Source organism: Macaca thibetana, chromosome 11, assembly GCF_024542745.1.
Source record: "Macaca thibetana thibetana isolate TM-01 chromosome 11, ASM2454274v1, whole genome shotgun sequence".
Lineage (NCBI taxonomy): Eukaryota > Metazoa > Chordata > Mammalia > Primates > Cercopithecidae > Macaca > Macaca thibetana.
Window position 1 is genome coordinate 55962904 of NC_065588.1, and position 288358 is coordinate 56251261.

The 288358-nt window shown below is 36.3% G+C and overlaps 2 protein-coding genes and 1 pseudogene across 14 annotated transcripts; 2 read left to right on the forward strand and 1 right to left on the reverse strand.

Annotated features, from left to right (window-relative positions):
• Positions 1 to 12783: 12783 nt before the first annotated feature.
• On the reverse strand, positions 12784 to 12933 carry LOC126931955 (uncharacterized; annotated as a pseudogene).
• Positions 12934 to 21409: 8476 nt separating this feature from the next.
• Positions 21410 to 198172, forward strand: SLC16A7 (solute carrier family 16 member 7). 13 transcript variants are annotated; one of them, XM_050749604.1, is made up of 10 exons: positions 21736 to 22023; positions 22936 to 23095; positions 31173 to 31214; positions 37053 to 37103; positions 82464 to 82562; positions 117350 to 117481; positions 126002 to 126248; positions 179442 to 179585; positions 182918 to 183736; positions 187458 to 198172. In XM_050749604.1, the coding sequence occupies exons 7-10, from the start codon at positions 126032 to 126034 to the stop codon at positions 187712 to 187714; spliced, it is 1437 nt and encodes a 478-aa protein (XP_050605561.1). In that variant the 5' UTR covers positions 21736 to 22023; positions 22936 to 23095; positions 31173 to 31214; positions 37053 to 37103; positions 82464 to 82562; positions 117350 to 117481; positions 126002 to 126031; the 3' UTR covers positions 187715 to 198172. The 13 variants fall into 13 exon arrangements, with proteins under 13 accessions (XP_050605565.1, XP_050605562.1, XP_050605561.1 ...); XM_050749607.1 differs by lacking the exon at positions 37053 to 37103; XM_050749606.1 differs by lacking the exon at positions 31173 to 31214.
• A 3770-nt stretch (positions 198173 to 201942) lies between these two features.
• On the forward strand, positions 201943 to 222168 carry LOC126931621 (polyadenylate-binding protein 4). The gene is made up of 3 exons (XM_050750004.1): positions 201943 to 201980; positions 202443 to 202560; positions 221692 to 222168. The coding sequence occupies exons 1-3, from the start codon at positions 201943 to 201945 to the stop codon at positions 222166 to 222168; spliced, it is 633 nt and encodes a 210-aa protein (XP_050605961.1).
• Positions 222169 to 288358: the final 66190 nt, after the last annotated feature.

Below are 288358 nucleotides of genomic sequence, written 5' to 3' on the forward strand. Positions count from 1 at the left end.
ATTTGTCAGGCGTGGTGGCACATGCCTGTAATCCCAGCTACTCGGGAGGCTGAGGCAGGAGAATCGCTTGAACCAGGAAGGCGGAGGTTGCAATGAGCCGAGATCATGCCACTGCACTCCAGCCTGGAAGACAGAGCAAGAATCCGTTAAAAAAATATATATATATAAAAAATATTATATTATATATAATATTATGTTATATATATTATTTGTTTCCTTGATAACCCTACGCATTTCACAGTATTCATTTAAATCTGAGAAGGAAGCTTCAACAGGTGGCTAAATGATCCATGCTAAAAAATTTCAGAAACTCCTTTCTTAGTGAAATGAACACAACACACCATTAAGAGAATTGCTGTGATTTTTGTGTTAGATAAGCAGATCTTCCCGCTTTGCAAGAAATCAGTGAAGATGAACCAGCTAAGAGAATGTGAAAGCTGTCAGTACAAGTAGAAATGTATTTAATATTAGTGATTGAACAAGGAGATAAACAGAGGCATGAGTAGAAATAAAGGTGAAATATAGAATTCAAGTTAAAATATAAGAATGCATAGCAATGGCTGAAAACCCTTGTGTAGTAGAAATAAGATAACATTGAGCCATTTGATAAGAATCTCTTAGTCTCCTTGAAAATACACAGCAAAAGACAGAAGTATCACCAAAGATAATGACTTGCTCAGATAGATAAAGAAAATTTGAGGCACTTAAGAGTACAAGCAAAGGCCAGAAAACAAACAAGATTAAAAAAAAAAAATAAACACACATATAACTTATAATTTAGTAAACTATTATAAATTCCTCATGGAAGATAAATTAGTTGCCAAAAACAAGTCGTAATTATACATAGCTTCCTGAAATAAAACTGTTTTAAAAAGCCCACATTTTGAAGATCTCCTTGTCTTTTATTAACAATTCATGAAATCTGAAATCATTCTGTCTAAAAATAGAAGGAGCTCCATTGGGCGTCACAAAACAGTTGGTTTTTGAGCAGGAACAAGGAAATAGAATAACACAAAAAGCAGATTGGTTAACATTAGGTTACTTCAGTTTATTTTTCTTGTAAAAGTTGAAATGGAGGGGACTTCCTTATTTGGCCAGCTCAGGTTGACTGAACCCTTTCTGATCCGTTGCTGTGAATCTCCTCTTTTTAGGAAAAACCTAGCTATTTGCTCTGCTTCCTTACAGTTTCAGTGTGATTATATGCTATTTGGCATGAGTGACTCCATTTTGGTTTGGTGTGTTGAAGCCTAGTGTAGGAGCTCAGTTTAAAACAATGGACCACAAAACTGTTACTAGTTTTATACATTTAACCAGTCTGCTTAGTAAATTTAACATCAATGTTATTGTATACATGCTATAGAGTTATTTACAAATTTTCTGTTTTAATCTTTATCAGGTTCTACTTACATTTCAAAGTTAGATCAATTTCATTAAGTATTTGGTATCTACCTTGTTAATCAGTGTCCAATGCTGAGGTGTTTCTTGAATCTTTTTACCTGCACCTGTTACTACAAAGTAGAACAAAGAATGGAGAATGGAGAAGAAAGGGAAATATGAGGCTGGGTGCAGTGGCTCACGTCTATAATCCCAGCACTTTGGGAGGCCGAGGTGGGCAGATCACAAGGTCAGGAGTTCGAGACAAGCCTGACCAACATGATGAAACCTCGTCTCTATTAAAAATACAAAAAGTAGACTGGTGTGGTGGCCCACACCTGTAATTCCAGTTACTCAGGAGGCTGAGGCAGGAGAATCGCTTGAATCCAGGAGGCAGAGGTTGCATAGAGCAGAGATTGTGCCTCTGCATTGCACTCCCGCCTGGGCAACAGACAGAGACTCAATCTCAAAAAAAAACAAAAAAAAGGAAAAAGAAAGGGAAACATGAACTTACGTAATGAAACACAGGCTATTTTCAAAAACATTGGAAAAAATTTAAGAAACTGTGCAAAGTTATTATGCAAATAGAATGATGCCACATCCAATTCTTTAAATATCATTTATTCATGCATGCAAGATGTAAGTATTACTGCGTCAGGCCCTGTGTTAGTTACTGATTAATTTTTTAAAAGGCAGACACCATCACCGCCTTCATGAAGGTACCATCTAGGTAGAAGGCAGATTTTAATCAAATCAACACAAAATTACGATTAAATATAGCAAGAGTCAAACACTAAAAAGCAAAGATGGTTAACATGTAACAGAGATAACTAACTTAGTCTGGATTCCTAAGGAAATGATATTTAAGCTGAGATCTGAATGATGACTTGTGTAGTGGATGAGGGAAGAAAACTAGAGGAAGGGGAAGCACAGGCTCCAGAAGGGAGAGAACTTGATATGGTCTAGGAAATGAAAAGTAATCAATTATGTGTACTGAGCATGAGGGAGGAGGCAAGAGGTAAAGCAGGTAGATTACATGGGGCTTATAGGGAGGGTGACCACATATCCCAATTCCTTAGGGCAGTTCAGGTTTAAGATAAGAAATAATCAATAATAATTAATACTGCCATTTCCACTCTCAGAAGCTTCCCAGGTTGATGATATATTATTATTCTAATTCTATAAATAGATAAGGGAAGATCATAGTATCAATTAGGAATTGCACTTGTCTATTAGTATCATATGTCAGAAGTAAGAAGAGCTTTAAAAAGATAGAGGTTTAATTTTCTCTCAGGGGAAAAAAAAAAAAGTTACAGAGGTAGGAAGTCCTGGCCTGATCATAGTCTATCTTGGTTTCTCAACATTCCCAGTGTGGGGGTGAAAAGGTAGTACACTGTAGTACACTTTCCTCACCCATCACAAGGATAATGGCTGATGCGCCTATAAAACAAGACAGGTTAGCGAGAAAGCATTAAATATGTATTTAACCAAAGTTTTACTTGGCAGGGAAGCCTTCAGAAGAAATGACCTAAAGACCCAGGGAAAACTGTGTGTTTTTGCATTAAGTCTGATAAGACATATGGATAGTTGTGGAGATACAAGATTAGACAAAACGGGTGTCATCTGATGGTAATAAACTGCGGCGGGAACTCGGCAAAGTCTGTTTGTTCAGACTACTCTAGGCCTCGGTGTGTAGCATTCCTTCCCCCATACATAGTAGGACACTCTGGAAGGGGGTCTTAATATTTACTTCCAGAGAATGTAGGTCAGAGAATAAACTTTCTAGGCTTTATAGCTTGTTTTGGGGGAGAGGAATTCTGATTTCTATGGCTCACCTTAGAGGAGAAAGAGGTATGAGAAAAGGGAGGGTGGGAGAATATCAGAGAGACCTTGTTTCTGAGGCCCTCCCAGTCTACTTCAGTTCAAAGTACTCAGCCTGCCAAGGGCATACTTTGGTGTATAATTTTCTGAGGCTCAGCGCTAGGTATAGCTTATCCTCATGGTTATCTCATGGCTCCAGAAGATTTCTGAAGCCCCAGTCATCATGTCCACATTCCAGGCAAGATAAAGGAAGAGTGAGGAAGGAACAAAAAAGGCCTATACCTATTAAGTATCCTTCACCTGAGACTCAGTCTAAAAGCCTTCCATTTACATTTCACTGGCAGAAATTTAGTTATATGGCATCACTTAGTTGCAAAAACAAGTTAGATATTATAGTTGTTAGACAAGTGTATTGATATTGCACCAAATAAGATAGGGATTCTATTAACAAGAAAAACAGAGAATAGGTATTAGGTAGGGAATTAGCAAACTGTGCAAAAGGCATTAATAGGTTTTTTATTCTAAGTGAAATGGAAGCCATGAAGAGATTTATGCAGGGTAGTGCCTAATCTGATTACAGTTTGGGTAAGTGTGTTTTTTAATTTTTTGACTGCCATATAAACAATAGATTACAGAGGGCAAGTGTAAAAGTAGAGAGATCAGTCAGGGGGCTCAAGTCGCAACAGTGCAGGAGAAACATGAAGCAGGGCCAGTTCTACTGGAGATAAAGAAATTGTGTAGACGAAAGCGATAAGAACAAACATCCACTGGATATGATGATTTAATAAATATGGAGGTTGAAGGAGAGGTAAATGGCAGGGAAGGCTTAAATATTGTGGCTTTTAGGACTACATGAATTGTTATTTGAAGAACTATGGAATATTGGAAGAAATCTAGATTAGAGGCTCAGAAGCTTATGATCGGTTCAAGACATATTGAGTTGCAAATGCATTTAAGATATTTAATGGACATATCAAGTAGGTTGTTAAATAGGTGGTCATAAAATAAATTGGGCATCATAATCGTAAGCATATAGAAGATAACTAAAGTTGCAGACATAAGTAAGATTACTGAAGAAAAGCACATAAAATAAGATGAAAAGATAGTCTAGAACCAAGCCATAAAAACGTAAACATTTAGTTTCCTGTAGAAGAGGATGTGGTTGCAAGAAGATTGAAAATGCCTGAGTAAGAAAGTAGGAGGGAAAACAGAAGAATGCAGCACTATGGGAGCCAAGCAAAGAGAGAGTTTCAGGAAGACAGAGTTTTTAAGTGTCACATACTTGTGAGATATCAAGTAAAACATAACTGAGCAGTATCCATTGGATTTAGAAAATGAAGAGTTGCTTCAGTAAAGGGAACATGGGATAAGTCAGAATGCACTAAACTGAGAAATAATAGGCAGTAAGGTGATGGAGATAGTGGAGATGGATTGTATAAATACTACCACTTCAAAAACTTATGCTATAAGCTGGCATGGTGGCTCACACCTGTAATTCCAACACTTCAGGAGCCCAAGGCAGGAGGATTGCTTGAGCTCAGGAGTTTGAGACCAGCCTGGGCTATATAGGCAGACCCTACTTGGACAAAAATTTAACAAAATATTCAGGCATGGTGGCTTGTGCCAGGTAGTCCCAGGTACTCAGGGGACTGAAGCTGGAGGATGCTTGAGTCTCGGAGGTTGAGGCTGCAGTAATCAGTGATTGTGGTACTACACTCTAGCCTGGGTGACAGAGGAAGACCTTGTCTCAACAATAAAAACAAAGGTATATTGCAAAGAGATAATGAAGATAGTGAAGTATGTAGATAAAAGTGCAGGCTCTAAGGAAAGTTTTCTTTTTAATTGGCCCTTTTACTTATGCTCTTTTTAAATCATGGAGATTTAATGAAGTTTAGACACTGCCAAGAAAGATTCTATATACAAATCATTTCTTAAATGAGAAACTTTGATGAGACAAATAAGAAATTGTTAAATATGTTTTTTTTTTTTATTTCTGCCTTCAAATACATCATTTCAGATCTACTTTTAAAATTAAGCACATCTCAGGAAGATCCCACAACCTCAGTATCAATCTTATGAACTAAGAAGTCTGGCTCTTTCTTCTATTAAACATCCATCTGGTACAAGTTAAAGTTTCTTCTCCTTTTCCAATTTAGGCCTCCTTTTGTTCCTAGAGATCTGCTCTGTCAAATAAGTAAATGGTTTGGTCTTCCTTCACTTGCTCCTCTCTCTGCTGTTTGCACTGCCAGAAACAGAGTAGGGACTGGGGAAAAGTAGCAAGGGTCTTATTTTTAGTGCTATTTAATCCAGTCCTGAGTTAACTTTATTGGATTCTTGATGTGAGCAAATGTACAGACTGACTTCTTGCTACCTTTCGTCAGCTCTTGTCTCCTGGAGGGACATCATAGATTATCTTGGGTGGGTCTCTGCAAGACAACTCAAGCCTACGTGCATTCCCTGGCATCTGATTGCCTTTTGTGGAAATTACGCAACTTTGCTTTGCCAAACGGTAGATGTATGGTTTCTGAAATTAACACTTTCTCTCTTCCCTTCCAAATATCTTAGCCAGCTCCCTCCATCAGACTCTTGAAGACAAGAAGGATGCATGTATTTCTATGTTTCCATGGTAATATGTATTCCCAAATATTTGAGAACTCATGTCAAGTCCTCCCAAGGGTACTTTCAAAACTTCTTACAGTGTTTGATTGAAAAGTTAGAAAGGGGCAAACAAAGGTGTCCTTTATTTTTACAAATTCCCATTAAGAACCTTCCTACATTAACTTTCTAGTCTTCTTTTATCTAGGTTGTGGTCACTCTGTTCCTTTGGCAGTTTTGTAGTAGGTGCTTAATGAATGTATCCAGTCTTTCTGCCAGAATTCTGAGACTATTGGAAAGATCCATTACATCATGTTGTAAAAATAGTCAAGAGAAGAGGTTGACCAGACAACAAAGAGAAAGCATGACAAATAAATTCAGGAAGCCAAGAATGTGCAAAGTGGAATCATCTGCTTCAGAGAGCCAGTGTCATTCCGTGAGAAATTAGAAACACGTGTGTGTTGTTTTTTTGTTTCGTTTTGTTTTTTATGTAAAAGATATTCCGGTATTGTGAGGCTTTCAAATATATTATCTGTCAAGTGACAGACTCAAATCTGTCCTTTAAAGGAAAAACAAGAGGGGAAGGCAGGGAGAAAGTATGTTAGAAGGTTACGGGAATAATTTAAAGGAAGTAAAGAGTAGCAATCCTTAAAAAGGAAGAAGCAACTGGAACTGGGAGGAGAAGACAGATTCAAGAAAGATTATGGATGTGCAAATGGCAGACTATAGTGACTGGTCAGATATGAAAAAATAAATAGGCTCAATCAAAGATACTGCTAGATATGGGAAACTTCAGAATTAGTTATGTTAATCCTATACGTTGTATTTTACAACTAATTTTGTTACATATGTGCTATATATTTTCATGCAATTATTACTTCTCAGAGTCCTAGAATCTTTACAATTTCTATCATAGTAACAATTCCATACTGACTTGGAGGATCTAATATATCCACAAGAAATGCTAACCCCTCCCTCTTCTAATTTCTTTTTTCTCAATGTAAAAAGTGATTTTTACTCTTGTCTTGTAACAGCCTAGGTTTTTTGTTTTTTGTTTTTTTTTTTAGATCATCTGTAGTATGTGCCAGGCACGAGTCTACCTACTTTTAAAATATTAGATCTTTGAATTCTCACAATGGCCCTATTAAGCAATTACTATTATTATTATCATCATCATCCACATTTCACAGATAAAGAAGTTGAGACTCTAAAAGAGGCCCAAGGTTATGTACCTATTAAGTAACAGAACTGGGATTTAAATTCAAGTAGCCCAAGCTTTGAATCATTGCACTCTGCTAGCTTTCTGTCCTTTAAGAAGCCATTCATGATCCCTTCAACCACAAGAAATTGCTCCATTCACCCTACCTTGATCTGAATTCATATGTTGGCCTTCTTTCCATCTTGAGTTATCATTATTTTTATATATGTTTTAACTAGATTATCTACTAGCTGGTAAAGTTCTTTCAGACATGGATCATTTCTCATTCATCTTTGTGCCTACAAATAAAAAAGGACAGCCTTAAAGTGTAGTTGATAATAACAAAAACCCTGGGACCAGACAGGCTTGAGTAGACTGGATGTTTCTAACTGATCTTAAGATTTAGGTGCCTCAGACTCCTCACCTGCACAATGTACTAATCTTTCTTATGCTTGTGGTGGAGATTAAAAGACATAATGCACATCAAAATTTGGACATAGATCCTAATACATCACGAATACTCATGAAATACCTATTGTTTCCATTTTTGCTGCACATAATAATAAGTCCTCAATAAATAATCGTTAAATCATTGATTCCATTTTTGAGACTACATATAGATGTGGCTGGCATCAAGCATGAAAGAGGCCATACATAAAGTTACAGGAGAAATGTCTTCTAATGTAATTGCAATCAGGTATTTCTATTTTCATGTGTATTGACTAATCATCCATTTCATGTTTTAACTTGTAAGAAACAGCTATCAATTATTAACTAGTATTTTATTATTGTGCATATAAAAATAATATTTGTTAGATAATGTTCAAATAATATCAGATATGGAAAACATGAGGATAACTTAAGTGGAAAATTCATCCAGAATATTGCAATGTTTTCATCTGTCCTTAATAAATCAGAAGCCCTGATTAAGGCTAATTATATTTATAAGGAAATTGAAATAAGAAATATTAAGAATAATCTTTTTAATTACAACAATTTGGAATGAAAACTAATGGGTTTGTGAGCCGTTTTTTTGTTCTAAATAACAATAAAAATGCCCAGATTTTTTTTCTAAGAAACAGGTAGCAGATTCATTCATCAAATCCTGAGTTATAGATTTTATATAGATTTATCCTTCCCAGATTCTCATAAGGAAATGTTTAGTAAAGGACGTTATGACTCAATAAGGCAAATAGTATTGCAAACTTGAATCTCTTCTCAGACTACAAAAAGGTACAAGAACATAGGACTCCCCTAATTTCCAAATTGCTTTCTCCTATTACAACATGAAATTCAGGCTTGGTCAAAACATGTTACATGAATGACAAAGTGTTGCTATAGTGGAAAAGCAAATATTATATGTCTATATTTCTTTCTTGAAAGTGCTTCCCAGAAGAACAGCCATTGTAGTACATTGGATAGGGAACAGGGGCATTATTTTAAATAAACATGCACATCACCTTGAATGTTACATCAGCTTCTCACGTGATTTCTTTTTAGTCTTCACTTTTTAATCTTTCACTTTCAATAGAAGAGTTAGTAGGGAGAAGGATAATACAGATGTCCTTACAAAGGATAAAATGCTGAAGGTGGAATAAAATTAGAAGTAGGGAAATCATTTAGAAGAACATTTTGATAATCTATTTGAACCTTAATGAGGGCTTAAATTAAGATTCATTTCCATTATCTCAAATAAACTTTTTTATTCTTCATAATATTTTTCCTTCAAGTTCTAGTAGTAAAGGTGTTTCCCATTAAATGGGCTTGCAATTTAATGAAGCAGTAAGTCTTTTAAATCTAAGACTTATAGGGACAAAGTAGGTGATAGAATTACTGGAGTTGAAACATAAATTCATTTCATTTCACAAGTCTTTGAGGCTGTGTGTGATGACTCAGTTCAAGCAGAGAATCTTTGAGAACCTTAAAGCAATGAACTCTGAGAAACAAGGAGCTAGCTTGACTGATTAGAAAAGGCAGAAGGTAAAGTCCCAGAGCTAGGCAGTGTGGAAACTGGATTAACACATCATGTCATGCAGCAGTGGTAACTCTCCCCAGGTGGGTACAAGATGGTCCAGAACATAAAGGAAAAAAAAAGGAAATTCCTGAGGACTGTCCTGATATCACTAAATTGGAGTCATCCTAAAATACCAGGCATGATTGTGAAGGGCGATAAAGTGTCAAAAAGAAACAATGTTGCAGAATATTTTTTAAAAAGAAAGAAAAGCATTTGCAAAGTATTTACAAACCAAAACCAAAAACCTCAATCAGTGGTTTCCAAGGGCTGGTGGTAGAGTTAGTGAACTGACCACTTAATTATAGTAGTGGTTACACGGATGTATACTTTTGTCAAAATTCATAAGACTATATACCTACAAAACGTGAATTTTCCTGGAAGTAAATTATACTTCATAAAGCCTGGGTAAAAATGTATTAAAAGTAAACATGATTCACTTAGAAAAGTGAGCTTGCTAATAAAAGCTAAAAAATACATGTACGTGTATGATTTAATCTACATACTCAAAATTAAATTACTGCATGTGAATCAAGAGATAACCAGAGTTTAGAAAGAAGGGGCTTAAAATTGCATATTTAACTCTTTTTTAAACTACTGGCTTAATGATGATATATATTCTATATGTGTAGGAATTTCATAAGTTCTGTGTCTTGAAAGTGAATTTCAAATGCAAAGATGAGAGAAATTGTGCCTGATCTGCAGTTCCTCACTCACTTCTAAACTGAGGAAATATTTATAATGTCACAGATTGGTTTCTCAAGAAGCATACAATGACACTGAATTTAGGGGCCAAAGTGTTTATTAGAGAAGAGAAGCGGGGCCGGGCGCGGTGGCTCAAGCCTGTAATCCCAGCACTTTGGGAGGCCGAGACGGGCGGATTACGAGGTCAGGAGATCGAGACTATCCTGGCTAACATGGTGAAACCTCGTCTGTACTAAAAAGTACAAAAAACTAGCCGGGAGAGGTGGCGGGCGTCTGTAGTCCCAGCTACTCAGGAGGCTGAGGCAGGAGAATGGCGTAAACCCAGGAGGCGGAGCTTGCAGTGAGCTGAGATCTGGCCACTGCACTCCAGCCTGGGCGACAGAGGGAGACTCCGTCTCAAAAAAATAAATAAATTAATTAATTAAAAAAAAAAAAAGAGAAGAGAAGGGGGAGTAAGCAAGTTTGTGCCACCAATTTAATGCATACACACTCTGGAGAATGGTAACCTATTTTTGCAGACAGGTGGCTCTGGGCTGACACTCCAGCTGTGCCCTCAGAGTCCATTGTAATGCTCTATCAGGCCAGATACCTCTGAATCCAGTCGGTGCAATGACCAGTAGATAACATGAATTAGGGTTCTCTCCAGCATCTCGTTCACTGAAAAGTACATCCCCTGATCTGATACGATGTTATGTGAGATAACAAGACAGTGGATCAAATAAGCTCAGATAATAGTCCTGGCTGAGGTCCTGTATGCAGAAAATGCAAACTCGTATGTGAAATGTGTCTATTTCTATGAGCATGAAATGCTGGCTCTTTCATGATTGAAGGGCCCCAGTGTAGACAACTTACTACAAGGTGGTCTATTGGCCTCCTGGAGGAATGGTCCCATATCTGGCCTTGGCATTGGTGTCTACTGCAGCAAATTGAATACTTAGCAGAAGGAGTTCCTAGATAAGCCTTGGTAAAAGTCAGGCTCCATGCTTTTGGGTCTATGCATAGCCTCCACTTTTTTTTCCCTCATTCCTGCTTTATATGTGTCCATCATAACTGCACTGGCATGGTCAATGACAGAAGCTGGCTGACATCAACCTAGTGGTCACTTGGAGTGCTTGCTTGTTTAGCGACTCTTCTGTGATGAGCGCTCTCTGGTGGGAACCAACATGTGATATAAACATCTTCACATTTTATGACCACTCCCTTGCGTTCATCCATATACCTGTATTCCAGACATCTTTGTCCCCATTCTCCCTATTCTTTACCTTCCAGGCCTCTGACCAGCAGCCAGATCATTTGTTACTGCCTATGAGTTTGTATATATCCTAATCTTAGACCATGTCTTTTTTCAAGCAATGTGCATGACAAGGTACACCATCTGAAGTTCTTCCCATTAGCAAGATCTTTCTTCACCTCTGTTTTTTTAAGTCTACCCGTGAATAAGGCTGCAACACAGCTGTCTATGCTGAACTGATGCATACATAAAATAAATTTTGTCTTTTTGTCTCCTCCTTGCTGGCTGTATGGGATCCCTCATATAGCTGTATGTGTGGCTAGGGGAGGTGTGCTGGTGCAGTAGTTGTGGGTGCCATGGGAGTCTGAGCTAACTGCTCATGTTACTTTCTTGTACCCGCTGGTGCTGCTCATGCTTGATCCCACATGCACCATTGCCATTTTATAATGCATCGTTGCTGGATCTGCCTGTGATTTGGTGGGGTTGACAGGATTCAGCTGATAATTGGCAATTCCCTGGTCATGCTCATTTGATATCAGACACTCATTCTTTCCCAGGGCCCAGTAGCCAGTAGTTTTTCAAAAGGTATGAGATACTGTGTTGCAAAAGACATGGTCTTGAGGCCCAGGGAGGTTTTAATGTGATTGTCTTACTAGTAATCACATTAATGCTCCCTCGGGTTCAAGACCATGCCATTTAAATAATTTCCATTATCTAAAAATAAACTTTTTTATTCTTCATAGTATTTTTAGTGCAAGTTCTAGTAGTAAAGGTGTTTACTGTTAAATGGGCCTCTGACCAGCAGCCAGGTCATTTGCTACTGCCTATAAGTTTGTATATATCACTGAGGATTTCCACAAAGCCCACATGATATAATAACACACACACACACACATACACACACACACACACACACAATCCAACAGGCTGATTACCACCAACAACATAGGACCCATTGGATTATGTTTCTCAGCAGGGAAGGGTGCTTACATTATAAGGACTTTTCTTCCTCTGAACACCACTGAAAGATGGCAGCTTTTCATGTACCTTAGGGCATGAGCTACAGCAGTATTTGTAGGTTTGAAATATGCTGCCAAAAATGCAAAGAGGTTAATGGACATTATACTTCCTTTTCCAAGGTAGGAGGTGCAAAGTGTAATAATGTGTCTTTATTTTGGAGGGGCTATTCTGACACACCCTGCACTATTGAATCCCTAAAAATTGTGCAGAAGTAGAAGATTTCTAAGCTTCACTACGTTTACCTCCCACTCACAGGAGTGATGTGTGTTTCTAAGAACTCCAGTGTGTTAGGCACCTCTGTCTTAATGGGTCTGATGAATATCATGCTACCTGTGTAATGGGTCAGCGTGATGTTCTGTGAGAGGTCCAGATAGTCAGATCTCTTCATCCTATATCATATGAGAGAAAAGGAAAATCAGGAAATCCTTGAAGAAAAACTCTAAATGTATTGTTACTATTTTTGGTCTATTCCATATGAATGCAAACTGGTTCTCATCTTTCCTTTCTCACTGGCATAGAAAAGTGTGCATTCACCCAGTAATGACTCCATGATATGTACTTGAGGCTGTATTTATATTTATCTGCTTAAATAAAGATACAATTTCTGGCATGGCAGTGGCAATCAGAGCTACTACTTGGTTGAGTTCGTGGTAGTTTATAATTATCTTTCAGAAATTATTCATTTTCTATAGCAGCCAGTTTGTGAATTAGAATATCATTGGACTACCACTCCTTCTTCCTTTAAGGGTGGCACTAATCTCCTGAGAGTCCCCTTTTTCCCCACTAGGTGATATATTTTTTTGTTTATTTTGTTTTGTTTTTGTTCAGTCTCCATAGAGACTGTCAATAATTGCCAATACTGACTATATGACTATATTTCAAGTCTTCATGGCAAGATATTGTGAAAAGATTTCAATTAGCAATAATTGTGCCTCAGATAAACCTCATTGGCTGTGATACTATGCAGCGCACTGTGCAGGGTGACTTAGGTTCAGAGGCTTGGCTTTTCTACTATAATATCTTTTACCACAGAGACCAAGAGTTCAATATGGGGGTTGCTACAACGTTACAGTTGCCAATAACTGCATGTTTGTGTCCCCTCAAAATTCACATGTTGAAACTGTAACTTACAATGTGATGGTATTTGGAGATGGGGCCTTTGGATGGTAATGAGGTTTAGATGAGGTCATGAGGGTGGAATCCTCCTGATGGAATTCCTTTCATAAAAGTAAATAAGAGAGTTACCCCCCTGACATGTGAGGACACAGCAAGATGGCCACCTGTAAACCAGGCAGAGGCTGTCGCCAAGAACCTGCTCATGCTGGCACTTTGATCTTTGACTTCCAGTTTCCAGAACTGTGAAAAATAAATGTTGGTTAAGCCACCCAGCGTATCACATTCTGTTATGGCAGAAGAAGAGATGCAGCAGAAGAAAAAGTCAGAGAAGTTTGAAACATGAGAAGACTCCAGGCTCTGTTGCTTTTTGAAGATGAAGGGGCAATGTGACAAGGAACTCAGGTGGCCTTAAGGAGCTGATAGTTTCCCAGCTGACATCTACCAAGGACATGGGGACCTCAGCCCTACAATTGCAAGGGCCTGAGTGCTCCTGGCAACGTGAAAGAACTTGGAAGATTTTCCCCCAGATTGTGAGACCCAGAGCAAAGGAACCACAAGTCATTCAGAATTTTGACTTACAAAACAGTGAATTCACACATTTGTGTTATTTTAAGCCTCAAGTAACTTCTGAGTCTAGGTTAACTTCTACCTTGTTCTTGCAAGGCTATCTTTCAGTATGCTACATTTTGGAACACAGCTATCATGCTCTGAGAATCTCAAGCCACATAGAGAAGCCATGTTTAGGTGCCCCAATCAGGAGGCCCAAGTGAACCTGGCCTTTCAGTCATTCCTGCCCAAGTATCAGACATGTGATTGAAAAAGCCTCTAGGTGATATTAGAGGCTTGTGTTTTTGTGTTCCAGTATTGTCAGCTGGGGCTTCAGACATTGTAGAGCAGAGACAAGCAACACTCGTTCAGGAAACAAAATCTATGAGCATAACATTATTGTCAATTTATACTCCTTTTTAAAACACACAAATAGTAAGCAGAGCAGAAAGGAAGGAAAAAATCTCTTTCAAATAAAAATAGGAATAATCTATTTATTTTTTTAGGGACAGTGTTTCACTCTGTCATCCATGCTGGGTAGCAGTGGCACGACCATAGCTCACTGCAGCTTCTAACTCCTGGGTTCCAGTGATCATCCTCCCTCAGTCTTCCAAGTAGCTGGGACTACAGGTGCACACCACCACATGAAACTAATGTTTTTTATTTTTTGTAGAGATGGGGTCTTGCTAGGTTGCCCAGGCTTATTCAAAACTCCTGGGTGCAAGGGATCCACCTGCTTTAACCACCCAAAGTATGGGATTATAGCTGTGAGCCACCACACGCAACCAAAAGAGGGAATATTTTCAAAGATCCCATATCTAGAGTGAAAAAAGATAAAATTCTCTCTAGAATAGTTATGAGGAGGAATTTCAGTCTCAGAGTAAAATGGGATTGAATTGCAGAGGAAAATAAATATATTTTTTTAGTGCATTACTTAATAACTGGGTCTGTAACTGCTACGTGATAAATGCTGCTTCTTATAGTTAACCAAAGATAAACATCTAATATTAATGGAATAAGGAATTTATTTAGAGCAATATACCAGTGAAGTGATTAATTTTCTGTAGAAAACTATTTCTAGATTTTGCAATTGTCCAATTTTTCTTTTAAAAAACCATTGAGATGAACTTTTACTATCTTATTTCTGAAGGACTATTTATTTTAGAAATGTGTGTATATGTTATATGTAATAATATCATCTTTTATTTCTATTAAGCTTTACAATTTACAACTCCATTTACATGGAAAATTTAAATGGAAATGTGTCCACTGTTGGGACCTACTTCTCAGAAAAAAAAGATGCCTTTCAAAATATTACTGCTTATTTACAATGCATCTGGTCACCTGAGAGCTCTGAAAGAGATGTAAAGATGAATATTGTTTTCAAAATTGCTAACACATTGTCTATTCTGCAGACCATGGATCAAGGAGTCATTTCAACTTTCAAGTCCTATCAATTAAGAAATATATTTTATAAGGCTATACTGTCACAGATAGTGGCTTCTCTGATGAATATGGGCTAACTAAATTGAAAACCTGGAAATAATTCACCATTCTAGATGCCATTAAGAACATTTATGATTCATAGGAAGAGGTCAAAATAGCAACATTAACAGTAATTTTGAAGAAGTTGATACCAACCCTCATGGATGACTTTTGAGGGGTTCAAGACTTCAGTGGAGGAAGTAACTGCACATGTAGTGGAAACAGCAAGATAACTGGAATTAAAAGTGTAGACTGAAGCTGACTACATTTGATCATTTTATCATAAGAATCTCATGATAAAACTTGCCAACAGATGAAGAGTTGCTTCTTATGGATGAGCAAAGAAAGTGGTTTCTTGAAGTAGAATCTACTCCTGGTGCAGATGCTGTCATTATTGGTGAAATGACAATAAAGGATTTAGAATATTACATAATCTTGGTTGACAAAGCTGCATCAGGGTTTGCGAGGGTTGACTCCAATTTTGAAAGAAGGTCTAGTGATCAAATGCTATCTAACAGCATCACATGCTATAGAGAAATCTTCCTTGAAAGGAAGACTCAATTGATGAGGCAAACTTCATTTTCAGAAATTGCCACAGCCACGGTAAACTTCAGCAACCACCACCCTGATCAGTCAGCAGCTATCAACCTCAAGGCAAGACCTTCCACCAGCAAAAAGATGATGACTCTCTGAAGACTTATATGATGGTTAGCATATTTTAGAAATAAGATAATTTTAATTAAGGTACATATAGTGTTTTCTCAGATATAGGCTATTCCACACTTAACAGATATAGTGTAAACATAACTTTTATATACACTGGAAAACCAAAAAATTCACGTAATTCACTTTATGTCTATATTCACTTTATTCAGGTAGTTTGGAAATGAAAATGCATTATCTCTGAGGTATGCCTGTATAGCAAAATGGCACAAAAATTCCTGCTAGATGGAAAGCAGAAGAAAAGTTCCTGAATGGAAAACAGAATGGCAACTTGGCCTTAACTTTGAGCAATGAAACGAGGCAACAGCAGCTGAAAGCCCAGTTTACTAAGAAACCCTCCTGCAGTTGAGAATGTTTTGCGTGAAACTCTCTTGTGACCTATGAGGTATTATGTTGAGGCAAACAATGACTAACCCTTCAAGGACATTCCAGGTACATGGCAAGTAATACAAATATTAAAAATTAAGCGGGTAAATTTATGGTCACATTTTACAAAGCATCCTAATTAACACTGTTCTCCAAAATCTGAGAAGTAAACATTTATTTTTAGTTTAATAGAAAAAAAGCTACACAAATGTTTTCTTCATTAGTTATGATTATGCATAAATTCTGTGGATCTTTGCACCCTTGAAGTGCTCACAAGTATCGCTGAATTTTAGAAAGCGAAGCTATTAATAATTATTAAGGTCTTAAAGTAAAAACCTATGACTCAGAGAGCTTAAGGAACCCAGCAAAGATCAACTGCACAGAAAAAGGCACTAAGCCTTAGCTTCTTGATAACACATTCAGTCATCATTGATTCATTTCATAAAATGTATTAAGTATTAATACTCATTAGCCACCATTTACAAGATTTCTGCCTGAAAAGTTTACAGTCTGATGATAACTTTTAATTTAAGTTTCTAATCTTATATGCATTCAAAATAATCAGAATATTTACGTGGCGAAGCATCTGTAAAACACCCCGAATCCATTAAGTTTAGTTTATAGATAATAATTGATAACATGTAAATTTAGAAAAATACCCCAACAAATAAGTGTTTTAATATATAATCCATTGAGAGATTTTTGGAGCCAAAAAAGCCATTTTGTTTTAAACCAAAGACCCTTGTGTGCTATTATTTAAAGGCATACCATACAGCAATGTCAATGCAATTGATTCCCCTTTTATATGCTTTATAGAATTGGACTAGATTGTCTTTCCCCAAAATTCTATGGGAGTTTTTCATAGAAGGTATTTCCAAAGTAGCCTATATAGATATACTCAAGATTTAAATCTAGAAGCAGTGGAGATACATTTTTATAGTTTGTATAGTCTGTGAAAGCAGGTTACAGCAATCATATTCACAGCTGCTAGCCAGTTGCAATCTCAGCCACAGTATGTTGCCACTGGAACAGGTATACATTTGTTTTCACCCAAGTTGAGGGAAGCATTGGGACATTTGGTCTTTTGTACTTAGCTATAATGACTCTATTGTGTGTAGTTTATAAACACACACACCCTTACTTTAATCTCACAGTCTTACTCTGAAAATGCTATTATATGAATTTCGGGGTCATGAGACGATATTTTTAGTTTTGACTTAAGAACACATTAGTGCATTTTCAAAAGTTCAGTGTTTCATTGGGGATTTTATGCCATTATGATTTACAATTTTTTTTTTTTTTTGAGATGGAATTTTGCTCTTGTTGCTCAGGCTGGAGTGAGTGGTGCGATCTCAGCTCACTGCAACCTGCGCCTCCTGGATTCAAGTGATTCTTCTGCCTCAGCCTCCCGAAGTAGCTGGGATTACAGGTGCCCACCACCACGCCCGGCTAATTTTTTTGTATTTTTAGTTGAGATGGAGTTTCACCATGTTGGCTAGGCTAGTCTTGAACTTCTTATACATGTCACTTCCACTCATACGCTTTAGAACTACATAGTTGCATGGTCCCAATATAATTGCAAGGAAAGCCAGGAAGTGTGGAGCCATGCAGATCATAAATATTGTGAGCACCAATAGTTTAGGTGATCCACCCGCCTTGGCCTCCCTAAGTACTGGGATTACAACCATGAGTCACTGCGCCTGGCCGATTTACAGTCTTTTTAAGTAATATCTTATATTGGTCAGAATAGGCTAGGTTTTGTTCCCATGACAAATAGAGCCTGAAATTTCTGAGGCTTAAAATAATGGTTTCTTGCTCACACAAAGTACAGTGCAATTCAAGCCGTCTTTCTTTTTCAGCGATTCCATTGTGTAGCTAGTTCATCAGAAACATGGTACTGTGGTAGGGAAAGAGAGTGATGAAGGAGGCACACGGGGTCTTAACTCCCTTTAACAGAAATTACACATGTCACTTCCATTCATACTCTTTTAGAACTACATAGTTGCATTGTCCCAATATAACTGTAAGGAAAGCCAGGAAGTGTGTAGCCATGCAGATCATAGATACTGAGAGCACCAATAGCTTCTACCACATATGTGTTGTCTACAGCCACACTGTCATCTCTTTTCTTCATTCAGCAAACACTACTAATTACCTTTCTCTCTGCAAGGATTTGTGCTACATGATAGATGATTCTGTTACCAGAAAGGGGCCCTGATCCAGACCCCAAGAGAGGGTTCTTGGATTTTATGCAAGAAATAATTTGGGATGAATCTATAAAGTGAAAGCAGGTGTACTAGGAAAGTAAAGGAACAAAAAATGGCTACACCCAAGGCAGAGTAGCAGCATGGGCTGCTCAGCTGCTAACACTTATTATTACCTCTTGATTATATGTTAGCAAGAGATGGATTATTCACGAGTTTTCTGGGAAAGTGGTGGGAACGGAGGGTTCCCAGAACAGAGGGTTTCTCCCCATTTTAGACCTTACAGGGTAACTTCCTGACCTTACCATGGCATTTGTAAACTGTCATGGCACTGGAGGGAATATCTTTTAGCATCCTAATGCATTGTAATTAGCACATAATGAAGAGTGAGGAGGACCAGAGGTCACTTTTGTCTCCATTTTGGTTTTGGTGGGTTTTAGCTGGCTTCTTTACTGCCGGCTGTTTTATCAGCAAGGTCTTTATGACCTGTATCTTGTGCTAACCTCCTACCTTATTCTGTGACTAAGAATGCCTTAATCTCCTGGGAATGCAGCTCAATAAGTCTCAGCCTCATTTTACTCAGGACTTATTCAAGATGGAGTCGCTGTGGTTCAAAAGCCTGTGACAATGCCAGAGATGAATAAAATGTCATCTTTACTTTCAAATAACCTAATATATTGGGGCTACAGAAACAAAAATCATATTATAATATAGTCATATGTGAAGCAGAAAGATAATGCCCCAGATAGAGGCCTAAATCATTTTCTATGGGCAGGATCACAGAGAAAGATGAACTTAACTCTTATTTGTTAACAAGGAATCCTTAAAATGCTGTAGAAGTGATGATATATTTGCTGGGCATTAAAGGAAGAAAAAAGGCTTAGGCAAGTTTGATATGGGAAAGAGGGCGGTGAATGAGAAAAGATGGAAAAATGTGAGAAGATTGTGCACGACTGAGGAATGAAGAAGGGATAAACAACCTAAACCACAAAGATGTGGGTATATAGTAAAAGACACGTGGACTTCATGAGTATATATGTTATGTACGTATTCACAGTTTGCTCATCTGTGGAATATGAGTTGCTAGAATGTTAAGTGTATTGCTATTTGTTTCTCTCACTGTTATTTCAGCTTATGAAAAGAAATCAAGGCAAACATTTTACCAGAGCATTCCAAGTTCTAATCATATGGCTTGTTTTTTCCCTAAATTGTATTTTTTTCCTTCATTTCTTAACAATATTAAACTATAAGTAATAGGATAAATTGGCTGAATTTATTCTTAGCTGATTCTCCCTCCTTTCAGATTCCTTTCTAGTCAAATCAAATTTTACGTAACATACCTAGTTACCACAACAAAGCAATTTAGAAATGAGTTCCCAAATACTAACTCTGTGACAGTAGGTAAATTAGATCCAGAATTTTAATTGTTGAAAAAACAAGACTTAAAAAGAAGGTTATGATATCATGCTATAAGTAGTGATGTCTGGCATTCAGCAATAGGTTAAACAAGCCAAGAACATGGGACTATAAGAAAAAAAACAACAAAAAAGAAAAATCAAAGAGAAGGAAAAGGGAGAATAGGATCGAAATTCAGAAAGCATATGGTCTTCTTCCTCTTCTTTGACAGGAAATAAAAGTGATGAATGAGCAGGAAAAATGTCAATAGCAAACACTCAAGAATATGACCTTGAAATGTGCCTTCATGTTGTTTCTTTGAAATGTTTAACTTTTTTGTAATTAAATGAAGTATTTAGAGTCACTGCTAGACATTCCATCATTATCAAAATGCCTATTATGTCTTACACAAACGTCTATTTAAGCATTTTTAGCTTAAAAATATAAAATCCTTTCTGTAATTTTCTGCCTTTTTTTTCAGTTTCAAATATCATTCTTTCAATAAAATTATCTTCCAATAATTTTGAAGTTATTAATCACCATTATTTATTCACCTTATATTATGCCTACCAGCCACTTCATGTATATTATTTCACTTAAATCTTATGAAATCAACCCAAGATTGATATTACTTTTATTTCATAGCTACAGAAATTGAAATTCAAATTTTGTCCATTACAACAGACTAGCTGCGGCAAAAGACAGTGTGAATTTACCCAAATGACTTAACTATCTTTTTATAAATTTGTAAAATGTGAAGAATCATAGAACACATCTTAAAAGGATTATTGTGAAATCAAGGAGGAGAAAGCTAGTTAAACTGGTAGACAAACTGCAATAGGACTTGTCAAGTCAAAACCTACAATTATTCTTTTGGATAGTTTCTTTTTCTCTAAAGTGGCAATTTAACTTAAAGTTATTAAAGAAACTCAATCTTTGGGGTAGGTTAAACGTTCTCTTCCAGCCCTTCCTCTTTCCAACTTTCCCAAGAAGCATATTTTAGACAGAGGAAGAGACCAAACCAATGACTGCACAATTACCATTATCTCTAGCACTATTCGTTGTCAAATAACTAAATGCTGGTTTGAAGAACTAAATAATTGGAGAAACCAAAAATGAAAGGAATTACTTATAAATGATTTGAAAAAAAAATCCTTATTTTTAATGTCTTTTGGTGCTGTTTTCTATACCCTTCCTCCTATGGTGTCAATTTTATTTTTTTCTGTAAAGTGATTTGGTTAGTGAGTCTAATCTCCAACAGTGCACTACCTCCTTCTCCCAAAAAGGCCTCAGTTGAAAAATGGCTCAACACTTTCACTGCAAGTTCACAGTGAGGATCTCCTATTCTCCCTGCATTCGGCCAGACTCTTCTCTTTTTGCATGCTTTCCTCTCCCATGCATGGGTTACACAACTCTCTGGAATATATAGACAGAGCTACCCCACACCTGACTCCTAGGTCAGGCTACAGAGTACTTCGGATACAGCAAGTCACGACCCATCTGAAACGACAGATCTACCTGCCTTTTGGCTTTCTTCCTTGGTCAAAACTAAAATCCGAAGTGGAGTGCCCCGAGCGATAGAGAAATTGCCTATAGCTTTGACAGCCGCTTGGAGCATGCTCAGTCGGTCTCCAGGCACCGGGAGGCGGCTCCCCCCCACCACCCCCCGGGCCGGCCTCCACCGCAGTCTGTCCGGCCCCCACCCCCGGCGCGCGCTCCTCGGCACCCACAAGGGCGTTCAGCAGCCGCGCCTCCCCTTCCCGCCGCCGCCTCCTTTTCCGCTGGCTGTGGCGGGCGAGGACACGTCAGGGGCCATAAATAAATAAATAATTCCATTCACCCGTTGACAGCAAGGCGAACCGGCTGCGGCTTGCGGGGAACAGAGAGCTGCAGCGCCCACCCTGCGCCAGAGACCAGATAAAGTAAGTACAGCTGGGGAGGGAGGGGGGCGGAGGAGGAGGACGAGGAGGCGGCGCAGGCGAAGAGGAGCGAAAGCCCGCGTCTGCGACCCGAGCTGCCCGCGGAGCCGCACGCGTGTGTGCAAATAATGGCCAGCCTGTGACAAACGTGCCAACGCAGAGTTGGCCAGCGAGCCCTTATATAGACAAAAAACCCCGAAGCGGCCGCGGGAGGAGAGCTCGCGTCAGCCAGTGAGCGCCGACAGCGGCCCGGGAGCTGCTGGCGGTGTGCGGGGTCCCGGGCAAGGAACGCCCCGCGTGCTTTCGGCCAGGAGGTACCCACGCTCTCGGCTTTTACACCTAGACTCAGCGTGGCGCGGTGCACCCCAGTCTCCCTGGCTCACGGGACTCGGAGGGCTGCTTGCGTGCGGCGTGTCTCTAGTGCGCGCCCTGCCAGCATCCGGCCCCCGAACCCCCTAGGGTAGCGTGGCTTCATTGCTGCACAAGGTGGAGGTGGGGGTGGTGAGAGTGTGTGTAGGGAACGTCTTCTCTTTGAGCAGATGATCAGGACAGGAAGAGGCTGCGAGGGGAAGACGAAATACCGGGGGATTGGGGCGTGGGGGTTGTCTTTCTTCATTTTTGGTCCCCAGGAAGGATGGCAGGGGTGGAAGCAGATGGAAAAGTGTATGCGGGCGAGGCCTGAGCCCAGGCAGAAAGGGAGCGCTGACTTGGCAAGGGTTCAGAAGGGCCTGTGCCTGCTGGGCTTCCTGAGCTACTGCACCACACTGGGGGCACTAGGCCCGGTCAGGTGGCGCCACAGGCTGCGAGCCCGCTCACGTGCGAACTGTTTTCCCAACGGATGCTGCATGGCAGCTCCCTTCTCTACCCGCTTTTCTCCTCTACTTCCGCGAAAACGATTGCAGACTGCCTTGGAAAGGGCGGTCGTGCCCAATACCACTTTCCCGGTAGGGCTGAGGAGGGACTTTTGTAGTTCCAATTCCAGGGAAATTAAAATTTTACACACACACTCTCTCTCTCACACACACACACACACACACACACACACACACACACACACACACACACGAGAGACATAGAAGAGGAAATGAGGAGTGGTTTCTCTATAATTGTTTTTTGATTGCCTTTCCCGGAGAAATAAGTAGGACTAGGCTGCGTTGCGTTAGGGCTGGTTAGTGGCATTAGGACAGCTGTTATTTCATGTCCTTCTTCCCTCTTGGGTCCCAAAGGAGACACAGCAGAAGAATAAAATAGCGGGCAGTGATGAAGGTGATGTGAAAAAGACTGGACCAGAGGAAGGAGTGACTACTGGATGCCATTTCCTGTCACCCCATGCTTCATGGCTAACCCCAGTCTGAACTCAGAGGGTTGCCAACTTTCCACAGACAGGTTAGCTTGAATGTGTTGTGTCACTGGAACCACAAGCACTAAGTATGCATTTGGTGGAGTGTGGCTGAAAAATGAGAGTTGGGTGGGGACTGGAGAGGGCAAATGAGGGTTGAGCAAAGTGACTAATATTTAGCCCCGGTGAAGCAATCCTAACTCCAGCTTCTACTTCTAACTGAGCACATTACATTTAAAGCAATCCAAGTGAGGGACTGAATGATCTCAGTGGAAAGGAAAGACTATAACCATAAGAAACTCAGTGTATTGTGTAACAACTTACAAAGTCAGAAACTATTTTTTGTAAATACATCAACAGTTTGCAGTTACATATTACATTTTTTCCCCCAAGGCATGTTTTAATATTAAGTGATCTGAAATTTTAACACCTGTTTCCCAAAGTTCAAATTAGTGTATCCTTCTATAAATGCTCAGTTTATTTCTAGACATTCATTTGCTCTTTGATAATGTCTGGCTTATATTTTTGGCTTTGAGCTCTTTTAAAGGGAAGGAGAGAAACATTACCTAAAGAAACCTCCCTTGTCTAGAGTCATATTCCTGGATCATGGATCTGAAATAAAAGGCATCTCCAGAATTTGATTTTAATTCTGTATTCATTCACCAAACATTTTTGAGACATTCACATGGAAAAAGGGAATTAACTTTAGAACAGATTGGTTCTGCACTTTTGTAAGGTTGAGTAGTTGTTTAACAATCAGGGCTTTACCTTTTTCTTATCTATAAAATGAGATTGGTGGTACCCACTCTGAAATGCTATTGGGAAGAATAAAGTGTGTGGTAAACACCTAGAATTTAGACAGGCTATATTTGAGCTCCTATAATCAGTCTAGACACCCTACCAGGGTTACCAAGATGAATGAGGCTGGAATTCTGTTCTCAAGAAGTTCTCATATAGGCAGTCATCCAGGTTAATCTTTTCTTGTATCCCATTTGCCTTTTAGTCACCCCCTTTTTTTTTTCTCCTCTTGATGGAAGAAACATATATCCCAAATAACTTGAAAGGAACTCCGCAGTTGTAAGAAATGTTGGTAAGATCTGCTAAAAGGCAAATTTGAGAAGAGTGTCTTTTCTCAGGAACCTGTATTCAGCCCGTTTTTTGTTCATTAATAGTGATCCTTAATGAATAAAAACAGGTAATGAAGGATTTTTCTTCATGTTAGGAGGGGAGGATGATCCTTCTCTGAAGACTATCTTTGTCAATGAATTGGTTTCCATCATTTGAGAGAAGAGTTTGAGCTGCAGTTTCTACTACACCTTGGACAAACCAATCCACTCACTCCTAAGAGTATAAAGTAACTGTAGTACATAACGACTATAATGACAACTCTGTAATGCTCACCATATTCCAGGCACTGTGCTACTACTGTCTGATAGCACGTAACAACCCTGTGAGGTAGATCTGTCCATATCCATATTTACAGAACAAATAATTTAGGCCCAGAAAGTTTCATAGCTTATTCAGCTGGTACACCTAGTAAGTGGCTGGGCTGAGACAAGCAATCCATGCGATCTATTTGGCTTTAACCACTATGTAATATAGCTTCTGCCTTGTGTGAAGCTAAATAAGAGCAAAGATCTTACCTGTTGTTTTCTCCATAGCCCAGTACAGTGTCTGGCATATCATGGTTCAGAACAACTGATTATAGAAAGAAGGAAAGAGGGAGGGAGGCCGAACTGGAGGGAAGTGGGGAGAGGAGGAAATAAAAATTAGCAAGCCAGGTGTCTCCTGCCTTCAACTCTGAATCTGGCAGGAAATCCAGCATGAACTCTGCCCTGAGAACAGAATTTTTGAGGCTCTTTTGAGGATTCCTTTTCCTTGTCTTGCATCTAATCATCTAGTTTATGATGCTCATTTGTACAAAATAGGAAAATACTCTCTTTGGTCTGACAGATTAGCAAAAGGTGCCCATGAAGTGCAAACATCAAAGAGTGACCTACTCAAGGTGGTCAGGAAAAAAGAAAAAAAGAAGATTAAAGAAAGAAAGAAAGAAATGAAAAGGGCAGACCGTAATGCAGGGGCACTGGATTTAAATTTTAGTTAAGCCACTGACTGGCTTTGTCTTATGCAATGTTGTGGTAGTACTTGTATGGTTGTTCTGAACACCAAAGAACATAACAAAGCTGTTTCCTACTGTATCTGATAAATGGAGTGGCATGCAGCAAAGAGTAATTACATTCTTTTATTGCTCTTTGTTCCTCTCCTCCCTCCAGCCCATCTCAAATAAAAAGTATCCTCCTGGTTTCCACATCTTGAAGCAATCTGTGTTCATCTGAACTACTTCGTAACTTGATCTAGGCTTCTCTTAGGCTGATTCTTACATTATTACCTTGAATTACAATTATTTGGGAAGGCATCCTATCTCTCTTCCTGGGCTACATGGTCCTTGAGAGTAGATGGTATATCTGATTCATCTGGGAACCCCCGTTTAGCTGGTACTTGGGACAGGATAGGGCAGAGGAGGTGCTCTGAAGTCCAACCTGTCTGGGTTTTGATCTTAGCTTTGCCACTTGCCAACAAAGACAAGTTGCTAAACCTCTTTAAGTCTCAGTTTCTTCATGTGTAAAAATAGAATAATAACCAATTTTATATGTTGGTTGTAAACATTGAATGAGATAATATCTGTGAAATAGCACTGTGCTGAGCACATGCATAGAAATAACTCAGTAACTAGTGTTAGATATTAAATATTTGACTTTACACGTTTTAGTTTGTCACGAGCATCACTGGCTTATTTTTAGTAGATTTTTGGAAACTCTGAAATGCCGAACTTGCCATTAGATGGCACAACAAAGTTGAATTGCATAATAAACTATTAAGTGGACTCCCTTTGAGAGGTCATCCTGGTTTGTCCCAGGCTTTCTCAAAACTGTTTGGATGAAAGTGATTAAGAAATACTTTGGGAAACAACTGCGCACTAGTTCTCAGTGAATAATGGATTTTTTTTTTTTAACTTGTGAAAAAGCTTCATTTTCTCAGTTGCTCCTTTAAATGGTGAATCCAGGGACCAAGTCTACCTCTATGAGAGATCCAGCTGTTTAAAATCATAATTTGAGAGACTAACTTAAAATTAACCATTGTTGAGAGGAATAAATAATACTTACCACATGTATTTGGTAATTAGTAAATAAGTAGAGGGTCTGCGCATTTAGATGTCAACTATAATCATTAAAAATATAGGAGAAAATTAAACAAATTGGAGTTGACTATAATAAAACTAGTCCAGCTGGAGCTGAACTAACTGGGACTTAGGTGCATCATGGACAATTTCAACATATTCACAAATATCAGTGTTGATAAATCAAGCAAATATTTTTAGAAATAATTTTTCGGACCTAATACTAAAACTCCTGCAAATGTTTACATTAATATTCATTGAAGTCTCAAAGGACCTCATGAAAATCCTATGGGACAATTGAACGACAGCTACAAGATACTGGCTTAAAGGTACTTCCATTAAAGGTTTTGTGCAGTTATGATAGTTCTACAAAAATGTCTATGTGGTTCAATTATAGAGTCTGGTGATTAGTTTTATATAATATTTGGCACTAAAATAGCAACTTTCAATAGAAAATATTTTGTGTAAGTGGTGAACACAAATGAAATGTTTGTTTGGATAAATAAAGATCTATATAAAATGTTGGTATATTGTAGAAAGAATTTTATTACAAGCATTTGCTGTTTCTCCACCTAGCACAATATGTATCATTATTAATTAGTCAATATCTCTAATCAGATTTTTATTGAAGCTAATATGTAAAAGAATTGTACTTTATACAAAGCAGCTGCCCTAGTATGTAATTAACTTGAAGAGCTGTGTCTTTTGTAACTAGATTAGATAAGAATACATGATAAAACTACAAAGCATGCATTTGATAAGTTTCAAAGGGATGTTACTATTTATCTCATTTTAAAAATGATTTTCAAAAATTCTAGGATTTGAAGTTCCATCAATTCTCAAATATATGAAAGGCAAATTCAGTGATAAATAGCAGTCGGTGACAGTATTTTTCAACAGGTGGGATTATTGGCATTTGGAGTGGGACACTTCTTCATTGTGTAGGACTGTCTCTTTCATTGCAGAGCATTGGGTGTCTGTGACCTTTCGTAGTAAATTTGGGCTGCGATAACAAACTATAGACTAGGTAGCTTATGAACAATGGAAATTTATTTCTCACAGTTCTAGAGGCTGGAAATCTGAGATCAGGGTGCTGGCGTGGTGCAGGTGTTGGTGAAGGCTTCTTGTGGGTTATAGACTGCTGATTTCTTATATCTTCACATGGTGGGATGAGAGTGAGAACTCTCTTTTATAAGGGTGCTAATCGCATTCATGAGAGTTCCATCCTCACGACCTACTTAACTCCCCAAATCCCCACATCTTAATACCACTCCTTTGGGGATTAGGATTTCAACATGAATTTTGGAGGCACACATTAGGTCCATAACAATTATCTATCTCTGTTTTCTGTAAGTCAGTGGCTTTCCCTTAGCCATTGTAACAGTCAAAAATGCTTGTCTACATTTTAAGATACCTGTGGTGGAATGGTGATCGATATGGTTGAAAACTATTGGCCAATAAGATCAAATTGAGATTGTTTAAAAAATTATGTGGGATCAGAGTACTTTCAAAGTACTCTCAAAATTATTTTGCCTTTCATTAAAGGATGAAAATAATACCCTTGTATTAAAATATTTTGTTTTGAAACAATGAGTTCTTTATTAGTAAGGCATAACAACTGTTAACTTTAATAATCAGAGCATCATTGACCTCCTAGACTCCAAATTATTTGCTTTGGACTGTCAATAAACTTTGGCAGTGTTATGCCTAATGCTTCTTGAACTTCTGTTTTGGCTTTCTTGTGTTGTTTATTTTGTTACTTCTCTCACTGCTTATTTACTGCTGCTTCTCCAGCTCGCCTTTCACCTCCTATTCAATATAAGTATGTGTTCCCCAGTTTCTGTTTTGGGCTTTTTTTTGTTGTTGCTGAGACAGAGTTTCGCAGCGACACCCAGATTGAATGCAGTGAGGTGAACTCAGCTCACTGCAGCTGCCACCTCCTGAGTTCAAGTGATTCTCCTGCCCCAGCCTCCTGAGTAGCTGGGACTACAGGTGCCCGCCACCACGCCTGGCTAATTTTTTGTATTTTTAGTAGAGATGGGGTTTCACCATTTGGCCAGGCTGGTCTCAAACTCCTGACATCAACTGATCTGCCTGCCTTGGCCCCTGACAGTGCTGGGATTATACACATGAGCCACTGAGCCTGGCCGGGCTTTTCTTTAGCCTGCATTCTGTTGATTGACAAAGCTCATCTGCTCTTGACCTCTGCTTTCACCTCAGTAGGAATAACTCCCAAGCCATTTGCTGCAGTCCTGACCTGCCCTCAACTTTTAGGCATTTCCAGACATTTCTAGATGTTTGCAGGACAGCTTCTCTTTACTGTGCCTTTGATACTTCCAGTATCCTGTGATCTCTTCCTTCCTTTTTGTCTTCTTTCTTTCTGCCGCCCTCATTCTTCATATTGCTCTCAGCAGTATTCTAACCTAGAAGCTTTTGAGACCGCCCTTTCTCTGGACTTGTGTACATCTGAAATAATTTTTTAAAATTATTTCCTTTTATTCTGTTGTTGCCAGAGGTTTCAGGTGCTTTTGACATACTACCTGCAGTCATGTAATAGTCTCTTAGTGGGTATTCCCACCTCTGGTCTCTCACCCTACCAGTTAATTCTGTACATGGTATCAGATACTCTCACTGAAGCACACCTCGGTTAACTAACACTCCCACCACCTAGGTCCAAGGACTGACATTTCAGTCCCTGCATGATGTAATTCCAAACAGCTGTTTCATGTTCATCTCCCACTACCATCATACTCAACTCAAATTGAACTGTCCCCATGCCTTGTCCATTCTCATTCTACTTCCTACTGCCAAATCTTTGGTCATACTGTTCTTTTATCTTGAAATGAATCTAACTTCCTAGTATTTCCGTTTCTAGCTCTAACCTCACCTTCTAAACTGAACTGAAACACCACATTCAAATTTTCCTCTGATGCCTCTGGATAGGTGGAATAATTTTCCTAAAATTTCAGGAACATTGTGTTTACAATGTCTTATTTGTTCTTAACATTCTATTATAGTTGATTTTATATAAGTATTCAGTTTCTGAATATTCTATAAAGTGGTAGATGTCGGGAATAATAATGTATTCATATTTACGTCATCTTTAGCATTTTGGTGGATTCTAGAGTTGCAAGAAACTTGGAAGACATCTGTTTCCACTTTTATGTATTGTTTTCATTATGTTCAATAAACCACCATCTATTAAGTGTACACACTGAGGAAGACTGTTCTTTTAAAGGCAGTCCTACTTGTGACTGAAATTTTCTTGCTTCTACCTAGAGTCTTTGTTCAGCTTCCTGGGGCCATGTGCAATGAATCCCTTTCCTGTTTGAATGACATACTACACCTATGTGGTGACAGTTCACATGTCTTTTGTTTTCTCTATCAATTTAACATATTCAGTTTTTCTTCCTGTTTTTTGTATGTGACCTGGTTAAGTTCTTTATTTAAGGCTGCTCTATCATGGATTGTTTCAAGTTTAGGAAAGTCCACAAATGCATAGAATACTTCAAGGATAACAGTGGTTTTCAATGTAAATATTGGAACTATTGTTCATGATGTAACTTGTCAATATCTCTTCAGGTGAAGTCAGAGTGGGAAATCAAGGTATACATAGAGATCTACCTCTGGGAGAATGCCATAGTTATCTCAGGGCTGAACTTTCCTGTCTGTGCCCACAGTTTAATAAATAAATAAATGAATAAACCACTGGAGGATGATAGGAAAGCTCACTTTAACTTTTGATTATAATTAGAAATTAGCCACTCAGTAAAATTATACTGTTTTATAGATTAATGCCCTAAGTAGTAAAACAACAAATATGTCTTTTGTGTATAATAAGTGAATTTAAAGACATTGGACCAAATAAGTGGCTATTAAGTAAAGTTATGAAGATAAGCTTTAAGTAAGAATAACTTACATTTGTTGAACATTTCTATATGTCAGGTATCATTTTAATACCTTACATGTTTTAATTAATTTAATCCTCAAAACCTTATGAGGAAACATTATGGTTATCCTTATTTTACAGATGGGCAGAGTAGAGAAAAAAGGTGATGTATTTTGCCCAAGGTTACACATCTTGTCATTGGAAGGGTCTGGATTTTAATCTGTTGAACACAATGTACCTTTTCAATAGTATTAATTTAAAGTATTTCATGCTGCAGTAAATTTTAAGATATTCTTGGGGGGAAAATTCTGATAATTTTTTTTTTCTTTTTTGAGATGGAGTCTTGCTCTGTCGCCCAGGCTGTAATGCAGTGGCCCGATCTCAGCTCACTGCAAGCTCCGCCTCCTGGGTTCATGCCATTCTCCTGCCTCAGCCTCCCGAGTAGCTGGGACTACAGGCGCCCACCACCACGACTGGCTAATTTTTGTTTCTGTATTTTTAGTAGAGAACGGGGTTTCACTGTGTTAGCCAGGATGGTATTGATCTCCTGCCTTTTGATCCTCCCGCCTTGGCCTCCCAAAGTGCTGGGATTACAGGCAAAGTCTGATAAATATTTTTTAAAATGGAGGCTAGTCAGGTATAACGAGTTTGGGTCTGTTACAACACAAAGTCAACAGGAATGATAAGGCTTCCTTACTATTTGAAGGAGTTACCTGGAACCAAGCTAGGAAGCTTAGAGAAAGTAACAACCTCTTATGGATTCAAGGAGGCTGGAGAACCAGTAGGGACCAAAGGAACAGTAAATCCAGGATGTCATTCCTGTAACTCAGTTTGCAAGGTTGTAGGGATAGAATGTGTGAGAGGTGGCAAGACTCCCATGGAAGCCCTGTGCTGTGGGTATCAGTGAGTGCATGAATAGAGTAGGGTCTGGAGAATTCTCATAGATGGGTATATATCAAATTCACAGTGAAGTGGGATTTTGAATAAAGCCTCTGACATATTTTAAGCCATAGAATGCAATACTTTAACAACTATTTATTCCCTTGCTGTGTTCTAGACACTATTTTGGATGTTAGAGAAATGGCTGTAAATAGAACAGGTAAGTCATTTTTAGTCTTGAGTTACCCAGATATCAAACATATCTCAAAGCAAGGTTAAGCAATTCATGTCCTTGAGCCAATTTTTTTTGTAGACCTCTCATGTCATCTTCTCTATGTAGTCAGTCTTATTTTGTAGTTATCTCTCTTTTCTCTTCTCCTTTTTTTCAATCTCAATGTCACATGTCAGATCAGAGACTTTGAAGACAGATAGATATACCTCAATGAAATTTCAGCTAAGCTATTTCTAAGCTGTTTGACCAAAATCAAGATATGTAACTTTTAGAGCCCAGTTTTCTCATTTTGGAAATAATAAAATTTATTTTATGAGTTGTTGGAGAAATAATGTAGGTAGCCAATAAATGATAATCATAATAATGTAATTTTTATCTCTACCTTTATTTTTGGCATTTATTGAGGCAGAACTTCTTTACTCCTGAGGCATCTGTTCTGTGCAGAAGTATTTATGAGTTATAATATTGGTACTCCCAGCATGACCCAAGTAGGAAGGTCAGAAAATAAACAAATATTAAAATAATGTGGATCTTTTCAAGATGGATAAAATTCTAGTTTCTGGCACATATATGAGGAGATTCAAGTGCTAATATTGATGCTGCAAAAATGTTTAAGTGGTGAAATTTTCACTTAGCTATAAAGTTAGTAATACCAGTTGGGAATACAACCTAAGGGAATTTTAAGATGGAAATTCCATTTAGACGTGTTAGCACACATAAGCACATTTGAAAACTACCGCAAAGAGCAAGACAATAATCATTCTGTTATAATGACTTAGAGATATTTGTTCCAATTAAAACATATGCCAACATAATTATTGATGTCATTTAAGTGTCTTCTGTGTGTTTTCTGTTTTATATATAGTATTTTGAATCCTCATATTGTCATGTAGGATAGATTATATTCATTTACAGGCAGGGAGAATAAGGACTCAGCAAGATGAGGCTGGCCATTCTAGCACCCCAAGAGTCAATGCCTCAGCCAGTGTTTCAGTACAGGTAAGATGCTAATGACAGCTAGATCTTGGCTCTCATACCTTACATAAATTCAAGTCAGTAAATAATTAAGCATTGCTATATGAAGTACTCTGCAAAAATACCTGGACAAATAAGTATAAGACATCTTTTCTGACTGTCATCCTCCAAAGGAGACTGAAATTTTAGAGAGATTGTGTGTGTGTGTGTGTGTGTGTGACTATATCTCTCTGTGTGTGTGTGTGTGTGTGTGTATATGTGTATATATATGATTTTAAGGCGATACTAAATATATATATGTATATATATGTGTGTGTGTATATATATGTGTGTGTGTGTGTGTATATATCCTCTTTATCCAATAGCATCCAGAAGTGGACTCTTACAATGAAAAACTTTTTGAACTAGAACATAGTTAGGAATGTACTTTCAGAAGTTTATATAAATGAATATCCCAATTTGTTCTATCATGTGACTTAATTCTTTTCTATTCAAAGCATTGTGCCATTTAAAAAATGTATACACACACACACACACACACACACACATTAAAGCCACAACCCAGAGTAGGATAAGTGTCAAAATTAATGATAGAGAACATGATTTTCTAGGACAGAGGTTGACAAAGTATAGCCCCTTGGGCCAAATCCAGACCACTGCCTGATTTGTTAAATAAAGTGTTTTTGGAATATATCCACACCTGTTTGTTTTCCTGTTTTTTGTGGCTGCCTTCCTGCTGCCGGGAAAAGTTGATTAGTTGTGACTTAGCCTGCAAAACCTAACATTTTTACTATCTGGCATTTTAGAGAAAAAAAAAATATTTATTGAATCCTGCTCTAGAATTTCAGAAGATACTTTGCTTTCTGATGGAGGAATCAAAGAAGGCATTAATGAAACAAGTGAAATTTATTTTGGAGGTGAGAGATGGGTAGTCTTTAGTTAAGAGAGGAGCTTGTCATAGTAAGTGCCACAGAACTCAAAATCAAAAGTACACTGATAGATAAGTCTGCTGAAGAATAAGGATCATATTATTGTATATAATTTATATAATGCTATAACCATTTGTCTATGAATTTTTTTTGTAAGTATCTGGAACACTGATTCTTAAACTTGATGAAACATTTGAATCAACTAATTAACTACTTAAAAGTTATATTTTACTCAATAATCTGTAAGGCTAAAATATAATCCATGTGGAAAGTCACTGATCTATGTCTCTATTTTCGTAACATGAAGGAATGCTGGATATAACACTAATATTTTTTTCTAATCACTATTTATAATAAATACTAGATACTGAGCATACAACTAAGTACCAACAGTGTCCCCAGAGCTTTTCATGCCTTATCTCATTAAAAACTTGCAGTAGCCAAATGAGGTAGATGTTATTATTTCCATTTTTGTAACAGAGAATACTAGGAAACAGATGTATCAAGTAATTGACATAAGTCTACAAAACTAGTAAGTAGATCCTCTTTATCCAGTAGCATCCAGAAATGGACTCTTAAAATGAAAACCTTTTTGAGCTAGAACATAGTTAGGAATGTACTTTTAGAAGTTTATATAAATGAATATCCCAATTTGTTCTATCATGTGGCTTAATTCTTTTCTATTCAAAGCATTGTGCCATTTTTTAAAAAGTTGAGTTAGCTCTTAGTACAAATGGCTCTGCAAATTTTTATTGAATATACTGATTTTTTATGGAACTATAACGTTCTGCATCCTCTCTGTTTCTTTGTCACTTTCTGTCCACAACTCTTTTTCTCTTTACCTTGCTGCTTAACATTCAGTCATTTGTAATTTTCTCCTTTTCCTGTAGTATCAGTTCATAATATTCATATAGGTCCTCATTATCCATTACCTGTTGCACAGTGTCTTTGATGTAGCAGTAAAGTGCTTGAAAGCATTTTCATAAAGTAGTGACAGCTTCCAGAAGAAAAAGAAAGAATCAATGCAACTTCCTACCAGCTTCTTGTTCTGAACTGAAAAAGGGGCAGAAACTGCAGAATTGTTGAATATCACTAATGGATATGACAAACTAATAAGTAGATAGGAAAAGGTGAATGATTCAGAGGAAGCCACAGATAATCGAAGAAAATGTAAGTCTGTATTCCCTGTAGGCCACATTAGCTAGCATTTGTGTGAAAGTAACCTGGCCTCTTGTGCCATGGGGAGAGCATTAATTGAACACAGTAATATCCTGGTACAGGAGGATTTATAGACATCAGATCTAAGGCTCATATACAATTATTTCCTTTTTACCATTAAATTTCTAAGTAATATATGCTGTTAATTTAAGAAAAAATACTTGTATGAGGAAATGTGTATTTTTATTTGTTTTCATTTTATTTTCGTTAACAACACAAATTTGTTACTCTACCTCATTAAGATACCTGAATCCGTTTTCTACATTTATTTTCAAATGTTCCAAATAAAGGTGAGGAAGAAACATTTCCAAAACAGTTTCACCAACAAATAATTTAAATGCCTAGAAACCTAATTATGACTGTTCATTGGGATACTTAAGCATTTGTGATCAAAATTATTATGTATATTTGCTCAGTTACTTTAAGTGTGAATATTATATAGGGGCCAAGGGAAATTTCCCCTTTACCCTCCAAAGGTTTCCTGAAATATCAGTTCACAAAAGACAGATTAGTGGAGACAAGGCATGCAATTTATTATCATGCCCAGGGAAGAATCACCGAGTGAGTGCCCAGTATCCCAATGTAGTACAGATGCTTATATAACCTACTTCCTAGGGGAACGGAAGATGGCAAAGGATGGATGATTTTAGGGAGATACTAAATGATTTTTAGGGGAATTCAATAGACTTGAAGAACATACAGTGTCCTGGGACAAAGGCCATTTGTACCAAAGAACCTTGTCAGGACAAAAATCTGTCCTGTCCTTTTGTCATTGACAAAAATCTGTCCTGCTTTATTGACAGACTTCAGTCTTCCTTTCTGCGATATGAGTTCAGTTAATGAAAACTCAGGGAAGGGACCAGTGGTAATTGTTTTATTCTTTGGCATATTTGGACTTTAGGCAGGTAAGCGACTTAGAGAACAACTTCATTCTGTGCTTTGGGAGACATAGAAGATTGAGAGATGTGGGTAAGGGGGCATAGATAGATAGGGGGTTGGAGGGTTGAGGATGGTGGAGGGTGGAGAAGGTGAGAGAGACCTTGTGGCTCCTTCTGAATGTCAAAGTGCCATATTTAGGGTGTTGGTTTCTGAGCCAATTTTGTAACATTTCTATCCAACTTTTAAAAATCTATGAGCTATTTTAAATTGTTTTACATTTTATTAGTCCTTTTATTCTATTAGCTCTTGTCTTGAAGCAGCAATACTTAATGCTTGCTCAGTTATGCATTCAGATAACCACTTGTGGTCTGTAAAACCTAAATTTAAATATATGATTTTTTTGTACTCTCTTGGTGTCTGAAGGATTTGCAAAAGGGTTTATACACTCAGATTTTTGGAATGAGAAAGGAGAAAGTGAAGGCAGGTAACAAACTGGGTGCTAAGTGTGTGCCAAACATATAGTTATGCAGTTTTTACAGCATCACCTCATGCAATCCTGAATCATTCCCTGACAACCTCAGCATCTCTATTACCTGGGCATTGCTGTCTCCAATTTAGGATGGCTCTGGCTGGTTAGGAAACAAAGGTTTATTTCCAAAATCCGTATTTTCCCTTATATTACATGTTTTCTTCCCAGGTAGAGGGAGTCCTCCCTCTTTGCAAACACAGTTTATAGAAGAGGGAAATTACAGGGCAGCAAGAGAAATATTTAGGATTCTGTTCTTTTAAAATGTGGTAGCTAAAAATAAAAATCATCATATTTTTAAATGTCAGAATTACACCTGGAAGTCTTTTTCAAGAAACAAAAGGCAAACTTAAAAGAACAAGAGGCTGGGCACGGTGGCTCACGCCTGTAACTGTAATCCCAGCACTTTGGGAGGCCGAGACGGGCGGATCACGAGGTCAGGAGATCGAGACCATCCTGGCTGACACTGTGAAACCCCGTCTCTACTAAAAATACAAAAAATTAGCTGGGGAAGGTGGCGGGCGCCTGTAGTCCCAGCTACTGTGGAGGCTGAGGCAGGAGAATGGCGTGAACCCGGGGGGCGGAGCTTGCAGTGAGCTGAGATCCGGCCACTGCACTCCAGCCTGGGCGACAGAGTGACTCCGTGTCAAGAAAAAAAAAAAAAAAAAAAAAAAAAAGGAGAGAAATGTTGGCAATACTTTACTTTGTGAGTCTTCCACATATACAATTCCTCTTTCAAAAGTGTTAACCTTATAAATTTTATGTTGGGATTGATGCTAGTATCAAGAAAGCAAGTAGACACAGATAATGTTATTGATTTGGATTTGAATATTGTTTTCTTCTTTTTTGAGTACTTGATTATGCTTTATTAAACAGGTGTATTCAGTTCCAATTATTCTTTAATGAGAATGACTACTAAACAAACCTTAATAATTTGTTCATTAGAATACCAGAACTTCATTATAATTTGAAATTCAATGTAAGAGTTCATCTTAAACCTATTCCAGAAGATTTAGGAAGTCCTTCATTATAAACAGTTTAGCTCTTAACTGTAGCCCTCTGATAGGAAACATAAAGGTAGTGCTGTAATGCTGTTCCAGCTTACATGTTTAAAAACGTGTTTCTTTAATAGTAATACACTGTCCTGAAATACATAATTGAGATAATATATGTTTCTAACTGTGAGGCAGTTGAGTTGAATGACAGTATGTCTTGTTTATGTTTTGTGTTAGGTTGGGCTGCTATAATAAAACACCAGAGACTGAGTGTCTTATAAACAACAGAATTTTTTTTTCACAGCTCTGGAGGCTGACAAGTCCAAGATCAGGCTGGTGGCAGATGCAGTGTCTGGTGAGGGCCTGCTTTCTGATTCACAGATAGCAGTGTTATACCTGTGTACTACATAGCAGAAGTGGTGAGAGAGCTCTCTTAGGTCTCATTTATAAGGTCACTAATTCCATTCATGAGGGATCTACCCTTAGGACCCAATCATCTCCTCTATTAGTCTGTTCTCATGCTGCTATAAGGACATATATGAGACTGGATAATTTATAAAGGAAAGATGTTTAATTGGCTCACAGTTCTGCATGACTGGAGAGGACTCAGGAAACTTAACAGTCATGGTAGAAGGGGAAGCAAACATGTCCTTCTTCACATGGCAGCAGGAGAGAGAAATGAGTGCCGAGCAAAGGGGGAAGCCTGTTATACAATCATCAGACCTTGTGAGAACTTGCTCACTATCATGAGAACAGCATGAGGGTAACTGCCTCATGATTTAATTATTTGTCACTAGGTCCTTAACATGACGTGGGAATTCTAGGAACTACAGTTCAAGAGAAGATTTGGGTGGGGACACAGACAAACCATATCATTCTGCCTCTGGCCCATCTCAAAACTTATGTCCTCACATTTTGTAACACAATCATGCCCTTATAACAGTCCCCCAAAGTGTTAAGTCATTCCAGCATTAACTCAAAAGTCCAAGTCCAAAGTTTCATCTGAGACAAGGCAATCCTTTCTGCCTATGAACCTGTAAAATCAAAAGCAAGTTGGTTACTTTCTATTAATAGATACCATAGGGGTAAACACACCCATTCCAAATGGGAGAAATGGACTAAAACAGAGGGGTTATGGGCCCCATGCAAGTCTGAAATCCAATAGGGAAGTCATTTAACCTTAAGTTCCAAAATGATCTCCTTTGATTCCATGTCTTGCATAGAGGTCATGCTGATGCAAAGCATAAGCACACACAGCCTCGGGCAGCTCCACACCTGTGGCTTTGCAGGATACCGCTCCTGTCACAACTGCTTTCACCGGCTGGCATTAAGTGACTGCAGTTTTTCCAGGCACGTGGTGCAAGCTGTCAGTGAATCTACAATTCTAGGGTCTGGAGGATGGTGGCCCTCTCCTCACAGCTCCAGAAGACAGTGCCAAGTGGGGACTCTGTGTGGAGGTTCCATCCCCACATTTCCCTTCCTCACTGTCCTAAGCAGAGCTTTTCCATGAGGGCCTTGCCTCTGAAGCAAACTTCTGCCTCGACATCTAGGCATTTCCATACATCCTCTGAAATCTAGGCAGAGGTTCTCAAACTTCAATTCTTGACTTCTGTGCAGTCACAGGTGCAACACCACGTGTAAGTTGCCAAGGATTGGGGCTTGCCCTATCTAAAGCAATGGCTTTGTCTCTAACTTGACCCCTTTAAGCCATGGCTGGAGCTGAAGCAACTGACACGCAGGGTAATATGTTCCAAGGCTGCATAGAGCAGAAGCCCCTGGGCCCAGACCACAGGACCATTTTTCCCTCCTGGACCTTCGTATCTGTAATAGGAGGGGCTGCCATGAAAGTCTGTGACATGCCCTGGAGACATTTTCCCCGTTGTCTTGGTGATTAACATTTGGCTTCTTGTTACTTATGCAAATTTCTACAGCCTGCCTGAATTTCTCCCCAGAAAATGGGATTTTCTTTTCTATCACATCATCAGGCTGCAAATTTTCCAAACTTTTATGCTCTGCTTCCTCTTGAATGCTTTGCTGCTTAGACATTTCTTCCACCAGACAACCCTAAATCATCTCTCAAGTTCAAACTTCCACAGATCTTTAGGGCAGGGGCAAAATGCTACCAGTCTCTTGGCATAACAAGAGTGACCTTTACTCCAGTTCCCAACAAGTTCCTCATCTCCGTCTGAGACCACCTCAGCCCAGACTTCATTGTACATATTACTATCAGCATTTTGGTCAAGCCTTAGGAGGTTCCAAACTTTCCCACATCTCCCTGTCTTCTTTTGAGCCCTCCAAACTGTTCCAACCTCTGCCTATTACCCAGTTTGAAAGTCGCTTCCACAGTTTCAGATATCTTTACAGCAGCACCCCACTCCTGGTACCAATTTACTGTATTAATTTCTGCTGCTATAAGGACATTTTCCAGACTGGGTAATTTATAAAGGAAAGAGGTTTAATTGACTAACAGTTCCTCACAGCTGCGAGGCCACAGGAAACTTACAATTATGGTGGAAGGGGAAGCATACACATCCTTCTTCACATGATGACAGGAAGAAGTGCTGAGCAAAAGGGGGAAATGCCCCTTATAAAACCATCAGGTCTTATGAGAACTCACTATCATGAGAACAGCATGAGGGAAACCACCCCCATGATTAAATTCCACCCTCCAAGTCCCTTCTATGACATGTGGGGATTATGGTAACTACAATTCAAGATGAGATTTGGGTGGGGACACAACCAAATTATATCACCTCCCAAGGCTCCATCTCCAAATACCATCACGTTAGGAGTTAGGTTACAACATATTAGTTTTGGGGACTTATATATTCAGTGTACAGCAAAGTTTTGTAGTGTCTAATAGTATTACAGTATGAGTGGAACTTTATAGTTGACAAGATAATCTGATCCATGCATTGGGAACTAAAATATCTCTTCCTTGACTCTGAAAAGATACACAATCAAGGAGGTGTGGGAACACTATCAGGTAGAAGATACATACTACCCACTCAGTGGTATTTTATAGGAGAGAGATGATGGGGAAGAAAAGGAAATACTTCATTGTTAATAGAGAACTTTTATGGTTTGGTCAAGAGCATGGAACATCTGTGTTTTAGACAATCAATATTTAAGTTGTAATTTACCAAAGCTAAGAGTCTATGACCAACAATTCAAACAAAAAGTTATGTAAATGAAGTATTTCTGTATGAATATGGTTTCTTTCATAAAAGCAGAACTAGAGATACAAGATGATGAAGAACATGCTAAGATTATGAACAGTAATACTGTTAAAACCCTTACTGAATGAAACAAATATGATCTACAAATGGCAGGTCCATTCTGGTCCTGATGCAGCATGTGCTCCCAGATGGTCTGTTGGAGTGAGAGCCTTTTTTTTTTTTTTTTTTTTTTTGACAGTCTCACTCTATCATCCAAGCTGGAGTGCAGTGGTGCGATCTTGACTCACTGCAGCCTCTGCCTCCTGGGTTCAAGCTATTCATGTGCCTCAGCCTCCTGAGTAACTGCAACTATACATGCTACAAATTTTTGTATTTTTAGCAGAGATGGGGTTTCGCCATGTTGGCCAGGCTGGTCTCTAACTCCTGACCTCAGATGATCCACCTGCCTCAGCCACCCAAACTGCTGGGATTACAGGCATGAGCCACTGTGCCTGGCCAAGAAACGTTTTTACATGCACTATATTGGCTCCAGAAAACGACCATCTCTTGTAATCAAATCATTAATGATTTCAAATGAAGTGTTTTGTATGTGTTCTTTATGCTATTAAAGTCATCAGAATAATATAATACGGTTGAAGTGTCATGATTCTTTATTTCATTACATAATCCAACTTTATTTTGAGAAATTATATATTCTTTGCCTGTACAGCTGCTGTAATTTGAATGTGTCTTTTTCAAAATCTACATGTTGACGCTTAATGGCCGTTGTGATAGCATTATGAGGCAGAGCCAGTAAGAGGTGATTAGTTTGTGAGGGTTCCTGCCTTATGAATAGGAGTCAGGCCCTTATATAAAAGAGGACCCAGCAGGGCACGGTGGCTCAAGCCTGTAATCCCAGCACTTTGGGAGGCCTAGGAGGGTGGATCACGAGGTCAGGAGATCGAGACCATCCTGGGTAACATGATTAGACCCCGTCTCTACTAAAAATTAAAAAAAAAAAAAAAATTAGCCAGGCGTGGTGGTGGGCACCTGCAGTCCCAGCTACTTGGGAGGCTGAGGCAGGAGAATCACTTGAGCCCATGAGGCGGAGCTTGCAGTGAGCCGAGATCTCACCACTGCACTCCAGCCTGGGCCACATAGTGAGACTTCGTATTAAATAAATAAATAAATGAATAAATAAATAAATAAATAAAAGAGGCTTCATGCGGCGTTTGGGCCTCTTGCGCTTCTGTCTTCAGCCATTTGAGGATGCAGTGTTTCCTTTCTGTAGGACACAGCAACGAAGCACCATCTTGGAAGGAGAGACAGGGCCTCTCACCAGATTCTAAACTTGCCTGTGCCTTGATCTTGGACTTCCCAGCCTCCATAAATATAGGAAATAAATTTGCATTCTTTATAAATTACTCATTCTGTGTTACTGTTTTTATAGCAGCACAAACAGACTAGGAGAACAGGTCTCTCCTTTTCACATCCATGAGAAGTCTCTCAAATTCCTAGAAATCTGAAAGTGAAAATAAAATAAAATAAAACCACATATCATTCACCAATTTTTCAGCATAATTTTATTTCAGTTATGGCAGTGATTACTATTAAAAACTTGCTCTTACTTCATTTGACATTGACTTTTACCTTTTGATTTTTTACATTTTCTTGTAAGAGGAATTTTCAATAAGATTTAAAAGAGGCATATGGAGAGGACTATGTGTCAAGACTGGCAGACACTCAGATGCTGAGTGTTTCCTGCATCTGTGAAACTATCACACTGTATAGCAACACACCTGCATCAGTAATAATACCAGCAAAGTTACCAGGCGTTCTTCCCTTTGGTGACTGTTCATGCTCTTGGAGTATTATGGATATTGTTGCCATTGCCTCAGAAATCTGCTCTGGGACTGTTGCTGAGAACAGTGTCCTAAACAGCATAAAGATGCTTGTGTAGCTGACAGTGTTTTCTGGACATCACTTTACTCATGAGAGATGCAAATTTATCCTTGCAAACTCCAAAGTGCCAGGAAATCCGAAAGAGAGTCTGCTGGAACCTGTTTGCTACCTATCTTGCACCCTGGCCTGGTTCCTGCTCCATGACTTGACTCTGTGGGATCTTGGCATTAACTCTGGCCAGGACCAGGTGACTGTTCCCTGTAATGCCCTTCAATTTCACTGGAAGGGGAAACTACAGATAATAGTCATGGGAACCTAACAGTTCCCAGAAGCCAGCCTGACAAAGAAAAACATAAAGGACACACAAACAGCATGATGCCTGAGGTAACTGGCTTGCTTTACCACCCTGGGCCTGTAACCTTTAGGTATAAATACATAGAGTAGGGATATTATTGTACAGCATTTTGCTTGGCATATAACAGAAAAATTGAAGGCATTTATTAAAGTATTTACTGAAGGTGGGAAGCACCCTGATAGTACTTAAATAACATCATTTTGTTGAAATTTTTTCTTTTACTTCTTACCCAAGCATTTTGTCATTTACTTTGAGCAAAAGTAAAGAGAATTAAACAATGATAACAATTAAAAAATCATCTGTCATGCAATATTTTGGGTAGACCATTAAACATGCCTAAATTTGCACTTACTCTCTGTAGGTTCTTACATTTTTCTGCATTTATTTTAAATTTGATAAATATTTTAGCTTTTTTAATAAAAAAAATTAGATTTTTTTTAAATACAAAAAATTATGTGCAGTTGATTTTTAGGTTATGTTATTTACCTTCACTTGTGCAAAAATAGGCCCATCACTTTAGGACTTTGCTTGACTCAATTTCTTAGTTATTCAAGTGTCTCAAGTCAGGTGTTTGTGAAGGTAAAAATAACGAATGTTCAACAGAATGACACAAGAAGACTGGGTAACTTTTATTCTGGAAAAAAGTATAGGGCATGGAAATTAAACAAATTTTATTTCCAGAGTGAGACTAGTATATGAGGAGAACTATGATACATGTAATTTATTTTCACGTTTTCCCAACATTCATTATTTAAAAGGTTACTAGAACTTATTTCTACTATGGCAGTTAATCGCATATTTTTTAGCATCATTACCCAGTTAAAAATCATATTCTGCCTGAGAATTTACTTACGTGAAGTTCTATAGGTTTTGTTATATGTTATAGCGTAAATACATTATTTGGATAGGTGGCTGGCTAACAGTATTACATAATTAATCTAGATTTTTCCAGTGAATAATATTTTGAGTTAATATTGTGGTGTATGAACAAAATCACTTCTGTATTTGTTAGCCTCATTTCTCTGCAAAATAGGGAATAAAAAATTTAATCTGCCTGTATTCCTACTCTATTCTGTGAGCCTTTAGTTATGTGAATATATCACCTAAATTAGAGTACATTTGTAAAAATTACAAAGGCAAAATGATTTCTTCTTATTAAATACATGCACCTTTCTCATCCATTTGATTAATGTACTCATAAAATCCTACTTGATATTGGACAGGCACTAGGCTCTAATCTATAGTCTATATTCAGACAATTGATAGGTTTAGAAATTTTCAAGCTTATTTGATTATTGATGCTGTTTTTATGGAAGATTTTAGGACATTGGTATTTTATGGAAGGCTATTTAGGAAACATTGCCTTAAGGAAAGACCTTTGTCTTTATAGAAAAACTAGAATTTTGAAAATATTATTTATAATGCCTTGTACATACCTGAAGAGTACTTAAATTTGGATTTCATTTTCACAGTTCTAAACATGTGACCTGATCTTAGGTGATTTACAATGCGTATCAAAGTAGGCTCTGTGCTTGTTTTCATAATAAAAATCACAAATATCAGAATCATATGGTTTATTCAAATTTTAATATGTATGTAATAATAGCAAAATAATAACTTGAAATTATTGAGGTCCGAATTAATTGTTGAGACCTAAAGTCTGGCCTAATCGACTCAAATAATTTAAATTGAACATCCTTAGGCAGTAAATGTGAAATCACTATTGTTGCTTTATTATTGATAGAATCACTCTATCTTCCCAAACTTTGGAGTTTTAATAATTAGAAAAAGCATTTTACTGACATCTTGATTTTCCTTATTTCTGTGCATTGCCATATCATAGAGGCAATTTAAAATTTTGGACTCGTTTCCTGGTACAAGCTTTTAATTACTGAAATATAGCTATATTTTACTATTGTTAACTAACTGTGACTCAGTTTTTTGTATCTTTGAGTTTTTTTTCCCTCATTGGAGCAAAGACATTTAGATTATATTGCAGGAATAGTGAATATTGAAATCATTTCCTGATATCTTTATCCCAAATTATCTTTCTTTTTATAGCCATAGTATTATAGCTTATATTGCTACATTGCTTATCAGTACCATTTATGTGCTTATCAGGTACACAACTCAGCATCCCTAAATCATTTTTCTCACCTCATTCTAAAGTGTTATCCCACATACCATGTAGTCAAACATTTGTTAAACCACATGACTAGCATAAATTGCTATACTATTATAAATGTAATACTTTTTCTATCTATGTTTCCATATAATCTCATTTCATTCTTTCTACCATAAGAGACCTGTGAAATTACAAATAACGTTTTATTCAATAATGGGGCAAAAAAGATGAGTAACAGTCACCTATATTCAAGAAGCACAAGAGTAAGTTTCCTAAATTTTGGCTAATGTTTGCCAATCTACTGAAATAGCTGGAATTTTCCTTCCACAGTTTTTGCACTCCCCACTGTAATTAAAATACATATTATGGGAAACTAATTCTTATAGAATGCTCCCTTCCAAGTCCAAAATACATCATAATTTGTAGTCTTAATTGTTCATTAATCATACTCTTAAGGTGTGTGATCTTCCCTTTCCAATAGTTATTCTGGTAATAAAGTACATAGATACTATGATCAAGAACTTTCAAAGAGAAATGGTATCACTAGCACTATCATCTCCTCCTCCCTGACTGCAAATCATTTTTTTTTTCTGAATTTTGTGGAAATCACCTATTTTCCGTAAAATTTTGGCATAATAAATGATATATTTGATATTAGAAATTATGTTTTACTTGGCAATTGACTGCGTTTTCTATGTAAAGTTTAATACCGATATAATTTTGTGATTTTTCTGCTCCTCTATTTTCCCATTTGCAACACTTGATTATAAAGAAAATTTCCATGGCTCTGTTTTATTTCTCAGCTACTTTAATAGCCCTAAATGTTAAATGTATCTAATGTGAACATTTAACCTTTTAGAGTGACTTCACACTTTAACATGAACATTTTACCAAATAGTTTTTACTCGAATGGACATTTAGCCTTTACCTAATCTGATTTACAAGACATACCCTATTCCTTTTTGGATTTGTAGGATTCAGACAAAGGGAAATTTACATTCCTGATTTGCATTCAAGACTTCATTTCAATTTAATATCATGCATTGTATTACACAATCTCTGTGTAAAATTGAATCGTGCAATCAAAGAATCTTAGAGGTTATTTAGCTCATTATTTTACCCAGTGAATTAATCTTACTGAATCCATGAAATGTGATTATCCAGTTTCAATTAAAAGGTTTGCAGGCATACAGTGACCTCACCACCTTACAAGCAGAACATTTTTCCTCAGCCGGCTTCATTTGTTCATAATGTTATTTTAATATTATCTTGAGAGGTAGAATACATATAATTTGAGTGCTTTGTGTTATTTACATGTTTTTAAATCTACAAATTAGAAACATTCACACCAGAAAGGCAGGTCTTTGACTTCCTGCTGTCAGATTTTAAGAGAATCTGCTCCTACCCACAGATCAGGTGAAGATAGCCATGTGTACCTCACATGACACGGACTGAGTATGCCAGAGGTTATGGGCACTACAGTTGTGAGATACTGTTAACTCTGAGCTGGTAACTCTTTTGACCTGTGCAAATGGAATAAATTGCTGGGCAAGGAGAAGAATGGAGCGTATGTTCCAAATAAGCAATTATTGTAATGATTTACATTGATTACTGTTCCAGGCACTATCTTAAACACTTTACATGTGTCACCTTGTTTAATCCATACACATGAGATAGGGACCATTATTACTTCAGTTTTTACAGAAAACAATCCAAGCACTAAGGCTTTAAGTGACTCACTAAAATTCACAAAATTAGTAAATAATAGAGATGATGTTTGAGACTAGACACTCTAACCCCAGATTCCACACTTTAGCACTTAGGTGATGCTAATAGCAACTGAATTGTTCCTTACAGAGACAGAGAGGGCAGCTGCCTGACAACACTCTGCAGCTGAGTTCTATGTTGATACTGTCTTTGTTTTCTCCTCTTTTTCTTAAAAACTACATTGTATGGATTTTGCTTTTTGCAACCATTGGTCCCTGCCTATGAAAAAGGTTTGGATATTCATGTTATTCTGTTTTGCCATAGTAAAGAACTCTGAGTATTATAGATTCATTGTTGAGATTCTAGATACAAAGCAAAACTGATTGACTTGGCAATTATCTACTGCTTCATATAAAAACACTTTCCTCTGAAAAAAAAAATTACAGTGAGGTATGTTTACAAAAGAGGAAGACAGCACAAAATGGTCCACATTAGAATTAATTTTAAGGAAGTAGATATCAACTAATTGACCTTGCCTGTGTGTTCAGGGTATGCTTTTGCCCTGTGGTATGTGGAAGTCATAGTATTTATTTTTGCATTTCTGTCAGCCTGGCAAGTTGATGACTAAGGCCTTTCTAATCATTCCTGTTCTTGGTTTTGTGAAAAGAATAGTGTCTGTGCTTTCACCCTCGTGACAGCAGGATAGCATAGATATTGTGTGTCTACACTGGAAGCAACAGAAAATAGGAAATTGGCAGCAGAAATGATTGAGAGCCTGTGTAGCAGAGGAGGAAGTAGAAGGCAAGCATTTGTGAGGAAGAGAAATGAAATGTATGAAAAGAACATGGCTCAAAAGGGAAGCATATAGGAGTATTAATCAGAAACCAATAAAATTAGGCACAAAAGTTCACCCCCTCCAAACTGGGAGAAATATTTATAGTTTTTTTTTAATCACAGCATTACTTTAAAAACTTATCCTTCACACCAGTGTCCAAGATTATGGCCTTCTTTTTTCCTTAACTATGCAAAGTTGGCACATCTGTTGTATTTTCAAGCCCAAATTCAATCTTTTTTGATGCAGAATATATAATTAAACAGCCTCAGCCTAAGATCTGAGCAACTAGTGAAGCTAACCTGGAATGGAGTGCCCTATTAGTGACCACTGGAGGTTTTCGTTTTTAGCAGTGTTTTTAAATAACAAGTCTGAGGCAAGACTTGGTGCACTATGGTTTATCCATGGGTCTCCACTATTGTTCTCTAAAGTCTAGACCACTATTTTTATTGGTAAGTTATAGGCCTGCATTCATGACCTTGAATTTCATGTTCCTCTGTTATTAGGGTTAACTCATGGCTGCTCTTCACACTGATTGATTGTAGAAATCTGTCTCCCAATCCTTGTGAGTATTGTAGCACTGCCATGTTGTTGATAGTCTTGTTTCCTGGATCGAGCAGTCCTTGAACCCCATCCGAAAGCTGAAGTCTGACTACTGTAAAATGATCATGTCTGTGATGATTTCTGGTTTCCCTGGACTATAGGCTACCACCCATCATTCACTCTCCATCCATTGGGCCGGGATCCTTGTTTATGGTGTGGATTCTTCCTAATTATTAGTAGTCATTGTCCTATGTTTCCTAATATTTAATCTGACTTGAATGTCTTCTTTCTCTGTGTACCATTTAATGCTCTTCACTTTGTACCAGAATTGCCAGGCTAGTAATTGTTTTCCTCTCATTCTTAGATTCCAAGGACCTTCAGAGGCAAAACACTTAGATTATGTAGTATGAACATAGTTTTGTTTTGAATTTTAAGGTATACAAACATTATTTTTTAACATTTAACAATTATTAAAACATGAAGTCTTTATATGTGTAAAGACTTCAAGGATTTCAAATTTTATATGCTAAGAAAGTATGATTTTAAAAAGTCATGTCTATGGTTTTATTTAGGTGGGGAGGTTGGGGTGGGGATGTGGGGTGGTGCTGAGTAATACTTATTCATGAATTTCAGTGATTGAAATCTATCTTTGTTTTGAGGAAACTATGCATTTTAGTTATATTTACAGTATTTCCTCATATGTTTATAACTCTGTCTACTTTTTCCATTCCACCCTCCGATCACACACACTTTTGTGGTCTCTGATTCTTCTAACTGAAGTAAACATAAAATTAATGCCTTAGTTACTGTCAACTTCTACACTCAGAGTGAAACGTGATATGAATGCACTATGGGCCTCCCAAGTATTTTGCTGTGTGCTCAAAATGAGATGAAGATAAATTATTAAGTGAGCTAGAAAACTATATTTTAATGAAGGATAAGCTAACATTAGAAGTATCGATTTAATAACATGTTCAAACATTATTCTCAACCTACTTATATGTTGCTGGGCTTCTGTGTAAGCCACTGTAGTCTTTTTTCCAGGCTGAAAAAACATAGGTGGTTGTTCCCCCAGTACTCTTGATAATTTAAAATAGAACACAGAACTTGATCAAACATTTTAGTCCTACATATATTGATAAAATGTTAGACTTCAATTATCTTTTTATTTCATCAATGAGAATGAAGCACCTCATGAATCTTTTGTCTATTTTTCTATGATTGTTTTATCTTCTAATTGTTTTATATATGTTATATATTCCGTATATTCTTCGTGTATTTCAGACACCTTTCAGATTAAAGCCTTCATTTTCATTTTCTACACAGTCTTTTTTGATATGTGATTATGAATTAGCTAAACTTATTAGTTATATTCCGATTGTGATTTTTTTGTTTGTTTACTTTGTGGTTTTTTTGTTTAGTACATGCTTCCCAACTTCAAGGTCATAAAGATTCTATCCTAAATATCTCTCAGCACTGTTCAAAACATTTTTCTGCACTGGTGGAAATATTTTATATTTGACAATATCCAAAACAGTAATTACTAGCTACATGTAGCCATTGAACACTGGAATTATGGATAGTGTGACTGAGTAGCTGAATTTTAAATTTAATTTTAATTAATGTAGGTTTTAATTTGCATCATGTGACTATGGACTACTTCATTGGATAATTCAGTTCCAGCTTTGTTTTGTCACCTATGGTGATCCATCTGGTGTTCTTTTTTTGTTTTTGTTTTTTCTGCATCGTCGGAGGGGAAAGGGTAGTGTCATATTTTCCCCTATGCGTGACCAGTTAGCCTAGAGCAATGGCATTTCCCTACAGAATGCTCTGTGTGTGTGTGTGTGTGTGTGTGTGTGTCTATATGTGCGTATGTGTACATTTTGGGGCTTTTATTCTGTACCTTGTTAAATTCATCTGTTGTGGCATTAGCACCTCTCATGGTCGAAATCACCAAAGCTTTTTAATAAATCTTCATAATTGTGCAAATCCCCCATATCCCTACCTTTATTCTACTTTAGAAATGACTCTGTCATTCTTGGCCATTTGATCTTTCATAGAAATTTTAGATTAGGGCTTTCAAATAGAAAATCATAATAATAGGAGTTTTCTCTGCATTTAAATCAATACATCAATTTCAAATTTGGGGAGAATTGGCATTTTTATGATATTGAAGCTTTCAATTAATGAGAATGGCCTGTCTCCCTATTCTGGTCTTTTATGTCTTGTGTTTTTAAAAGTTATTTTATCTATATAAATTTGATATATTTTGTTATATTTTTAAGGAAAAACTATATATTGAGATATCATATATGTTGTTTTTTAAAAATTACATATTCTATATTTTGTGACTAAATGCAATTTATTTTCATGTGATAATATTTTATCTATCAAACTTGCTAGACTATCTAATTAATTCCATGTTTTATTTGTAGATTTTCTACCCTATTCTGATAGTTTATCTGTAATGTGTGCAAAGAGAATTTTGTTTCTAACCTCTTACATTCCATTTATATTTTTTTGTCTTACTATTTTGCATAGGATGTTTAAGAAAGTAACAGTCTTGATCTCTTAAAGGGATAGCACTAAGTATGATGTTACAGATTTTGGTTGTTTTTTTGTTTTATTTGTGATTTATTATATATTTCATTCATCAGATTAAGGAATTTTTCTTCTATTTTTAGGTTGGTAGGGTTTGAGATTATTTTATAGTTTTTTTTTTCTATATTATATCAGTGTGGTAAATTACAATAATAGATTTAAAAATATTTATGTATTTTTTTGACCCTCAAGTATTCAGAACTGGATTAGACTAATCATAATCTTTAGGTTGAGATATATTCCCATCATAGATATCTCTGTCTTAATTAATTATTAATATAATGAAAGCCATTGAACCTACCAGCCAAGTCAATAATTAAAATATTAACAAAACTCTAAAGTTACCTACATGCATCTCCATAGTCTCATTTTTTCTACTCATATCTCTTTTTTAGAGATAATCACCATTGTCAATTTGTATTTATCATCATTTGCTTTCCCTTGTTTTTTTCTTTTAATAATAACTTAGATATGAGCAAACAGTTTTTAAAATAGTTCTCATACAATTCTTCATGTTCTCTAATTTATGTCTTCTTTTTGATAATCTTGCTACTTAATGGTGTTTTGAGCCTGATTCTGCTATCTGTATTTTCTCCTGATTTTGTTCATAATGCTGTATAAGTGAGCATTACTTTGATCTTTATCATGTGGGAATTATTTGAAACTTGGATTAAGCTGAATTCCTAGTTGAGAAAGTTTGCATTTCTCTCTGTTGGGGTCTGGGACATCATCCAATATTGTAAACTCTCAAACATTGTCAACATGTTTTAAATCACCTTTTAAATATAAAATTGGTAATATGAAATTGGAATAGCTATCGGTCATTAATCTGCAGGTGATATTTTTTGTTCCCCACTATTAGCACCAAATTTAGAGGCAGACTTGTTTCTTTGCATTGTTAGTTGTGTGTGTGTGTGTTTGTGTCTATATGTGTGTGTACTATTGCAAGCATATTTCTGGTATAGTGACAACGCAGTTTTATTCAGTGACAGCAGGGCATATCACTTCTTACGCTTTCTACTTCTGTCTGGCCTTGGGCTTTATGGCTTGTTGCACGTACCCTTTTGGGTTATAAAACCCCAAGTTCAAGTCCACCAGTGCATCAACTGTCCCAAGAGGATACCTGGAGCAAGTACTAGTCTTAGCCATCTGGTTTCCCCTTTCAGTTAGTTTTATTCTCTGGATATATTGTACTTTCTTGCTATTTGTTTTTCCTACTGTATGTATACTTTTTAGTTGCTTTCAATGGAAGAATTTTTATATTTCAAAGGATAGAGACTTGTACAAATTAACTCCAATAATGAACTCAGAAATGTGAAATATGGAGGATTTTTCTGAAGCCTGATTTTATGAGACCTTACCGGAATGACAATGCCGTGCTGATCTTCTTCATGGACTACCGATTTTCCATTCTGTTGCAATGCAAAATGATATCACACTTCTAGTGTCCAGCACAGTTCAACTGATGCAGTCTCCCTGTGTATTACTTCACATTCTTAAGATAGAAAGTAAAATTGACTTAGCCTCACTTACAGCTGGTAACAAGGGATACTATTTAAGAATACTATATATTACAATGGTTATAGCGCAAGCTCTATAGCCAGACTGGCTGGGTTTGAATCTCAGATCCAAATCTTCCTAGATCTGTAATCTTGGGAAGCTTCCTTAATGATTGAGTGACTCAATTTCTTCATCTATGAATGGGGATGCTGGGGTAATACTGCCTACCTCATAGTTGTAGTAAGGAATAAATGAGTTACTACATGTGAAAAGTTCAAAATAAGAGTAACGATTTGGTTATGGTAGCAACTCAAGAAATATTACTTATTTTTCCCTTTCACTTGATGTGACCTGTGGTCTACTTAGCTGTGACCTTGGGTAAGGATCGTGTGATATAAGCATGTCTACCTAGGTATGTGCGTTCAGCACCATTGAGAAGCAAATTGAGGGAAAGGAAGATAGTAGCAATTATGCCTAATATACATTGAGGAAATAAAAACAGAACAACTTGTCAGTTTTGGAAAAAAATTATCATGTAATTCCCTTTATATAAAAATACTTAAATGATAGAATTGTTACTTAAAGGAGGAGATTTCTTTGAAAAAATTACATTGACTGAGTTATATTATGTGTAACATCTAAAATTTTTGCTATTCTAATATATTCTATAGTTATTGCAAATTCATTGTCTATGAAACGCCATATTATGTGGTCAGAGCATAAAGGAAAAAAGAACATATCAGTAGGTACAATTACAGATTATAAAAGTAAAATCATCACTATATTACAGAAAATAATCTTAATTATTTGTGTAAATAATTCTAAGAAAATGTTAAGCATTTTAAGGAATAATTTTTTAGTCCTCCTTTTAAGTGCCTGAGGTTTTTTTGTTTGCTTTTGAAGAGAAGAACATATGACTTGAAAGCGATCATCTTGACCCACCTTAATTCTCTGCAAATGAGTATATCTAATTATGTTCTGGGTTATTTCTAGGCCCTCGATAACTCAAAAATGTATAAATAAAACTACTAATTATTAACAAATTTGTATGGTCCTTTACAATGAACCCAGTGCTTTCATTGATTCATCTCATTAATCCAGTGAGGTGGACTAATGCTATAATTCTCTCCATTTTATAGATGAGTACAACTGAGTCTCAGGCACTTTAAGTGACTCACTTGTAGTCACATAGCAAATAGAGTAGATCCTGACTCAAACACAGGAGTGCTGATCTAAGCCCAAAATTCTTCCCACATTTGCCAGCCACTCATCCTGGCACATAAATGAACATATGACTGTCATAATATTAAAACACAGGCTGAGCTCAGAGTAACTCTTAAGATGCAGATTTCTACTCATTTTTCCTTCGATTATTTAGCCTTTGAACAGTCAGGCTCACAGTGGATGACAAATTGATCAGATTGTGAAAGAGGGAAAGCAAGTCTGGTAAAAACAAAAGAAATATAGATTGTGACCAGTACAGTTTTAATTCCTTTGCCACTGAGTAAAATAGATGTAAACTTTTCAACAAAATATATTGCATGTGGGGGTTCAACATTTAGCAACAAGAGACGTTTGTAAATATTTATAAATATTATTTGATATATTTTTTTTCTTAGTCTCCAGAACATGGAGAGAGGTTGTTAAAAGTACTCAACCTTTAAATGCAGTGTGTTTAAATTAATTCATGTTATTATTTCAGTTTCACAGTTGAGTTGTCTTGTAAATAAAACTTTTACCTTATTAGAAATGAAGCCAATCTTGCAGTTCCCCACAGGACTCATATCGCTTTCAATGTGCTGTGCTTTATACATTGACCTGGAACCCAAGAGAGTTTATGCACAATTGGTGAATTAGTCCAGAAATAATTTCCTGTGGCATTATGTCACATCCTCAACGATGAAAAAAATCCATTAATTTGTTTGCACTTATTTAGAAAAATTAAATGAATTATTTCATAAGTACATAAAATTTGATATACCAGTATTTACATTTCTTGTTCTGTATAAAGTACATATCAATTTCTTATGAAAATGAGGTTATAGTACAGTTATCTATATATATGTGTGTGTATGTATGTACTTTTGATTTTTATTTATTAGTCTTTTTGTGTCTGTTATTTGTTATTAATTTTGCTGAAAACAGGTTTAGCCTGCTGAGGAAAGATTTTTTACCTTTAAATGATGACATGCTTTTGCCCACAAAGCTTCAGAGGAAGTCAAATGAAATGTGGAAATTTTCTCTGGATAAATCCATCATATTCACTCAGTTCTCATTCTTTTTTATACATTTAATTACCTTTCTCCTTACCTTTGTCTCCTTCACAGATTCGTGTTTTTCTATTACCTGACACTATTATTGAAACCCCTTCTTTCTCCCTTTCTTACTGATTTTTTTCAGTGACAGATTTCTTCAGTTTCAGCTCAGGCCTTCTAAGCTGATGATTTCTAGGCCTACAACTTGTTGCCCTAACTCATCTCTTTACCAGCAGTTATGTGTGACCATTATCTATACTATACTATATATAGACTATATGTGTATATATATGTTATATTCAGTGTGCCAGTTTTACAAACCTATTAATTAATATCCACCCAGTCTTCCATGTTGGAAACACTAGGGTCATTCTTGACATTTCTTACTATCACATGTAAATTTTTACTAAACTCTTGAGACTCTGGGTATCTCCTTGAATCCAACATCTTTCCATTGTTGTTGCCACTACTTTAGGTGAGATCTTTAATATCGTCCACCTGAACTATTCCATAGCTCCTCTTTTCTTTTTTATAATTCTTCACATTGCCCTCAAAGAAGTTTTACTAAAAAACAAATTTAATCTTATTCCTGCCATGCTTAAAAGCCCATATTGAGCTCTATTTGTTGTTTTAATCCTTAGCTCTCTTTTTTAATCTTAAATTATCTTACATCTTATGCCATCACATATTTTTAGTGTAAATTTTTGCCCCTTCTGAACACTCATTCAGTTCCTCAGGGCCATCATATACTAGCCTCCATCAAGAATTATGTCTTTGAATACTCTGCTGAAATGACCTATCCAATCTTCTTCTCTAAGTGCTTGTCTTCATGACTCAATTCAGTTGTCCCTTTCTGTAGGGAATTATGCCAGACTCCCACAGGAATAAGTCATTGCTTTCATAGAGCCATGAACAACCCCTCTAGTAGCTTTTAGCACATTTGAATACGATTATGTGCTTATATGTCTGTCTTCCCTGTTATATGGTGAGGGAAAAAACCCATCATATTCTTTGCACGTGTGTATGTGTGCGTGTGCACGTGTGTGTGTGTGCGCGCACGCGTATTTTAGTCCAGTACCTAGTTCAGGGCCTGGTATATGAAAGGTTCTCAATTACTGCCTAAATAAGTGAATCAATTAATTAATGGCCCACCTAACCTCTGAATTGAATTTTTCCAATCTTTGGGATATAGCTAGAAATAATCACGTAAGACTACGTTAGATTCTCAAAAGACTTTTAAAAATCTACATTTGCAGTTGCTTTGAGGTCAGTTTGTCCATTTATCTGGTTGGCATGGGCTGCTATAATGAAATATTGTAAACTGGGGAGCTTACACAAGAGACAGTTACTTCTCACAATTCTGGAGATTGGAGAGTTCAAGATCAAGGTGCTGGCCAGTTGAGTTCCTGGTGAGGGCCCTTTTGTTCTGACTTAGAGATGGCCATCTTCATGCTGTCCTCAATGATAGGCTTGGGAGAAGCCAGCAAGTTCTCTGGTCTCTTCTTATAAGGATATTAATCTCATTATGAAGACTCCTCTCATCACAACCTCATATAAACCTAATCCCCTTCCAAAGGCTCCACCTTCTAATATAATCACATTGGGAATTAGGCCTTAAAAATATGAATTTTGGGGGAACACACACATTTAGTCCATAAAATTTTTCATCCAACTCTATCTGTCTCAATTTCTGCCATATACAGTGGTAGAACAGTACTTGGAGAATCTAGGAATCATTCAATGTTTTCTCAAATAATTATAATAAAATCTTCTATTCAGAAGCTATGTGCCTATTAAAATATTATCTTCTCATATTTGTTTAGCTATTATGTTATAACCAGTATCCATATATACATGTTATACATTAAACTATTACGTTGATAAACTATTAAACTACTAATAAGTATTAAAATGAAAGAAAATAAAATCTTTTTACAAGCAACATTTAAATGGAAGTGGTAGAGTGTATTATAACCCATTGCTATAAAAGCCTTCCACTATAAAGCACTTAAGAGGATGTGCCTAATAGGAATTCTTATCCTTCAGATTTTATTGTCATTGCCACAATTTGCTGTATGACTTTCTGGGTCTAAACATTTGATTTCTCAATTTAATATACTTTTATTTTTTTCACTGTGGGTACCTATTGATATTTAGCTGTCCGACTCAGAGTCCACCCATTTTAATGATGCTATCATGATGACTCCAGCTGGAAGAATCTGTTTTCTCTTTTGAAATTTTTCTCACTGATAGAAACATGCTTCTGGAACTCATTGTGTATTATCTTGCCCTTTAAATTTTGTATTCATTGCACGTAAACTTTTTGAAGAAAGACAGCATTTTTAAATCTTTTTATTCTATGCAGTAGGCACAAATTGTCCTATACATAGTAGTCACAAATCAACAATTATTGAAACGAAGAACAAAGGATTGAGAACTGGATTAGCATTGTAGTAATTGTGACATACCCTGACTCTCCTTCTTTCTCTTTGAATACATCACTGAAAATTCAGCAGGATGATGGCTCTCTGTTGTGGTCACTTTCCTTGGTGTGGTACATTTTCTCTTTGGGAAGTTTATGGTCCTGATCTTGAGCATTATTACAGCTTAGCATTAAGTTGCATATATTGGTTCACTTGTGGAATACTCTGAAGATATGAACAGATTTTCTGTCTTTCATGGGACAAAATGTAATCCAGTACATTTTGCAAATGGTAGTAGTTAGACACAGTTGGAAGATCATGCTTTAGAAGCACTGGCTATTTACCAGTGGTATGAAAATTGACAACTTAATAAACCTCTTTGAGGCTGTTTCCTCATCAGTAAAATGTGTCTGGTGAAATCTCTTTCATCAGGGTTGTTACAAGTATTGAATGAAACACATACGGAAATTACTTGGCTCACCCTCACTGAGTGCTCAAAACAAGTCAGCTTTCTTCTTTCACCTAATGGCTATGAACTAAGCAAGATGATTCGTATTTAGCACAGAGTCAAATTGCACTATGAGAAAACCTATCTCTGAGACCAAGTTTTGAAAATTATTATGTCAATGGAATATACATGCATCAAATTTCTAATAGTTATTTTTTTTCACAATAACTATTTCATAATAAGTTTGTAAAGTTAGAGTTTAATCTTTCCAGGTGCTAGTTAAAAGCTAAGCTAATTCCTTGATAAGATTAAATGATTAAAATCAGTGGTTTCATGGTATTCACAAGGAGAAGACTTTCGATTTGATTTATGTCAAATTGCATATTTAGAAACAAAATATATTAGATTTGTTTCAAGGACAAATAACTGAAAAATTTGCTGCATATCTATTGTATTCTTTTTCAAAGGTGATATTTATAGCTACATATTAACCTCTTAGGTAGTCTCAGCTTATTTTTGGCTAAAATTCAAAATTAGAAGTGTTTTAGAATAGTTACAGTGTCAAGGGTGAGGTAGAGATTGATGGAAATGTGCTTTCAAGCTGCATCAGTTTGGTATCCTGAAGAGTTTTACATATACTACAAGGTTCTTTCTCCAACTGTTACTAATAATTGGATTTATTTTCTTTTTGAATTGGAGCTCATAGCTCAGGCAAAGACATTGGGTCTTCTGCTGCTAGAATCGGCCTTTTGGAAGAAAATAGTTTCCCTTCTGTACTTTTGCTTGTAGCAGAATTCAAGTTGGTTATCTACAGAAGACAAACCTCAAACATTCTGGGACATCAGACTTGGAATAGATGAAGATATCTGCTAGGAAGAGAGCATTGGTACTGGACTCAACAAGGCCTAGTAATGCACTATTATGTTTATATAGCCTACAGGGAATATTATGGTTCTTGTTGTCCATTAGCTATTATTATATATACTTGCCTCATCAGTCCATTTATAACACATTGAGTATACTACTTGGTTTTGTAAATTTTTATTTTATTTTCAGTTCCAGGGTACATGTGCAGGATGTGCAGATTTGTTACATAGGTAAATATGTACCATGGTGATTTGCTGCACAGATGAACCCATTACCTAGGTATTAGGCCCAGCATATATTGGATACTTTTCCTGATGTTCTTTCCCACCCTGGCCCCAGTGTGTATTGTTCCCCTCCTTGTGTCCGTGTGTTCTCCTTGTTCAGCTCCCACTTGTAAGTGAGAACATGCAGTGTTTGGTTTTCTGTTCCTGCGTTGGTTTGAGTGTCCTACTTGTTTAAAGTACCGTTCCATGTAGAGATGGTTGGGAGAGTAAATATAAAAGCACGGTTCATGCACATAAGTAGCTTAAATTAGTGTGCGTGTATTTGTGTGCATGTTTGTTTGTATGGGGGAAGTGGGGTGGGGAGAAATAAATAAGCACATAAATTACTGTAAGACTATAAAACCCTAAGACAGTAGAATCAAATATGAGAATTTGTTTGTCCTGAGAAGTGAGAGGTCACATTTTTATGGGAAGATGTCAACTAGAAGACATCTTTACATCTATACCTTAAAAGTAGATGGGATGAGTAAAAGACATGCTAGCAGAGGGAAGATGGAACAGAAAGGAAAGAGTAGAACTCATCGTAACTTCATTGTATACAATGTAAATAGGAATAAAGAAGATTAAACTTAAATGCTAGAATTTCATCTGCTTTGACTTTTATGCACTTGTAACAATGTACAATTTTAGATTTGTTACTTAAAGTGGTGGAAAATAAAGGGAATTGAAAGTTTCTAACCCTGATTTTCTTTAGATTTTTAAAATCTATCTGTGTTTCTCAACCTCAGCACTATTAATATTTCGGATGGGATAATTCCTTTTATGGGTGAGGTTTAGCCCCATCCCTGGCATCTACCCAGTTCTAGGACTAGGGTTGGGTAAGGGAGGCAGCTAGGGCACAATATTTAAGGAGGCATTCATTCTCTGGGGCTCGCAAATTTTAATCCTGTACTTGCACAACCCTGAATGCCTCCTTAAATCTTGAGCCCTAGGCACCTTCCGTGCCTTGCCCTAGTCCTCGCACTACCTCTGTCCTCTAGAAGCCAGTAGCATGCTCCCAATTGTGAAAGCCACATGTTTCCAAGCATTGCCAAATATCCTCTGAGGGACAGTATCACCCCCGGTTAAGATGAAAGGCAATCCAACTGGAATAACTTAGCATATTTTTTTATTTGTAAAATGCCAAAAGGAGCAGCCAGCAGTGTGGCCTTTTTTTTTGTATTCAAAGTAGCAATTTTAATTACAGGTGTACTTTGGGCAGTGCATGAGTGGCTGAGTCACACTTGGGGAAGAAGGTATTGAAGAGAGCTGTGGAAAGATACTGTTGTGAATTAATGGGCTGATGAGTGTTGAGTTAGGGAGAATTGGGGATTGTGTGAAAGTTACCAAACGGTGAGGTATCTATTCTGCTCTTAATAATATATCCGACTTCTAGGCCTTGGTTGCACTGAAGAATAATAATTCTGATGTTCATCTGGGGGTGGATCTGACAAGAGTTTGAATTACATTTTTCTGATCCTTGTAAAAATTCTTCAAAAATCTGCCATGTGCTTGTACTTTATTTACATTATACAAAGTTAGGCAGTCTTTTTGGTTAAAGTTCCTTTGCACTATTTGTATTTGCTAATATCAATTCTACCCCAGCCTACTGTATTCTATTTTCTTGGGTTTTGAGGGAAGCTATGATACTTTGGAAACTGCAATTTGTGCAGTATGGCTGCCAAAGTCACAGATACATCAGACACTAATGGACTACTAATCATGTCAGTTCATATGAGATAACAAAGCCACATTGTATTGTATGTAGTCTACAGTTTAAATAAGAGATATTGTTACTTAACTTTTAGCAATAGAGTTCAATCCCTACAGTTCCACGTGTTTCACATTCAGAAATGTGACACCAAGTATGGTGCTTCATTTTTTGCTGCACTTATTACAAAAGTTGATAAATAATACAACAAATTAAACCATTCAGCTTAATAGCTCACTGTATTAGTCCGTTTTTACACTGCTATAAGTAACTACCAGAGACTGAGTAATTTATGAAAAAAAAAAAAGAGATTTAATTGACTCACAGTTTCTCATGGATGTGGAGGTCCCAGGAAACTTACAGCCATGGTGGAAGGCAAAGGGGAAGCAAGGCACATATTCCATGTCAACAAGAGAGAGAGTCAGGGGAGGTGCCACACTTTAAAAACCATAAGATCTCCTGAAAACTCACTCACTATCACGAGAACGGTATGGGGCAAACCGCCCCATGATCCATCCAATCACCTCCCACCAGCTCCCTCCTTCAACACATGAGGATTACAATTGGAGATGAGATTTGGGTGGGGACACAGAGCCAAACCATATCACTCACTAACTTCTTCCAGGCATTGTACTGTATATTTTATTTGCATTTAATGCTTAGTAATCCTTAGTGATGATTACTAACATTATCCCTATTTTATGGATATGGAAACTAAAACAGCCTGGTTCATTATCTTGTCCATAGTCACATGGTTAGGATCACTTGATTCCAAATCTGCCAACTCTGGAATCCTTTCTTACATACTACTTCAAGTCTACCTGTAGATGGCCTTGTAGATGGTGCAGAGTACCTCCAGGTGGTAGCACTATGCACACTGTGTACATTATCAGCACACTGAGATTATACTGGTAGGTACACGATAAGTGCCAGATAAATTCCAGTGCTTTTAAGTGTTGTTTATTGTGTTAAAGAAAAAAAATTACTCAATATTACTTGTTAAAGCTTGGTAAGAAAGACTTTATTTAATATTATTACCATAGGTATGGGAAACCATTGCAACTGTATGTTAGAGTTGGTGAGAAAGATTGGGCAAGTGAGAATTCATAGCCAAAGAGCAGGGTAGGGGTTAGTAGGTGGAAAATTACTAAGAAGAGACTTTTGGGATAAGGGGGATTCTGGCCAAACCAACCTTAATGAAATTCTTACTGAGGATAGGCCAGGGTGGTCAGATATCACCTGACGGATGGTGGAGGATGAAGAGCCTGAGTAGATATCCAGGGCAATCCTATATCAAAGATGTAAGGTTCTTGCTAAAGCGACTTAGCAGGGTGCTTTGCTAAAACTGGATTTTACAAGAAAGTGCACAGATGGGCCTTGGAGAAGGCTTAAGAGTCTGACTAAAGTTTGGCCAAGTAGAGAATTTTTGTAAATTAAAACAAGTTTATCTTGAATGCTCTACAGTGGGTGATAGGAAAGTGGGAAATGATTTATTTCTTTTGTTTTCCCTGCAAAGATATTTTTAGATATAAATTATATTGAAAAAAAGGATAGAAGGGGAGAATTCAAGGAAATGTTGTTTCTTGCCTATTATGGTTTCCACATTCTAGTTGAGCTGAGGCACTTGAGAATGCAACTACCCCTTTAGAACTATTCTTTCATCTAGTGTTAGTGAAAATTGTGTAATGCCACCACAGTTCTTTTTCTGAGGCCTACGGCTAGAATATTCTCTCCCCATTATTTATTATTGTCACGCAACCATTAGCTTTTGCCATTAGAAACTATACTTATACTAAAGGTGTTACAGCTGGATGTATGTGCTCCAAATTCTCATTACATGCTGCTGACCTCTCCCTATAAATCTCAGCTTGGAGTTATCAGCTTTCTACTTGTTGGCCCTAATTGGAAAGTTCTCTGCTATGTACAGGTACAAAATGTACTATCAGAACTTGAATTTCTGCCCCTTATTAACATTGATTGCCTTGTTGACTTATTTCCTCAATTCTCTTTCCATTGGAAAGGTGGCTGAAACAAATTCCTCAGTTTTGTATACAAAGTGAGCTTATGATAGAACACATTACAAATCATGCAATGCAATAAATGAGAACACAATCTAATGCTTTTGCCATTAGAGAATATTAAAATATCCTTACTTTACTAATTAATTACTTGAACACCATTTTTTTCCACTTTATAATCTAGAAACAAATTCATGAATTTTTCAGCAGTTTGAAACTCATTTTTATCTGTTTGAAAATCCAAGTATCAGTTATACAATAGTATTTTCCATGAAGATTTTATAAGGAATTATGTTATAATTTCCTAAAACCTATCTATACTTCAGATAGATTCTATTTTGACAAGACTCCTATGTAGCGCGGAGGTGGCAGAGGGGATATTTCTGACTTGATTTATCTGCCCATCAGAAAAAAATATTCCCTCTTCTTCAGAGGAAGGTAGACTATACACTGCACTTAAAACTCTGAAACACTCAAAAATCCCTGCTCTTGGTTCTTTATGTATGTTAATAATGACATGCTAGAAATCAGTAGTATTCAGAAAGACTCATCTTAAGTGCACACTTAGAAGTATTAATGTTTTAGTACATATTTAAATATTTAAACAGCTATTTCACCAATTTCTATTAAACGTACTTATGTAAAAAAAAAAAAAACTGTATAGGGTATGCTGAATGTGAATTTTGTTTTCCTTACATTTTTATTTATTTTTTTTCTATTAGAAACTAAGTAACCAATCTTCAAATAAAGGAAACTTAGGCTTCATGAACTCGTGAGATAAAATGATCAAAACTATGTAGATTCTAAATTACTACCTGTTTACACTTACGATATTTTGAAGAAATTAAATAAGAACACTTTCTGTTTCCCTCAGATGAATTTATTTTTCCCAGCATTAATGTCAAGAAACAATCAAAGAGGAAAACATTAATGTAGAAAATTTTCATCATTGGAAATTGAAGTTAAATTATTATCCTCTTTTTTTCTAATGTATAGAACAAAAGTATTTTAGGCCTTTTCTGATTAAGTTATTCTATAGAATGTTCAGGCAACATATTTTTTTTTACATTTGGTGACAAAAACATATGTACAAAATAGGAAGTTATTTATTTATTTGAGACAGGTTCTGACTGTGTTGCCCAGGTTGGAGTGCAATGGCACAATCACAGCTCACTGCAGTCTTGACTATTCAGGCTCAAGCAGTCCTCTGCCTCAGTCTCCCAAGTAGTTGTGACTACAGGTGTGCACCACCACACCGAGCTCATATGTTTTAAAATAGGAATTTATTATCAGATATTGCAATTTGCAGAATTATAAGGGTGGTGGACAAATTCAGCTGGAGAGACAATAAGTAGCACATACTTTTGGAGATATATGATGAATTTGATTACATGAATTTAAGATTAGAAATTCCAGTGTTATACCAGTTTTATGTAGTGCTGGGCACACTGTGATAATCCAGATGCTAATCCTTAAGCACATCAACTTGATATGTTCCTTTTCATGTAGTATGTAGATTATGAGAAAATAATTCCTGATTTCCCATAACTTAGAAAGTTTTGTTGTTATTTCCATTATGGACCTGTAAAAGTCAAGTACCTCTGACCTTTTAGCTCATTTCTTTAAACAGAAAATCGTTAAGAATAATGAGTTTCTACCCTTTGAGTATTAAAAAAGAAACTGTCACCATGTCACATGATTCAAATGTAAATCTAGCTTCCTGCTCTGGCTTAGTAGAAAGATTATCTTTGCTTTAGCTCTGACTGCTTTTAGTAAAAGAAGCAGTCCCTTCACTGCTCCTTTCATGTGCACATTGAAAGAGAAAGAAAGAAACATGTCACACATATTTAAATTTTTAAAAAGTACATAAATTTAGGATACCACAAAGTGTTATTCTCAAATCTGTCGTGTGCTGCCTACATGCCCAGAGCTCAAAAGAAACTAGGAAAATGCATTTTGGGACAAACAGATTTTTTTCTGCCAAATATTTTAAATCTAATAATCTGATATTTTATAGTGACTAGTCATTTTCACCTCTGTCTCCTTGAGGCTTCCCTGCTCATTTATCATTTTCTTTCTTTTTTTTTTTTTTTTTCCTCTTCTTTCTGTTTTAGCATTTACCTTTGTAGGGTTAGAAAGGTGTGAGACCTTTTCTCATACATCAATCAGAGGCATTAGACTTACATAATAGGTTGACACTCCTATAGCAAAAGACAGGTTAATGAGAAAAGCATGACAAATTTATTTAATTATAGTTTTATGTGACATGGAAGCCTTCAGAAATGAAGACCCAAAGACCCAGGGGAAACTGTCTAGTTTATGTTTAGTTTCTCCTGTGATTTGACTGTGTTCTCCAAAGTTCATGTGTTGGAAAGTTAGTTCCCAATGCAACAGTGTTAAGAGGTGGGGCCTAATGAGGTGATTAGGTCATAAAGGCTCTGCCTTCATGAGTGAATTAATGCCCTTATCATGCGAGTTGATAAGTTATTACAAAAGTTGGCTTGCTATAAAAGCAAATTTGGTTCCCTCTTGCTCTTTCATGCTCTTTTGCTTTTCTGCCTTCTGCCATGAAATGATGCAGCAGGAAGGCCTTGTCCAGGTGCCAGCACCATGCTCTTGGGCTTCCCATTTCCAGAACAGTGAGCCAGATAAACTTCTATTGCTTAGAAATTGCCTACTCTGTGGTTTTCTGTTACAGCAGTACAAAATGAGCTAAGACCTGTTTGATAAAGAATAGACAGCTGTGTTGAAATGTAATTGGATAAAATTATGGGTAAAATGTAGTGGTGATAGGCTGAAGGAGGAAAACCCAGCAAAACCTGGCTGTTCAGATTCTTCTTGGACTCTTTGTATAGCATTATTTTCTCCCAGGAAGGGGCAAGATCTTTCTGGAATGAGAAGCTTCAAGAAATAAGGGAGAAAGGAGGGAGTGACTTTCTAGATTGTATTGCTTGCGTTGGAGGAGAGGTGTTCTAGTTTCTATGATTCACTTTGGGAAAGTAGTATATCATTTTCATTCTTTCACTGATCTATGAGATGATCCTATTTTAGAAATGAAGAAAATTTGATTTTTAGAAATTAACTAAATTTTCCAAATTCACTCAGTTCATTACTGGTTGACCCAAGAAGACAGAACTGGCTTTTAACATCTTAAATATTCTACAAGTAATTCTTTTATCTCTGAAAATTTAAACATTTTCAAAATACTTTAATCTTTAAAATACTTTAATCTTTACTGTAATTTACTGTAATCTTTAAAATGTCTTTCATGAGAAAATTTTTGCAATCTACTCATCTGACAAAGGGCTAATATCCAGAACCTACAAAGAACTCAAACAAATTTACAAGAATAAAACAACCCCATCAAAAAGTGGGCAAAGGATATGAACAGACATTTCTCAAAAGAAGACATGCATACAGCCAACAGACACATGAAAAAATGCTCGTTATCACTGGCCATCAGAGAAATGCAAATCAAAATCACAATGAGATACCGTCTCACACCAGTTAGAATGGCAATCATTAAAAAGTCAGGAAACAACAAGTGCTGGAGAGGATGTGGAGAAATAGGAACAGTTTTACACTGTTGGTGGGATTATAAACTAGTCAACCATTATGGAAAACAGTATGGCGATTCCTCAAGGATCTAGAACTAGAAGTACCATATGACCCAGCCATCCCTTTACTGGGTATATACCCAAAAGATTATAAATCATGCTGCTATAAAGACACATGCACACGTATGTTCATTGTGGCACTATTCACAATGGCAAAGACTTGGAATCAACCCAAATGTCCATCAGTGACAGACTGGATTAAGAAAATGTGGCACATATACACCATGGAATACTATGCAGCCATAAAAAAGGATGAGTTTGTGTCCTTTGTAGGGACATGGATGCAGCTGGAAACCATCATTCTCAGCAAAGTATTGCAAGAACAGAAAACCAAACACCGCATATTCTCACTCATAGGTGGGAACTGAACAATGAGATCACTTGGACTCGGGAAGGGGAACATCACACACCGGGGCCTATTATGGGGAGGGGGAAGCAGGGAGGGATTGCATGGGGAGTTATACCTGATATAAATGACGAGTTGATGAGTGCTGACGAGTTGATGGGTGCAGCACACCAACATGGCACAAGTATACATACATAATAAACCTGCATGTTATGCACATGTACCCTAGAACTTAAAGTCTAATAATAAATAAATAAAAATAAAATGTTTTTCATGATAATTTTCTAGGAAAAGGTTTTCATAGGTTTCTATCAGAGGAGACTAGAATCTCTGTTAGCTATTTTGACCTACAATTAACAGAGGAAACATGATACTAAGTACTTATATGGATATCAAATTATGAGAAGAGTTTATGTATTTTTATGTATCCTGATGGGTTATTACACCTTTACTATTAACATGTGAGCTGCATTGTATCTTGATAGTTGAATCTGATTTGAGCTAGAATAGTTAGTTCGTAAACATTACGTTTTAATTTAATAGCTGCAATCCTATTCAGTTTTTATCTTTCATTGGGAAATATAAACTGAGTAATACATGCATGAGCAAACCATATAATCTTTTTGGGTGATGGGCTTTTGACTTGAATAACCCTTTAAAACCTCATTGATTATATTTTTTCAAAGTTTTTTTTTTTCTTTTTTTTTAGCAATTTCAACACCTGTTTTAGGAGTTGAGAGCTAATTTTTCATAACCGTCTTGTAATTGTTACCATCATTCTTTGGCTTTATCCTTCTCTATTTTGAAAATCATTTTGTAGTTTACTCCATCAGTTTTGTTTGATACAAAACAGTGCGTTGTTTTGCTCCTTTCTTATTTCTCCCCTTATAATGTTTTTACAGATATTACTGTTTATAAGCAATAAAACAAACACAAAAGCAACCTAAAACTGCAATATAAAACTCTTTGTAACAACGAGGGGGTTGAAGTCATGCTGTATAATCAAAGTGATTAAAAGGAAAAACGAAAACTACTGCTTCTTTTTTGTCATTCTGGTTTTTAAGACTGTATCTCACTCTGTTGCCCAGGTTAGAGTAGAGCGGTACAATCAAAGCTCACTGCAGCCTCTGACTCCTGGGCTCAAGCTATCCTCCCACCTCAGCCTCCCAAGTAGCTGGGAGGAGAGATGCAAGCTACCATACCTGGCTACTTTTTTGTATCTTTTGTAGGGACGGGGGTGTCCCGATATTGCCCAAGCTAGTCTCAACTCCTGGGCTCGAGTAATTCTCCCATCTTGGCCTCCCAAAGTACCAGGATTACAGGCATGAGCCAGCATACCTGGCCAACTACTGTTTGTCTACACACACACACAACTCTTCTGACACCAAATATGTGATACTTTTTCCTTTGCCTACCATTCTCCAATTTTGTCTAGTAAGACTGGGTGTCTTACAATTTAACTCAATTCTTATGCTAATGACCCAGAGTTAGTGCAGACTCCACAGGTTAAAGACTCAGTCTTACAATACATTTCTATACTTCAGATGCCAATCACATGTAGTATGTCTCCAAATCTCCCACAACTTCTGTCCAACATGGCCACAAATTGGGGATTCCAAGTCCTTCCTCAGGTTCAATAATTTGTTAGAACAGCTCACAGAACTCAAGGGAACATTTCCTTATAGTTACTAGTTTATTATAAAGGATATAACTCAGACATAGTCACATGGAAGAGATGCACAGAACATGGTGTGGGTGGGGGTACAGAGCCTCCATGTTCCCTCTAGGCATGTCATCTTCCCAGTACCTGGAGCAGCATTAACAGTTGTAACTTTCTCAGCCACATGACAAATTTAAATGGTTATAAGGAAACTCAGGAATGTTGCTAGAAACAAAGAAGACATTAGACTCAACACAATTAGTAAGCAGAACAAAAGAGAATTTGCAATTTACTCTTATGTTTTTAATATTTGACTTTTGGGGGACATTTCGTGATTAGAACTTATGTGTCCTATTTAAATTTTGGCGAATGTCCTTGTTTTATCATTTAAAATTAAATCTTGGGTTAACTTGAACTTTATGCCCCCCTCAGAGAAAAAATAATTTAGAATTCCACTTTTCCAGACATTAGGATTGTTATTTTTGCTTGCTACGAGAAATTAAATACATGACATTCTGAAAAAAAGTAATGCTTTTCCTAAAATAGTCTTGAATTCTATCTATCCAGATAGCAAGCGGATCCATGCCACCGTTTACTACTAAAACCATTTATCATCCCATGTGTTTGCAATTGTGTAGGACTTTTTTTCAATGATTTTTTCCTTTTTTACCATTTGATTGACAGATGCAATGAAACTTGTTCACAGCTCCTATCAAAAACAAGTGCTGCCATGTATTAACTGAAAATACCCATCCTTCATCTTGGAAACCTCATAAAGAGTCTGATATTGTAAATGTATTTTCCAAAACATTAAAAAAAGAAAATATTTTGGTGTTTTGCCAAAGTTCCCTTAAGAATTTTAAAACTTACGTTGTGTAGATTTTTTTCAGAGGAACTGCATGTATAAAAAATGACTTATGTGGTCAAATTGAACGCTTAAAAAAGTTTCTAGTTGAACAAAATCTTGAAGGCAACATTTGTATAGAAAATTAAAAAATATATATATATATTTATATGTCTACACATACATATTGTTTAAAAATCTTATTTAACTCTTTAAGCTTTATAAATTGGAGATGTAATAGCTGCCAGGAAATGGTGTAGTGAGAAATGATGAAATAGCACATACAAAGTAGTTACCTAGGTAAATCTCTATCCTATCACCAACTCTTCCATCTCAGAGGCCTCCTTTGTCACACAAGCTAAAGAACCAGTTTCCACTATGTCTTATTCTTATAATCCTTTTTAAATTTAATTGATACAAAGCAATCTTTTTAATGTGTTTGTATTCCCTACTAGGGCAGAGACATTTTGTGTTCATTTACTGCCAAATTCTCCAGAGTTATTCTTATACATGGTATGTGTTCATTTACTCATTCATTCAAAAATAATTCTTAGAACTTACTTTACTTTTGGTGGGGTTACCGTGCTGAACGAAAAGTGAAGTTTCTACTTTGATAGGATATAAAAATAGTTAATTTATAAGCCACTCTTTTTTGATGGGTCCAAATATATATGATAATTGTGCAATAGTTTCTAGGCCTATTTTTTTAGCATATATCAGCATAGGAACAAAATTAGTATGTTGTACAAAATATTGCGTTGTAACTTTTCTAATATTTACGTTGAAGGGAGCCATTTTACATGGATATTTCTAATTTGGGGAGAGTTGCTTAACATTATTGGATGTCACTGTTTTTTACTTTTTCCATAGGTGAACGAAGGGAGCCAATTCTGATGCTGTTCTACAGTCTAGGGCTAAAGAACCATTATTCATTGTACTTTTCAATATGTGTCACTTCCTTTCATAGAATGTCTTTGTGGCCCTTTCCTAGATGTCATTAATAAGGCAGTGTAGAGTTTGTCCTTGGTGGGAAGATGTATAATAGTGGTAACACTTCACCATTTCGGAATATCAAAACTGTATCCATGTGCCCTGAAACATTGAGTAGCATCTAGCAAACCATATGTTTCCTAATACTGTTTTATATAGTGTTACAAAAAAGTATCAATTAAAAACATTATAATGCTAATTCATTTTAATTTAAACACAATCTAAATAAAGTCCTTTCTTATACGTTTACATTCTGGAGACAAAGTTTGTGAACTGCACAGATGATCTAACAAGTGTTTCAAAATAAATTGCTCTGTTAGCATTTCCTATACAGATTCATTATCCTTTGTTTCTGTGCTTCGTTCTGACCCTCAGGCTTGGAATTCCTTACCTATAGTCCTTTGAGCCCATTGATTCCTCCTTATCCTTTAAGAATTATTCTAACCATTCTTTTCTTCTGGAACCTATTTCTGCCCTTCATTCACTCCAGAGTGATTAGATATCCTTTCTTAGTGTTCCCATAAAATCATGCACATATTTATTTCACTTACCATATTTTTCATAATTATGTTTCTTCATTTGCATTTCCTATTAGAATGTGACCTTTTTGATACTCAGGATTTTATGTGTTACTCTTTGTAACTCTGAAGTATAACACAGTACCTGTCTTATAGACAGTGCACACTAAATTTACATTGGATTAGTGGATGAATAAAAGTTAAGAATGAAGATGGATCTGATTCTTCATGCAGAGGATAGAGCCTCAAGGAAGGTATAGTCCAGAAGGGAGAGCACGATTCAGTGATGATGGCTTTTCCCACTGTGATAGTAGTCAGAGTTATAGAATGAATGGGCAATAATGAAATAAAAATTGCTTGAGGAAGAACATGCAATGTAGACTAGAGAATTGAGTAACCATCAATTAAGATTGTCTTTATGGAGTTCAGTAGAGATAGATTCCATAATTGTTGTGAAGAATTTGGAAATTGTGCACAGATTAAAGAATTCTGAAACTTAGTTGAAAGTAACTTGTTGAAAAACCTTATAGTAATTGGGAATACAGGCACAAAGGATGTTGGAAAGTTTTACAGCCATAAATTATTGATGAGTTATCACTGCCAGCATATCCTCAGAAGACATTTATGTTGTCAATTTTTAAAAGCACTTGGATAATTAATTTAGATTAATATAATTCACTTAGATTCTGTATAAAATATTAGTAAATGATATTACTTCCTTGATTTAGACTTAATTTCTGCCACGGACTATGTTGCGTACATACTTTCATTTGCATTAACTTTAATACTTACTCCAATGTAATTATTCACATTCTACAGTTGAGGAAACAGAGGGTAAGAAAGCTCAATCCAATTGTCTTTGATCATAGAACTATTAAATAACAGTTCTGACATTAAATCCATTCCATTTGAATTGAAAAACTGTACTTACACTACTCTGCAGTATGACCCCAAGAGTCTCTAATATACATAAAAGTTTTCTGCACAAGTTGAAAGTGGTAAGTATACATGTCTATAAATCTAGTTGTCTCTTACATGGTTATTCATTTGTTTATTCAGTCATCAAACATCTATTGGCCCTCTAGGCACTGCTAGGTACTACATATGCAACACATCCATATATCCTCATGGAAATTACAGTGGAAGAGACTGGCATTAGAAATGTAAACAACTGTATAATGACAATTTTTGATAAATGCTGTGAAGAAAACTGGAGTGCCTTTTATTAAGTAGATTACAGAGCAGGCTTCTTATGTACTTACTTCCCTGTGGGCAAATGTAATTAGATTTACAATATAGCTTACTGTAATTCAAGAAGATGCTTAAAATAGCTTTAGATAAATGGTACCACCCCAGTGTAATCAAGCTGAACAGTTTGAAAACATTGGTCTTCTAGCAGCCTTTTCACAGCACAGAGAGAATTTTGGCAAACTGTGTGGTATTCTTGAAGAAAATCATGGTATTACACTTCAATAGGTTCTGAAAATTTACCAAATGTCACATCTGTATTTCAGTTTTGGAGGGTGACTTTGAAACTATTTCAACAATGACCTACATCAGTTCACAAAAGAGCATAATTATCCATGGAGATAACTCTTAGGTTGCCCTTTAAATAGCAGTATCTGTCCTGTTGCAACTCTGAGCATATGGCAGATTTTCAATTGGAAATATGGATACGGCATTTGATAAGTTTGAATATTAGGCTTAAGATATTGATAACATTTGGCATAAAATCAAAATAGTAATATAACAGGAGAATTTATTTCATTCAGAACTTAATAAAGCTGGGTGGTCAAAGTAAATAAAAAACAAAAAAAACACAAAGTAAAGCAAAACTGTGTGAAACTTTGCCGATGTTAACAACAACCTAGACCCTGACTTTAGTGCACATCAAAAGTTATAAAGTCTTGGCCAGGCACAGTAGCTCATGACTGTAGTCCCAGCACTTTGGGAGACTGAGGCGGGTGGATTACTTGATGTCTGGAGTTTGAGACAAGCCTGGTCAACATAGTGAAATCCCATTTCTACTAAAAATACAAAAATTAGCCAAACATGTTGTTGCATGCCTGTAATCTCAGCTACATGGGAGGCTGAGGCACGAGACTCGCTTGAGCCTGGGAGGTGGAAACTACAGTAAGCCAAGAAAATGCACTCCAGACTGGGCAACAGAGTGAGACTCTTTCTCAGAAACAAAAAACAAAACTGAAAACAGTTATAAAGTCTTATGTTTTAGTTTTAGAAGTTACCTTGGACCTGTAACATAATAACATAAATAACTGGTACTTAACTAATTTCCGATTGCAAAAAAATTTCTGAGTCAATGTTCTGTTATTTGATTTTTATTTTCTCACCAACAAATGTGTGTTGTAACTTTACTTCTCGTTCCTCCCTCCCCTTTCAAAATGTCTTTATAACAGATAGAAAACATAATTTCCTGACAGTTGGAGACATTTTTGTAATTATCTGCAAACCTGAGGGGCTTAAGATTCTATTTGTTAATGCTATTAGAAAGTGGTTGAAATGATTTTCATGAAGTAAGGAAAAATGTATGTGAAAGATAGAAGTTAAGCATGAAATCCAATATCATAATTGAAACCTGTTATCATTTATCAACTCTAGACATTGTCTTCCCTATTATTGTTTTTCCTGGAATTTCCTTATCCTGTTAGTACTCTTCATTACCTCTTATGTCTTTCTTGTGTACCACTCTCACAGAGGAGAAACCCTTAAATTAGGTCTTGAAGAATAAGCAGGAGCTTGCTCAACAGAAAGATGAGTTAGAGGATTTCTTAATAGGCACTGACATCTATTCAGGCTAGAAAGTTAAATTAGTTCAATGTTATTATTAGATGTAGTGCAAGGGAAGGCATGATGTTAAAAGAGAATAAAGCAGTGGCATAGGGTCAGATCAGATAGCAAAACCATTTGATATGGTTTGGCTATGTCCCCACCCAAATCTCATCTTGAATTGTAGTTCCCATAATTACCACATGTTGTGGGGAGACCCAGTGGGACGGTAATTTAATCATGGGGGCTTTTACCTCCATGCTGTTCTTATGATAGCAAATGAGTTGTCACAACATTTGATGGTTTTATAAGGGACTTCCCCCTTTGCTTGGCTCACATTCTTCTTCTTCCTGCTGCCAAGTGAAGACGGACATGTTTGCTTCCCCTTCTGTCATGATTGTAAGCTTCCTGAGGCCCTCCCAGCCCTGTGCAATGGTGAGTCAATTAAGTCTCTTTCCTTTATATATTACCGTGTCTTGGGTATGTCCTTATACCAGCATGAGAACAGATTAATATAGTAAATTAGAACCACCATAGAGTGGGGTGCTGCTATAAAGATACCCAAAAATGTGGAAGCAACTTTGGAACTGGGTAACAGGCAGGGGTTGGAACAGTTTGGAGGGCTCAGAAGAAGACAGGAAAATGTGGGAAAGTTTGGAACTTTATAGAGACTTGTTGAATGGCTTTGACCAAAATGCTGATAGTAATATGGACAATGAAGTCCGGGCTTAGGTGGTCTCAGATGGAAATGAGGAACTTGTTGGGAACTGGAGTAAAAGTCACTCTTGCTATACAAAGAGACCGGCAGCATTTTGCCCCTGCTGTAGAGATTTGTGGAATTTAACCTTGAGGGAGAGGATTTAGGGTGTTTGGTGGTACTAATTTCTAGGTGGCAAAATGTTCAAAAGGAAGTAGAGCATAAAAGTTTGGAAATTTGCATCCTAACAATGTGATAGAAAAGAAAAATCCATTTTCTGAGGAGAAATTCAAGCTTGCTACAGAAATTTGCATAGGTAATGAGGAACCAAATGTTAATCACCAAGACTGTGGGGAAAATGCCTCCAGGGCATGTCAGAGACCTTCACAGCAGTCCTTTCCATCACAGGTCTGGAGGCCTAGGAGGGAAAAATCATTTCTTGGGCTGGGCCCAGGACCCGCCCTGCTGTGTGCAGCCTCAAGACTTGATGTTCTGTGTCTCAGCCACTCCAGCCATGGCTAAAAGGGGCCAAGGTACAGCTCAAGCCATTGCTTCAGAGGGTGCAAGCCCCAAGGCTTGAAAGTGTCCACATGGTGTTGGTCCTGCAGGTGCATAGAAGATAAGATTTCAGGTTTGGAGACCTCCACCTAGATTTCAGAGGATGTATGGAAATGCCTTGGTGTCCAGGCACAAGTCTACTGCAGGGGTGGAGCTCTCACGGAGAATCTCTGTTAGGGCTAGGGGAGTGCAGAAGATGAATGTGGGGTTGGAGGCCCCACACAGAGACCCCATTGGGGCATTGCCTAGTGAAGCTGTAAGAAGGGGGCCACCATCCCCCAGGCTCCAGAATGGTAGATCCACCAACAGCTTGCATCGTACACCTGGAAAAGCCACGGGCACTCAACTCCAACCCATGAAAGCAGCCAGGAGGAGGGCTGTACCATGCAAAGCCACAGGGGCAGAGCTGCTTAAGGCCATGGGAGCTCACCTTTTGCATCATTGTGACCTAGATGTGAGACATGGAGTAAGTCAAAGGAGATCATTTTGGAACTTTAAAGTTTATTGACTGTCCTAGTGGATTTCAGACTTGCATGGGCCTGTAGCCCCTTTGTTTTGGCCAATTTCTTCCATTTCGAATGGGTGTATTTACCCAATGCCTGTATTCCCATTGTATCTAGAAAGTAACAAATGTGCTTTTGATTTTATAGGCTCATAGGCAGAAGAGACTTGACTTGTCTCAGATAAGACTATGGACTTGGACTTTTGGGTTAGTGCTGAAATGAGTTAAGACTTTGGAGAACTATTGGGAAGGGCATGATTGTGCTTTGAAATGTGAGGACATAAGATTTGGGAGGGGCCGGGGGTGGAATGATATGGTTGGCTGTGTCCCACCCAAATCTCACCTTGAACTGTAGTTCCCATAATCCCTATGTGTCATGGGAGGGGACCTGATGGGAGGTAATGTAATCATGGGGGCTCTTACCCCTGTGCTGTTCCTGTGATAGTGAGTGAGTTCTTATGAGATCTGATGATTTTATAAAGGACTTCCCTCTTCGTTCAGCTCTCATTCTTCTCCTTTCTGCTGCCACATGAAGGATGTGTTTGCTTCCCCTTCCACCATGATTGTAAGTTTCCTGAGGCCATCCCAGCCCTGTGGAACTGTGAGTCAATTAAACCTCTTTCCTTTATAAATTATCTGTCTCGGGTATGTCCTTATAGCAACTTGAGAATGTACTAATAATGCACTGTAAAGTTCATGAAGAAATGATCACATCGGGTAAAATGTTTGGTGACCAGAAAGCAGTTCACTTACACTCCAGAAGCAGAAGGGAATGAAGGAAGGACTAATAGAGATACAGAAGTGTGCATAGGTAACGAAGATGTTGTGGGAGTTCATGCCTGATCTGATGGCATTAATTTTTTATTTAAATACGAAGCCAGGTCACTTGGGTGTGTGGCTTATTCCTGTAAGTCTAGCACTTTGGGAGGTCTAGTCGGGAGGATTGCTTGACGCCGGGAGTTTGAGATCAGCTTGGGCAACATGGTGACTGCAAAACATGGTCACTACAAAAAAAAAAAAATACAAAAATTAGCCAGATGTGGTGGAATGTGCTTGTAGTCCCTGCTATTTTGGAGTTTGAGGTGGGAGGATCACCTGAACTTGGTGAGGTAAAAGCTGCAGTGAGCCATTATTGTGCCACTGCACTCCAACCTGGGTGATAGAGTGAGACCTTGTCTCAACAACAATGCGAACAACAACAATAAGAAGCCAGGTCAACTGCAGGAGGTGATTGAGGATATTTAGGGAACTTAAGGATAACGGATGATGTTAGAACTTTAATGGAGGAGAGGAAGATACAAAGATGTATGTGAAGAGCTTACAGAACAGGCCTTGGGGTCCTGCTGAAATTGAAATATATGAATATGTAGTGGTATCAATCTATACAATTAATCCATTTTCCTTTGCTCTATTTAGTACAATAATTGTATAGTCCATTCCAAGTTTGGAATTTTGAGAATTCTTGTTGAAAGAAGACATAGGCATGGGGGACTTGAGATTGTTAGTGATTGATTATAGATGATATTAATATTTATTGAGTACATATGATGTGTTAGTAATTGTGCTTAGTACATTACATATGTTGCCACATTTAAACCTTTTTTTTCTATGAGGAAAAAATATTGTTCCCACTTTCTAAAAACCAGCTGAGGATCCAGGTATGTAATTTTCTCAAGATAGATTTACCATGATGTAATGTAACTGGGATTTGAGTGAAGATTAACATTGCAGCTGAATAGAGAAAAAAAAGTGAGGCTAAAAAAGGGTTCATAGTTTGGGAGAAAATATGTCAAGAGACTAACCAGTCTCAAGAGGATTCCAGAACAGGATTTATAGAAATAAAATATTTTAGATTGCATGAAATATAGGGAACTAATTGGTAAGTAGAACATCAATGTTTAAGCCTCTAGTGATAGAGGCATTCAGAGTGGCCGTGAGATCCAAGTGGGAAATGGTTTTCTGAAATGAGAGTTGAAGTAGAGATCATGAATTCTATGGATAGATTATTTATTGTAGTACATAGGTATTGATTATCAATATTGATTTGGTGAGATTTTGGAATCAGGAGAAATGGATTTTGAAGGACTGATCTAAAAGCTGATGAGTCCTAGTATTCAGAGTGATACAGATTGGTGAATGTAAGTGAAAAATATTTTTTTGCATGAAGGTGGAAAAGTAATGATACAAAAGCCACAAAATGGAAGTAAGATTATTCTGAGCCTCTATCTTGGTCTGAGTGTATTAAGACAATGACTTATATAAATCAGGCTTTCAAGGAGAAAACAATTTGGAGACAACATAATGTCTCGGTTAGGAATAAGGAAGTTTGTTTATTAAAAAATGGTAGTCATAGAGTGTACAATGGACAAGGTTGAGAATGACATCAAAAGGAGTGTGGTAGGGTGGAGAGTATGAACCAAATGGGAAAAAGTGCATAGCTGTGTGAGTGAGAGATTGCGAAAGAAGGTTAGTGATTAGAGGAAGCAGTTTATTTGGGGCTTGACAGTGAGAGACAAGAGGCATCAGTGGAATTTAGTGGCTTTAAATTTGTAAACAGAGCTTTGGTTTAAAGGTGTTTTGCTATTTAATTTCCAAATACTACCATGACCTGACTTTCAACCACATTATTATTTGAGCTAAGTGAGGATGACAGTGTTCAAAGTTCAGTGGTGGTTGGGGCTGATACAGGAGTCTTGTTGGTCAGATCAGTGGAAAATTTGGATGATATTAACTGGATCTATACCTCTGGTTTTGTGGCCTTGCTTAATAGTATTTTACTTTAAAAATTCTAAGCCAGGCACGGTGGCTCACACCTGTAATACCGGCACTTGGGGATGCTGAGGCAGGCGGATCACCTGAGGTCAGGAGGTCAAGACCAGGCTGTCCAACATGGTGAAACCCCATCTCTACTAAAAATACAAAAATTAGTCAGGTGTGGTGGCAGGTGCCTGTAATCTCAGCAACTCGGGAAGCTGGGACTGGAGAATCACTTGAACCTGGGAGGCGGAGGTTGCAGTGAGCCAAGATTGTGCCATTGCACTCTAGCCTGGGCTACAAGAGTGGAACTCCATCCCCCATCCCCACCAGAAAAAAAGTTCTAAAAATATTAGTACAAATTTTATAGATATTTGTCTAATATTTCACTTTTTCAAGGCATTATATTATATTAATTTAATATTTATTGTTTAGGATTTGCATATCATCATTTATGCTTTGCTTATTAGGACAGATACCCACTTGATGATATTAATTTCCATTGTTAAATTTTAAAAGGGCATAGTCTTACCTGAGCACTTGAATAACTGTAACAAAAATTTAAATTGGGTCTGTAGATTTACTTGTTTCACAAGACATGAAAAAGAATGTGTGTTTTATATAAAATAAAGGAGATACTGTATTATGAAGTGAATTCTAAGCATACAATTCATCAAAGTTTAGCACTAGAAGTGTTTTTATACACCACATAGTCCAACCACCTGTTTATGGCTGATTCATGTGCATTTGGTATCTTTTCATGAAAGATATTTCTTCTAACTGGTATCGTGGAAACGGTGAGCAAGATCAAAGTTGGAATATTGGCTCTATCCTTAAATCTGTATACCCCTGAGAACTTGGCTTCTCCAAGCCGAGTATTTCCTCTTCTGTAAAATGGGGATGTTACCATTATCAAAGAGTGATTAAGAGGATTAGAGTGCCCATTTTACCTTTAGATATCTTTGACTATGAGGTCATACTTATATTGAACAAAAATCTATCTCTCTGTAATTCTAATCAATTCACTATAGTTCAGCATCCTGGGACCACGTTAGGAAGTTGAAAATTATCTTAAAACTGAGTTTCCCACTGTATAATTTTTGGTGTTTATGCAGCAACCTGGCCTTTAACAACTCATTATTAACCATGTCTTATTTTCCCCAAAGATAATGATTGAATAACTACATTTGCCAGGCAAGGGCATCTGGGAGTCTCCTGGACAAATTTGATCATCAGAGGAGTCACATATGTCCCGGGAATGGGTCTGCTTTGGTATCCCTGCTGTGCTCAGGCGTGGGTTGGGAGGTGCGTGTGGGCAATGTGGACTTCACGCAAATTCAACAATGGATTTCAGAGGTCAGCAGCTTGAGCCCTTGGCCAGTTATACTTCCTCTAGTTGTAGGCCTTTGAGGCACATGCTTAAGAACACCACATCATATTTGTCCACCTTAATTGTATATAAAAATAAAATTGCTAAAAGCTCTAGTGTAGTATTTGCTTTATAGAGTGAAAGATAAATGTAAATTTTGCTATGGGGAGATGGTAGCTAAAAGAAGCTACTATTTATGCTTCTCTCTTACTCCCATGCAGAGCCCCCCTCACAACTACCCATGCTTCCCTCAAAGTAAGATGATAAACTGAGCATGGCAACATTCCAAGACAAGCTTGGTATGATTTGCCTTTGCAGTGTATCTTGGCTTTGCCCCTCCTCATGGTTAATTTTCAGTACACCACTAAACAAATTATATTTTTTCAATGTTTATTGATTTTTCTTTCATCTTTGACTTCCTCGATTAGGAAAAGGGTAGGCTGTTAATGTCTCTATAACAAAGAAGTGAGAACAAGATTAGTGAACTGAATAATTTTGTTAAAGTTCTGAGATCAAAGCTTATTGTCCTAGTGTTTCTGTTACTCATTTTCAGTATATGATGATGTAGGCCATTTCCTTAGATTCGATTCATGGAACTGTATTGCCCTTGCTTAGAGATTTTAAGTTACACTACTTATTAAGGAGTACCGTAGAATTTCTTATGTCAACCATGAAAACAGCTATATACCGTAGCTGTAAATAGTGTTTACAGTTATATACATGTAGTTGTTTGCAACATGGCTTTTTAGAATCTGTCTTCCGTGACTTTCAAAGATCACCTTTGCTGGTTATGTAAACTTAAAACAATGGATTTGCTTTTGGACATTTAAGAGTATGATGCGGTGTCTCATGCCTGTCATTTGCCAGCAAAAGAAATGTTACTCTTCAGCTTTGCCACAATGCCCTCACATTCTTCAACCTTGAGTTAGTCAGCCACTTATCAGCTGATGTGATTTTACATTTTTGCCTTGATCATTAATCATTCACTTTAAGTTCTCCTTTTGTAGTGTTTGCCAGTTGCTTCCAAAACAAACATGCTTTCTGGGCTTAAGGAAGGGAAAAGCAAAAAGATTTAAAAGAAGATAGTAGATGGTTTCACAGTTACTTTGGCTTTATTACTAATGCCAACTCCTATCATAAGGCAAGAACTAAGCTTGAGGTATTAATAAATATTTTATTCAAGGAACTTTTTTTCAGCCCTTATGAGAATTTATAAACATGATTGGATGGGATGGTGCTGTTAAGTTAAAGGGAGAGACTCTCTCTCCTAAGATAATAGATTGTTTGGTGATTTTCTGAAAATTTGAGTGTGGGTTTACATAGTTTTAAATATTCCTTTTAGATTTACTGTGGATTCTAAAACAGTCTCTTGTTTTAGGAGGACATTTATTTATTTTGTGAAATAAATTAATAAAATTACATATGTCAGCTGACATAATTTTTCACTTTTATTATTCTGTAGATAATAATCAACCAGGTGTAAACATGAGTAATATATTTCCTCTATTACATCATACATTCCTAGCCCTTTGAATAAGCACCTTTGCAAAAATATATTTCATTTCTGTCTTGATTAAAATTTGTTTCATGAGTTGGAAGAGATCATGAACCCTGGGTAATGCATTTTGGTTGTAACTAAAATTCTTAAGTCAATTAATTATGAGTTACGCCAGACATGGAACTTTATGACACCCAGGGTATTCTATTAAAATAGCAGTATTGAAATAGCTGCTGGCCCTTTCTAAAAAGTATGGCCACTTAAATCACCTAAGTAATGATCTTTGAAATTAGAGAATTAAAAATACCACATTATTTCCTACCTGATAATTGGATGAGAAATTAGACATTAACCTAGCCTTCCAAAGGCCTAGAGATTCCATTTTTTTTTTCTTTCCTGTTCCTTCTTATTTGTGTTAATTTTATTTTCAGTAAAACAGATCAAGGAATTTCTCTTAGTTTATGAACCTTTCTAGAAAAGTAAATATAGCTTATACTTTTGCTATTGGTTTTATATTAAAGAAATTATGCAAAAGTTGCCTTTTAATAGAAGTAAAAGTCTTTGTAGAACTTATCTGTGATTTACACATGCATGCTTCAGAAGGTCAGGTATTCTAACTTTTGTACAAGGTAAAAGTTACTTGGAATATGGAAAGGCATGCTAAAACAAATAGAAAACATTTTATTTCATTTCAACTACCTTTCTTTTTAAAAAATCTTTATTTAGTAGACATGATTTACATATCAGCCCTCAAACATAACTTTTAAAGTTTGCTCCTGTTTTAAAAGAATAAAGTCACTCTTTAAGACAAATGAAACTTTTACTGCCCTGTATTTGCAGAACAAAATACTGTAAACTAAAATTAACTGTAATATTCTAATGTTGTAGAGAAGAGCCAGGGAATTTCTAAAGTCACGTTGTTAAAACAAATTTTTAGTTGAGAAATAAAAAAGAGAAAGAAAACTTCCTTAACTAATGATTCTCAAATATTAGTAATATTATTTTATTTCATATGAGAATCAAAATGTGGGAGATCTCACTTGTTAGGTACAAGGTAAGAAATATAATTACACAGACAAAAATGGATTATAGCAAATAATACCAGTTTGTCACCATATCTATACATGAAATAAATTCAAAATTATATAATTTTAGTGGTAATTACTGAATCAGAAAGAGTAAGATGTTATGTTTTAAAAATATTTACTATATAAAGTTTAATTATTGTGGCATAATAATACTGGGAGTTTTGTGAAGTATATCTTAATATTGATTCTAAATTCAAATGAATTTATTGTTATAAGGAGATATTTTGCATGTAAAATTCACAAGTTTTTGTGTAATTTTTATTAAATTACAATGTATATATATGGTCTACTTATTATAGTTTTGGAATTTACAAAGTAAAGAATTGATTATCAACCTAAAATTCCTTCCATTTTAAACTACAATGTCAAGGTTCTCTGGTTAAATCACGTAACATTACAAGTGCTATCAGAATGACCTCAGACTATTTCTGTTCTGTTTTCTTTGGCCTTACTCATGTGATATTTTTTATACTTTAAAAACCTTTGCACTGCACTATGCTACTGTAGAACAATCTGATTTTTCTTGATTACATCTCAAAGTTGATTATACTGATTTAATAATAAGATAAATATAAGAATTTGTAAACTTAAATATTTTATTTTTAAAATAAAGAATCTGCAAGGATCTAATGTTTATTCATCTATATATTCTAATTTTTACTGTATTAAGTAGCAATATTAATATTATTAATTAGTGTCATTATTAATAATTATATTTTGATCAACTATTATGGGGTAACATAATTATAACATAGGGTTAGTGGTGATGCAAATGAATTTAACTAAATAATCTGTATGTAAAGGAGTCTTTAAATAGAACTTTGTAGCTTTAAGAGAAGAGTTAATAGTTAATTGTTAATGTTAATTAATATTAATTAATATTAACTATTAACAATTATTACAATCAATAACAATTATTCATTCAACAATTGTTATTAATAACAATAATAGCAATTATTATTCATGTTGTTATCATTTCATTGCCAAACACTGTATGTATTGGTATTTTACAAATGTTAACTAGCTTAATTCAATAGTCAAATTTTTGGGGTAAATACTAGTATATCCTTTGTTTTCAAGTAAAGAAGTTGGACAGAGAAGTGAAAAACTTGTTTCAAGGTTCATATCAAAGAACATACAAGAACTGATTATTAAACATTGGTTATATTTTTATAATATTTCTGATGTATTGTTAAACCTTAGATGCTTCACTGAAATTTTGCTCAATTTTTAATTAAGACATTTAATATAAATAGAATTTTAGTGTATTTATGTAAAAAATTTCAAGATATAACTTCATAAACACACACACATATGCATGCACACACACACGCACACACTCACACTCACATATATTTTTGTACCAAAAATGGAGGGAAACATCACTCAAAAGTTAAAAACAAGCTATTGGTTTGAAATCCCAAAGATGCTGGACTGAAATGAGTCTCTCTGATGTTTTGGCAGGAAATCCTCTACACCTTGAGAAATTTTACTTGGGACAGAAAATATAAGGGCAGGCACAAATAAAGGCAGGTGCCATAATTATAACATAGGGCTAGTAGTGATGTGAACAAATTTAACTAAATAATCTGTTTATATCTAAAGGGGCCTTTAAATAAAACCTTGGAGCTTTAAAAGAAGGTAAATAGCATTTTCAGCCAGTGCGATAGAAAGCTATATGTTATTAAGTCTTTCAGATATGAAGTTGGATATATTTTCCATTTTTCTAAACATGCATAAAAATATTTAGATGGTTACCATATTCTTTGATTCTTCTAGGAGTCAATCTTAAGATGTGATGCTTTCATGTGAAACCTGAAACAAGGTGATCTGGGGAACCAAAGACTCTAGGACTCTTGGTGCCAACAGAGCTACTCTGTGAGTATCCTTGGTGTGTAATGATGCTTTCTTCCATCTAGCTGTTGTAAGTCATGCTGTTTATGCAATTAGTAAATCTTACTGTGAATGGTAATATTGGCATGACTACTGTTTTAGTTCATTTTCTAAAATAGGACATACCTTAAACTTGGTACTTTTGGCTTCTAGTGTTTTCATGATCCAATATACTGTGTGATCTTGGTCAAGAGACTAAGTCTCAGTTTCTCTGTATATAAAAAGAAGCTAAATATAAACTTCCTACATTAAAATGATTAAAAAGTAGTAAATGATAAAGTTTCAATAATATTAATAGAATTATATTCTATTTTTATTACTAACATGAATTCTGATTTTAAAATTAACGAGAAAGCTAGAGATACATACTTTTAGTTATTTACCTTTATCATTGACACTTTTTAAAAATCTACATTTTGAACAAAAATGATCATATTGGGGTTTTTTACATTCATATTTTGTTTGCAAAGGGCTTATCACTCACGAAGTTTTCACACTCATGATTCAATCTGATTTAATCCTTCATACAATCTTGGTTTAAAGCAGGTCAGGGATTTTAATCCTCACTGTGCAGATGAGAAAACTGATAACTGATGCTCAGCATTGTGTCTTGCTGAAGGCTGCATAACTTATAAGGGACTTAAAATTCAATGTTCTTATAACCAGTCTATACTATCTTCTCTAGACTGTTCTTATAACTAGTCTATACTCTTTCAAATAAATGTAAGCAACTGTATTCAACTGGTCAAATTTCTATTTTTGCATTGGATTGCTACATATTTTAACTAGTTTATAAGAGTAGTGTGATAAATTTACAAAGTTATATTACCTGTTTGTTGCGAACAATTCCTAGACCAACTGTATGGCTGTATTCTGTCTTCTACCTCTGTTGTATCATGTACTCTATCTTCTACCTCTGTTGTATCATGTACTCTGTCTTCTACCTCAAGTTCATGAACAAATCTTGGTATATCTATGTAGTAAACAGAATAATGGACCCCCACATCTTAAACTCTGCCGCTTCAGAATATTATGTTACATGGTAAGAGGAGAATTAAGGTTGCAGATGGAATTAAGGTTGCTAATTAGGTGACTTTGAAATTATCCCTGATTATGTGCATGGGCCCAGTGTAAATACCAGGATCCGTATAAGTGAAAGAGAGAAGGCAGCATGAAAGATACTCAGTCCAATCTTGACGGTTTGTTGATGTAGGAATGCAGCCAGAAGCCAAGGAATGCCAGTGGTGGCTTTCAGAGTATGGAAAAGCAAGGAAACAGATTCTGTCCTAAACCTTCCACTCACACCTTGATTTTAGTCCAGTGAGACCCATTTCAGACTTCTGACCTCTGAAATTGTAAGATAATAAATTTGTGCTGCTTTAAGCCATTGTATTTGTGGTTGTTTGTTACAGCAGCAACAGAAAAAGAATACAGCTCAACACTGTGAAATTATGGAGAGCCTCAGAGTAGAAACAGTGGTTTGTGCCAAGAGGTTACTAGGTCAGTCATAGGGGTATTTGCTGCTTTGATTGAATTTTTTGTTCCATGTTAAGTATGATCATAGGGCTAGGTTGTAATATGTCGTATGGTTCCTTTTGGATACATAGTTTGCTAAGGAAACCAGCTTACCCCTGCCTGTTCTTATGAAGAGTACAGAATATAGATCTTGGAGCATTTGGGTTCAAATGCTGCCTCTGATGCTTACTAATTATAATCTTTTTGAGCATCAGTTTTTTCATCTGTAAAATGAGGACAATACAAGTTCTTTATAGGGCTGTTGTGAGAATTAGCTATTAATTTGTGTTAAGTGCTTAAAATACTATTAATACTTGGCATATTGTAGGGCCTAATTAAGTGGTAGCTATAATTATTACTAAATTATTCCTCAAATACTGTATTTTCTAGATTCATTTTCTTTATTCAGATCTAGATAGGAAAGTATCCAAAACTATCTCAAAGGGATGAGCGCCTTTGTGGTGGAGGCATTTTAGTATAATTACGTGAATTTTGTAATTTGATATTTTACTTAATTTTTTAAAACCTTTCGTGCTTTGAAATGCCTCTTCTTTGTCTGTTTTCATCATCATAAATATGTAGATGAAGCAAATTTGTATATTCTATAATAATTCATTTCATTGACTTTACTTATTGTACTGTCTTAACTGTTTTATATTGTGAGTCTTTAGGTTAGTTTTGATGTTACTACTTCAGCATGCGAATATCTTGGTAGTAGGGAAAGTATGCAGCACCTTGTAATAAGAGATCCTAGATTAAAAATACTTCACAAGTGAGAAAAACCTAATCTGAATAGAGTTTTCAAAGACATGGTTGAGAGAGGAGTCTCTTAAGTGGATACATAGAAATGACTACTTCGGTCAGTGCCCCATTCTCTGTGTTTGACGGTGGTGGGTCTGCTTTAGGCCTGGTGGGAGCATATATTTGATCAGTCTTTTAGGCCTTCACCACAGTGGCTATATCCCAAGGGACAATATATTAATTAATTCAACCAACATGTGTTACATACCTCCTAATGCCAATAAACAAATAATGTCTGTTCAAGATGTTTCCAGCTTAGTGGGGAAGAACCAATGATCCCTGAAGTAGCATAGATTCTAGCAGTGTAGTTAGGCAGGGTGGTAAGACCTGTTTACTCTTTCTAGCTACCCACACACAAAGGCCAGTTGCAGCATGCCATGATTTCTTATGCAGTTTTAAAACGTGCATTGCTCTTACAAAACAGTTTGTCTGTGCCTGTCTTTTGACACCCTAGGTTTTCTCTAGTACGAGGAAAAACAAAACAAAATACATTCCTTACATAGACACCTGAAATACAAGGAATCCCTTTAAATTGTGTACTTAAAAACTATAATCACAGGCCTATTGAGTCTGTGGTTAAGAAACAGATATCAATAATCACATAGTATGTTTTAGTAAAACGAGGTTTCTCTTTTTCCTCAAATACGTGTGGTATCTTTGTGGTGTTTTTCAATCAATTCCTTCGATTTTCATTTTACAGTCTTACTTCTCCCACACTTAACTAATTGGCATCTCATTTACCTGGATAAAGCTAGAAATCACAGAAAATTAGGAGGAGCTTTCCCCAAGGCACTCAACGATGTGGAAATGGTTGGATCTTTGGGTAGCCTTGGAGAACCGTTTGAACACGGAAGCTACAAAGGATATCACTGTTTCTTCCCTATGTTTTCACTTGAATCCAGCAGTTAACAGAAGGGTAGCAGAGGAAAATAGGAACTATTTGACCAAAAAAATCACTGCAATGAGTTAGTGGAAGGTTTCAAGTGAATTATGTGCCAAATGCCTTCCCATGCCTTCTATGCCTTTCTGTGCCTTTCTACCTTGAAACTGCATCAATAAATCAGTACAGAGGTAAGCTGAGCATGCCCGGCTGTTAATATATCCTCCCTAATATTCCAGTAAGCCTCTCACTGTGTCCTCATTTCTTTCACATAGACTATGGATTGTGTGGGTTGGTATAAATGCTAACAATCAAATAATTAGGCTTTTTCTTTCATGTTGAGTTGGCCAGATTTACATATTTGGCAGTATCTTAAACTTGAAAGTTTTTAAATGTTCAGTCTTCTCCATTCATAACATGGTTCAGAAATAATGAATTGAGAGTTTCTGATATGAAATAATCCGTCAAATGTGGTAATGTGTCTATAAAAATATGGTTAAAATGAGTATAAATGGTTTTAGATACAGGGAAACATTTCTGTGATACTGTCTTGATAATTAAAATCCTAACATTACTTAACAGCTTTATGATGTGACAGCAGATGCCTAGAGTAGGTAGTTTTATTATTTTGGCTCGTACCTTTAGCTTATGTGAATGTATGTGGTGATCAATTAAATTATGCAAGATTTTATAATATATGACTTTGCTAATACTACTTTATAACTCTATTTTAGCTTTGACAATTCTGGTTTTAAAATATGCACACACACACACACACACACACACACTCACACACATATATAGCCTCCCACCATGGGAAAGTGAATATTTAAAAAATGTTCTTAATTTATTTAGCAGGTATGAGTGCATATTTCTTACATGCATATATTGTGCAGTGGTAAAATCTGGGCTTTTAGTGTGCCCATAACTCAAGTGGTGAACATTGTATCCAATAGGTAATTTCTCAACCCTCATCCTCCTCCTAGCTTCCCACCTTTTGTAGCCTCCAATGTCTATTATTACAGCGAGTGACTGTTTGAGAAAAGTAAAGCTGCCTTATTTATCCCGGCATCCCTCCTGTACATAATATAATGGGTTTTGTGGCTAGCTACTCACTATATGTTGGTTAAATTAGTTATTTAATTAAACACAAGGAAAAAATGTATTCAGCTAGTCCCTTTGATTCATCTCTTTAATTCTTAAAATTGATGCGGAACTGGAGAATATTGCTTGGATATATGGTCAAATGGGGTTTCTCATTTGAACTTATCAAAACTTAGGCTTTCCCTTGTATGGGAAGAACCTGCTCTAGTAAAATTATCATACAATGTAGACCAGATCAGAATCTGTCTCCTCCGTAGGAAGGCATATCTGGAAAAGGGAGAGCCCAGAATATTGCTGCATCAAGCTTGCTTAATTTTTTCTTGAAAATTCAGCTATCAGATGTGGAGTGGATTGAAGTGTTATTTTAACAGTAGTATCTGCATTAGGAAATATGAGGCCAGTATGTAGGTGAGAAGCCTGGGGGTTACAGAGGTTAGATACTTTGTTCAAGGTGAGAAGTAGAGTATAGGTTTTACCCAACTCTTCTAATACTAAATCAAGGTGTTTTCTTGTCGTCGTTTTATTTTGTGGTTTTTGTTTTTGCTTTTGCTGCTGCTGCTTTTTTTTTTTTAAAGAGCCCTTTAAATAATCCTTTTTTAAAAAGAATCCTTTAGATTTTTTAAAAAACATCTTTTTTAAAAGAATTTTATGCTGCATCATAATAGTAATAACTGGTGGTCCCAGGGGAATGACGTTTAGTGAACAGGCTGAAGTCTGTCACAGTGCCAGTCCAGGGCAAAAGAGGTCCATGTCCTCCATCTGCTGCTGAGGAGAACACCAAGAGAGTCTAGTCCCTGTTGGGAACCCAGAGGGTAATAAAAGCATTGAAGCCATGGGACTTTAACTTCTAGGGCATGGTTATGGCTTCTATAAACTGTCTTTGCCATGTAATTTTACATTGCTTTTAAAATTGTTATATTCTGACATCATCATATGGAGGTTTTCTACTTTTATTTAAAATAACTTAAAATCCCAGTCTGGACAACATAGCCAGACCTTGTCTCTACAAAAAATTTTTTAAAATTGTCCAGAGGTAGTGGCATGTATCTGTAGTCCCACCTACTGAGGAGGCTGAAGCAGGCTAGTTTGAGCCCAGGAGTTCAAGGCTGCAGTGAGCTTTGATTGCCACTGCATTCCATCCTGGGTGAAAGAGTGAGACCCTGTCACAAAATTGAAAAACACAATAAAATAAACTATGATAAAAATCCTAAAATAACAAAAGGTTACCTTAAGTTTTATTTAAGATGTAAATTTGTTTTGAGGTGTGGAAAGATCTCATGCCCTGTGAGATGTGACTGAGACAGTAGATTTAATGTTGCCTTAAACTTCATTTATTTATATCTGGTTAATGACTAATGCCTTTGTAGTGTTTTTAAACCAGGAGAAATAATGACTTCTTATTTTACAAATAGCAGTAAAAAGTCAAAGCACATTAAGATACCTATTCTAGTGTAATTGGCAATAGCAACAGATGGAAACTACACACCCTATCATATTATGTTTTATAACATATTCTCTGGCATTCCTATGTGGAGGAGAAGTGGTTAGGTGGTTGGGTGGGTGGAAGATGCTTGTGGTATGTGGATGTTGGGAAGGGGAGGGGATATTGACCAGTTTTGAGTAGGAGCATGTCGTTGTCTGCATTCATGTTAGATGTACAGTTTAGGCAAAGATTTGGGGTTTTGAGTAGAGAGATTGAAGGCTGGGATAACACTTGGAAGGCTACTAAACTTGTTGGTGCCTGTGGGAATTAGGGAAAGAAGATAGATTTAACTTCTCCAAGTAGAATTTACAAGGATTGGCAACTTTGGTTTCATTTTAGAGGAGACATTTTTGCTGACTCTGAGACTTTGAGCTGAGTGGCAGAATGTTAGTGCATTTAATAGAAAGCTGTGGGACCACAGTGCAAGCTGAGAGTGATGGTGGGGAGCTAAGTGGAACCCAAGGTCCTGAGCTAGAAGAATATTTTTAAAGCACTCTCTCTCTGAACTTGTTTCCTCTATTGGCTAAATACAGTAGTATCTTCTATTGAATGGATAATAGCTAAGAAAGTAAGGGTCTTAAATGTACCATGTACTCAAATCACCTTTCCAATAATTCTTTTCCATTAGTGAACTCCTGTTGTCAGCAAGAAGGGGGAATCTATTAAGGTGGTAGAATACTTGCATATTTAGGATCACCCTCCCCCAATTAGATTTTTCTAGGATGTATTAAAACTTTAAAGGAATTATTCTGTGAAAGCAAATTTGACTGATGGCATCTTTCTCTTATGCTTATCAAGGTTAAAAATGATTTCTTTTTACATTATAACTCTGAGAGATAATTAATGTGGATTGTTTTCTTCTGCTGTAAGCTAACTTTTAGCTCCATTGTAATTCTAGAATTTAGAAAATAGAATCACTGTTAGTACTACTCAGTGAAAGTTAGGATTATGGTACTGTTTCCAGGAAAAGAATAGAAAAAAATATTGTATCCAGATGAGAAAAGAAATGTGTTATATTATTTCCATTATGTTTGTGAGACCTTTGGTTTTTGTGTTTTCTGATTAATTTACTGCTGTTTTCCATTCACAAGATATATGTGAGCTTTCTGTTCTTTAGAATTTCTTGTACTTTTTATTCAGATGAAAAACTTGGATTTTGCACATTAATTCAGTTTTACTCCTTAGTTACAATGCAAAAAACATCATAATCTCACAAGGGAAATGTGTAAAATGCTTCGTGAAACTTGGGAATAATATTATAAATAAATCTATTGCCAAGAACTTATTGTCATGTTTTAAACACGGAATTAATAACCTGTTCCAAGGGCACACAGGCTATTTATCAAGGTTTTCTCCTAAGACTATCTGCATTTCCTTTCTCTCCTGTCCTCATATTATTGAAGAATTTTGGAAACCGGAAATTAAAAAAAAATCTCGCATGATCCTATTTTTGGAGTTACTTTTGAGAATTTATAACCTTGGCAAAAGTTAGTCACCTTCAGCCATTCTCTCCCCAGGGCTCCTGGTGAACAGGTCTGTTTTGCATTTGGCTTTTCTTTTCTCAAAGGTGCATGTAGAAACCACACTGTCTGTGTTTATCTCACATCTCACAGAATTTAGTTGCCCAACTTTAGTAATGTGATTTCTCTGTACTCTTAAGTTATATTCTTATAAAAAAAGGTGAGTCAAATTGTTGAAGGTGTTAGTGTGATTACAAAGGTGACTAAAGTTAATATTAAACTCAGTTCATTCTATTTGCTATTTGTTTTACACCAGCAAACAACCCATAATTTGCTGCTTTAGGTGAATTTTAATTTTTGATATATTTGCTTAAAATGTTTAACATGTTAAAGTAATATGATAGAAGAAATATCTTATGTGAAGAAAGATGAATTCTACATTTAGAAAGAAAATATGTAATTTATAATTTGAACTCTTTAAACTTTTCGAACATGCACACTAGACTTAACAGACCCTGGTTTTATCAGTGGATAGTATTTTTTGAGGATTTTATATTGTAACGACAGTAAGCAAAATAATACAAAATAAGTACAAAATACATTTTTCAAACTCCTGTCAATTTTGTTCTTTATAGATCTTATCAAACTATTTTCTTGATAACAATGTTTACATATCAAAAGTATGTCTTTGTATTTCTCTTCTTGTTTAACTTTAGAATATTTTGTAATAATACTAGCTAAAACAGTTAACTTATACATATGGGAGCCTTTTAAAATTATTATTCTTGATGTAATAAATAACATATTAACTGAATAATGTTGATGATAATTTCTGTACATAAAATTGAGTCTTGTCATATTATCAATATAAAAAAGTAGTTGATAAAGCAAACAATATTATTGAAATTTTATTCTTTTACCCTTTTTAAAAAAGAAACTACTTTGAGGTATATGTACAGGGTACAAAATGAAGTTATTCGTTGGTTAATCACTTATATTACATTTTAGTAATTTTACCCCAAATAAATGTATTGAACACTCACTAGCCACTAAGCACCTTGTTTCATTGGGACAAAGAAGCATTTGAAGATTTCTCAGTAAATATATAGACTGCTTTTGATTGTCAGATATATTATATAATTGTGAAATTCATAGTACAATTTGTTCACTGTGTTAAAATCTCAGTTTATGTCTAATTTTGTACTAGGGTAAAATTTCTTTATGCTTTTATTTCATTTTAGTTTTTAAGCTTAAGTTTTCAGTAGAAATGATAGAAACATACCACATATTTTGTAAAAGCATTTAATTTATTTGGTTAAATAAATTAGATAAAATTTCTAGAAGTTATTTGTGTTATTACCTGTTTATTATTATTTAATAATTATACACATTTAGAAATGCAGCCTTCCCAAATCTTTGGGAAGCATATTTTACAAGTGGCAACTGCTTAGTGCTTAGATGTAAATAATAGCATCTTTCACAAAGGAAATCAGATATTTCTCTTCCACTGATAGAGGGAGTCTGGCATGCTGTTTGATAGAGAGGAACATAGGCCTCAAATCTGGACAATCTAGAGTCGGAATCCGGGACCCAATATTTCACAGCTATGTGAAATAAGTAATCAAAACTCTGAGCTTCAGTGTCCCCATAGGAAAATATTTATCATAATGTCTATCATGTATCATTTAGAGAATAGGGTAATAGGTATAAATTATTTGGCACAATGGTTACCTAGAATATGAAAAGTATTTAATAAATTACAGCACTGCATTTTTCCAAAGGTTATTGTAATTTCTTCAAACACAAAGATGGTACTAATGATCTATCACCAGATTCACCCTCACACAGGGCTGGGGACTCTTTGGGGCAGAGAACAGGCATTTACAGAATGGCTGACCATGTAGGGAGTGTTATGTGTGATCAGGAAACAGATTAAACTGGCTGGCCTACAAGAGATTCAACACTTTGACCCTGGCCTCTTTATTATTGTTCGTAACTTACAAAGTTACCTAGTCTCAGACTCAGTGAAAAGTCACTCAACTATTAATTTATATAGTACAGCATTTTTGCAATATGCTTTATGCATATTAAATCACATGATGGAAAATGTGCTTGAAAATGTGGCTACATCAACATAACACATGAGAAGGTTAAATTTAGCAGTTCACATTGCCAGTCTTGGCCACCTTCTTTGACCCATGATATAATTTAAGCCAAGCTTACTTTAGACTTTGAAAAGTATCAACTAATTGTGCATGTCAAAGCAGGTTCTTGAAAAAGAGAAAGAACTAACTTTCCCCTATTTGAGAGAAGAGAGAGGGAAGGGCAAAGCAGAGTCTCTGGAGATATGTGTGTAAGTTTGCTTGTGGCTAAAAGTTAATGATCAGTTGCCTCTGTTCTTAGCCCTGAGCCGGGAGAAAAGTGTCAAACGCGGGTTCTCTCTCTATTCAGGTAACTTTAAAAATGATACAAATCGTATTCATGTTCATTGTAGTTTAGATTATAGAGGTAATTTTTTTTTCCTTTAGTGTCATGTGATTTCATGCTCTAAGTATATTGGAATAACAGTGAGAAACTTTATATATGCTGGCTAATGTAATAAAAAATATTTTATTTTTGAAGTATTCCAAGTTAAGGCTAAGCAGAGATTCTGTATTGTATTAGATGGGAAGATAATTTTTACATGTTTTTATGAAACTATCAATTGTGGTTCTTAATCCTACTGGCTGAAAGATGTATTAATCATAATTATTTAAAATAAGGTACATTATATAGTGTGCCCAGTCTTGGCTAGTAAGGAAAATTTAAAAAATTTTTAACATTGACATTCTGAAAATAAGACTAAATCTTTAATCATTAAATTATTTGTATTTCATATTATAATGCCAAAAGTAACCTATTTTTCCTATTCTGAATCATTGTATTTTATAACTGTGTGTGTGTACTTTGTTGGAAAAAAATAGTAAAAATAAATTGATTTTTATTATAGGACTTAGGTAATTTCATTCCAAAACATTTGGGATAGTATTACTACTTCTCATTTGGATACACACCAAAGCCATGCTGACAGGTTCATAATTTCACATATTCTCAGGTGTTGATGAGCAATGATTTTATTTTTGTATTCCTCCATTCAGGAGGTTTAAAGGTACGGACAGCAGGCCGGACCAGCACCAGGCCTGTATCAGGGAGACAGACTTTCTTATCTCCCATCTTGTGTGGAGTACTTAGAGCCCCCTCTACCACGCAGAGCATGAACTTCTGCTTCATTGACTACTTCCAGTCCCACATTCCAGCAGGCTCAATGCTGTGTTTTCCAATGCTGTGTTGGAAAACCATGCTGTGTTTTCCCTCTGTTTCTGGGCAATGGAGATGCTTCTTCTTGTTGATATTGTTATTATGATCACCATTTAGGTTAGATATTTAATTTGTTTTTTGCTTTTCAGATTTTTTTATCATCATGTGCTTGCAGCAGAGAGGTTACATTCACATGTGAATTTACAGCAACATGTTGATTCTTTGGCTGACTTTGGACTAAAGGTGGATAGCAAATTATCAAATATAAAGTGCATCGCAGTTCTGTATTGCCTATTGCAATTAGATATGCATTGAATTCTAATTGTGTGGGTTGCAAACATGACATTCTTATATAATAATCAAAGAGCTTATTTGTGTTCGTACCTGGATGGAAGGCTGTGCCATCTCTCTATCAAGATAGTTCTGTAAGTGTACTTTATAGTAGTCCAAGGACTTTAATTCAAATGCAGTTTTGGATCTAGTCAGCTATTTGACCCGAGCTTTAACAAAGCCATAGAATTCTCCACTCTAAAGCATAAAAGAGTTGACTTTGACTCAGGATATTTTGTAGGCTAAAGTCTCATTTCCATCACTTCTATGATAAAATAACTTACAAGGTTCTTATGAAATTTATAATTTTGAGCAGTATATTAAACATGTCAGAATGATTTTGCCACATAATACTTCCACGTATAATGAAGCTAACCTCTTGAACAAAACGTTGAGCATTTTATATCTGAGTGTAGAAGAACATTTGCTGAAATTGATGAATTGGTTTTGGCATAATAAATATTGAGCTGTTGTTTTTGACAATAATTGGCAAATAGATTCAGTTATTTCTTGAAGTTGATTCTAAAACATACTAGTAAGAATATATCATAACAAAGAATAAGTGCTGAAATTGAGACTCCCATGATGTTGAACAAAATTAAGCCCTAGCTCAGTAAGGTAGGACACTGTGTTACTTATAGTTTAGACAAGTTGTCAGAGAATATGTTTTTTTGTTTTTCTGGGTTTTTTTTGTCCACAAGTAATCTCTAGTAATTTTTGTTAGCAATAAAATATTTACCTGAGCATTTAATTAGTACACTTTCTTCTCTTTTGTGCAGCCTAACATCATAGAAGGAGTGAAAAACTGTCTCATATAACCCAAAGGACATTAACAAAGATGAATAAAATATTGCAATATTCATTTCTTACCCATAACACTGAACTTAATATTGAAGCAGGTTTATAAAGATGACACTGCATGTTTAATTGTGTATATCAGTTCTTCAAATGTCTTAAGTCTCTATTGATCTTTGCTGTGCTACTTGTTGGAACATCATTGGTTATCTAACTGGAAGAGGGCATTTATTTATCTGTTAGTTCTCCAAGGATATCCTCATCTCTCTTGAGAAGAATTTTTGCAAATATTCTTTTGGATTTTTTTACTCTTTGCTTGTCACTTGATGAAATCATGCTCATCATTCAAGGCTCAAGTAACCAAAATATTTTTATGATCTCAGTCTGGTTTAGTTATGCTGCCTTATATAATAGTTATTACTTTAGAGCAGTTTTTCCCAACTAGATTTTGATGAGAAAATTATTCCCTAATGACCTAAGCCTTACACCTGATTTATCAATTTTATGTGTTAACTTTTCTCTTTTGCATTATGTTGCATAATATTTATGTAATATTAGAAGAACTAAGAAAATAGCCACTAAAACAATTTTCCATTTTTAGGGATTCAGATAATTCTAGCTGAAAAGCTGCCATAGAGTGTTATATTCTTTTTTCCTTGTTATTATCTCTAAAAAGATTATATACTCCATGAAGGCATAGACTATATCTTGTTTCCTCTTTATACCCGTAGTGCTAGCACACTGGACTTCTGCCACATAGGAGTCGTTTGATAAATATTTGTGAATTAAATGATAGAAAGAGGCTTTCTTCTTCTCGCAAAACTTTGTTGATAGAACTGTTTAAGGTGACGGGTAATCCATATCACTGGGTCCAAAGAGCTTAGATTACACATGAACTAGTGCTGATATTTGAAAGGGCCAGTCAGGTGGGGAAAGCAGAGGAAATCTGAACTGTGCTGATATTTTTTTTGTCAGCCCACCAATGTTATATGTATAGATAGCAGGCCTGTTTACGTTAAGTCAAAATTCTCTACAGTCTTATCAGCTCTCTAAAGTAAGAGGTGCTGGGAGGAAGGTGCAGAAAAGAGGAGCAGCTTGGCAGAAATAAGGCAGGAGATCTATGTTCCAATAAAAAGGGCTAAAATTTAGGCCACAATTTCCGTCCTTTGGGAACTGGAGTGAAAACCAACAGTCAAGATAGAAGTCATGCTACAGAGATAGGAGTACATTTGGGAATGCTGTTACTCATGTGATATTCTGGTATCCCAGATCACAATGGATACAATGGGACAGAAGATAGATCAGATTCAAACATGCTAGAGGGTTTAGGACTTCTAAAATGCTAAGACTCAGTTACAGTTGTCTCATAAAGTGGTAGGTCTGATCCTCATCTCTCAGATCATCTTACCCACAGCTAAGCAAGTCTGGGTCAACGAGGGCAATGATGGAACAAGGCTGTATGCCAGTTATTATTCAGCAGACTAGTTTGTTTCTTCATAGCATGGTGATGACAAGGGTCCCAAGACATCCTTAAGAACTAGCAAGAGAGGACAGGCTCAAATGCACAAATGGTTTCAAATATCTACTTATTTCATATTTTCATATTTCTTATTGTCTTATTCACTGGACATAGTATTCCGGGCTGAGTCTTTGTATACCCCCAGAATACCCAGTGTGATTGAATTTGGAGATGGTGCCTTTGGGAAGTAATTAAGTTGTGATGGTAGCATCTTGTTCTGATGAAATCAGTGTCCTTATGAGGCAACAGAGAACTTGATCTCTCCCACTGTCTTCTTGGACAGAGGAAGGCTAAGTGAGCACACAGCAAAAGAGCCCTCAACCTCACCTGACCATGTGGCACTCAGATATCAGACTTGTAGCCTCCGGAAGTGTGATAAAACAAATTTCCATTGTTGAAGCCACCACTGTATTTTGTTACGGCAGCCAGGGCAGACTGGCATACACAGCAGATCACATGTTTAAGCCTCAAAGTAAAGGTAAAAGGAAAATGTTAAAAGAGGAAGATAGAGAGGGGAAGCATTTGTGGCCTGTTTTGTTACCAACCATAATTTTACCACAGTCTGAAAAAATACAATGCATGATGTAATAAAATCTGTGTAGGGATTACACATTAATGAACTATGCTTCTTTTTATATAAAATAATTTAAATGAACACTTTTAGAAAAAAAAATGAACTGGGTCAGATGTTCTGATGTTATTTAGCACTTCCACTTTCCACATCATGCACTTACATATTAAGTATACTTCAGGACTATTATGTGTTTACTAGTTTTGCAGCTATTGCAGATTCCCCAGTTATATATAAAGCCAAATGACTAAATATTTCTTTAAATCTTTCTTCACATAATCTGTTCAAAAATTAAATTTTTTATTATTTCATTGCCAATTGACCTTCAGGCAAACTGTCAAGAAATTTATGAGGGTAACAGCTTGAATATGTGTACCCAAGTGTCTCTTGGGTAAAATATGACTTATGACTTTCTTGCTTCTGAAATGATTAAGTCTCAAAACCTGAAGTTGACAGCAGAGTCATTGTACAGATTGATGTTCTCAATGACTAACATTTGACAGAATTTGCTTCTGATTTATAATGCTTCTAGGTAAAAACAATTTACTTCATTTTTTAGTATTTTTACTGTGTTCTTTCACTAATTGGATAAAAAATAAATTTTTATATTGAATATATTTGCATTTTGAGTAAACTAATATTTTAAATTGAACTTTTATTTTTTAAAGTACAATTTTTATTTTTTTAAGTATGCTGGCATGATTTCTGCCCTTTTCTTTTTTGATGTGAAGTAGTTCCTGATTTTTTTTAATTGTAGCTAACAGCAAACTATTACTCATATAAAATCTGTTTAGTAATAATTGGATTTTTTTTTACCATTTTTTTCATTCAAGTATGTCAAATGGATGTGAAGAACAATTATAAACAATTAGGTACAACCCCCACTAACAAACTTTATAATTTCTGGAAAATAGAGAACTAATAAATCACTTTTTTCTTACTCCTCAATTACTCTAAATTATTATAATTTTTTTTAAGAATTAAAGTATGCCACATTAAAGAAGGAAACAAAATGCAAAAAACAGAGAGTGTAGATAATACATAATTCCTTCCTAGAGTATTTTTATCTACTAAGTAGTTAAAGGGACATATTTTTATTTTATGTTTCCTATATAATTTATACTTTCTACCTTATGCAAATGTTACTTAAACTCTTTTGCTAAATGCAAAAGAGTTTAAGTAACATTTGCATAAGGTAGAAAGCATATTAACAAAATTAATATCCAGAGGACTACCATTCAACTGAAGAATTTACTAGAATATCACTTGAAATGAGTTTATTCCTCTCCTGTTTCATCTGCACCCTGTTTCATACAGAGACAGCTTATTTTAAACTTTATTATGTTTTAGCTCATTGCATGTGTGTGTGTGTTTTAATGTAGTGCTTAGTGTTTTTTCTTATAATAGAAAGATTTAATGAATAGTTGTGAATTTTTGATACTTTGAATTTATAATGGAATCTAGGATGAGATCTTTTGAGTGCAGTCTTTTTGTGAACTGCATTTTCCTTTCTAGTAAAAAGACAAAATCAGGGTTTGTGTGTGAAGAGGTTGGTCCAATGCATCATTATTGGGTAGGCCAGAGGCATATTGGAAGGGGTGACACTTAAGATGGAAAAATTTGAAAATCGAACATTGAAATATTAAAGGATTATTTTTTTTTTTTTTTTTTTTTTTTTTTTTTTTTTTTTTTGAGACGGAGTCTTTGCTCTGTCACCCAGGCTGGGGTGCAAAAATTTGGGACTACAGGTGCCCGCCAAAGACGGGGTTTCACCATGTTAGCCGAACCTTGTGAAATATTACAGGCGTGAACCGCGCCCGGATTTTTTTAAGGAGCTCTTAAACCTTGCATACAAATGTTTATTAACAAAGCTAGTGGTATTTATAGCTTACTCCAAATTGGAACTTATTCCAAACTAAACATGTTATCTTCTTTTACCTAAAACTTGTCTTAATAAATAAATGGTTTCAGCGAGACTTTCAGGTCAAATATCTGTCTCATTCTCAATCCCTCTCTTTTCTTCCACTAGTTTTAGCATCCATCTTCCAAGTACAGTAAGGTTCTAGTTCCTTAATTGCTCTCAAATCTTCCCTCTTGTCTTTCCACAAGGCTACTGTTTTGTCATGGCTTTTCTAGATTACTTGCAGTAGAATCTAATAGTTTGTTGCTATAACATCTGTCTTCAACTGTATTCTTTACCCTATCTCTTAAATGCAAACTAGCCAAATCATTCCCTTACTCAAAAACCAGTAAGTAATTTTGAAAGTTTTAAGAAAAATGTGCTTTGTGCTTTTCTACCCTCACTTGTTTCCAACTACATAGGTCATGGTGCCATGGTGTCCCTTACTTCTAGGACATACAAATATTATAGGATCCTTGGGTGTCACTTCACCAGCCAGAAACCTCTGTGGCTGGTGGTGCCTTTGCCCAAGTTTTTACTGGAGTCTGGTGGGCTCATTCCATCCACTTGGCCTGGCAGGCTGCACTTGGCTTGCTCTGCTGGCCTGAATCTCATACCTGCCAAGGGTGAGCCAGGTGTGGAGCAGCGAGGGGCATATGAGTGAGCAAGCATGGGGCTTAGCCACTGCACACAGCCAGGCATGCTGGCTGAGGTCACAGCCCTGGCTCAGGGAACTCCCAGGTCTGGGCTCCCTGAAGGGCCATAGCTCCTCCCTCCCTCTCTCTTCTCTCCTTCTTGTTGCCTGCAACATGGCGGGGAAGGGGTGTGTTTTAGCCCTGTTTGTGTTACAGCTTTTATCCCCACCATTCAGCAGGTCTGAGTTTTTGTCCTGTGTCCAGGAAGAATGAGGTATGTGGACAAATGGAGGGTGAGCAAGGGGAAGAGGAGTTTTATTGCGTAATAGAACAGCTCAGAGGAGACCCGCAGTAGGTAGCTCCTCTCTGCAGCCACAGTATCCTGATGAGTGTTCATCTCTTAGCAGAGAGGATACTCTGAAGTGGGTAACTGCTCTCTGCAGCTAGTAGTTCCGATGTCTGCTCAGCTCTCTTCAGAGAGGAGACTCTTCTACACAAGCAGGTTGTCCCATCATCTCTTTGAGTCTAGCTGAGTCCAGGGTTTTTATGGGCTTTGGATGGAGGAAGTGCCTCCTGATTGGTTCATGGGCAGCCACAGGTGGGCACGGAAAAAGCACCATAATTTCCCATTCTGGTCCTTGGGTCTGACAGCCTGGCACCCAAGCTTTAGGCCTTCCCCAGCTTGAAGGTGGAGTTTCACCTGGAACCCATCCCTTTCTATCCAGGAGTCTGTCTGTCTCCTGAAGCTGTTCATGATGCCCAGGCTGCTTGTGCCAATGGGTGGCTGCAAGCTAGTGCTGAAGCTACCCTCAGCCCCCACTTTGCCTCCATCCTGTGCTTGTTGATGCCCAAAGTCCAGGGGGGCTGAGGTGGCAGGGGGCTGGCATGTCAGTGCTGCCCTGAGCAAAGACACACCCAACTAGGTTCCAACAGTGTGCAGGCTTGGCCTCATCTTTGCTCCAAGATCAGAACAGGCACCAGGAACGGAGGGAAGCCAAGCTGTGGGAGCAGGCATTTCTGAGCCTGCAGGGACAGAGGGGCCTTTCTAGGCCCCCAAGAGTGCACAGATGCCAGTGTCCGCAGTGTGACTTGAGTGGCTGCAGCTGCACCTAGGAAGGTGGGCTCCTACCTGCCCCCAGCTCCCAAGAGCACAGGGATGCCTGGGTCCCCAGCCATGGCTCGGTGGCCACAGCTGCTCCCAGGGAGTGCAAGACTTCTGCCTTGCCAAGTCGGAAAGGAGCGGAGCTTCCACCTATTCCCGGCTATTTGGAGCCCCAGATGTACCCCTCCCACTGCAGCTGGCATCATGCCAGTGGCCACTATAGAAGGGCCACCACTGCCATCATCAACTGGTATTTTTTTTGTTACCTATTTCACCCTACTCCCAATTTCACCCTACCTGAACTCATCCCAGGAGTTAATCCCATTCTTCAAGACAGTTCAAACAGTTCAGTGCAACCTTAACTCTTCTTGTTCTAATTTCTTGACTATCATTATCTAGGTTAGGTTATTCTCCTCTTTGCCCCATAGAAATCTGAACTTACCTGTCTCAGGAAGTTTATCATATGATGTAATTATCTACTTTATAATTACCTCCTACATTTTGTCCTTTTATAGAAAGGAAACTATCTCTTACGTCTTAGTCATCTTTGTATTTCCAATGTGTGGCACAGTCTTTGGCATAAAATGAAATACCAAATAAATATTTGGTGAGTGAATGAATGAATGAATGGATGAATGAATGCTGGAGACACCAAGACATTAAGTACAATGTTCTACCTTGATTTCATCATAAGGGCAGAATTAGAATTAAGAAAGAAGCATGGTAAGGGTTACCTCTAAGTATAAAAACCCAAGGTAGAAAGTTATTGCCACTAAAATGATCATTTCAGAGACAGGCAGGATCTGTAACTGAAGACCAGCACAGTTAGTTATTCCATAACTCCAAGCTGTGGAACTTATTCATGTTAATCATTTTTACAATGCTCATGTGTTTTTCCACAGTAATTAGTAATAACCTGAAAAATAAAGGCATTTTCTGCCTGACTTTACTGGCATCAAGGAAAAGCAAGTTAGAAAGGCTATCCCATTTTGCAGTCAAAACGTCCAAGAACAGAACTTTTACAAAGGATAGAGAGGCAAAAGACAGGAAAAGTAGAAACCAGTCCAAGTCTGTGGGATTCGTAGCCAAGAAAGAATGAAACAGTGCATCACTGAGGTGGTCCTGAGAGCTTCCAAGAGTCTGGGGCCGAACGTCACAGAAGATAGAGGACTTTTTCCAATGTAGTGTTTTCAAGATATTATTTAACCAGATTTGAAAAATAGCCTTGGAATGTATAGGCATTATGTCTAGTCTTATTTCTTTTAGACTGAAAATGAGTTATCTTGATTGCTATTGTGTTTTGGATCGAGAAGGAGGCAGGTAGGAGAGAAGGAGGTTCTTTAGCCTCTACTCTTCAGAATAAGTAAAATGAAAATTTCTCCACCTCTTATATTCTTGGCCACTCTCTACTTGCAGACTTTTTTTTTTTTTACCTCTATCCCTGAATGATTAATCTCTATTATAATATTGTATTTATTTTCTTTATATAGAATGCAATCTATAATTATCTTATTTATATTTTTAACTTTCTCATTGCCTCTCTCCTCTACTAAAATATGTATTCATATTTTGTTTAGCCCTGTAGCCACAGTGCTTGACAAATAATAGGCTTTCAATTGATATTTGTTGAACAAATGAATAGATGAACTGATGACTAAAAATGAAGTTAGGTTGATAGTAATAATTGTAGTTCTTTGGACTGTTCACCTTCATTTGCCTTTTCTATGACCCTGAATTCTCTGCAAATTCCTGCACCAAATATTTGTGGGAAGCACATGAGCTGAAAGAGAGGTCAAATGAGTAGAGAGGTCAAATGAGTTTTTGCCCTACTGCTTTCTCATCATTGCTAATGCCCTCAGTGGAAAAAGCAACAGCGCAACAAAAACACTGCCTATGGAAAGTTCTTGTCCTCTTGTGCTTCCAAAGTAACTGATTCCCAAATACCCAAAACTGAGGTGCAGGCAGCAATGGAAAAAATGACCCCTGTTCAAATCCATGCCATACCTGACCATATATGAATTTTAAAACATCATTGTGTTTAGAGTCTTAAAGTATTTTGTGAAAACAGCTTCTGTAGCATCAGTTCTTAAATCACCTATCCCCTGGAACCTCAAATTTTCCTGCAGACGAGAAAAGTGTATGTACCATGTCATCCATCTTGTTTATTGTTTTACTCCCTCCTGGGCATCGATGCACTGTCCTGTCTGTCTGTAGCCACATTGCAAAACAAACAAAATTGTCAGTTCATGCAAATAAACTCCTAGAATGTTCATCAGTTCTCTAGCTCTGTAAGCATACAGTTGGGAGTCCCAGCTTTACCTGTGCCAGCAAATGCTGTTTTTTTTTGTTTTGTTTTGTTTTTTTAATCTAGGTACTTCTGTGGCTCATTGCAAATATGTTTTTATAGAGCTGCTTCAAAAATTGTAGAAAAATTGTTAATATTTTTCCTAACTAAATTATCTCCTGTAATAATCTTCCTTTTCATCAGGTAATTCCTACAAGTTAGAGAGATTTAAGCATGGGGAGGAGGATGGAATGAAAAGGAATGAAGAGTAATTCTCACCTTGCAGCTCCTTTCAAGTTTAAATGTTACTGAATGTAGTATTTCGAACAGTGATTCAATTTATACTGTTTATTAATTTCTTATATTTGGATAGGGATCTCTCTGTCACTGGTTTCTTTGAGAGGGTCTGCTGTGGGCATATAGGGAACCAATAGCATTCGGGTCATTTTTTCTTAGGCCCCTGAGGAGCATGGCTGAATTCAGTTGAACTCCTCTCAGAATAGGTCTATTTCTATCACCTATAGGGACCAGCTTGGAGCCAATTAGAGTCCTGCGACCCCAAGAATCTCATAATACAGCTTTATTCCCCAAGGTCTTTGAAAATACATGTTACATGCTGATCCCAAAGGAACCGGGTTAAACTGACCCTAGAAATTCCAAGTAGAATTCTACTGGTCATTAAAAAAACTTTTGCTGATACTAAAATTTCTTTACCTAGCTGTACTTAGTACTTTGTGAATCCTGTACCTCATTTATGGAAATACATTCGGCTTTTAAGCTAAATCCATTGAGTAGATCTAAACTTTATCATTATCTGCAGATAATGATTCTAGCAGCAATATCTATTTTAGGATTACATGTGTAACAAACTACATGTTAGGGTTATCATTTTATTTTTAACTGCTAGTTTATATAATTAAACGTACATAAATTTTAACATCTTGGGGGACAAAAGACTACTATAAAAATAATTTTATGAATAGTTATAAAAAAATAAAATTCAGCATATCCTGACATGAAGTTATTTCCTTGGCCTAAGGTCACTTTATTAGACACTATAATGAATATAAATGATTTATTCACTGTTTATGGTCTCAGGATGCTTACAGTTTAGATTTTCTTGAGAAAAAAAAGAAAAAAACTTTGTACGTGAAAGCCAGTCTAGGAGTTCTGTATTGTCTAACTAAAACAAATTGCGGCCTCACACAGTAGCTCACACCTGTAATCCCACACTTTGGGAGGCCAAGGTGGGTGGATCACCTGAGGTCGGGAGTTCGAGACCAGCATGACAAACATGGAGAAACCCCGTCTGTACTAAAAATACAAAATTAGACATTGTGGTGGGCACCTGTAATCCCTGCTACTCAGGAGGCTGAGGCAGGAGAATCTCTTGAACCTGGGAGGCGGAGGTTGCGGTGAGCCGAGATCATGCTATTGTATTCTATTCTGGGCAACCAGAGCGAAACACCATCTTAAAAAAAAAAAAAAAAAAAAAAAATGCATATTGACATAATGAAGATGTTGAGAAATTGTGAAATATAACATTTAACAGAAAATTTCTCAAATCTACCAATCATTTCCATGTAATACCTGTCAACATCCTGTGAGACAGGTGTCTTCTGATAGAGTGTTATGCAATTTGAATAAAATGTATGAAATTATGGAAAATAGGCAAGAAAAATTTAAGGTAGTCAAACTTTGGTATGCCTTCTGTTGAAGATGGAGGAGTGACCCAATCTGAGAATTACTATTGGGAGATCAATCCTGCTAGGATGCGTTGGAGAGAGGCCAGAAGCGTGGAGAGATATAGGAGGCAAGGTTGGGAAACTGAAAGTAAGACAGTCCTTTAGGGGACTATTACAGTTGTCCGTGTGTGAGGTGAAAAGCACATGAACCATGATGATCAAGAGAGAAATGAAAAGAAAGATGCATTCAAGAGCTATTAAAGAGGAATTACTTATTAAAGAAAGGACTTGGGGTTTTTCAGCTTAGGAACGGTTCCTGCAATGTACAAACTCAAAAATTTAACATTTCAGTGGGGTGCCCATTTGAAAATATCTAGGAAGTAGCAATAAATGGAGAATTTAAATTTAGGAAAAGGATTACTGCAAGAGGTAGAGAATTGGAGCACACCATGAATAAAAGTGGTAACTGAATCTATAGAGATAGATAATATTATGGGGGATACGTAAAGAGTAAAGAGCCAACAATTTAACCTTTATGAGAACCCACATATGTAGGACCTAATGAGGAAAAGTAGCCATTGAATAAAGAGTAGTGATATAATAAGAGAGAGGCCAAGGACTGCAAAGTCTCAAGTACAAGGTACAATTGAATATTATTACATACCGTTAAAAATGTTAATGAGATGAAGTTCAGTGGCTTTGGAGATTAGAAAGCTATAGCTCATCTTTAGGAGAAAATTTATTCAGTCAGACTTTATAAGAGAAAGGTCCAGTGCAAGAAATTCACAATGCCAATGTGGTGAGATAGTAGAGTCTACAAGGAAACATGACTCTTGCATGAAATTTTGAAGTAAAGAAGATGAAAGAAATTTAGTGGTGGCTCAAGATAAAGGCAACTCTAAAAGAGGACGTTTTTCCTACTTTTTCTAGGCTTAGAGAAATATACACATTTTGTAGGCTAAGGAAAGAACTAGAAATGACTGATAAATTAAAAATAAAGTGTGAAAATTACTGACACCAAATCCTTTAGAAAGACAAAAGACTTCATTAAAAATCATAAGTAAATGGGTTAGCCTGAGACGGACTCCTTTTCCTGTAGGACAGAAAAGAAAGGAAAGGTTGTCTGATAGAAGATAGAAACCTCCTTCCTGCTGCTCCCAGGTTTGAAATGTTGTCCTTCTAGTGAGCAGGGTAGGAAGGACAGCAACCTGGTGCTCCCCACTCAGCTGTTGATGGGCTGTCTCTCAGGCTGGAGTGAATGGGGTTGCTAAACCAAAGGTCAGAAAAGCATGGTGTCTCTGGTGGAGAGTGAAGGTGTATCGAAGAAGTGTTAAGGAACACACAGCTGCTTCTCCATGCTGCAGCAAAGTCAGAGCAAACATGAGTGTGTAGACTGGGGCAGAGTGGAACCCAGTCAGGCAGGGAAATCTCTGGTCTAGGATGATGAGCAGATACCCAGATATAGGAGGAAAGGTCAAGATGGAAACAAAATTAAACAATAACATAATTTGAAAATTGAGAAATTAAATTAGTATCAAGTTGATGCCTGGCATTATTGATATATTTTATTCCCTGTTGTCACCAAACCTGGAAGAGGCCCGTCTACAGGTCTTTAGGGGGAGGCAAAGGGGGAAGAAAAATGGACACAATGAGTAAAGACAAAATGTTCCTAATAATTTTGTTACTTCTAATTTAGTGTGGTACAAGTATGCCATCAATTCCCAGAGGACTGTGTGTGCTTGTTGATGTGTTTTAGGGGAGACTCAGAATCTTGACTAGTACAGGAAGGTATGGGGAAAAGAAAAAGCTAAGTTTTTCTTTTCTCTGTATTTAAGATGATGGTTCTTTCTGGTCATCTTCCAGAATTGACAAGCAGGATCCAACAAACTGATTTTAGCAGCTCCTATAGCTTTCATCTAGGTTATCTTTAACTATGGGTTCATTTTTATTCCATTCAGCACCAACTTCATTATCAGTGTTTAGTGTTTATTATGTAACAATAACAAATTCTAAATATAAGGACTTAAAGTTGTGAATTCTGTGATTTAATATGACATTTCCTTGGAGAGGATTTTCATAGTGAATCTTGATGTTTATAGAATGTGATGGAAATGATCTATTTCAGCTTTGCCTCTTACTTTAATGGGTTTTTTTGATCCTTTATAGGACATGCTGGTGGTGAACCGACCTCACTGATGTCAGTGTCATAAAATGTATATAGAAGCTCAAAAAAGGAAATACTTTTTGGAGTGTCTGTAAATAGTCAACTATTATGCATTATTTATGATGTATTTCATGGCTTTTTAAATGCTATTGATCATGATATTTTTATCCAACAACATATGGTTGACATGATTCCCACTTGATAGTTGTATAGTATAAATGTTTGTTTTAAGAGTATATGAATTGGGCAAATACGGGGAACTAAATAACATATATAGTTTATGAATTGAAATATTAGTTCTTTTATATTTGAATATACAGTATACAAGCTTCTGTTTTCATTCTGTCTTTGAAAAAAGCCTTCACGTGATTTATTTGCAATATTGAGCTGAATTGTACCAGTTTTGTAGGAACATATTTTGTTAAGTAGTATAAAAAAATTTATTAATTTAATCTTCATAAAAGGAAAACTAAACATATACTAGATTCTCTGAGGATCTCATATTATAGCTTTTATGGAAACTAAATTGTGATTTGAGAATAGAATAAAATTCTAAGCAGTCTTAAGGAACTAAGACTTGGCCTTTGGGAGCCTGTAGTATTTAATTGTTAAGCACAGGCCCTGTCTGCTTATATAATGTAATTTCTTCAAATGATTCTTTCAAAATAACTTTTTTCTTTTTTTTTTTTTTTTTTTGCGGGGGAGGGTCCCTGTTTTGTCGCCATAGTTTTTAGGAGCTTGGAAAAGTTGTTAAAACACTGTCCATATGTTTATTACTTATTTTGAATGGCAGTAGCATTTTCTTAGAGCAGGGAAGAAATTTGTGTTTTACATGCTAAGACAGCCAGTAAGAGAACTATTTTAGTGTCGTTGAATCAAAGTATGGGAGCTCAGAGGGACTCAGAATACTAAGTTCTGCACTGTGTTTTTTACAAATAAAGAAACTAAGATCCAGTATTATTGTCACTTGGCCAAAATGTTATAACACTTTAGTGACATTTACTGTGATATATGTTTTTAAATACCACATGGGATTATATTTTTGCATATCACATAAAGCAAGTTACTGGATATTGAGTCATCTTAATCGCTTGGTCATTTTACATTTCCAACAGTCACTGTTCTTTTCCATATCCAGCTTAGTAGCATATTTTGCAGTATAACACTCTTAAAGACATTGAAAAGATTATTTGGTTCTAGTTAATACAAATAATAGTACCATCGATTCTTTATAAAAGACATGCCTCTCTCTATGTGCTTCATTGCAGAAAATTCAAATTTATCAGACCTGCATGAGACCACACCATTGATCTCTTCTCCCTGCTACATTCCCGACTGTTTTTTAAACTGAAAAGACTTACTGGTGTCTGACTTACTCCTGCAAAAGATTTTAAGAGATGCTAAGCAAAATTTCAGTTAGGAGGAATCAGTTCAAGAAATTTTTTATGCATCATGGTGACTGCAGTTAATAACAATATATTGTATATTTGAAAATCGCTGAGAGTAGATTTTAAGTGTTCTCACCACAGAAAATAAGTATGTGAGGTTCTATGTATGTTAAATACCTTGATTTAGTCATTTCAGAATGTATACATATAGCAAAACATTTTACATCATAAATATATACAATTTTTACTTGTTAATTTAAGGAATATATTAATAAAATGCTATAAACTAAAAAAAAAGCTAAAGTCATACTCTTGGTTTGGTCTTTTCTTTGGCTTAGTGACCTTGTTTTTACTTGTCCTGAGTGTCTTAACTTGAGAATCTTTTACCAGGCTAAAGCTAAGTGGGGGATGGGGGCGGAACATATCTTTCCATCCTGCAAGTCCTACAATACCTATCCCTTTTCCTATTTTTGTCCCTGCAATCCTGCTATTATGGCTTTATAGCTTCCATAGTAACCTTCTAAATGTAGCTAATTACCACCAACTCATGCAACCGGCATCATCTCCAAACCTCTTTTCCCAGAGCCCCAAATACATTGTGTACATTTTCTGCATTTGAAGATATCAGGGAAAAGTTTTACCAAATATTTTGTTACTGTTTAACATATCTTGCCATTTTTCTAACTTCTTCTAACAGATTCCTCACTACTGGCTGCGCATCCTTGGAGCCAACGTGTTTCTTGGGATTTTGTTTTATGCACCCTAGCTCAGATTTTGTTATTCTGTCAAACAACTGCAATCTCTTAGGGCTTACAATAACAGATATTTATTTCTTACCCATGCTATGCTGCTTAGGCACTATGGGTCAGCTGTGGCTCTGGTTGGTTCTGAAGGGCTCAGCTAACCATCAAACATTTTCTTATTTTGAGGGATCCAGGCTAAAGGGACATGTTCTTATTTTGGAAAGCAAGGACTACTATAAAGGCAAAATATGCAAACATATTTTAAACATACTCTTGGACATGACCCACACTGCATTGACTTACATTCCATTGACAAAAGGAAGTCACATGTCCAAACCTAAAGTCAATGAATAGGAACTATACTTTGCCTACAGAGAAATATGACAAGTATGAGTAGGGGACAAATAAGTATTAACAAAAATAAAATCTATCAATTCAATTCACTTGTAAGTGTATGATAGAAGAAAGATCTGGTAACTTTATTATGTTCCTATGAATTCTACAGTCCTTCCCTTCAACATGGCTCTTTCATAATCCTGATTATTGGTATTATTTTCTGAATCTAGTGGATAGTTAATATTCTATGAGTTTCAGCTTTCATTTCCTCTTGTTTTGGCAATTACCAACTAATTGAGTGTCTCCTGAAGTCATTGGGGAAGCACATAGCTGGAATGGTGGAGGCAGAAGACCTGGCAAGTGACCACGAGGAAAGCAAGTATTAGAACAAGCAAAATACAGGAGGGTGGAGAAGGAGTGGCAATATGACCACTTTAAGGAGTTCATGAATGAAAGATAATAAGTTGGTAGGAAGTATATGGCTTTTAATTCATTAAGAGCGTAGTTCTAGAGTGAGACAAACACTGTGGTAGACTTTCAGACTTTAAACAAGATATTTGACATCTTTGAATTTTATTTTCATTGCCTGCCAAGTGAAGACAGTAGCCAAAAGATAGTATTATGAGAAAATGTGTATTAAATTGTTAAGTGTCTTGCTTATTGATACTTACCTGTACCATAATAGGTGGCAGCAATGATATATGTATATAGGCAATTGGTAATCAACAAATGTTATTTATATCTAAATTTTTATGTGGTGACTGTGGGTTTCCTCTTTACAATTATGTAGGAGTCTCGTAATTTCATTTAGGTATGACTAAAAACATCAATATAAAACAAAAAAGGTGAAAGTTAAAAAATAATACTTTTCTTACCTCTCAACTTAGGATAAAAACAGAATTACATGTAAGAGATTTTTGATCTTCCATTTTGCATTAGTCTCCAAAGATTCTCTGGTGTTTTGGTTATTTTCTCAATTTGAAAGCATTGGATCATTAACTGGCACTACAAAAGAGGAGGTAAAGAAAAATCCCTGGATACTTCTGGGAAGACTACATGGCCAAAGAATATTTTTCTGACTTTTATATTAAAATGTCCATTTTTTAAAAAATCAAATAAAAAAACCCACAGGATCTCTAAGGTAAGATCTCTAAATAAAATACAGCTTCCAGTTTCATTGTATTGCCTTACAAAAACTGTATTTGAATCAGTTGTGGACTAGTTAAACCTATTTTTCTAAGCAGACATAAAAATAAAAATTAGGGCAAATAAGTAAATGTGTAATATTAATTTAAGTACTTTATATATTATAGTGTTATAGTGGTATTATACCAACTTAATATAATTAAGGAATTATAATTTTTTCTGCAATCCTTACCCTAATTCTATAGCCTATGTTTATGTTTTTTTACGTGTATCTTTTATAACATTTTGGAATTATGCTATCATACAGGTTACTATCAGTATTTTTAAACTAAAAATTATATAACAAATACTTCCCTTTTTATTATATAGCTTTCATAATTATTTAATGTATATATAATAGTTTATCAAATGAATGACAGTAACATATGCAACTACTTCTCCGAGTTGGCATTTAGGTTAGTTTTCCCATATTATAAGTATGATTACTCACGGGAACTAGGGGAAGGGGTCATAGAATTATGAGACTATAGCTGACAAAGTGTTGAGTGACAAAGAGATATGTCATAGATGGAACTAAATATGTTCAGGATTCTGAAGAGCAGTGGTTCACAAGGAAGCTTCTGCCCTCAGGTGGGCAGAGGAGTCCATACATCAGGGGAACTTATGTCTTGGTGAAATGGAAGACCCTGTTTCTCAATGCCTGTGGCCAGGTTGGTTCACCTTGCTGTGGTACTTTTCTTCATCCTGCCTCAGTAATACTGTATTATTTAGAAACTTTAGGGATTCTAACATCTTTCTGAATCTCATCATTGATATCAGGAGATCCTGTGGGTTTTTTTATTTGATTTTTTTAAAAATGGACATTTTAATATAAAAGTCAGAAAGATATTCTTTGGCCATGTAATCTTCCCAGAAGTATCCAGGGATTTTTCTTTACCTCCTCTTTTGTAGTGCCAGTTAATGATCCAATGCTTTCAAATTGAGAAAATAACCAAAACACCAGAGAATCTTTAGAGACTAATGCAAAATGGAGGATCAAAAATCTCTTACATATAATTCTGTTTTTTTCCTAAGTTGAGAGGTAAGAAAAGTATTATAAGTGGCTTCCCAGCTATGCTCTAAGGAATTCTAAGCTTTTTAGGAAGAACCAGGGACCATTTCAGGAGTCAGGGGATGCCGATAAGTAGAGTTCCAGGCTCTCTATGACACTCCCAACCCCATAAACCAGAGTAGCTGGTTTGCGTAGTAGGATTCTGAGTAAGATTTCGTTCCTAGAAAGGACTCTGTGGCTTTAAAAACTTTAGAAGGAGAAAAACACAAACAAAACAGGATATACACACAATGATTGTTGCCATCCTCTTTCACTGTAGAGCCATATACACAATTTCTCTCTGGGAGAGAATTAAAGACTGCACACATGCTAACATGTAAAACTCCCAGATAAATTTTTCCCTAAAGGACATGAAAATCATATTTAAAAGTTTGGGCTGACTGCCTTTGGAGGAAGGGGCATGATATTCAGCACTGTTCCGGCTTCCCATGTAAGGGAAGAAAAAAAATAATTTCTTTCTATACTTTCTGAGTTCTTAGCTGCAACCCCAGTAGCTAAATGCAGATTAACAAGAGAAAAACAAAAGGAAGTTTATTAAAGTATACACCTCATTATACTTGTGAGATACCCAGAAAAATGAGTGAATCTCAAGGAGGCGGATTTGAATTCAGGCTTAAATACCATTGTCCACTAATTAAAAGAAAGAAAGGTGTGGGAAGAGCCAGTTATGTGGAGATGCCTAGGAAAACCAGATAAACAATGATAAGGTTTGTTACACAGATTAAGTCCATGCCTTCTCTTTTGATAAGTCTCTAGTGATTTAGTTGTTCCTCTCTTACTGGTGCAGAGAGGGAGACACCATTAAAAATAGAAATTTCCTTTATAGATATAAATTTCCCTTACAAAAGGGTGACTTGACTTTCAGAGCTTCTCCTGTGTCTGATGGTTCTCAAAATAATCAGCTCAAAGTAATCCTTAAGCTAAAGAGTCATATTCTGGGGTCACATATTCTGGTTTTCTGTAACAACTAGATAATATCTATAAGCAAGGATCAATTTCTCTTAAATATGACAGAAATTTAGCTACAAGGAGAAAAACATTAGAAAAAAATAAGAAAATTTTATATTTAATATGAACAGAAGTACAACTCACAACCAAGTAAACACGTAAGGAAATATATTTATATTTGCATACTAAAGTTTTGTATTTCAACATTTTTGTATTTTCAAGTTTTTAATAGAAGTATAAGATTTACTCATTATATAACATTTAAACATTTCAAAAATATATAAATCCCACATGGTCACTTTCCAAAGGCATAATTTGTATAGATATGTAAATGTATGTGTATTATCTCACTAACGGAAGAAGCTGAGGCAAAATTAATATGCATAGAAAGTTTATTTGGACCAAGCTTGTGGATTGCAGCTCTGGAACATAGATTCAGTTGCCTTGAATATACACTCCAATTAGTGGCAGTCTACAGGTGAATTTTTAAAGGAAAAGAAGAGGGGGTTCTTGAGTTGTTTGTAAAAAATTACATTAAAATAACATCAGCTATTCATTGGCTATATATTGTTTTTGTTTGTTTGTTTTGTATTACAAACTCCAGAACGTGAAGATAATGGATGAAGCAGCTAGTCAAGAACAAAATTACTTTGAACAATTGCCTCCAGGCATGGGTGGGGAAGAGGGTCTGGGCTGACTGAAGTCTCATACTCCTGTCTTTCTGGGCCTGATAAATTTCGATACTTCATATAGCTTATATTGCTCTGAGCTAGTTTTCTTTTCTCAACCTAAGTAGTCTTTCTGTGTATACAATTTAAAATAATTATATTCTGTTCTACATCTTACTTTTTCGTTTATTACACTTTTAGCAACATTTCAGCCATATCAATGTGTGTAAATCTGCCTATTCATTTTATAGTTATATGATATTAATACTTTTTTATGAATGTACAATTTATACATTTTCTAATGACTTTCAGTTTGCCACAGTGATAAATGATGTTGCCCTGGACATCATGTGTCTTTGCATACCTGTGCAATTGTGCCTACAAGAAAAACATCTTAGTAGTGCAGTTGCTTGGTTAATGGCTTTTATAAATGAGTCACCACTACTACTATCCTAGTTTCCTAGTGCAGTCGTAACAAACTACTACAAACTTGGTGGCTTAAAACAATAGAACTGTATTCTTAATCTTTCTGGACGTCAAGATGAAGAACCACATTCCTTAAAAAGGTTCTATGGGAGACTGTGTTCCATGCCTCTTCTAGTTTCTCGTGGCAGCTGGCATTCCTTGGCTTGTGGTCACATCACTTTCTGCTGGGCCTCCATCTTCACAGCACATCTCCTCTCTGCATCTTCTTTTCTGTGTGTCTGTCTCTGAACTCCCTCTGTCTCTTTTTGTTATAAGGATACATGTGATTTCATTTAGAGCCCACCTGGGTAATCCAGGATAAGATTCTCTCTCAACAGCCTTAATTTATACACATCTTTTGCCATATAAGGTAATATTACAAGTTCTGGGGATCCAAACATGGACATAGCTGGCATTAAACGTATTATAACTGTTTTACACATAATTCTACAGTCTGAGTATATCTCGTCCGAAATGCTTGTAAGCAGGTCAGCTGTGGAATTTTTCACTTGTGATGTCACATAGGCACTCAAAAAGTTTTGGATTTTGAAGCATAATTTTTTTGATTTTTGGATTTGGGGATGTTCAACCTGTATTAGGAATCAGGGGAATTGTTTGGTATGGGAGGTCCACTTCCAATTCTTCATAGATAATTACATACTGGTTTATATTATTTTTTTCTAACTTTCCCATTATAAAACATTTTTAGTTAGTTTGATCCTTATTGCCAATTAGCATTCTCAGAGTCATTTAACCACTGCAATAGTTTAGTCTAAAAACAGGTTTTGTGTTACTGACATTTTGTGAGCTATGCACTATTGATATCTCTCTTGTCTAGATGTCAAAGTAAATTAGTCAATAGGATTTACGAGATGGTCCACTTTGAAGAATAAAATAGCCTCTTGGGATTAGAGTCCAATTTTAATTTAATTACATGTTGGGAAAGAAAAGATTTGGTTCAGTTTAATTTCTGTTGTAAAATTGGGTGAGTTGTCACCTAAAGTTAAACATTGTACATTAATTTGATGTTGCTATATCCTTTTGTATTAAAAAAGGAAATAGCTAAAAAACCAGACAATCATTCTTTGAGAACAAATTAATTCATTTAGGCGAAAACATAATATAACTTACTACTCATAAACACTTTATAAGTAGGATGTAGAGAAAAACTCATGCTTTAACTATAGGGCTTCTAGAGAAATTTATAGTGAAAACAATAGTCTAAGAACTATTGATTATTTTGGGACTAGTTTGGTGAGTCCATTATTTCTAGACTGTATTTTGAAATATAAACTTCTGGATAGCATGGGATATTGATAAGACTTCATAGAATGGAGGCATGCTGGTTTAGGCTTTGAAAGTTGAAGAAAGATTTTTCACAAAATAAATAAAGGAACATTCTAATACTTTATGTGACTGAAAGAGCCTTGAATATAACATTATAGTCTAGCCATGGATCATCACTGATAGTTTAATTACTCCTATGTCTTACATATTTTTCTCCATAGTTTAATCAACTGGTATTGATTCTAAAAGAAAAGGCGAAGTTATTGGGCTTCAGTTCATCCCACCACATAAATTGTTGAAAAACACTTGCAGGTCATTCTTGTAAACGGTGATATTCTATTGGAGCCTATATATTCAAAAACATTGTGGAAAGCACAGGTGTCAATGAGCTGGAAAGATGATGAATTTCAAAAGACTTTGAAGGATAGTTGTAGTTCTTGAATTCCAAAGATAAGAATATGAATTCTGATGAACAATACCATCAGAATGGACATGTACAAGAACTGAAATTTGGAAATTTCCAGAGGAATAAAACCGAAGGAGTATAATTGTATGCAGAAAGAGTTAGCTTTCATGTTGTGTTATAGTAGAATCAGCAACAAAGGCCCTAATAAAAAAATACTAGTTGTGGTAGCAGTTTGGTCACCTACTAGAATAGACATTTTACTTAGAAAAGTCACTTTGCAATTCTGATCATTTATGCCCTCGTCTATAAAACGTGATTCAAAATACCAGTTCCCTGGAGTTCATGGGATTAAGAAAGTAAATTATTTGCATTTTTAGAAAAATAAAAAGCTCTAAAACATTTTTTATTTTTTATGCACCCTGTTATAAGTAAAGCCCATCATAAAACATACGGCATATGAGTTACTACTAAGGAACAAAATTAGCAGATGGCAAAGCCCAACTTCTGGCTATAATAATTAAAGCTACTTTTGTAGGGGGAATAAGCTTATGCCTACTTGGAATTCAAGAAGCAGTCCTCTAAATAATGGTTTTTCCAAATCGAAGGAAAGCTTTCTCATTGGCTTAAGGATTGTTGGTTTTCTACAGGCTTTGTAGTCAGACATACAAACTCTAAAACACTACCTTTTTAAAAATACTTTTAAACCACCTTAATGGGGTATGATTTACATACAAAAAAAGCTGTCTATAATGTGTACAACCTGGTTAGTTTGGAGATAAGTGTACACCCATGAAACCATCACTACAATCTATGCCTTAAATATGTCCACCCCCAAAAGGTTGCTCCTGCTTTCCTTATTTATTATTGTTACATTCTGAACAGAAAACAACATAAGATCTACCCTCATACCACATGGTTTAAGTGTTCAGTAGAGTATTGTTAACTATAGGTACTATGCTGTACAGTAGATCTCTAAGATCTATTCATCTTGCATAATTTTATCTTTGTTTCTTTGACTAATTCCTCCCCATTTTCCTCTTTTAGTACCTGGAAACAACTATACTATTCTCTGCTTCTATGCTTCCTCATCTTTAATGTTTCCACTAAAACACTACCTTTCATTTTTAAAACTAAAGATTAGTAAATGCATTGTATAAATATATCTGCATAAATGTATATGAAATATATGATGATAGTTTAATATATGTAAAGAAAAGGATGCAACATAGATCGATATAGATATAACTATCAAGCAGAGTCTTCCTGGATTATTTACTCATTTGTTGAAAGGAACTCTGGATGTGAGCTAGTCTTTCTGGAAGAAAATAGGCCAATTAAGTTAAGGTGCTGTGAAATTTCACAGAAATGTTGGTGAGCATGTAGAATTTGGACTTGTCAAGGTCTCTTTTATCTGGTCCCTAAGCTGGCCTGCATAAATTATATATATTTTTTAATTTTCTTGGAGGGTTGCCACATGGAGCCTGTATAAATTATGAGTATAATTAAGCACATAGACTGGAAGATCAGAACCTAATTTTTAGATATGCCTCAGGTTCTCTTCTGAGGCTTTGCCTGGAAGCCAGGGAAGTTCTCCCTGCCAGAGGAAATAGATATAAAATAATTTCTTCAAAATATAAAGGTTTTTTACCTTTGGATGAGCTGATTACTTGGGGTGGGATGGAACTGCTATTCTCAAATTACCCAGCTTTAAAAAGCAGCAGATGGGTCCGAAGGCTCCCTGTAGGACCAGAGCTGATGTATGTGCCTCTTCTCACTGCTCTAATCCCAGGCCCAGGAGACCCATTTAGTGTGAACTCTTCATTCCTAGCACAAGTTAGACCTTTAGTTCCATCCTTATGAATTTCTCAGTGTTTATTCATGACTTTTAAGCCTCTTCACTCATCTTCTTCCTAGTCCCCACCCACCCGCCATTTCTCATGGACTTGGCATGCAGATCACACTTTCCTCATACTCTCATACAAACCTCATTTGACCTGGTGGCTGTGTTGCCTTTGTTCAGCACTTTAGAATAGGTGGCCCTGGATATAAGACAGACACTGGGTATTTAATGAAGGTATTGACATTTTTCTTAGTTTTGATCTAGGGAAAGAAAGCCTTGGTCCAAACAAAACAAACTCTTAGGTACTAAATTCTATATATTCAGCAGCATATTTAAATTGAAACAATTATATCTGATGGATTAGAGATTTAGCATATTTTTCTGTCACCCCGATTTGATTAGGAAGTTTGAATTCTAAATCACAAGATCTCTAAAATAATGTTTCTTTCCTGAAACCCAGTCTGTCTTATTATAAGCCATGTATATTACTGACAGTATTTCTAATAATTATATTTCAATTTTTTATTTTCATTGTCAATGGATATTTAATTTATTTAATTGAATTTTAGAGAAAATTATTTAAATGAGTATAGGGAATTATTTAAGTGACAGATAGTGAATGCCAATAAGAATTTTCTTTCTTATAATCATAGGCTTGTAGTTTACTGTTGTTTTCTTTTTAACAAAACCTGATTTTTTAAATCTTATACTTTTTATTTTTTTTCTCATGCCATGTTTGGTCATTTTAGTCATATCTTAGTTCTATTATTGTATTGACAAAGATGTATTCAATTTCACTAATTATTAAAAGATGTTCAAATTTTATTGAAGTGATTTAAAGGCAGTGGCTCTAATTTGGCTTACTGAATTCAAATATGCATGTAACGATTTGTTTTTCTATTTCTTTAGATAATCCAAAATCTACTCTACCTCTCTTCATTTGTAATACCTTCAAATATCACACTTCAAGGTTTAGTGACTAGGCCTAAAGATTTCACATATAATCCAAAGAAATCTGTTCAAGTGGACATCTATCAACAGGTAAAACTATGCTTTTAACTCTGTTTTTCTTGTCTATGCTTACAAGTTGTGCTTGTTAAAAGAAATAAGACACAACTGATATAAATTGTATTAAAATATTATAGAATTGAGCATAGGAAAAAAAGGCATGAAGCCAATGAGTGTGTATGACTTGGATCTTGACAACTGGTCAACTCAAGAGTCACTAATAAGGCAGACGTAACAATGTTGGAATTATAATTTTTGAAACTGATTGGTTCTGGGTCTGTTTTCTAATGGATCAGTTAAGAGATCATAAGATGTCATTTTATATGAAGAAAAACAAAAGAAGTAGTAGATAAGAAAATGAAGAAGTATATGAGTGGCGCCTTGCACCCTGGAGCCCACAGTTATCATTCAAATCAAGGAAATGTACTGAAAACAGAGAGTAAAATATCATATAAATGAGAAATAAATTGATGAACTGTGGGAAAAATGTAATGCAAAAACAGAAAAGATTGAGGAGAAAAAATGCTTAATCATATGTTTTTTATTTAAAGGCAAGTATACTTTTGAAAGGAACGATTTGTGTAGCATCTAAGAAAATAGCTTCACTTTTATAACAAAGCAGAAACAATTTGAGTAGTTGACAGTTCAGAGAATGAACATGCAGTACATTAGAAAAACATGAATTTAATAGGGAATATAAATCAGAATTCCTCGGTGATATTCCTTCAGACCGGAATCTAGAGAAATGTGAAACAGCTGATTATCTATGGAGGGCTGATGTGCAGGTCACCTATTGTCATTCAGAATTGTTAAAGAAAGAACATTTGTGCATTAAAATATGTCTGGGGATATGATTGATACTTAGAGGAGGTGAATATGTAGTTGTGTGCATGTGCACACGCATGTGGATGCACATGTGTATGTGTGTTTGAGATAGAAAAATGGGAGGAGTCAAAGGAAGGGCTGGTAGTGTATGCTATTACTATCCATTTTTACTCCTTTCAGTTTTTCCGATGCTTCCATTTTTTTAGTCCTTTTCTGAATTTGGATGATGGCCTCATCATTTACTTGTATATACCATAGTCAAGATACATTTAGCAAATATTCCTTTCCTTTACTTTTCATTTAGGATGTCATCTAAAGCCAACCTCTTCTCAGACACTTATACCATAATTGCTACCAGCATTTGCCTTGAGATTGCTGCCCCTGTCTAGAAAGGACTGTTAAAAAAAAAAAAAGTCTGCCTCAAACAAACATATAGGGGCCTAACATTTTATTCTGATTTATTTCTCTTTAACTTCATTACAAAACAAAACCTGAAACTTCATACTTACAGAGATAAAATGACAGCGGATGGCATAATGGGTGAAATTTTTTTTTCAAGTTCAAATATTTATAGCTATTTATTGATCAATTTGTCTTTTATTATAAAGACAAATTTTATTATAAAGACAATTTGTCTATTATATGCTAATAACTATACTGAGAACTTGGAATACAATAACTGCCTTGTTATCTTAGAATCTGATGGGAAAGATGGATAGTGAATAAGTCAGTGGAAATGTTATTTGAAGGCAAAAATATTGTAGCTGTTTCCAAATTATTCATTGGGAGAATGAGGAATTTGGAGAAATCTGTGTTTTCCTATGATTCAAATTGAAATCAGAACTATAAGAAAAGTACTTATTACAATAGCTTATAATATTGAGATAAGGTAAGAATCTAAACAGTCCTGAATTTTTTATGAAATAATTTAGAGAATATTAACCAGTGAAATATTAAAACTGATTATGCAGCTATTTGTGATTTTTAAAGAAATCCAAATAAATGAGAAATTCAAATCTTAGAACTCTACTTCTATACAGCACATTTTAATTAAATTTATATACATAAATATATACACACATTGAATATACATATATACAGATAAATATTTACGCATTTGTTGTTTCTTCAATTCTAAGAAGCACATATTTCACATTTTAACATCTTTGAAGTCAGGATGTCTTACACTGGATGGCATTTTATAATCATTGTTGCTAATGTTGCCTATGCCTATGCACATTTTAGTGATTGTTTCTGATCATGGTTGGACAGTTTCAGTCTTTTGATATTTCAGTCAATAAACCATTTGTGGACCATTAGAGGAAGGAATATAAGTTCTGTTGTTCACTGAGTATCTTCTGTTGATATTTTCTGGTAAGACGAAGAACATCAGTGTCAAAATTTAAAGTGGTGTAAGCAGCTTGAAAGAAATTCCTAGAGACAGTAATGGAATACTCTGTAGAAATGCCAAACCGTGGATGCTCTTTATAGGCCAGAGGAGGATATTGTGTAAAAAAACACAGCTATTGCAAACTGTGATTCAAAAAGCGATTCAGAAGAATCATAATCCGATTGTGAAAATATTTAGCAATACTTAATGAGTTGGAAGTTGTTTTCTTTTAGTACATATTTATACATATAATTTTGATATAAAAATTGTTGTCATTTTCAATTGGATAAAATGTATTATGTAAACATATATAACTGAAGCTATAGCAGAGTATATATAGCAGAATATATTCACCAGTATGTCTATAATAGTTTACTCTAGTGTTAGGACTGTGGGTGATTTATATTTTTTTATGTATTTTTTATTTTTAAAATTTTTAAATTACTAATTAGTATTTATATCATTGGCAAATGATAAATAGTTACTTATTTTAATCTTTAAGTGAAAATGTATTCTGAATTTGTAGGATAATTACTGAGTGGAAATATGATGCATAAGTGTCCAAATTTTAGAAGGACAAGTTGGAAGCTTTCTTCCATTGGTGTAAGCATAACTAGTAAAATACAAGAACTGGTGTTTAAAGAACAGAATGGCTCTAACTACATGAAAAGATACTCAAAAGTATTAGTGATCACAGAATGCAAATTAAAAGCACAATGAATTTTTTCATGTCTACTGCATTAGAAAAAAATTAAAAATTATGCATTGGTCAGGATATGTGGCAAGGAGAACTCTTATGCACTGCTTGTTTCAGTGTAAATTTCTACAATAAATCTTCTATAATTCCTATCCAGTATCTCTGCAGAATTGTTTACACAAATGCCCCAAGAGAGAAAAGTACAGGAATGTTCATAGGAGCATAATGACATCTAACTGGAGACAGTTCAAATCTTTATATATACTTAGGTATGAGTTACATATAGATATAGATACATACACATGTATATTCAAAAATGACGTATGGTCAATCCTTATTATGAGTGATTCCATATTTGTAAATTTGCATATCCACAGAAATTTGTGATTCACAGCACTTCTGCAATCATTTGCTGACATGCACAGAACAGCAAAAAAAGTTGTTATGCAACACTTACATTCCCAGCTGAGGTCAAACAAGGCAAGACCCTGCCTTCTGGTTTAAGTTCTCACACTGTAAACCAGTATTCTTTTTATAGTCTAATACCAGGTTTTTCACATTTTGTGCTTTTTGTTGGTGATCTTGCTGTTTAAAATATTCCCTAAGAGTAATGCTGAAGTGCTGTCTAGCATTCCTCTGCACGAGAAAACTATGAAGTGTCTTTTAGAAAAAATATTTGTGTTAGATAAGCTTCATCCAGACATGAGTTACGGCGCTATTCCCTGTAAGTTTAGTGTCAATGAATCAGCAATATGTATTAAGTAAGGTATCTTTAAACAGAAACACACGTAAAACAAGGTTTTGTATTGATTGGTTGATAAAAATGTGATCAGAGTCTCACAGAAACCTAACCTTGTTTTTCTACTATGTGCAGCGGTTCAGCATTTGGTAATTCAATGTTCATGGTGACTTTATAGAGCACAGCTTCCATGAATAATGAGAATCAACTGTACTCTGTGACATGAGATTTATAAGTCTATGTACATCATGTCGAAATCTAAAATTATAATATTAAATTAAAAAACTGTTTCCAAGATTATATATGTCATATGCATATTATTACATGCATATAATGTATAAAATGTAATATATACTTGAAATATTAATAATTTTATTATTGTTATTATTGTTAAGAATTAAATGTTGACTCTGATCTATATATATTTTAGGTAATACAAATTTTATGTATAATATATATTTAGCTTATGTATTATATATAAATTTAGGAACATATAACATATACATATACACACATACATATATGGTAAAAGTATAAATAACATTAACTTAAAAGCCATCATACAATTTGGGATAGTTGTTGCCGTTTGGTAGAGAAAGAGCGATGTGGTCAGAGAGGGACACACGGAGGTGATTTGATTAAAAATGGCTATTGCTATTTTCTGAAGATCCTAAAATTATTTAATATTTTTAGAGAAATTCTGGAGGATTTCACATTCAACCTAAACTATGATTTATTGAACACTGAACTATGTGCAGATCACAAACCTGAGGCAAGCACACACTATTTCATTTAATTCTCACACTACTCTTGTGAGGTAGGTACTCTTCATGCAATTTTTTTTTTTGACACTCAAGATGAGATTGTCATGCAAATTTCACTTTAAGATTTGGCTTTTAAAAGTTATAGCTTCTACATTAAATGTAATAAAAGACATGGAATTTTGAAAGCCACATATATATTTTTTCTCTATAAAAATGTAATTTTAAGATCTTCACTCATTGTCATTTTATATATAATTTTAATAAAAATTAGGATAATGATAGGTAAATTTGTCTAGTACATATTAGTGATGCCATTTACATGTAGTCTTCTGTCAATGTTCTTAATTACCTTATAAACTAAATATAGGTATTATCCTGTTTTTACAGTTGACACCACAGACTCAGTTTTATTACTTTACTAAGCGTTACAGAGTAAATGATGGAGTCGGTATTTGTAGCATTTGAAGCTCTTATGCTTAATTTTCATGCCACAAGAGGAAACCATGTAAAGGAAAATAGGCTTAAATGTACAATTTCACAATAAACTAGAATTTTAGAAAATAGAATTGTATATATGTGTGTGTGCATGTGTATATACATTTTCTTTTCTATTTTATTCTTTGTATAGGAGCAAACCAAGTAGAATGGTTTTAAAGGGTCTATAAGTTCAAATTATTTTAATATAAGAGTGTTCCATTTCTTAAGGTGGAGCGTATTTAAATGCTGAGAAAATTCTAATTCATAGAATTTATACTAGTGTTGACACCTATTTATTGTGTGAGTCTACACACACCTCTTTACTTTCCTATGGGCATAGTTTCCTGTCTGTAAAATGGAAATCCCATATTTATAACATGATTTGAATATTAATGAATTATAATATTTGTATTGATATTATTATTTTAAAATATGGGTTTAAGATTACTTAGAAATGTTATTTATGATCTTTGAAGTGAGTATAAAAAATCATCCAGTTGTATTTCTGAATGTTTACTATAGCAGATGTGATAAAAACTACAATAGTTTAAACTCATGAATTAGTAATAAAAGATGGTTTAGTTTTCTTTATGCAAGCAGGAAAACTGCAGAGTGAGGACTTTAAGCCCCGTAACTGTTTTTACATGCTGATTATACAACAAAGAGTAGTTTACCACATAAATGTCCTTTGGTATTTCCTCAGTATTCTTCTATGGTTTCTTTTTTAAATTTTCAAGCAATAAAATAGGTACTTTAAAATATAGCAATAAAATTTAGTAATATATAGATTCAGATACTTTAGACAACTTTCAGAGATCATTTGCTATTTTCAACTGGTTTCACTAACACTTACAATTTTTATTTCCTTTTCTTTTTTCCTTAAATATTATACATCTTCAAAGATACTATTTCCAATTCACATGTGATGTAAAGTCATCATGTTAGGTTAACTGAAGACCAAGGAGAAATAAACTTATCTCCCAATTAATAGATGAATTGATAGATAGAAGACAGGTAATTTTTATGTTTCTAAGAAAGCAAAAATGATTGCAAAAGCAAGCTGTACACATGCTGAAGACTACAAACCATCTCAAAATAATTATTGAGAGGTGTGGTATTTTGGGTTGATTTTAGCAATTTTAGCATTTGCACGACATTAACTTATAGAAGTGGCTTTGCCCCGATTACTGTGATTGACTAAGCTCTACATTATGTGCATTATTTCTTTGTGGTTAAAGCCTTTCATTTGACCTTGTCACTGTAGTTTCCATGACATTTTTTGGTAGGCTTCTAACATACAAATGTATACCTATAAAATAAAATATTTCAAGTTATTTTATTCATTTTTTGAAAATTAGATGCCTGTGACCATTTTGATCAATAAGAATACTATAGATATGCAGAGAAGCTGTAATAAAAATGCCAACAATTTTTTTGCTTGCTTTTTGTCCCCCTAAATTACATTACTCGGTAGTCTTATTTCTAATTCTATTTATATTATCTGTAAAGTCAGCAGTGATTAGTAAAATTGAGTCCCTTCCATTACTATTTTACTTGGGTAAGGCTTCTTAATATTTCTGAAATTTGTCACATTTTAAAAATACAAAAAAAAAAAATACCGGAAAAGGCTTTTATTGAAACTAAATTGAATACTTACTGAAAATAAAAAGCATGTATTTAGCATAATAAGTACACAATATTTATTGAGTGAGATCCCCTTATCCATTTTTGTATACTTATAGATTACATTATAGATTACTTTGAGTATCATGCATTAATTCAATAAGATAAGTAATTTGAACTCTTGAGACTATTCCATCAAATTAATGCCACTGTATCTAAAGCCATATTTTATATCTGTATATTTAGTCAGGAATAACTTTAAATTTTTTTTTTTTTTTTTTTTTTAATTTTTTTTTTTTTTTTTTTAATTTATTTATTATTATTATACTTTAAGTTGAAGGGTACATGTGCATAACGTGCAGGTTTGTTACATATGTATACTTGTGCCTTTTGCTGTGCACCCATCAACTCGTTTTACATCAGGTATAACTCCCAATGCAATCCCTCCCCCCTCCCCCCTCCCCCTTCCCCCCTCCCCCCTCCCCATGATAGGCCCCGGTGTGTGATGTTCCCCTTCCTGAGTCCGAGTGATCTCATTCTTTATTGTATTTTCTTGGGAAAATCAGAAGGATTTACCTTTTTCATACCATTTAACAATTTTTAAAATTTTTTTCACCTATAGTGTCTAATAGAATGGTAGGCACATTTATCAATTATACCTCTACTTCCTATAAAAGAGTAATTTGAGACTGCTTTTTAAAAAATAATCATATATCAAAACATCACATTGTACCCCATAAATATATAATAGATACAAGTAAATATATAGAAAAGCTAAATTTGTTGATGTATGAGTATATAAATAAGACATGTAAAATATATTTATAAAAAACATTTTTAAAAATGAGATATTTTCTGTACAAATCATTGTGGCAATTAAAGCTTATTTAGCTATTTTATTTTAATTAAAAAACATTTTAGGGATAGGGCCTCTCTCTGTCACACAGGATGGAGTGCAGTGGCTCCATCAGAGCTCACTGCAGCCTTGAACTACTGGGTGAGTATAGTTAGTAATACTGTATAGTATACTGGTAATTTGCCAACAGAGTAGATTTCAGGTGTTCTGAGCACAAAAAAGAAAAGCGGTAACTCTATGAGGCGAGGGGTATGTTAATTAGGTTGACTGTAGTAATCGTTTTTGCTATGAATGTGTATAACAAAATGTTTTACACCTTAAATATATAATTTTTATTTTTAAAAAATAGTGGGGGCCGGAGGTGGTGGCTCATGCCTGTAATCCCAGCACTTTGGGAGGCTAAGGTGGGTGGATCATCTGAGGTCAGGAGTTTGAGACCAACTTGGCCAATGTGACGAAACCCCATCTCTACTAAAAATACAAAAATTAGTCAGGCATGGTGGCACCTGCCTGTAATTCCAGCTACTAGGGGGCTGGGGCACGAGGATCGCTTGAACCTGGGAGGTAGAGGTTGCAGTGAGCCAGTATCATGACACTGCACTCCAACCTGGGCCACAGAGTGAGACTCCATCCCGCGCCCCCCCCCACAAAAAAAAGTGAGTTAGAGTTGTCTCTACAATCATCAAAAAGCTAGACAACAGAAAGCACTTAAAAAAAAAAAAAAGCCAATAGATCATGTCAAAAGGCTGTGCAACCATCATTTCATTCCTTGGCTTAGCCTTAAGCAGGAAGGAAAAATGAGACCAAAATTATCAATTATTGAGGTTAAAACAACTGATGATTGAAGTAGAATATGTATGAGATCTATCTTAGAGCTATGTCTGATGTATAATGTAAAATTGTACTTCAGTTCAGATCTAAATTCTTCACTTTGAGTAATTTTTGTTTCAATAATCACATTAAATTATTTAAATATTTAGCCCACAGTAATCAAAGGTATATAACTTGCATTGATTTTTTTTGTACATTTTCTGGTAATTTTCTGAATAGAAGAGTGTGAAAAATATTCATGAAAAATCATATTGTAGTTTTAACTAGAAAGTACTATTTTAGTGACTATCAAGAGTAGTAAACAAAAGGGGAAATAAAATTTAAACTGTTATTTCATTTTTTTAAATATAGATTACTTGAATTTTCATTAGAGGAGCAGAAATGCCACCAATGCCGAGTACCCCACCTCCGCATCCACCTCCAGATGGAGGATGGGGCTGGGTTGTGGTTGGAGCAGCTTTTATCTCCATTGGATTTTCATATGCATTCCCTAAAGCCGTCACCGTATTCTTCAAAGAAATTCAGCAAATATTCCACACTACCTACAGTGAAATAGCATGGATATCATCCATTATGCTGGCTGTTATGTACGCAGGAGGTAAGCTTCTTGCAGTAAATAGAATCGTGAATTAAGAAAATAATTCCTCCGTGTCACAATGTTTTACATATAGTGTCTTGGTATATTAAAACCTGTTTTTATGTTATAGTCACTTAAAACCAATCAAAAGTATAATTAGAACTGAACTTTCAATGATTTTAGTGATTCAGCATCTTAAGCTATTTGCTTTGAATCGAGTCTTAATAGGGGATTTGTTTGAATAAGAATTGGTAAGCACAAAGCAAGATTTACTAAATTATGGAATTTCCAAGTGAAGCTACTTCATTTAGTTTGAAATCAAGTCCACATCATATTGCTGATGTCATTTTTCACTATTGCAACCTCTGGTAGAAATGCTTTCTTCTGAATGAGAAGAAAATTTAAGTTGCTGACAGTTTATAAGCCCAGAAAGTACATCGCTTTAAGCTGCAAAAATGAAGTGTTAACATGTACATTCTAGACCCATTCAAATTTGTGTGACTGAAATGATTATTTATCTCTGTAAGACTCATTAAATATGACATCTTTTTAACTTAAATGGTTGCCTGAAAATTATCTTATTACCTTCTATGTTCAAATGAGGGTATGAGTCATGAAGGATAATGAATAGATCAAAGTACCATCCCACTTCTAAATGTTAAAAATTTGGAATTATTGGTGCCTTATTATGTCACCTATTTTCTTTAAATCAATCTCAGTAGCAGACCAGACTCTCTTGTAGAATTTTTTGAAAGTCATTACTTAAAATATGTCTTTTAGAGTTTTTATTTTTCAAGTGGATATTTGACTTTAAGGGATAGATATAGACTCAGACTATAGTCATTTAAAGAAATTATATCAATTATCTTCTGTGATTTCTTATTTTTCAAGTAAGGATAATATGGCTCTTAGTCATGGAGATAGGACATTAGTATAATATCCAGTATTTAGTAATATTTACTTTCACCCAAGGCCTAAGTACTCAATATGTGTGATATGACTTAATCCTCTTAATGATCCGTGAAATAAGTATTATCTTCTCCTTATTCCATAGCTGAGGAAATAGATAAGATAGCTCTCCCAAGTCAAACAGCTTGTTAGTGGCAAATAGAGACTGCAACTCCAAGCATTTGACACCTATGGTCTCTGACTTTTACATCTAGAAAGTGACATCTTTCTGTTTACATCTAGAGAGTGACAAAGCCAGATTCAGCCCAGGCCTTCTGTAAACCTGATTCATTTCTTTCCATCTCAGCTCAGTGGCTTGTGTACCACCTCCACCAACATCATTTGTTCAGTGACATAATAATTATTCTTTAGGACATTATCTTTTTCTTGTACTATGAAGGTAAACAGTTGATCCTGAAATAATTCTGTGTGTGTGTGTGTGTGTGTGTGTGTGTGTTTATGTGTGTTGGTGCTGGAATGTGTTTTCTACTTTTTATGTATAGTGATTTTATATTAATACAGCATATGTTTCCCTTATCCATTTGGTTAGGTTAAACATGCATTTTTCTTCCAGTATCAAAAGGTATCCTTTAAATACTATTTGGGCATGTCAATGCAAAATTCTACTTCTAACACACATTCTGTGAATCTCCTTTGGGCAGTTGCTTTATAGATTGTAAGAATGTTATTTCTTATGACCATAGAAACAGTAGGTATTGTAGAATAGATATTCCTGTATAGAGCAGCACATAATCATCTTGACTTAAACTCCAAAACGTGCTAATATTAAGATACGTAGGAGTTTTTTTTTTTTTTTTTTTTTTTTTTTTTTGCCTCTTAAATACAATTGAAACAGTCTCTTCTACTGAATTAATGTAAGTCCATTGAATTTGAACTTCAGGTCTTATATAGTCATAATTCTTTATTGAGCAGATAGTTGACTAACTCATCAGTAGGACACAATTTTATACACCGTTTTAGTTAACCAAATCTTAATTTACATTGTCTATTAGTTTTCAGACCTCAGAGTCTCAATGGCTTAAAACAATATGGTTTATTTCTTGCTGAAGCAATGTTTCAACAGGTGGCTATTCCATCACCCAAGGCTTTGTATGTTGTTCCCTAAATCTGCTCCGTCTGCTGGACAAATAGTAAAGGCAGACAGCACAGAAGATCATGTGGACTATTTTAGGGGGTAGGCCTGGAAGGAATAAACATTATTTCTGTACATATTCCATTGATTAGAACACTTATACTGCCCTACCCAGAGTCAGGGACCATGGATGCTGGGAAATGCAGCCTTCCTAAAGGAAGAAACAGAACTACAAAACATCCAGCCAGTCCTAGACAGAGCTTGGTTTCTCAACATTCTCCATTGAACAAAATATGCATGTGTTTATAGACTTGCCTATGACAGCCCTCCACCCTCTGGCTGGATCTAAAAGGAACATTAGAATGTACAGTGGCATAATTAACTTTCTCCAACTACGAAATCTCAATATGAAATTATGAAAAGTAACTATCCTATATTTACTACAAATAAGTGTTTTCATTTTATTCATACTTACTTTTCTATTTTACTATGTATGGTATAAATTTTTAAAAGCACAAAAGAATTCTTTTGAAATTCAGGAAGAAAATGGTAGTTTGTTAAAATAGTTATAAATTTGGAAAAAGCTGCCTTAAGATTTTTAGGGTGATAGGGATTTTATATATGCTTGTTTTGTGAAAGCAATGCTAGATACATACAAATTCTTAGTATTTAGTAATTGATGATGGCAATATCTAGGTTAGATCCAAGTAAATACCTGGAATATTGCCTAACGTCCTCCGGCTAAAACATTTAATGTTTCATCTCTGGCCATAGAGAAAAGTCAGGAATTGAAGAAATTCTGCTCACCTTTGGTCCTTCTTTTAAAACTGTAAACACAATTCTATGCCCATTGTCTAGTGGATGAAAATGCTTTTACCTGCCATGTCCACTGTTGAATATAGATCTTACACATTTACATAATTTGTTGGAAATAACATCTACATCTTATCCTGATAATTAGTTTCTAATCTTTTAACCAAAAATAATTGGCATACTTAAAATTATAATCTAATGTGGAAACAATTTTCTTAATGTGGATGCGATAATTTTTTTTTCAGAAACATAGTAACTATTTAGATATAGTCAGTTAATCTAAGACACAGGTATTAGTCCTGTTACTCACATTGCAGTCTTTCTTCAAGTGTGGTCTACAAAATGCTTTGCTTCTGAGTCATGAGTCTTGTTAAAAATGAAGTCCTGGGCCTTATCCCAAATCCCCTTTTATCAGGATTTCTGTTGATAGAGTTCAGAAACTTGCATTTTAACAAGCATCTCTGAAAACAACTTCACTTTATACACAACACAGGGGTTCACTGTTGTAGAATAAAATCAATATTTGATTTTAAAATACTTAAATTTTCATATAATATATGAAATATATTTACAGGAGTCTTTTAGGTTGATGATTATAAAATAAATTTAAAGAGCATAAGGTGAAAAGACATAGTTTAATATGAAGTATAATGAGTCTCTCTAGCAAGTAGCTGAAATATTCTGTTCAATGCAATGCTAATTGCGTTAGCCTAGAGAACACCTAAGATCTGACACATTCATTAGGGCTTAGCACTCAACCTATTAATCACTACTGTGGGGTCACTGAGTAAGACAGAGCGTGTTCAGAGGCCTGGCCTGTGATGTCAGGACTGGAGTCTCTTGTAGTAATTAGTTGGCATCTGGGCTTTGGTAGCAAGGTATTATCTTCCCTTCTGATGTCTGCATTAAAAATGAAACTAATGAAAGGTTTGCAGGAAGGATGGAAAAGAATGCAAATTATGTTTATACCTTACTTCATCCTTAGAATAATGGCATTAAATTACAGCAACCCATCTGGATGTCCATATGTTCTCCTGGAGGTCTAGCAAATTTTTGCTAATAGGTCAAACAGTATGGTCACCCCATTAATAAAGCACTAAGTAGAGGTAGAAAACAGAATTTAAACTTTCTACACTGTTTAGAAGGACATAGGGTTTTATTTTGTAAATAGCGATTACATAGGATTGTCTTTAGTACAATATTTGTTTTTGTATTCTATTGAATGATAATCTATACATGGTTACCTATACAGTTACTGACTACAGATTTTGGACTGCCAGTTTCTATGAGTACTTTATGTGACTTTTCTGATAAAAATCCGTTCTGACTTGGAAGAATCAGCCATTCTGGAGAGAAGAATTGGCTTTGTCTCCATGGTAACTTATTTTTCTGTTTTATGTGAATAGTGAAGGCCAATTGTGTGAAAGTAAGGGTAATAGTTTTGTGATGTACTACTTTACACAGGGATTGAACATTAGAACACTGACCTTATTTTACTGGAGGCCAAGAAGCAAAAGGCTTTAACATAGCAGGTTGGTGGTCATAACATCAAATATGTATTTTTCTATTCTCTTAAAATTTTAAATAAGCTCAATATATTATTCTGCATTGTGCCCTAATATTTTACAGAATGAGGGAGGCTATTAAAATAATTCATACTGTGCAATGTCTTAGCAACAATAAAAAAAGAAAGTCATTCCATTCCTGTGTTTGAGATAGCTAGGGCTTTCATCTTAGATTTATAAAAAGCACAAAGTACGAGGTACACTTTGACAGCCCTGTGCAAGTAGGCTGTGGACTTTTTATATCTATGCCATGTTAGGCTCTTTTTTTCATCCGTAGGTATAAATATCACTAAACCTTTCTAGGAAATATGGCACAGTGTGGCAGAAACTATTATGCTCACCATGTATCCATGCACTCCTCTATATTTCCCAGCTTTCCTCCCCTTAGGCTGAGGCCAAGTGACTATTTCTGACCAATTAAATATAAGTGGAAGGACGTATGTCCCTCTGGACACCTCCTGGCAAGGTGATTTGATCTGGCATGCATCTTCCCTTTCTCTACAGTTATATAGACTATACTGATCATTACAAACATGAGAGCTTGATTTATTGTGTAACCACAATATAAGTTATATACATTATTACATGGGATGAGAATGCACTATGAGATATCCTTAGTCAATTTAGCTTATATTATATCATGAAATGTACAAGTGCTACTTGGTCATATCTCTGTTAGAGAAGAGATATCCTTTGGTATCTCAAATGAAAAAGTTGTGAGTGGATATTCTCATTGCCAGTTTCCATGGAATAAAAGTGAGAGGCACGGACTTCAAAACACAAAGTAGGAATGGAGTCATGGCCCTGGAGCTTTCTGTGATGAAATCTGTGTGTCTATTCCAAAACAGGGATGAAAGGGGATAGAGGTCAACGACAGATTGGAAGTGTGCTTAGAGCCTTTGAAATTATTCCAGGACATACTTTCCCTACAGAGAGCGGATAATCTAGTACAAATAATATCAGAGAGTTACTAAATGTTATTTTCAACAGAAATTTTAAGAACCTTTGTTGAAATCTTTTCTGACTGATACATGTGCCTTAGACAGTGAACCCTTCACTTACTGATATATAAAAAGAACCTGTTTATTAATTTATGACCTGATGAGAATAAGACTACCTTTCCTGATTTTTGGCTTCAAAAAATTCAAAAATATGTTATTATATCGTTACTCACTTTATGCAGACGTGTTTTTGTTGCAAATGACAGAAACCTGATACAGATACCATAAAGCCTAAAGAGAAATGTTCATGTATACAAATCATGTATACAGAGAAGCACAGACACCAATGTCGTCCAGCTCAACTAGCACCAATAATTCTATTTGTCCAGCGTGTTGCACTCTCTCTTTTCTCTTCTGCTTCTTCCAGAGGGCAGCTTTGTTTATTTATATTGATATTCTTCCCCTGGCACCAGGAAGATGTTTACCAACATTTCAGCCTCATATTTCAGCTCAAATTTGACACTAGGAAGACTGCCACTATTCCCTAAGTTATACTTTGACAAATTCTAAGGAAGATTGCTAGGACATGGCCTACTTTGCATTTGCCCTGCAGGCAGTGGGTGAATGAGGGACTAACACTGGCAGCCTGAGCGGAACTATGCCTCTGAGATAGGAAAGGAGCAGTTCCGTAATGGAAGGACACTACTGTTCCTAGAGGAAGGAAGGATTCTGAAGAGACAAAGTATTAACAATAAGCACTTACTACTTTAGTCTTTTTAAAGAGATTAATATGTTATGTTTCAAGAGTAAAAATGTGTTGGGTTTTACTAGTCACTCACGGGGAACTTTGCATGTAGATACTTTATAACTAGCTAGCAAGCTGCATATATAGGTTACATGTCAAAATGCGTATATCATATTTGGAAACTATTGCCTAATGAAATATAATGCTTAGTAGCCACCCAGAGGACTCAACTGTAATTTTTAAAAATTTGAAACAGGGTCACTCTGTTGCCCAAGCTGAGTGTAGTGGTGTGATCATGGCTCATTGCAGCCTCGACTTCCTGGGCTCAAGCAATTCTCCTGCCTCAGCCTCCTGAATATTCTGGGACTAGAGAGGTCACCACCATGCCCAGCTAATTTCTGATTTTTTGTAAAGACGAGGTTTCACTATGTTGCCCAAGCTAGTCTCAAACACCTGGACTCAAGCCATGCTCCCACCTTGGTTTCCAAAAGGGCTGGACTTACAGGCGTGAGCCACCACACCCACCCAGCCCTAACTGCATCTTATATGAGTTGGTGCCTAGAGTGGAACATAGATATGGAAAGTCCCAGGATCTCAAAATGGATTATTAGTGATGTAATTGTGCAATGAGAAGCAGAAGAGCATTGTAATTGGAGAGTGAGCTCCAAAGTATTAATAACAGGTATGAAATTGAGACTTTGCTACTGGGTCATTCAGCCTATTTGCCATTTTACCTCGGACACTCAGTTTCCTTATCTATAAAAATTACATTAGAATATATACATTTGTGTGTGCATATGTGAGTGTGTGTGTATGTATAGTGTACACTCTCCTGCTAAGAGTCATTATTAATAATAAACACCAAATATGATACTTAGGAAATCGTAGTTTTTGATTCATTGCAGTTTGTTGCTGCTGTTTTTTTTTTTATATATATATTCTCCATTATTCAGTGAAACTGCCGATAAGGAACAAAGAAGATAGTAAGTCTGACTCGAGCAATCTGTGCCAATAACATTTGAAAACAACTGGGAATGCAAGAAATAAATAGGTCAATAATCATTTCTAGAAGAAATCTATGCCCTTTACTCATATTTTCTGTGGCATTTCCCTTGTGCCTCCTATGATTTGGATAGTGGACAAGACATTGGTCATTCTTTTTGGGCCATCCTATATTGTAAAATCCTTCCTATGTTTAGGGGATTCCCAACATCATCATTTTCTGCCTCCCCAAGGGAAAAGACAGATATATACTTTCTCAGAGTTTATTACACTTAGGGCACAGGCATGTGACCCAGGCTCCGTCAACCCAGTGTAGAAAGGCCAGTTTTCATTCAGAAACTACTGATGTGAAGAAGCAGATTCCTCAAGAAAAACATTCAGATGAGGTGGTTATAGATAATTAATAACCCATTCACGCAAAACTAGTGTCAGTGTTTAGGGTCAATGGGACTTTTCACTGTAAACTATGTAGTCATTGGTGGCAGCTGTGATGTCCCCATTGGAGCAATCAGTTTTGTCATGTGATTTGGTCAGCATCCTAGCTTGGGTTTTTAAATCTCCCCTCATGTTCTCTGACTTACTTTTATATCCTTAATGAATGCTTTCTTCCTTAACTAGGATATTTGATAGATATATATGGAGTTAAGTTCCCCAAAGGTCCTAGTGAATTCTAGAATGAAATGCTGTCATGAACTAACTGGTTATTTTGAAAACTTTCTATGGATCTTTTCTTTTCTCCCTTCCCCCGCCTCCCCTCCCCTCCCCTCCCCTCCCCTCCCCTCCCCTCCCCTCCCCTCCCCCCCTCCCCTCCCCTCCCCCCTCCCCTCCCTCCCCTCCCCTCCCCTCCCCTCCCCTCCCCTCCCCTCCCCTTCCCTTCATGTGGATACATAACAGATATAGTCTCACTCTGTTGCCCAGGTTGGAGTGCACTGGCACAATATTGGCTCACTGCAACCTCTGCCTCCGGAGTTCAAGTAATTCTCCCGCCTCAGCCTCCCGAGTAGCTGGGATTACAGGCACCCAAGACCACGCCCAGCTAATTTTTGTATTTTTAATAGAGACAGGGTTTCACCATGTTGGCCAGGCTGGTCTCAAGCTCCCAACCTCAGGTGATCCAGCCATCTAGGCCTCCCAAAGTGCTGAGATTACAGGCGTGAGCCACTGCACCCAGCTGAATGTTTCCTTTAAAAGAAGGAACATTCCTACTGTTTCCCAGCTCTTCCTCAACAACATATTAGGATTGAAGAATTTACCGCAGTTCTTTTTAATTAACCATTTTAAAGAGCTCTGTAAAAAATGAAATTAAATTTTATATTTTCATATGCTGTGGGTGACTTAAGTTTGATGGATTATGTCACAGAATGCAAAGTAAATACACGTTGAATACTTTTTCGTTATAATAGTAGTGACTTTGGCGGAATAATTGCATTGTTCCAAAGGGATTTTTAAATGGTTAATCTAGATGGCTCTCCTTGAGTGAGAATTTGCTCAGCTGGATGGAAGTATATGCTACAGGAGTGTGGTTCATATATTTGACCCTAAGGGAAGGCCCTGGTGATGGCATAAACTATCCCTGCACAATTGTTGTCTGAGGATTCATTTGCAGTCACCAGAGGTAGGGATGTCCGGGAAATCCAGCATCACAATTAAGAAGAAAACTATATATAATTTCACTCATTCATCTATTCCACAGATACACACTGAGCATCTTAAATGTGCAAAACACTGGTGTGGCATTGGAAAAACCACAGCGAGCCAACAGACACAGGCTATGCTTTCAGAATATGAAATAGCCATTTACACTTTTCCTTATTTCATTACAGTTATGATAAATGTTAGTAAAGAGGCACAGTGGGTGCCATGCAACAACAGAAAACGGAAATTGATCTCATAATTGAGTGATCAGGCAAATTTCTTGAAGCTGAATTTGAAGGATAAGGAGGCAGCACTAGTCAAGCAAAAGGAAGTGTTTGAGGCAGAGGAAACAGTATTTGTGAAAGCCGTGGAAGGAAGAGTCACAGAGAGTTCTCGTAGTCCAGAGGAGGTAAATGTGATCGATCTACGGTAAAAAGATGGAGAAAGTTGTATTTGATGGCCTAAAACCTACCAGAAATGATCCTGGGCCACATATTATATCCACATAAACAAAAGAGAAGAGGATTGGAGGATAGATATCTATGCTACCATGTTAGTCCGCTCTAGCTGCCATAAAAGAATATCACAGACTGAGTGGATTAAACAATGGAAATTTATTTCTCACAGCTCTAGTGGCAGGAAGTTGAAAATCAAGGTGCCAGTAGGACTGGTTTCTGGTGGGGCCTCTCTCTTCGTCTTGTTAGATGGCTGCCTCCTAGTTGTGTCCTCACATGGTCTTTTCTTTGTGTGCATATATCCCTGGTGTCTCTCTCTCTCTCTCTCTCTCTCTCTCTCTGTCTCTCATTTTTTCCTTTTGATGTAGAGTCTTGCTCTGTTGTATTTTTAATAGAGATGGGGTTTCACCACATTGGCAAGGCTGGTCTCGAACTCCTGACCTCAGGTGATCCACCTGCCTTGACCTCCCAAAGTGCTGGGATTACAGGCATGAGCCACCATGCCCGGCCTCTCTCTTTTCTCATAAGGAAACTAGTCATAGTGGATTATGGCCCAACTTAATATTTCTTATGAGCTTATTTAACCTTAATTACCTCCTTAATGGTCTTATCTTCACAGACAGATACACGAAGTGTTAGGGCTTCAATATGAATTTGGAGGGACACAATTTAGTTCGTAACAGGTACTAGGATCAGAACTCTGAGTACTCTCCTTTTTAATCAATTTTAAGAGCAGATGCATAATCCAGAATGTGTTAAAATACATTGTTGTCATTCTTTGTGGTAGTTATGCTCTATAAAGTGCCACAAACACTGAATGAAAAAATACCAAATTGCTGCTGCTAGGGGAGATTTAGGGTTATAGTTCCCTGAACCTCTGATCATAAAATTTTCATTCACCAAGCAATCCATGGCTTTGTTTTCTATGGGTTTCCATTTAAAGACATTGGATTCAATATATGTCATTGACTGACATTGAATTTTGGCTGAAGGTGCTATAATTTATTCCTGAATTAAGCTTATTAAACACATACCTTTCCTCCATAAGGCATATCACAGCCTTCTTGTGCCTAGGAACACCAGCCAGCACTTCAGCATTATGCTTTGAGGCCATTTTAAACGGAAGAATTACCAACAAAAAGCACGAAAATGCAGAAAATGTGGTATTATATAGGCCCTGAAAAGGACAGTTGTTTATACTCTGGGAGCTGGAACAAGAAAGCAGATCATCACCTTGTTTGACCTCAGCTGGGAAGATGAGGGCACACAATGCATGTCAGGTGATGCAAATTTTTCGCCACTCTGCACATATCCACCAGTGACTGCAAAAGAACTGAGAGTATTGATTTTAAGGTTACAAATCAATTTTAGTAAGTAGACAAATTTGTAAATATAGAATCTGCAAATAATGAAGTCATTTGTAAATATGGAATCTGCAAATAATATACCTATGCCCTTTCTCTGGTGAAATTACTGCATTTCTTGTACTTTATAAAGGTGTTTGTAATTACCTAATGTTTTTATTATAGTTTATCTGTTGTTTATAAGAATTGCATAAGCCTGCACAACCACAAAGCTAATTTACATTAGCGTTTTTGTAGATAGGTATTGGTTATCATCCTGGAGTTTACTGAAGTTCTTTTTAAAGGAACACAACTTTCTTAAGCTATAAAAGCAATAATAATTACACTTAGAATAGTCCTAATCACTAGAAGGGCGTTAAGTATAAAGCTTTGGAAAGCTTCTGTGGAAGCTTTGATGGATTTTTGAAAACTGATGAACAACTGATGATCCACAGGCTTGAATTATTCTGATCAGAATGTGCTGTGCATGACTGTAGCATTCTGTTGGCTGGTGGTTTCCTACTTTGGCCTTGTGTCTCATGCAATCGATGATTGGATTAGCAGCAGTCAGTGGAAGCAACTGTATATTTTCTCAGCACCCCAGGAAATGAGTGTGCATTCTTGGAAGGCTGAAACGGAATAAAACCATTAAATAGAACTCTGATCTACTTCAGATTCATCTCTTCCCCTTATATGATGAGTAAAGAGCATTTGTAAATAGGACTATGAGAGAAATATGGATAGTGAACAAAGGGGAGCAAAAGGAGAAATATGATGTGTGTGCAGGCAATTTGGAATTTCATTTAAATTTTCCAATCTTCTACTAGATAATCCTAAGTTCATGTATATGACTTATATTGATATAGAAATACAAGAATCAGCTGGGTGCAGTGGCTCATGCCTGTAATCCCAGAACTTTGACAGGATCACTTGAGTACAGGAGTTCAAGACCAGCCTGGGCAATATGGTGAAACCCTGCCTCTACCCAAAATACAAAAATGTACTGCAGTATGGTGGTGTGTGCTGTGTACCAGCTACTCAGGAGGCTGAAGTGGGAGGATAACTTGAGCCCAAGAAGGGGAGGTTGCTGTGAGCTGAGATGGCACCACTTCACTCCAGCCTGGACAACAGAGCAAGACTGTCTCACAATAAATAAAAATAAATAAATAAAAGAATAATCTGTAAATCAAAGGCATTTAAAGTATCTTTTTGGTTCTATTAGGAAAAAACCATATAGTAAGTTCAGAACATTTAGGATTTTATCTCAGCTGGTGTAAACGGCCGTGATATTGGTACGAAGATGAAATGATGGGTGTTTTGGCAATGGCAGCTGTAAAATCTACATAGCAAACAACAGATGGTTGCTTATTTGACTTTTGGGTAAAACTGGAATATAGAAACTGCTGTTGAAATAGGTCTTTCTCAATGTTTCAGATTTCTATCATCTTCCAAAGAGTGAACATGGATCTAGAGACAGAAAATTTTTAAAGCCTCCCTTTGTATTCTTAGTCTCTTGTGTGGGACAAACTTTTCCCCACTTTCATCAGAAATATGCAAAGGGTTGAATTTTAATAACCTTAGTTACAGTGTCCTTGAATACAGAGGCTGTCATTAACTTTCCAAATGCCTCTTGGGCACCAGGAGTATTTCATGATTCGTTTAAAATGTAGGTAAAATATCTACACAGAGTTAGTTTGGCTCTTGCAGGTAAAGAAAAACAAGTTTAGTCAGATGACTCCGATAAAATGAACTATAAGTCCTTCTCATGAGAAATATTAAGTACCTCTATGTTGTGGCAAAAATATTACTTAATAGTATTTCTTAAGTCAAACATGATATGTTTTAGAAGCTAGATAAAACTTTTCAAAGCCAACATAACCTCTGCCCCTTAGAGTTGGCTCCCATATTAGATCAGACACAATTGTACTAGAAACCTGAGGCAATTCATGCATGCTTCTGAAACTGTTTCCCTAACAAAATAGCCTCACCTCTGTGCCCTATAAACCACTCCAAAATGCAAATGTGGGAGAAAAAGAAAGGTTTTTATTCACCTCATATTTTAATTTTATATTTGTAATCTCTTGTTTATTTGAGTGATTTTATTCTCTTTGGCTTATTAAATGAAACAGCAGTGAATGTTGAACAATTATATTTAGATTTTTTTCTACCTATTTGTGAAGAAACAAAATTGGAAACAGAAATGCCTTTTAAAAGATAAATTTTCTGAAGACATTCATGCTCCCTTAGGAGGATCAGTAATAGTGTCAGAAAAACACATCTCACAAAGTATCTAAATTTCTGTTTGGTTTCAGACAGTTCTCTTTTTATTGCTTTAGCTAAGTCATACATATTTATTAGCTAAAGAATAAATTTAATAAGGTCCAAATTAAATTAGCTATATATACAAGTACTAGTTATAGCTTCAATGATACTTATGTAATATTCCAAATATAACTCTTTATTTGTTATGGTGATTTTTGTCTAAGAGGTATTCTTTTTTCCACTGGCAGTCTCGTTTATTTATTTCTTTAGAGTGCTTAATCATTGATTTTTAAGTAAAAAGCCTACATACAATCTTGTTTCAAAGCATACCAAAAGCTTTCAGAGATGAGTAACTCATCTTTTTTACAAAATACCTAAAAAATGTTTTGCCTTCTTTTTTTTTTTTAAGAGTCATTGACATAGTGGAATAGTGGTAGGGCATGGAGGATTTGTCTGTGTTCAGATTCCAGTGCTGCTTCCTATTAATTGGAATTTTGGGAAGATACTCAACACCTCTCTGCTTCAATTCCTTATATATAAAATGCCTGTGGTTTATTTGTATGAACTAATATTTCTGAACTCTATGATTAGTTCATATCTCATAATTAAATACAGTAACAAAGAATACTGTGGCTATCTGGGAGAAGATGTCCTACCATCTCAACCTGTTTATGTTAAGTTTATGTTCTAACATTGAATTTATTTAAGCTGTTTTGAAAATTCAAAATTGTCCAAAGATACGTACAGCTTCTGCAGCATGGAAACTAGGAAAAATGGATATAGAAGGAAATAAGTATCATATGATAAAGCCTGCTTTGCCTTATATTTCAACTTAAAATAGTTGTAGACATAAGAAGAAAAAAAGTGATCCATCTTTCTGTTACTCTGCCCATCTTTAGCCTATGGTACTTCTAGACACTATCTAAATTAGATGTTTTAACATTTAGTCCAGGTTTTATGTTCCATCATGTAGGACCCCATTCCCTCACTTTTTGTTTTTGTCTTTTTCAATGCAGTAGAGTAAGAAAACTTGTCACATGTGAGAATGCATAAATTGCAAAATCCATTGTGATTACAGAGGTCATTGTGCATTACCTTTGCTGTGAATAGCTGTGTATTGTGTTCAGATAGACTTTAACAAAATAGGTGCACAAAATGAGCACCATTCTTCATAACATGGCATCCAGAGAAAATTAAAAACAGAGAAGCTAAAATCATCGAAAGCACTTATTTGTGAATTCATGTTTGTTTTTAATATAAAGAATACCTGTTCTAGTAAGAAAGACAAATCAGATTTTATCTTTACAAGGTGAAAATATCAAGTCTAAGAAGAGATATAATAAAACAATATGAAATCCTGAAGAGTATGGATTATATGAAGAGATGTGTTAATTAAATTCCACAATATTGGAATTGCAGTGGGAAAGAAGACAGAAAAATGGGGCCCAAGAGAAGCCTGAAAAAGATCTACTTTATAACATAAGGGAAAAATATACAAAATGTATGATCCCAATAAAAAATGAGTTAAACCAAATTTTGTAACAGTTTGTAACAAATAAACTTTAGATAAATTCATTAGCAATAGCTGTAGGTTTAAAGGGAAACAAAAGTATTAAATATATATTTTATATCAATCTGCACTTATTGAGGATTGCTGTATTTTGAATTTACTAAGAATAAACATGTTAATCTTATAAGTAAATATTGGAAACAGGATGCATACCTGGGTCTATCTGACTTTGAATCTCATGTTTTTGTTAACTTTTCTGGAATAGGAATGCCTCATGACTATACCTTTCTTTTCTAATTCTTCAGGCTGGCTTCATATGCAGTAGCTATATAGTCCATCAGTTGATTGACATGTTATTATAGGATCACTGTCTAAAGAACACAGAATTGGAAAGATAATACATTTGTCCCAGTTTGGAATTTTCTTAAGTTATTGTTAATTGTTACTTATATATTTATAGTTGACTAAAATTTATTAGATCTTTTTCTTTTTTTAAGCACCCTATCATAAATTTGGTCTGTGTTTTCTTGAAATCGATTTTTCATCTTGTGAGACCATAATTAGTACCCATAATAACAGAAATGTATATATTTTTGTTATTGAAAAGGACCAGTCATAGTAGTGTAACCTTCTTGTATCACTAAAATAAAATAGTGAACAAAAGTATATATTTGATGTCAGACCGAGGAATGTCCTGTTTCCAGTATCTCCCTTAAACGTGTTATCCATCCCTTCTAAATTTTAGTGATTTTTCTACAATATAGGGGGAAATTATATATCCAATCCAGACACTTTGTCGTAATTGAAAAAAGGGAATGAATGAAACAATAGCTATTCAATAGCTATTATCATCATCCAGTCTCCTCCCCACTCCTTGTCTTCCAGAAGATCCCCAACTCCCATGTTCACACCCTTAAACTTGTCATTATCAATAACTTTCAAATAATCTCAATTTTTAAATAACTTACTCCTCAGTCACCATGTCCTATCTTCCACCCCATTGTTTTCTAGTACTGCAACTGTAATAATCCTTTAACTCCATCAGTACTGTTAAGGTGTTGCTATACTACCTCATCTATAACTGCTTTCCATACCATCTTCACCTCCCTTACCGAGCTAAACTTCAGATTCAATTAATTTAAGTTCCTTGCATACATTCTTAACTTATCCACCTACCATTAATTTTTTTTTTTTTTTTAAATCTCTTGATGAAACCAGAACTCTGGCTAAAGCCATCAGCTTAGTTCCTTTATCTCCATGGCAGAATGTAAACCACACTGTAGGATTTACTAATCTCTTTAATTGATGATCGATAATCTTAGGTGGGCCCAAAATGCTGCCTGCTAACCATATTTTATATTCTGTTACTCTAGCCCAGTCTCTCTCTCACTCAGTGAGATGATTATTTGTCATTTAATGCGTATTCCCCAAAGCCACTGTCTTCCCTCCTTGAAGTTACCCAGAAGGTAACTTCAATTCCCACTTCATTTGAAAGTTTACATAATCAGTAAAACTTCCACATATTTCTACTACTACAATCTCCCACCTGTTTACATCCAGATCTGACATACTTTACTTTCTTTCCTGTATCAGTATCTGTCCTAACTAAGGTCAACTATACACTTCCTTTCTCACCCCCTCAACTATTAATGGGCATTACTGTGGACAAAATTCTTTCTTCTCTCTCCATTAGCAATATTCCCTCTCACAACTGGGTCATTCCTGTAGCTTATAACCATGGTATTCCATCCTTCGACTTGGGAAAAAAACAAAACAAATGGAAAATGTTATTTAGACCAACGTTACCTGTCAGCTACAACCATACTTATGTCCTTCCCTTTAAGCAAAACTTCTTGAAAGTGTTGCTCCAGTTTCTCTCTTCCCCCTTCTTTTTGCCCCAACTCCAGTCAGAATTTTTCTTTTACCCCCTCATCTGAAATTGCTCTTTTCAAGTCTCTCAGGACTTCAGTGCTACCAATGTAGTGGTCTTTTCTTAGTGCCCATTGTAATTGACCTTTCTGGAGCATTTGATACAGTATTTAATCACTCTCTGTCTTCCATAAAAACACATTCTTGATTTTACTTATAAAATATTACACTTAATTTTTTTTTTTTGATGCCATTAGCCACATCTTTTCAGTATCTATTTTTGGTTCTTCCTTTCCCCTTAAACTCTCAATGTTCAAAAGTTTGGCTCTGGATCTCCTTTCCATATATACTTGCTCCATAGATGACTTTGCACCTTCTCATGACTGTAGCTCATATTTATAGGCTGATGCCTCCTAAATTTATATCTTCAGTTTCAACTTCTCCTGAACTCTAGACCTATATATAAAGCCTCTTTTCAGTATTTCCACTCAAATGCTTAACAGGCATCTCTGAATTCGCATATCTAAAATTCATCTTCTGAAATTCTCCTCCAAATCTGTTGATCAGGTAAAAAACATTGGTGCTATGCTTTGACTTTTCCTCTCTCTTCTTTTACCCACTTAACTTTCTATTAGCAAATTTATTGGTGCTGCCTTCTAAATAAATCCAACACTTAATCACTTCTCATCACCTTTGCTGCTGTTACCTGGCCCAAGGTACTATTATTTATAGTCTAGATTATCTTTGTAGTCTATGATTTGGTGTTCCTGTTTCTGAATATACCTACCAATGAAATCCTGTCATAACCTAAGTTCAGTCATGTCCAAGCCTACCTAAGACTTCCCAACTCACTCTAATTATCTACTCTCCCTGTTATCTCCATGAACTTGTCTTCTGTTATCCTCCCTTTTGCTAACTCTGCTTTAGCTATGCTATCCACCTGCTATTCCTAGAATATACCTGCCATGTTATCATCTTAGGGAATTGCACCCATTCTTCCCTTTACCTGGAATGATTTTCCCTTGGATTTAAAAATGCCTTCATTTCTTTTGGGTCTTTACTCAAAATTCACCTCTCATAGAGGTCTTCTAGGTGTACTCTGTCTAAAATTTCAACACCACATCACATGGTTCTATCCATCTTCATTGTGTTATGTTTTTTTCTCCATAACACTTATCACTATCTATTATTTACTTTGTATTTGAATAATACTGTCCTGTAGAACTTTCTGTGGTGATAGAAATGTTCTATAAATCTGATTGTCTAATATATATTACCCAGTAGTCACATGTGGCTATTGAACACTTGAAGCTAGTCTGAGAAAGGAAGTGAATTTTTATTGTATTTTACTTTAATTAATTTAAATTTTAAAAAACTCCCTTGGCAAATGGTTACCATATTGGACAATGCATGTTTAGAATGTAAACTTTCAGTGCCCCACTGGAATATAAATGTCATGAGAGCAGGGATTTTGTTTTCCTTCTATTTAGTTCATTGCTGTATTCCTAAACATGCCCTGGCATATAGTAGAAAATATTTTTGAAGGAATGAACAAACTGAACATTATAAAAATTATTATAATAATGATCAAATAAGACATTGAAATACAATCCTAGTCCTTGCCCTTCCACTCAATAATGTGGTGATTTTTCAGAAGTTACTTACTTTTTGGAACCCGACTTCCTTCATTCATATTTTTCTCTTTCATTTAATAAACATGTATTAAGATCCTCCTCTGTGCCAGGAATTATGGTAGATACTGATGTACAAAGATTACAAAGATGTGGTGCCTGACAAGGAGTTCCATTTAGTCAGGAATAAAGAGAAGTAAAATTTATTAAAGCTTCATAATACTCTTAAAGGCGAAGATGTGAATTGCTATGAGAGAAGACAGAAGAAATAAAAGCCTTAATGGTCAAAGGAATAATTGATGAAAGGGAAAATGCAAGACTTTTTTGAGGATAAAAAAGGTTTGAAATGTTTAGAAAGAATCAGCGTTTTAGTATAAAGGCAACATATAACATATTCAAAATTAACTCCTTCCTGTAGTATAAAATGTGGAAATGTGGGATATTTAGGCATAAGGCATTGCACAATGACTGTGTGCTATTATGAGGTCGCAGTGTAAATATGCACAAATACTCTTATAAGATCTGAAACTCCTTCAGCTATTTTCTCTTACAAAATTCTAAAACGATACGTATTTGTTTTCTACTGTTGTTCCCCTGTTTATATTGCTGTTTTGTTTCCATTGCCTTTTTTTCTTCCATGTGAAAAGTATATTCCCACTTGCAGTTAGTGAATATTTTACAAATTCTCTTTTTCTTTCATTCTTAAACAGGCATGCAGGTTATAAAAACTCAAAATGAAAAATGTAATTGTGGTGATTAAAAAATATATATATATGTATGTAATGTCGACCTACCGATTTTATATATATATATATGATTTTAATATTTTAGATACCTCACCAGCTCCATAAGTAGTCAGATACACTTTCCAAGAAACCTTAAAGCAGAAAAGTTTCTGTTAGATCCTCAGCAGAATACAGCTTTTGTGTGTGTCTCTCATTCTACTGCTGAGGATTAAGTGTCAGTGGAATAAAAAGTACTGGTAATGTGATAAAGCAGGACAACTTTTCACCTTTCACACCAGCCAAAGGACATATTGGGTATCTCCCCTGGAAGCTAAGCTTGTTGTCATAGTTTAATACAGCTTTTCAGGTGTATATTAAGGAAAGGAGAAAATAAATTAGTCTGTAGGTTTTTGTGTCAATTATAGATAACAAAAAAGTTATAATTGAAGTTGATAATCTGCTGTATTACTGCCAAGTAAAAACATGTTGCAACATATATTTCTAAGTAAATACTTGTTGCACTTTGCAACATGTATTTACTTTGCAACATGTATTTACTTGGAAGTAATACCTCAGATTAGCAAATTCAATTGGAATTCTAAGTAACTATTGCTACAGGACTTGCTGGAACCAGTTGGGTGCTTATATCTGAGATGCTTGCCAAGCTGCACAAAAGAAAAGAGCTAGAGTTTAAAATATAAATGTGACTTTGTATTTAATTTTACAGAGCATGATTAACTAGTTTATGATGTCAGAATATTATCATTAAAATTATACTTAAAGAAGTGGAGGGTTTTTATGTATTTTAAGAACAACTTTTTAAAAATTAAGATGTATATGGAATTTCTGCATTTAAGAGGATAACATTAAAAGCAAGTCTAATATAAATTCTTTATCCGTAGAATGAAGGTAATAATGGAAAATTTTTGGTTTGTGATAATACCAATAAATTAGATGAATTATTCAAAGTGTAGTGTATTTCCTGCCATGTAATACATGCTCAAGAATGATACCTATTGATATTCTTGTACCAAGGAATAATAGTATAATTCCAAAAATATTGTTGCATGAATGCTTTTCCTCAGGAACATATCCAAATTTAATCACAGAGATACTGGGCATAATTCATTGCTATGTTCATCACTAAAAGTATAGAATACTACTGATGAGTTCTTAATGCCATGCTATAGGTATGGTTTGTCATTAGCTAGATTCCACTTTCAACTCCATGTAAGTTAATATTATCTAAAGAAATATCTACCACATTGAATCATTATTATATGAATTCATAGATCTTTACAAAGCGAGAGAAACTTTTCTCCACTGCTTTACTTTACAGATTGAGAAAGTTAGGAGTTTTCTGAACGTCATACAGAGAGTGTCAGTGCGAGGTAGGATGAGGGTGTCTGCTTGCAACTTCCAGGATTTTGTGGTACCTTCAATCATTGTTTTAGAATTATTTATCCCTGTTAGGTCAGTCTCCATTTCCCTATTAAAAATGGCTCATCAGGTTCTTTCATTAGAAATAACTTTCCTCTGCCAAATTATTTCATCACAAAAATAATATTTTATAGATTTTAAATGACTTCTTTACAGCTTAATTACACTCTAAGATATATGAGATGTATTTTGAAAACTATACTAAAGAAAATGTTATATAGTGGTATCATTTTTATCCTACCTGGCGAATAATAAATGCTTTTACTTTCAATATGTTTAAGCCTTTCAAAAAATATGAAGTTATTCCATCACTGTCCTTAGTATTCTTTGGCCATGGTATTCATTTTTTTTCTCTTAATCATCCCTCATAAATTAGGTCCTTAAGCTTTCAGACATTTCACTTGTCTTTTCTTGAACGGCCTCCTACATGTTCTTATTATTGTAATTTAGTTTTTGAGTGTTGACAGTTTACTTGGCACTGTTCACAGCACAACATCTTTTTTTCAGACATGACTAAAATTGCCACATTGTGTTTAATGTGTTCTCGGAAGTCACAGACTGAACTTTAACTGGACTAAGCCATTCTAATCTTGTACAGAATATGAAGAAGCAATCAAAATTCACAGTCAGTGGTTAGACTTCAGAAGCATTTTTTAGTCTCAATCTCATTTCTCCTCTGACCATGTTTAAAGCTATTTTAGCTAAAGTGATCAATGAGTGCACATCTAATTTGATTTGTCTTAGACCTGTAAATTATCAGAATGCTCCTTTGAATTCTAGTGGTGTTCATGCTGAAATTAAAAGTGACATGAGGCTGTTTTGAGAAGGGTCTTGGGAATATAAAGAATGGCTGTTTTTAGGTAGCCAAAGTGTGTGTTTTTAAAGAATCAGTATGTTTAAATCTGCTGAAAGCACAGAATAAAGTTTTTAGTTGTAGATTAGTAGAAATATTAAGTGTATGGCTTTCAAGTAGATTTTCCACTCTAAAAATAGAACAAAATGAAGGGTAGGGGAAAAGGGAAAGAAGGGGAAGATTGGATTCATTTCAGGTAGTATGACAGACAGCTTTGTTTGTTTCATACAATCTTCTTATCCTTACTGCTCTTGGATATTGTATTATATGGTCTAAAATCTTATTAACCAATTTCTAATCCACTAGATTATAATGATTGTGTTAGTTGTGAGCAAGTTAGTAAATAACATTAAAAATTAAGAGGGTACAGAACTAAGGACCAGGAGATCTGATTTCTAGTCGTGGATCCTCCATCTTGGGCTGTCAGGGATGCTGGTTGTGGTGTTTCAGGTCATGCTTTTCCTAACCTTCCTGTCTGAGACATTGCAACCTCAACTAAGCCCCTCCAGAAACTCACCACCCAGTAATCATTATATACATATCTGAAAAAAATTAAGAATTGTATGGGAAACAATACTTGAAAATCAGATTGTCTAGAAATTTATACTTTATGATCAATACATAATAGATCAGAATAAAGATATGCAATGTCACCTCAGAAAATTTTAAAAAACATCTAGATTGCAATAGTAATTATACTAAATTCCTTTACTTATCTAAAGAAGGATGACAATCAAAAGGAGAGTCACGAGACAAAACTTGTCAGTATCTATCCAAACACTGACCAGTGGTGGAGGAACTTTAGCCAACTGATATTGAGTGTTACAATTTGTCAGCAAGATCATTAAAAATATGAGATAGATAGATATATATAATTTAGAAGGAGTGAAAATACTTATTCAGATAGAGTGAGGTATTTAGTCATGAAAAGATGAGTTAGTCTCTGGTGATGACATTAACGGTTTCATCGTAGGCTGACAATGGAGCAATGGCTACTTTGAACAGAGGATAGAGGAAGAGGTGTACATAGTCTCAGATGTGGGGAAAGCCAAATTACTGGAAAATTGTATTGCAGCATTGGGACACTGTTGAGATTACATTTGAAGTTGTATGTCATGAAATTTAAAGGCACCAGTTAGTATGGTTTTGTGATCGAATCCAGCAGTTTTCGGGTCTTTGTAGAGATGCACTTGAGTTCATCCTGGGTTAGGTATTTTCCAGATAAACATCATGTAGACAGGAGTAAATAATTCAGAAATGCTTTCAAAGGAGTTGCTGTAAGAATTAGCCATCTAATTTAAGTTCTATAACAATGGAACAAAAAGTAGGAGAATTTGGTAAATATCGGGGATTTGAGTGAAGTAATAGCATTTGTGTATTGGAAATCTTGGTGAGGCTAAAAAGCTGTTAATAGTAAGAGTATTTGAGCAAGTGAAATGAACTGACAGTGGTTTAAGTTGGTGAGGGCGATGTTTACATTTTAATTGTGTTGGGGGGGAGGTAGTGTCATATTAGTTAATGACAAATTTTAGTTTATGACCATGCAGTATATGATAAGGTAGAATATCCAAAAAAAGAGAAACACAAAAGATCAAGGGAAATTTTAAGATGTTGAGAAACTTAAGAAGCCACATGTATACTGATGTCACTATGAAAGATGATTGGAAATGGAACAGAGATAGAGTCTTAGCCATAAGCCAGCATGAAAAAGATGAGTAGAGACCCAGGTTCCAATAGATAATAACAAGGAGGTTGGAGAAGGTGTTATGACTTGATGGAAATAGCTTCAAAGCATACAGTAAAAATGTAGAAATTATAAAGCAGGGTATTGCATGGTGGGTTTAATAGAGCAACCTGGATGTTTAAAAAAAAAAAAATCTCTTCGAGGGATGATTAGGATGATCAAGGATTTGGGACATAATGGGTCTGGGCCAGGTGGAAGAGCGTGGGCATTCACTCACTGCTAATTCTCTGGGTCCAAATACTTCCTTTAGTGACATCCTGGCATCCACTGCATATTCTTCTCTTAGCTACACACTGGAGTGAGGCCGTATTGGCTGTGAGCAGCTCTTTAAGCAATGTAGCAGTTTGCAGATACGTCATAGTGTCTTGAACTAAGATGGTAAATGATCAATATGAGTTTGCCCCTGAGAGATGGATATGCTTTCAGATTACTGACAAAAAAGGTATTGGAGCTTTCAAGCACAAGAACTTATCGTCATCCAGGTGTGGTGGCTTATGCTTGTAATCCCAGCACTTTGGAAGCCAGTTATCTGAGCATGGTGGAGCACAGCTATAGTCCTAGCTACTCAGGAGGCTGAAGTGGGAGGATCACTTGAGCCCAGGAGTTTGAGGCTGCAGTAAGCTATGATTGTGCCACTGCACTCCAGCCTGGATGATAGAACAAGATGTTTTCTCTTAAAACATAAATAAGAAACTATCATCAAGCAATGCTTAGATAATGAATGCCATTATGTGACACCTATGGGATGACAATCAGCTGTATTTCCCCATGAAAAGACATATACTTTTTTACTTTGTGGTGTACTTTTTTTCCTAGTAGAGGAAAACAGGAACCTAGAAATTCTGAAAGTTTATTAACTTCTTAAGTGGGGAAACATCAAATAGGTGTCTTACCTAGATACTTGTCTGAGATTATTTTTCCAATTTGTCTCAACTTTCATGTTATAATTCATTTTTGTCAATGAAAAATTGCAAAATACTTTTTCACTTCGCATTATTAGTGGTGCCATTAAGTTGGGTGAAAGTTATGCCCTCTATATGCTGTCACTGGATACTCAACACATTCTTTTTTTTTTAATTTTTATTATTATTATTATACTTTAAGTTCTAGGGTACATGTGCATAACGTGCAGGTTTGTTACATATGTATACTTGTGCCATGTTGCTGTGCTGCACCCATCAACTCGTCAGCACCCATCAACTCGTCATTTACATCAGGTATAACTCCCAATGCAATCCCTCCCCCCTCCCCACTCCCCATGATAGGCCCCGGTGTGTGATGTTCCCCTTCCCGAGTCCAAGTGATCTCATTGTTCAGTTCCCACCTATGAGTGAGAACATGCGGTGTTTGGTTTTCTGCTCTTGTGATAGTTTGCTAAGAATGATGGTTTCCAGCTGCATCCATGTCCCTACAAAGGACACAAACTCATCCTTTTTTATGGCTGCATAGTATTCCGTGGTGTATATGTGCCACATTTTCTTAATCCAATCTGTCACTGATGGACATTTGGGTTGATTCCAAGTCTTTGCTATTGTGAATAGTGCCACAATAAACATACGTGTGCATGTGTCTTTATAGCAGCATGATTTATAATCCTTTGGGTATATACCCAGTAATGGGATGGCTGGGTCATATGGTACATCTAGTTCTAGATCCTTGAGGAATCGCCATACTGTTTTCCATAATGGTTGAACTAGTTTACAATCCCACCAACAGTGTAAAAGTGTTCCTATTTCTCCACATCCTCTCCAGCACCTGTTGTTTCCTGACTTTTTAATGATCACCATTCTAACTGGTGTGAGATGGTATCTCATTGTGGTTTTGATTTGCATTTCTCTGATGGCCAGTGTTCTTATTAACCATATTTATGTATGTATAATTGAGTTAATAATTATGCTTTTTTCCTTTTAGTCATTTATTCTTCATATTAAGGTTATTGTTAAAGCCTACACAATTTACACAATTTCACAGAATCCATAAATGTCAAAGGAATCTATTGGTATTATAACTCATTATGCGGATTACCATGCTGCCCAGGTGGGCATTGTCTTTGCCTTTCCCATCATCTCTTTTTGACTTCATGCTTCATGTAAATCTTCTGGGACAAAAGTGAAAAGTAGCATGTCTCTCTCTTTCTGTTTCCCTGCCCCCCCTCTCTCTATTCTCTCTTTATTAAATGCCTTCTTCTAATTCCAAAATCATTATTTTTTGACATTTTCATTCCTATCATTTGGTTATAATTTTATAGCTTTTAATCCTTTCATTGCACCTGTGTGCAATATAGCCTTTTATGGTTCATCTTTCTCTACAAGAAGCCCAACACTTCCCCCGCCGCCACCCCTTAATTCTGGTATAAGTTGCATAGATAGATGCTTTTGTGGTTCTTAAAAAGATTATATAGCAAGGGGATGGATCCTCATCATGTCAACAGGATAGTCTCATTAATTTGTGGCTTAAAATAGGTCTTCATTTGTCACTTAAAATTGACCTATCAAAAGTAGGCATCTGAATGTGGAATGACGAGTTCAGGAAAATCTAAACACAGTATTCAATAGCACAGTGTGACTTGCTGACAATTTAGCTGACCCTATACCTAAAAAATCCTATCCAGTCATGTGCCTTTGTGGAAAAGTTATAAGAAAGTTTAGGAAAGGATTCATTCTTTCAAATAATTAAAACTTAATGAGCATCTCTTATTCTTCTATTGAGTGGTCTGCAAACTTTCACATTTTCGAAAAGATTGTTCTGTGTCTACAAAGAGGTCAGTTATGGCCATATCACTTGTGGAATTCTAGATTTGAAATTTCAGGACTGAGGTTCTTCCCAAAAATTAGTTCAGGATCTACCAGGAATTATTGGAGCCTTAGCTTGCTGGTGTCCACATCAGTTATGGCTAACATATTTCCTCACTGTTTGCAGGGTTCTTTAGGATCCCCAGTACAAAAGGAAAAAAAAAACAAAACACCTCTGACTCATATTTAGGCACCTCTCTGTTAGCACTGTCTACTAAAAATAACTTAATTTTCTACTCCCATCCATATGGATAGTCTTATGTCCACTCTAAAAGAGTAGGCTTCCTAAAATTAAAAAAAAAAACAAACAAACAAACAAAAAATAGACAACACACCTCCTAAAATGATGACCTACTGGAATTTCCAAAATGCCACCTATTTCTTATGTTATTATATTAATATAACTGTGGGATATATGTTAGCATATGATTATTAAGGTTATTGTTATATAGTATAGTTGCAGCTGAGTACAAATATTGGTAAAGCAATAATTAATAATAATAATAATAATAATGCTATGTAATGAACAAAGGAAGTCACCAAAAGACATTGGGATTGACTTAGCTAAGGAGGACAAGGTAGGTGACCATATGACAGAGGACATTTTATCTGAGTACGCAGAGTTCATGTATTTTTATTTTTATTTTCCTAGTTTATTTTGAGAGTCATTCAGATTCCAAATGGCATTTGTATGCTCAGAAACTCTTTCTTGAAATACTTGCTTTTCAGAATGGAATGATTCAGTACTATTCTCCTCCACTGAAATATTACTTTGTTATTAGATTTAAGAAAGTTTCATGCTTTTTGAGAGACTTACTCTCAAGTCTCTTCATCACTTGTGATTATATATAGCAGTGTTTATCCCAAGACCCATCAAGATCTTTGCACTACTGAGTCAATGGGAAACAAAGTGGGGGAGGTTGTCACTCTACAAAATAAATGATCATGAAAATCTAAAGCATACATGTTTGTTTATTAAATTTCTGCCAAGACAGGTCCTCAAGGTGTTTATGCCAAGTATCTTTTTTTGGCCTGGTATAATTCCTTTTACCTAATAAATATAGTTAATATTGTATACTGCTAATAAAATTGAATGTAAGATATTCAAGCTTAAATATGTATATATATTTTAACTTTATTCAAATGTATGTTCCAAATTTCTGAATCAAATAAGAAACTGCCCATAAGACCTTTTCAGAAAATCATGAGTTAAGTGGTAGAAAGTAGTGACATTTACATTTGTATGGCAGTGTAAAGTTTATAGCATCCTTTAACATGTATTACTTCATTTGAATTTTAATCCATTTATGAGTTTGTGAAGGATATGATCATCATTTTCCAAATTATAGAATTGACGTACAAAAAGGTTAAATGGTGAAAGATCACAGGACTAGTTCCTAGGAAAGCAAGCTTGGTAGCCCCAAGCTCAGTGCTTTGAAGTGTTTGATAGTAGAATAAGAATCCCAGATAGCCCTCCCATTAACTTTTCCTTGTATGTCTTCAATTAATCGAGTTCACTGGCTAAGAACTTTGAATTTAAAATAAAAAAACCAAATTCCAGTCTTCGTTATTTTCTAGCCATGTGATTCTTATTCAAGTGGTGTAAACTCTCTGAGCCTGACTTCTGTATCTGCAACATGGTTGTAGTGCAGCTTCTGGCTCTTCCACATAGAGCTCAGGTGGCCCACACCAAGGAAAAATGCTCTGAAAATGACTGAATGCTTTTTGAAAACATAAATATTGTGTCATGCCATCATGGTCTTTTGTAATGAGGATTTAACCCAGAGGTAAAAGATACAGGGTCAAACCTTAACTCTACCACTAGAAGCTGTGTGACTCCAGACAAGTCCTTGAACCTATGTGAGAATTTGTTTTGTTCACTGTAAAATAAGGATTTTTGAGTGATATTTAAATCATTTAAATAGTGATATTTATCAATGACAAATTGTTGTGAGTGGTTGAATGGGATAAACAAAAGTGTGAAGGTCTTTGTTCAATGAAAAGGATCTATGCAAATATATATATATATCCATATATGTATTTCCATATATATGGAGAAAAGCATTATTTGCATGTAGTATACTTAAAAATGCTATAGTTTTGGCTGGGCGCAGTAGCTCACGCCTATAATCCCAGCACTTTGGGAGGCCGAAGTGGGCGGATCACCTGAAGTCACAGTTCGAGACCAGCCTGACCAACATGGAGAAACCCCATCTCTACTAAAAAAACCCCACAAAATTAGCCCAGCATGGTGGCACATGCCTGTGAAATCCCAGCTACTTGGAAAGCTGAGGCAGAAGAATCACTTGAACCTGGGAGGTGGAGGTTGCAGTGAGCCAAGATCATGCCATTGCACTCCAACCTGGGTGACAAGAGCAAAACTCCATCTCAAGGGAAAAAAAAAATGCTATAGTTTTAGTGCTATGTCAGAAAACATAATGGCTCCTGAATCTTTTTGGCTTCTAAAGGAAATATGCCAAAGTAGGTATATGAGAGGGTGCTGTGCCCAGAAAGATCATATGTGATTGAAGCCTAATTTGTGACTTGTAACTCACTCATCTTCACACTTTTCCCTTTCTCAGGGAATTTCAAACTCCTTTCTTCCTGTATTACTTAAATATCTCAAACACCCAGTGTTCTTAATTTTTTTTACCACTTTCTGAGGGACTTCATAAGAGTTGAACTGACATTCCATATGGACTCTTCCTTTCATGCGTAGTTCTTCACCCCACTCATTTATTAAATTGACAGCTTTTCTGAGCTAGATATAGCTAGAGGCCTCCTTATCCTCTCCCTGCCAACACTAATTTTGCAAAAGAGAAGGTGTTATATGAAGGGCTGATTGCTATGAGTTGACAGACAAGATCACTTTTAAATATCTTTGTAGAAAGAGTGTGTAATTCATTCTCATTGATATGTGGGGGTAAAAAAAAATCTCTGAGGTTGCCAACACACCCAAAAGGGCTCTTGGGAGGTGAGTGAACACATTCAAATGGTAACTTTACACTCTCAATGTGCAACTCAACAAATGTGAGTTGTCTTAGTACACACTGGATCTGCTGACTGTAGAGGGAATCAACAGGAAGATTTGGGTTAGGGTCATGGGGTCCTTAGGGGTGTCGCTTCACCAGCCCAAAACCTCTGTGCCCAAGTTTTGTTCAAACCTGCTGGGCTCGTTCAGCCTACTTGGCCCAGCAGGTTGTGCTCAGCTTGTGGGATCTGCCCAGATCCCATACCTGCCAAGGGTGAGCAAGGTGCAAAGCGGCAAGGGGTGTGTGAGTGAGCAGTGAGCATGGGGGTCCAGCCACAGCACACAGCCAGGCGTGCCGGCTGCAGCAGGTGGGCAGTTCCTGGTGCTGGCACAGGTATTGGCTTTATGTGAGGCTGTTGGCTGGACCGGGCATACCAAAAGCAGCTTCTGCTGTGGGCACTGGGGAATGCAGTGGTACCTGGAAGCTTGTCAATGCCAGGAGCCACAGAGCCCCAAAGAGGGTGTCACAGCCCTGGCTCAGGGAGCCCAGACCTAGGGGCTTCCCAAAGGGCCACAGCTCCTCTCTCCTTCTCATCACCTGCGACATGGCGAGACGGGGGTGTTTCAGCCCTGGTTGTGTTACAACTGTTTCAGTCCCACCATTCAGCAGGTCCCAAGTTCCCATCACACCTCCAGAAAGAATGAGGTACATGGACAACTGGAGAGTAAGCAAGGCAGAGAGGAGCTTCATTGAGCAACATAATAGCTCTTAGGAGACCCACAGTGGATGACAGCTTCTTTCCACAGGCAGGTTGTCCTGACTAATTGAGGAGACCCAAAGTGGGTAGCTCCTTCCTGCAGCTGGTAATCCTGACGTCTGTGTGAGTCTGGCAGAGTCTGGGGTTTTTAAGGGTTCAGAAGGAAGTGCATGCTGATTGGTCTGTAGGCAGCCATGGGTGGGCCAGGAAAAAGCTCCATAAGTTCTCACTTTGGGCTGCAGATTCTACCCAGAACTGACTGTCTGGCCCCAGGCCTTAGGCTGTCTCTGAATTAAAGGTGGGGTTTCACTGAGGATCCAGCCCCTTTCTGCCCAGGAATCTGTCTGACTGCCACCATCAACATGCCCTCCATGGCACTCAGGTTATTTGTGCCAAGGGTCACCTGGAGGCTCACACCAAGCTGCCCTCAGCTCCCCTGCCCCAGCCTCCCTCCCAGAGCTCATCGATGCCCAAAGTTTCAGAGAGTGTCCAGGAAGGATTGGCATGTCAACACTACCCCAAGAGGTGCACATGGCCAGGTCGCAACAGCACCCAGGCTTGGCTTCAACTTTGACCTGAAATCTAGGCAGCCACCAGAAGCAGGGATAGGCCAGGGAGCAGGAGCAGGCACTTCTGAGCCTATGGGGCAGGGGAGCTTCCTGGGCCCCAGAGAGTGCAGGGATGTCCAGGTCCGGAGGCGTGATTGGGCAGTGGCAGCAGCAGCTACACCTGCACTGGGGAGTGTGGGGCTCCAATCCCTTTAACTTGGTGGAGGGCAGGGCTGCCACCTGTTCCTGGTCCCTGCCAGCTTTACATAGTGTGGGGCCCTGGCCACACCTCCCCCACTGCAGCCCCTGTCTTCGTAGAGGCCACTCCAGGCAGTCTCTGTTGCCATTAGGACCAAAACTAGTAAAATTCCTTTGAGATTATAGTTGAATGGATTTGAGGACTTTGATGATTTACATCATTGGCATTCTCTATTTTATTTGTAACTAGATATTATTCAGATGTTAAATTCAAAATATATATAAAAATAACACATTAAAAGAGTAGTTTCATTGGGTCTATAGCTATATTTTTTAAAATCTCACCCATTGCTATAAATTCATGCATTTATGCATTACTCTCTAGTTTCTTAACATTCAGCTTGACATTTCCTTTTCTATGACACCAATAAAGCCCAATACATTTTCTGTATAACTAAATCATCTTGAAAAGAGTTTAAAACATGATACAAAAATGAAATTGAAATTGTCTTTTATAGCTTATGAATAAATTTTGAACACTCCCTTTGTGCTTTGTGATTTAGGTGGTGAACGGCTAAGGTATAAATAGTACACCACTACTGGGTTTCTAAAAAGTCACTTTGATTTGAGATATATTTAACTTCTACCTCGAAGACACAGTTTTTATATTGGAAGAAAATGTTTTTTCCTCCTAGGAAACTTCAGTATTATTCTCATCACAAGCTTAACATGCTGTATCTTTCCCAAAGTTGGTGTATTTCATTGAATCATTTTAATGTGCTCTGGCTGAAGAATATCAATATCACTCTTCAGATGAAAGGTGGTTCCAGTAATGCCTGATGTCTCAGCATCATTTGTAATACAAATGATGGGGAGCCTGTGGCTTAATGGCCACTAATTTATTTTGAATTTATGATGCATTGCAGCCATTAGTAGTAAGCTGCTTTACATCGGTTCATGGCGAATAAGAGTTCTGTTTGTGGTAGGTTTTATTTCTTGATGTCAGATGAGAAAATATGACTATTTCAAAAGGAAAACAAAGCCCGTCCTAAAGTGGAATCAGGTCAGAAGTTTACCAGTTCTATCTAGCAATATATCATGCACTTCATTGTGCCTTATCATAGGTAACTGTGGGGGTATTTTTAAATGAAAAACTGTAGCCTTACTGCTTTTGCATTATATTAAAACATAAATTTAATATGCAGTTTCCACTGGGGTTTTTTGAACACTTTATTAATATATATTTATCATGAAATTTTGTGGAGTAATATATTATAAATTTTATGTTATGAATATCGCCATGTATTTAAAAACACACCAACATTAGAATAAAATTAACCTTTCAAATGGCCCCTATCAGATATAAATTCTCTATGACTTTGGTATGATAAGAAAAAAGGAGAAGCAGAATGCATCATTCACCCTTTAAAGAGATCACCATCTATTTGAGGTAACAAGATTTTGGTAGAAACATTATTTTAATGCATGGTTTAATAAGAACTCAGGGATATAGCTGGTGAGACACCATAAAACTGTGAGAGATTTATTCTCATATCTGAGAGTAGAGGTATCAGTGGTTGGAAATATGAGAGCAAGCCTCCAGGGACAGAATCATGGACGTGGCTGAGTTTGAGCTGGATCTTAAAGGAAGAGCAAAATATTAGCAGAAGCAGCATGCACACAAAGCACAGTGGAGGCAAAATAAGAATTGCTAGAGAGTGGGTGTTAAACCAAATGATTTATCTGGGAGAAGAGATTTCATAAATATGAAATAATAGAAAATAGGGAGGGCTTGAGTGGAATGCACACCAAAAACTAACAAAAACAAGGTTTTTCTAAAACTAATTTTAAATACCATATCCAAATTACTAACTCCAGCAGCCACTAAGGTCCATTGTAGGGTGAATTCTTGCTGTGAACTCATTTTCACTCTGGTCAGGCATCACTCCAAGGTTGGATTGGTTCAGGATGCTACACTTGGTGACTTTCTCCACTATCAGCTGCTGCAGATGCTGTATTTCCCACCACTGCAGTTAAATCATTCCTTCTAAACAACAGACTGGTCAGATGTCAGTTTAGGACCCTATCAAAATAACTTGACCACAGATGACCAGCCTCATTAGAGCTCAACTGCCTAATTCTGCCTGGAAATTAAGACCTCTTCTTAATTATTTAGTTCTTCATCTCTTTCTAGCCTTTGTTACCAAGCAAGTCCTGATCATCTGTCCTCCTCATATGTAACTTCCTCCACATGCTGACCAATGATTCTCTCATGATTTCTAGTCTTGCATTAGCATGCCTTCTAAACCCTCCCACTGAGCCCTCTGGAACTACTTTTCCAAGACATTTCCGGTCATCTGTTCTCTACACACTCAGCCCCTTTCACTGAACAATTCCTCTGTCTGCTTGTCCTAAGCAAGTCCTGAGGTCTTCTCTGACTCTACTTCCAATATGCATATTGGAGATTGCATATTGTTCCACAGCTTTTCAACAGCAAGTCACAGACACCGGCTCTCAAGACTCAGATAGCATCTGTGCTTCTGCTGTGAGGCACAATTGCAGATGGGGAAGGGATCTGCAAATGAGGCACAAAGGACATTTAGGGTCAGCATCAAACGGGATGTACCACTCAACTAATCCTCTCCATGAGGTTATCTTCTTTGAGAGAATTTTGGCACACACCTAAAAGCCTAGATAATAATAATAAAGAGGCTACTCGTTGTCCTATGAAATCATTGATGAATTAAAATTGAAGATTTATAGTAAGTTAAAAATGCCCGTGTTTGGGTTGATTGCATTGTTGAGAAAGAGGAATTTCAGACCAGTTTATTAGAATTCTAAGAAGTGATTTTTGCTTAGTAATGGACCTTTTAAAATAATCGAATCTCTAAAACCTCTTTCCTCTTGAAACATCATTAAATAATTTTACTTTAAACTGTGTCCTCTTAGGCATTTGATTGCTAACACAATGTTTATACTCCTTAACTCCTTTGGCTGGGATAAAAAGGGAGCTGACTTCGTGAGTAACTAGGTAAATTGATAGGACTTTTTGTAGATTTTCTAATGTTTAATACCATTGCTTTTATTTGAAAAGACTGGACTTTTGGGGGGATGACTGGGACTCCCTATCTTTAGATTATACTGACTCTAGCTTATCCCTGTTACAAAATTTTCTGTAGCTCTGTGTTCCTGGCCCTAGAAGCACAGTTACATTAACTGATACTTGGGGTATGGTCCTGTTTTTATCCTGTCAACTCTTATACAAACCCAACAAATAGAATAGTTCCTTACTTCTCCAATGGTTTAGCATGTCAGCTTGTGCCTGTAAGTCACCGGTCTAAACTAGAGTACACCACACAAAGAGCTTGTGGATTGCAGATACTGATAAATGCTTTGCCTCTACAGTATGAGATAATGATCCATTCTCCTATTTTATTTCATTATTTGGTTGTTTATAAGATTTATATTAAATTATATCCTTAAAGATCTCTAGACTATGAATTCTTATGGTGCTTTATCACAGAGATGTTGTACTTATAAAAAATGTGTCCACGTCAACTCCACGGCAGATGTCTGGTCTAAACTATTTCGCCCAGCACGTCTGCCACATTGGATTTGGGTGGTTTTGGTTTTGATTTGGAGAATTGCTTTAGCAGTCTATGTCACACCATAACAAGAATGAAGTCTTTCTGCCAAGGAATAATTTTATCCATAAAATATGCAACTATACTATAAGATTTCCAAGATAGAATATCTCCTAACAAAAACGTAATTTTTCGAAGCTTATGTGTGAATGATTGTGAAATGCAAGTACAAATCTGAACTTGTTTCCATATCAAACTGAGGGCTGGGCTGCCATTTCTCATGGACCAATAACAAGATGCAGATGAACTGGGGAGGAAAAAAGTTTTTATTTTCTGCAACCGGTTACAGGACAAGGCCTGGAAATTATCCCCAGACCAAGTCAAAATTACAAAGTTTTCCAGAGCTTATATACCTTCCAAGCTATATGTCTATGTGTAAGCGTGCATTTATTATTTGCCCCTGTGGCTTATTAAAAGTAGAGTGACCTACACATTTCTCACAATTACCCTGTTGGATTTTTTAAAAATCTTACGTACCAGCTCCAAATTCTGACATAGACCAAGCCTCTGTCCTTGTTTCCAAAATATAAACCGTGTTTTTGCATTCATCCTACCCTTTGCTGGCATTTCAACATTTTGCTTGTCACTAATTTTGACTCTTGATCTTAACGAGAACGTTGTTGGCCAGGAATAGTATGACCCACAGATGAGCTTTGCCTCAGAGAAAGAAAATGCTAATGACTGCTCATAGGTGAAAGACTATGAGCACAGAGCTTAGCTCTCAGGAAATTTAACACTTAGGTACAAAGGAATCTCTTAAGGATATTGACTGTTATTAAGAGTAGATTTTTGTTTCCTATCCTCAAAGATTCTTAATGCAGGAGGTACCAAAGTCCCCTTCACACCCTGGAGCACTTTGAGAAACCTTACCCAGTGTTTTTGTAAATGTGGTACCAGGAGGAACAAACTTTTCACAGCTGTACTGAACAGATGCCAGAACTTTCCCCTTGTTTGTTCTTAGTTCTGGTTAGTCTTAGGAATAATGGGCTTCCTAGGGTTTCTTGTAGATGCTTATTAAAAATACGGCAAAAAATCCAGAGATACAGTGAAGCGTTCTGCTTCTTTCGTTCAGAAGGAAATGAAAAGAAAGTTATCGTAGGGATAGCATGCTAATACAGTCACCATTTTCAGTTACCACCATCCTTTTCATTCAGTTTTAGACTTCTTTTAAGAAGCAAGAAAACATCGATTTGAATCTGAAGAAAATTCACGGGAGTCTCTGAAGCCAGCCAGTAGCTAAAAGCAATAACTTTATGCTATCGGTTAGTTGATTTACAGCTTATTTTAGGACAGAGAGGAAAGGAGTGTGTCTTCAGTGCTCACTTTGTTGCCTGCCAGTCCTCCTGTTGTGGTAGAAGTCATCTTAGTTACTGGTGGTGAATCCATCTGGGTCTGCAGCAACCTCAATTCTTGCCTCCCCAGAAGAAATAATTTGACTGAGGGACATAAAGCAGAAAAAGAGACTGAGGCAAGTTTCAGAGCAGGAGCGGATGTTTATTAAAAAGTTTTAGAGTAGGAAAGAAAGGAAAGAACACTTAAAAGAGATCCTAGCGGGTAACTTGGGGTGTTTAACTGTGATTCTACGTCTTTATAGGCTGGCATCTTGCAGCCCTTTCCCATGATTCTTCCCTTCGGGTGGGCTGCTCACATGCACAGTGCCTTCCTTACCCTTGGGAAGTGAGCATGAGCAGTGTGTTTAGGAAATTGTACACGTGCCCATCTGAGGCTTTCTTCCTTTTTCTGGTGGAATGCCCCTGGAAAGTCATACTCCAACATTTTGTCTCTTAAAGCTCATGCCCAGGAAGTTGCTTCTCCCTGGTTGCATTCCATTAACACTTTAATGTTAACAGTTCTGGATCATCAGGAGATTGTCTCTCCCTGGTGGCCTAGGTGGGGTTGCTGAAGTATCATTTTTAAAGAGGCAGTGTGATAATTGTCAAACCACCACCTAATATTCCTAGTGGATGTGGGAGAAAAGCCTGCTTTTGCCCTCCTCATGCCTAACAACCTGTAACACTTCACAGTGTCCCTAAATGTCAACCTAGGAGGAAAGTGAGAAATCACAATGGAGGTGGGAAACTCGAGTGTTCTGCAGTTTAAAGAGAAATTAAAGGCAAGGAAAAATATCCTAATGAAAGTTGATGAAAATGTATAGAGAGGTTTGAAACAATCAAGCATCTGTAGATAATGGTCCTGATCTAAAAGATAAACCCAAAGAAGGGAAACACTTTTAGCAAAATGAATATCTCTAGAGATCTCTTGGGCTCAGCTGAAAGTAAAGATGGGGAATTAATGATATTCTTGGGCTACATCTTTATCAGTCAATATCTTTTGAAGATTCTCTTCCCTTCAGCATGTTTTTCCTCTCTGTATAAATCCATGCACAGTTACTTTTCTTCATAATAGTTTAGTTTTGTTTTGTTACTAGAGCTATATTATTGGAAGTTTAAGAAAGGATCTTCCCACCCACAAGAAACTGCATGTGTCTGTAAATTGTCAAAAAAAGTAGATGATTCAGTGCACAGAAATTATTCTGACAAAGAAGAAACCACTCTTTCAGAACTTAATATGTATAATGCTAGGCTGCAGAAGAAGCAATGCTTGAGGTACCAGAGGGAAAATGCATATGAATACCAGTTACTCAAGGGACTCATCATGCTGTTTCACTGATAATTAGCCATACTGTAAAAAGAGAAATTGAGGATGCTGGCATTAAAGAAAGAGGCTAAAATAATGACTGAGGAGTCAGAACAAAAGGCAAACTTTGTAAATTATTTACCTATAAATCAAAACATCATTTTTCTACATTAATATCTTTGGACTTAAGAAAATACTTGTAAAAGTTGTATTTACAAAAGATCATTTAAATGCCTTTGCATTTAAAATTCATTCTGATAATTTGCCATCTCTAACTTAGAGAAAAGGATACAACATCATAATCTTACATGACATGCTTTGCATTTTTAGCATTTATATAAATCCTTTAAAATATAAACTCCTTAAAGGCAGGCATCATAACTCTCTTGTTTATCATAATCCCTACACATAGCCTGAAAGATGTTCAGTAAATATGTGGTGAGTAAAGGAATGAACAAATGTTTTCACTTGTATTGTTGTAAAAATTACCTAAATCAATTTTCAAGTAAATTAAGACTTTAACAAATTTTTATTAAACAAATTAAATATATTTAGAAGCTACTACATCGAAATATTACATTTAAATGTGTACAATTGTTACAGAAATTTTCTCATTACATATCAATTTCTAATTTTGAAAATGAGGAATTTTTATGCTGAACTTACAATAATCTTAAGGACATAGGATTTGCAATTAAAAAGACTTAGATTCAAAGCCTGGCTCTGTAATTTGTTCAGTCACAAGAACTTAACTTTTCCAAGCTTCCATTTCCAAATCTGTAGAATATGAGTTCAACTATTTAACTTACAGTCTTACTGAGAGAAAATGAAATAATGAATGAAAGTCACTTAGTGGAGTACTTGTAATTCAATAACAATCACTGTTAAAAGTTCTTGTTAGAATGTTTTCCATATGAGAAACAGAAAAAAAATTCAGTTTAAACAAAATGCACGTATATTATCTTGTGTAAGATTATTGATAGGAACTGGAGGCAGGGAAATTCTGAGCAGAAGAGTGCAGGTCCCCTGGCGAGTGCCCCACCCTCAAGCCTGGAACAGCAACCCCAAATGAGAACCTACATTCCTTTTTTCCCACTGAATGTTGCCTTTTCCAAAATCACCCATAACCCCCGCCCACCACCGGCACCCCCATCCTGTATGCATAAAAACCATAGGCTCCACTGGCAGAGAAGAGGAGAAGAGGAGAAGCAACTGGACATCGGAGACTATGGTTGGACATCAGAGAGAAGCAGCTTGACTTCAGAGTGACGACTTGACAGTGTTGCTTCAGAGAAGAGTCCAGAGGGGAAGGCTGGATTCTGGGGGAAGCTTATCTTCCAGCTCCATTCCCTTTGCAGCTCCTCTTCCTGCTGAAAGCCACTTTCGTCGGCAATAAAATCCTCCATATTCACCAACCCTCAATTCATTTGTGCGACCTGATTTTTCCTGGATGCCAAACAAGAGCTCGGGTGCAGATGCTAAAGACTATCACACTGACCCTCTGATAGTGATGTCTGTCAATGAAATCAGGAATACAAGAGCCAAAGCAAATTTTATTTTGGGACATGAATTAAACAATGTATATGACTCAGTTTATTTTGAGGCATCAGTGACATGAGCACCTGAAAATGCTAGAAAGGTCTTGTTTGTCTTGTTATACAATCAGAAAAGAGTTTTAATGTACAATTTTTTTATTTGGTACCCGCCTGGTAGTTAAAGTCTAAAGAAAACTTAGAAAGTGAGTTGAGAAGATGGCTTCACATTTAATGTTAAGCTGAGCAAAAGTAGACTCTGCGTTAATGTTAACTCCCTCATGAACATCTTTAATAGTACCCCAGTTTGGTTCAAGCTATGTTAACATTCCAAATAGGTTGTCTTTTCATGCATCTGAACCTAGCAGAAAATTATTTTATCTTTTCCTCCAAAGAATATTGACAGAGTAACAGCAAAATAATTGAGAAATTTATGGATGAGGATGTCCTTGCAATATGATCCCTACCCCCTCAAAATCAGAAAGGCAATATTTAGTGTGTTTTGTTGTTGTTGTCTGTGTGTATGTGTTTGTTTTTGCTTTTGTGACAGGATCTCACTTTGTCACTCAGGCTGTAGTGCAGTGATGATCATAGCTTGCTGCATAGCTCAAACTCTTGGGCTCAGGGAATCCTCCTGCCTCAGCCTAACAGGTAGCTGGAACTACAGGTGTGTACCCCTATGCCTGGCTAATTATTTAATTTTAGTAGTGACAGTGTCTCACCGTATTGCCTAGGCTAGTCTCTAAATCCTGGGGTCAAGAGAGCCTCCTGCCTCAGGCTCCCAAAGAGCTGGAATTACAAGTGTAAGCCAGTGCACCTGGCCTAGTGTGTTCTAGAACAAATGACATTTTACTACCAAGAACTGCACATGCATACATATGTGTGTATACATCTAATGATATAGTAATATGAAAGAAAGGCATTAAAATTAAGTTACTATTTAAGCAGAAATTTTTACAATTATTAGACTATTATAATAAAGTTATTGTGTTGTACATTTCAATAAATAAATCATTAAATAACTCCAACAGTGAAACTGTTATTTAATATGAAATTCAAAATATGTTGTACAGAAAATAGTATAATGTATTGTTTCAAATTAAAAAATTATAAACGATTTTTCTAATCAATTATTTTTAACTCTTTTCTAATAAATGAACATTTGATTGTATCATTCTGCTTCCTGATCCCCACCATATATCTAGAACTTGTGATCTTAACTTCTTCTTTCAGGCCAAATGGAGGGAAATAATCCAGGAAGAGGAGCACATAGGAGACACCATAAGTAAAAGGGTGCAAAGTGTCTAGCTCACACTGTTTAAAGCAAACAATACTGTCAAACAGGTTGAATCAATTTGCAGACCCTAACCAATTATATGAGCAGTTCTTACTCTCTAGGCCTAGCCTAGGTAATGGGTAGGGTAGGGTTGTATAACCGGAAGCTGTGTAAACAGAGGCAACCTTGGTGTAGGAAGAAAAAGTGGATCTTATTTGTTTAATAATTGCAAAACTCTTTCCCATATATTATTTCACTTGATCCTCCAACATGGATCCTAACAACAATTTGTGAAGTAGTCTAGATACCATTAATCGTAAAAACAGAATCATAGGCCAGGCGCTGTGGCTCACACCTGTAATTCCAACACTTTAGGAGGCCAAGGCGGGCAGATCACCTGAAGTTAGGAGTTTGAGACCAGCCTGGCCAATATGGTGAAACCCCATCTCTACTAAAAAAATTAGCTGGGCATAGTGGTGGGCGCCTGTAATCCCAGCTACTCGGGAGGCTGAGACAGGAGAATTGCAAGGGTTAATCCAGGGATTGGTAGAAGTGGAGAGGCATCAGTCAAAGGATACCAAATTTTAGCTAGAAAGGATAGGATTTTAGCTACAAATCTATTATTAGAAGTTAAATTTTATCAAAACTTATGCACAGAAACACATTACAGGGCACCATTCACAGTGCAGAAAAATGTAAACAAACATAAGGACACAGTGTAAAATCAGACTGTCTGAAATTAACTGTAATACATACTGTGCTACTGTAATAATTTTGTAGCCATCTCCTGTTGCTACTGTGCTGGGCTAAAGTGTTGTGTGATGCTTAAAACACTTATAAGTGTGACACTTATCTCTATGTGGGCAGTTCTTTCCTCCAGTAAATTATCACAATAAAAAAAATGGACTCTCAGAGTTCTTACGTATTTTGTATCAAGTTTAGTGTAATACCATAAACCTTGAATAACACCATGGGACCCATAGGAAATTGAATTGCTTGATATGGACCATAGACTGAAGTTGGCTACTGTAGTTGTCTCTCATTTCAAGATAATTGAATACAGCAAAACTACTACTGTAAGAAAATAAAAGGAAATTTATGAAACTTTTGTGGCAGGCTCTGCCAACAGGTGTGAAAACTGCATAGTTTTTGCAAACTTTTTATCTTATATTGAAAATGCAGCTTTTATGTAGGTTTGGGATTGCTATAAGACATACCTGTAAATCGGCACTTTAATATGATTTGAAAACAAGCAAATGACAACTTAAGGTACGAGCTAAATGAAATATCTAAATCCAGAGTATTCAATACCAGCAAACTATGGTTTAATAATTTTAACAAGAGATTTGTCTTTAAAAAATGTCAAGCTAACAGGAGAAACAGCTTCTGCTGACCAAGAAGCAGCAGATGACTTCCAAGAGACCACTGAAAAAATCATTGAGAAGAAAGGATATCTGCCTTAACAGGTTTTTAATGCAGACAAAAGTGTACTAGTCTGGGGAAAAAAATGCCACAAAGGACATTTATTAGTAAGGAAGAGAAATTAGCATTGAGAATTTAAGGTAGTAAGGGACAGGCTAACTGTACTGTTTTAAGAAAATGCAATTTATGATCAGGACTGTCCTTATCTATAAAGCTGATAACCCCTGAGTTTTGAAGGGGCAAGATCAACACCAGCTGCTAGTCTTTTGGCTGTACAGCAAGAAGTCCTGGACAGGGAGAACCCTTTTTCTGTATTGGTTTCATTGATGCTTTGTCCCTGAATTCAGGAAGTACCTTGCCAGTAAGGGCTGCCGTACTGGCATTTTTTTTATATATTGGATAATGACCTTGACCACCCCAAACACCATGAGCTCAATGCCAAAGGTGTCAAGGTGGTCTACTTGCCCCCAAACACAGAGTATCTCATTCAGCCTCTAGATAAGGAGGTCATAGCACTTTTAAGGCTCATTACACATGGTACTCTGTGGAAAAAAATTGTCAACGCTGTGGAAGAGAACCTTTGTATAGAGAGTATCATGGATGTCTGGAAGAATTACACCCTTGAAGATGCCGTTATTGTTATAGGAAAAGCCATGAAAGTCACCAAGCTTGAAGCAATACATTTCTGCTAGAGAAAAAATGTTTTGCAAGACTTCACAAAATTTATGATACAGCCAATCAGAGAAATCATGAAAGAGGTTGTGGATATGGCAGAAAAGGTGGGAAGGTAAAGGGCTTCAAGATACAGATCTTGGAGAAATTCAAGAGCTAATAAAAACCACACCAGAGTAATTAGTAGAAGATGACTTGATGGAGATGAGTGTTTCCAAACTAGCACCAGGCAATGAGGTAGAAGGCATAGAAGAAACAGGACAATTGGGAAAAGATTCCCTATTTAACAAATGGTGTTGGGAAAACTGACTAGCCATATGCAGAAAACTGAAACTGTACCTCTTCTTTACACCTTATACAAAAATTAACTCAAGGTGTATTAAAGACTTATAAATATAAGACTTAAAACCATAGAAACTCTAGAAGAAAACCTGGACAATACCATTCAGGACATAGGCATGGGCAAAGACTTTATGACTAAAATACCAAGAGCAATGGAAACAAAAGCTAAAATTGACAAATGGGATCTAATTAAACTAAGGAGCTTCCTCACAGCAAAAGAGACTATCATCAGTGAACAGGCCACCTACAGAATGGGAGAAATTTTTTTTAATCTATCCATCTGACAAAGGACTAATATCCAGAATCTACAAAGAATGTAAACAAATTTACAAGAAAACTCCATCAAAAAGTAGGCAAAGGATATGAACAGACACTTCTCAAAAGAAGATGTTTATGCAGCCAACGAACATAAAAAAAGCTCATTATCACTGGTCATCTGAGAAATGCAAATCAAAACCGCAATGAGATACCATCTCACACCAGTTAGAATGGCGATCATTAAAAAGTCAGGAAACAACAGATGCTGGCGAGGATGTGGAGAAATAGGCTGCTTTTACACTGTTGATGGGAGTGTAAATTAGTTCAACTATTGTGGAAGATGGTGTGGCGATTCCTCAAGGATCTAGAACTGGAAATACAATTTGACCCAGCGATCCCATTACTGGATATATACCCAAAGGATTGTAAATCATTCTACTCTAAAGACACATGCACTTGTATGTTTACTGCAGCACTATTCACAATAGCAAAGACTTGCAACCAGCCCAAATGCCCATCAGTGATAGACTGGATAAAGAAAATGTGGCACATATACACCATGGATCACTATGCAGCTGTAAAAAAAGGATGAGTTCATGTCCTTTACAGGAACATGGATGAAGCTAGAAACCATCATTCTCAGCAAACTAACACAGGAACAGAAAACCAAACACCACATGTTCTCACTCGTAAGTGGGAGTTGAACAATGAGAACACATGGACACAGGGAGGGAAACATCACACACCGGGGCCTGTCGGGAGTTGGGGGGCTAGGGGAGGGACAGCATTAGGAGAAATGCCTAATGTAGGTGACGGGTTGATAGGTGCAGCAAACCACCATGGCACGTGTTTACCTATGTAACAAACCTGTACGTTCTGCACATGTATCCCAGAACTTAAAGTATAATAATAATAATAATAATAACAATAATAATAAAAAGAAGATAAAGCAATGCCAGAAAGCAAATTGACATTAGATAATCTGACAGAGGGTTCTGATTATTCAAGACTGCTTTTGATGTTTTTTTAATGACTTGTGCTCTTCTGTGATACAAGCACTGAAACTAAAGCAAATGGTCGAAGAAGATTAGTACTATATAGAAACATTTTTAGAGAAACGAAAGTGCAAAAATGTCAGACAGAAATTTCTGTGTAGTTTCACAAAGTTACACTGTGTGCCTGCCTTTCCTGCCTCCCCTTCCACCCCCTCTACCTCTTCCATCTCTGGCACCCCTGAGTCAGCCAGGCCAACTTCTCTTCCTCCTCCTCCTCAGCCTACTTAATATGAAGACAATGAGGATTAAGACCTTTATGATAACCCACTTCCACTCAATTAATAGTAAATATACTTTCTCTTCCTTATGATTTTCTTAATAGCATTTTCTTTTGGCTAGCTTCAGTTATTATAAGAATACAGTATATAATACATTTACAAAATGTATGTTTATCTATCATTTATGTTATCAGTAAGGCTTTCAGAGTCAAAAGAAGGCTATTAGTTTTTTAGCTATTTTAGCTATTAGTTATTTTTTGTTAATTGATAAATAAATATTACATATAATTGACTCCTGAACAACACAGGGTCCAACACAGGGGTTAGGGGGACCAATCCTCCATGCATTCCAAACTGCATACACAGAGTGTGCTGTTCAAGGGTCAAACGTATGTAATTTTTATTTGTCAATTAACAAAACAATTAGGAAAAACTATACCATGCTTTTATCATATACTTAAAAATTTGTTGAGAGTAGATGTCATGTTAAGTGTTCTTACCACAATAAAATAAAATTTTCAAAAATATTTTAGAAAACTTATGAATAATTATTAGATTTTCACTTATTAAAGGATATTCTATATTTTCCAGCAGATACTGTACTGTCTTATATGCTACTTCCTCTACAAGGGAAGATGGGAATAATTTAAATTTAAATGTTAAAACTTTATTTTGAATGAAACTAGCACGAGGTATCCTAAAAAAGGGGAGTAGAATCTCTACTACGGATAGCATAATTATTATAGGGTATTAATTCAATCGTAATAATTCATAATGTAAATAGAAATAAAATGATAATATTGATGTAAAAAATAAAGCAAGGAGAAACAAGAAAATAGACCCAGTAGAATGTGAATGGAGTCACTAATGATTACCAGTTTATATGTACCTAATATGTATTTGAGAAGAATATGTAAACCACTGTCTCATATGATTGGCATTTCTATAAATTTAACAAATTTCTTAACTATGATAATTATTCATTGTTGCTACAGTACCACATGTACATCTCTGTGCCACTTTGTTTTAAGATAAGTCTGTAATTCACAGTGAACTGGTTCTTGGGCATCAATTTATGACAAATTTATTTTCATTTGTCAGATAGCTTTAGGATAACATTATTTTAATGCACATATGTATTGTTTCATCTCCAAGTCTCATTGCCATTTTTAAGAGCTGTGAGCTGTATTATATAATTTGATATGGAAAATATTTTGGGTCAATCATTAGTTTTTTTCATGAATCTTCTGTATGGACTTTTTTTTCTACTTAAGGAAAAACATGTACATTCTGAAACTGGACATATATTAATCTACTACTACATATACTAATCTAATCTGATGGCTACTGAATATTTTAATAATAAACATGTAACTTGGAACTTTTATCCTTCAGAATTATGAAAGTAAACAATTTAGGGTAGAGTGTAAAGAGGTATCTAGCATAGTAGTTAAGCTAAAATCAATCCATCTTTCTATCTGCCTATCTACATAGCTGCACATTTATCTCTCTGTTGAAGTCTGTTCTTTATATATCATTGGAAACATTTGAGGGTCATTAAAATAGGACCCCATTTTCTTGTTCACTGAATAAGATTTACTTCATCTTTATGGGCATTTTTCTTAAAACCTCTTGACAATAGTTAGGGATACAAATAAACATGATAAGTTATATCCTTGAAATTCTTATTTTATCGGTTATTTGCCAGATACTTTTAATTTTATCATTTGCCTTTAGAATACAGTTTTTTATTTATGTCCCAATGTTTCTTTACAGATTGGTGAACCATGAAAAACAATATTTATACTTCAAGAAAAGTAACAGTTTTATTAATGAATGTAAATAGACATCTTTCTTGTGATTTATGTTATTAAGGCACAATAGTAAATATTTTATAAAATATTTGTAGGCTATATTTGAGATAAATTCAGGGGAAAATATTTTATTTCAGAATGCTCTGATGCTGTGCCTCTGAGAGACAGAACAATGCAATGGTGTGTTTAGGGTAACTTATACAATATTAAAGGCTATCTTTTCTGTAAAATTATTTTTGGTAAGTTCATATAAACAGTCTTTTTTCTTCCTTAAATTGCACTAGTAACTAATATTAGCATGACATTTTAAACCTAGCAATTACGTTTTTCTAATGAGATTTATGTATGGATCAAAAATAGATGGCCTCTGATCTTCATGGCCATAGAGAAAATAAATGTGTTTCTTGTGAACACCCTGGAATTTTCCCAGTTTTGTGGATCACATTAATTTAAAAATCTGTCATAGATCTTAGTGTCTGAGAAATACACAGAAACTATACCCCATTATTACAAGAACAAAACAGTTCAAACTTGGCCCTGTGAAACTAAAGTAAATCTAAACTTGAGACTTTTATGTAGAGTGCAGACAAAAAGCATTGGCATTTCCAGGAGTAAATCTAGATTTTGTTGCCTCTAAAGATTATACCATTTGGGAGAAACTGTTTGAGAAAAAGAAAATATGAATATGTCTTACCTTTCAAATTTTATTAAGCCTATGACCATGTGAACACATCTCTAGGTCTTCCCAGGTCCTTGGAAGTGACCTATGAAAGTGCAGGGCTCTGGAGATTAAGCTGCATTTCATAGTAAACCCACAATTGCATATAAAGTAATCTCTTCTTATCTGTGGGAGATATGTTCCAAGACCTTCAGTGGTGGCCTGAAATCACAGATAGTACTCAACACTATATGCCCTTAAAATAGGCACAAGAAGAGATTAACAACAATTCATATAAAAGAACAATCATATACTTAAATAAAAGATATGTGAATGTGGTCTCTTATTCTCAAAATATCTAACTGTAGTATACTTGCCTTTTATCTTCTTGCAATCTGTTAACCTGATAACCAAGAGGGCTGCTAAGTAACTAATGGGTAGGTAATCTATACAGCATGAATACACAGGGCAAAGGAAAGATTCACATCATATCCCAAACAGGTTGAAGCAGGACAACACGAGATTTTATCATGCTACTGCATAATTTAAAACTTATGAATTATTTATTTCTGCAATTTCCATTTAACATTTTTGGACCTTTGTTGACCACAGGTAACTGAAACACTGAAAGTGAAACCTTGGGTAAGAGGGACTACTGTAATAAAAAGACCTGAAGCCAGGAGCAGATTGGTGAATGGTTTCATTGTTGTTAGTGAAATATATTGTAACATTGTGCATGGATTCTTCTGTTAAATATTAAACCAAGTGTATTTTTTAAACAACTAGTCTTCAAATACTTTAAATATTAAAAAAATTCACATATGTCTTGACAATATGATATTTAATTGAAGAAGTTACTGCAAAATGTACTTGTGTTTACAGGTAGAATATTTGAAAACTTTTTGATCTCCACATCCTTTAGGATTCAGTGAAGCTTTACTCAATCAGAATCATTCCTAGGAACATGGAACTATTTATTGTTAAATACTTGGTTGATAAGATTTAGCTTTCTTTTTTCGTCTTCTGTTTTAGAGGCATTTATGTTCTCTCAAAGTCTGATGGTTAGGTTTCTAACTTTTCCAATATTTGGATTGGTAAACGTACTACTTAAGGTACGTAAATGCTTTATTATTGGTAATGGCACATATAAAATCTCAATGCATTTATATAACTCTCTAGTAATTGGTTATACAAAGACTATAGAAAATAGTGATTTACCACAGACTCCCTTTTACACCTGAATCTATTTGTTCAACTCTTTTATTACTGTTGCGTTGTATGGCTCATATAAATTTTATTTAATTTTTCTTTCTAACTAATCACAATGATACCAAATTGTAGTATATAGTCTTATTTGTAGCATAGATTGCTCTCTGAAAATATGTACCATGAGTACATGTGTAAATCAATGAACATCAACTTAAACAGTAGCTATTTCATGTGAACCACACACATTCTTGGCAAGAAACAGAAGAATGCCTGAGGCCCAGGCATAATTCCTTGGAAATGACAATGCCAAAATGCCCAAGGAAACACTTAGCAGGGCTACTCATTTGTTTTCACATATTTATCTATTTGATCCCTTGGTTTCAAGCTTCCAAACAGAAATTCAGAGCATTTTCATGTTATCTGGGCGTCATCCCATATTGACTAAAAGAGCAGTCCTAAACATGGTCATTTTATGGGAGAAATAAGTAGCACATGGTGTTTATGCAATGTTATATATGATTTTACTCATTATGCCCATTGTATTAAGGGGATTCCATCTTTCTTTGGGCCCGTATCAGGCTACCACCCTATAGAATGAATGGCATACTTAAGCTCTGGCTGAATTGTTCTCTAATATAATCTGACTCAAGGAGAACAAATGGAGTGGGTCTTTGTCATCCTCCTGTGTCATATGAATTTTCTCTGTTTCTGGAGTCAAAATTGTTCTGTTTTTCACCTGCTATTTGAGAAATTTTTTACAATTTTCATATCATAAGCCAGAATAAAATGGGATGAGTAAGGAGCCTTTCTTTTTATACACTCTCTTGAAACTCTTCATGAAAAGTTTTCTTATTGTTTCATTTTAGCTTGAATATCCAAATGGAATGTGTTAAGATAAATTCATAATTACATTTCTTTTATTATACTATTTATATAGTTATGACACATTGTGAATTGAATGAAAGGTCTTATAAAATTCTGAAAAGCTGTGCTGTTGCTTTATTTATATCTCTAAAATTATCTCTAAAATTTATATCTCTAAAATTATCCACTGACTGCAAATTGTCCATAAGGAACATATTCAGTGTAAAACAATCATTCCCAGAACTAAAAAAGGTCTAAAAATTTCTTTTGAATTTTCTTTCTACTACAAATTTTTACATAAGAACAGAAACAGTAACTTCTTTCTAAAACAACAATGGAATCTCAATATCAAAATTAGTCAGGCTAGTACAGCCTAGCTGCTTGGGAGGCTGAGCTGGGAGGATCACATGAGGTCCAGAGTTTGAGACTGCAGTGCACTATAATAGTGCCTAGGAATAGCCACTGTACTTCAAGCTGGGCATCATAATGAGACTTCATCTTTCTCAAAAAAAAAAAAAAAAATCTGATGCTCAATATCAATCATTTAAAAATAAATGAATGATCATGGGATAGAAAAATGGTAAATTCTGTATTTAGTCTATATTTGAACTTATATTTTTGTTACATCTCTGCAAATTATTTTCATGGGTTTAAGTATTTCAATTCATTTTATTTTTATTTGCAAAACCATTGCACATATATCTAATTTTTAAAAATTTTTCTGGGATCATAAGACACTACATGGTTAAAATATTCTATTATAATACTGTTATAGCAGATTCCAACCAAAATAAGATAATTACTAAATAAAATGTAAACATTTGACTCGAAATGTGTCTTTTAATGAAATCAGTAGCCATACTGTGTATCTATAGATGAATATTTTTTAGTGCTAGCTAAGCAGATACAGGTTTTTGTCTCCATTGTATTTCTTTCTTGGTTTTTAATTGAGGTACAGGCTGAGTAACTTGTTCACATAATAAAGTAGATGACAGTGGAAAGTATTTTATTTTCAGTGTTAGTCAATTATTTGAACTTGCCAAAAATCACATAATGGTTTATTATCAAATGTTATTTGTAATGATCTGTGGGCTGACAATTCATTTGAATTGTCCTCAATATTGTGAAAAGCAGAAAATTGGAAACCATCTGATTAACAAAAAGATTATTTCTAGTCAATAAACTTAGCATTTCTGAGAAGTCTATCAAAAACATTTACCAAAACTTAAGAAATGAAAATAACTATACTGCCCTTTTATCATTTAGAGGCAAAAAATCAAAAAATTGGAATACAGGTATACTTCTACTTATTGCATTTCACTTCATTGCACTTAGCAAATATGGCATTAATTACAAATTAAAGGTTTGTGGCAAACTTGCCTTCAGAAACTCTGTTGGCACTATTTTTCCTGGCAGCATGTGCTGACTTTGTGTCTTGTGTCACATTTTGGTAATTCTCACAGTATTTCAAAGTCTTATTATTATTATATCTGTTATGGTTATCTTTGATGTTGCTATTGTAATTGTTTTTGGGTGCCATGAACTGTGCCCATATAAGAGGGTAAGTTTAATGTTGTGTGTGTTCTCACTGCTCCATAGACCAGCTGTTCTGCTATCTCTTCCCCTCTTCTAGGGCCTCTCTATTGTCTGAGATGTAACAGTATTGAAATTAGGCCACTTAATAAACCTACAGTGGCCTCTAAGTGTTCAAGTGAAAGGAATAGTCGCAAGTCTCTCATTTTAAATCAAAAGCTAGAAATGATTCACCTTTATGAGAAAGGTGCTGAAAGCACAGGCTGAAAGCTAGGTCTCTAGCACTAAAGTTAGCCAAGTTGTGAATGCAAAGGAAAAGTGAAGAAAGTTTTAGAAGTTTAGATACAAGATCAAACCACCCACAACATTCCCTAAGCCAGAGCCTAACCCAGAGCAGGGCCCTAACTGTCTTCAATTCTATTGAAGGTAAGGAACCTGCAGAAGAATAGTTTGAAGCTAGTAAATGTTGATTCATGAGGTTTAAGGAAAGAAGCCATCTTGCTAACATAAAAGTGAAAGGTGATGCAACAAATGCTGATTAGAAACTGCAGCATTATCCTGAAGATCTAGCTAAGATCATTGATGAAGGTAACTACAGTGAACAACAGATTGTCAGTGTTGATGAAATAGCCTTCTATTGGGAGGAGATGCTATCTAGGACTTTTATAGGTAGAGAGCAGAAGTCAATGCTTGTCTTCAAAGCTTCAAAGGACAAGCTGACTCTCTTGTTAGGGGCCAATGAAACTGGCGACTTTAAGTTGAAGCAAAGCTCATTTACTATTCTGAAAATTCGGGGGCCCTTAATAATTATGCCAAATCTGTTCTGCCTGTGTTTTAGAAATGGAATAGCAAAGTCTGTATAATAGCACATTTGTTTACAGCATAGTTTGCTAAATATTTTAAGCCCACTGTTGAGACCTGCTGCTAAGAAGAAAAGTTCCTTTCAAAATATTACTGCTTACTGACGATGTACCTGGGCCACCCAAGAGTTCTGATAGAGATGTACAAGGAGGTTAATATTGTTTTCATGCCTGATAATACAACATTCATTCTGTAGCTCATGGATAAAGGAGTCATTTCAACTTTCAATTCTTAAAATTTAGATACATTTTGTAAGCTACCAGCTGCCATACTTATGATTCCTCTGATGGATCTGGGAAAAGGAGATGGAAAACTTTCTGGAAAGGATTTGCTGTTCTAGATAACATTACAATCATTCATTATTTATGGGAAGAGGTCAAAATACCAACACTAACAGGAGTTTGGAAGAAGTTGATTTCAATCCTCATGGGTGACTTTAAGAGGTTCAGGACTTCAGTGAAGTAAGTAACTGCAGATGTTGTAGAAATGGCAAGAGAACTAGAATTAGAAGTGGAGCCTGAAGATATGACTAGATTGCTGCAGTCTTATAAAATTTGAATCAAGGAAGAGTTGTTTCTTATGGATGAGCCAAGAAAGTGGTTTCTTGAAATATAATTTACTCCTGAAGGAAATGCTGTAAATATTGTTGATATAACTGGAAAAGATTTGGAATATTACATAAACTTAGTTGATAAAGCAGTGGCAAGGTTTGAGAGAATTGACTCAAATTTTGAAAGTTCTGCTGTGGGTAAAATGCTGTCAAATGACATCACATGCTACAAAGAAATCTTGCATGAAAGGAAGAGTCAACTGATGCAGCAAACCTGTTCGTCTTATTTTAAGCAATTGCCAACGAGGTACAATGGCTCACACCTATAATCCCAGCATTTGGGGAGGCTGAGGTGGTAGTATCACTTGAGCCCAGGAATTCAAGACCAACCTGGGCAACATAGCAAGGCCCCATCTCTACGAAAAAAAAAAAGAATAGCCAGGCGTGGTGGCACACACCTGTGGTCCCAGGTACTAGGGAGACTTAGTTGGGAGGGTCTCGAGTCTCGGGGGTCAAGGCCTCACTGAGCTATGATCAATCCACTGCACTCCAGCCTGGGTGACAGAGCAAGACCCTGTCTCAACAACAACAACAAGATTGCCACAGCTACCCCAGCCTTTAGCAACTGCCACCCCGATCAGTCAGCAGCCATCAACATCAAGACAGGACCCTCCACTAGAAAAAGACTGAAAATCACTGAAGGCTCAGATTATCATTAAATGTTTTAGCAATAAAATATTTTTAATTAAGTTATGTGCACTTTTTGGATATAATTCTTTGCACACAATATAGTGTGTGAAGTGTAAACATAACTTTTATATGCACTGAGAAACCAAAAAATTTGTGACTCACTTTATTGCAATATTTGCTTTATCAAGGTTCTCTGGAACCTCACCTGCAATGTCTCTGGGGTATATCTTATATAATATGTGTTATATATATTCTCTACATGTATAATTATTAATTTCCTTCAGCTCTTCAGGTGAACTTTACCATGTTATGGACATAATTATATTCTTTTTATACAACTAGTACAATTTACATTGATTTCTTCCCTCCAAACCCTGTTGTTTTTATAGAGCTTTCATGTGGCCTTTTTAGAGTTTTATGTTGATTGCTATTATAAATGCAAACTTTTGTATTCTGTGTTTTTTTTTTTGTTTTTTGTGTGTGTGTGTGTGTGTTTGTTATCTCTTTCTGAAATTGTGTGTTATTACCAATATTCTTTCAAAAGATATTGTGGAGTAATAAATAATATTAGGCATTGACGTTTAATTTTACATTTTTTTTGCAGAATAAAAATCATAGTTATATTTGTATAAAAGGATATGGGTGCATTGATAAATGAATCTCAATGTGTTTTATATATGATCCATGTAAAAATTCTCAAATACAATACACTTGGAAATTCTTAACACCATAGTATTAGCTAAAAAATTTTTAGGCCAAATATTTGATTGAAAATTCTGACCTAACATAGTATTTATTTCCTCCAAATAGTGACCCTAGTTTCAGATGAAATACAATTTTACTTTAAGAATGAAATGTCAAAGCAAGCCATTTATACATTGACAAGTCCCATAAAATACTATGGAATTTCATTGAGTCTAAGATAGTCTCAATTGTTAAGTTGCACTGTTATTTTATAGTATACCAAGAAAGAAAATAATGCTGTCATTGAAATAAAACAGTTTCTCAACATTTAGAATTTTTATAACTACCAAGAGAACTTTTTTAGACTTAAATGCAGATTATTTTAATAATTTTAATCACTTGTGAATATTTTATGTATATGCACACACAGACATACAATGGAAAATATACATTAAAAAATTGGTAAGACATTCCTAAACCTTCTTCCCTTTCACTATCTGACTCTTCTAAATTACTTTGGAGTCTGAGTTTTCAACATTCACATCTCACACCTAAGCTTATTCTTTTTGTCAGTGTGCAATATATTTTAACAGCGAGATCCACCATTTTTTCTAGTAATTTCATCCAAAGAGCTGCACCCAATCTTTAAGTTTTGATGTTGCTATTTATTCTACCTTACTAGAATGTGTCAACAGAAGATCTTTCAGGCAAAAATCAGGATCCATGTTTATATTCGTTTTTCAAATGCTCCTTAAAAGGTTCTATTGAAATGTGATTAAGCATTGTCCAATCGAGCCACAGGAAATAATAAGCAAATTCAAACATGCATCGTCCATGATAACAACATTACTACCATGACTGCCTCTTGATGAACCTAGATTGGAAGAAGTCATTAGGTGTAAGACATCCTTATTGCTAATATGATAGGATGTGAAAACAATAGGTGTCCCAGAATCAACAAATTATGGTATTAAAGAAAAATCATTGTTGAAGATAATTTTAAAAAACAATTTCAGCTCTAATTAATGGCATATGTATGTGTATACACATATTATTCTCAAAAATAAAATTTTAACAGACAAGTCATTTATGTAATTCCTTGATTTTTTATTACATAAATTTACCTGTATCTGTTAAGATATTTTGGATATTTTAGCTATGTTCTATTGAAAAACTTTTCCATCAAGATTTGAATGATTATGGTTGTGACAAAATATATGTTAAACACTTCTAATTTATTATTTCATGTGCTTTTATACATAAGACTGAAAATAACCTCTCAAACTGATCATTTGTGAAGTATTGGAAAGTTCTCATTATATTTTATGTGAACTAATATTTCTCCTCTGACCATTAAAATGTGCTTTCTTGCCTTTCCAAATGATTGGATGTTAAAGATAAACAAATAAATGACAATAGCAACTGAGTATTTCTTTATCTCCTCTCTGCTCTAGGTCCTATAAGTAGTGTTTTGGTGAATAAATACGGCAGCCGGCCGGTGGTGATAGCAGGAGGCTTATTATGCTGTCTTGGAATGGTGTTGGCCTCCTTCAGTAGCAGCGTGATCGAGCTGTACCTCACTGTGGGATTCATTACAGGTAAGTCGTTTAGTCTTCCGTTTATTCTTAACTCTTCTGTTGTTTTCAAAACTCTATGAGAAGAATGAACAATAGAAAATTCTTATTTTCTTTGAATTTACTTTTTTTAAACAATGCAGTTTTAAAGTATTTCCATCTAGTACATTGAAATGAAATTCAAGCTATATAATGGCCAAACATTTCATTTTTAAAAAAATAAAGTTATCAGACAAGTTACATATTATCACATAAATTTAAAATAAAACAGCTGTAGTTTTTTTTTTTTTTTTTTGCTTTTTTGCTTTTTACTTTTCAGCCAGTGGAGATGGTGTTGTTGGACATAGACTTTCTGATGTAAATAAATACCTTAATTATTATAAAACTTATTTTCATGAGTTATTTCCATTTGCAGTATCTATCTGACTTTCCACTCATAATATGTTAAAATTATGCCAGAGAGATATTTTCTGGATGCACTGATTTAGCTTCAACAATAAAATTATTGTTGCTTGTTCCGATTAGTGGTAGAGCTCATTGACTCTGTTCCTTCTTTTTCTTATTGAAATGATCCTGTTTAAAAGCTTGGTGAGCCACATTTTCTTCTAACACAAGTATTAAAAATGACCTACTGTCACTTGATCATAGTTGTTTCTCATGCACATATCTATTGACTCAAACTGACAACAATATGTACACTTCAAAAATCACTTTTTTATTAGTCTAAATAAAAAATTGCATTACAAATTTATATTCAACATATTAGGAAAAATTGGACTTCAATATATAAAGAGACGGAATCTTTCCTTTCTGCCCAGAGATAAAAAGGCAAACATATTTACATTTGTGTAATCTTACACTCATGTATCATTTGGTGAAAAAAATGTATTGAGGCGTACAATAATAGTGATGTTAAAATCTTTCTCTTTACAATCTATCCACATCTCTCTCATTTTTTGGTATAACAAAATGCATTTAATATTATAAATGAAAATCATCTTATATCTAAGCATTGTCATAGCGAAGAGAGTGCCTTTTCTTTTGTGTAGAGAAATTGACCACTGCATTTGACTGTAGAAGTCGGGATGGGCCTACAAGTAGGGAAAAGATGATTTTGTTATTTCCTGTAGTGCAGATATAAATGGCATTATTGGTGTTCCAACTTACAGTTGTATTCTTTGCGTCTCAAATACTTTGATGCCCCCAAAGTTAATTATTAAGTCCATCTATGAGGGATTTACTTTAAATCATTATCAGCAAATACTTTGACTTCAGTTTCCAAAAGTAGACAGATCTAGCATTTAAACTTGACACATATTATCTGTGTGATCATGGGTACGTTAACCTCCTTATACCTAAGTTTCTTTATCTATAAAATTAGATAAATAATAGGTCTTTTTAAAGGAGTTATTAGAATGATTAATGTAAAAAATGAATACATAGTACTTTACAGTGTACCCAGAATTTTGCTGTTCATAAATAAATGTTTGCAAATAATCACAATGCCATTTATTTAACATCTTACAGTTCTAGAACTTACTTTATTTTGGCAAAATCTTTTTGTGTTGTTAGGTGAAGTTGAGGTCAGGAAGTCTAAGTGTTTTGCCCAGTAATATAAAATAGGTACTTTTTTGGAGCAGATCAGTTCTACTTATTTCAGGTCTATGTTCGTTTTACCATGCCAGAATGAGAAAGAGATGGCAACTATTTCCAAATGAAAATATGGATTAACATTTGAAGGCAAAAGTTCCAGGCAACAGAATGGGGAAAATGATATAAGATAAAAAAAAACTTAAGCTCTGAACCATAATACCTGGATTTTAGTTTGGGTTCTTCCACTTACAAGCTACTTGACCACAGGCTGGTCAGTTTTGTTATTTATAAATCGGATTTAATTACACTCATTCTGCATTTCTCACAGGTATGGCTGAGGTATAGTGTTAGAGAACATGCTATTCTGTTACTCGCCAAAGCATGTTCTTGTTCCTTCCTGTCAGCTTTTAGGGGTCCTCTTACTTATAGAAAATGTCTGTATTAAAGGGTTGGAGTATTGTACACAGACCTGTGTATTTCACAACTGGAATACTTAACCACTTTACAGAACTGTTTCAATTTAGGTAAATTTGTAAATATAGAAGAACTCTTACCTCTCTAGCCCCTAAAATAAATATAGAGTAATGCCTAGTTTAAGGAAAAACAACAGATAGTTATATAAGTCAATTTTATGTAAATCAATATACTTTTTTTTTTTTTTTTTTTTTTCTTTTGAGACAGTCTTGCTCTATTGCCAGACTGAAGTACAGTGGTGTGATCTCGGCTCACTGCAATCTCTGTCTCCTCAGTTCAAGCAATTCTCTTGCCTCAGCCTCCCGAGTAGCTGGGATTACAGGCACCTGCCACCATGTCTGGCTAATTTTTGTATTTTTAGTAGAGACGAGGTTTCACCATGTTGGCCAGGATGGTCTCAATCTCCTGACATCGTGATCCATCTGCCCCAGCCTCCCAAAGTGCTGGGATTACAGGCGTGAGCCACCGCGCCCGGCCTCAATCAATGTACTTTTTAAAGGACCTTATTTATTACAATCGCTCAGTAGTACTTCAGTGAGCTACAAGAGGTAATTAATTTTCCAAAGGTGACACTCAACACTGCCAAGGAGCTCCCTAGACAGTGGGGACTTTGGCTCATATAAACAATCAGCATTAATCCCTGAATTAAAAACTATGTTTCAAGCAAAAAATTCCTTTTTACTTAGCACACATGTGCATCTATATACATTAAATGTGGAATGTGAGGGATGTAGAGCATGAAATTAATGGCATACATTCATTACTCTTTTTGTTATTTGCATGGTGTTCAAACAAACGTTTGTAGGGAGACATAAGATTGTTACAAATTATGACCTTTTTAGTTTGTTTATAATTCTTCAATGCCAAAAGGAAAGTATTCACACCTTTATATTGCCCTCTTGCTCACAAGGAAGAAATCTATTCCATATATGTGTATATAAGTATATGTCAAGAGGAAAGGATCTGTGTAATTAAATGATTTTAATTGAGAACTAATAATTTTGTCCTAGTTTCAACCTATTGTATGACTGTTGATACATCAGTAGAAATTCTTAGTTTTATTTTTGTGCTTTAAAATTAAAGGAATATGAAACTGTCATTTCAAGTGTTCAATTATGAAAACCTTTTTATTTTTGTGCAATTACATTTATAATAATCAAAATGTACTATCTCTTATTGCATTTTTAATTCTGCCTTTCCCCCTTGAATGTAAATTTTGAGGAGTAATTTCTTTTGTGAGTGCCATAATGTGTTTGTGTTTTCCCCCACTTTTGTTTTGTTCTTTTTAGGTTTAGGTTTAGCCTTCAACCTGCAACCCGCCTTAACAATAATTGGCAAATACTTCTATAGGAAGCGACCCATGGCAAATGGATTGGCCATGGCAGGAAGTCCTGTTTTCTTAAGTTCATTGGCTCCTTTCAATCAGTACCTTTTTAATACTTTTGGCTGGAAAGGAAGTTTCCTGATTTTGGGAAGTCTACTTTTGAATGCCTGTGTGGCTGGGTCCCTCATGAGACCCCTTGGACCCAGTCAAACCACTTCTAAGTCTAAAAATAAGACTGTCACAACAGAAGACGATTCAGGCCAGAAGAAAATCAAACCGAAGAAATCAACTTGGGAAAAAGTTAATAAGTATTTAGATTTCTCCCTTTTTAAGCATAGAGGATTTCTGATATATCTGTCTGGAAATGTCATTATGTTCCTAGGTTTTTTTGCCCCCATTATATTCTTGGCTCCATATGCTAAAGACCAGGGAATTGATGAGTACTCGGCAGCTTTTCTGCTATCTATTATGGCTTTCGTTGATATGTTTGCTAGGCCTTCTGTAGGATTAATTGCAAACTCCAAACATATTCGACCTCGAATTCAGTACTTCTTCAGTTTTGCAATCATGTTCAATGGAGTGTGTCATCTCTTGTGCCCGCTGGCACAGGACTACACAAGCCTGGTATTATATGCTATATTTTTTGGCCTTGGATTTGGGAGTGTTAGCAGTGTTCTCTTTGAAACTCTCATGGACCTCGTGGGTGCACCAAGATTTTCCAGTGCCGTCGGACTTGTCACAGTTGTGGAGTGTGGCCCAGTTCTTCTTGGCCCTCCTCTTGCTGGTAAGAACATTTTTCATCAAGAAAAATATAAAGCATAAAATTAATAACCATTAACTGAGACTTTATATACAGATTTTTTTTTTTTTTTCTCGAGACGGAGTCTCTCTCTGTTGCCCGGGCTGGAGTGCATTGGCGCGATCTGGGCTCACTGCAAGCTCCGCCTTCCAGGTTCCCTCCATTCTCCTGCCTCACCCTCCCAAGTAGCTGGGACTACAGGCGTCCGCCACCATGCCCAGTTAATTTTTTTTTTTTTTTTTTTTTTTTTGTATTTTTAGTAGAGATGGGGTTTCACCGTGTTAGCCAGGATGGTCTCGATCTCCTGACCTTGTGATCTGCCCACCTCGGCCTCCCAAAGTGCTGGGATTACAGGCTTGAGCCACCGCGCCTGGCTATATACAGATTTTTAAATGTGTTTTATAATACTAATAGCCTGAGGGAATATGGGCAGGCTAATTTTAGGTTTTACTATAAACTTAAAAATTTCATAATTAGTCAATTTTAGACCTAAATTTGTTTCAGAACCTGGACCTATGAACTTAAGAACTTATGTTAGACTGATAATTAGCATCATAATCTTCAGGATTTTTATCTACTTCAGTTGTTTTGGTCTCTTAAAAATATATCAGAAAAAAATGCTATTTTATCTTTATCATTGGTGAACAATTTCTTAACTGTTTATATTGAAATGAGCCAAAAATGTAAAATATTCTCTCTAAAGGTCAGAATCTATTTTTTAATAGAGTACATTAGATATATTAATTTGAAATTTGTTACATGCTGAGAAAATACATTTATAATATCACTGATAGGAATATATTCATGTATATATTACATATAGAGAAAGACAGGGATGACTGAAAATTTATTCAGAGGTTTTTTGGGTGCCACTTATGTTCCATGTTTATAAATTGGAAAGATTACCTTCAGATTTTAAAATCTGAAATATTTTCAAAATGCCAATAAAAGTGTCTATGCTAAATTATTCAGTAAAAAGATGCAGTACATGTTTAGGGCATGACCAAAGAGTACCCTCACAAATTGAGAAGATGGTCTGATATTTAAGAGAGAGAGAGAAATAGATAAAATAGTCATCACAGAAGCATTAGAGTTTTGTTAGAATTGCTTGTGGTTATTTTATAGTTTCCTTCTGAATTACAGTGGTGAATGCTTTAAGGAATAAATTATGCCCTCTGAACTTCTGGTTTAAAGACATGTATAAGAGCATTTTGAAGTTAAAACTTCGTTTCGTCTTAGACTTTAAATGTTATAAATATTACGTTCTGTTTGTGCACCAGCCTTTGCCAGCAACCACTGTATATTGTTTTGGTTAATACTTGACTTAGACTCTTGGCCTGCTCTCTCATGGTCAGAGTCACTGCCAGGCTAAATGTAAATTTTTCCATTATTTAGTCAGTTTTTAAACTGTTTTCTACATGACATCAAGGAACCATTCTGAAAGTGTAAAAATTCATGTTTAATTTGTTAATTTTAATGACATCATTGACTTTTTGATGGTAGTTGGTATATCTCTCAATATAAATATACCATGACATCAAAACAATTGTCAATAAAGAGTGAAAGCCAGTAGGTCTTATTATTTATCAGGCAGTTGATTTTGTTACATAAGATAAGCACGACCGGTCCTTCTTTTCATATAGTATTAGTTTGATCAAATGAGTTTTAGAGCCTATTCATGATCCACACAATTCTTAGTGTTAACAGAGAAGTCACCATGCATGAGGGGATGAAAAAAGAATCAAGTCCAAATACATTGTGGGGATAGACTCTAAGAATTAAAATAAAGGAATCTTATGTGGCCACTCCCACCTGAGCAGATAATGTGCATTAATATTTTTAAAAAACAGTTTCAATATTTTTGAATGCTTATTGCATTAACATTGCCAAACCGTGTGCCACTGGTAGCAAATGGCAGTAATTGATTTTAGACCTATTGTTGAAACTCTCAGACTGTAGCCATTATATATCCATTTTTTCATTCCATATCTGCCATCTGCTACCCTTAATATTTCTTGACTTTTTTTTTTATTATACTTTAGGTTCTAGGGTACATGTGCATAATGTGCAGGTTTGTTACATATGTATACTTGTGCCATGTTGGTGTGCTGCACCCATCAACTCGTCTTGACTTTTAGATTGACTTCTCCTCTATAGTATTTGATTATTGCTAGAACTGCCTGGCCCATAGTAGGCACTGAGTTAATATTTTTGAATGATTGAATATTATTGCTGTTATTTCTGACATAGTTGCAGCATAGCAATGAAAAGTAGGGAGTGTGTGGTTTCTATTTCATATTTGTTTTTTTCAGACTATACTTTCACTGCTCCTCTCAGAAAGAATTGAAGCTTTAGTTCTGAAAAGCATATCTGGTTTCTTGATGACGCTAAAAAATTCTTAAAACATTTAGAAAGTATGCTGATGTGGCAGCCCAAAGTGGTGTTCACTCTGATGGGCCATGGATCTAATGCTTTTATATTTAGAAGTATAACAATCATTGTAGAAATAGAAATATTTGACTCAGGTTAGGAAGGAAAATTAAAATTATGCAATTTTTGTTATGTTTATGAATATATCATGCTTACTTAAAACCATTCTACCATCTACCTGATTAAAACAGAAAATTTTGTTCAAATAGGTAATATATTGCAAGTAGACAAAGTTAATGTTGAGCCGCTGACTAGATTCTAGGGAGAATGTTATGGATTCTGACTAAACAGACTGGTTAGAAAGTTGTATATCAGAGTCACTTGGAATACATATGCTAATTTATGTAGATTTGTATACACTAAATTTTGCTGTTAATAATTACTAAGAATTAGATGCCTGCATAAGCAAGAGACAAAACTAAATATAAGCTGACAAAATTTTAAAAGTCAGTAAACGTCTAGATTAAATGGCACCAGGTTAAATTTTAAATGGTCTCAATAATCAAATGGAACAAGTAGTTTTTTACTGATTAGTTTGCCCTTAATAATTTAGACTCAGATAAAGTAAGAAACTGGGATTAGCTCAAATAGTGTTACACTTAACCAACAGGTTAGGTGAAGCCATTCTGCAGAGTAGTTAAGAATAAGTCCAGACAGACTTCAATTAAGAGTCTAGATTCTACCACTAACGAGCTACGTAACCATGCCCAGATTACTTCACAGTACTCCTTGTAAGGATAGAGTGAGATATTACAGATAAAATTCTTAGGCTAGTATGGAGCATAGAGAAAACACTTAGTAAATATTAGACACTGTTAGGAACCATGTAAAAGTCTTTAGGTTTCTCCTAAAGAAAGTAATTTTTCTCTGTTGAAGAGAAAAGGAAGCATGGAAAAGGTGAAGCAATCCTAACATGTGTACTGTAAATAGAGATATCTGTATTTACATGTATGGATATAAAAATATACCTCACTCTTGTATGTATTAATATATACACACAAAAAATATATACCTAACTTGTCTTGTTTGTATATCTTAGTGGGAGAAATAATTTTTAGTAAATTTAATGTACTGGTAATATAATACTGTGAGTGTCTCTGCATACCTTTACTAAGCATATATAGAAGTCATAATCTAGATTTTTTTATTTTTAAAGTCTTATTTGATATTAATTTAAATAAGAGGAATATACTTTGAAGAATAATTTATTTGAAATTTTTATCATTATATGACTGTTTTATGATGCCAACTTAAAAAGATGCTCTTTGTCTTCTAGGTAAATTGGTGGATATAACTGGAGATTATAAATACATGTACATGGCCTGTGGGGCTATTGTGGTAGCAGCAAGCGTGTGGCTGCTCATTGGCAATGCTATCAACTATAGATTGCTTGCAAAGGAAAGGAGGGAGCAAAGTGCAAGAAAGACAACCAGAGAATCGGAACGCTTGAGCAAATCTAAACATTCGGAAGATGTTAATGTCAAAGTTTCAAATCCACCGAGTGTAGCCTCAGAAAGAGAAACTAATATTTAACAAGAATCACATCTCTGATTTCAGTGTTTATTGCTTTCCCTAGCAGTTTGTTTTTCATTTTGTTTTTTTAAAGTATTGGAAAAGTTTTTAGCTGAAATGAGGAGTCACAATTAAGGATGAAGATGATATTTTCCTCAATGGCAAATTTTAAATTAGTTTTAAAACTTATTTGGGTAAATTTTGAGATTATGCATAGAAAGAATCCATGCTACAGGTTTATTTCCATACCTGACTCTGGATGTGGTGGTGAAAATACTAATTTTAAAGTCTCCCAGTGACTTTCGGTCTTGGTTATGTGGAAAGTTCTGAATTTCAAACCCCTAGTTTAAGTAGGTAGAAGGAGGATGCCTAATCCTACAAAGTGATCCTTAATACATTTCATTTTTTTGCTTGATATTAATGTATGAGATAGAGATGAGAGACAATTAATTATCTCCTCTTACACACAAACACACATACTCCCACATGCTTACCCACATGTACACAGAGTGTCTGGAGAATAAAAAACAAATTAAAAAGAAGCGATAATTTATTTTTAAGGTAAAAAATCCATGAAGACAAAAGAAACATATGTCTGTGTGCTACTTTACAATGTTAGTTTTAAAGATAAGCACATGGGTAAAAATGAGGGTGATCCTTATTCAAAAATATATCTGACTGCTATAAAAATATTTGCATATATAAATTTGACAAAGAAAAGAAAATCAATGTTAAACCATTAAATCTGAGCACTGTTAGACTTGATTAATCCATGAGCATGATTTTTTTTTTTGAGTAGGGGGCATTAGTACCTGGTGCTAGACAATAAAACCCTCAAATACTTTTTAGAATTCTTACCTAACATGTAAAAGTCTGCACGACTCTTAACAATGAACCACATCCATTGATTTTACAAGGATTTTAGTTTGTAATCCAGAAAGTAATAATCAGGGATTTAATTTTAAACAGCACTCTATCCAGATTCGCTGTTATACTGAAATATCGAAGTAAAATCCTAGTTGGCAGGAGTGTAAGTAGACCGAATTCTAATTTTTTCCAACACATAGTAGTAATTGGAGGTTAGTGTTATGAATACTTCATCTGACTACAACTAAGGGTGAGAGGTGGTTTTAATGAACTCTCTAAGCTGTCTCAGCTCCCTCCCTTCCACAAAATGCAAGAGTAAAAGCAAACCACAAACAGGCCTTGTGCTCAACCACTGGAAATGTCTCCTAGGATAAGAATGGCAGTACTTCCTGCTGCCTTTGGACATAACTAAGCCAGGAAACGTAAAAAGCCTTCTAGAAAGAGAGGCACTGTATGACTTGCAATTGTATGTATAGTTTATAACCTGATAGCAAAAAGCTTGAAATATTGCAGCCCAGGTTAATTCAGCACTTTCCCATTTTCGTAACTATGTGAAAACATCTGGGAACCTGAATCACTCCTGAATACAGAGGCATATTCTTTTTAAACTATAAATACCATTTTGACTGAGAAAGTACTTTTAAACAAGAAAGAAATTGTACAGTATGACTAAAGCTATAAATATATTTGCATCTATAAATCTAAAGTTTAACATTATGATTAATTTAAAAAGTATTTAGTGCTTGACTATTAAAGCAGTGTCATGTCACTCCTAAGATGTCAAAGCAAATTAGACATTCATTTTTTTTATTGTAATAAAGGCAGGTGCTATTTTTTTTCTGGTAAGATTGCACCTGGATACCAGGCTTTTGTAATAGTTAACATTAAAGATTTGATTCATAAAGTTAATTCACTGCTTAAGCATGTGGCTCATATTTAGGAAGCTATATACAATTCAGTTTTTCATTTAACATTTGCTCTTTTGCATATGAAGAGATACTTGTATTTTTCAAATGTTAAGTAAAACAAGATGTGCCAATATCATAGGTAAATAAATTAGGAAAAAATGTGGGACTTTACGGCTGTTTTTAATTTAGTTTCACCCAATCTTGATTCTTGAATTAGCTATGTTTATATTTTTAGTTCTTTTTTATTCAACTCGGATTTCTCAAGAGGTGTAACCCCTAAATTGTGTAGTAACTCTCCAATCATAAATTTCCAAACACACACAAAAAATTCTATTTCCCAAAAAGTGTCTTGAATTCTCTGAAAAGGTACATTAAACTAATATGAATATCATGTTCCAGGGGGAAATAAATGACAAAGTAATAATCATGAGGATTTAGGTCAAAGGCTATATTATATATTTTTTATTACCTTCTAGTAGAGACGTTCTGCTGGGTGCATTTCAGTGGCCTTCTCCAGGGAGGTTTATTTACTTACTGATCAGTTTCTCATCACGTCAAAACCAATTCACATTTGTCTGGCTGCTCTTTGGTTATCTTCATTCGTTATTTCTTTTTTTTTTTTTTTTTTTTTTTTTGAGACAGAGTCTCGCTCTGTTTCCCAAGCTGAAGTGCAGTGGCCAGATCTCAGCTCACTGCAAGCTCCGCCTCCCGGGTTCACACCATTCTCTTGCCTCAGCCTCCCGAGTAGCTGGGACTACAGGCGCCCGCCACCTCGCCCGGCTAATTTTTTGTATTTTTTTAGTAGAGACGGGGTTTCACCATGTTAGCCAGGATGGTCTCGATCTCCCGACCTCGTGATCCGCCCGTCTTGGCCTCCCAAAGTGCTGGGATTACAGGCTTGAGCCACCGCGCCCAGCCTTCATTCGTTATTTCTAACGCTGATTGTATTAAATTTTTAGAAAAGAAAGTAAAAATTGCACATTCAACGCACATGATTTGTACAGTCACACCTGGCAGTAGCACTGCACAGAGTTACAAATATGCACACATGTTAACTGCCATGCATAAATATTGACAGTTAAACCAGAACACACATGAAACAGTGACATACATACCTACAGGATTCAGAATTGTTCCAGGGTAATATAAATTATTCTACTTGTTCACGCTCCCCACCCTCTTGAACTTGTTTGAAGATTTGCTGCTTTAGCAGAATCTTTTCAAGATTGAGAAAAGAATATCAACCTAGGATTTTCATTATTAGTCACATAAATGGAGGAGGAGATATATTTGGCTTCCGCCTCTGCAACAATTAATGCTGAACATATTTCTTCCTCTGGGGAACAATAGGTTTTAAACATTTGAGATATCATGAAGCAAAGTCGGTGTATACCACTACAATCCCCACTAATCTGTATTCCCCCATTATGAAATTGTACAGAAGGAAGGGTGTCATTAATTAAGGTATCAAAATAATTCATGGCTACTTTAAGAATTTTTTCATTCGTGTTAATGGAGCCCCCCATATTTTTCACTACTTAAATAGGCCATCACTAATTTATGAATAGAACATTGAGTTTGCACTTTTCCTGACCTATCCTCACCTCCTTTCCTAATCATTTTTTGCGTTCACCTAGCATACCTTAGGAGACAACAGATCAGGTTTTAGTGTATTTCACATTGGAAGACATGGTGTTTTCTCAGTATAAATCTACATGACTCATAAATATCACTTTTTTGGTACCAAATTTCAACACCTTAGCTCATGGACTTATTGGCCTCAGCCTAATACTAAGAAATAGGTAAAATAATTAGATTTGTTATGTTGGAATGTGCACTTTAAAAAATCTAGATAATTTTTACTCATTTTTTTCTGGCTGTACAACATGACAATCAAGAATATAGAAAAGACTAAAAGATATCTGATATAAATGTAAGTTTTTATGTAGATGATATAAATATGAAGAGATATTCGTGATCAGTTAGTTGAAACTTATTTTTTATCTAAAACACCTTTAAAAAATCCCTTTTATAAGTAGAATGTTAAAGACTTAATAAAACAAAATAAAAAATTATTATTTTTAGGCTTAATAGGGAGATTAGATACATAGTGGAAAGGGAACTAATATTTATGAGATGAATTTTGCTTATGTAATGCCTTTCAATATTCAAACCAAAATCATGGCAGAATTATTACCAGCTTGACATGACAGATGAATGAAAACCAAAAACAAAGAAGCTCAGCAAACTGCCCGAAGTTAAAAGGTGATATGAACCAAATTTAAAACTCAGGTTTACCTAAAACCAGAAAGATCCCCTAGAGTGTTCACTACCATGCTGCCTACCGATAGAGGCCAGAGAAGCAAAGGAAGATAAAATATAGGTACAAAAATGGTACATCCTATATAGTAATACAATTAGGTTTAACTGTAACTTGTATTATGATTTATTTAGTGTTTATTAGAGAACTGCATTTGCTAGAACCTGAATATGCAATTTCTTTTTTCTTTTTTTTTTTTTTCTTTTTTTCTGACATGGAGTCTCGTTCTCGTCACCCAGGCTGGAGTGCAGTGGCACGATCTCAGCTCACCGCAACCTCTGCCTCCTGGGTTCAAGCAATTCTCCTGCCTCAGCCTCCCGAGTAGCTGGAATTACAGGCATGTGCCACCATGCCTGGCTAATTTTGTGGGGGTTTTTTTGTTTTGTTTTTTATAGTAGAGACAGGGTTTCTCCATGTTGGTCAGGCTGGTCTCGAACTCCGACCTCAGGTGATTCACTTGCCTCTGCCTTCCAAAGTGCTGGGATTACAGGTGTGAGCCACCACACCCAGCCTTGAATATGTAATTTCTAATTGCCTGCTTTTCTCCCCAATGCAAATTATCTCAAATAATGATAATTATTATGTATAGACATAATTGCTTTAATATGACTCTTTTTTCATAAAAATAATAACATATTTGAGTCAGGCATAATACTTTTTTTCTGAGGTTGGAGTTATCAGGAAAATGTTATCTTTTATGAATAAATAATTCCCAGATTGGTTGCTACATATCATGATTCCAAAAGTACAATAATAAGCTGGATGTGGTGGTGTGCACCTATAGTCCCAGCTACTCGGGAGGCTGAGGTGAAAGGGTCATTTGAGCCCAGGAGGTTGAGGCTTCAGGGAGCTATAATGGTCCCACTTGCACTCCAGCTTAGGCAACAGAGTGAGACTCTTGTCTCTGTTTAAAAAAAAAAAAAGAAAAAGGGAAAATGTACTTACTAGAAAACATTATATTTAGAATGTTAGTGATTATCCCATTTATAATATCCCTAGCTACCAAAAAAAAAAGACTGTAAGATACAAATGATTTGGTTTACCTATACAGTTACATATTAATTTTCATTATTTAATACAACTTACCCTACACTCTAGATTATTTTGCAAGTTTCTCTGAACATCTTTGTTGTCATTTGTCTCTTTGTTTGTTCTATAGAGAAAACAAGTGTCATTGCTTTTGTCTTCTCCATCTAGACTTTTGCAGTCCTTAGACTGTAGTTCTCCTTACCTCTATTCAAATAGTGCACTTGCAAGGCGCTGCATTCTTTTCAAAGTCAACTGTGATGCACGTTTATAATTACATACACATATAATTGAACATAATTTTAGAGTCTTGAAAAACTGGCACTATCATGAATGTTTTTAATTTTCTTAAAGTGCCTGACAACATTGAGTAACAAAGCTTACTATCACCACATTGCACCATTACATATTATTCTGTAGTCTCCATCAATGCAGTGACATCACTGATACATCATACCAACAAGATTTCTAACCACAACCATTCAGAGCACCAATCAGCATCTAAAGTATTGAGAATATAAGACTAATATTACAAACTTGACTCATCTCTCTTTAAAATTTTGATTTCTGCACAACCATATGCAGAGCTCATGTTTGAGAAGGCACTTAAAAGCTGAGAGACCCAATTATCAGTAATTATAATGCTTGCATTATCAAAATTATAAATTATCTTTGTTGATGCAATTAAAAATGAGTGATTTTCTGAGCTTGTCACTTTATTATGGTTCTGATTTTCTCTTCTTTCCTATCAGTTGTTTGTACACTGGAGATTTTAGCTCTTTACAGGGTGCTACAATCTGGTTTATTTTAGTCTTATCTACTGATTTTTCTTCACTTTAATTCATTTATGTCCAAATCATGAAAGAATTGCTGTAGTATTGAGAATGGTCATTTTAAAAGTCTCTACCTTAAGAGCAAAATTAATATTGCAAAATGAATTTTTGATATTACAGGAGCATATGGGAATTTAGATCAAATTACATCTCCCATCCCAATCTCCTACTTCCTCATCATCCCCCCCTCCTTTTCTTTATATAATTATTTTTTTAATGTTTTACTTTCTATGTTTTTATAATATCTAGGTAAAACTTCTTTAACATTTTTATTTAACTATGGACATGTTTAGTATGGATTTTTTTTCTTTGGTGTATTTATTTACACTTACACTTGTTTGCATGATCTACATGTTTTTCAGTCTTTGTATATACTTGTTAATAAGGTGAGCAATATTCAGGGATATATCAGTAGGCAATTACTTAATGACCATAAATGTATTCACATTTGAGCAAATATTTTTCACATGATCAAACAGGAATTTTGTTTCTTTGTTTTTAATTTAAATGTGGCAAAATAAGCTAGAGAATCTCTGTGTGAAAACACTGATACTAAACATTTTATTAAAATAGAATAAGCTGATAAAAACCTCCTCTATTCAGAAAAACAAAAGAATGGCGTTTTATCTCACATAAATTTAGGATGGAAATTTTAAAACATTATTTTGACTAAGTCTTTAATTCTGTTTTTTCAGTTTTTATATGCATCTAAAATAAGTTTTTTGAGTTAGATTCAGTTTATATAGCTTGCTTGTTAGAGTACACATTTTTTTTCTCATCCTCTGAATCTCAAGAGTACATATTTCTGACAAGCTTTTCAGTGGTACAATAGATTTTATTTTTCTACCATCAACTTTCTACATCTAACTAAAGCATTAATATTTCTAGATTTAGTGAAATAGCACATATGAATTAAAATATTTATTTCTAAGCATTAGATCTAATTGTATTTTTATTTGTTTTGATATATTTATGTCTCAGAATATATATTTAATGAATTCATTTCATCCTCTCAACCCTCAGTTTTGTTAGGTATCCACATTTTTGCCGTATAAAACTAGACTGGATTAAGGATTTTGCCTAAACCTATACCAATACTCTGAGTAAATGCAGGATTGAGGATAGAATTCAGGTCTTTTAACTTCTAACACACTTTTTTCTCTATTGAACTACAGAAGCCATAAGGTCATAATGATGACTTTTATAGAGTGAATAAAATATTTTCCTAGAAATACATATGAAAACCCTACTTGATAGTTTATATCCCAAATGAATATATTTTTCCAATCATGGTTTACAAAATCATGTTTGCAGACTTACTTTGAAGACTATTTCCTGATTGCCATGGCAGATAATTCTTGGCAAATCAGAAATAATATTTAGTGAGATTAATTATTTTGCACAATATATGTTGTTATAGCAATATCAAAATCATTTAAACATACCAATATTGTATTAATAGAAAACATGTCAATATCTCTTTAATTCCTTTTTCAGTTTGTTCATTTTTATTTTAGAAGCAGTGCTCATTTGTTTTCTAAAGTAGAACGCCAGAGCGCAGAACACACACTACAAGTTTATTAAATTCTTTAATTGTATGCAAGAAATTATTGCTGTAGCATAGTCTTGAGGAGAACACTTCTACAGTATTTCTTGATCTAAGAACCTGAAGATGTGTTAATGAAATTATTAGAATAAGGTCTATCTCAAATTTCTTATTTTGGTGATTTTTTTTTTTCACCTAATAACACTAAAATCCACAACAGCTGTCTGGCAATAGTGTAACTAGAGCTTCTTTAATGTTAGAGATTCCATCTGCCTCTATGTCTTATCTAGATAGATATAGTCTTTCTAGATTTTCTTCTTTATTCCCTTGCAGAGAACAAACAAAAATCACACCTAAATTAAAGATCCATGGTAAAGGGGTTGCTATTAGTTTTCCTGGTAAAACTGTAAAAAGAGTAATCTGCATTCAGTATTTTTTTGCCTAGTTCATCAAGATAGTTCATCAAGATCTACCCTAAAAACACACTTTAATAAAAATTTGGGTAAACTCATGTATCACAGTAAAATCTTTTATGAATTGGGTGGGCCCTAAAAACATCTGTAGTAAATGATGTATTTGGTTAGATTCAGCCAAACTGACACCCGTATGCTAAAATAGCATTGTCATTCTGACAGGAGGCGGCCTCAGTAATTACAGTGAGTGCATTTACTAATATAAGGATCCTTCTTTGTAGTGACAACAAAAATGAGATTGTAACTTAATCAAATATAAGTCAGATATAGTAATTCCCTATATTGCAGAAGAAAGAGCAAGGTCTTTTCAAGTGTTTGCTAAAACTGACTAAATTTGAAGCTTTTTATGTAAAAGTTCTCCCAGATATTTTAAACCAGTATGTTAATTATTTCCTAGAATGAACAATTCTACTTTTTTGATAGATTTTTGAAATCATTTTACTTACTACTTATATTCTTTGAACAAATATGTTTTACTCATCTCAGTATTGAAACAAATATTTAAAATAAGATTGTTGGAATAAAAGTTATACATAGTAACTTGTTGCTAATAAGTAAGACATTCCTTGGCAACAGACATATCCAGCTAACTTTTGCAAGAATTTTTTAAGGGATTAGATTTAGGGGTTAATCTTTAGAATTATTTTTAAAGTATAAATTATATTTTAGGCTGTATTTTTGTGATTTTTAAGTGAAAAAAATAAAATGTAATTGTCTTGTTTATTCTATAGATATCTTGATGACCACTGAACAAATGATCATATTGCCACATGGTCTATCAACTATGGTTACTATGATAGTGAATTAAAGAGGATAGTTTTGCTTGACACCTAAGATGATCCAAACAGTTGTTTTTACATGACCTAAATCATGGCTGTATTATTTCATTTTTAAAGAAAATTAATGAAATATAAATAATACATTTAAATACCTGTCAAAGTTTTAAAATATAAGATAGAACCTTCTTTTTTTGCCTTCTTACACATGAATGTACTTAAAGTGATTGTTATGCGATCTTGGGATACTTATTTATTTTTGAAATTTTTGTATATATAGCAGTTCTGAACTTAGCAAATAATATGTGTAAAGGAATTAACCAAAAATGAAAGAACTGGCATTTTCATATGGATACGTATTTTGTTTAAACTAAATAAAATAACTTAGATTTATTTAAATCAGGAATATATTATGTCGTTGATCATTTTTAAAGTATATTTTGTTCAATTATTCCTACTTTGTTTTTCGGCACACTTATTTAAGTTCTTGCCTTTCAGGTATACTACAGTGTTACATGAACATAATGTTTTAGAGAAATCTCTGTTGTAGTTTGTAATTTTCACTGCATAACAAATTTGAAACCAAATGTTGAATTTCTCTGTGGGGGTACATATTTTGCCTACAGTTTCAAATGTATTTTTTTTTTTTTTTTTTTTTTTTTTTTTTTTTTTTTTTTTTTTTTTTTTTTGAGACTGAGTCTTGCTCTGTCGCCCAGGCTGGCATGCAGTGGTGTGATCTCTGCTCACTGCAAGCTCCGCCTCCTGGGTTCACGCCATTCTCCTGCCTCAGCCTCCTGAGTAGCTGGGACTACAGGTGCCCGCCACCATGCCCAGCTAATTTTTTTGTATTTTTAATAGAGACAGGGTTTCACCATGTTAGCCAGGATGGTCTCGACCTCCTGACCTCATGATCCTCCTGCCTCGGCCTCCCAAAGTGCTGGGATTACAGGCGTGAGCCACTGCACCCGGCCTCAAATATATTTTCAAATTCATCTCTTTTACTGGACTGTGAGCTCCTTGTGGACAAGGATGTTATTTTAGTTATAATGACAACTTTAATATCTAGCAAAGTGCCAGGCGTAGAGTATTCCTTTATTGAAATGAATTGATAGATACTGATTATTAAAATGCTACTACAGTATTCTATGATGCAGGCTGAGTGTATATTCAAGAAATTCTCTGGCTAATTTTAAAAGTAAGACATAGAAAACAAAACACCTGTAGCATTTTCTTTATTTAAAATTGAAACTCTGTTTTGAATCCTTTTTACATTGTCAAACATTCTATGCAAATACTGAAATATGCAACAGCTAAACTTTATGGTACAAATTAATTAGTTTTATTTTCTTTTCAAAATCAGAAATGCTCTATTTTAGCTTCCTGGAAATGTCGACAATCATTCTGATGACCAAAGGTGCTACTTATTTTTCAACATTTACCTTGATCATAAGTGCTTCTATCTGCTAAGCTTTATTTATTCTTTTTGGACAGAAAGTTTGGTGGGAAGGATGCAATAAAATCAGAATATCTCTTTTGTCTGAATTATGCAGTTTAACCCTGTCCATGTTCCTCTGTACTCTATTCCTACTGTATTCTAGTTATTTCTTATCACTAATTTTTATTGCAGGTCTGTGCTGTTTCTTAGAAAGTACATGCATATATATTTCTATAATATGTAAGAAAAAACCTGTATTGCTTATTAAATTAAAATTAAAAACGTTCATGTTAAACTTTTGAAATGAAATATATACTATATATTCTTAAGTTTCCATTAAATGCTGTTACTCAATGCTAATCAACACATAATTTCCCACACCAGACCAAATTAAGGGCATTTATTTTGCCTGAATGTACATAATTGATAATGTCAACAGAAGTCAGACACAGCCCAAAATACAATGAATTCCTAAGGGTTGAAATGAATTTTTACTGTTGTTTTTCATGAGTATACATTTTAATAGATTTATACAGAATAAACTAACACAGTTCAAAAGGAGAACATTACTGGCATCACAGAAGTTCCCCTCAAACCCCTTCCCAGCCTATTCTGTTCTCTGGACTTTGTGTAAAAATAGACCATTTTTTTAGAGCAAGTTTATGTTTACAGCAAAATTGAAAGTCCAGGGATTTTCCATATACCCCTTGCCCCAATGAGAGGTGACAGTGTGCCAGCAGCCCTCACTCTGGTGCCTCCTCAGCCTCTGCGTCCACTTTGGTGGCACTTGAGGAGCCCTTCAGCCTGCCACTGCACTGTGGGAGCCCCTCTCTGGGCTAGCCGAGGGGGGAGCTGGCTCCCTCTGTTTGCCGGGAAGTGTAGGGGGAGAGGCGTGGGCAGAACCCGGGCTGTGCCTGGCTCTTGCTGGCCAGTGCAAGATCCCGGTGGGCATGGGCTCCACAGCCCCGCCCTGCCAGCGCCAGCCAGCGTCACTGGGCCCCAGGAAGTGAGGGGCTTAGCACCGGGGCCAGCAGCTGCAAAGGATGCGCTGGGTTCCCCAGCAGTGCTGCTGGCGGGTGCTGCACTGCAGTTCTTGCAGGGCCTTAGCTGCCTCCCTGCAGGGCAGGGCTCAGGACCTACAGCCCACCAAGCCTGAACCTCCCCCATCAACGGGGGCTTCCGCATGATCCGAGCTTCCCCAGCACCGCCCTGCTCCACTGGTGCCCAGTTCCATCAACCGCCCAGGGCATGAGGAGTGCGGTGCACTGCAGGTGACTGGCAGGCAGCTCTGCAGGGCCCTGGCACGGGATCCACTAGGTGAAGTCAACTAGGCTCCTGAGTCTAGTGGGGACTTGGAGAACTTTTATGTCTAGCTAAGGGATTGTAAATATACCAATCAGCACTCTGTGTCTGGCTCAAGGTTTGTAAGGGCATCAATCAGTGCTCTGTGTCTAGCTAATCTAGTGGGGACTTGGAGAACTTTTAGGTCTAGCTAGAGGATTGTAAATGCACCAATCAGCACTCTGTGCCTAGCTCAGGGATTGTAAACACACCAATCAGCGCTCTGTCAAAACAGTCCAATCAGCTCTCTGTAAAATGGACCAATAATCTCTCTGTAAAATAGACCAATCAGTTTTCTGTAAAATAGACCAGTCCTCTCTCTGTATGATGGACCAATCAGCAGGATGTGGGTGGGGCCAGATAAGGGAATAAAAGCAGACTGCAGGAGCTATCACGCACAGTGAGCTCTAGTCCCCTTGGACGGTGTGGAAGCTTGATTCTTTTGCTATTTACAATAGATATTGTTGCTGCTCACTGTTTGGGCCCATGCTGCCTTTATGAGCTGTTAACACTCACCCTGAAGGTCTGCAGCTTCACTCCTGGCAGTGAGACCATGAACCCACTAGAAGGAAGAAGCTCCAGAGGTATCTGAACTTTTGAAGGAACGAAGTCCGACACACCATCTTTAAGAACTGTAACACTCACTGGGAGGGTCCACGGCTTCATTATTGAAGTCAGCGAGACCAAGAACCCACCAATTCTGGACACACCAACACATGCATAGCCTCCCTGGTTATCAACATCACTCCCCATCCCGGCCTCTTGAGTAGTAAATTTGTCACAGTTGATGAAACTGTATTGACACATCATCATTACTCAAAGTTCATAGTTTTTACATTAGGGTTCACTTTTGGCATGGTGCAGTAGTTTCAGTGCACTGAAATTGTGTACTCCAAATATTCATCCATATCCCTTAAACCCTGGCAACCACTGATTACTAGCTCCATAGTTTTGTTTTCAATGTCATGTAGTTAGAATCCTACTGAGTGTAGTGCTTTCAGCTGGCTTCTTTGACTTAGGAATATGCACTTAAGTCTCCCCCATGTGTTTTCATGACTTCAAAGCTCAATTTTTCTAAAGCTGAGTAATACTCCATTGTCTAGATGTTCCAATTTATTAACCTACTGAAGGACATCTCGGTTGTTTCCAACTTTTGGCAATTACTAATAAAGCTGCTTAAAAACATCCTTGTGCAGGTTTTGTGTGGACATAAGTTTTTAACTCCTTTGATTAAATACCAAGGAGTATGACTGTTGGATTGTATGGTGAGAGAATGTTTGGTTTTATAGAAAGCCATCAAGCTGTCTTTTGAAGTGGCTGTACCATTTTGCATTCCCACCAGCTTTAAATGAGGCTTTGTGTTACATCCTCTCCAGTATTTGGTACCATCAGTGCTCTGGATTTTGGCCATTCTAATATGTGTGTAGTATCTCATTGCTATTTACTTCCCTGCTGACATATGATATAGAACATCTTTTCATATGATAATTTTCCATCTGTGTATATTCTTGGGTGAAGTGTTACTCTAGAGTTTTGGTCAATTTATAAACTGGGTTGTTAGTTTTCTTATTGTTTTAAAAGTTCTTTGTATATTTTGGATAACAATCTTTTATCAGATATGTCCTTTGCAAATATTTTCTTCCAGTGTGTGGCTTTTCTTCTTATTCTCCTGACAGTGTTTTTTGTGAGGCAGAATATTTTAATTCTAATGAAGTCCAGTTTGTCACTTCTTTCTTTCTTGGATCGTGCCTTTGGGTTGGCATCTAAAAAGGCATTGCCAAACCCTTAATCATCTAGATTTTCTCTTATCTTCCAGGGGTTTTAAATGTTTTTGTTTTTTACTTTTAGATCTATGATCCAATTTCAGTTACATTTTGTGAAAGATTTAAGGTCTGTGTCTAGTTTCATTTTGTTATTGTTGTTTTGTTTTTGCAATGTGGGTGTTCAGTGGTTTCAGCACCATTTGTTGAAAAGAATTTTCTCCGTAGTATTCCATTGCCTCCCTTGCTCCCACTGTCAAAGATCAGTTGATTGTATTTATGTAGGTCTATTTCTGTACTCTCTATTCTGTTTCCTTGATCTGTTTGTCCATCCTTTTGCCAATACCACACTGTTCGGTTTACAGTGGCTTTATAGTGAGTCTTGATGTCAGGTAGTGTTAGTCCTTCAACTTTATTCTTCTCCAATACTGTGTTAGCTATTCTGGGCTTTGCCTCTTCATTTAAACTTTAGAAAGTTTATTTATATCCACAAAATGACTGTCTAGGATTTTGCGTTGAGTTACAACATTCTCCTTTAGTTCCACGGAGTTCATTATTACCCACCTTCTGAAGCCTACTTCTGTCAAGTCAACCATCTCAGCCTCAGCCCAGTTTTATGCCTTTGCTGGAGAGGTGTTACAGTCATTTGAGGGAGAGAAGGCATTCTAGCTTTTTGAGTTTTCAGTGTTTTTACATCGATTCTTTCTCATCTTTGTGGGCTTATCTACGTTGTATCTTTGTGATTACTGACCTTTGGGGTTTTTGTGGGATCTTTTTGTTGATGTTGTTGTTGTTTTCTGTTTGTTCGGTTTTTTTGTTTTTGTTTTTGTTTTTGTTTTTAAAACAGGCAGGCCACTCTACCTTAGAGCTACTTCAATTTGCTGGGGGTTCGCTCCAGACTTCAGTCGACTTGGTTTCTCCCATACCTGGAGGTATCTCCAGCAAAGGATGTGAGACAGCAAAGATGGCAGTCAGCTTCTTCCTCTGGAAACTTGGTCCCAGGTAAGTAGTGACCCATTGCTAGCCTGCCCTACCTGTAGGAAGTGGTCTCACACTGGGTGGTCTCACACCGTCAGGAGTAATGGAACCAGGGACCCAACCAAAGAAGCAGTCTGGCTGTTTCTTGGTAGAGCAGGTGTGTTGTGTTAGGGGTGGGAGGGTCCCTTCCTCATCTAGGCCACCTCTATTCTCCAAACCTGGCAGGCTGGAGTGACTGAGTCGACTGAACCGCAGAGATGACAGCCACCCCTCTCCCCAGGAGCTCCGTCTCAGGGAGAGATCGCTTTGTCAGTAGAACCCTTGCTGGAGTGGCCAAAGCCACACAGGGAGGTCTCACCCAGTGAGGAGGGATGAATCAGGGTCTCACTTAAAGAGACAGTCTGGTCACAATCTGGCAAGGCAGCTGTGCTGCATTGTGGGGGATCTGTTTTCATCTGAACCATCTGTATTCTCCATGATTGGCAGAATGGAGTGGCTGAGTCTACCAAACCACAGAGATGGTGGCCACCCCTCCTCCAGGGAACTTGGACCTGTCTCAGGCAGACTCCAACCCACTGCCATTGGCTGGCTGGAATCCAAGCCAGTGGGTCTTAACTTGTGAGGTACCATAGAAGTGGGGCCCACAGAACAAAGTTACCTGGCTCCCTGGATTCAGCCCTCTTCCTGGGGATATGTACAGATGGATTTCCCACTTTGCCAAGGATCGCAGAGCTGGACTATGTAAAACTATTGGGTCTCTGTGAGTGTGTGAGCAGCTGCTCTGCTGAGACTTCACGCAGCTCTGTGTATCAGACCCAAGACCCTGGTGGTGTGGACTCACTAGGGGATCTCCTGTTTTGTGGGTTGCAAAGATCTGTGGGAGAAGCTTGGTTTCCCAGCAGGCTCACACAATCACTCACCGCTTCCCTTGGCTGGGGGTGGGGGTTCCTTTGGTCCTGCCCACTTTTCTTAGTTCTCTGTGGATTGAGATGTTCTTCCAGTCAGTCCCAATGTAAGAACCTGGATATCTCATTTGAAGGTGCTGAATTCATTCGCTCCTTTACATTCCTCTCCATGCATGCCACAGACCATCGTTGTGTCTAATCAGCCATCATGGATCCACCCCCTTGGCTGGGATTTTGAGTGGGATTACACTGAATCTGTAGATCAACTTGGAAATAACTGATATCTTGATAATATTGTCTTCCTATCAATGAGCATGGAATATATCTCCATTTATTTAGTTATTCTTTGGTTGCTTTTATCAGATGTTTGTAGTTTTCCTTACATAGATCTTGTATGTGATTTGTTAGATTTATGCCTAAGTATTTAATTTGGGAGATTCTAATATAAATGGTACTGTGTGTTTAATATCAAATGTCACTTGTTCATTGCTGGCATATAGGAAAGTGATGAACTTTTTATTTTGCCCTTATTTTCTACAACCTTGCTATAATTGATTATTAGTTCCAGGAGTTTTTTGTCAGTTAGTTCAGATTTTCTACATAAATGACTATGCCATGTGTGAACAAAGACAGTACTGGGTCTTATACTTTCTGTTTGGGGACATTATTAATTACTGATTGTATTCATTTAATCGGTACAGGCCTATTCATATTGTCTATTTGTTCTCATGTGAGTTTTGGCAGATTATGTTTTTCAGAGAATTGGCCCATTTCATCTAGGTTATTAAATTTGTGAGCGTAGAGATGTTCATAGTGTTGCTTTATTATCCATTCAATGTCCATAGGAACTATAGTGATGTCTTCCCTTTCATTCTAACATTGGCAATATTTGTTTTCTCTCTCTCTATTTTTCTTACATAGCCTGACCAGAGACCTAACAATTTTATTGATCTTTTTAATGAGCCAGCTTCTGGTTTTATTAATTTTCTTCATTAATTTCCTGTTTGCATATTCATTGATTTCTGCTCTTTTATTATTTTTTCTTTCACTTACTTGGATTTAATTTTCTCTTTTTTTTCCTGTTTTCTAAGGATGGAATATTAGATGGTTTATTTCACATCTTTTTTCTTTTCTAATGTATAAATTTGGGTATGAATTTCCCTCTAAGCACTGCTTTAGCTATATCCCACAAATTTTGATTTTTTTTTTTTATTTTAGTATAGTTCAAAATATTTCAAAATTTTTCTTAAGGTTTCTTCTTCCATCTGTGTTTTATTTAGAAGTGTGTGGTTTAATACCCAAATATTTAGGGATTTTCCAGCTATCTTTCTAGTTCAATTCCATTGTGGCCTGAGAGCAGACAATGATTTCTATTCTTTGACATTTGTTAAGATATGTTTTATAACCCAGAATGTGGTCTGTCTTGGTAAAGGTTCCATGTGACTTCGAGAAGAATGCATATTCTGTTATTGTTGATTGAAGCAGTCTATAGATGCAGATTATGTCCAGTTGATTGATAATGTTGTTCAACTATGTCCTTACTGATTTTATGCCTGCTGGATCTGTTCATTTTTAATAGAAGTGGGTTGATGTCTCCAACTATAATGGTGGATTCATCTGTTTCTCCTTATCATTCTATCAGTTTGTGCCTTACGTATTTTGACAACCTGTTGTTAGGTGCATACATTAAAGATTGTTAGGTCTTATTAGAAAATTGATTCTTTAATCATTATGCAATGCCCTTCTTTTCACTTGACAACTTTCCTTTCTGTGAATTTTGCTCTGTCTGAAATTAGTATAGCTACCTCTGTTCTCTTGATTAGTGTTAGTATGTTATATCTTTCTCCATCTATTTACTTTTAATCTATATGCATCTGTATATTTAAAGTGGGTTTTTTTGTAGACAATATATAGATGGGTCTTGTTTTTTGATCCAGTGTAACAATCTCTTTTAACTGGTCCATTTAAACCATTGACTTATTACTGATATTAGTGGATTAATATCACCCAATTTCTTACTATTTTCTATTTGTTACCCTTGTTCTTTGTTCCTATGTTTGTCTTTCACTCTTTTTCTGCTTTTTGTGGTTTTAATTTAGCGTTTTATTCTATTTTCTCCTCTTTCTAAGTATAACAGTTGTTTACTTTTTTGAGTGGTTAACTTAGAACTTACAATACTGACAACTAATTCAAGTACACTTTCAAAAATACTGTGCCACTTCATGGGTAGTGTGAGTACCTTATAATGACAAAATCATCCCAATTATTCCATCCCTTGTATCATGGCTGTTGTTCATTTCACTTATACATAAGCATGCATAAGAATATATACATGCAGGAGGGCAGGGCCAAGATAGCTGACTAGAAGCAGCTGTAGTCAAAGGCTCTCACTGAAAAGAATGAAAACAGCATGCAAATCCTGCACTGGTAACCAAGGTATCCAGGTTCTATCATCAGGATTGACGAGGTGGTTGATGTGACCCACAGAAGGAAAAGAAAAGCAGGGTGGTATGTCAGTCCACCTGAGAGCCACAAAGGGCAAGGGGAGCCCCCACTCTTAACCAAGGGAGGTGGTGAGTGATTGTGCTACCCAGACTTGGAAACCATGCTTTTTCCACAAATCTGTGCAACCCATGGATTAGGAGATCCCACTTGTGAGCCTACACTACCAGTACCTTGGGTCCCAACCATAGAGCTGTGCAGATTCTCAGCAGCCACTCAGCTGAGAGTCTGCCTAAGACTACCAAGTTCCCGGGGGGAGGGGCAGCCATCATCATTGTGGTTGCCTGCTGCCTGAGTCATCTGAGCTCCCTGAGAGAGGGTGGCAGCCATCACTGCAGCTACCTGCTGCCACCTGCTGCCTAAGAAAACTGAGCTCCCCAGGGGAGAGATGGCAGCCATCACTGTCACTGCCAGCTGCCTAAAATGCTGAACTCCTGGTGGGGAATGGCAGCATCCATTACTACAGCTCCAGGTCATCATTGTTCCCCGCTGGTGCTGGGAAAAGGGGATGGCTTGCACCCAAGAGGTATTCACCACCAACTGTGGCAGCTGGTGTCCAGACTGCCTCTTTAGGCCAGACCCTGACCCATCCCTCCTCAGTGGGCAGGGCCTCCCTGCAGGAACTTCAGCAACACCAACCAGGGCCTTAGGAACAGAACTCTGATCTCCCAGGGCCTGAGCCCCTAGGGGAAAAGGTGGGTTGATCTCCCAGACTTAGTCTTTCCTGTTGCTAGCTTTGAGGAATTCGAGCAGCCCAGACACTAGTTTTCTCCTCAGCACAGTACACCCCTTCCACCAAGGGACAGCCAGAGTGCTTCATTAAGCAGGTCCCAGCCCCCTGTTCCCTGAGTTGTTGAGTCCCCCCCCCACCACCAAACAGGGGTCACCAGACAACTTATACAGGAGTGTTCCTACTGGCATCAGGTCAGTGCCCCTCAAGGACAGAGATCACAGAGGAAGGAGCAAGCACCCAACTTTGCTGTTCTCCAGCCTCCTTGGGTGATATCTCTAGGTGCAGGGGGAACCCAGGTGAAGAGGGCCTGAAGTGAACCCCCAGAAAACTGCAACAGCCCTACAGAAGAGGGGCCTAACTGGAAAAACAAACAAACAACAACAACAACAACAAAAAAAAAACCAGAAAGCAACAATATAGCATCAACAAAAAAAGTCCCAACAAAAACCCCATCCAAATGTCAGCAGTCTCAAAGATCAAAACTACACAAACTCACGAAGATAAGAAGCAACAAAAAAAATGGTGGAAACTCAAAAGACCAGAATGTCTCTTCTCTAAATGATTGCAGCACCTCTCCAGCAAGGACAAAGAACTGGGCAGAGGCTGAGATGGATGAATTAATAGAAATAGGCTTCAAAAGGTGGATAATAACAAACTTCACTGAGGTAAAGATGTTCTAACCCAATGAAAAGAAGCTAAAAACCATGATAAAAGGTTACAGAAGCTGCTAACTACAACAACCAGTTTAGTGAGGAACATAAATGACCTGACTGAGCTGAAAAACATAGCACAAGAGCTTTGTGATGCAAACACAAGTATCAATAGCCAAAAAATCAAGCTGAAGACAGAATATCAGAGCTTGAAGACTATCTTGCTGAAATAAGGCAAGCAGACAAGATTAGAAAAAAAAGAAATAAAAAGGGATGAACAAAACCTCCAAGAACTATGGGGCTATGTGAAAAGACCAAAGCTATGACTAATTGGAGTACCTGAAAGAGATGGGAGAATGGAACCAAGATGGAAAACAACTTCAGGATATCATCCTGGAGAACTTCTCCAACCTGTCAATATAGGGCAACATTCAAATTCAGAAAACCCAGAGTACCCCAGTAAGATACTGCACAAGAAGATAAATCCCAAGACATATAATCATCAGATTCTTCAAGGTCAAAGTGAAGGAAAAAATGTTAAAGGCAGCCAGAGAAAAAGGCCAGGCCGCCTACAAAGGGAAGCCCATCAGACTAACATTGAATCTCTCAGCAGAAACTCTACAAAGCAAAAGACAGTGGGGGCCAATATTCAACATTTTTAAAGAGAAGAATTTCTAACTCAAAATTTCATATCTGGTCAAACTAATCTTTGTAAGTGAAGGAGAAATAAAATCTTTTTCAGACAAGTAAAAGCTGAGGGATTTCGTCACCACCAGGCCTGCCTTGCAAGAGCTCCTGAAGGAAGCATTAAATATAGGGGAAAAAAACAAAAACAAAAAAACTGGTTCCAGCCATTGCAAAAACACATAGAGACCAATGGCATTATGAAGAAACTGCATCAACTAATCTGCAAAATAACTCACTAGCATTATGATGACAGAATCAAATTCACCCATAACAATATTAACCTTAAATGTGAATAGGCTAAATGCCCCAATTAAAAGACACAGACTGGCAAATTGGATAAAGTGTCAAAACCCATTGGTGTGCTGTATTCAAGAGACCCATCTCCTGTTCAAAGATACACATAGGCTCAAAATAAAGGGATGGAGGAAAATTTACCAAGCAAATGGAAAGCAGGTAAAAGCAGGGGTTGCAATCCTAGTTTCTGACAAAACAGACTTTAAGCCAACAAACATCAAAAAAGACAAAGAAAGGCAATATATAATGGTAAAGGGATCAATTCAATAAGAACAGCTAACAATTCTAAATATATATGCACCCAATACAGGAGCACTCAGATTCATAAAGCAAGTTCTTAGGGACCTACAAAGAGACTTAGATGCCTACACAATAATAGTGAAATACTTTAACACCCCACTGTGAATATTAGACAGATCATTGTGACAGAAAATTAACAAGAATATTCAGGACTTGAACTCAGCTTTGGATCAAGTGGACCTGATAGATATTTAGAGAATTCTGCACCTCAAAACAACAGCATATACATTCTTCTCAGTGCAACATGGCACTTACTCTAAAATTGATTACATGAGTGGAGGCAAAACACTCCTCAGCAAATGCAAAAGCACTTAGATCATAACAATCAGTCTCTCAGATCATAGTGCAATAAAACTGGAACTCAAGATTAAGAAACCCACTCAAAACTACATGGAAATTGAACAACCTGCTCTGGAATGACTCCTGGGCAAATATTGAAATTAAGACAGAAATCAACAAGTTCTTTGAAACCAAGGAGAAAAAAGAGACAACATATCAGAATCTCTGGGTTCCAGCTAAAGCAGTGTTAACAGAGAAATTTATAGCACTAAATTCCTACATCAGAAAGCTAGAAGATCTCAAATCAACACCTTAACATTACACCTAAAAGAACTAGAGAAACAAGAGCAAAGAAATCCAAAAGCTAGCAGAAGACAATAATTATGATCAGAGCTGAACTAAAGGAGATAGAGACACACATAAAAAATAAAAATAAAAAAATCAATGAATCTAGGAGCTTTTTTTTCCTCAAATATTAATAAGACAGACTGCTAGCTAGGTTAATAGAGAAGAAAATAAAGAAGAATCAAATAGACGCAATAAAAAATGATAAAGGGAATACCACAACTGACCCCACAGAAATACAAACAACCATCAGAAAATACTATAAACATCTCTATGCAGGTAAACTAGAAAATCTAGAAGATATGGATAAATTCCTAGACACATACACCCTCCCATGATAAAACCAAGAAGTTGAATCCATGAATAGATCAATAACAAGTTCTGAAATGGAAGCAGTAATAAATAGCCTACCAACCAAGAAAAGTCCAAGACCAGATGGATTCTACCAGAGGTACAAAGAAGAGCTGGTACCATTTCTTCTGAAACCATTCCAAATAATTGAAAAGGAGGAACTTATCTCTAACTAAATCTTATGAGGTCAGCATCATCATGATACCAAAACCTAGCAGAGATACAACAACAAAAAACTTCAGGTCAATATCCCTGATGAACATCGATGCAAAAATCCTTAATAAAATACTGGGAAACTGACTGGGTACAGTGGCTCATGCCTGTAATCCCCACACTTTGGGAGGCTGAGGCAGGCAGATCACGAGGTCAGGAAATCAAGACCATCCTGGCTAACACAGTGAAACCCCATCTCTACTAAAAATACAAAAAATTAGCCAGGCGTGGTGGCGGGTGTGTGTAGTCCCAGCTACTAGGGAGGCCGAGGCAGGAGAATGGCTTGAACCCGGAAGGTGGAGCTTACAGTGAGCCGAGATCACGCCACTGCACTCCAGCCTGGGCAACAGAGCAAGACTCCATCTCAAAAACAAAAAACAAACAAACAAAAAATACTGGCAAACCAAATCTAGCAGCATATCAAAAAGCTTACCCACCACAATAAAGTTGGCTTCATCCTTGGGATGCAAGGCTGGCTCAACATACACAAATTAATAAACATGTTTCATCATATAGAGCTAAAGTCAAAAACCACATTATTATCTCAATAGATGTGGAAAAAGCCTTTGATTAAATTCAACATCCCTTCATGTTAAAACTCTCAATAAACTAGGTATTGATGGAACATATTTCAAAATAATAAGAGCTATTTATGACAGACCCACAGTCAATATCATACTGAATGGGCAAAACCTGGAATCATTCCCTTTGAAACCCAGCATAAGACAAGGATGCCCTCTCTCCCCACTCCTATTCAACGTAGTATTGAAATTCTGGCCAGGGCAATTAGGCAAGATAAATAAATAAAGGGCATTCAAATAGAAAGATTAAAAAGTCAAATTGCCTCTGTATGCAGATGACATGAACCTATACCAAAAAATCCCATCGTCTCAGCCCCACAACTCCTTAAGCTGATGGGCAACTTCAGCAAAGTCTCAGGATACAAAATCAATGTGCAAAAGTCACAAGCATTCCTATACACCAACAATAGACAAGTAGAGAGCCAAGTCATGAATGAACTCTCATTCACAATTTCTGCAAAGAGAATAAAATACCTAGGAATACAGCTAACAAGCAATGTAACCTCTTGAAGGAGAACTACAAACCACTGCTCAAGGAAATAATAGAAATCACAAACAAATGGAAAAACATTCCATGTTCCTGGTTAGGAAAAATCAACATCATAAAAATGGCCATATTGCCCAGAGTAATTTATAGATTCAATGCAATTCCTATTAAACTACCCTTGGCATTCTTCACAGAACTAGAAAAAACTGCTTTAAATTTTCTAAGGAGTCAAAAAAGAGCCTGTATATCCAAGACAATCCTAAGCAAAAAAAAAAAAAAAAAAAAAAAAAAAAAAAAAAAAAAAAAAAATCTGGAGGCCTCACACTATCTGACTTAAACTATACTACAAGACTACAGTAACCAAACCAGAATGGTACTGGTACCAAAACAGACACATAGACAAATGGAACAGAATAGAGATCTGAGAAAGAAGATCATACATCTACAACTATCTGATCTTCAACAAACTTGACAAAAAACAAGAAATAGAAAAATGATTCCCTATTTAATAAATGGTGCTGGGAAAACTGGCTAGCCATATACAGAAAATTGAAACTGGACCCCTTCCTTATACCTTTTAAAAAATTAACTCAAGATGGATTAAAGACTTAAATGTAAAACCCAAATCTATAAAAACCCTTGAAGAAAAATCTAGGCAATACCATTCAGGACATAGGTACAGAAAAAGTTTAATGACAAAAATATCAAAAGCAATGGTAACAAAAGGAAAAATTGACAAATGGTATCTAATTAAACTAAAGAGCTTCTGTATAGCAAAATAAACTGTCATCAGAGTGAATGGGCAACCTATGGAAATTTTGCAATCTATCCATCTGACAAAAGTCTAAAATCCAGAATCCACAAGGAACTTAAACAAATTTACAAGAAAAAAAAAAACCATTAAAACGTGGGCAAAGGACATTAACAGACACTTCTCAAAAGCAGAGATTTATGTGGCCAACAAACATATATTAAACCTCAGCATCACTGATCATTAGAGAAATGCAAATCCAAGCCTCAATGAGATACCATCTCATACCATTCAAAATAATGATTATTAAAGGGTCAAGAAATAACAAATGCTGACAAGGCTGTGGAAAAATAGAAATGCTTTTACACTGGTGGTGGGAATGTAAATTAGTTCAACATTGTGGAAGACAGCTTGATGATTACTGGGTATATACTCCCATTACTGGGTATATAGTCAATGAATAGAAATTATTCTATCATAAAAATACATGCACACGTATGTTTATTTCAGCACTATTCACAATAGCAAAGACATGGAATCAACCCAAATGCCCATCAATGATAGACTGGATAAAGAAAACTTGGTACACCATGGAATACTTTGTAGACATAAAAAGGAACGAGATTGTTCTTTATAGGGGCATGGCTGTAACTAGAAGCCATTGTCTTCAATAAGCTAACACAGGAACAGAAAAACCAAACACTGCATGTTCTCATTCATATGTGGGATCTGAACAGTGAGAACACATGAACACAGGTAGGGGAGCAACACACACTGGGGGCTGTTGAGTGGGTAGTGGGAGGGAGAGCAGAAGGATAAGCAGCTAATGCTTGTGGGGCTTAATACCTAGGTGATGGACTGATGGGTGTAGCAAACCACATGGCACACGTTTACCTATGTAACCTGCACATCCTGCACATGTATTCCAGAACTTAAAATTAAAAGACAAAGATATATCTCTCTATATATACATGCATACATAATCAAATACATTGTTGCTGTTATTATTTTGAACAAACTGTTACCTTTTAGGCAAATTAAGAATAAGAAAACTAAAAGTTTTTACACTTACCTTCACCTATTTCTTCTCAGATGTTCTTCCTTTCCTTCCTGTAGATCCAAATGTTTGATCTACATAATTTTTTTTCTCTTTAAAGAACTTCTTTTACTATTTCTTACAAGGGAGTTCTACTGGTAACAACTACCCTCAATTTTTGTTTTTCTGAGAAACTCTATGTTTCTTCTTCACTTTTGAAAGTTAATTTCATAGGATATAGAATCATAAATCAGTCAGTTTTTTTCTCTCAACACATTAAATATTTCACTGTGTTGTCTTCTTGGTTACATGGTTTCTGAGACATTAGATTCAATTATTAGCTTTGCTTTTCTAATAAGTATGGTGTTTTCCCCCTCTGGCTTCTTTCAGAATTTTTTTAAAAGTCTTTAATTTTCTGTACTTTGAAAATTATATGCCTAGATATAGCTTTTCTGATATTTATCCTGCTTGGTGTCCTTTGAAATTCCTCCATCTGTGGTTTGATGTCTGACATCAAATAGGATAAATTTTTAGTGATTATTGTTTCAAATATTACTTCTGTTCCTTTCTCCCTTCTCCTCCTGGTATTCCCATTATGCATATGTTATACCTTTTATAGTTGTCCCACAGTTCATTGATATTCTGGGGTATTCTCAGTCTCTGTCTCTGTCTCTCTCTCTCTCCTCTCTCTCAGGGAGCTTTGCTTTTTAGTTTTTAAAGTTTCTATTGAGATATCCTCAAGCTCAGAGAAGCTATTCTCCGTCATTTCTCACCTACTAAGAAGCCTGCCAAAGGCATTCTTCATTTCTGTTACAGTGTTCTTGATCTCTAACATTTCTTTTTTATTCTTTCTTAGAATTTTCATCACCCTGCTTACATTGCCACCTAAGTTTTTGCAGATTGTTACTTTATCTGTTAAATCCCATTACATATTAATCACAGTTGCTTTAAATTTGTAGTCCTATAATTCCAACATCCTTGCCTTATTTCAGTCTGACTCTGATGCTTGCTGTTTCTTTAAAATGTGCCTTTTGTTTTGTTTCTTACCTTTTATTATGTGTTATAATCTTTTCCTGATATCCAGACATGAATAACTGGGTAAAATAAATGGATGTAAATAGGCCTTTAGTAATGTGGTGGTAAGGTTTGGGGGAGGGGAGCATTCTATAGTCTTCTTCTTATGTTTCAGTCTTTAGTGAGCCTTTGTGTCTGGACGGTGAACTTCACCTGCTTCTCAATTTCCTTTCCTCCCCTTCTGTGGGACAGGATGGCTAGAGCTGGATGGAGCTGTTTATTTCTCTTAGCTAGGGTCACTTAGACTTGGATACAACTCCAGAAGGTTAGGCTTTGATTAACTAGTTTCTTCTTGTTAAGAACTGAATGCTCTGAGGTATTTCTTAATGGTTCATTTTCCCCTCACCCTGCCAGAAGCATAAGGTGTTAGTCTGATATTCACTGTGAAGACCTGGCAGAGCTCTGTGAGGTAAGTCTTATAAAAGCGTGTGGTAGCCTCTGATGGCTGGGTCCCCCTAGAGTACTTATCTCTCAGATTTTTCCTCATTGAGCCTCTAGCAATTCAAGTACAATTCAGGTTTGCTACCTGGGCAGTGGTGTTACAGGACAGGGGTTCTGATCCAGACCTTAAGAAAGGGTTTTCGAATCTCACACGAGAATTTAGGTTGAGTTCACAGTGCAAAGTGAAAGCAAGTTTAAAGAAAGTAAAGGAATAAATGAATGGCTATTTCGTAGACACAGCAGCCCCGAGGGCTGCTGGTTGCCCATGTTTATGGTTATTTCTTGATAATATACTAAACAAGAGGTGGATTACTTGTGCCTCCCATTTCTCGACCATATAGGGTAACTTCATGACATGGCCAAGGCATTTGTAAACTGTCATGGAGCTGGGGGGAGTGCAGCAGTGAGGACGACCGGAGGTGACTCTTATGGCTATTTTGCTTTGGGTGGGTTTTGGCTGGCTTCTCCACTGAAAACTGTTTTATTAGCAAGGTCATTATGACCTGTATTTTGTGCTGACCTTCTATCTTATTCTGTGAATTAGAATGCCTTAACTGTCTGGGAGTGCAGCCCAGTAGGTTTCAACCTTATTTTCCCCAGCTCCTGTTTAAGAAGGAGTTGCTCTGGTTTACATGCCTTTGACAGTGGTTCCTGCAGAAGTTATTACTCATGGTTTCTGCTTCCATAAATTGTGATTATCTGTATTTACCTGTTGGTGTCTCCATTTGAGCAAGAGGGTAGCAGCTTGCGCCCTGATCTTCACTCTTATAGAGCTAAGAAGAGTTGCTGATTTTTGGTTTGTTCAGTGTTTTACTTGTGGTTAGAACAGAGAAGTGACTTCCAAGTTTTTAGATGCTGGGCTAGAAACTAATCTCACCCCATCCTTTCTAAAAAATTGCTGCTAAATTATATCTCATCTTCTAATCATTATTTTTAATGCAAGTATAGTGTTCAATATTTTCGTTTTTGTCCTGAACTTTTATCACACAGTTTATTTCAAGATAGTGATTAAAACTACATTTTTTGAATAATAAGAAAAGGAAATGGTTCTGAAATTTATCAACCTGAAAATTGTTGGTCATCATAATGGGAAGACTTATGTGCTTGCATTTAAAGTACATATTAATGGGGCATTGATAATTAATCTGTACCAGTCTCACCTATTAACCAAACTATCTTGATGCAGTTCTATTTTGGGTGATATTAATTTTGTAACATTCCGTTAACAGATACAGAACATTTTACAATGTGGAAATTAGAGAAACTTTTGTGGAAAAATGATATATATACAACAAAGAGAGCTTGAGACATATTTAGTAATGGATTTACATTTGATTTGATACAAATTAATAGAGTTATCTTAAAAATTGGATGGAAAATTAAATGTGAAACACTTAAAACTCTATTTCACTTGTAATAAGCAATATATATTAGCCCTTATTATCTATTATAAGATCCTACCTCTCAAATATAATTTTACCTCATGAAGCCATTAACCCATGTCAATAAATTAAAATTACATATGAAGTTCCCTAACAGTTCCATTTTTACTTTAATATAACTCATCGCTATCAAATAAAGGATTTCACAAGGAATGTAGTATTGCAGATAAGTAAGTTATGTATTATAGTACTCTTAATTAACACAAACTAATCAACATATTTGAACCACTAACTTACTACTGCAGTAATTAGGAATGCATTTAGAAATACAAAACCAAATTGCAGTGGCCTATGCAAATAAGTTTTATCCCCCTCATGTAACAAGAAATCCAGAAATAGCTGCCTAAGAGCTGTTTCAAGTCTGAGTGATGTCATCAGAGACCGAGAGTCTTTCTGACTTTCTGCTTGGTAAGTCTTAGTACTGACAAATGGTTTTCACTGTATTTATCACCTCATGACTGCTGCACCTTTCACCATCACTCCCACCAATCATTCCAGGTAGGATGATTGGGAAAGTGCAAGTGATGCAGTGCAGAGGGAAAAGGGCTGTGCCAATTGAATGTGACCCTTCAATCATTAAATAAGGGGCTTTCTCTGAAGTCCATTTTGGGGAGCATCCCACTGCCATCTCACTAGCCAGAACTGACTGGGTGACAATGTGACCACTCCTAAACAGTCCAGTGGTGATTCTTCCCTGAAGTTTCCGTAGACTCTGTCTCCCCTGAGCTCAAGGGCCTTTCATCTATTTCTAACAGGTTAGTAACAATAACAGAAGGTCAGACAGGCTGGGTGCGATGGCTCATGCCTGTAATCCCAACACTTTGGTAGGCCAAGGTGGGCAGATCACCTGAGGTCCGGAGTTCGAGACCAGCATGGCCAACATGGTTTAGTAGGACAGAAACCCTGTCCCTACTAAAAATACAAAAATTAGCTGGGTGTGGTTGTGGGTGCCTGTAATCCCAGTCACTTGAGAGACTGAGGCAGGAGAATCACTTGAACTCAGGAGGCAGAGGTTGCAGTGAGCCGAGATTGTGTCATTGCACTCCAGCCTGGATGACAAGAGTGAAACTCTGTCTCAAAAAAGAAAAAAAAAAAAGAGAGAGGGAGAGAGAGAAGCTCAGATAAATATTAGGTGCTTGTCACGGTGTGGAACTTGACATAATAAGCTACATAGATTAGCTTAATATATATGAATGAATTTCACCTAATAGATAAAATTAGGTAAAAAACATTATGTAATATAGCTTTCATCCACAAGGTTATTAAGTCAAAATAGAAAATATTTTTCTCATATATTTTCTCCTAGACAGGAAGGGAGAAGGAAAGTGCATTTGTGTGTTTGTGCGTGTGTTTTTTAGGAACAGGGCCTGGTGGGCATGGGGGAGTTGTATATTGTGTTCAGAGGTTTTCTGCACACAAATTTGGACAAATTCACAAGTGGTAGTGGTAGGGTGGTATATATGACAAATGAATAAAAATATTAAAAGCACATAAACAGCTATATAAACCATAAAACATATTACTTCATGCATTTGACAAATATATTTGAATACTTATAATTGTAGAGATGTTCTAAATGCTAAGTTTATGGCAGTAAACAAAATAGTAAAACGTTTAGAACACATAATTTTCTAGTGGAGAAAACAAACAAAAAAGGTAAATCATTACATATGTTAGATAATAAGTGCTAAGAAAATAACAGCGCAAGGAAGGGGGATAAAGAGGTTGCAATTTTAGATAGAACAGAAAATGTAAATTCGGTGATGTTTGCATATAAAGATAAAGGAGGTGAAGAAACAAGCCATGAAGATTTCTGAAGAAGGAATATCCTGAGCAAAGAAAACAGTAAGTGCAAAAGCTCTAAGTCAGGAGTACATCTGGCATGTTCAAGAAAGGGCAAGGTGTTGTTCAGCAGGGTTCAAACAGAGAAAAAAGGGAGAAAGCAGCAGATGAGATCTTAGAGGGAATTAGGGACCAATTTTAGAAACCTGGTGATCAGATAAAGGACTTTGACTTGTACACTAAGAGAAAGTAGCATTGGTTACAATTATTTTTCATAAAGATAGAAAATAAAAACAATAAAAATGTCACAAATCAATCAACAGGGCTCTACCATCTCCATGGACATTACCACACTCCACCTGTGGTCCCTGTTCTAATTCACATAGGTCTTTATCTAATCCCCTAGTTCTTTATATCCCATAAATATTCCATATCTAGTCTTTCACTCAAATTTTCCCCATGATTATTTAACTTTTGTGTTCTACCTAGATTCTTATCAAATTACCACCATCCTTCCAAATATTCAATGACGTTTTTGTTTTGTAAAATAAAAAGATCAATATCAAGAGCATGGTATAAAAATGCCTCATTAGCTATCACTACTTAGCTTTCCAGACTTATTTCTTAATAAGTCCTTTTATCATTTCTAAAATATAGACCCATGTGTCTCTTTATTTTCATAAGTCTGCCCCGCCCCCCCCCCTTTTTTTTGCCTCATGCTATTTCATAAGCCTATAATGCTCTTTCCCGTTTCTTGACCTGATGAACTCCTACTTACCAAGGTTTGGTCAATGATTTTCAGCTATTGATTTTTGCAATAAGATTTAAGATGGAACCTTGACATTTAATTCTTCTAACACACCGAATTCCACACATTCTAATTTTTGAACAAAATTATAATAGGCTCAGAAAGATAATCTACACTTGTATTTGAAATAGGGAAAATTATGTAAACACACCAGAAACCAAAATTTCATCTTTATAATATGTAGAATAGCTATGTGCAAAATGCTTTGGGACTATTTGCTATTTGCTCCTCATCAAATGTCCCCTGATCCTCCTGCAAGCTCCTATCTTATCATCCATTAACATAGAAATCAAGCTCAAGTATTTTCATCCTCTGCTAGCAAATAATCTTCCTCTCCTTGCTAATAATCTCCCTAGGTTTTGCCCTTTGTCTAATCACTAAATTCTAAATTTACAATGCTACTCTAACCAAAGAGTTGCCTGCTATTCAGCCCCCTAGTGGATGAAACATGTAATTTGTGTGGTACGGTACACAGACCCTGAGGGGAAGTGTTTACTCAGAGCACTTAATTATAAAACATAGGGAGCACTGTAAGACACAGAGAGCATTTTACTTGCTCTTGCTTAATGTATCTTTATTTTCTTCCAAAATATACTATAACTTTCTTAACAGCAAGCATCATGCTTTCATCCTTAAAAAAGAATATCAATAAAGTGCTGAGAATGCACGAGATGACTGTGCATCCATACTGATTATCTTTGAGAATTTACTGAAGTCTCAACTTAGTTTACAGTGTGGAATATTGACAGTAAAATTATATAGGATTATGCCTCACTTAACCAGTACTATGAATTAGATAAACATCTATAAAACATTAAAAAAATCAACTCCAGGCCTAGTTTATAAGTACAGTCTTCCATTTTTGACCAAAAAAATGCACCCAAGTTAGATAAGTAAAAGAAATTTCTTCCTCAGAAATCACTTGACATGCCACTTGATTCAAGGATCTCAACTTAAGTCTTTAGGACTGAGTCTTTTTCCATTGCTCAGTATCAATTTCCTCTATACAGGTTACATTCTAAGACTTCTTATAGTTTCAAAATGTTTGTCAATTGTTCCTGGCTTACATACATGATCATAGCTTCAAGCCTAGCAAAACAGTAACCATTTCGTCCTAGTGGCTCCTCACAAGCCCCAGAATTCTGCTTCAATATAGTTGGCCAAATGCTCATCATTCAACCAATCCCTGTGTCTAAGGCAGTTCAGGGCTTTGCTTGGCCAGGCTAAATCTCAAATGCAGAGATTTAGCTTGTGACAGAGACCCTCCTGAACCTTGTGGTCTGAGTTTGAATGGAGGATATTTTCCTGAAGGAAATTTGAGATTTTATGCCTGAGAGGAAGAGTTGCTAGGTTGAAAGACAAAATGGCTACTATGTATTGGAAAAAAAAAAAAAATGATGACATTAAGTTACTATGTTTCTATTGATTATAGTTCTTCATTTCCAATTTGCTTTAATTGAGATAACTTATGCCTCATAGATTCAAATTAAAAATATAATTGTCATTATCATCATATCAAGCTTCTTGACTTCTATGTGAAAGGCACTATATTAAAATTATGTTTGCTCATTACCCTAAGTTGAGATGAATGTAATCATTTCCTATTTTAAAGAATAACTAAATATAGAGCATAATTATATTCACTATCACCAAGTCAAACTTTCATACTATATTTTACTTTTCAAGTTAATTATAAGAAAATCTATTTACAGCAGTTTTTCCCATTGTCCTCTTCACATAATTTTCTTTATACATTTTGTTTACATAATTTTTGTTTTAAAATTAAAAAGCCAATCTTAAGCTTGGTGTTGTTAATTTTATATAATATTAGCTTGAAGTTCTAGCAAATGAAAATTAAATTGTAAACATGATTATATGATACTAATCATTTGAATACTATTTTAAGAAAAATATATGTCAAGTTGTATATTTACATTAGGAAATAGTGTAATCACACATATTTCTCTAAAGTTCTAACTATTATCTCACAGGTTTTTTATATAACATATTAGCTAAATAATACTTTTTTAAAAACTAGTATGAGAAAAAAGAAGTCCAAATATATCACTAATAAAGCAAAGCATAATAGATGCAGTCATCCGCACACTCACACACACAGTCATGCACCACATGATGACATTTTAGTTAATGACGGATTGCATATACGATGGTGGTCCCATAAGATTATAATGGAACTGGCCTATATAGGAGTACCACTTTTTTAAATCTTTCATGCCATATTTTTACGTACCTTTTCTATATTTAGATACACAAATACTTACCATTGTGTTATAATTGCCTGTGGTGTTCAATACAGTAACATTCTGTACAATTTTGTAGCCTAGGAACAATAGGCTATACGTATAGCCTAGATGTGTTGTAGGCTATACATATAGCCTAGATGTGTAGTAGGCTATACTCTCAAGGTATGTGTAAGAACACTCTATGATGTTCATATGGTGAGGAAGTTGCCTAATAACACATTTCTCAGAACATATTTCCATTGCTAAGTGACACATAACTGTATTATAATAACCTGGGATTCTTAGCAATTGTATTGGCCATAACAATTGCAAATGGTTGGGACTCAATTCAATCCATCTTAAGCAAATACACACACAAACACACACACACACCCACACACATACACACACATATATATACACACACACACACAAGATATTAGAGTACTTCACAGAATTGAAGGAAGAATTGTAAGCCTCAGGGCATCTCTGGCACATTGAAATTGGCACTCTCAGGATACTCTGCTGTCTATCATCTCTGCTTTTCTCTGTATGGCAGGCTTATTCTTTCTGTCTTTGTGACAGGTAAATATATTCTGGGCCTATATTCCTGAAACTCTATATCCATAGAAGAAAGAGATATTCACCATCCTCTAAACATGCATGTGTACATAATAGCTCCAACTCCAACACATACACATGTTCCAGTTAAAAAGCCAGAGGAGTGATTCTTATTGTCCCTTCTTGGATTATTATGCCTACCCCTGGACCAATACCTTGAAGCCTGTTTATAGATTATGAATCTTTCAACTTGGGTCACATGGCACCCCTGGGGTCAAGGGCCAGGTTAGGTTATCAGAGAGGAGGAGGAGATCTACTGGGTGAAGATGTTAAGTACCACAATAACCAAAGAGAAAGTTTGGTTAGAATAATTTGAATGATTACTCTAATTCTTTATTTATTTTTGCTTCCCTCCGGGTCAGAGATATAAAAACATTAGGTAGGTATGTGCAAACTCTGGAGTTAACAAGGGCAATATATGGGGGGAATGAGCATGCAGAGAGGCATATTGGAATCCTCAGGAGAAAATTAATTGGAAAATGTTTTCAAAATTGTCAATCTATTCAAATATTTAGTTGAAATTTCAAATTACATTAAATGAGAGCTTAATATTTGTATGCTTAGCAAAAGTGACCATGGGTTTATAAAGATTTAGAAAATTAATGTAACAGAACTGACTTTGTTCTATTGACAAAACCCAAACCCTAAAATTGATCCCAAAGTAATGCTTGGAAACGAAACGCTAAATTTCAGCAAATAAGTAATAATTAACTTTCTACATATGTGCCATGTCATATCTAGGGAATATTTAGTAAGTCTTTAGGATATTTCTTGATGAACTCTAATTTCTAATTGAACAACTTGAGATAACATATTCAATCTCTTCTCTATTATGCTTATCACATTGTCACCTAGAGAGATAGAAAGCGCAATATTAGCAGCATTCCTGGCAGATGATTCTTGAATACTATTTTTTTTTTCCAACAGAAGAGCATTCCTCACACTTCCTTGTAAAATTTCTAATTTTGCCAATTTGATTTAAGTTTTACCTATTGAAGACATGAACTAAGGAAAGAATGTTAGTGACCCAGTCTATCTCCAGAAACATTTAACAAAATGGTGTGCCTGTGATTGTGTTTATTTATGCATGAACATATATGGAGAGGGGACTCATAGCTTTTATCAAAATTTCCAAGGCATCTGTAAACTAAAATATGCTTTAAAACCATTTAAAATGGGGGAAACACAGAGTTATTGCTTATTTGAATAGAAATATGTCAGCAGCTGCCAGTCTGGAGGCCTTCCCACAGCTGTGCAGAACTTAGCTCTGCGCGCGGCTGTTGCCTCTGCTGCTCCCCGGGCTGGGGCTGTTTCCCTCTACAAACACGCCTCCAGTGTTCGCAGCCCTCATCCTGCCATACAGCCTCTGCAGGCACCCCAGCCTGAGGTCCAAGTGCGGGGACAGGAGCCACTGACTGCCTCCACGCTGGCCGCAGCACACCCTCAGGAACAGAAGCGGATGCTGAGAGAACGCTTGTTCCCACTCATCCAAACAATGCATTCAAACCTGACGGGGAATATCACGGGAATACTGCGGGAGATCGACAACTCTGAGCTGCTGCACATGTTAGCGTTCCCCCAGTCTCTCCACTCCAAGGTGGATGAAGCGGTAGCAGTTCTACAGGCTCATCATGCCAAGAAAGAAGCTGCCCAGAAGGTGGGCGCTGTTGCTGCTGCTACCTGTTAGACAAGGAAAAATCGATTCAAAAGCCAATTAACCCCTCATGAAGTTCAGCTCAAGGTTTGAAGACTTCCTAGCTTGTCCTATGGACCTCAACACCAAGAACTACAAATTGCAAATTTAATAGGTAATTTTGTATCAAAACGTCAATTATGAAGTGCCTAGAATTTTTCAATTATACAAATATGGTCTCAGGGTTCTGCTGTGGCCCAGTGTTAACTTTTTTTTCTATTGTGGGTTTTGATTTGTCCTCCAATAAATTGGTTTATTTCGTGTACCCAAGTCTTAACATTTCTCAATAAAGAAAAAAAATCTCCATAAAAAAAGAAATATGTCAGCAATTTTTACCCTTTGGTCTTAGTTCATTCCACTGGGAACCTGCTAAATACATTGAATACTAATATGAAATGAACAATACTCAGAAATACATATCTGGAGCTTGTATGAGCTGAACTCTGTTAACATTCCATACATTACCTAATTTAATGCTTGACCACCTTTTGAAAAAGGTAATATCATGCCCATATTACAGTTGAGAATACTGCAGCTCAGAAGCATGAAATACAAAAAAGTAAAATACTTTCCCAGGGTCATATAACAGCAAATGACAACAACCAAAACCGGGATCTATTTCTAGTTCTCAATCCCATCATGTTGCCAGGAATATGGTAGACACTCAATAAACATGAATTGAACTTAACATGTCGGCATGAGGAAAGCGTGATAGCAAGATAAGAATAAACATATCACCTCTCATTAAACTGTTCTTCAAGTAAATAAACTATAATATTCTTTGTATCCCATCCAGTCTCATAAATATGTTTTTCATATTTTAAATTTTAAAAATATATTTGATTATCATTTTATTTAAAGTCATCTTAATGGGAACAAGAGACACTGGAGGCTGCTTGAGTGGGGGAAGGTGAGATGGGTGTGTGGGTTGGAATGCTACCTATTGGGTACTATGCTCGCCTACCTTGGTGACGGAATCATTAATGCACCAAACCTCAACAACACTTAATTGAGCCATGTAACAAACCAGCACATGTACCTTCTGAACCCAAAATAAAAGTAGGAAAAAAAGTCATCTCAACATTATAATCAGTTGGAAAGAACATGTCTTCAGAATGAGGCAGAATTCCTTAGAAGTCCAAAGCTGTTAAACTATCACATCATTTCTTCTGGGCACTCTACTGCCACTAATGGCAGCATAAGGTCACATTAGCCTCTTAGATGTACATATCACATTGTTAATTACAATCAAGGAAACCTAACTCATCTTCATGTAGGATTCTATTAAACCACATCTTCTTCATTTATAGAGATGCTGCAGGTTTTGGGACACAATTATAGTATTTTACTTTTTTTCTATGACATATGAAATGTTAAGGTCAATTTATTCCAATTGTAACCAATTAAGAACTTTAGGATACTGAGTGCTACCTAATATTAGCATTCCTTCCTTTTGTAAAACAAAATGATTGAATTTACAGATTAATCCAAAGGAAATATAAATATAGCTTGAAAAGGGAGAAATTATTATCATTATCTTATCTTTCATCTTCTTATCTCAATGATAAAATTAATAAGTGGTTATTTAGATTACACCTTTTCATTTGCCCTCAGAGGAGAGGGAGGGATTGAATCTTTTTACCTAGTAGAATTAGCCATAAAACATTTCTCCCTGCTGAGGATCTCCTCCCCTTCCAAAAAACAGAAGAAGAAGAAGAAGAAGAGGAAGAGGAAGAGGAAGAAGACGACGACCACACACTGTGGGTGAAAATCTTTATTACTCTAAATCAACAGAATATAAGTGGGGGGTGGCTGAGGTGAGAGAGAGCAGTAGAGAAGGACATCACCCATGACTATGTTCCTTTAATCCCTGCTGCACCCCCTGAGGCAGCACACACAATTGGGAATGATTAGACTTTGTCACATTTTAAAGCTATGTGAGAAATTAATTAAACTGTAGGGTTGCTGGAAAGCAACTAAAACAAAATGGAAGATTACTTTTGGTGTGTCCTGAGAAAGAAATGAAGTCACATCATTTAGAAAGCTAAAGGAGTTTCTCTGAAATCTGTCCTGGGCCTTGCAGTCATACGGTTGGGCACTGAAGCGTGTCTTATGAAAATCATCAGTCTGGCTTGTTATAAGTAAAAATTTATAAAAGTCTGACTGGAAATATTCTAACTTAAATCACCAAAGTCTACTGCAGGCCATGATAGAAATAGAGATAAAATCTGAATCTCTCACAGACCCAAGGGCTGTCCCAGCCTAAGACACAAGAAACACAGGCAGAAAAAGAATCCATGGAATTAGTTTGATAATTATACTTTAACCAATGAATATGTGACAGCTGTCAAGGGGAAGGAGCCAAGAAGGAATAAAGTAGGGTAGGGGGAGGTTGCTTATCAACTTTTGAGGTGCCTGGTTTTAAGCTTGGCTAGGGAAAATTATTATGGTTTTTGAAATGCACCCTGAAAAGATAAGATAGGATGCTGGAGAGACACAATCTCAGGGCATAGATAGTGAGGTATTGTCAGTATTTAAAATGAGAGATTTAAAATTCCCAAAGTTAGGGATAAATTTTATTAAACATCTCTTTAATCTTCTTAATATCCTGTCCTTTAAAGGTTATCTGAAGAACTGTATTTTAGAACTGATAAATGAAGAGGCATAAGTTTAAGCCTTATTTTAGTTTGAAGATGAAGGTAGATCATCTTATTTAAAATTAAAATGAGAGAACAACTAACCACTGAGGTAACCCTATAATATGATGTTTGTATTTTATATTAATATTTTCTTGTATGAATGAATGTTTTGTTGTTGTTGTTGTTGTTGTTGTTTTTTGAGACAAAGTGTTGGCTCTGTTGCCCAGGCTGGAATGCAACCTACACCTGCTGGGCTCAAGCCATTCTCCTGCCTCAGCCACCTGAGTAACTGGGATTACAGGTGTACACCATGACACCCAGCTAATTTTTGTATTTTTAGTAGAGACAGTGTTTTACCATATTGGCCAGACTGGTCTTGAACTCCTAACCTCAGGTGATCCGCCTGCCTTGGGCTCCAAAAGTGCTGGGATTATAGGTGTGAGCCACCACACCCAGCCTACAATTAATATTTTAAATTTGTGCTTTATTAACGCTGAATATGGGAGGGGAAAACTAAATATATAATTACATATGTACAAAATAGGTAGCAAGTCCACATCCATGAGCTACTGTGATCAGTTACAAATGGTCAGTAGTCTAATAAAATTGTGACTTTTACTCCTGTGTCTTTGGTAAGTGTTAAAAAGATATAATGGCATATATCTCCTTATTTTTAGCTGAGATATATAAAAATATTTTCTTTTGAATGAAATAAATGCAACAGAGAGAAGTTACATGGCATGCCTAAATTTGCAAATCATGGAAGAGGGAGACTTTGAATACCTAGCTTCCTTCTGGTACACAAAATATCCTCAATTTCTCCACTTTTTTGCATATTAGAAAAGAATAACAGAGAAACAATATAATATCTAAGCCTAATTAATAATCCATAGTTGGTAGAAATTCACTGTTTGATTTGCTGCCTAAAAGAAAATATTTATGTTCTTTAGTGACAAAGAAAAATAGTAGAAAGAAATCAGGATGATCAAGAAGAAAAATATTGGGAAACTGTGAGAAAGAATCCACAACAGGAAAATTTTTACATTAATTAAGTGTTTCGATCCAACAAGAGGTATTTGTGCAGACAGATCAGAAGAAATTTACCTGTAAGTTTTAGTTTTTAACATATGTTTAAGGACTCAAGCATTAAAAAGTTAATATTGAATATTAATTTCTTGTGATAGTATCCAGGTAATCATTTTCAGAATAATCATCTACTTCTTTAAACAATAAAACATTATTAAAGTGATTTTCTTTTACAATTTTTAAAACTCCCTCTGTAGTATAATTGGCAATTAAAACTGTGTTTTATCCTCCAAATTTCTCCCCATATGCTACAAATTAAATATATGTGAAAAGCTCTGGTTAAATATAATAGTTGTGGGGGAAAAAAAAAAAAAACACCATATCTAATGAGTACATAAGAATTGTATGAGACCAGGCACAGTGGCTCACACCTGTAATCCCAGCACTTTGGGAGGCTGAGGTGGGTGGATCACGAGGTCAGGAGATCAAGACCATTCTCACTAACATGGTGAAACCCCGACTCTACTAAAAATACCAAAAAATTAGCCAGGTGCGTTGGCAGGCACCTGTCCCAGTTACTCGGGAGGCTGAGGCAGGAGAATGGCATGAACCCGGGAGGCAGAGCTTGCAGTGAGCCGAGATCACACCACTGCACTCCAGCCTGGCGACAGAGTGAGACTCTGCCTCAAAAAACAAAAAAAAAATTGTCTGAGACATAATCATTAATAATAATGTTCTATTATTATATTTATACATGTATGGGAAGGACAAAAGAACTTTTTTCCTCTATCCTCTTATATTCAACAGATAGGGCCTACAAATTAGACTGACAAAAGACAGGTTAGCACAAGGCAGAAGACAGAGTTTATTTATGCACACAACATGCATATGCACGAGCGAACTCAGTGGTGAATAACTCGAAGAAGTGGTTTGATTTGGGAGCTTATATACCATCTTAACAAAGAGTGACAAATTTCTGGAGAAGTGGCAAGACAAAAGAAAAGGGGTTTGGGCTTCTAGGGGCAGCAAATTGTCGGAAGATAAATATATGAGAGAAAATAATGGGAGATGCCACGATCTAAATGTCTGTGTGTCCCCAAATGTTATAAGTTGAAATCCTAACTCCCAAGACAATAGTATTAGCAAGCATGGCTGTTGTGGAGGCTATTAGGTCATAAGGGTAGGGCCCTTATGAATGGGGGATTAGTGACTTTAGAAAGAAGGCACAGGGGAGCTCATTTGCACATACTGCCGTATGAATATACAGTGAAAAGACAGTGATCCTCCCACCCAGCCTCTGCAGGAGCTGGAAACACAGACACATGCTACCATACCTGACTAATTATATCTTCTGAGAGTAGTGCATGTGGGGAGGTAATAAACTGTTATCTAAATTATGTGACACTGAAAGTGCACACCATCAGTGAATTCTTCTAAGTGGTTTACGTTTCTATAGAATTCAATTTATTTTCCTGCTAGCCTAAGTCAGAAAATATTGAAATGTTTTGTCTTCAGTGCCAATGTTGCCAAGTGAAGAAACAACCATGGGAATTACAATGAGTTATATAGTCAGATATTGATACATTGGAAACTGAAAGAATTTGGAAGGGGGTAGATCTATTAATCTTCCAAATTTTTCTTGGACCCATGCAATAACTAACAGAAACAGAAAAACAAGTTGTAGACATAATTTAAAGTGACAAAATGCTTAAAATGTATTGAGTTTTGAATAGTTGCACATCATTTTAGTCACTAATTATGTTGCAGTAACAAACAAATCTCAAATCTTGGTGACTTATTTCCCATTCACATGACATATCAGTTGTAGGTCAGCTATGGTTCTGATCCTTTATTTCAGAATCCAGAAAAGAAGAGAGCCCTTTTTGAGGATACATTTTTCCTCTGGCAGAGCAATGGTTGGAGCTATAGTATGGTCCTTTAAGTTCTGCTCAGAAGTAGCATACATCACTTCCCTTTACATTTCAATATTCAAAGCAAGTTATATGATCAATACTGATGCTAACGGAGTGAGGACTTTAAATCCTCTAAAGGATATCATTTTGAACAATAATACAATCTGTTGCATAAACACAACATAATTTCCTATAGCAAGTCAAAATTTCTTTGTTCTTAATTCCTACACAGTATAGTCTATTGTTTCTCCTTACAAAAAAGTTCTAGAGTTCTCCCACTTCTGCTTCCACTGCCACCATCCTTATCCAGGGCACTTCTATTTCTTTTTTCAACCATGATAACAGATTCCTAGGTGGTTTCTTCTCTTCATTCCTAGCCTCTACCTTCAATATACTCTCTAAAACAAGGGCCAACTCCTTTAGATGTAAATAGATTCATGCTAGTGTTTAAAACTTTATCATCATTTTTCTTTCACTCATAACAAACCAAAACTCTCCCCTATGTTGTACAAGGCCCTGCATCACTGCTTTTGTTTTCCTCTCTTATCTCCTCCTTTGCTTTTCCACTTTCTTCAGACACTCAACATAAAATATTTTCCTTAAACTCTTCAAATGTCTCATCTCTTTCCTATATTTTGGTTTCAGTTTAAATGTCACCTTATCAGACAAGCCTTCCTCAACTACCCTATCTAAAGTGAAACCCCTCCCCAGTGTCACCCCACTTCCTGTCATTTTCTATTTCAGCTAGTATTTACAGCATCAAGCACAATGTATAATTATTTCATGTGCTTGTCTTCTTGTTTTTTTCCTCTCCCCTATGTAAACTTCATATTGGAAAAGACCATAGCTATATTATTATTGTATCTAAGCCCTAAGTACTGTGTCTAGAATATACCATATTATTTATTTTAGAAATATGTGCTAGTTTAATTCATAAACAAAGTAAGTCTAGGATTTAGCACTGTCTTACAATAAATAAAAATATTATACTTTCTCTGAATAGCATGGGACATGAGTATATTGATAAATGATATACAGTACCAAATCTAGCATGTACTAAAAAAAAAAAAAAATCTTTCTAGCTGAAGCCAATTTTGCACAATTACACTATGAGAGAAGGTCTGCTAATGTTCTAAAGGACCACCCTGCAGCCTCTAGAATATAATTCAACCAAAAGGGAGAAACAGATGGTTACACACATTATATTCTGCCCCATTACATGTGACCCAGCAACCCTGAAGACGTGAAGTGATAAACCATGACCCTGAGGCTAAGCAGATAATGAATAATCCAACAACACAACTCAACCTGGAATAAATGTAGAAGGACCCCAGATATATAGCACATATCTGAATCCTTTAATAGTTCAGAAGATCCAGAAGTCAGTTTATGTGAGTCTGTTGCATTTTGGAGGTGTCTTATTGAGATCTCATCTATTTGCCTTCATTATTTGATGATAGAAGCAAGCAGAATAGGGCAGAAAGGCTAGAAAGAGTAAAAAAAGAAAAATAACAAATATCTATATTTATATACATCGTTATGAAAGAGAGACACATGCTTGCGTGCTTTGTGTAGCCATTGCCTCATGGCCACCCAGCACACACATGGACTCTTTACCACTGTGGTCTTACATTGATGTCTTCTTCCTCTTACCCTCTGTAACCATGGGGGTTTTAAAAAATATTTGCTTAATTTTTCAGAAGACAGATGTGCATAAAGGGGGATGTTCTTTCTAACTCCAGGTCTCAAAAATCTTGCTCACATTGTTTACTGTACATAGCCCTCTTCTTCAATAAAATAAGCCAGTTGGTCATGGTAAATAATAATAATAGTAATAAGGATAATACTTTATAGTACATATTTAAAAATTCTCTACTCTCTTATTCTCTCAACACCACTGTGAGATAAATATTGCATACTCAGTTATTTATTGAGTGCCTAATATGTGTCAGTCACTATTCTGAGGGGAATAGTGTTATCAGACATAGTTCCTGCCCTCAAGGAGTTAACCTCCTGTTAGGGAAGATAGAAACAGGACATTACGATGGGATAACATTTAAGCAGTTAGCGTTTGTCCCTCCAGAAACTATATTCCCCTGTTAGGAGATATTCACTGTTCTTTGGGTGTTTGCTGTACAAAACCAGGGGGAAAGGGGAGGCATAAGAGGAATGCTTTTTAAGCTCAACAATGCTCAAAGACTGAACCCCAGGGCCACAGTTTTAACTTGGACACATAAATAACATGATAGGAGGTGGTATGGCAGAGATATAGACGAGAGATTATGGATTTTTCCAAGAAGGAGAAAAATATTGCAACTTTGTGGTGGTGCAGAAAGTTTTGTAGTGGAACAAAGAGAGATGGTGTGGAAAAGGGGGAATAGCAAAAGCTTGGTAATTGAGACTGCATTGCACCAGTCCTTGAAAGATGTATTTTATCATGTGGAGTTGAAGGCAAAGTCATTCCAAATAGAAGAAACAGCATGAGCAAAGGACCCCAGAATCTTTAAATAATTGGATGTATATCTCCAAAAGAAAGTTTTATGGTTTGGCTGGAAAAAAAAAATAAATCAGTGGGTAAATCAGAGTTGAAGGAATTCAGTTTGGAAAGTTAAGTTGGAATTGATTATAAAAATTGTTTATGTGGTGTCCAGAGATATTGGAACGACTTACTAATGGGATTGTGGACATGTGCTGCTTCAATTTTCCTTCTAGGAAGGATTTGGTGTCCAGCTCCTGGGAGTGCTATCAGTAATCTTCCCATTTTGTGGCTAAGGATATACAACCAGTGCATCACCAAGGGCTCCATTTGTAGTACAATGCGTTGCATCACCTGGTAGTAGCCATAATGTTGTAATGATCCTTACACAGCTCACACGAGGTTCCAGCTTAGGGATAAAAGCTGGTGGAGCTGGGGTGCTATTCTCTAAAATGTTGTAAAGCACTGACTCAATACTATTGTGTCCCAAGTACTCTCAATATATGGGCCTTGCAATCAAGGGATATATGTAGAATCAGACCCTCTTACTATTATGTCCAGAGATCTACCTACATACTGTATCTTTCTTATCCCTACAACTTTAGACTCTGTTGACTTAAAAGTCCTTGTTTTCTAGAAGAGGAACACTTCCACCAATGAACAGAGTGACACTTTCACTGAAACTAAAACTATGATAGCTGCATGGTAATAGGGAGCATCAAATGTGAGAAGACCAGCAAAGAAAATGCTTACTATGCTGGTGGGGAAAAATGAATTCTGATTATTATGAGGATGTAGGTTCACAGCTACAAAACCAAAATGGGGAGGAGTGCATCTGGAACTTGGAGATTGACTGAAGCATTTCTTGGAGCTCCCATGCCTGCCTGATAACACTGAATGGAAAATTGCACTTTCCATAGCTTGACAAAAGCAAAACAACCAAATGCTCAGACTCCTCAGGAATAAAGTCTTGAATCATACCACCTAGAATATGGAAGTTTAGTAGTGTATCTCTCATTAATCAGTCATTGAAAAGAAAAAGGCAACCAAAGTCTCAGACTTCTCAGGGAATAACTCCATCATCTGACTGGACAAACGCCTAAATCAGCTACCATGCTGATTTAGGACAAAGGTAAATGGGTGGTAGAGATTGGAGACAAGGAACATTATTTATCACCTCAGGAAAAGCTGCAGGAGTGGGCACTGTGTTTTTCTCATTAACCTTAATTATTGAGTCTTATTAAGGAAATGCGGCTAACTCATGAAGAGTTAATTGACATAATATAATTGATGTGGGTTACAAGTAGATCTGGGTGATGTATGAGTGGGCTGGATAAGATGCTTTTACTGGCCTGCAGCACATCGTCTTACTTCACTCCTAATTTTAGTTGTAGTGATGGTAGATACTTCTCTGCATGCTGACGGTACCCCTTCTTGAGTGTGAGTCAAGAATCTTGCTGCATTTCTGTCTCACAATTTTCCCTGAAGAGGCAGAAATCCAGTCAGCTCACAGGGGCAGGCATTGGCTGGCAGTTCAGGGCTGTTAATGCTTGAGAGGTTGTGATCTGATAAACACCTCAGCCATCTTTCACGTGGATGCTGTTTGGAGGCATTCTACATAGTTGTCAGAAGACATGGCTAAGTTGAAACCCTGTTGCCTACAACTGTGACCTCAATAATTCACCTTTCATTAGTGTTCCTGCTTTCTGTCACATTTTCTGTGTTTCTTCTCTTCAGCTTTCTGGAATGAACTCCCAAGTAAAATACCTGTACCTAAATTTGTGTCTCAGGTTCTGTTTATGGGATAATTCAAGCTAAATAATTATAATGGTATTTTGGAAAACAAGGATATGTATACATGAGAATTGCATATAACAACTAACTCATGTGTCTAGGAAGCCAAACAGGGCAAAGAATAACTAAGTACAGTTATTCAGAAGCAATAAAAATAGTTTTACATTATATAAGTCGGACAGCCAGGAATAATGTTAGTGTTGGGGAAAAGTCCATCTGTCATTTGTGTTAAGATGCTTATTATTAGACATCCTACATTGCTGTGCTCCGTGTACCAAATTAAAATGAATTGGGCAAAACAACCCTAAAAGTCGCTCATCTCCTCAGTGTTTTCTTTAATACAGCATTTATTGCTTGTTTTTCTATATATAGAGTAATATATATTCATAACAGAACATTCAGATATTACAAAAGTCTATAGAACTATTGCTTATAGACCTGCCATCCAAGAGTTTTCATCAGGTAGTGTGACACAAGTTTAAAGCTGTAAAATAGGCCGGGCGCGGTAGCTCATGCCTGTAATCCCAGCACTTTGGGAGGCCGAGGCAGACGGATCAGGAGGCCAGAAGATCAAGACCATCCTGGCTAATACGGCAAAACCCCGTCTCTACTAAAATTAACAAAAAATTAGCCGGGTGTGGTGGCGGATGCCTGTAGTCCCAGCTACTCGGTAGACTGAGGCAGGAGAATGGCGTGAACCTGGGAGGCGGAGCTTGCAGTGAGCTGAGATGCTGCCACTGCACTCCAGCCTGGGTGACAGAACGAGACTCTGTATCAAAAAAATAAATTAATTAAATAAATAAATAATAAAGTTGTAAAATAAATGAACATGTGTATGTATAATTGAAATATATATATATTTTGATTCTGTTAATATCAATGTATGACTATATTTATGCTGTATGGATATAAAGTGAGAAGTCTAAATTTCAGTCTCTGAGAATGTGAGGCTCAAATAAACTGGTCCTCTGCCTCTTCACTTACTCACTGTCCAAGGATAGCCCCAACCCCCCCTCAGCTGTCATAAGCATGATAATACTTCAGTCTGCAAAAATACTAGTTTATTGACCTACTCTTAGACAACCAGGTTTTTAAAAAATTTTGTTAATTATTATTATTTGAGCAAATGTATGATGGGACTAATAGGTTAAAAGTTGGAAAAACCTATTGTTTTTCAACAATATTGCCAAATTGCTTTTCTGAAAGGCTGAACCCATCACGCTTTCACCATCTGGCAGTGAATAAACCCTCTCACCCTCTCCCATACTAGGTTTTGTTTTTCTGAAACAGTGATAGGCCTGGATCATCAGGTGAGCCACGTCAAGAGGACCCTGCAGATAAGTAATTTGAATAGTGCATTGCGGGCCTGAACAGGTACTGCATGTGGTAGAGAGTGAATATGAACAACAGTGAGAACTTCACAGGGTACTGTATACACTTGAACAAAATAATGGGGTCTACATCTAATTAACAATTGTCCATTTTTGCATGCATATTTTTGGTTTTACAACACAGAGATCTATTTTCAAATGTGACCCTTAGAGGCACGATATTTTAATAAGAACTGAAACTTTTAGCTTGAAAAAATATATAATCAGATCATCCTCAGTGCTGTTTAGCCCTCTGAGTCAAACGCAAGCCCTCCCTCATGAGTAATGCTGTCCTCATTATTTTTTTTTTCTGCCAGATGGCTTGCTAATTTAAAGTCCCTGAAGTGATAGGTGTTTTATTATAGACAATCCACTTGGCTAGGAAAAGTAAGACTGCAGCCTTTCACACCTTCGCTGATGAAGTTAATGAGTTCATATCAACTTTATGAAACTCATTTCACTTATTCAGACTTGCAGAATTGGATACAGGAGAATAAACATAGATTTCAAGTTCCAGGAATATTTTGATGAAGTTCATCCAGAAAAAGTTATGAAAATGCAAGAAAAATTATAATGTTCTTTTCCATGAACATTACCGACGCCTCTAGTCAAGGCCTTTATTAATTTACGACCGTTTATTGCTAGAGATTATTAATTGGCTTTTCTGCTTTTAATCTCTCACTTCTCTAAATCACACTTCATATGATGATCAGAATAAAATTCCTCCAAACGCCTCAGATATCATCCAATTAATTACTATTTGAGGTCTAACTTCCTTGGCCCGTCATTCAAATATCTTCAAACCATCCATTCCTTGCTTACCTTGCTCATATTCTTCAGCACAATCCCTGCACATCTCCCAAGGCAAGTCCACTCAAAGTCTAGTTATGTTATTTCTGGTCATTTCACCCTTTTGTTTCTATTTCTGGTCTTGGTTTATCTACTTCTATTTTTATTATTTTTTTTAATTATTCAAAGCCTGACTCAAGGGCCGCCTTTCCTGTGAAGCCTTCCTTGACTTCTTTTCTAAAGTTATTTATGCCTCTCAGGAATTCTTGAAAAAATTGTTTTCTGTACCACTTATGTACACAAATTTACATACTGTCTTTTATTGCAGTCAGTTAAATTTGCATATCACCTCTGCAGATTACAAATTACCAAGAGGCAGGAAACATGGCTTGGACACTGTTTACATTCCTTACTTCATTTAGCAGAGAACTTTGCAAAAAGCAGATGAAAAATTAATATTTATTAATTTCAATTTTGTATACATTTTCTAGGTAATGTTGATGAATATTAAATGACTCATAATAATAAGTACAATGAATCACTTACCAAAAAACATTCCAATAAATATTAAATAATGTACTTTCTTGTTGACATTGCTAAGGTGCCTAAAATAGTTTTTTCATGTAAACCTAACTCAGGCACATGGATAATTTTTAAATAAGAGCTGAAATATAAACTTAGAATAGTTGAGAACAAGATATAACACATAAATGTGAATAAGATTATGTGAATAAGAAATGTGAATAAGACTATGAAATTAAAGTATCATATGTGATTGTATAACTGCAGTTGTGGATAGAAAAGGTCACGATTAAGGAAATTACATAATTTTATTTTAGTAAATAGTGTTTTTCCTTCTTTAGCGGATACTTTGGAGAGATTCAGAGGTGTTTTTTGAGGAACTATTTAGAGTGTTTATATCTCTTTGAACGCACTTCGGGATAAATTCTAATAATTTAAGTACTAATACTAAGTTTCAATACAAAAGGTTTTGCCTCTGTTTTCTACGTTATTTAAATCTTTATGCAAAAATTGTGAAAAATGTTAACTATGCATTTTTGCTGAAATATTAGGGTTCCTATAATTGAACCATTACTCTAAAAAACTTTGAAATATACTCCTTATCAAAAATTAGGAAATTATGATGGTCAAATATTTATTTATCAACAAATACTTATTGGGTAACTGCTATGTACCAGAAAGTATTTCAAGTGGCAAAGTATTTCTGATGTAAAAAGATAAGTTTTCTGATCATAGGAAGTATATATGCTAATTAGGTAAAACAGACCAAAATAATAGAAAAACACAACAAAGAATTATATTTATGTATGTTACAATATGGCAAGTACTTAAATAGAAATTAGGTGATCAGCAGTCTTGGAGTACAACTTACACAATTTCTATTTTAAGTCTTATTTCATGGATCTGATGTACTAACCTAGATCAATTGTACACTGGATAAAGATGTGGCACATATATACCATGGAATACTATGCAGCCATAAATGAATGAGATTATGTCCTTTGCACCAACATGTAGGGAGCTGGAGGCCATTATCCTTTGTGAACCAGCACAGGAACAGAAAACCAAATACCTCACGTTCTCACTTATAAGTGAGATACCAAATACCTCATGTTCTCACTTATAAGCATCGAGAGTCCGGTGTACTCAAAGTCAAACTCCCACTTATAAGTGAGTATTTGGTTTTCTGCTCAAAGAAGAGAACAACAAAGAAGGTAACAAAGAAGGGAACAACCAGAGTCTACTTGAGGGTTGATGGAGGGAGAATTGTGAGGATAGAAAAAATGCCCATTAGGTACTATGTGTGTCACCTGGGTGACAAAACAATGTGTAACTCAAACCCCCATGAGATGCAATTTACCTATATAACAAATCTGCAATTATACCTCCAAGCCTAAAATAAAAGTTAAAAAAAAAAAAAACTAAAAATGAATTTTAGAGTCTAATTTTCTTGAGGGAAAGAAACTTAGCTTACTATTTATTAAATTATCTTATTTTTTCTTTTCATGAAGAACATATATTATAATGAATTTCTATTAAACTACTGGCTTAAACAACAAGTTTTTTATTTCTAGAGGTTGATTTAAATTAAAGGTTGTAAATTGATTTTAACTTGTGTTATTTACTACGTGAAATTTTTTTGGCAATGTTTTAAGTAGCTCTACTAAAACCTTTTTGTCCAAAGCAATATGAATGAAGACCGAACTTTTAATAACACTTCAAAAAAAACCATTTTTTTTCAAATAGTGACATGATTAGCCTCAAATATAGATCTAGCATTTCCAAAATTATTATACATGCATTTTTAAAAAAATGTTCTAGGAATACACAAACACACACACACACACACACACACAGATATATAGTGTTATTTTTGAAAGCAAATAAAATGAATTTACCTGTTTACTAAAAACCATCTGTTTGTTTTATGCTTCAGAGTCAAACTTGAAATGAGTGCACATGGATCTCATTATCAACTGAAATGAGACAATTTCTATCCTTACTCTTGATGCTTGTCTTGTTAAGAATAAACTTGCTCACACATGGAAGAGCTGCAAACTGCAGGAAATTCTTCAGTATTTTCCTATGAATGGCAAGTTACTCTCTTTTCACAGAAATAGAGGACTTGTCTTGGGACAGATTGGAAAATCTTATCTGGTACATATGATTAGACAGTTCACGGCATTCTTCTTCTTTTCTCCAAGTCAAATTCTCAGGCTGAGAAGATTCAAAGAAAGGGTTGTTACTCTATTATACAGGCATTGTGAAATGAGGTCATTGGGAAGATGCTGTTCAACTTTGTACTGTTTTGTTTAGGTAGTTTCAATTCCAACTTAAGATCCGCAAATATATTTCCTCATTATCAAGACCAAGAGGCAGTAAGAACATTTCAAGATTTCCTTTTGGAGCCATGATTTTTCAAAATATTTTATTTGCTTTTAAATCTAATACTCTTACCATATGAAGTCAAGGCATTTTCTGAAGAGCTTCATGGAGACTTGTTCAACTGGTTCATGCAGTAAAAAAATATGTATTAAGCAGACTGGTTTTCTGTAGCTATTTTTCATCTTCAAACACTCAGCAAAATCTGTAGTTTAGCTTTCGACTCATTCTATTAAGAATTCTTTCTCTGGCCGGGCGCGGTGGCTCAAGCCTGTAATCCCAGCACTTTGGGAGGCCGAGACGGGCGGTTCACGAGGTCAGGAGATGGAGACCATTCTGGCGAACACGGTGAAACCCCGTCTCTACTAAAAAATACAAAAAACTAGCCAGGCGTGGTGGTGGGCGCCTGTAGTCCCAGCTACTCAGGAGGCTGAGGCAGGAGAATGGCGTGAACCCGGGAGGCGGAGCTTGCAGTGAGCTGAGATCCGGCCACTGCACTCCAGCCTGGGCGACAGAGCGAGACTCCATCTCAAAAAAAGAATTCTTTTTCTGCTAAACCCTAAGATTTCTGTATACTGCAGGAGAGTTAGCTCTTTTCCAGGTTTTTACAAAGTTGTAAAGCATTCTCAAGTGAACAATCATTGTTTAATAAAGTTAAATAAAATGGTCATCTAGGATTCTCTTATAAATTTCATTTTCAAGAATTTTTTGACACAGTATCTCTCTGTGAAAAAAAGCAGTGTATGGTGACATTATTTTACAAGTGAAGTGAAACCTCTCATAAAGCCAACTGTTGAAGGTACACCGTCTATGCAGATACCAACCCAGTTCTCCGAGACAAATCTTTTGTTTACAAAATTCTTAAATATATCTTGGCCTTTGCTTGTTTCCTGTAGTTCTCTGTAGCAGAAAAAGTTTTCTTAAATGTCAATGTTATTTACAAACCTTACATATGCTACAGCATGACATTTATTGGTGAAATCTGTTGACTCAACAACCTGGAGAGAGAAGTTGTTGTTTTCAGTATATTACATACAACCTTCTCAGCATGATGTGAACCACCATCAATACATCACCTTATTTACTATTGGAAAGTGGGATCATTTCATTTTGTTATACTGCATATTGTAGCATTTTCCTCACTCTAATTTTACATGTTGGCATTATTAATTTTCTTTTTCTGGGCAAGAAGTTTGTTGCTCAGTAAATGCTTCTCAGGCTGTTCAAACTGACTGTTTGTTTTGAATTTCCAATTGTTGTTTTAAAAAATCAACACCTTTACTTATAAAATGGCTGTGAGTTTGGTGGAGCCATTGGTGCATTTGAAAGTTGTTTTCCATAGGCCATGCACAACAGAATAGGAAGATGTGAATTACCAACCCATACAAAACAGGTTGATAAGTAACCTTCCTTGCAAAAACAGGTGATCTTGTGTCCCCTGCTCCACTACTGCAGTGAAGTAATATATATAAGATTTTAATTTCCCATCAATAACCACATTAAATTAATTTCCCAAAGGCACAGGCCTGGAATTTTCCTGTCTCACCTCTCATCTTTAAAAATTGTCCTATTGATCTTCAAATATGTTTGTAAAACACAAATGCTAATTAAACGTAAAATAAAAAGGTGTAATAAGTAACTAAACAAACACATTGCAAAAACTACAAAATCTTCACAACACAATTTACTTCTTTCACCATCGACACTTTATAACATTTGCCACAACCACAAAGCAGTGGAAGAAAGATAGGTAGGGGGTGGGTCAATCAACCAGCTGAATTATGACAGTTTTTTAGTATAGAATTCCTTTTACAGAATAGAAATGTCTATCAAGCCTCTGCCCTTGCAAACTCTCTCTTGTTTGTGTGCACTTTGGCTACAATCAAATATATGGATGTCATGTAGGTCTTGCAGTGTTGATAAAGATGAGGAATGAAAGAAGACAAATTTTGTAAAAAAAAATAAATAAATAAAAATAAAACCCAAGTATTTCATAACATTACTTAGGAAAAATGACAAAAGGACTGGAGGGAAAATTCCCTATTATGCTAGCAAATATTTTTTGGTTATCATATTTCCAATGTGATGGAAATGCGATGTGCAAACACCCTTCTTGGAGCTATACAGAAAAGCTAAACTGGAAGGCAAGGAAAGTGGATTCTGCTATTGGCTCTTCCACCATCTACATTTTGGTTCTTTCATCCATAAGTCAAGTAGGTGAAATTACATGGGAATTTTAAGTTCCAAGATTCCATAATTGTTGTCCTTTGTCTCAAGAGGATGCATCAGCGTATTAAAAGGAACAAATTTCTCCCTTTATCATACATTCAGACTTTGGAAAACATCCCACCTAATGCTATATTGGAAAAATCTAATTCATCTGTTTTGCTCCTTGTAAATGAGGAGGTATATTTTTCTGAACCGGGTATGGAGTATGAAGAAGTTAATGCTTTGAAGTTGCAGAGGGAGAAGGTTATAGGAAAAGTATCACGGAAAATTTAGAATAACTATGGTGATAAAATACTTGACATCATGTCTTCACACTACTATTTTGCCTTAGGTTCCAGATTCTGCATTTTTACATCCTGGAAATGATGTGGAGAAAACATTATTTGAAATATGTCTTGCACATGGCACTCAGCGTGTTTGTCTAGGACAGCGTGTGGCAGCTCAATCCTCCTGCAATACCTCAAACTGCACAACTAAATAGTCAGCATCTGTTACACTCCTGCACACTTTATTACTGATTGGAAGCCAAAAAAGCTGTGACTTCTTCTTCACACAACAGAAGGTAAACTATTGGCACTCAGATGTTAAATAATGCCATCATAAAGACTGTTATGTATGAAAGGTAGTTAAAGAATAAACTCATGTACCACTTGAAGAGGTTTGTTTTATAAGGCTAAGCTATGGTTAAAAAAAAAATAACTTCTCATTACTTTCAAGTCTCTCTCAAGTGTATTAATAAAAAAAGTAGGGACTTCAGAATTAAAATTCATGTTGTACATTTACTTTTTGAGTACCAATTCACACAGATTTGCCCTTTAACAACACTGGATTATTTATATTCATTGATGTAAATAAAAGCTAGAATGTCACCTCACATAACCTCTCTAACCTTAAAATTGTATCTAACTTTAAAATTAAAGTTTTAATGGTTGAACTTGGATAGTATTTTGACAAGTTCATTAACAGTGACTATACAGAGGTCAAGTGATAATAAGCACAATGTCTTGTGTGCTTTTATGTTAATATGCCTAATTAGTAGATGAAACCTCCACTCAAAGCCATAGTCCTATAATAAAATTAACCTCAATAATTGTCATAATATAAACCCAAGTAAAAAAGAGTTAATAAAAGGATAAGTTTTGAACTTAGAAGAGACTAATAAAGTAGATAAACTTCACGTCAATCATACTGAGTTTGAATCACAGCTCCATCTCTTTTATGCTGGACAAGTTATAGTCCTCTCATCCTCAATGTCCTCTATATAGAAGGAATAATTAAATACCTCTCTCACTGGGTCTTTTGTAGAGTAAATCACATATGTGTCTGAAGCAGCTAGCACAGTCTCGTACAGACAGAGTGCTATGAAAGTCACCTTCATCTACTGCTCCAGATTGCTAAGTTCCCCAGAGTAGGTCAGTATCCCATTAACCATTATATTCTCATTGTGTAATGTTACATCTGACATATAGTGGATTTTCTCTGGTTAAGTTGTTCAACTCACTTTTCATTTTCTATCCTTCAGGATCCATCAACATACTCTAAATATGAAAACCCTGAGTGATTCTATGTCTTTTTCAATTATTTCCTCAAAGAAAGAAGTGAACAAATAAAGTAACATATGGTTTACACTTAGTTCTCTAATCAGTGACATTCTAGAGAGAGTAACCCAGCAGTTGGTCTCTAGTGACTCCTAGGTTCACTGTCATGAAAAACTAAATATAAGTACTAATATTCTGTTAATGCTTTACTGAGTGTGGACAAGAGGAAAACACATTTCTCCTGCCTATGCAGCTTCAATAATTATTTCCTCTTCATGTTTCTTATGAGGCATAGATGTAAAATATAACATTTGGTTGTAACTCTGCAAGGTGTATACTAAGAGTTGGTACCACCTCTGCCACCAGAAGCTGATGTCAGTGAAAATGGTATCTAATTACAAAAGTTAAATGGTAGCCAGAATCCCCTTTCCTCTCTTTCCTGTATATGCCAGTTAGCTTCCATTGTCTATGTGTAAGACTCTTTTTCTTTTTAAGTTCCTGGAGAGTAGTTTTTTAACTTTCACACCCAGTGCTCAGGTTCAGTGCTACTGTAGTGGCTCTGAGGACTTTCACCGAATTATTACTGAGAGTAAAGCAGGAGGAGCATTCTCTCTTCACCCAGTTTTTGGTCTTGTAATATTCAGGTCCTGTATTCAGGGGTATTCGGCCTAGTGGACACATGTGATGAAATCCATTCCATACTCCATGAACCAAGCCATGTGCCTGCTTAAGGCTATATGCCTGCCTAGAGGAAGTGCCTTGTCACAATTTCATGAAATAGCCTCCTGGGCTAGGATATCCCTGGTTTCTCTGTTCTTGACCCAACACTTGAGTAAGGGCAGCTTTCAATGTGCTTTAAATGGATTGCCTTTTAAATGATTGCAAACAATTCTTATTGTCTAGTCTTTATTGTCATTCATAATATAATCTTTTTTCTTCACCATATCCTAATTTGTAGCAGTGCCCTCTTCAGGGATGCAGAATCTTTCTAATTTGGGAGAAATTATCTGATTACGTACTTCTGACAAAAATTCCTCATGCAAACCTGCTTTAAAGTAAAATGGTTTCATAATTTGTGTTGGTACTGACATTGAAGGTATTAAATATATTTTAATATTTCTCTGCAGTTCACCACCTTCTCTTCTTCCCAGTAAATTACACACAAAAATGAGAATATATTGCAAAAATAACGGAGGTGAGATATACATCTATGTATTAATAATCCTTCCTTCCTTCCTTCCTTCCTTCCTTCCTTCCTTCCTTCCTTTCCTTCCATCCTTCTTTGCTTCCTTCCTTTCCTCCCTCCCCCCCTCCTTTCTTCCTTCTTTTGTTCCTTTTCATCCATCCATCCATCCATCCATCCATCCATCCATCCATCCATGCATCCATCCTCCCATTTATTCATCCATGTATATTCTTCGGCTTTCTCCTGTCTGGTTTCTTAACCACTATAATTCTGGACTACCTGAGTAAACTGTTCTCCATTATAAAATAATTGTACAGGGTAAGCAATTGGGCAAACCAAGAATTCTCATGCAGATTGTGATTGAAACTCAGTGGGATAGAAAGACAGCACTTTGATTAGGAGGCCTTCATTGTATTAACCATTTCTACTGTCCTTTAAACTTTATCCTGACCGGGTGCAGTGGCTCACACCTGTAATCCTAGCACTTTGGGAGGCCAAGGCGGGCCGATCACAAGGTCAAGAGATTGAGACCATCCTGGCCAACATAGTGAAACCCCATCTCTACTAAAAACACAAAAAGTAGCTGGGTGTGGTGGTGAGTGCCTGTAGTCCCAGCTACTCAGGAGACTGAGGCAGGAGAATCATTTGAACCCAGGAAGCGGAGGTTGCAGTGAGCCGAGATCATGCCACTGCACTCCAGCCTGGGGACAGAGTGAGATTCCATCAGAAAAATAAAATAAAATAAAATTATACCACCTTATCCTTCAACATAGATAACGAGAGTATTTTGTAAGATGGGAAGACCATATATGCTTGGGAAGCTTACGCTGAAATACAATTATATAACCTGGGTCATTAGTTTGTGATAAAAATAACATTGTACTTATTTTAACTTTGAAGATATTTTACCAAAATCTTCTCTCTCCTCTAGTGAGAAAACCTTTCTTTCCTTCAAAGGATGCCTTTCGTCAAGATAATTGAAAGCATCTTAAGGGCATCGTCACTCCACAAGTCTAGTTTTGGTCCCTAACCTTTCCGTTGGAGAGGGAAGTTAGGTTTATCCCCCGGCAATGGAGGACTCTAAAACAGCTGCTGGCGGCTGAGTGCCAGTGGGTTACTCTGTGGTTGCTAAGCCTGAGGTGGGTATCACTGCTGACTCCTAGAGATTCTACAGAGACCCCTCTTCTTCATTCGCTAGAAGCATTGTTACCATCAGTAAGGTTAAATGGATTGCCTGCTTCCCGGCTGAAGTTAGATGACTCAAACTAGTTACTTGAATTTAATTTGTCTATATTTCATGTGGATAAAGATCACAGTGCCATAGCTCTTTAGAGACACATCTCTCAATATAAACATAGTCTTTCTGTTTCTTGCCTCCCTCACATGATTTTTTCATGATGTTTCCTAACTATCCCTCTTGTTAAAATAAAATAAGTCAGGCATAGTGGCTCATGCCTGAAATCCCAGCACTTTGGGAGGCCAAGGCATAAAGAAAACTTGAGCCCAGAAGTTTAAGACCAACCTAGGCAATATAGGGAGACACTATCTCTATAAAATGTTTTTAAAAAAATAAGCATGTGACACACACCTATAGTCCCAGCAACTCAGAAGGCTGAAGTGGGAGGATCACTTGAGCCTGGGAGTTCGAGGCTGCAGTGAGTCAAGATTGTTCCATTGCGTTCCAGCCTGGGTAACAGAGCAAGACCCTGTCTCAAAAAATAAATAAAATAAAATAAAATGAGATAAATCAAAGGGTCCTATTTTTTTTCAGAGTAAAAATCAGAGGTCTTCCAAGATCTGTGCATCCACAATCAATCGTTTTGAGTGACCTCACGTCTTGCTACCTTGTTCCCTCTATAACCTTCTCACTTCTCTCTGAGGATGCCAAACACCACCCATTTCTAGGCGTTCCCACCCATATTTCTCTCTCCTAGAAACATACTTCTACCAGATATCTACTGTGGCTCCTGTCTTCACCTCCTCATCTCCTTTAAGCCACAATTCAAATGTCAGCTTTTCAAAGAGGCCTGCTCAAATTACACCATTTGGATTACAACTCCCAATAGAGGCTAAGATGCGCCACAGTCTGCAATCTCTAAACTGGAGAACAAGGAAAGTGGGTAGTGTGATTCAGCCCAAAGACCTGAGAACTGGGGCCCACAGGTGTAAAATCTGACCAAAATCTGAAAGCCTGAGAACCAGCAACACCAATGTCAGAGTACAGAAGAAGATGAAAGTCTCAGCTCAAAAAACCCTTCCTCTGCCTTTTTTGTCTCTTCGGGTCCTCACCCTATTGGATGATGTTCACCTACATTAGTGAGGGTGATGTTCTGTACTCAGTCTATGATTCAAATGGTAATATCTTCTAGAAATACTCACAGATACACTCATAAATAACATTTTACCTGCTCTCTGGACGTTCCTGAGTCCAGTCAAGCTGACACATAAAATTAACCGGTGCATGTAACCCATGTACATCTACTTATCGATACATATTTCTATATGTAACCATTTGCATTTATATTGCTAAAAATGAGATCATAGTGATATCTCAAACTTTAATCCATTACCACATGAATCATACTGGTCTCCTCTCCTTGCACGTCTGAAAATTCCCACTCCAACAATGAGAACTTGGTTTCAACCACTTGTTATCCGTTTATTTACTTTTCAGTATACATGTAGAGTGATTTCAAAGTTGTTCATCTGTGCCCTTATGAGAAAAAAAATGATTAACTCAAATGTAGTGCTGAAGTATAGTTCCTTTTGCCTTTAGTCTTACAGTCCACTCATTTCCAAAACTTTTCTCCTTTTCAATTGAGTTAGTGTCTTTGTAGTACAATTAGATTGTTTTGTCCCATTCTGCATTCCATCTTGAGATCCTCTTACCTGCTAAATGATTTTTAAAGTTTGCATATATTAACATTCTTCTTTGTCCTGGAAAGCTCTATGAGTTTTGACAAATGCATAGTTATATATTTACAATTACAATATAATACAAAATAATTTCCCCACTATAGGAGATCACCTGTCCCTTTTTTAGCCCTACCCTTTTCTCCTCCAGCCCCAGGCAGTCACTGATATTGTGAGTCTGTATAGTTTTGTCTTTACCAGAGTGTCATATAAATGGAATCATGCAGTATGTAGCCCTTTCAGATTTTTTTTTCCACTTAGCAATACATATTTAAGGTTCATGTATGTATTTTTGTGGCTTCATAGCTAATTTATTTTTATTGTCAAATAATATTCCAATACATGGCTATACCATAGTTTATCTATTCTCCTATTGCAGGCCATTTTGATGATTATGAAAAATCACCTTCTAGATTTTGGTGATTATGAAAAAAACCTGTTAAAATCATTTGTGTGCATGTTTTTCTATAGACTTATGTTTTAAATCGGTTGTGTAAATGTCTAGGAAAAAATTACTGGATATATAGTAAGCTTTGTTTAACTTTGAAAGAAATTGCCAAAATGTCTTCCAAAGTAGCAGTATGATTTTTCTTTCCCACCAGCAATAAATGACAATTTCTGTCACTCAATATCTTGGCCAGTATGTGGTATTGTCAGTTTTTTGGAATTTAGCCATTCTAATAGGTGTGTACTGGAATGTCATTATTGTTTCAATTTGCAGTTCCCTAATGGAAAATGATGTTGGGTATTCTTTTATATCCTTATTTTCCATCTGTTTATCTTTTATATTGCAGTGCCTCTGGATTTCTTGCCCATTTTTAAATTAGGTTGCTTGCTTTTTTATTTTTGAGTTTTAAGTGTTTGTATATTTCAGACACACATTCTTTATCAGATCTGTATTTTCCAAATATTTTTTCCTAGTATTATCTTTTTGTTCTCTTAACAATGACTTTCATAAAGCAAAAGTTTTTATTTTAATTAAGTCTTTTATTAGTTTTTCTTTCACAAATTGGGCCTTTTGTGTTATTCTAAAAAATTTCCATAACGCATGTCACTGAGATATTTTCTTGTTTTCTTCTAGAAGCTTTATAGTTTAACATTTAGTCTGCAAGGTATTTCAAGCTAACTTTTGTGAAAAGTGTATAGTCTGTGTCTAGATGTCCTTCTCCCCTTTTTCATACAGACATTCAATTATCTGAACATGCAATATTTTCTTCGTTGAATTGCTTTTACTCATTCTTCAAATATCAGTTGAGCACATTCATTTTGGTATATTTCTTGGGTTTTATTCTCACTGACTTATCTATGGGCTTTTTTTCTTTTTCTCTGACAGACTCTCCCTCTGTTGCCCAGGCTGGAATGCAGTGGGCAACAGAGTTGTCTCACTGCAACCTGCAACCTCTGCCTCCCGGATTGAAGCAATTCTCCTACCTCAGCCTCCTGAGTTTGCAGGTGTGTGCCACCACTTCTAGCTATGTGCCTATTTTTGGTTGTTTTTGTTGATACCAATCTCTTTTGATTATTGTAGCTTTAGAGTAGGTCCTGAAATCAACTAGTGTTAAGTCCCTCGGTATTAGGTCGGTTGTTCTAGGTCTTTTGATTTTCCGTGTAAACTTTAGAATGAGCTCGTGAATATTTATAAATAGCCTGCTGAAATTTTTGTTGGGATTGCATTGACTCTATAGATAAAATTGGGAAGAACTGACATTCAACAATATTGAATCTGGTGGAATATTTACATAAAATATTCTTCCATTTGTTAGATCTGCATTGATCTCTTTCATCGAAGTTTGGTAGTTTTCCACATGCAGCTTCTCTATGTATTTGGTGCTGTTGTAAATGGTATTTTTAAATATTGAACTGATGTTTCTTGTTCTTTAACATGTTTTACTTTTGTTGAAATGTTTTGTTGTTGAAAGCCTTACGTGTTGTATTAGATAATAAGAATGGTGGTATATGGCCATTTGTGTGAGGTTTTATGTTATTTTGGCTAGCAGTTGTACTATGTTCAACATTTGCTTTAGCTATGTGTTCCAGAGACTTCATATTCTATGAGATTCTGTTTTTTATTCTCTACTGTCTTTGGACTTTCCTAAAAACTCATATGTAAAGAGTATCTGTGCCTTGCAGTTTTTAAACTGTACTCCACTATTACTATTATTGTATATACTAGTACCCTATTGATGTGGTGGTAGCATGTATATTAAAGGAATCCTTCTATAATCTTATGATGGCATCTTAGTCCTTTACTAGACCTGTGTTCCTGGGCTGGGATCTACACCAGTATTTCCTAGCTTTGTTCTCCCCTTTCAGGTGAGACAGAAATGCTAGATGGGAATGAAGTTCCCTTGGGTAAACGCCGCTCCTGTTGGGTGTGATAAAACTCTGGGAAGCTCTTTTTCCCAGGATAGTAGGTCTTTGTTATAGAGGATGCGCTGGGCATTTTTTTTTTTCATTTAATGAGTTTAATGCTCAATAGTAGCAAGTTATTGTACATGATGACTCCATTGCCACAAAATAGATATGTTTGCTGATAGGATCACATATTCAGATTGTCTGGATATGGCACTATCATCCCCGGGCAGAAGGCACAAAGCAGTTAAGCCATGAAGTCTTAATACACAGGCATCATGATTCTGCCCTAATGAGAAAAGTGCTCTTCCTATGAAAGATGATCTCTCTCCTCTTCCTTTATTAGTACAATAACAGAGAGTGCAAAGGCAAAACAACATCATAAATATGGTAGAACCATGATCGCGCACAAGAGAGACAAATGAACAAAGAACATAGAACTCGTATCAGAAAGACATTATCAGAAAGGTGAGGAGCCACCTGGAGAGAAAAGCCAGTCCCCAGAAAAAAAAAAAAAAAAAAAAAAAAAGTGAGAAACAGCCATTTAGCAAAGCCTCAATAAAATGTATTTATAAATATGTACATTTGAAAGTGAACTAAACAACTGCATAAGCAGAAACCAAGTTTGATCCAACCCTTCTAAAGAAAGATAAAAACAAGTTTCAGCAAAGACAATCATGAGACAAGAATTATCTACCATGCATAGAAGGAGATTAGCTGACTCCCTTGTAACCACCACTCAGCCTATTTCTGAGTGATTATTTTTTCCTCTTTCTGTCAGAGTTCATTCTTGCTTCAAGATCTTTGCATCTGTAATTTCCTTCTGAGAATCTGTTTCCCCCAGATATCTGAGTCATTTGATCCCTCACTTCCTGTAACTCTCTGCTCTAAAGTCATATTCTTATAGAGGCTTTTGCTTATTAACTTTTATATAATAAGTTCGTAATACTACCATCACCAGCAGGCTGGCATTGCCTCCTTACCCCTTTAACTCCTTGTTATTGTGCTTCTTTCTATATTATGTTTATAAATATTTTCTGGTGGTTTTTGGATTATTATCTGCTTCCTCCATTTGAATTAGAAACATGATGGTAGACTTTGCTTTGTTAGTTCATGTAACCCTGGTACCTGGAATAAACCTTTGCACATAGTAGCTTCTCAATAAATATTTGTTAAATTAATTTCAAGAATATTATGGGTCATTAAGTTTTAAGTTTTTCTTTCCCTATGCTTCATCTTCTCTTCAACATTTAAATTGCTTTGTTTTTGTCTGTTTAAGTTTCAGTGGTTGTATTATTCATTTTTAGCAGTTCTATTTTATTACTCTCCAAATATGCTGTGTCTTCTCTGAGTGTCTTGCTTCCTAACTTCCCTGGGTTAATTAATTATCTTCTGTGATCTGACAACCCCCTGTGCAGATCTCTACTAAAGCACTAATCACACTGATTTATAGGTGCCTACAAGCCCTTAAGCTGCACCTTCGCAAAGACATCTGTATTTTGTCTTTCCATCATTAATGTCTTTATTCAACAGTCATCGAATGCCAGTCAGCTATGTCTTGTATGCAATATCAGGTGCTAATGGAAAAAAAAGTTAATCATAGTTACTGCTCTTAATAATTGGTTGTCTAGAACAAGAATTTGGCAGTGAGTAAAAATAAGAATAGTAGTAATAATAATTTTAATATTAATACTAATATAATACTAATAAGGAAGAAGGAAAATAATTATGTTGGTCACCCTTTAATGAGAACGACTATTTGCCATGTACTGTGCAAATCCTTTTCCATGCATTATTTTTGCGGAATGAATGGGAGGATGAATGAATGCTTCATCTACTTGAATTAACAATTATGATTGCATCCTGCTATGGGGAAAGCTTTTACGGTCCTCATGAATGATGGTGTTTAGTTGCATTTGTAATCCCTCTGTACTACCAGAAAAACCTATTTGAAGAAGAGCATGGAACTGGGTGGTCTGTCTATGGAGAAGAGACTTCAGAATCACCTCAACCGTGGAATCCTCTGAGGCTCTCCTTTCATACATCTGTCCACTTCTTACTTCCTTCTAACATTTCTGTAGCTCAAGACCCTCCACTTTTGGCACTATGACTTATTTCTGGAATTTGTATTTGTTTTTGTATATAGAGGAGACTCATATCTATCCTTTTTCATTTTACCATCTGTACTTTAAAACTTCTCAATATTCATGACTATCTCACTAGCTCTGATATGTTGCTGCTACAAATACTTTCTTTCACCCTAGACATAAAGTCCACTCAGCTTACTACCCTTTTTTGGTTTCTCTTACTAAACTTACACAGTAAGGCAGGCTTTTCCAGGTTTTCAAATGCCATTCCTTGCCAAGAAGTCTTAATATCAGACAAAGTACTTTGTGTCTAAAATGCCTCAACTAATAGACTATTGGAATTATCTTTCTAATGAGAATTGTGTAAGCTTTATTTGTGAATAACAACTGGTACAATTTACTCTGTTTCTCTCCTAGTATTCTAGAATCCTTTACCCATTTACGACTTCCAATATAATAATTTATTTGTTCTCATTTTGACAAAAAAAAAAATTTTAAGAAATTTCAGGCAAGCATCTGGAAATATATACACTGTTTTATTCTTGGGATAATATAGTAAGTATAGCATTTCAAATTTTATATTTAAATGTATACAGTATGTTGATATGTCCCTTTTTTCTACTTTGGATCAAAAATGAAAAATTGACATTCTTCAAATTTAAATGTTATTATTTTCTGTTTGTCTCCCAAGTATCCTTAGTCAAGAGTTGTAGAAGCTTTATTTTGTCCTGTAACTCTCTTCTATATTCTTTCAGACTAGGAAATAAATCTACATCATGTTCAATGGGATTGCTTTCTACAACAAATCACTCTACTAAATCAGTGAGTTTTCTCTTTAAGCCTTTCCCACTAAGCTCTAGATTTTTATATTAAAGATCCTAATTTGGTTTTCTAGTTCACTGTCTTACTGACTAAATATATTTGTGCAGCAAGTGCTTTTATCATAGCCTCTTGCTTAAGTCTGAAGCTTTATTTCCTTTCTTCATAAAGGCCTAAATTTGCTGACTGCATTCCCCATGATTTGTTTCCATAAACAGGCTAACATACAAAGGTCAACAGTGAGAGTCTAACAACCTGAAATTGAGCACATGATTATCATTTAATGTGCCTCTTTTCCGCTGATTCAGGGATGAAATAAATCAACCTTGGAGAGAGGATGAAAATTATTTGATTTTACCGTATAGAGAAAATGAGTTTGCTAAAAAGCTTGAGACCTGAATCCTTTTTGTCCTTAGAATGAATTATAGATGGCCAGAGAATCTCCATTCTACCCCCCACCCCCACCATAGAGAAACACAATAGTTACTTCCTATAAAAACAAGTATTTTAAAAGAAAAAAAAAATGCCCTGGTGTAGTGGCTCACACCTGTAATCCCAGCACTCTGGGAGGCCGAGTTGGGTGGATCACTTGAGGCCAGGAGTTCAAGACCAGCCTGGTCAACATAATAAAACTCCATCTTTACAAAAACTACAAAAAATAGCGGGCTTGGTGGCATGTGCCTGTAATCCCAGCTACTCAGGAGGCTGAGGCAAGAGAATCACTTTAACCTGGGAGGCGGGGCTTGCAGTGAGTTGAGATCGCACCATTGCAGGACAGAGAGAGACTCCGTATCAAAAATATAAAACAAAAACAAAACCAAAAAAAGACTTAAAGAAAAAATTAAGAGTTGGGAAGAGATGAAAAATGCGTCATCATTTGGTCTGTCTTTCGCCTAGGAACATAGCATTGAAGTCAGTAAGGCAGACTGCCCTGTGCTGTTGTGTCATTTTGCTTGAATCGTGGTCCAGAGGGACCATTGCTCAGAATTAAAGGGCCATCCATTTTCAATGACTGTTGATTACTTTGTTGCTCTGTTGAGAACTTCCAATTACAATGTCAGCTAACAGGTAAGCTTCAATTCACTGGGCTCTCTCTTAAGGCCTGTCTGATGCTCTCAACAAGCTGTTAAGCAGATGTCCCCTAGTATGATTTTAGGCCACTACTGCTCTCACACAGATTTAATTCAAACATATGGAACCTGAGAGTACAGGATCTGTGTCACTTGTCAAGGAACATTTATATTACTCAGTCTTGATAAAAACAGATATTCTAATGATCAATGGAAATGTAAACATTTATTACAGGCCATACACTGTCCAAAGCAGAGCTGATTTAGATTCTTCTCTAGTTAGGGTATTAAATATGGTTAATTATGGTTAAATTAAATGTAGCTAACAGCAATAATAGCTAATATTGCAAAAGTACTATTCTAATAAACATTTTGGTGTATTCACTTATTTAATCCTCATATTAATGTTTTGAGTAGTTACTGTTATCCCCATTTTACTGATGAGGGCAGTGAGGCATAGAGAGAGTAGGTGTCCCCAACTCTACATGATTAGAGGGTGGCAGAGGTAGGATTTAAAACCAGCTAGTCTAGTACCAGAATTCTTGTTCATAACAACACCACCAAGCTACTGATTGAGGAGTGATAGTGTCCATCCCAAAGAAGGCCAGTCAATAAATTTGTTCTCTTCCCGTTTTCTTTTATCTTTCTGAACCCTCTAAAATGATGCCTTTATTTAATTAATTGACTCAGTAAATATTTGCCGAGTGCCTCCAATTTGCCAAACGCTTTTCTCCTGCCAGGGATGATGTGGTGACTAAGACAAATATATGAATATCACAGGAACAGACATCACTCTACAAGTGCCCATATTTTTATTTTCATGAGTGGCACTGGCACTCATGGAGTGATGTCTATTTCTGTCCTAATCATTTTACCCCCAGCCCGGACACTGCAGTCAGAGTACAAGCTGAAAACCGGGCACATTATTTCAGTTCTGCAGCTCAATTTTCACATAAGTAAGATGTAGATAATAATAGTGCTTGCCTCCTTGGGTTGTGAATCATTGATGAGTTAATTTATGCAAAGTACTTAGAACCATGCCTGACATGTAAAAAGGGCTCCCTTGTTCTATTGTTTATCCTCCCTGTCCCCCTCCCCTGCCCCATACCCTGAGTGCTGTTCACATGTGATTTCCTCAGTAATTATTTGTTGACTAGTTGGATCACAAAAAAGAGGAGCTACTCTTAGGACTTCTAAAGATAATGCTATTCTTTGAAAGCTCTTTCTCCTGGTCTAAATTGCTTTGATTTTTATTTCCTTTAACACATAATGCTGAGCCCAGTTCTTACACTTGCAAAGGTCTGCCTTTGGCCTTTATACAGTGTTAGTAAAAAGTAAGCTTTCATCATTAGTCAACTAATGAATAAGAGTTCAGCCATTGCTGGAGAGACTTGAACTCAGAAGGGAAAAAGGTTACTCTTTTTTTCATTGTAATGAACTTATTTATATGAGAATAGACCATTATGTCTTTGGTATGAAATCTGGGACTTTTGAATAGCTTCTTGAATTTTATTTCTTTTCTTTCTTTTAAATAAACCATTATCAGCCTTTTATTCATTACTCATTCTTTTTGAAAAATAATATGTTTTTTTTCTTTATATCCAAGACGACCCAGTTTCAGGCTTGTTTTTTGCTGTTAGCAAGACCACATTGCCCTTGCCAGAGAATTTGGTGGGACATATTTAAAGTTGACTTAAATTAGTTCATTGTAAAAACCCCCCAAAGTTGAAAGAACTCAATATAAAAATTCCATCCAAATCTCCTCTAGGAATGTTAATTGCAAGGCAAGCTCTCAAGGGGTCCATCTGCATTTGTATCTAGTACCAAGAACAGAGCTTTGCTAACTGGTAAGTCTTCTATGACTGTAATGCTTTCATACTGGACTTGAAGCAAAATATGAATCAGCTCATAAATGTGAAAAATTTCACTAAGGCATTTAAATTTGAGCAGAAAACAAATTTTCTGGCAGATTATGCCACGAGCATATTCATTTAATCAAACATTTATTGTACATCTTCTAGGCAACATTTCAGGCATTGTGCTAGGTGCTGACATAAAAGATGATGATCATATATCTTCTGTTTTAAAGGAGTTCTCAGAAAAGTAGGCGAAAGTAAATAGGCAAGTTGATTGTTTTACTTTTTATCGAGGAAATGATAGCAACAGAGATACACACAAAATGCTGTGGAAGCACCTAATCAGCCTGGTGGTGAGAGAAAGATGAGGAAAACTTCTTGGAGGAAATAATGCCAAAGCTAAATATTACAGGATGATGAGGGTTAGCTAGACCAAAGGTGGAATAAAAGCATTCTAGGCATGAAAATAACATGAGCAAAGACATGGGAGTAAGAACTAGCATAGCATGTCTGTGACTTTGCAAGTAGTTCCGTGTCACTTGAGTATAAAATATAAGATAAAGTGGCATGAGGGGTTAAAATATGGTAACTTTTCACTTTTCTGTCCTGTTAAGGAGACTTAGTTTTAGCCTCAGGCTATGTGGGGTTGTTGAGGTTTTAAACCTGGGAATGACCTGATCAAATTTGCATCTATGTAGATCATTCTGTGAATTGTATGGAGACTGCATTTGACAGGCCCAGTATTGAATGCAGGTGGGGTCAATAGGAGGCTGTAGTTGCAAGAGATGATACGAGCTTGACATCAGCCTATGTGGTAAAGCTGGAAGAGGAAAAATGTAAAAGTATTTAGGACCTGAAACAACAGGTCGGTTTGCATGTGCTTGTTTGGATTTGGGGGATGATAAATCAAGGCTGAATACTTTGGGGTCTAAAATAAGTGAAAGCAGACAAACTGAATACTCACTTTATGAAAGAGTTTAAATGGCAGAAAAAAACAATTTTGTACAAATATACATCAATGTATCCTAGGATAATTCAAACCAATACATGAATTAGATGAGTTTTCCCTGCCAATTGTCTTAATGAATGATGCCATGAAGCCAGAATGTCTAGTCGTGGTTCTGTATATCTGCTGCATTGACGAACCATAGAAAACTAAAGCAACATACATAATGGTCATCCAATTTTCTGATAATTGCAGAGACTAAGCTTAACGGTTTGTTTACTATTGGAGTTGTAAACCAAAAGTATCAGAGACAGATCTCAATCAATTTAGAAGTTTATTTTGCCAAGATCAAGGACATGCCTATTACAGACTCAGGAGGTCCCGAGAACATGTGCTCAAGGTGGTCGGGTTACAGCTTGGTTTTATATGTTTTAGGGAGACACAGGACATCAATCAATACATGTAAGCTGTACATTGGTTCAGTCTGGAAAGGCAGGACAACTCAAAGCCGGATGGAGGGCTTCTAGGTCATAGGTAGATTCCAAGATTTTCTGATCAGCAATTGCCCGAAAGAGTTTATCTAAAGACTTGGAATCAATAGAAGGGAGTTTGTTGGTTAAGATAACAGGTTGTGAAGACCAAGGTTTATATTTTGTAAAAGAAGTCTCCAGGTAGCAGGTTTCAAAAATAATAGATTGTCCTAAGGTTTCTTTTAATGTTAATACTGGTCAGTTGTGCCTGAATTCCAAAGAGAGGAGGGCATAATGAGGTATGTCTGACCACCCATTTCCATCACGAGCCAAACTTGTGTTTCACGTTAAGTTTGGAATGCCCTTAGCTTAGAAGAGGGGTCCATACAGTTGGCTGATGGGGCTTAGAATTTTATTTTTGACTTACAGTGTTCACAGTTTTTGCTGATGCCCCAAGTCTAGCTAAATTAGATGCTGTTTTAGTTGGGTCGAGGATTCCAATTGTGTATTATTTTCTCCTAATAAAAGGAAACTTAATATCTTTTATTTTCAGTCTAGGTACAGTTGATATTTATTTCATTCATTCCTTATAAAGATACCAATAGTACCTCTATTATACAGAAAAGTAAATGGAAGCCAGACACATTATTAGAGTGAGATGTGAAGAAAAGGAGATTTCACTCGAAGTCTCTTATGAGTGTACATGACCTTCTGACACTGCATCTAATTAGAACCTTGCATGTTCTAATCCTTGGGCAGAGAGAACAAGAGACCAATGATCTCCAGTCACTTTTCTGTTGTTATAATTTATCACTCAGCTTCCCCCCACCATCTTTTTATCAAGTAAATATATTTGTTCAAATTAAGAAGAAAACAGTATAGGAACTAAAGTGTATTCAGTACTTACTATGCATCTCATGCATGAGTTACAAAGGCTTTTGAGTTGTATGGATTTGAGTTTAATTACAGATTGTCCTCTTTACTAGGTGTGTAGCTCCAGGCAATCACTTAAACTCTCTGACTCAAGCCTTCGCACCATAAAATCAAGTTTTGTAAAGACTTAATATAATATTCTAAAAAATATTGTATACAATAGGTAGCTTCTGATATTACTTGTTTAAACCTTTTACCTAGGTTATTTCACATATGTAAGTCTGTGAATCATACGATGAGGTATTTAAACAAATGATTTAAACAAGATGAGGTATTTAAACAAATTATTTAAACAATGTTAAAAAAATTGTCACCATTATCAGAATGAAGCAGAAGCAAAATTTAAATGTCAAATTAATTCTAAAAAAGTATATTCTTTCTATTGCAACATTAGAATGCATTTATTATAAATAGTAGATCATATTTATAAAATGTTTACTTCAGTGAAATATTTTGTGTATATGTTTTTAATTAAATTCTAAAAACAGTCTTTTGAGGTAAGCAGGATTTTGTCCCTACTTTTCCCAATGTCACACATTAATAAAGTATTGGACAACTCAATATTCTAGACACACTATTAAATAGATATATGCTTTAAAACAGATTTTTCTGTAATCAATCTATTTTGTCAAAATCACAACTAAAATTTGTTGCACAAGTGTCTATGACTATACATACTTGGCCCAATTCAGAACATTAACTGCAAGCATCATAGCCTGGTTCCAATCTATTAAAGCAGCAAAATAAATTTATGGTAAGAATATTGAGTAATTCAGTTTCACTGAGAAGGCTAAAGCAATCGAAAGTTTTCAATATCCACAGTTAAACATGATGAAACCAGTTCAGTGAGGACCCTGCTGCCATGCTGCCAAGCCCTGGACTGCATATCTGAGGCCCAGCCACCTCCTGAACTGCACGCCAGCTCCAATGGCAGCACCCTTCTCTTATGCCCTGGAAAAAGTTTGCATTGCCTCTGAGGCTGCCAGTGCTGGCCTCCAGGTTGTTTCTCCAGGAGCTTCTGGCCAGCTTTGGAGGAAGCGGGCAAGGCAAGTATCAAGCAATTTCAGATTCTATTGTTTGAGGTGGGCTCTGTCTACCTCCATCCTCAAACAAAGGAAAAGAATTGAGATTTTGAGAAGCAGTTCTTCCTCACAAAAGAGGTAAATATCTACCCCACTGCATCAGCAGCAATGATCAGGCAACCCAACTCTCACCTTAAATTTGTGCTCACCAAGCCATTTTGTAACATATTTGACAGTACTTGGAGTTTTTAAAAAAAAAAAAAAAAAAAAAAAAAGCCAAGTTAATAATGAATGAATGAAATCATTTTACAGTATGCATTTTAAAAATAATCGATCTTGTGTACACAATGCTTTGTTTCTTTTTTATATAACATGAGAATTTTGAAAATAATTGTTACTTAATATCAACTAATCTTAAAATATTGATGAGTAATATGCATAAGGTAAATGTATTATTAGTTAGCCAAATGACTCATGAGATTTGAAGAATTTAATAACAAAGGAGTTATTAAAAGTTGATCATCCTATTTCAACACCATCATTTTTCAAATAAGCAGAAAAAGGCCAAGAAACACAAAGTGAATTTTCTTAAATGTGAGAGACAAAACAAGAAGTTTATTTCTCTTTGTATATAGATGCTTCTTTTAAAATTATTAAAGTTTTAGATTCAGGAGGTACATGGGCAGATTTGTTACATGGATATATTGACTAATGCTAAAATTTGGGCTTCTATCAAACCTGTCACCCAAATAGTGAACATAGGACCCAATAGGTAGTTTTTCAGCACTTTCTTGCTCTGTCTTTATTATGGAGTTGCTAGTGAGCATAACAAAGTCTCTTTGAATTCTAGTTTTAAATAATGATCTTAATTTTATTAGCTTCATAAATCTAATATACATATATACACACATATGTCTGTATATATGTATATAAGATATTAAGATCGGTGAACCTTGCCTTAATATTGTCTTGATTCTACTAAGGGCATTGGTAGTCATCCCTCATCCTCACTCAACTACTTCCATAACTGTAATAGTTTAGTTTTACAGAGACACTGAAAATGGTTATGTTGATTATTCCACAAATCTATCTCTTCAGTAGATCCTCAAGAAGCTTTATTCTTCCATTCAAAAATCTTCAATTTTAGTGTATATCATTGGCTAGCTATGACAATTCTTCCTTTGTGTTTGGAGTTAGAATATTGAGAACATGTTATTTGCACTCCAGCCTTAAGATCTCTTCCTGCATTACCAAAATATATTGATTCAGCCATCTTCATATTCCAACAGTAATAATCTTGTCCACAGGCATGAAGAAGCTTAATGCCCTTGGGCCAACATTAGCTCAGTTTTGCTTTTGGTCCTATGTAACGTTACTACTCTTCTTTCTTAATTTCTGCATATTTTTCATTAAACTATTCACCCAAAACTGTGGGAATGTATTATGTGCTAGACTACAGAGAGCAAATATATGATGTTCATGTTGCTATTCCTACAACTAGGGCTCAAGATGGACATCATTAATCAATCCTGTTACTTTGGGAAGTATGATTTTGATTCTTCTCAACAGTCTGTCCTGGATAGATAGTATCTCGGAGTTAGATTGCAAGTTGAAAGCTACTTAAAACCTACTTGAGACCTACTTAAGATTTCTGTGCTAGGTATGGCAAATGACAAATGAAAAATACCCTGACCACACAGAATAGTGAGAAAGACTAACAAACCACTAGCTACAGTATAGTACTTAATATGTTATTATAGATTTGATCATAAAAACAACAACACTTAAGAAAAATAGGACGTGGGGAGGCAGATGTGAGGCTAACAAAGACTCTTTTCAGATAGGATAAAGCCTGAGTTTAGTTTAGAGGAACAAGTGGAAACTGACCTGATAAATATGGAGGTGGGTGAAGGGCACTTTATGGAGGCAGAGGCAGTGAAGTGTGTAAAGCTGATTAGCCCTGAGACACCCTGGCTTCTCTGGAGAATACCAGCACACTTAAGAGCAACTGGGATCAGGTAGTTGTAAGGGATTTGGCAGAGTCAAGGCAATCCATCCTAAAGGAAATGGGAAGCCATTGATCGCTTTAAGATACGAATTCCTAGAATGGAAAGGTCACTTTCCCTGATGTTTGGATGACAGAGGAAGTTAAAGCAGGACACAGTGAAACCTACAGGAAGGCTTTTGTATTAATTGAGAGAAATGACGAGTGCGATGATCATACAGAGGAGTTTTTAAAAAGTTCTAATTGATAGAACTTGATGACTCATTAGCTATATTGAGAAATGGAAAATTAGAACTCTAAGTGAGTTCTAAATATATAACCCATGGCCTTATTTATTTCCCCGAATTTCAGGATTTCTTGCACTGATTTCTTAGGCTCTAACTCCGATTACCATCACACCAATTGTTCTAAGCTCCTGGAGTTTCTGCAACCATTAAAACCTTAACATTTGACATTCTCCTACTACTTTAAGAGTCTCCCCAATCTTGAACTTAATTTGAACCCAAGACTAACCCTGAAACACATGACCCGGTTGTCTTTTTCCTAGGTTGCCTGGTTTTGCCGCTAGTCTTGAATTTTCCTACAGGCATATTTAAAAAAAAAATTCAAGACTAAATCTCTGTTCTTATTTTGGTATTGCAACTCCTAGTCTCTAACACAGTATTTTTGTGAAGACTCCTCATTCTGTCCTCTCTTGAAATTTTATCTCACTTGGTTACCACCTCATCCTGTAGTCTTAGAAAAGAACACTTCTATTGAAAGGAACAACTTCTATTAAAAAAATGAAAAGTAACTGGTCTTTACAATGCTTTTTTATTAAGGCATAAGAATGAAACAACAGATGCAAATAACTACCTAGAAAATTTGCAGGTACTATATTTTAATTTTGTAAGTATAGTCTACAGATTTATAACAGTATTATAGGGAATAATGGAGAACAGTTACCATCATCTCCTGGAGACAAGCACCTTGAGGGAAATAGGCAAAACCTGTTGTTTCCATAGAAGAGAATTTATCGTCTTGTGTCAATTAGATGTTTCCTGAATTATTGACTGTAGGTTAAGATAGTTTATTTAAAACATGGCAGTGCATTTATTAGCTGTTAGAAAGCAAGTAACTTACTATAGGCCTTTCCAGCCAAGTCCCTCCTAATTCCTTCATTTTCAAGTCACTAGCACACTCTAGGCAGAAGCCCTCTTATCCTAGTGCTCTGAATGCAATAATTGGGTCAATTTTTGGAAACACTGAAGCAGTTTAAGAAGACTCCTTTTTGTTCGAGACCAGACTGGCCAACATGGTGAAACCCCGTCTCTACTAAAAATACAAAAAATTAGCTGGGTGTAGAGGTGGGCGCCTGTAATCCCAGCTACTCGGGAGGCTGAGGCAGGAGAATTACTTGAACCCAGGAGGCAGAGGTTGCAGTGAGCTGAAATTGCGCCCTTGCACTCCAATCTGGGCGACAAGAGCAAGACTCTGTCTTTAAAAAAAAAAAAAAAAAAAAAAAAAAAAGACTCCTTTTTTGAAAATAAAATCTAACATAAAGCTTAAGAGAAACAAAAGCTTTGTTTCTACTGGAGTCTCTCACATGTCTGAAATGTGCTTGTCAGATTCATTCAATATTAAGGAATCGGTTTGTTCTCATTATTGAGAATGAAAGGCACAGCACACATCTGAATGAGCTGGATGAGGTAGATATACCCAGAAGATGAAGGTAAAGTAGAGGTTGGCTGGAAGGAGCTTGAGGAAGTAGGAAAGTATCAAGACCATCTCAGAGGAACAAACCGCTGCTTTGTAGTGTATCCAAATGATCCTCAAAATTATATTTTGAGAGGTAGTGTTCTCTATCAAACAGATCACTGAGTCAACAGGGCGAAGCCGATTCTCCCGTCAAAGTTAATTCATCAGGTGATTTATTTATTTATTTATTTTATTTTTTGAGAGACAGAGTCTCGCTCTGTCACCCAGGCTGAAGTGCAGTGGTGCCAACTCGGCTAACTACAAACTCCCGGGTTCATGGCAGTCTCCTGTCTCAGCCTCCCGAGTAACAGACTAAAGGCGCCTGCCACAACGCCGGACTAATTTTTCTGTATTTAGTAGAGACGGGGTTTCACCATATTAGCCAGGATGGTCTTGATCTCCTGACCTCGTGATCCGCCCGCCTCAACCTCCCAAAGTGTTGGGATTACAGGCGTGAGCCACCGCGCCTGGTTAGGTGAGTGATCTTGAGTAGTAAGTTGACAAATGTACATTTATGTTCAGATGGCAGTATTAAAATATTTACTAACTAAAACTTGGCTAGTTGATCTTTCAACTGCAATTCAAGAGTTGCTAATGAATTTATTTTTCCTGGAAGTCATTACAAATATGACAAATTATTTTTAACCAGGATAATTGAAATATAAATTGCAATAGGAAGAAAATTACACAATTTCATATTACACAATTGCTTTGACTTTTATGAATTACAACGATGATTTGTATGGCATAACCAAATTGTTGATCTGTGTCTACATTTGCATGCTGAAATATGCAATATCTCTCTTCCTATTTGCTGATTTTGAATTAATATGATGTTCAGGAATGCTATATACTTATTTTTAAAATTTAGGATGGTTTGACTTTTTTGTGGGGGGGAGGATAATGTTACCATTAGCAAATGGCATAAGAATACTATATTTTGGTATAGAGAATGTTTGTGAGTAGCAAAGAAAATGCAATTAATACACTTGAACTAAGTAGAAAGCTTTCAAAGTATTTACCTCTTGATTAGAATTAATCATGACTTTTGATTTCATAAAATTTAAATATTTGTGACAAAAAATAAAGTTGTAAAAAAAATCTGTCAAGTCCTACTGTTTACAGTAAGATAAACAAAGGATATACTGAGGCAGAATCTTCTTTTTGAGATTAGTTGAGATTAACTGGAGGATATCCATCATGATTAATATCAATTGGCATTTAAAATAGTTACATTAATTGTACTCTTCTAAATCATCTACATGGGTGTTTTGTGACTTATATTAAAGATAAGTGGGAATTTGGAAATAATTCCTTGAACAGAAATGTGAAATTTTTTTCCCAACTCAACCTGATGAACTCACCTGAGTGGAATGTTATGTCTGCAGTCAATGAAAGTGATCTATTTTGTGGGTCACAAAGTTGAATGAAAAAGATTCCCCTGGAACTATAAGTCAGACTCAACCATATTTATCACTTCAATCTTCCCTGAAAAATAGATGTTGGAGAATAAACTTATTCAACTGTAGCTATTTTACAGAATAAAATCAGGTCTTAAAGGTAGGTACATTTTACCAATATGGCATAAAGTTAATTGCCCAAATTGGGTGATACTGCTAAAATATCCTTAATCACAGACCTAATTTGTTACATATTTAATGTAAGAAATTTTAAAAGACTGATAGAAATTAATGCAAAGGATAATTTATATTGTATTGGGTAGATAAACTTTGTTTTGTTTTCATACAGGTAGAGCTAATGTATGGAAATAAAGTATCAATATTTTATTGTCTTGCTGTTGTTTGAAAGAGAGATACATGGTGTACAAGAATTCTAAATCCTGTATAACCTTTTTGAGTTTGGATAATAATAATTTGTTTTCCCTTTTGCCTTTCTGCTTTATCTTCCCTAACTACTCTTTTCTTTTCTTTTCTTTTCAATTAATACTTTAAGTTCTAAGATACATGTTCAGAATGCGCAGGTTTGTGACATAGGTATACACATGCCATGGTGGTTTGCTGCACCCATCAACCTGTCACCTACATTAGGTATTTCTTGTAATGCTATCACTCGCTTAGCCCTCCAACACTCTGACAGGCCCCAGTGTGAGATGTTCCCCTCCCTGTGTTCATGTGTTCTCATTGTTCAGCTCCCACTTAGGAGTGAGAACATGCAACGTTTGAATTTCTGTTCCTGTGTTAGTTTGCTGAGAATGATGGTTTCCAGCTTCATCCATGTCCCTGCAAAGGACATGAATTCATCCTTTTTCATGGCTGCATAGTATTGCATGGTGTGTATGTGCCACAGTTTATCCAGTCTATCATTGATGGGCATTTGGGTTGGTTCCAAGTCTTTGCTATTGTTAATAGTGATGCAGTAAACATATATGTGCCTGTGTCTTTACAGTAGAATGCTTTATAATCCTTTGGGTATATACCCAGTAATGGTATTGCTGAGTCAAATGGTATTTCTGGTTCTAGATCCTTGAGGAATCGCCACACTATCTTCCACCATGGTTTAACTAATTTATGCTCCCACAAACAGTGTAAAAGCATTCCTATTTCTCTACATCCTCTCCAGCATCTGTTGCTTCCTGACTTTTTAGTGATTGCCATTCTAACTAGCATGAGATGTTACCTCATTGTGGTTTTGATTTGCATTTCTCTAATGACCAGTGATAATGAGCTTTTTAACATATGTTTGTTGGCTGCATAAATGTCTTCTTTTGAGAAGTGTCTGTTCATATCCTTTGCCCACTTTTTGATGGGGTTGTTTTTTCTTGTAAATTTGTTTAAGTTCCTTGTAGATTCTGGATATTAGCCCTTTGTCAGATGGATAGATTGCAAAAGTTTTCTCCGATTCTGTAGGTGACCTGTTCATTCTCATAGTTTCTTTTGTTATGCTGAAATTCTTTAGTTTAATTAGATCTCATTTGTCAATTTTGGCTTTTGTTGCCATTGCTTTCGGTGTTTTGGTCATGAAGTCTTTGCCCATTGCCTATGTCCTGAATGGTATTGCCTAGGTTTTCTTCTAGGGAGTTTATGGTTTGAAGTCTTATATTTAAGCCTTTAGTCCACCTCGAGTTAATTTTTGTATAAAGTGTAAGGAAGAGGTCCAGTTTCAGTTTTCTGCATATGGCAAGCCAGATTTCCCAACAACATTTATTACATAGGGAATCCTTACCCCATTGCCTGTTTTTGTCAAAGATCAGATGGTTGTAGATGTGTGGCATTATTTCTGAGGCCTCTGTTCTGTTTCATTGGTCTATATATCTGTTTTGGTACCAGCGCCATGCTGTTTTGGTTACTGTAGCTATGTAGTATAGTTTGAAGTCAGGTAGTGTGATGCCTCCACTTTGTTCTTTTTGCTTAGGATTGTCTTGGCTATATGGGCTATTTTTGGTTCCATATGAAATTTAAAGTAATTTTTTTTTTTTTTTTTTTTTTTTTCTAATTCTCTGAAGAAAGTCAATGACAGCTTGATGGGGATTGCATTGAATCTATAAATTACTTTGGACAGTTTGTATATTGTCAAAATATTGATTATTCCTATCCAGGAGCATGGAATGTTTTTCCATTTGTTTGTGTCCTCTCTTACTTCCTTGAGCAGTGGTTTGTAGTTCTCCTTGAAGAGGTCCTATACTTCCCTTGTAAGTTGAATTCCTATGTATTTTATTCTCTTTGTAGCAATTGTGAATGGGAGTTCACTCTTGATTTGGCTCTTTGTTTGTCTTTTATTGGTGTATATGAATGCTTGTGATTTTTTCATATTGATTTTGTATCCTGAGACTTTGCTGAAGTTGCTTATCAGCTTAAGAAGGTTTGGGACTGAGACAATGGGGTTTTCTAATTATACAATCATATCATCTGCAAACAGAGACAATTTGACTTTCTCTATTCCTATGTGAATACCATTTCTTTATTTCTCTTTCCTGATTGCCCTGGTCAGAGCTTCCAATACTATGTTGCATAGGAGTAGTGACAGAGGGCATACTTTTCTCGTGCCGGTTTTCAAAGGGAATGCTTCCAGTTTTTGCCCATTCAGCATGATATTGGCTGTGTGTTTATCATAAATATCTCATTATTTTGAGATATGTTCATCAATTTATGTGTGTATGTGTCCAGGAATGTATCCGTTTCTTCTAGATTTTCTAGTTTCTTTTTGCATAGAGGTGTTATAGTATTCTCTGGTGGTAGTTTGCATTTCTTTGGGATCAGTGGTGATATCCCCTTTATTGTTTATTATTGTGTCTATTTGATTCTTCATTCTTTTCTTCTTTATTAATCTGGACAGAGGTCTATTTATTTTGTTAATCTTTTCAAAAAATCTCTTGGTTTCATTGATTTTTTGAAGGCTTTTCATGTCTCTATCTCCTTCAGTTCTGCTCTGATCTTAGTTATTCTTGTTCTCTGCTAGCTTCTGAATGTGTTTGCTCTTGCTTATCTAGTTCTTTTAATTGTGAGGTTAGGGTGTCAATTTTAGATCTTTCCCACTTTCTCCTGTGGGCATTTGGTGCTATAAATTTCATTCCAACACTGCTTTAGCTGTGTCCCAGAGATTTTGGTGTGTTGTATCTTTGTTATCATTGGTTTCAAATAACTTATTTATTTTTGCCTTAATTTTGTTATTTACCCAGTAGTCATTCAGGAGCAGGTTGTTCAGTTTACATGTAGTTGTGTGGTTCTGAGTGAGTTTCTTAATCTTGAGTTCTAATTTGATTTCACTGTGGTCTGAGAGACTGTTTGTTATGATTCCCATTCTTTTGCATTTACTGAGGAGTGTTTTACCTCCAATTATGTAGCCAATTTTAGAATAAGTGCAATGTGGTGCTGAGAAGAATGTACAATCTATTGATTTGGGGTGGAGAGTTCTGCAGATGTCTATTAGGTCCACTTGGCCAAGAGCTGAGTTCAAGTCCTGAATATCCTTGTTAATTTTATGTCTTGTTTATCTGTCTAATATTGATAGTGGAATGTTAAAGTCTCCCACTATTATTGTGTGGGAGTGTAAGTCGCAGCTTCAGCAGACTTAAACATTCCTGCCTTCCAGCTCTGAAGAGAGCAGTGGATCTCCCAGCACAGTGCTCAAGCTCTGCTAAAGGACAAACTGACTCCTCAAGTGGGTTCCTGATCCCCATGCCTCCTGACTGGGAGCCACCTCCCAGCAAGGGTCAACAGACACCTCACACAGGAGAGCTCCAGCTGGCATCTAGCAGGTGCCCCTCTAGGACGAAACTTTCAAAGAAAGGAACAGGCAGCAATCTCTGCTGTTCTGCAGCCTGTGCTGGTGATACCCAGGCAAACAGGGTCTGGAGTGGACCTCCAGCAAACTCCAGTAAACTTGCAGCAGAGGGTCCTGACTGTTAGAAGGAAAACTAACAAACAGAAAGGAAGAGCATCAACAACAACAAAAAGGATGTCTACACAAAAACTGCATCCGAAGGTCACCAACACCAAAGACCAAAGGTAGATAAATCCATGAAGATGAGGAAAACCAGCATAAAAAGGCTGAAAATTCCAAAAACCAGAATGCCTCTTCTCCTCCAAAGGATCACAACTTCTCGCCAGCAAGGGAACAAAACTGGATGGAGAATGAGTTTGATGATTTGACAGAAGTAGGCTTCAGAAAGGGGGTAATAACAAACTCCTCTGAGCTAAAGGAGCATGTTCCAACCCAACTCTAGGAAGCTAAGAACCTTGAAAAAAGTTAGACCAATTGCTAACTAGAATAACCAGTTTGGAGAAGAACATAAATAACCTGATGAAGCTGAAAAGCACAGCATAACTTCATGAAGCATACGCAAGTATCAATAGCTGAATCAATCAAGCAGAAGAAATGATATCAGAGATTGATCATCAACTTAATAAAATAAAGCAAGATTACAAGATTAGAGAAAAAAGAATGAAAAGGAATGAACAAAGCCTCCAATTTTTCCCATGGAGCTGTTGTGGTCAGGTAAGCATCCAGCTGCTGTTCGGACAGGACAAGTGTGGCTGCTGTCCCTCCTGGAATAAACAGGATTATGTGAAAAGACCAAATCTATATTTGATTGGTGTACCTGAAAGTGACAGGGAGAATGGAACCAAGTTAGAAAACACTCTTCAGGATATTATGCAGGAGAACTTCTCCAACCTAGCAAGGCAGGCCAACATCAAAATCGGGAAATACAGAGAACACCACAAAGATATTCCTCAAGAAGAGCAACCCCAAGACACATAATAATCAGATTCATCAAGGTTGAAATGAAGGAAAGCATGTTAAGGGCAGCCAGAGAGAAAGTTCGGGTTACTCACAAAGGGAAGCCCATCAGACTGATAGGAGATCTCTCAGCAGAAACCCTACAAAGCCGAAGAGAGTGGGGGGCCAATATTCAACATCCTTAAAGAAAATAATTTTCAACATAGAATTTCATATCCAGCCAAACTAAGCTTCATAAGTGAAGGAGACATAAAATCCTTTACCGACAAGCAAATGCTGAGAGATTTTGTCACCTTACAAGAGCTCCTGAAGGAAGCATTAAATATGAAAAGAAAAACCAGTACCAGCTACTGTAAATATAACCCAAAATGTAAAGACTATTGACACTATGAAGAAACTGTATACATTAATGGGCAAAATAACCAGCTAACATCATAATGATAGAATCAAATTCACATATAACAATATTAACCTTAAATGTAAATGGGCTAAATGCCCCAATTAAAAGACACAGACTGGCAAATTGGATAAAGAGTCAAGACCCATTGGTGTGCTGTATTCAGGAGACCCATCTCATGTGCAAAGACACACATAGGCTTAAAATAAAGGGATGGAGAAATATTTACCCAGCAAATGGAAAGAAAACAAAAACAAAAACAAAAACCAGGGGTTACAATCCTAGTCTCTGATAAAGCAGAATATTCTTCCTTTTCTCCTTCCATCTTTATCCCTTTTTCTCTACAATGTCCTACTCTGGCTTCTCTTTCTACTTTCTTACTAATCTTGCTCTGCACATACTACATTTCCAGAGCCAATTGTTTCCCAGAATGGAAGGGACTGCTTATCTCTAGGAGAGGAACTTTGTCCCATGGAGCTGTTGTGGTCAGATAAGCAGCCAGCTGATGTTTGGACAGGGCAAGTTTGGCTGCTGTCCCTCCTGGACTAAACTAAGCAGCAGGAAAAGAGCCACCTTATGATGGAGCAGAGAGCCATGCCAAAGCTGATAGTAGGGAATGTTTGGGGTGGGATAAACATTTCAGAGACTCTAAACCTAAATATGTTTTGCCTGAGTTCATCATTTTGTCACAGGTTTCTCTCTTTGGCTGCTAGTTAGCATATTCCTAATGGGTTTACAATGGCAGCTAACCAAGTGCTGTCTCATGAATGTGAATTCTGAAAAAAAAAAATCTTCCTCCACAAGGCCTCATGAAATATCCCTCTATTAGCAACAAGCATCCCATGGTGTCTTATTATTGTTCTTTGCTGAAAAATGGCTCATAATATGATTTATTTTCAACATTTCATAGTCCATAGAACTTTTCAAAATGATAAGTTAAATATTAATGGTTCATTTTGTTTAGGTATGCAACAGGCGTTATAATTAAGGATTTATTTACGTAGCTTTTGCCAACAAAGATGATGCTTGTGACCCTACAGCTGTGTGTAGTTGTGGCCAAATCTGCTAATCACTGACCATTGCTTGTCGCATCACTGTTTGCATACATATAGCTTAGCTTGAAAACTGAGGCCAGTGACTCCTTTCTGGCTGCCTTTCATCAACATTCTTTCATCTTCCCCCCTTGGATTAGGCCATTGCCAAATGTGGACAAACCATGTGAAAAAGTACAGAACTGTTTTATGGCAGGATTTTCGGAGAAGAGACTACATTAGTATGCAAATTATTAAAATGATTTGGAGAGATCAATAGTTCTTAAAATTTAGTGTGCATGAGAATCACCTGGAGGACCTGTTACAGATTACTGAGCCCCACCCACAGAATTTCTGATTCAGCTGGTGTGTAAAAGGGCATTCAAGAAGTTTTCTTTGTAACACGTCCCCAGGTCATGCCAATGCTGCTGGTCCAGGAAAATACTTGGAGATTTCCTGAGATTGATAAGTCAACTACCACACATATGAATCAGCCCCCACAGGTATATCTCATGATCTGGTCTACTGTATGTTTGATTGCAGCAATCATTAACACCCAGGATCTTATCATCACTCATCACCCCTTTTGAATATCATTTTATAACTACAGGATGAGCTTCAGGCTGTTTATGTAAGTTCATAACCTATTCTCATCCTCTCTTTCCATGGCATTTCTGGGATGTTTCACAGTGATTCATTTTCTCCACATAATGTGTTGTGTATGGCTTTTCTCTAAGATGAGAACAGTTATGTCCTTTGAAGGTGGAAATTGTTAGTGGCTCTATCTTTTGAATGGTGAGCTGGGCACACAGATAGCTCTAATCAAAGTGCTTGAGTAAATGGGAGCTTCATGTCTATTATCTCAGTTCTGCTCATTGAGAAGGTTACGTGACATTGGAAATTCTGATTTTAAGTTTGGCTTGGGGCTTGAAGTCTCTGCTGTCTGACTGTAGGCCAGTTTGCAAAACAATGTATTGATTTTCTTAATTTTTTTAAATCTTTCTGTCTAGTCTGTAAAAGGTCTAACAAAGTCATTGCCTTTACTTTGAAGATGTTGATGAGAATATTTGCAGCATATGTGATCTGTCTGGGAATGTTGGTATTTGACAATTTTGAGTTGCACCCTAAGCCCTTGTCATTTTGTTACAATAATTAATTACTAGCTACATGTTATTTAGAGAGTACTATTGCCAGGAAACAAGGATAGATAAAAAGTATTCCTTGAAGAATATTTGCGGGATAACTTTAAATAACCAAAAGTAACTAGATTTTAAGTTCCTTGAGGGTAAGAACCATAGCATCCTTTCTTCTTAATCATTATATCAACAAATCTTTTTTTTTTTTTTTTTTGAGACGGAGTCTTGCTCAGTCGCCCAGGCTGGAGTGCAGTGGCGTCATCTCGGCTCACGGCAAGCTCCGTCTCCCAGGTTCACGCCATTCTCCTGCCTCAGCCTCCCAAGTAGCTGGGACTACAGGTGCCTGCCACCATTGCCGGATAATATTTTTGTATGTTTAGTGGAGATGGGGTTTCACTATGTCGAATCCCTGCCTGCCTTGGCCTCCCAAAGTGCTGGGATTACAGGCATGAGCCACCGCGCCCGGCCTATATCAACAAATCTTAACTACATTTTGCTCTCAATACTCAAACTCAGTCCATGTATTAAAAAGAAATGATATTTTCATTATCTTGAGAAAAAGATATTCTGAGAGACAGTGTAGCTCAGCATTCCTAAAGTGTGATCCTTGGAAATTCAGTGTCTTAGAAATAGTTTTAATCATAATAAATTTTTGTAGAATTCAGAATAAATATAATCAATCTCCTCTTTAATCATAATATGCATAAGTAAAATAAAGATCCTAGGAGGTCCTGAAGAAAAAAGGTATAATAATATTTTAACCAGCTTTACTGAAGCAAAATTGACAAATAAAAATTGCATATATACTTAAGGTGCTCAATATAATAATTTTATATACATATTTATTGTGAAATGATTACCATACTCAAGTTGATTAACACATCCATTGCCTTATATAGTTATTTTTTGTATGTGTGGCTAAACACTTAATATCTACTCTCTAAGCAAATTTCCAGTATATAATATAATATTGTTTACTGTAGTCACCACATTGTATATTGTATCTCTAAAACTTATTTATGTTATAAATGAAAGTTTACTCCCTTTAACTAATGTCTCTTCATTTCCCATGCCACCAATGACAATATTTTAAAATCAAAACCATATATTTAGAATTGTTTAACCTAAGATTCTGTAAATGTATTTAAGCAAACATTGATATAGCATTTTTGAAAACAGGACCAGAGTGCAAACATAAGTAAATATTATTGAACACCTCTAGTACAATGCCCACATACACACACACACACACACACACACACACACAGATTGTCAATCCACCCATCCAGTTAAGTAGCATTGTCCCCCTCTTTGCAGATTACAACACTACAAAGTAGAGATGTTAATCAATTAACCTATGGTTTTTCACTCATGCATTGTCTCACTCATCACTACTCATCAACAGAAATTGCAGCCCAGGGCTAAAAAATCTGAAAGGTAGCCAGAACTCTTGCTTAGGGCATTTGTAACACATAGCCACAAGCATAGCAAAAGTTTATTTTTAAAAGAATGTGATAATATTACATAAGCATTATTGAAATAATCATCACAAACATGAGTTTTTAACTTCATTCACTTATTTTACAGATGATAACTTATTTTTATTTCATCTTTCATAAGAGGTTCCCCCAAATCTTTGCAGTGTCTGCTGTTCCTCCTTCAAAATTCCACTTTAGAGTGTACATGTTTTTTTTGTTTTTTTGTTTTTGTTTTTGAGATGGAGTCTTGCTCTATCACTCAGGCTGGAGTGCAGTGACATGATCTCAGCTTACTGCAACTTCCGTCTCCTGGGTTCAAGTGATTCTCATGCCTCAGTCTCTCGAGTAGCTGGGATTACAGGCGTGCACCACCACACCTGGCTAATTTTTGTATTTACAGAGACGGAGTTTCGCCACGTTGGCCAAGCTATTCTTGAACTCCTGACCTCATGTGATCTGCCCACCTTGGCCTTCCAAAGTGTTGGGATTACAGGTGTGAGCCACCGCGCCCAGCCGCAAGTGCACATTCTTAAACTACCAACTTCTACTCATCCATCTCACTTACTCTAAGCATTACTTCAGAATTTGTTACTCTCTTTAGACATTTCATTTATGCTTCACATAACACTTTCATTGTTTATCACTCCCTCACCTCAGTAGCTTCCAGTATCATAATCACTTCTTTGCAAATGCCCTAAATACCATTGCCCCTTTTTCACTCCAAATTGTTGTCTGACAAAACTCGTCCTTGCTATGTCCAAGTTATATCTCTCAAATGGGCATTGAGATTAAACTTTTATCTCCATCCCTTGTTAAATCTCCATTCCCAATAGAACTGTTGCATACCTATGCTCGTTAAGCTTCCACATTCTTTTCTGGATCTTCACACTAAGTTGACATCCTCAGGTTTGTAATAAACAAGCATAAACAAAATGGCTTACCACCCTACCTTCAACCACTCTCAATGTTTTCTGTCTTTTCTTCTTTAACAGCAGAAGAAAATTGTCTACTCTGAACAGAGACAAACCCAACCATTAAGCCCCATATGTTAGTCTCTCATTTTCAAGGATTTTAATGGGGCTGTTTTTCCTTCTTGTGTTCCACATATTTCTGTTACTCAAACAGATTATTTATCTTAGTGTACTTTATGATTAACTTTAAATCATGTCATTTTTATGTCTGGGCCTTTTCCCTATGAAATATTCCTTGTCAAAGTCCCAGATGACTTCATGCTGCCATAGCCAATAGTTACTTCTGCTGCTCTCAACTTCCTCTCAGCTTTCTTGATATTACAGTGTTCTAATTTTCTCCCTCACTGGCAGCTCCTTCTCAGGTTCCTTTGCTGCTTTTTCTTCTAACTTCTAAATATTTGAAGTGGTCCAGGGTTGAGACATTGTCAGTCGCTGTTTCCTACCCATACTCTCTTCCTACTTTTTTTTTTTTTTTTTTTGACACAGAGTCTCACTCTGTTGGCAGGCTGGAGTGCAGTGGCACGATCTCAGCTCACTGCAACCTCTGCCCCCTGGGTTCCAGCAATTCTCCTGCCTCAGTCTCCAGAGTAGCTAGGACTACAGGTGCACACTGCCATCAGTTTTTTTGCTGATGGATTCAAAATTTGTTTATTAAGCTGCTAACCTCCAGAATTCTAAAGCCAAATATCTAACCACCTATTGAGAACTCCATTTTTAACTCTATTATTATCAAGCTCAAACCGGGACCTTACAGAACTGTTTCCTTCTCAGTTTCCTCTATTTGCGTAGGCAGAGTTTTACCCTGATTCTTCCATTTTCCCTAGCACTGGCTCCATCCAATACCTCAGAAATTCCTATTAGTTTTACTTCCAAATAGTCTTTGAACTTGTCCTTGTTTCTTCCATATCTACTGCTGCCACCCAAACCAGGCTGCTGTCTCTTCCCTGGACTATTGCAATTGCCTTCTTATTTGATCCTTCTAATTTCATTGTCACACATACTTTCTTTACATAGCACCAATCTAAATTAATCTTTCAACAACATGAATAATATCATGTCACCACCATACACAAACCTCGCAATTCCTTTTCATGGTGAATCAATTAAAATTCAAATTATTTATCATGGCCTCCACTGAAAGACATATATGATGTGACCCTTAGCCACTCATATGATCTTATTGCATATAATTCCACTTCTCACTAAGTATGCTGTAGCCACATTAATTTTTTCTCAGGCTTTCAAAGAAGACAAATTCATTCCTTCTTTAGGCTCTTTGCACTGGCTGTTCTCTCTGACTGGAATGATAGTACGCTGTTCTCTGTATGACCAACTTCTCAGTTGATGTCTCAGCTAAATTGTGTGAATTTTTGTGTATGCGTCAACTGAAGGATAAGCTACTCTCTAGTTTGTTATCTGATTTCATGTTATGTTCTGTATGAAAGAAGAATTACAAAAGAATAGCCAGATAATGACAGGTAAAATACAAAGTGCTTTCAAAACACAAATTGCCTTATAGATGCATAAAAATAATATACAGCAAAGAATGTTGCTCTCTAATGGGAAGAGTCAATTGTATAAGGCCATTAAAAAGCAACTCAGACTCCATCATGTTAACAAAAGAGTAAAATTCCATTAGGCTATGGCTAAGAAGTCTCTATTAATTAAACACTACAGTACTTTTCTGCATACATAGTTCATAGAAACTCATGTAAAAAACTTCCTTTGAAGTAAGACAATGTGGACTGATTTTTGGCATATAATAAATATGACTTCTACCTAATGAAATAATGGAGCTAGTTTATGACCATCAATAGATGCTAAAATATTAGGAGAAATGTTGATATGAAAGTTTTTAATAGAAGATTTAGGCTAATAGATTTTAGCATTATTAGCCTAAATGTTCATATCAATGTTAACATGACCAAAAGAGGAATCACTTCACATTATGTACCTCCTGATATTATGGGGAAAAACAAATAGAGAAAAAAAAAAAAAAAAAAGAAAGAAACCCACAAAATAACAAGAAGAATGGAATCACACCAAACCTCTAGAGGTAACTACCAGCTACCAGAAATATGTGGGGATAGAAGAACATGTGAAATTATACCACAAGCATATCTAGAGTGCAGGGAATTCTATAGCACAAACAACATACATTGTTATGGTTGGAAAAGTATTCAAGAGACATATCGAATTCTTTTTTAAAAGTATATCACCTAATGTGAGTACAATATAAATATGATGAGAAGCCACTGGAAGATTTTAAGCATGGTAGTGACATGATTTGATTTAAGTTTGAAAAGATCACTAAGACTTCAGTGTGAAGTATAGATTGTGAGTTGTAACCATGGAAGCCTGTAGAATGGTGATAAAGCCATTATAGTAGGTGAGGTTGAGAGATGATGGCAACTTGGAGATAAATATGAAAGGATAGAATAGGTGTATAATAGAAATAGCCAAGTCTACATGACAATATGGGTATGACAGAGGAACTTACGTCACATTCTATGTTTGGAGCAGGAACAATGAAGTGTGTGGTGGAGACATTACTAAGATGAGAAACACTGGGGGAGGAGGAGGTTTAGGTATAGAAAAAAACAATCTTTGGACTTTGTTGTTTTGACATATTTACGAGCTATCTTAGTATAGCTGTCAAGAATGGAGGTGAATATACAAGTATATATCTCAGAAGAATAGTTGAAATTCAAGCTTGATAATAGAGTTTGAATAATCCAGAAGACTTTTCTAGATCCAGTCTTCCTTGGTTATAACTCTTTCAGAAACTTTCCTTTCTTCCATGTATCCAGCCACCATTGTGGAAAGAAACAGAGGGAAAAATAGGAGATCTGAGAAAAAGAGGATTTTATATAATAAAATTGATAAATTACCCAAAACGTGTTTATATTTTTATGAGAGAAATATTAATAAATTGTTTCAACACTATTTTATTTTTAGTTTTATTTCTTGTTTTTCAGCTAGTGGGAATTCATTAATAATATCAGTTGGCTTAGAAATGATGGAGATAAATTTTTTTAAACATTGTTGCAAGACAACTTAATTCAGTTTGGCTATTTCGGTTATTTTTGATAAACAGTAATGAATCCTTACAAATACAGGTGGCAGAAACTTTTTGTTTCCTCCCCCAAATTAAGTTACCTGGTGGTTTTAAAGCAAGTCTTCTCAGAATGAATTTTGTTATGTACAAGCCTCTTATTAATACATATATATGCATGTATCTCCACACGCATATATATTTGTGTATGTATAGGCACATACATAGGTATGTATAGGTGTGTATACATACATATACTCAGGTATGTATATACCTATGCACATACATAGGTATGTGTAAGTGTGTGTATATGTATGTGTATTTATATATGTGATTATTTGCATATTTATTTACATATATTTATATGCATATAGTTATAATTGTACAAACTGTTGTTAATCATAGGCTTTCAGACATTTTGTAGAAAGATTTCAATAGGGTCGGGCGTGGTGGCTCACGCCTGTAATCTCAGCACTTTGGGAGGCCGAGGCAGGCAGATCATGAGGTCAGGAGATTGAGACCATCCTGGCTAACATGGTGAAACCCCGTCTCTACTAAAAATACAAAAAAAATTAGCCGGGCATGGTGGCGGGCGTCTGTAGTCCCAGCTACTTGGGAGGCTGAGGCAGGAGAATGGCATGACCCCCGGAGGTGGAGCTTGCAGTGAGCTGAGATGCCCCACTGCACTCCAGCCCGGGCGACAGAGCGAGACTCCTTCTCAAAAAAAAAGATTTCAATAGAAAACAATAATGCAATAATATTCTGACTGTAGGGCCTGCTAAACTTTGCAACAGAATACTTAGTTAAAAGATATTTCTAGACTTAAAAAGTTACCCTGAAGATATTAAGCTTCTGTGTTCATTAGATTGTTATAACCCATTTAAAAAATTAGGCTCATCTGTAAAATATTTCCAGCCATTTATCTTGAAAATGACTCATTTTAAAAATTAAAAATTATTTCTAGCATTATTTGTACTAATTAATAAAATTTCTAGTACACATTTAAATATCAGTATTTGAAATTTGCCCATAGTTGCTTTTGGAATGCAGAAAGGTGATTATGATTTTTTTCAAATGCTAGTTTAACCTCATTTGATGTGTGGATTCCTGATAAACATACTTAAAAATGTTAACAACTACCTAGAGAATAGATACAAGTTAACTTATGCACAAATATGCTGCATTTTCAAACTCAAAGTATATTAAAGTAAATTATAGAAATAACAATTGTTCAAGTTACAATATCTAAGTGTGTAACTTGGTTATAGACTTTTTTGATACATATAAATGGTAAGCTAGATTTTCCTCTTTTATTCTTATTCTTCCTAGTCAATGTAAAAGGTCTGATTATGTGAAGATAGACCACAAAATCAGGATCTCTTTTCCTTCTGATTTCATACTTCTTCTTTTCCCTTCTCTCTAATCTTTTCATCAGGCTCCGCCCAGAATGAACAAATTAGAATTGAAAAATGAACAATTCATGGAACAATCTGAAGAATTCAGACTCTGAGGGTATGAAAGAAAAGCTATACCACCTGTCATAACAGTCATAACTGATCACTTAAAACTGTATTCACATGTATAATTCCCACATGCATAATTCTTTGTGTTAGAGTGTGTTATGTAAGAACTTTTTAAGACTCCATTGTTTTTCTCCTTTGCTTCTTCCTGGTGAACATTTTGCTATCAATAGACACTCACCTAAATTTTGCCCACATCCCTTCTCTTTTGCTGTAGTGTCTAGGTTTCGAAACAAAATCCCCAGAACTTCCACCTCTGCCCAAGGCATCTGACAGGTATTACAAGGAGTTAGAGTAGAACTACAAAGTTAGAGGAAAGAGTTCACAAGAGATAACCCTCACTGGTGACACTGACTACAATTTGAATAAGGTTCCTAAAATCAAAATTAGTTTTGATAATTTAATAGATGGACTCACAGAACCCACTGAAAGCTATTACACTCACAGTTATGGTTTATTTCAGGGAAATAATACAAATGAGAACCAGCCAAACTAATAGTCACAGAATCTTCGAAGGTTCCAAAGGAAGCTTCCATTGTCATCAGGATGTTACCCTCTTGACACCAATGTGTGACAATACACTTGGAGGACTGCAAACAAGGGAAATTTGCCTGAGCTTCATTGTCCAGAATTTTTATTGGATTCTCATTATGTAAGCATAATTGATCGATTAATTTTCTACATGGTTTGACTCAGTCTCCAGCTCTCTGCACCCTCTTCCTGGAAGTCAGGCTGGTATCACGTGGTCCACAAGGGCTCACCTTGAGTCTCATGATTATAGTGTGGCCCAAGGGTCCCATCATAAACAACAAAGACACTCATCACTGAAGAACTTCCGAGGATTTGGAGATTGCCTGCAAGGAGTCTGGGACAAGGCCAGACCTCTCTTTGCTCAAGGCCAAATTCTTTACTATACAGTCTAGCACACACCAAGCAAATGCTGCTGTGTTCTCTTTTCCTGGAATGCCCTTTCCATGGTTAGCTTTTTGTATTTATCCTGGACTGAAAATGAGTTAAAGGGCTTTCTATTTTTGATTCAAGTTTAGAGATATTAAAGGATTAAGATGTTACACTCTTTAGGAAGTGTTTTATGGAGCTATTCATTGTACTGAGTTTATATTTTTGACAAGCATATTCCTCTGACTTAAAATCTCAAATTTCCCATGTATTCAGATGTAAATTTAATTACATTAGGCAGGGACCGTGTATTGAAAAGAGCAGTGAACTTAGCATATGAGGATCTGGCCTTCTGTAGTACTTACTGGATATACAATTTTGCAAGTCACCTATACTCTTTGAATGTCAGTTTAGTTTTGATCTTTAAAATAGTAATAACAACAGTTATTTAGTATGAATGCAGAACGTTTATGAAAACAGCTAGCTAATATTTGCTATGTAGTAAATAGTTAAAGTTAAAAGAAAAACTCTTTTTTTGCCCAACCCAACTAAGCTTCTTTCTCTCTATTTATCCTGCCTTAATGAGGATTATTGTTCTTGTTGCCTAAAGACAGTTCAAAGGTCAGGGCGCAATTTTAGTGTTAAAAGACTAGTGCAGGTGCAACCATGTCTGATGTGAGTACCAACACTCTCCCTCTGATGCTGAGAGGAGATTTTGCTCATTGACCAAAACACTTTTCCTAGCTTAGCCAAAGGCAAAGTGTACATTGGTATTGAAGCACCTGGGCTCTAGTATTAGGCTATTTAGGTTCAAATTAGTGCTATGTAAATAATGCAGACCTCGAAGAGCCCACAGTAATAGGTGTAAGCATCATGATTATCATCATAATCTTACATTTGTGGTAAAATTTGCCTTGGCTGAAATAATTTGTGAATCTCAGCAAGGAACTCAGCATCTTCACTAAGTTTTCTCCTATAATAATAGTTCCTAATTTATGGGATTACATAAATATGTAATATATACACAACATATTAAATGTATGTACACCTATATACATGTTATATATATGCATTAGTGTTACGGGGGTCCTTTCTCCCAGAGCTCCTAAGATGGTGGCCACCACCTCCAAGATGGCGGCAGGCCACTTCCAAGATGGTGTCAAGCCTCATGTTCTCTGACCTGGGGTTCTTGGCCTCATGGATTCCAAAGAATGGAATCTTGGACCATGTGGTGAGTGTTATAGCTCTATTAGAAGCCGTGGGTCATGGAAGAGAACCGTGGAACCCAGTGACTAGTGTTCAGCTCGATTAGGACCAAGCCAGGCACTTAGCCATGCAGGAACAATGGCAAGCCTTTAGCCCAATTGGGAGTGGCAATGGGTGCCTTGCTGGATCAGGAGCACAGTGGACATCCTGCTGGATCCAGAGGGATATAGTTTTATGGAAGTCAGCGGGGGTCTGCGAGGGTGGCAAACAGCAGTGGTGGACGGCCAGCGAAAGCTCAGCTCCAGCCGTAACAAACGGACCAGTAGAAAGGAGTTGCAAGATTTAATAGAGTGAAATAGAGTGAAGACAGAGCTCCCATACAAAGGGAGGGGATCCAAAGAGGATTGCTATTGCCTCGAATGCCTGGGTTTATATCACGAACCTTGTCCCTCCAACTGTGCTTTCAGGCAATAGATGATTGGCTATTTCTACACCTCCTGTTTTTGCCTAATTAGGATTTTAATGAGCTCTCTGATTGGTCGGGTGTGAGCTAAGTTACAAGCCCCATGTTTAAAGGTGGATGTGGTCACCTTCCTAGCTGGGCTTAGGGATTCTTAATCAGCTGAAGAAATCCAGCTAGTCCTGTATCTCATTAGAACAATGTCCGTATGTGCTTCCCTTTATATTTCAGAGAACTTCTCAGAATCCTGTTCAACTAAGCATTCTGGATAGGCACATAATTTAAGATGAATTTGCCATTCCCCAACTACAAGTTTTAACCATGTTAACATACAGTTAAGTCCTTTCTTTTAAAAGCACAAATGGAAATAACCATGATGTTAGTGCTTTGCAAAAAAAGGTAGGCCACTTAGCAACTCATACACTCACAAACTTCATTCTCTGCAGATGGGGCAGACATTCCTGGGATGCTGATGCCAGCACATTTAGCCAATTATATTTTAACCGCCTATTAAACTCCTTGGAAACAAGATTTTATTTTAACTCAGTATGAAGATTATGCAAAATGGATCACAGATTTGAAGGAAATTATTCCTTCATGTACTATTCATGTACATGAAATAGTACATGAAGCTAAAGTCAGGGAAAGATAATATAGAAGGGACAAATTTGGTCTTCAGCCCCACAGTGTGTCTTTGAATAACAGTTTTTTTTTTTTTTTTTTTTTTTTTTAATGCACAAACACATGGTATTGAAACACTTGAGACGGAAAAGTCAAAACTGTCTTGAAGTGAAGATAATATTGTGAAACAAACTCACTGTAGGGCTTCATGAGTTTAAAATTCTCAAATAATAACTTGTTGCAGCATGGAATGACTTAACAAAAATTTTCAGAGTTGAAGTATATAATTATTGTTAAACAGTTCTGCACACCAGCCTTTCCCATATTACTAGACTACAGAGATATAGTATTTGTTATATAAATTTACAAAACATTGAATTTCTAGGTGTCTGTCAACACATATTTATTGAAGGCTTCTTATGTGGCAAGCATTGCTCTAGGAACTAGAAATAAATGGATACACAAACAGATGTGGATTTACTCATATAGTGGAAGGAGTAGACAGCAATTAATTGTGGAGTTAAGTTTAATGGGAATATAAGGAACAAGGGAGAAGGAAACAAGAACAAGCCTTAACCTACCCACAGAGGATTTACCTAAGAGGATTATATTAAAGTAAATACCTTAAGAATGGGTGGATTTGGCTCGGATAAACAAAGGAGGGAGGAGCACTTTAAATAGAAATGACAGGATAGTCAAAAGCCCTAGGGCAGGCAAGACCATGCCCTGTCAAAGAAACTGAACAATGCCCAGCAGGACCCGTGTAGTAAAAATCAGGTTATAAGAAGACAGGATGGTAAACTATATAGTTCACAGACTGTGGTAACAAAGTCCACAGAGCTTTATAGCCCATGCTTCAGTTTCGAGTCTTCATTGTATACAAATGTTGTAAAATAACTTATTACTTAAAAGCAAATGCCAGGAATCCTAGTAGGCACAAAAATGTTCTTGTCTGAAATAAAAATGCAAAATAAAACTTGGAAACATTTTTGGGGTAGAAAGTAAGTCTCCCCACTGCTTCTAAGAGTTAACTGTTGTGGGGCCCATGCTGAAGAACAAGAGGAGCCTAACATTTGCAGGTCCCAGATAAAGAGTACAAATGGACACCTACATACCTTCTTATGTCTAAATATTTTAAATAGCAGAGTGGGGATGTCAACAAGATGTGGAATAGGACTTTCCAATGCTTATTCCTTTAGAGAAACAACAATTCAAACAACTATCCATGCACAAAAATAACTTCACAGGAACTAAAAAATAAGGTGAGGAGTTATAGCACCTGGGTGTTGCACAGAAATAAGAAAATATGCATTCAAGAGTGTAGGAAGGCATAGTTTTATCTTATCCCTGTCACCCTTCCCCCCAACCCCACACAGCACAATGTGGAGTTACATACCTTCCATGTGGGGAAAGGATAGAGAAATGAGCACTGGACTTTGCCTTGTATCCCAACACTGGGCCCATTGCCACCAACCGAGCCTTCAGTGCCATGATGAGTCCTTGGTCTGCTGGGCAAACTCAGTCACTCACTGCCCCACCACCAAGCTGATCTCAGAAACCTCAAGCTATGAATTACTCCTGGCATCAGACCAATTCCCAAAGCCCTAGACATAAAACCAACACCCAGATACCCACCTTCCTGGCTGGTCCCTGTAAATACAAAATGCAGGGCCATCCAGTACTTTGGCCAAACCCAATGCCAGGTCAGCACCCCTGGCCTCAAATATCAGGCAGGTACTAAAGACACAGGCTCAAGGCCTGCCAAGTGCCAGGCTGGTCTCTTCAGCCCCATCTTCCAGATCATTCTCTGTGACCCCAAACTCCAGCACACCCAGAATCTCAGCTTGCCAAAGTAGACCCTAGCACTGGACCAGCTGCCCTAGGCCAGGCTCCAGGATCATTATTGTGTACCAGGCCTGCCTGTGATGTCCCAGGACCCAGGTCAGCTCTCTAGAACCTAGTCTCCACGCCAGCACCTGCACACACAACCTCTATGCCAGTGGACACAGGCTCCAGTCTGGTTTCCATGGCTCCAGCCTTCAGGTCAGCCCCAGTGGCTCCAGGCATCAGGCCAGTGCCCATAATCCTAGGTTCCAGATCATCCCTTATATACCTAGGCTCTGTGTCAGCCCCAACACTAGGCTATCCCCTAGCTCCAGACTAGTTTCAGGGTCCCAGGCTCCAGAGGACCCAGGATGTAGACCTGCTCCAGCAGACACAGGGTCCAGACTCACCTCATTAGATCCTGGTGCCAGAGACCCCATGGACTGAAACTCCAAGTTCATCCCTGCAGACCCAGAATCCAGACTTGCCCCCCTAGACTCAGGTTCCAGTCCTGCCTCTTTACCAGGTAAAACCTTGTGGACTCAGACTATAGGCCTATTCCAGAATATACTAACAGAATAAGGGGCCCAGGAATAAATCCATGCATTTATCATCAATTGATTTTTGACCAACGTGCCAAAACACAGAATATGGAAAGGACAGTCTTTGCAATAAATAGGGTTGAGCAATTGAATATCTACAGGCAGAGGAATAAAATTAGACCCACATCTTATACTATACACAAAAGTCACTCAAAATGTTATAAAGACTTAAATATAAGCATAGAAACTGCAAAACTATTATGTTGGTGCAAAAGTAATTGCAGGTTTTGCCATTAAATGTAACAGCATAAACTGAAATCCCTTTTGTACCAACCAATACTAGAGGAAAACAACGGGAAAAACCTCCACAACATTAGTCTGGGCAACAATTTTTTGGATATGAACCCCAAAACACAGACAACAATAGCAAAAATAGACAAATAGAATTACACCCAACTAAAAAGCTTCTTCAAAACCAAGGAAACAACAACCGAGTGAAAAAACAACATACAAAATGGGAGATTGCAAACCATGCATCCGATAAGGGGTTAATAGCCAAAATACGTAAAGAAACAATCTGATTACAAAGTGGACAAAGGATTTGAATAGATATTTCTCAAGGAAGATACACTGATATGGTTTGGCTCTGTGTCCCCACACAAATTTCATCTCAAATTGTAATCTCCATGTGTTGAGGGATGGGCATGGTGGGAAGTGATTGAATCATGGACGCAGATTTCCCCTATGCTGTTCTCATAATAGTGAATGAGTCATCATGAGATCTGGTTGTGTGATAAGTATCTGGCACTTCCCCCTTCTCTCCTTCTCCTGATGACATGTAAGACGTGCCTTGCTTTCCTTTAACCTTCTGTCATGATTATAAGTGTCTTGAGGCCTCCCCAGTCATCCAGAACTGTGAGTGAATTAAACCTCTTTTGTTTGTAAATTACCCAGTCTCAGGTAGTATCTTTATAGAAGTGTGTAAATGGACTAATACACACACAAATGGCCAAGAGAGGCATATTTAAAAAATGCATTTTCTAAAGGAAGACTGCTGATCTTCAGGTGGGCACATCCCAGTGGGCCTGCAGATTTCTTACCACCTGGATAGGGACTTGGCTAGAGGAGGAGATTCATCTAAAGTGAATGACTTTTTATGCCTGAGTCATATTCCATTATATATATTCCATTATATATAACGTATAAATATAAAATGTAGATATAATGTATATATAATGTGTATATATATAATGTGTGTATACACACATACATATACACACACATATTCCATCATATATATATTCATATTCCATCATATATGTATTATATATAGATCACAGTTTGTTTATTCACTCATTGATCGATGGGCATTTGGGTTGGTTTCACAATTTTTAATTTGTGAATTGTGCTGCTATAAACGTGTGTGCAAGTATCTTTTTCATATAATGACTTCTGCTCCCCGGGTAGATACTATTATTCTAAGTGAAGTAACTCACGAATGGAAAACCAAACATCGTATGTTCTCACCGATATGTGGGAGCTAAGCTCTAAGGACACAAAGGCATAAGAATGATAAAATGGACTTTGGGGAATTAGGGGGAAGAGTAGAAGGGAGGTGAGGGATAAAAGACTACAAATATGGTGCAGTGTATCCTGTTCAGGTGATGGGTGAACCAAAATCTCACAAATCTCTGCTAAAGAACTTACTCATGAAACCAAATACCACCTGTACCCCAATAACTTATGAAAAAAATAAAGTGAATGGCTAAGGGAGTAACTAGTGATATATATATATATATATATACACACACACACACACACACTATATATATATACATATACACTATATATATATAGTATAATAAAAGGCGAATGATTTGGAACTTTCAGTTAAATCTGGGAAGGAAAGGAGTAAAAAGATATGAGAGGGTAAGATAAAAATGAAAACCAGAAAGATAGTAGAATTCTGGAATTAAATGAGGTCCTCGGGCCTTACAACTCATTTTTTCATTAAAAAAAATATATTGCAGAAGGTGGAGCAAGATGGCAGAATAGAAGCCTATACCGTTTCTCCCTCTCCCCCTACAGGAACACCAGATTTTAACTACTATCTGCACACAGAAAGGCTGGAGGAGGCATTAAAAAGAGTGAGGGAGACAGTCTTGAATCACTGATGCCACCCCTCCTCCATGCCCCCAACAGCAGCCATGTGGCACCGAGTCTGCACACTTGGGGAAGGAGAGTGCAGAAACTGGGAGACTTTCCGATGAACTCAGTGATGCAGACAGCAAAGCCATGGTTGGCTAAGCCAGCACCTGCACACAAAGGGAGCATTTGGACCACACTTAGCCAGAGGGGAATCACCAATCCAAGCAGTCAGAACTTGTGTTTCTAAGCAAGCCTCACCACCATGAGCCAAAGTGCTCTGGAGTCCTGGGTAAACATGAAAGGCAGTCTAGGACAAAAGAACTGCAATTACTAGTGCTAGGCTGGGCTCAGGGACAGTGGACAAGGGTAGAACATGGTCTATGGAAACACCAGCTGGGTTGACTGAGGGAGTACTTGGACCCTTCGCCCTCCCCTAAGCCCAGGCAGTATAGCTAGCAGCAACAAAAGTGACTTCTTCCTTTTGCTTAAGGAGAGGAGACAGTAAAGAGGATTTTTGTCTTGCATCTTGGATACCAGCTCAGCCACAGTATTATAAGGCACCAGGCAAATGGATGAGGCCCCCATTCCAGGCCCTGGCTCCTGGAAGATATTTCTAGACACAGGCTGGGCCAAAAGGGAGTCTGCTAGCTTGAAGGGCAGGACCAAGTCCCGGCAGGATTCATTACTTGCTAACCAAAGAGCCCTTGGTCCCTGAATTAACCAGGTAGTATTCTGCGGGTCTTGGGCTCTGAGATGTGCTGGTTTCAGGTGTGATCCAGCACATTCAACGTTGTGTTGGCTAAGGTGAAAGATTCCTCGTTTGAGAAAAGCGGAGGGAAAAATAAAGGGAATTTTGTCTTGCACCTTAGGCACCAGCTTGGTCACAGTGGAATAGAGCAATAAGCAGGATCTTGAGGTCCCTAGGTCTAGGCCTAGGCTCATGGACGGCATTTTTTTAGCTGCTCTGGGCCAGAGGAGAGCCCCCTACCCTGAAGAGGAGTCCCAGGCCTGGGAGCATTCAGCACAAGCTAACTGAAGTCCCCTTTGGCTTTCAGTGAGCATTTAAGGTGGCCTCACCAACCGCCCGCCTCCCCCACCCCGCCCAACTCAACCCACCATGGGCCAGTGGTGGTGGTGGCCACAGAGAGAGATCCTCTGACTGTGGAACGGGGAGGAAAGACCAGGGAGGTCTTTGTATTATGGTTTGAATGCCAGCTTAGCTACAGTAGAATAGAACATCAGGAAAACTGCTGAGATTTTCGACATCAGTTTCTGGCTCCCAAACTACATCTCTAGATCCATCTGGGGCCTTGAGGGACCCAGTCACCTGATGGGAAGGACTCAAACCTGACTGGCTTTACATCTGCTGATGGTAGAGCCCTCGATCCTTGAGCAAACATAGGTAGCAACCGGGAAGTGGTTACAGTGGGTCTTGAGTGAGACTCGGTGTTGTGCTGGCTTCAGGTCTGACCCAGCACAGTCCAAGTGGTTGTGGCCACAGGGGTATTTAAATCACCACAGCCCCAGTTCCAGGTGGCTTAGCACAGCTAGAGAGGCTCTATTTTTTCAGGAGAAAGTAAAGGAAAAGAGCAAGAGTCTCACTTGGTAATCCAGAGAATCCAGATCTTATTCAAGACCATTAAGGTAGTACTTCTATGAGTCTGAAAAAAACACAGTATTATAATAAATACCAGACTCTTCAATGCCCAGATACTGATGAACGTCTACAATCATCAAGACAATACAGTAATACATGACCTCACCAAATGAACTAAATAAGGTACCAGGGACCAATCCTGGAGAGAGAACTTTCAGATGGAGAATTCAAATAGTTGTGTTGAGGAAACAAAAATAACACAGAGAAATTCAAAATAACACAGAGGGATTCAGAATTCTATCAGATAAATTTAACAAAGAGATTGAAATAATTTAAAAGAATCAAGCAGAAATTCTTGAGTTGAAAAATGCAATGAAAATACTGAATAATGCATCAGAGGTCCTTGATAACATAATTGATCAAGCAGAAGAATGAATCAGTGAGCTTGAAGACAGAGTATTTGAAAATACATAATCAGGCCTGGCACGGTGGCTCATGCCTGTAATCCCAGCACTTTGGGAAGCCAAGGCGGGTGGATCACCTGAGGTCAGGAGTTTGAGACCAGCTTCGCTAAAATGGTGAAACCCTGTCTCTACTAAAAATACAAAAAATTAGCTGAGCGTGGTGGTGGGCGCCTGTAATCCCAGCTACTCAGGAGGCTGAGGCAAGAGAATTGCTTGAACTTGGGAGTCAGAGGTTGCAGTGAGCCGAGATTGTTCCACTGCACTCCAGTCTGGGCGAAAGAGTGAGACTCTGTCTCAAAAAGGAAAAAAAAAAAAAAAAAAAAAAAGAAAAGAAAAAGAAAGAAAGAAAGAAACAAAGAAAAAAATATGGACAGATAGAGAAGACAAACAAAAGCATGCTTATGCTTACAAGATTGAAAAATAGCCCCAAAGGGGCCAATCTAAGAGTTACTGACCATAAAGAGAAGGTAGAGAAAGAGATGGGGGTAGTTAGAAAGTTTATTCAAAGAGATAATAACACAGGACTTTCCAAACCTAGAGAAAGGTATCAACATTGAAGCATAAGAAGGTTTTAGAATACCAAGATTTAACTCACTTATAAGTGGGAGCTGAATGATTAGAACACATGGACGCATTGGTGGGAACAACACACACTGGGGCCTTTCTGGAAGGGTGTGGGGAGGGAGAACATCAGAAAGAATAGCTAATGTATGCTGGGCTTAATACCTAAGTGATGGATTGTTCTGTGAAGCAAACTACCATGGCTCACATTTACCTATGAAACAAACCTGCAGATCCTGCACATGTAACCTGGAAGTTAAAATAAAAGTTGGTGGAAAAAAAATAAAAAAATTTTTTTAAAATTGTACTTTTGTGATGTAAGCCCTTTTTCAGCCTTCTCCAATAAATCTTAAGTAACATCAATTATATCAATATTTGAAAATGACAAGGAGGGCTCAGGGAAGTTATATATGCAAATAAGATTGCTTGACACAAAAATAAACCAATTAGATGCATTGGCGACTATGGATACTTGAGGCCAAAGGCTATTTTACATATATTTTAAAATCTTTTTAAAAACACCACATTCCAAGCAAAACATGTCTCTTTGTACGATATGGTAATAAACAAGATAGCTGACAGTTATTAAATATTTACTATGTGCCAGAACATATTCTGAATGCTTTGCATGCACTAATTTACTTATTCATCATAGCAAACCTATGACTAAGGTCTATTGTTATCTTCATTTATAGATGAGGAAACTGTGACACATTAAGGTTAAATAAATCTATACAAAATCATACTTGTGGAAAGTAGAGAGGCAAATTTAAATTCAGGATGTCTATTTGTAGAACTTCTGCTCTTATTTATTAGGCTGTATGGCCTCTCGCTGGTTACTGGGAGGGATATTTAGGTACCAAATCTGCATAAGCAGCTGAAATTCATGTTATGGCCAATGTGGCACAGACCTAGGTCAACAAAGACTGGAATACAAGTGTCAGGAAACGTGATGAAATGTTGGATATCTCACTTCTGTCCATCTCTCAAGGAGCTGCACTTGTGCATGTGACAATGAGATAAGCTCCTGAAGGCAATGGGATGCCATAAAAAGTTTTAAGTAGGGGGGTAACAAATTTAAAATTACCTTATATAAAGATTACTTGGATTGCAGAATGGTTGCTTCAGGAATAGGGATAAATGTAATGAGCCCGTTGGGATGCTATTGTCATAATCACGTTAGAGATATTGGTGGTTTGAATGGAGTTGAAGAGATATAGCTGCAACCGACATGAATACAGGAATAGATGTTTTATTGGTAGTGAGGAAGCAGTTGGTACCAATGTAATATCCAGGTTTCTAGTTTGAGCACCTGGGTGGATTGTGATGTCATTTACTAAAAGAAGACACTGAATAAATGGATTTTACAAAATAGTCCATGACTTTGCAGCTTGTGGTATGTGAAGAACAACTCTGAAATCAAGTAAACAAAGATAAAAACTGCTCATTGGCCCAGTTTCAGTCACAGCAACGTTGGCAAAGTGGAAGGGATGAATTAGAGATTATCATGTGAATGGCTAGCCATTTCAAAAAGAAATGATTATCATCAAGCAAGTGAATATTTGAACGTTTCTACATAGGGTTGTCTGAGAAAATGTTGCTGACCCTTGGGTTAAAGGAGGAGCCTTGGAAGTTAAGGAGTGGTTGAAAAGCTAGACACCTCAGAGAGCAATTTCCCTAGTGTTTACATTTCAAAGGGAAGTGAAACTGGGAGCCAGGCAGCCAGTCATTTACATTGCAATGGAATGCAAATTACTAGAGAAGAAAGGTTTTACTCCCTCTCTCAAGAGAAGAGGGGCAGCATGTAACCTGCATAAACACCAGAATTTAACTTCAGGGTATTTCTCCTGCAGAACAGACCCCTGTATGTGCAGGCCTGACTCGGACACTCACGTTTTCACCTGGGGAGCACCAGGCATTGGAAATTAATGTGGTGGTTATAATAACGCTGGTCTCTGTCCCACAAACCTCCTGTTCACTTTCAGCATAAAAATGATTGTGTTT

Excerpts from the sequence above, each read along its gene's own strand:
- SLC16A7 (XM_050749608.1), top strand. The coding sequence starts at position 126,032 with ATGCCACCAATGCCGAGTACCCCACCTCCGCATCCACCTCCAGATGGA. Across the intron at positions 179,586-182,917 it reads CACTGTGGGATTCATTACAG|GTTTAGGTTTAGCCTTCAAC; the intron begins GTAAGTCGTTTA and ends TGTTCTTTTTAG. Across the intron at positions 183,737-187,457 it reads TCTTGGCCCTCCTCTTGCTG|GTAAATTGGTGGATATAACT; the intron begins GTAAGAACATTT and ends TTTGTCTTCTAG.
- LOC126931621 (XM_050750004.1), top strand. The coding sequence starts at position 201,943 with ATGGCAGTCAGCTTCTTCCTCTGGAAACTTGGTCCCAG. Across the intron at positions 201,981-202,442 it reads CTCTGGAAACTTGGTCCCAG|AATGGAGTGGCTGAGTCTAC; the intron begins GTAAGTAGTGAC and ends CATGATTGGCAG. Across the intron at positions 202,561-221,691 it reads GCTGGCTGGAATCCAAGCCA|AAATATGTCAGCAGCTGCCA; the intron begins GTGGGTCTTAAC and ends TTATTTGAATAG.